A 288,358-nucleotide genomic window follows, 5' to 3' on the forward strand; every position below is an offset into this window, starting at 1 on the left:
CAGAAAAGTCACTTTCTTACAGATCTCAATCATAGCTCTTAGTTCTGAAGAATTTTGCCACTGAATACACAGTTCACGTCTGCTGTAGGATCAGACCTACTTCTTGTAAAAAACAGTCCCCTGGACTTCAACCACAGTGGTTCAAGAAGCATTTAGCTCTGCACTTATTTCCAGCAGTATTTTCTAGCATATTTTCCTATCAATATCCTTTTCAAACAATGTCAAAAGCAGTGGATCCCTGCCCATGAGTCACACACTGCACAAGTAGCAGAGAGGACACCTAGCAGGAAAAATTGATTTTCCCCTTGCTCATTGTGCTAATTTAAACAGTGACTTACTGAACTTCTGGTGCTAGAGTCCCAACATGTCAAGCAAACAAGAAGGAACAAAAAAACGAATCACTCCATGTGTGCATTAGTTCTTAGTGTCATAACAAGTGCACTCATGAGCCAGCACATTGATGCCGGCATCACTTTCTCTCACTACCAGGGAAACACACACATGCAGGTACTGACACGTACCATGCCAGTCAGAGAGCTGAAAACTAGAACAACATATTTACAATAAGTTGGCTGCATACGTTATTCTGAATGTTATCAGAACAGAATAGTCCATAATCAAATGATAAAGCAGCTACTAAGCTATGAAACCGACTCAGTTAAATGGCCAGAAGGAAAACGAAGCCAGACAAAAGAACAAAACCCAAAAGTAGAACAGAATTTTGAAAGTCAGCCTAATTTCCTACTATGGCTCAGTACACAATGACCAATTAAATTAAATTAATGCACCACTACCCATACTGTACACACCATTTCACTGAAATTACACATTGATAGCTACATTATCTACACTAAGTGCAGAGAGGCACTGGACATCATGCTTCAACAAAATGTCAGAACTGGTAACAATAAGGTTTTACAGCTATTTGAACTATTCTACCTGCAGTTCTTATTAATACCTGGTACAAGTGATCTAAAGTACAAGAAAGATTATAATACAAGGGTACATCAACACATCTTCCTACATGTCTATCTACTAGAAATTTAGTCTCCGAAACCTCAGCAGAATAACACGGCCCCACAAAGTTTTGAATAAGTGGAGAGATAGCAAGTATCAGTTACACTGGGACAGTAGTATTTGCTTTTCAATGTTTTGCTTTGAATCAAGGAGCTAGCTGGCCATAAAGAAAACTACACGTGATACAATTGTTATTAATACTTATATATATATGTATATTTTAATTCCACTCCAAACAGTTCTTTGTTCTGTAAATAAAAATAATTGTAGCCACAGCTTTAAACGCCAACAGGAATTTGTCTAACGGGAAAAGAGAGCAGTAAAAGAGGAGAAATTTCCACTTGTCCTAGTCAAAAAATATAGTGTCTGATCTCTTTAAAGACATAAGAAAGCAGGAGGTATTTCTATGGATGCTATCCAATTGCATTGGTCCCATGGTGGTTTTGTTGGTCCCCTTTCAAGAAGGCAAAGATAGGTGGCCAAGTCATGAAGTCTTTCTGCAGGCTGAACTCATGTACATTGCACTGCCGCACGATGGACTGGGTACCTATTTTTTGCCTACCCAGATGTACAATTTTCTTTAATCAGTAGTATGAGTCAGTCAGTTATACATCATCAGGTCCTAAGAAAAATCTGCAGGATTTGGCAAAGGTAACACCAGGAGAAATGACAAAAATGAGGGGCGATTGCCCAAGACAGTCAATCTAAAAGATTGTTCAGGTTATTATAACATTGTTCCATAATGAACTGCAGCATTTGAGGACATCTTGAAATTCCTATTTGCTTCTTGCATTTTGTGCTTTGTTTATAATTCATCACTAAGCATATCACAGAAATATTTCATTGATCCTAAATGTTATGAGAAAACTGGTTTTGTTCTAAGATCAGCTTTAAAGGACTACCTTCCTATCTATCATACAAGGTCATATAGAAAATATAAGAAAATATTAGAGTCTGTAAATCACAGATACTAGGTAATTTAGTTCAGTCTACACTGTAGTTTCCAGAGAACAAGTACAAACCCCTAAAGCCTATATTAATAACTGAATCAGTACTGAGTATAGTGTATTTAACAATATAAATACATATGCAGCTTTGTCTCATGCATTCTAGAAGCTACAGTTCACACTGGATCATAGAAAATGGGCTATATTTAAGAAAGGGGCAGGATATGTTGGGTGGGAATGTATGCAATTGTCTTTAAGAAGGAAGGACAACCTGTAGTACACAAGGACTCACAAGCCCATGCATAACACCAAAATGGACATGCCACAATCTACAACAGCGACTGCAAAATCAATTTGTAAACACAGTTTGCACACAGTCTTTTAAAAACTGTAGAAAAGAAATAGAAAGATAGAAAAATCCCTGCACACTACCCTATTTATGTACATAACGATATACAGGTACCAGACAATCCAGGTTGTGTGATGCTGTCTATGACAGTTTCCCTTCATGTAGTGGTGTATGCCACAAAGTGTCATTAAAAACAATTGCAGGGCTCCTGAATTTTGAACAATCATACTAGAAGGATTGGATGCTGCAGCATCCAGCAGCATTGGCTCCGTAGCAAAACACCAATAGAGATGAAAGCGGATCAAGGTTTGGGCGAAGCAAGAAATCTCACAAGTCTTCCTGCTTCTCCCAATCCGGTGTTAGTTTGTTGGCTGTTTCCATCTTGGGCTAGTAGAGACCTACTCAGTGACTCAGTCTTATGCTCTAGGATTTTTTCATGTTCAGAGTACGGGTTTTCTGTAAGAACTCTAGCTGCAAAAGCACAACCACCTTTCCCATCAGCATTTGTACTGATTCAGTAATGGGAAGCCACCAAGCCTCCCCCAGCCAAGGGGAGATATTGCTGGGATGGTGGGCACAGCCAAGGGAGAGCACAGAGCCCTGTGCCAGGGAGCCCATTCGTAAGAGAAAGGGAATCATCAGCACCTGGGCTGTTCAGCTATGAGCAGTTCAGCTCATTCATAGCAGCAGACTTCAATTTAATATCAGATATAATTAGAAGGAAAAAATGAGGGAGGCACTCCTTGTACAGCATAAAGCAGTGAGTCCTGCCATAGGCATGCAGAACTGGAGCCTGTGCTTTTCTGAGGCTTACTGAAAACTGTCTGTAGGGAGGTAAGATCAATGACTTTCAAAGGAAAATGGACTTAATACAGCGTTATAGGTAAATTTTGAACTAGCACATGTCACTTAAAAATAAGGTGGTAAAGATGAACTGTCCTTTTGACACTTCTGCACTGTAATTCCTTTCCTCCCCAGTACTCTATGCCATCCTCTATTTCCAGTTATTCAGCCAATGGAAATTGGGTAAATATTTTTCCCTCAAAATCATCAATATGATTGGAGAAAAGAAAATCACTCTTCATTCAGAGAGTGTTTTCTAGCAGGAGCAGGACTGCCCACGCAGTCCTATGCAGGGCAGAAAGCACAACAGCCAAGGTGAGCTACACCAGTACCATGATTAATATGAAAAATATCTTAATGGGGTCCTTACAAGTCACAGTAATAAAATTGAGGGTAATCTCTGGCTCATAACAGACTAATATTACAGTACATTTTTATAAAGTGCCCTTATTTAGCCTTCTGTAAATTAATCCAAATGCAGCAATAAGAATAGACTAATGGAGCTACTGAAATGAGAAACAGTTACACCTTATGTCTCCACAAAAGGATTTCTTTGAGCCTGGTACTAAAGCTCAGAGCCTTTTGAAACTTATTTACAGAAGTGAATCTCAGAGGTAAGATTTAATACTGCCTGTGTTTGGGGGGATTTGTGCGATCGCTGCTGTGTTGCTACAACAAGGCTGCAACAACACAAGAGAAGGCGAGGAAACAAAGACAACCCAGACAGTTGCCAGAACAAATTTGTTCAAACACTGCTGCTGCGGTTTCTCCTATGAACAGTCGGTTCTTTTGTGTATCAGCTACCAGAAATGTAATGGCACTGGCAGTGCTGGAAAACAGATCAGAAATCCGTACCAGTTTTACTTCCACGTGCCTTTTAAAGTAGCACGTGGAATTCCATGTGCTTTGAGAAAGAAATGAAAATTAGCAGTATCTTGAGGAAAGAACAGAAAAAAACCCCACCTTAATGACAGTAATCCTTATTTGTGTGCTGAGTTTTAAACTCAATGTTGGACTTGTAGGATAATTAGGAAAAAAACAAGCATCTTAACAAAAACTTTGAGAACCGAGAATCACCTTCATCTTAAGCAGCAGACAAAGACTGTTGCCTCTGATGGGATTGTGAAATCCCTTAGTACTTAGCAGAGACAGGAAGAGACTTGACCTTTCCTGGAAGCCCGTGATTCCCCTGGATTTCAGTGGAACTTTCACGCAGCCAGAACATTGCCGGCACAGGTTTTACTACAGCAAGCATAGTTTTTCAAAGACGTAACGAGTTTCTCACTGATTCAAATGGAAGAAGCACACTTCACATCATGGCTCACATGGCTTGTGCCCTACCTATCTAAAGCACATGTGTAAAAGCCACGTGTGTTTCTCACAGTGCTGTGCGTGCAGCCTTTGTTTTCTAAGGGAAGAAATGAAGAAAAAAAACTGCAGGAAAGAGTTCCATTTTTTTTAGCTTTAACGTGTGGTGTGCTTTAGTTTCAGTGAATGGATATCAAGAGAATGCTGACCTAGCTTCAGCAGCGAATGCACAAAATAAGTGTGTAATTAAGCATGCAATTAACTGACTCTTCACCTGGTTTAGACTTCTCCATGTGCCAGTGCACTGTCAGCAATGCAGAGGGCAAAAGGTATCGGCTGCACAGACAACAAGGAGCTGACAGAGAAGCACGCAGGGTGAGCATTGGAAAGAAATGTTAATTTCTCCAGGAGCTGCATGGAATGCTAATCACTTTCTACTGTGTTCTTCTTTTAACATTGCCACCCCAGCCCTGGAAACAAACACAAAATGTTTGCCACATGCAAATGCATTCATCAACACCTTCTAGTGAAACTAAAAAGAGAATGGTCAGTGGTCAGCCCTGCCTGCTGAAATGTGAACTTGCATTAGCTGAAGTGGCCAGTCCCTGGGTTAGTTTCTGTTTATTTAGTTAAGTAGCAACCCAGCCTCATGTGGAATGAGCAAATCGAGAAATGCAAGCCAAGAGTGAGTTACATTTTCCCAGCAAAATGGAAAGCTTTTGATGGTTAAATACAGTGCTGTGCTGGAGTAACACTATATTAAATATTCAGCCAGGGTAAAAGCAGAGAGGTTTACCAAAAACAACATTTCTCCTTCTCCCACATCCACATTTAAGTGGAGAAATGCAATTGCAATTATTTCTTGAAATATCCCTGAGTTACTGTATCTATAGAATCACTATTTTAAAATCACAGCCTGCTATTCCAGTCCCGTCGAAAGGCCCACATTTATTTTCCCCTGTGTGGGTGGAGTTTCTCTAACGTCTCATTCCTTCCTCCCCTAGTCTCCATCCGAAGAACCATTCTTCAAAAGACAGCACGTCCCAAGCGGATATGCGTAAGCACATTGTAAGTGTTTCTCAATATGCAATTTTGAGGAGCTGCCCAGTCACACGTTGCTGGCATCCCTTTTCATTTCCAACCACTGAACACTTTCAAAATACAGCTAAAAGTCTACGGACTGGTTTTCCAAATTCACTCACAAGACCCGTGGTTGCTGTGGCTGCTCTTCAGGCCGGTGAGCAGGCATCCGAGCCGGGCTGCCAGGTGCTGCCCCTTGTTCACCACTGCCCTAACCAGCCACAAATATGGCGTCTTGCTCTCAGGCAGGCCCGGCGCTCCAGTGTCAGCAAGCTGCTCGCAGCACAAGCCTGCACCCTCAGAGGAGGGAAGGCTTTGGGGCACCTGCAGCCTCCCCAGGCACATCTCCGGCACTTAATCCGCAAGTAACGTTGTTTTCACCTGCAGACTAGGACCCCAATCCCGAGATAATCTTAATACCCAGACATTCTGTTCAACACAAACAGAGCAAAGTCAGTGACCTCCTGCTTCCTACCCTTGCCATCACAAATGCACTTTCTTAAAGTATTCGCATTGGTTCTCTTACGTATTCAGAGAAGCAGCAACTGAAGGTTAGTTCTGGTTATTTTGATATCAGTGACCAAAGAAAAAAGACGACCACCTGCCTACCACTTCTCTGGATATTCTACTGTTCTGTACATCACAAATCATCCTTAAGATGATTCACAAGACCTCTAGAAAAGGCATCCACCTCTAATACATATTAGAGGCCTACAGAATTCACAGTGGTTCTATACTTGCTAGATTATTCAAGCTGACTTGCTTAGGATCATTGTGATGAGTTGTGAGAACAAAATACAAGGACAAAAAAATATTCCACACCAATGAAAGCATGACAAGGGGTGCTCTGGCAGTGAACTTCGACTTGCACATAATTAAGAGTGTGTGCAGCTTTTTCAGAGGTTTTTATATGAATGCAGAGGAGGAAAAGCACATTATATTTATATTCTAATAGCTTCTATAGAGCCAAATACAGTCCACAGTTAAACACACAGCTTCTGCTTAGACCTACAACAGGTCTCGAGCACAGATGCTGAATTGCCCATGTCTCTAAATGTTTTAGCTCTTTTCTCTGCCATTTCTAAGCTCACCATTCCTGAGAACCCCTGAGAGTTCCCCCAGACCCTGCACAGGGCCCACTCTGTGGGTACAGCCTCACAGGGTCCACCTGGCTCAGATTTGCTATAGAACATCGTTAGTAGTAGAGAGGCATTCACCAGAATCTCAAAATTGCAGAGTATTAACAAGCACCTTTAAAAACACAAGGCGATTATTGCGACTGCAATTTCTTCTGATAGGATGAATAAGCTATAGTATGTTAACAAAACACCATCTTTCTAATGCAGATGCCATGTACTCTTAGAAACTTTTCTGACAAGAGATTTATATGAATCATTACTCTGCAAAGGAGAGAAAGACAGAAGGATATATTCAATGCATTGGTCTAAATCCTATAACTCTAGCTTATTCTTCACCAGTCCAAATCCTGGTCAAATTCTAGTAACCTTAACCAGGAATTTGGCTTACTAATAATTTCAGGATTTAGTCATTCTCTGACCTATGGCATGCTTGGAAGACACACTTCATGCCACTGATGGTTACATTCAAAACTTCCCAATTTCTTAGTGTAATATACTCAGAATTTGCTTACAGAGCATTATCAAGTACCCAGTCATGACATCCTTGCTCACATTCAGTAGTATCTTATTTGAGTAGCCCCTTCCCCATGAAGACTCCCTCTGACATCAGTGAAGTAGGGTGAATAATAAGGTGCTACCTACTTTGATTAAGAATGACATAATTGAGCCCATGGTGCTCTATGTTTTGTACAATTGGCATGGATTTAGGAATTATCACCCCTGCAATAATACTGCCTTGTGTTACGTGATGCACTGCGGTCACAATAAAATGTGACCTAATAAAATGGGGGTGGCATCTGCCCTGGACAGCTGATAAAAATACATCGCATGCACATGCAAATCTAAGGTCTTAATGCCAAATATTAACTGTACTAGTCTAACAAAAGGTCCGGGATCATTTATTGACTTCCACATAGTAATCTTGCCCCTGGATCTCAGTTCTGTTTGAAGTACAACTAGGCACAAAAATTCAGTGCTTCCCATGTCAGGAGCTTATTATTATTGTAACAAATAGAAAACTTTATGGACACTTTCAAAAGCTGTTTCAGCCATACAGTGCTAACTAGATCAATTATGCCACAAGAGTCAATGAATCACTAGAAGGCTTGCATGAAGTTATATTTTTCTGTAACTATTTGTGACCCTGAGTCCCTTTAGTGAGCCGTACTGGCATTATGATCTTTCCATTTTGCAGCATTTACATTCTCTGCGTCTTGAATGAACAGGAAGGCAGGTGAGAACACATCACACTGCACGGAGTATTCTTCAGCTGCATTGTCCAAACAGTAACACAAGGGAGACAAATGGTTATGGATCACTGTTTGGCAAAGACACTATATTGACTATATGAGATCTTTGCTAAGTGTCAGTTAAGAAATTAAGCAGAAACTGTAGATGTTAAAAAAAAACGAGAGAGAGAAAGAGAAAAAAAAATCTTCCTTGATCGTGATATCTTTTACCAGAAGAAAGCTTCAGGATTTATTAAAGATGGAGCTGGGAATCTCATCCCTTAGTTTTCACGTTTCCAAGGCTCTTCTTCAACATTGATGTCTGCGGATTTGCCATTGGTTGCCAGTGTTACCTGCAAGTAATTATCATCAACAACTGACTTAAAGGCCAAGGCACTTTGACAAGAAAAGTCATTACTTTTATAAGGAAGATCATGATATTTACAGGAACTAGATACACCACGTCTTATTATATATGAAAAATATATTTATTCAGAATTCACAACACTCACAAATAGTGAGATTCCTGTGAATTTTATATGCTGGCAAGAAAACACTAACAGTAGAAAAAATGTTTCCTATTTTCTTTGTTGTAGTTTTGTTTTTAGTAACTGTTTCAGGTTATAATCCTATTGTCTATAATTTTTTTTTCTGGGTTATTTAAGCAACAGATTTCTTCGTCTGTTTTGATCTAGGAAGTTGTACTTTTTTAGTAGAACTCCTTCACAGAGCAAGATAGCTGACACAAGGATACAAAAAATGTACAAGGCCAGAATAATCACAGATATGTATCTATAGAATCTCATCTACAATTACACCACCTTTAAAGAAAAGGAGCAGAAGTTACGCTGTGATAGCATTGTTCATTATATCTTCTTCTTATACTTCTTATAGAGTAGTGAAACTTTATAACTACAGTCAGACCAAAAATCCATAGTAATGCTATTTTTGTCTCACAAAAATTACAGCACATCACTCTTGGCCATAAAGATCTGTGCTATATTTTGTTTATTTTATAGTATGGTAGAAGACCTACAGTGATCTACCAACTCATGGTGAACAGTGCCCCATAGGTTGCATCCCAGAAAGAGGTACTTCAATATATACTTCAATAAAGGTAGCTCCAGACAAATGACTTTTAAAAAATGAAGAAAAAAAGATAAAATGTTGGTTTAACTTCATAAAAATGATCTAGATCTTTATAACTGCAAGAGAACCTTTCTTTTAATGTCAAATGGATAGCTTAATCTTTCCTAACTTACCTTGTAAAATAACATCCTCAGCTTCAAATGAAAACTTAAAGACAGAGATGAAATTCCCCATGCTGGATAAACTGGATGCATGGAAGCATTGGGGCATGGAAACATGACAAAATGCACTGATTTTGAAATGAAGTCAAGCTTTTTCTTAGATAATGGAAGGGGAAAACATGCAAGTACAGGAATGAACAGCTTATTCAGACATTAAAATCACATCAAGTCATTCATGTGAAATGTGATAATAAAAAAATACAAAAACATCATGCAGTAACATCCACTCTACCCCCATGTAAAGGTACACTACTTATTAACAATGTACATTGACCATGCAAAATTATAAACTAGTAGTACAATACACGGAGTATACTACAGACTGTAAATAGAAAGCACATGCTAGCAGATTAGCTTTTGAAAACTCTGACCAGAGTTGCAGTGAACTTTTCACTCCACCAGGACATTTGACAGGATGAAGAGAAGTCATTTCAGATTTAACGAACGGCTGCTTTGAATCCCCAAATCCTATACTCTTTTGCTTTTGATACTCTAACACTTAGGAGCTGTAGACCACTTCAACATCCAAGTGCTTTGCAAATGTCAGGATATGTTCATAGCTTACAAACTGGACAGTAACACCACATCCTCTTGGCAGCTTGCAGACAGACAAGTGACCCACTCAAAGTCAGTCTTATGCCCTATCCAGTAAACCCTGGCTCTGTTCATGAATTTAAAAGTGCAAAGTGAAAGCCCATAAAACAATTCAAAAAAAAAAAAAAAAAGGGGCAAAATACTTCATAAGTTACTGGTCCCAGATTTCTACTAAAGAGCATACTTAGGATGTTATACTGCACCATGAGTCCATGTCTTTGAGGTAAAACAGTAACTCAACTGATGGGAATCAGAAGAGAAACTGAAGGAGAAAAGAAAGTACAGTAAATACTGTATCAAAGGTGATTAGTTTCTGGCTTGGCATGGATCTCTGAGAGATGGAAAGGAGTATTCAGCTCCATCAACCTGATTCAGAATGATCCATGCTAGCTGTATTTGTCTTAAACTCAGTGAAATTAGAATATTCTCCAAAATAAATAATTTTGAAAGAAATTAATCAAAAAAATCTTGAGATATTTCTTTTCAAGTAAATTCCTTCTTCTTTTGTTGTTTGTTGTATTTTGTTTGTTTGTTTTGTTTTCCCCAATTCAATATCACTTTGTCCAGTAGCAATTTAGGTTTGGCCTGACGTTATCTAGAAGTAAGCATTTGAAAAAAAGGGTATTCTAAAGAATGCTTCCAGACAGGCCACAGACAGGTGAAAGGACTAGAAGAAAACTTTATCTCCAATCTACGTGGTGATCTGCTAAAGGACTTATTGTAAGCATTCACAGTTAGATACTGGCTCAGTTGTGGCATCTAAAAGATGCAAGAGAATCTTCTTGGTTAAACGGCTGATGTAGGCTCACTGTGTCAAAGACAATGTAGAGGATCAGATTAGAGAAATAAATTACAAATAATAATTTTTCAAAAGATTTTGAATTTCAAAAGAAATTAAAGCTTCTAGCTTGTTACAGTTTCTTTCTTCTCCTTTTCATTTAAAAACTCTCTTGATTCTAAACTGCCCTGTCCTAGTGGTGGGTGCTTTATAAACTTCTAGCCATTAACCACCCCAGCTGTCTTCTCCTTCAACCGGTGGGGTTTCTCAAGCTCACGTTGCTCTGATCATGACATTATTATCACTATTAACAATCCATGTTAGTTACAGCAAGGATTAGAAAGAAAATATGATGTTTGTGTCTTAATGATCCAGGAACGATGGAAGCAAAGCGTAAGCATGCTGTATGAGTGCAGGAGCATTCAGATGCTAAAGTGCATTCAATATGTCCATCTCTGAACAGCATATCATGGAAGGCAATCAGCAAACGACAACACCTGTATTTGGATTGCAGACACCCTTCATTTGAAGTTGGCAATTAAGTTCTCTGTTGCCAAAGAAAATTAGGTAAATGTCCACAGAAGGTGATGCCATATTTTCTGTGTCTTGGCATATTCCATAATACGCTGCGTCTTGCCTTTTGATATGTAAACAATGTACATGATTTTTCTCCTCAAACGACAACTTTTACGAAGAGTGCAAAAATCATCTTTTGCTCAAACTCATTCTGGGGTTCATGGAGCTTGTTGTCACAATGTTATTTGCGGAACAATTTCAAGAATACATGCAGGTTAAAAAATAAAATAAAACAAAGCATGCACTGCTATATACATGTCTCAATATCCATAAATGTGAAAGGTACCTTGCACTCATCTACTATGACTGAGTTGTGAGCTGCAAAAACACACTGGTTTGAGTTGTTTTCCCTATGATTTTTCATGTCGTCATAGATAGACTGAGTCTTGGTCATTTCAATGTCTTCGTGCTCTTTATGATGAGAATCAATGCTGTCAAGTTCTGCCTTGGAAAGGTGGTAGACGATGCCAGCACCAAAAGAATCCCCCACTACATTGACTGATGTTCTCATCCGGTCCCTATAAAAGAAGCAAAAGGAAGAGGCTGAATGGCAAGAGAGGAAGAAAAAGGCCTGAAAGCCCTGTTAATGTTGCAGTTGTTGCACTTATTTCAGAAGATTTATGGCACTGTTAGAATAGAAAGATGGTAGCTTTCAAGTGAAATTGAAAAAACTTGCCTTTCCAGAGGACGTGTTCAGGCAGGAAGGATGTGCTAACTCCCATGGCCCAGCTGCTCATTCTCATGGGTTTTGGCAAAGAGTTTGCACAAGGACACAGCCAAACTGCAGAGCTGTGCTTTGCTGAGATCTCCCTGGCGCCTACTTCTGCAGCTGAAGGTTTCAGAGCCAGGGTGCCAGACTCACATCATTGCCCTTTGTTTAATCTGAATTTATCAGGGTACGTAACACAGTCAGAGAAAAGGATTTTGGATCTGATGAAGTGTGTGATTGCTGGAATGGATTAACAAACAGCCCCTCCCCTTATTCTTAGTGAGAAAATTGCTGGGATTAAACGCCTGAAACGTCTTCATGAGATGGCTCAGGCCATCACAGCTCCTCTGCTGGCACCATCTTTACAGATGGTCATCTGTCAGATGGCAGCATGCCTGCCCACACTACCATATGGCAGCACACAGTGGATGAGCCAGCCAAATACAGGTCACAGCCTACAAAATGATGAGCCTGTGGCAGCATGTCAGTAGCAAGTGCCCCTCACTGCACAGTGTGCCAGCGGAGGCCCATGTGCTCCAATACAAAGAAGCATGTTTGTTGGCACTTTCCAGACAGGATGCCTTTCTCCTGTCTCCTATTTACAGCATGACTGTCAGCTGTGAGGTCATGGCTGTGGATCTTCCCTCATTTCAGACTTCTGCCCAAAACCTCCCAAAAAAGGGAGATGTTCTTACAGAAAACTGCAGGACTGAGTGCTCCTGCTGTCTTTCCTGCTGCATATAGGATGCACTGCACGTTTTGAAATCATTTACACCTGCCACCTAGATGTGGAGAGCTAACAGTTTTGGTGTCATATCTGAGCTGAAGCAGCTCATCCCAGTTTTTTTTTTTTAATTCCATCAAATAAGAAGTCTAATAATCTCCTCCCAAAAAGATAAACCAACAACATCCTTCCGGTTTTGCCTCACATGAATGAAATGCTTTACAGATCTCACCCCATGCCTGTGAAAACTGTTTCAAACCTTGTCAGAGTGACAGAATAGGAAAAAGTTACTTTCTAAAGAGTTACTTTTAATTAAGACCATCAAATGTACTGAACCCTCCCATACAGTGCTCCAAGAACCTCTGCTTCATTTTTATTTCTGAGTAGCATTAGATTTTGAAAAATGCCAGACAAGGGAGAGATAATATAAGTGTTGCCAAAAAATGAGAGGAGAATACACAAATATAACTGAGGCATGATTCAATTTCTGACAGGGTCATTTGAGCAGAAGTGTCAGCCCATATTCACATGTTACTAGCCAAGAGATTCTGTAATACAAACTGCACGCTCTTACAGAGCATTATTACACTAAGTGAGCTGATGTAGACCAGAAACTTTCTTACAAGCAAACAAGCAAAGTCATAGCTGTCAGAAATGAACAGCAAAGTGCTTCTGACTTCCTTGGGGTCAGAGAACACCCAAGGAGAAGTAAGACTGAGTTTACTCTTTTGTTAAAAATAACCAACAAAATAATTCCAGCTTCTTGGAACTTTGAAAACAAAATTAATATCAGAAAGTTGCAGTCTAGTCACCTGCCCAACATAACTACTTCTGTGTTCTTCATAACAGACCCTGAGAGGAATAATGGAAAGACAAAGTTCTCTCTCAAAAGCCAACTCAGCATCTGGTAAGAGTGTGTTTTGATATTGCTGCAATGTAATTCTGAAAAACCTGATAAGGATTAATGCCTAATTTCCATGAAGTGGCATAAATACGAACTGGAAGCTTGCTTATATAGATCAGAAAGAAGAAGAACTGAATTAGGCAGGCCCTCTTGTTATTAATGTAATAGCACGTATATAGTATGCTAATGTGCAAAAAAAAAAAAAGGTTCTCCTGCTCTCTGAAAGCTTGAAAACCTTGTATATCAACCTTACTATATTTTAGAAACATTAAAATCTTAGCACACCTGCTAATACAGAGAGTTGGTGATGTGTTTAGCATTTAGGCAATTATTTCTTAGCTGTTGTAGAAAAGCGCTCCTGTGTTTTTCAGTTCAATTCATTTGATTCATAACACCTAAATATAGAGTAAGTCTGAATGTTCTGAATTTGGAACTAAGCCATGGAGCAAAGTCAGAACTCAAAGTCAGTAACAGAGTTACTGAACAAAGGTAGACGTGTAAAATACTGGATTGGCTGCCCAAGCCCGTTTTCTCTAATTCCTCTTTCCTCACTGCAAAATATCACTGTATTTGAGGTTGTGCCATGATATTTGTTAAGCCTGTCAGTCTCACATTTGGAAAGAAGCCAGCTTTTAGCTGGAGGAAAAGAAGCTTGCTTCATTGCAGCTGTTGGCATATAATTGCTGTCCTATTAAATGTCACTGCTGCGTTGTGCTTAGTTTCAAACTGAGAAAACTGTGAGGGTTGTGAAATCTTGGGAAACTTGCCTGGTGAAAGAGCTCACTTTGTATGTGTGTGTGGGAGGGGGAAAGGTTTAGCAACCTAATCTTCAGATATTGGAGAGACTTGAGAAGAAATCGATACGGAAACCTTTTGGCTCCTATTTGAAGGAAAAACTGCCAAGCTTAAAGCCAGTCAAAAGTCAATTTTGTGTTGCACCATGACCAAATCTTGCAAAGTTGTTTTTGGTAAGACTGCAGTTTCAGATGATGGCAGTATTGTAAAATCAATTGATAGCTCCTTTCATCGGGAATACTGAAAAATTCATACAGTAGGCCATTCAACTGCTATAAATTGAACTATTCCAAAATATTTCTACTTGTTCCAGAAAAGTGGCTTTCATAATGCCTCAAAGATTTTCTTAACTTTCTCCTCTACATTCTGTTATAAATACTGCTGTAGTTTTATTTCATGATCTAAAGAAATGGAAGAAGGCAATGTTTGTAAGTAAAGAAAATATGTTTTCATGACGTTTTGTTTCAGATATCTTATATAGGGTTTGTGTGCCCAACAGACTGCTCAAAAGTTGGCTTGCGTGCCTTTCTTTACCATCTCCAACGTAAGCAACATTATTTTTCATATCTCATTAGACTTCAACACAACCACTGGAAGATGTAAAACAAAGCTGTTAGCCCTTGCCAAATGCTAATTAGCACAGTATCTTCACCAGCAAACTTTGCATAACTTCACAGCAGTAGTGTCAGGACACTAGAGCTTTTCATCTCATCTTTTGTCTCCTTTCCCTTTTTCCTCTGTCTTTCACTTCTGAACCACTCTGGAGTCGCACAAGTGATTGTTAGGCCAGAAAGATCCAAAACCAAAGTTTTGTGCTGGAAGTTTCTTCTGATTGGCATTTATTTTGGAAAGATACCATAAAATATTTCTTTCTGAATTACTTACTCTCAGTCTTGCTTCCTATACTTATATTCAACACTTCTACAGCTCCGCAGCAAGGTGCTTTTATTTCTCTAAGCAGTGCTGGATAAGCCAGAAGTAATGACACCTAAGCTGAGCCTGAAAAGCAACACGTACTGCTGGATCATAACTGCTGGTAACTAACGGCTCTGAGGTTTGCTAGTGTGGGCAGAGCTTCTCAGTCCACAGGAATATTTTTAAATGACATTTCCCTAAAAAAACAAACAAACCATAGGCTTCTTTTGCACATCCTCCTACCAGCTGCAGAAACCTACCCATTTGCCCCGCTTTGAGAGCCAGTAAAAACAGATTTAAAATGAGTATGCCCCTCCCTTTGCTTCCTTCTTTCCAGCTGCAGATGTCTACAACACTTTCCTGTTTTCAATCATGACCTCAGAAATATATTAAAACCCACAGAATATCACATTTTTCTCTATGCCAGCTGCACTCTGACTACTGAACCCTGCCCTACTTTGACATTCTGAGTCATGATATCATGATATTCAGTTATACATAAAATATGTAAGTAATTTTTTCCTCTGCTTTTCCAAGTTGTAATTCTTGCATTTTTCCTTGAAACAGAATCCAGAGTTGTACACCATTCTTCACAACTCATAGTGAAAAGACAGGTAATAACAGATACACTACAGAAGAAATGTCGAAGAATTGATGAAGACCTTGGATTTTTCTCAGTAAGATAGAATTACAAGAAAATAATTTTCTGGTTTAGCTTAAAATTCTCAACACTGCTTCTGCTTCTTGCATAGTTTTAGTAGTGTATCTGGGACTGAAAGTTACTGCAAATGAGCAGCTGAGACCGCAAGCATAGGAGGAAATGCACAAGTAGTACAGAACACTTACATCTCCTGGAACAATAGAAAAATACGTCTTTACTACGTACAAGTATATCAGGGGAGAGATGGCTGTTGATCATAATATGCTGTGCTGCTATCTGTGAGGCATTATTAAGAAGACAAAAATGCATGATCCTTGGGCTCATACAAGAACATCCTTTGCTCATAAAAATGGACCTTATTAGCTCTGTAACAATTTCTATCCCCTGAGAAGCTGCTTTCAGTGTTTCCTTCCTTATCAAATGGTTCGTGCCTGTTTTCTCTTTTGCTTCATCTGGCAGGAGATTCTTGGAGTTGTCTGGGATCGATAGCTGAAAAGCACTGCAGACAAGCAAGCATTCCCTTCATTCTTCTTCTGCATTGAGCAGAGAAGTCAGCACAACTTACAATAGCCAGTCAACAGCAACAAGCAAACTGATGTCCTGGGTAGGGAGACCCACTGCAGTCAGGATGAGAAGCATAGTGACGAGTCCAGCACTGGGAATACTGGCAGCTCCAACACTTGCAAGAGTGGCAGTCAAACTGCAAAAACAAAAATCAAATGAAAATAGCAGGAAGAGAAATATGAACTTTTGTTGCTTAATCATGTGATCAGTAGGAACATATTATTCTTAGATGGTTCATTTATATTCATTCATGGTACCTAAAGAGTGAAGCTGACACTGTTCAGGTCTGAACTAATCTATGAGGATGTCAGCCTGATCTAGACCTGCCAGACGGCTGGGTTTGACCCGGACAGTCCAGGTCACAGTGTGTTTATCAGATGTCTGGGTTAGAGTGCAACTTGGCCTTCCAAACCTGCAGACAGATTCCAGCAGGCAGGATGCTTCACACTGCCATCAGGCTCTGCATGTGGTGTCATCTTCTTGGGCACAGCCATCCTGAGTTGGTGAGAGAGCATTTCCAAGCTCTGCCAAGCAGAGGCTCTTTGCTGGCCTTTTCGTAACAGTATGCACAGGGTTGCATGGGAAAGAAGCTGACACTGTTCAAGTCTGAACAGTCTGGCTTAACCACCATATCTGAGATCACCCTCTCCCAAAGATGATATAATCTGCACGATCAATATGAAGCAACTGTGACTAGGCAAAGACTAATAAGGTCATTGTGAATTTACATCCAGGTTATCTGAATATCCCCAGTATCACATCCTGGGTTTGGCAGGAAAAAGCTAGTAACTTCCCATTCATTAGTACTGGCAGCTGGAAGGATAGGGGTCATATAGGATAGGCTCTTGTAACATCGGAGCAGAAATGTTCTGTTATGTGAAGAGAACAGTTTTCCCACATAGTCCAAAACTGCCTACTGCTTAATCAAATGTGAGTCATAGCTGACGACCACAGCCTTAACTTGGTGTGAGCAGACAGAGCTAGAGCCAGTTCCTCAGAGGAGGGAGGAGGCATAACTCAGATTTGGGCTTAGCTGGCTTTAATTGTCCTGATAGTAATTTGGTTTTTAGAAGTGGCATCTCTGAAATTACTGTTCTCATTTATCAGGCTAGACCTGAATATATCACTTGTCTTCATTAGAAGCATCACTGAGTTAGAAACCTCGTTTTTACTGTTTTAGGGGCTTGGGCAGGAGGTAAAGAAATGGAAAAACTGCTGCTAGTACAGCTGGGTAAGGAACACAGAATTATATATCCTTACACAGAAACTTCTTAAGTGTTAAAAGGGCTTAATAAAAGAAAGGTGGGTGGGTGAAAACTACAGGAAGAAGCCATATTTGGCAGCCTTCATTTGTGGTTTACATTTTACTCAAAATGTTACGCCTGGTGGCTTCATCAAGTTTTCCACTGTAAATTAACTAAAGCTGCAGCAGTCATAACTTTGCCTTTGTTTCTTATTAGTCACCGTATCTAATGGGCCTTAAAACTCCATTACAGTAAAACCATCCTGAATCACTTTTACCCATTTTGAATGGGTTCTTTCCTTTGTTCTTCCAGAGATGGTCCTTAATATGAAGAGCTGATATCAAAAGAATAGAGCTAGCATTCTCTGGGTTAGAGAGAAAAAGTCCGAGAGTACCTAGATTGTGCTGCAGGCAATCTCACCCTCAGGATTTTTTACATTGAGTCCATTCTTTTTTTACTGTTCACACAAATGACCCCCTCCACCCCCCCCCAACAAACAAACAAACAAAAAAACAAAAAAACCCAAAGACATAGACATGTTTAGGAGTATTTTTCTCTTCCAATGTATGTAAACACATACGTTCTAGAAAGTTAATGCGTTAATGCCCCATGTATCACTTGGGGCATCCCTTTATACTAAAAGGCACTGCATTGAACAAAAAAAATGCAGTTTTCACCGAGCATCTTCAACAGCAAAACTGTACAAACGCCACTAGAATGCACTGAGGATGCAAAAGATTAAAGATTAACATCACTGGAAAGCCAGGACCTATATATATGCCATTCTTTTGCACAGCATTACTAGAAATCTGTGGTTTTCACAGTGGATTTCACAGCCACTGAGAAGACAGACAAGTGAAAGCTTCGCCTTTTACTGTCTGTAGAAACAAATCTTGCAGTAATTTTAAACTGACCTCACAGTAACTATCTGGCCTCCATCCAGCTCAATTCCGTTCATCTGTGCTATGAAAATGGCAGCCACAGCTTCATAAAGGGCAGTTCCATCCATGTTAATAGTTGCTCCAACAGGAAGAACAAACCTCGTTACACGCTTATCAATGCCTAGGTTTTCCTCAAGACAGCGGAATGTGACAGGTAATGTTCCAGCACTGAAGGAGAGAAAGCAAATAAGTAAAGAAGACGTCAATTTAATGTAATATATATATATATGAGGAAACAAAGTCAGAAATTTTGCTCTTTGTTTACTTTCTGCTTCTACTTTCAGCTGTGATTCCAAGTTTTGGCCGTTGTTTCAATTAAATCTACATTTAGCTGGAGATGGGACTGAGGCCAAGGCATGAACTTGACTTCAGGAAAGGCAAGAGCTTGAGAGATTGTAGATGAAGCTTTCAGACTCATTCATGAATTATTTCTTGCATTTTGCTTAAAGAGGCCAGTTCCTAGTGTTTTCTGATGAACAGAATTACAAGCGTAGGGAAAAATCCTAAATGTATTTGATTACAAATTTACTTTGAAGGGAGAAGTCAGTGCTGCATTATTGAATTAAGAGAAAAAAAAAAAAAAAAAAAAGTAGGCAAATACATACAAAACACATGCAGCTCCCAGACAGTGGAAGACAGGAAAGAATATCAAACATGGTCGGAGTTTAAGAAGAGATGTGAAAGACAGCTGGAAGGGAGCACCTTGCACTGATCCATAGTGTCTTGGCTCTGTGGGAATCAGTAAGGCTATTCTATTCACTTGTTCAAAATAAAACATCTTCATCTAAAAATACTCTTGAAAACAGAACATACTCCTTCTCTGTATATGCAAATATCTTTTACTTCCCTTCCCCAGCACGTCTGCATGCCTCAGGCAAAGGGCTTGCTGCAACAAGTATGAAACCCACACAGGAGCATGTTTTGTTTCCTCACTTTTCCGTATTATCTCTGAGGTCAAGTTCACCACTAAATGAAGTTGGTTGCTGCCTGAAAAGCCATTCTGAAAACAAACCTGACCTTGAGAAATGTGTTTTAATTGATGTCTCATACAGAAGCTGAAGAACATCTGCTGTGGTTTGTTTGCTTTTCTTCATCTGAGTTGGCAGAATTTCTCAAAGGCCTTCACTATCACGTACCACTGATGCTGGTGTCATTGCCCCTACAAAAATACTAGTTTGCTTATAAAGGAATAAAGACCTATCATATTTTCTCAGAAAAATACTTACAGTATATTGTTTCTAGTGCCTTGTAATTTCAGAGGATCTCCAACACTAAAATTCATCCATTACTGCAGAGATGCTATTGATTTTGCTATTGATTTTTCTAACAGATGTTTTTAATAGATGCCAGCAAGCCAGATACGCAGCACCAATCACTTGTGTTCTAGAGTCTTTACAAATATATACATGCATTTATGATTTATTTTAATTGAAGTTGATTGAATGTTTAATATTCTCTCTTTTAAGCCAAATCAGAGAGAATTTATACTTTCTAAAAACAAAGTATTGTTCTTCCATATGTTACTGTAGAGATTATATTTATAGCAGACGGATTAATTTATACGGTGACTCAGTAACTAATATTTGCAATTCACTTTTGAAGTCAGTTTCATCATCACTTTGCCTTTTACAGTAAAAGCACTCCCATATCTTGTTAAAAGAGGAACAGAACAGAGCGTAGTTCACTAACACACATTAAAACCCAGTACAATAACTCTTCTTCTGAAATACAAATGCCACCTTACCTTTACTTCCACAGAACAGATCACCAGCACAAAATATGTATCAGCCATAGGGTAACAGTGTCATAACATACCCTGGCTGGCTCAACAGGTAGAGACTAGATAAATATCTTCCCCCTCCAGTCCTGTCACCGTGAGCAAGGACACGTTAGCAGACCACAGAAGCAAGGTTTCTTTATTAAAATAGCACAGTAAATAGTCTCCTTCCATGGTTCCTCACCCAACCAAACCGAGAGCCTTAATAGGTCTCTGTGTACAGAGTACTTGCAGCTTCCAGAGGTACCAGGTTAGACTTGTATGATGGTGATTGTTGTCACATGGTCATCTGTCTGTGGAGCTACGAACTGGTTCATATCTATCTGGCCAGTAATTCAAAACATAATACTGAGGTAAGTCCATAAGCAGAATTTATTCTCCGCATTAACAATGCATAGGAGTCTAATATATTCAGGGCTTTTTTGTGTTTTTTTTTTTACTGAAGTCCCCTTGCTCAGTCAAATTGGATGAAAGAACAAAATGAGGGCATTATAGTAACTTGGGAACCAGATTCTGTTTAAGCCTAATATGCTGTGAGCTCCCAAGATCTCTCGTGTGTCCTCCACAGAAGAGAAGGGGCTTGAATGCACTGAAATCTTCACTGAGATCAGCAGATATACACAAATCCTATTGCATCTCTGCAGATCTCTATTACCATTATAAGTCAATAGAAGAAGCAGCTAGTAGTCATCAGAGACTTTTATCCATTTCTTTCATTTCTCTCCTGAAGTCTAGGGCTATTTTTTCCCTCAGGGCAATGAGACTAGCCTTAACATGCTTTTAAAAGGTAAGTAAATAGTATAATCACTGTTTCCCAGCTGGTGAAACGAGGACAGAGGTAACTGCATACAAGTCATTTGGTCTGTGTGAGAAAAGAAAACTAAAAGTGTGTCTCCCAACTCTCCTCAGTGGGCTGTACAATCTCTGTAAAAATCCCGTGTGTGTTGTAACCTACTTCTTCCAAGGAGGCTGGATTTTTTAAAAAAGTTTTTATTCAGTGGCATAAAATGAAGGTCAGAACAGCAGATGTATGACCTTAAAGCAGCATCCTATAATCCGCTGAAAATAAATAAAGCTGTTATTTCTCAAGTGTACCTGGAAGCTGTGCCTAGTGCTGTGATCCACGCCTGGAAAATCCCAGCAAGGAATGAAAAGGGGCTTTTCCTCGTTATCACAAAGTAAAGCAGAGGCAGGAAGATTCCTCCATGGATGACAAGGCCCACAATCACAGTTACCATGTACATGCCAAGTTGTCTAGCAACTACTTCAAGGTCCTTGATTGCAATGATTTTTCCACAGATGAGACAAGCAATGCCCAAAGGGGAATACCTGGGGAAAGAGAACAAACATAGACAGAGCTGATCTTTGCAGCATGAAGTTGTAAAATGTGTCCTTAACAGAATACAGGCCAGAGAAAGACTAGGGGCTTCTCAGGCTCAACACTGAGATGCAGGTCATGATGTGACAGAAATTCAGTGGCTTGCTTTCACACCTCTTCTGAAAACACTGGCCATCTCCAGCAAATTCCATATCTAATTCATTTCATTCCATTCTACTGAATGGAATATGCATTTCCCAAAAAGTGTTTGATCCTGGAATGACATCCTTTGAGGATATGATAACATTACACAGGCTTGTACAGGAATGTAGTAGTTGTTTTTAATATTTAAGTTTCACAACTCATTGTTCATCTAGTTTCAGGAAGCTGTATTATTTGTTTCAGCTAAATGGCGTGCTCCTGAGAGCCTTTGCTAACTAGTGGAGTTGCCACATGCCCACAGGTCTGTGCAGGGAGATCACAAGCCAAACAGAATGCAATTCTGAAATACAGTTGTCTTTATAAAGACACACACACACGAAAAAATGCTGCTTCTAGCCATAGCAATTCTTTAACAATTCTAGACAGAAGTGAACAAGTAGAACTCCCAAAACCAATCTCTTTGTCAAGAAAATAGGAATAAAAAGCACATCAGGAAAAAGAAACAAATATTTGCAGTCAATTTCTTGAAACTTGAATGGCTTCCTGCCATTGCAACACTGACTACAATGGAAACTTCATAATTTAAATAAGGTATTATGTCTTGGGTGTACCAACTGGTGCTAAGTGAATAAGAGTAAATTCTAGTCCTTGGAGTGTTATTAGACTATAGTCGCTGCCTCTCTCCATGCACAGTCAAGATCAGCAAGTTGCAGTAACTACTAAAAGTAGGAGGGCTTTGTGAATAAAAACAACTTTTTATGTGGCAAGATCCCCTAAAAGAAAAGAAGAAGCATAACAGGAAGAAAAAGTCATCTCTTCAAGTTGCTTTGTTCAGCTCATTTCTACATCACTGTTCCTGTCTACATGTCTCTTGCTTAAGTTTTCCTTTCAAACACTGATGATGTTGAATACTCATGCTTCAGGCACCCTTCTCCCTTTTTGACAAACTTTGTCCATCTAAAGCCTCAGGGAAGAGGCATACTGCAGTCCTGTGACTCAGGAACTAATTTCCAGAGACACATATGAATCACGGGTAGCAATGAGCTATAGGTATAGGTGATGTAGGTGATATATACCAATGATATAGGTGTCACTCCAAAAGTAATGCCTCCTATTTACTTCCATGGAAACTACAACAGCTACGTAGAGCTCAATAGCACTGTTTGATAGAGCAAATTCTCAGCTACGAAATGCTATTTTTCAGCATAGTCACCAGCATTGTCTCTGCATTTTTGCCAGCAATGAACAAGAGCCTGAACGCGACACTTATAAAAATCTGCACCAGAGGAGGGGACCCACAGTTTCACAGCTGCTGTGATAGCGTGATGGTGTTATTGCTGAGAAAATGTTGCCCACACAGTTCATCCTTCATCAGATTGAATAGATGAAAGTCAGAAGGCACCAAATCTGGACAACTTGGTGTGTAGTAGGACAGCCAAGATCACAAGGCCAATGTGCTCCACGGTCTTCAAACTGGTATGGGGCCTGGTGTTATTGTATTGCAAGAGAAAGGTTGTCTTCATCTGTGGCTTGACTCTGGAAGATCAAGCCTTCAGTCTAGTCAGAATTGTGATGTTGTAGTCAGAGTTGATTGTTTGTCCGGGTTCCAGGAAATCCAGAAGGATCACTCCTTCCCTATCCCAAAAAACGATGCACCTCATTTTACCTGCTGAGGGCTGTGTTTTGAACATTTTCTTTTATAAGGGAATTCACACATCACCACTCCATGGACTGCCATTGTGACTCTGGTTCGTAGTGGTGACACCATGTACATCTCATCACTGGTAAATGATACAATCCAGAAAACTGTCACCTTTAGCATCATACTGTTTCAATAGGTTCTGGCAAACTTGCATACAGTATAATTTCTGTTCTGTTTCTGAGCATTCATGAGATTCATTTGGCACAAACTGTGATATTTCAGTGTTGCCACCATCACTTCCAATGCATTGAAGCTGATATTCAGCTCCACACATATTTCCCTGATTGTAATCCACCAATTTGCTTAATGCGCATTCCCATATCAGTCACCATTTTGTCAGACTGTCCCTCTGCTGTCGTCTGTCACACAGCAACAAAGTTTAATAGAATATTTATGGGAAGGTTCAACCTCTCCTGCCATACCACCAACACCTGCCACTTATGTCACAGTCCATTATAAAATAGCTGGTATTAGTTTCAGATCAGCTCTTGTATACATATTATATTGGGAGAAGGTATTTCTTCTTTTGAAAGACTGTGGAGAAACCAAATGTAGTACTACAAAGCTGTAGTGGAAATGCTAAGTCAGGATCTGAAGCAGTGATTGAGCACCTGGTGGGAAGGCAGGGCCCAGGTGCATGCAATGCAATGCACCTGAGTGACCGGAAGGGGTAGAGTCAGGATCCACCCCTTTCCAGATCTCATTTAAGGGTTGGCAGTGGAGGTAAAAGTATTTTGCTGGAGCTTCCTGCTTTTTTGAGGCCTTCTAAGGTAAGTAGTTCTTTTCCTTCATTTTTGTATCTGTGGCTGCTGTATTTGGGCTCATTCTCATTTGTTGTAGCTGTAGACTTTGACACCCTGCTGTTATTGTGGTACCTTCCATCCCATTATATTGTTACAGATGCCAAAAGTAGCAATGCACTTTTATGTTCTGAAAAACTGGTTTTGTGTGATATGTCCAGGTTTGGTGCTGCATGCCAACAGTTCTGGGGGAATCCCTCAGAATAATCACCAAAAAAAAGAAAGAGCCAGTACCCTTCCAGAAATATAAACAAGAGCTTAGTCTTCACAGAGTAAGTCATTTGCTTGTAGGCAAGCCAAGCCCTGTTATTACAAATGGGTGTACTTCAAAAATAAGACAGGCATCTTCTACTGCTGTGGTGTTCCAAAACTCAAATTCTGCTGAAATTATGGGGGAGGAACTATGCATCACTGAAGACCACTGGAATTTTATTTGATGGTGAAGTATTTTTATTACAGAAGACAGCAAATGAAGTATGTCTTTAGGCTTCTTTGTAATTACACCTTATAGATAATACTCTGGGATTACTCTGATTGCTCTGTAACCTCCCAGGAAGACATGGAGGTTCTTAACATAGGGTATTCTTGTATGCTTAGTGTCCTTCTATATAATGAGTGTCAATAATAAATGTGGCATTTGAAGGTCTTTGCTGGTACCTTCATGTCTTGGATTTTACTAAACAAAGGACAAAGCTTGTCAATTTCAGAAATACTTCAAAATCATTCCTAAGTAATGTTCAGCATACAGGAATAATGCTGTTCTGGTTCTGACATAACTGGTAAGTCTTTAAAAACCAAATTATTTCATTACACTGTTTACTAACAAACTATGTTTACTATATGCTGTAATAGGGTTTTGAGAGAAATTTATTTATTTACCTATTTTGTTCCAGAAGTTAGGACTTTGAACTTACCACATAATCATAGTTACTAACTTCATTACGATCTCATTCAGGATATTGAAGAAATCCACCATCATCTTGGCTTGTTCTCCCATTTTCCCCATAGCAATGCCAAAAGCAATAAAGAATCCTATTAAACCTATTGAGGAAAAAGTTTTAAAAGCAAGTAAAAAACATAGGTTTTAGCAAGATCTTGCACCTAGTCGGTGTCTTCGTGCTACCTGCTAATCCACTTTTCAGAGTGACTATTAGTGTGCTGTACATTTCTCAGGTCTTTTCAACATGAACTCACCCTCAACTTTCATTATTCTATTCTACAGAATATCCTTTAGTACTTTACCACACTCTAACTTCACAGGTCAACTAATATTTTTTTTTTAATTGACTTGATCACCACAATATTTCCAGTGCTATGCAATTGTTAGAAACCTCATGGCCCCCAGCAAATAGGAGAGGCAACACAGCACCACACCATGACTGTTTTTCGTTGCTGAAATAGTCACTAGAGACCAACAGCATATTTAGCAAGGTTTTAAAAAAAAAAAAAGCCCTTGGCAGATTCAACCTGCAGACCAGTCAGTCTAGTAATACTAGTAGCAACCCCAGAACATACCTTTTGCAGATCAGGAGTAGCCTAGTTAAGAAGGTGGGGGTGGGAGGAGAAGGTTTGTATTGTACTTCAAGCTTAACCATTACATTCACATCAAACAGATTGCTGCTGATGGTTTCAGTGAGAGTACATATCTAATCATAGATTCAATACAAGTAAAAATGGGCTCCCTAAATTTAGATGACTAAGGTGAGAAAGCATGGAGCATTAAACTATCAGTGCACCTGTCATGTGTTCCTTTGAAGCTGTCTCTCTAAAGCTAACCCTCACTTTTGAGCAATTTTCAATGTCCTGAGAGAGATTATTAGCTGATACTGATAGGTGGTTTGAAAGTTAAGGCATCACTTGAGGGTAGATTTTCAATCATGACACGAACTCAGTATTTAACAAATGTGTGAACTCATGGGAAATTCCTAAAGAGAAACCAATAAGGATTTTTAAAAAAATTCTAAAGGATGGATTTCAGCTACTGCTATGCTGGGAAAAGACATTCTGTCTCATATCTTCTCACTGGGTTTAGCAATAAACCTTTTGTGGTGTTTAAGTATCCATTCTCTTGCATAGAAGGTCACTGTCTAGCACCAACTTATTTTTGCTGAGTCACTTAGAGCACTGATGTGCATGTATGTGTGCTGCGGAGCATGGAGAAATAATGAAAAGCTTTTTAGTCAAAGACCAAGTAACTTCCTGGAATTCAGACTGCACATCAGAAAATGTTTGTAGGTAGTTTCATTTTGTCAATTCCAGGCTAGCTGCTGCTTTATTCAGAGAAGTCAAGTTGGCTAACATTTGCAGGAATTTGCCTGGTTTGCACAGTTTATGCAACCTGGATGGCAATTCCTCAGTGTTTTCACTTCATATATATGAAAAAATGAACAACAAATGACGGCAACATTTGAGAGTCATCAGTCAAAACACCACAGTAAATATCCCACCTAAACTATAGTTTTAACAGCATTCATTTCCTTCCTGTATGAATTTTACTCAGCCTTCTAGCTATTTTATCTCTGATGGGATCAGCACAGCACAAATTTCACACTAAATGTACTTCATCTCTTGCATCAGAAATACAATTTCATTTTAGCACAAAGTAAGATCTAGGAGGAAAAAAAAAAATGCAGGTGATGGTAACAGCATGACCAATGGGCTGCTGTCTCACATGGTGCAAAATTCCAATCTGCTCCTTTGCAAGAAAGCAGCTCTTCTGTCTACTGATGCAGAGGAATAGGGACCGCAGTGGCAAGCTCACTACAGTAGCTCCAGCTCTTCTTAAGCAGGCTGCTTCCCAAAGAGGAAAAAATTGACCTCAGGTCAGTTTACTGGTATCATGCCCCTGCCTCAGTAAAGCTGCCTCTGCCAGCCAATTCACCTACACATGGTGGTGGTTTGCAGGCATAGCAATCCTTGGCTTAGTAGGAATTGCTCATCAGCTGTAAGGAGTCTGTAAGGGGCCATCTGCCACTAAAAAGTGAAAGCCTAGTGGTGGGATAAAGCAGTGGTTTAAGTACTGCCACATGCTGTCTCACTGTGAGGGCAGTACCTATAAACACAGGTGTGGACCTTCACCCTGTGAACATGCTGCTGCGGAGCACGAGTCTTTAAGCATGGTTATGCTGATGAGCACTACAAATTGAGGGCTAATTTGAGACCAGTTTCACCCACATTCACAAAGAAAGTGAAGAAGGATCACTTCTTTCTGAGCTGATAAAACTGAGTCTAAGCACAGAGGAGAAAGTAAGAGTGGTGTGGCAGCTCTTTGTTCCTTCATGCCTTTGCCTCAGCTTGAACAGGTGCTTCAGGAAAGAGTGGGAGATAGGCAAAACCTTTGTACCACCCCCATATGCTGGCTTGTACAGACAAGATGGCATGATGGCAGTTGTTCATAATGTGCAGCTGGTAAAGGTCAGCAGCCAAGATGAAAGAGAGAGGGAGTTGTGACTCAGAGATGTGTCAAGCCTCTCTGGGATTTTTCTTGGGTGGTGCGGTGCACACCCCACCTCTCACTTCAGGCTGTGCCTCAAGCCAAAATCTAGTTCAGCTTGCCCAAGAAACCTAATAGAAACAACTGAGTTCAAATTCATCAGAGAGTGGGTAAAGCACAGCCTCTTGAAGCCCTCCTCCATACTGTTTTGCCAATATGCATTACTATTAGTCTAGATGGGCTACCTCTGTGATGAAAGGATATTCTGGATGCCTCCTACATAGTTCCCCACTGTACTCCAAATAATTCCCGTAAAGCTGCCATTCCAGAATAATTCACTTGATTCTGTGATATCGTTGTAGTTCTACCAAGACTGTTTGGTTTTCATCTCAGAGACCAAGGGAAGCTGGGAGGTAAGATGATGACTATTTGTTGAGATTGAATTTGCACTGAGGAGCAGATCAGACAACACTGACTACCCAGTCACAGCTAGAAGCTGCATCATGCATATGATGTAGATATTTGACAGGCAAGTTTTCCTACCCAGGACGTTCATGCCATCCTTAAATTCAAGTCCTTTCTTAATGACTAGCTGGGCTTCTGGTGGTGCTTCACGCACTGTCTCATTCATCAGAGCAAAAGCAGAGTCAGTAACATTAGGTGGCTCTTCAATGGGTGGTGGCACCAGCACTTTCTTGGTGACAGTTTGGATCTGAAGGCAATAAAAAGAGAGGATGAGAATGGAGATAGACTGGATTTATTCCATATGAGAGATCAGGAAATAATAATAACTTTTCACTTGAAACTCCGGAGAACTATATTTTTAAAGGATTAGGCACACATTCCACAACCTCTTACCCCTTCTTCCAAAAATAAGTTTGTTTTTCAATAGTTTCAAATGACACACAGTCCTGGGAATCTTCACTGTGACTCTGGTGTGAAAGCATGGCAAATATTCCTTCCTTCTTGCTAGTGTGTAATGTTTTACAGATAGCTAGCCTCTTTGTCCAGATGGTTCACAAATGGTGCTTCACAGATTGTATTTTACCCATAGATGTAAATTATTTAGCACTGAAAGTTGGGTATCTCTAAAATCAGTCACAGCAAGAACTCTACAATAAGGCTTGTTATTTAGGATGGACTGCCCAGCTCAAGTTATTGTAGTGTGATGCTTAACTTTACTCTAAAATTCATGATATTTCCAACTCAGTGATTGAGGTTATTTAAAATGAAATGCACACGGTCCCAGAGCTCTCTAATTAAAACATTCTAATAAACACATAATGAAGGATTTAAACCACCAGATAACTACTAAATCAAATCTGACTACCTTTAAAATAATAAGGCATCAGTAGCTAAATGACTGTGGACCTCTCCTGGCACATGAAAGGAAGGGTCAGGAGAAAGATAGGAAAGAATGGTGAGGAAGGAACGGGCTCAAGTTTATGGCTAGGCAAAGAAAATAGGGTATGAGGGTGGAAAAAAGAAAAATCAGTGAAAGGACTGCCTTTTCCCTAGATCACACCTTGAGCCTTTCATGGCTCTGAGACAGATGTTTCATGACTGTTTTGCCACTTTTCCCACCAGCTCCGTATTTTCTGTGCTCTTAGAAATATGTTTGAGCAAGGCATTAGAGCCACGCATTAGTCTTTCAAGAATATTTGCATCTTCTTTCTGCTGAGATCACACATTGTAGTACTACAGATGATGATCCAGATACATCACATACTGTTTTAACATACCTTACATCTCTCCTTACCAAATTTGCTGTCTACATTAGAGAGGGGGTTGCAGACAGAAAACCTGCACAGCTCCTGTGTGAGAAACTCTTCAGTTGTCCTGAAACCATCGATTTCTGCCTGTTTTCAATTTTTTTCAAGTGTTCAAATTTATCTGAGAAATGTTATCGATGCTATATATTTTTTTTTTTGTAAAGTAGATGAAATGTAAGAGTGAAGTCGCAGAAATTAAACTTAAAACATCAAAGCACTCAGAAATTCCACAACAGTCGATTAAGATAGAGGTCCTCAGCCTTCCACTGCATGTGGTCATAGTACTTACAACCTCATGACTAACACGCAGTTTAGATTCCAACAACAATATCTGAAGCCTAAAAGCTACTTGAATGTTGCAGTCATTTAAACATGATCGCCCATTTATCTGTCATGGCTTAACTTAAACCTCTTCTGGAATAGCAGTTTTTATTATAAATTATGAATTTCTTTTCTTGACCCCCCCCAAAAAAAAAAATCAACAGCTACAGAAATTCCATGATGGTTCAGAGTTCAGCTGCCAGATGAGCTATATCAAAATTGCAATTTAATCTCTTAATTGTTTGTAGAACTCCCATTGGGATCACTGCTGCACAATATCACTGTTGTGTATGCTTCAAAAACAACCTTTGCAAGAATTTTGTGAATATTCTTCCTCCTGAGGCAACCTGGAAACTTTAAATAAAACTCTGCTTGTGGAGAAACTCTGCATAAATGTCTGCATTGAAAGGAATTATTTTTTCCTCCTAACTCCTTTACTGGGTAGTTAAGGACTAAAGGAAGACAAGTTCAGTGTTTAAAGGATTATGACTGACTTTGCAAATGAGAAGTAGCTTTGTGACAGAGGCTTGCATTGGCAATTAATTTGGAATCTGATAAGAGGAAACTTAGGAAGGCTACAAGCTCAAAAGGGAGTGTACTTCATGTGCCACTGAAATTACCAGGACTGTTGTCTATTGATTGCTATAGGCTTTGAAATGGGTCTGCATTGGTAAGCTTAAGAAACAAATGATGGAATTGGTCATCTGGAAGTAATGAAGTGAATTAAACCTTAATATTACGCACACTGAAATAGCAGTATTAAGCTTTTAAGAAAACTATTTTACATGGGTAGCTTAATTTTTTTTTCTCCCATATTTTTTTCCCTTTTGCCAAGGTATTCAGCCACTTTCAGCAGATGAGAAATTTAGTTCTCTCTTCTATAGTTTAAACAAGGAAAGAGAAAAAAACGCAAGTACCCTGTACTCCCCACACTCCATTTTGCAAAAACACATTTCACATTACATGTGGTGTTTGGCCAACCACAGTTTGACCACATGACTGACATTCCCATGATGATCTGGAAATATTGAGAATGTTCTCATTAAACCCCCAAGGACTATGTGTTTTCATGTGGAAGACTGTGGAAGAAGTGAAGAAATTCATGTCCTTTTGGCATCTTAGGTTGCCTTCTGTTCTTTCACCCCTATGGCCTCTTCTGTCTTTCCCCCCCCTTTCTCTTCAGCCATAATCACAGCTCATGCCATTTCACATAGGAGCTTTTAAGGGCATATTTGGCAACAAAGCTTATTTCATTTTAAAAAAAAAAAAGTCTGCATTACTGCCAAACAGCTTAGCTTTAGGAAAAAGCAGCTCACATATAAGAAATTTGTTTGAGAAAGGCAGGCTTGCTGATCTCTTATTTCCTTTATGCTTCCAAGTGAAGCCATTTTTATTAACTATTGGCAAAAAGCTTTTTTGACAAAATTTATGTACAAAGGCAAGCGACACAGGGTCTAACATCCAACTTTCCCAGTGTGCCTCAAACCTGGCCTGATGTACCCACCTGTGAGTGGATCAGCCACCTGAGTGTATTATCCTCACATAGGACTATAACATCTTGATATTATGGGAATTATGGGAAGTTGGGTTTCAGAGTACATTCCCATGGCAACCAGCCTGAATGAAGATCATTCAGCCATTATACACTGGGCACTATAAAGCCATCAACTTTGTAGCTAATGACTAAGACCACAAAATTCAGTGAGTGTGAAAGATTCTGTAAGTCATCAAGTCACTCAGCACCAAGCCATCATTCATGCCCTTATGTATTGTATAGAAAGTGAGGAAAAGTTTTTAAGATTACTTGGTAACAAACTAAAAATAATGTTAAATCTATTAAATAATAATTACTAAACAAAACAACTACAAATAATGTTCTTTCATTTACCTGCTCAAGTCCTAGGACCTGTATTTCTCTTTGCATCACTGTTTCTGTCATTCTTTGTCTGAATAGCATCGCTACCTCTATAGACAAACTTGGTCAATAAAAGAAGTTTTAAAAGATATTCTGAAGGAATAGGATTTACCTGCTGAAAACATGCTTGGACTAGATTTTCAGGGAACAGGTTTCGGATCAGATCCAAGAAAGCATCCAGACTAGATACTTCATCATTCTTCTTCCCTTGACCAAGCTGTTTCTTGAGTTTTGGATTTCCTGGATGGATAGCTAAAACCAGAATCACACCCAGCACGGCAGCAATAATAGTGGTGGACATGTAGTAGACCATGGCTCTCGTTCCCAATCGGCCACTTGCTTTAGCATCTAAACCAGACAGTCCTGCATGTGTTTTATTTTTAAGAAACAAACAAACAGAGATTCAATATCCAGTTCAATAAGCATCATAGGAAATGCTGTATAATTTGTAAATGTTAATGTCTGCCTACTTTTTCTCTTTGTGAAATTCTCGCTGAAACTTCTCCCTCCAAATCTTATGTGAACAATGTCTGCTGCTGCTACTTTAAAGAGAATAGTTTGAGATTCCATTTGACTGTGCAGGAGACGTCAAAAAATAAAGAGTTCATACCAACTCTTGCTTATATTGCTGCGTATTGTTCACGTTCTGGATGACAGCACAGATTTAAGGCAAGGCATTCTGCTGTCATGACACCTTAATTCACATAGTTCAATCTGAGAATTAGGTGAAAAAACACATTAAGAAAATTCTTCAGGAAGGTGGTATGTCAGCATATTTTTGAAGACAAATTCACTGGAGCATCTATCAAAGTCGGTAAATTAAATTAACTCCAAATACACACTACAACTGCAAAATCCCTGACAGGATCACACACACACACAAAGCAAACCAGGTGATTTCTGTAGCAAGCACCTTAAAGTATTTATGGCTAATAGATCTTACCTGTGATTAAACTGGAGATAATTAAAGGGAGGATCAACATTTTTAGCATCCTCATAAGTATATCTCCTGGGAAGGCTATTAACATGATGATGTCAGGGTCAATAGGCGTTGCTAGACGAAGAAGACCCCCACATAATGCACCCAGGATGACACCTGAAAGGAGAGTAAAAGAGAGTAAGTAGGAAAGAAAAGTATACATGAATTGATCCACGTTCATTGATTATCAGAAAAGCCTAGAAGAAAAATAGCTATGGAAGGTGGTGGTTTTTTGCTAGAGAGACTGATTCTGGAAGGCATAATCCTCTGATTGATACCAGCTGTAACATGCTTACCATATATCTCAACTAAAGAGAAATAGTCCTCAGTTTGCACCTAATATGTTATTCTGCTTCTGCATTGTATTTTCCCCACAATATTATTGAGGTTTAATAATACTGTACAGTCTTTGTAACACACTATGGGAGAATTAAATGCAGGCAAACCTAAGTCACTGAGAGGTAGTGATGCACACAGGGTCATTCAATGGGTTGGGACTCTTCTCAGCATGACATCTAGCTCTTAGTATAAGAATGATACTGCATGAAAGCAAAACAGCATAAGTAGCTATTTTACAGCCTAAGAAAAGCCCTACAGGAAAGCTAAAATAGTCATGAGAGGAAAACAGATTCAAGGGTGACCTGGGGCTTTTTGGAGGGGAACATCAGTCATTTACTAGTAACATGGTCATCTCTGATTTTATCAGCACACTACTAAGCAAACTAGGGAATTAAGCTAATAAAAGACCTAGTCAATTCCAGCTTCCCTCCAAATCCTGATTGATCTTTCAGGCAGCCAGACACCACTTTTCTACTCAAAACAGAAATTACTCCTACAGAGCTGTTATTCATCCTTTAAAGTGTCTGTAATGTAACACATGAAGAAAACTTGATTGAAGAAAAATCTGATTCTTAGTACTAATTTACTGCTACCTCCCTTTGATGGACTGCATCCTTCTTTCTCATGGTACTAACACACTCTAATAGTCATTACCACAAAGAATTTCTTCATCACAAGTGTACTGTGAGAACACCTAAAATCCTCTCTCAGAGCTGAGATTTAAAGCCCTGTCTAAATGAAAAAAAGAACACATTTACTTCCATATCAGGGTCTTCATAAATGGATATTCTATGTCTACATCCAGCATGCTTTTGTCTTTTTTTTATCCCAGGCTCAATTGTAACAAAATTTGACATCAGAGCTTAAGTTGTGATTTGCAGCAACTATACTCTTTGTAGTATCAGTTTGATATGATGCAGAATATACATTTACTTAAAACTTTTGTGGAATTGCATCAGCCACCTTCTAAAGATGATTCAGTGCAAACACTCTGTCTAAACACTTCAGCAGTATGTGTTTTGCAGGCTTAAAAATACGACTATGAAATCTGTAGCTCACAACCAGCTGCTGTTAGTCTTTCAAACAATAACAAAATAGAGTATGTCTATGAATTTGCTGCGTTACGCTGTTAGGCTTTCAGTGAAAATGAGCCAGGCAAAGAGCCAGGGGGCCACAATAAAATGTCAGACTGTTCCATATTTGGAAGCTGCTAAAACCAGAGGTAACATTCAGGATGAGATCACTGAGAGCTGGCTTACAGCTACCGAGGGGTGGAAAAACCTTAACAGCAGTGTGAGCTGAGAGATAAAAAGATGATGAAAAAGTAAATTTTGAAAGTTTTTCTCCTTTTTCAAGTAATGGAGAGAAAATCTGCATTGCATTTGGTTTCACTGAATGACATTGATCTGACCCACCTTGGGACTTCAGTTACATTCCGTTCTAAACCAGAGATGACAGGTAGCTCAGCTGTGTGGACTCATTCCTTGTTGTGTTAATAACACCTTGCACACCTGAATTAGAGGGACAATGCTTAAAGGTGTCCTACTTACTGTCTGACTGTTCAGCTAGAACAGCAGATGAGCATAGAAAGGGGCTGTGGTCTTACACTAACAAATACAGATCCTCAAAGCACCCAGACAGGCAGATATAGCTTACCAAATACAGTAAGAGTCAGGAGCAGATTCCTGCGGAGCGACTTGAAGAACTGCACACATATGTTCCCAGATCTGTGCTCCACTGGACTCAAATGACTTTCATGCATCCGCACTTCTACTTGCTTCGGCATATTGTTGGCGCTAGAATAAAAACGAAAATCAAGTAAAAGTTAGAGCACAAGATGCCAAAAGGAAGAGGAAAGCCTGAATTATTTCCATCACACATAACTAGGGAATCTGATGCATATTCCATTGCTTCCCACATTTCATAAACGCCGTATCTTTACTGCTTTAAGGAGAGAGGTGTCTGAAATGTTACCATCTGATATGTCTCTTCTAAAGGTGTAGCCAGTAAGGTACTTTTTGGAGTTCTCTCTGCAAACACTGTGGATTCACAGGACACCCTAACTGTTTCATGCGTTAACTTATTTGTCATGACCTGGGGAATCTGATTTCCCCGGAGATCACAGCTGTCCACTGAAACAGGAAAGATGGCTGAAAAGCAGTTTATGTTACCAGAAAAATGCAGTTAATACCTTGTTTAATTCCAAACCAGAAAAAAAATAAAGAGTTTAAAAATGAGGATTTGATAAAACAATCCATTCCGGGATATTTTGCGTAGGATTCCCAAAACTCTTCAACATTAAAATTTTCTAGTAATATAAACAAAATGCAGAAGTCAAAAGAATCTTTTTCAACCAAGTTTTAATTGAGATTTGATCAACAGCTACTGAAAAAAAAACCAGAACATTGCACATTCCCCATGAAAGCCTTTGGTTTCATTGAATTTGTAATGTGTAAAGGAAAACATACATGTATATATGTACATATATGTGTGTATATATATGCATACATTATATATATATTTGAGTGATACACATGAGTGCAGGCCTTTGAAAAAGATGCTTCAAACTTTTTCAGTGCCTGATAAATCATTAGCAATAGATTCATTTTTTATATACAAAACCTTTAAATATACTTCAAGGGGAAAAAAAAAACAAACCCACTAAAAATACTGCTGCAAATAAAACACTTTCCACAAACCTTATAGCTATCTACTTAAATATGAGAAATATCAGAAGAACAGCTAAAATGTGATTTTTATTATCAAGGAAAAAACAAAAAGATTGTGAGACCTGGTCTTATGCCAGTTTGGGACAAGAGTTCAGGGGGAAAAAAAAAAAAAAGAAAAAAAAAGAAACAAAAATCTGCATCTACAGTATTAGATTCAGGTTTACAACCTAAAAAAATATGATAAACAAATCTTGGATGCTCTATTACTTTTTAAATCAAGATATATTGTCCCACTATGAGTTGTCTGGAGCATATCACTGTGACTGCCACAGAGACAGCAAGCTAAAGCATCTCCAGAGAGACAAAGCAATGCTTTATTATACATAGCACAGTTCACTGTCTTCATAAAGTTTCTTGATAGAGAGTTACAAAAATAGTTCTGTGATGTTCCCACTGAAAGTAAAATGACATTTATTTCCAGTGCACCTATTGGGTAAAATAGCAGCGCCAGTTAAAAATATATCAGGCGATATGTTTTTTTAAGAGACATGGGAGACTTCTAATTGTTGTGATTTAGATTTTGTACCTTTTACATTTTTTAATCGTAAAATGTGCTTGTGATGGTGGAATAGCAAATTAGAATATTTGTGCATGTTCTGACTGCTCAAATGAGTGGCATAACTTCTTGAAAATCTGCGAACACAACTATCAGATATAAATAAAAATTAGAGAGCAACGTACAGTTATTTGAAGTGCTGTAAGAATGAAATAGCATCTGTAGTGTTCATGCACATGGGTCACAGAGACATGAAATCACACGTGGAAGCATGCCACAGAATTAAGGAGACTGGGATCTAAACTTTGCAACTAAGGACTACTTCCAGTCTCACTTGTATGCTGGATATAAGTGCAGCACTTATTTGGGCCTGTATTCACCAAGGGCTGATTTTATACTCATCCGAAATTTTGAAATATGGGCAGTTGAAAGCAATTCAAAAGAAAATATTAGAAGATCTTCAAGCAGCAAATTATTGGCAGAACTAGAGTGGGTCAGTAAGTGCTGCCTACTGCCACTCAGGCCGCGTGTCTTTCCAGACTAGGTTTAGTCTGGTTTCCCATTTCCCACACCTATGGCTTCACAGCGTCAGTAGAAAAGCTACCTCACAAATACTTGCTGCAGGCTACTCTAAACACCATTTTCCTAATTGACAGACAACAGAAGAAACCATTCCCTGCCCCTGTTGCCCATAAAACCCTCCCATGCAGAAGCAATCCTGTACCCAAGGCTTATTTCTGTTCCCACTTGCGTCTCAGTGACATTCGTTGTCACTGTATTTGCTGGCACTTGCACTCCTTGCCCTTGGAGGCTGTCAGCATCCAAACAAAGGCTCACAAGGTGTGGGGATGGTGGGCCTGTTCCTGCAGCTGCCACTCAGGATTACATCCCAGGTGCACTGAATCCAGCCCTGCTTGAGGTTCTCAGATAATCCAGAGCTTCTATGTTACAGCAAACTCTTGTATCCAAGCTTCACTGAGAAGAGAAGAAAGTGATGGCACAAGGCTCTTTAAAGGCATTTCTGTTTTTTTCCAGGGACTTCATACTGCCAACCATGTGTTTTTCTCTGAAGTGCAAAAAATGAGTTTTGCACTCTCCAGCTCTTCAAGATTGCAAGGAAACCTCCAGCAAGGACAGATATTCTGACTGGTATGTAATTGCTGTGTTTTTATTTTGCTTTCAAAGAAAAGGACCTAACACACACACACACACACAAAAGTTAATTGTGCAGACATGTTACAAAAAGTGTTGACAAGTGGATATAATTGCATATAAAGTGGGACCACACGAACAATTATCTAAGCATCTGCACTGTTAGCACTGCTCTTAGCACTGAGATTTCTATCACCAGACCAGAGACAAGGCTCTGGAGGCTGTAGGGTATGGGGGGTTGGGTAAGGAAGACACTAACAAAATAAAATCTGCTGTGAATGGTAAGAGAAGCTTCGAGTAGCAAGGACTAAATCAATGTTTCGCTCCAGAAATTTTCTATCCAGTTACTAGGTGATGAAAATCTGCTTGACTTCTGAATCATGGAAGTAGACTTGGGTCTTAGGAACTGAGCCTGAGGTTGAATTCAGTGAATTAGCTCTGTGTTAATGGAACCTCTGTACATAGGTATCATGAGACAGCACAAGACGCATTTCAGCAGATGTGATCTCTCAAACATGTTGATCATCACCTTTGCTGAATAAGCTGCTGTTCCACTGCATGGAGCTTCCATGGGTATTCAAACTAGCCAAGCATTCTAAATGCTCATTTGAAACACAACAGACCAAAACTTCTTTCATTCTAATGTCACTGAAGCTAGAACACTGTAAAGATATTGTTTTCTGCCAACTCCAGGCACTGGAAAACACTGATGGGACTTGTAAAAACATAAAGCAAATACTGGAAAATGCATAGCCATGTGAAACAGCTCATACCACAAGTTAGGTGCATAGAGTGGCTTTCAAACACCAAGGATGACCTTCTGCCTAACCCAGCCCACCAGTGCTTCTCCCTTCTGAGGCAGCACTTACTCCTAGAAGAGAAACTTTTCTGAGCCCAAAGAAATGATTTTTATTCACCTTATGAGTACAGAGATGTCCCAAAGTGAACACAATCTGTACTTTTACCTGCTCTGCCAAGGCAATACATGCGCCCATTAATAGAAACAAGTAACAGAACTCAACTGCAACTTTATCACCTTTTGAGGAAGGAAGCAATCTCTTTCCTGAGTAAGCGTGAGGTTAGCCATTTGTTCTTTCCAGTGTCCCTCATCCCCACAGTCTGCACAAGAACAAAATCTGTCCAAAAGCATTTGATTTCAGATTACCTGAACGTTTGCAGTTAATTTTGCCTGTTATAGTGCTCATGTATTTCTCTGCAATTTTTAAGCTGCTGTTTGTTTCGCTTTCTGGTTAATACGTGTAATTGTGTAAAAATGTAGGAAAACAACTCATTAAAACTTCAGTGCCTCTGGGGTTTTCAGTCCTACTTCCTTCAAACATTTTTCTTAGGCTTTATTTTACCTCCCTCTGTGAAAGTCTGCTGCTATATTTCATTTTTACTCCTTTCTTTCTCACATTCCCATTGAAGGCTCTATATATAAGGGTATGAAAAGATCATTTGCTTTTTGCACTTTGCTACAAAATATAAACTCATTTCCTCACAAAAGTTAGGGGTTAAGAATTCAAGTGTTTGTTAATGCGTCAAAGTGTCAATTGAAGTGACAATACCCTTTAAATTCCAATCACTCATTGGAACGCAGACCCAGTTTGACATCAACCTAAAGCAGAGACCACAAGGAAAGAATAATTTGTGATTTAAATGAAAAATGTAGACAAAGATCGTAATGAGGCTAGCAAAAACAGATGCTGAGGACAGGGCAAATTAGCAGAGACGGTGCTTAGTCTGCATGTATTCCAGCTGTGCCAATTAATCAAGCAGGTAATTTTCAGTATAAAAGTCTGTTTTGGTTAATTTGAATCTTTTGCTTTTTGGTTTTGGGGGATGGTGAGCTGCTTAGATCAGAGGCTCTTGTTAGTATAATAAATGGCTATTTTAGAGCAAGACAATCAAATGAGGATAATCAATTGTTTGCGACTTGTCAAGATAACTTGTGGGGGTATATTAAGCTTTACACAGCAGAGTAACTCAGGTTTCTAGCAATACTTTTAGTAACAGGAACAGCACTCTTTTCCTGGAATGTCAGGAATAAAGCACTGGTTTACCTTCTGTGGCAATTACTTCAATGTGGGCAGCTACAGTTATTCTTGAGAAAACAGCTCTGGATGTAGCAGCCATGATTTAGGTTCTAGGAACACGTCTTGAGCTGCATGTTTGCTGTCAAACCAAGCGTGGCTCTATTCTAAGTGATGAGTAAGCAGCAGACGTAAATGTTAGCACTTGCTCAATTGTTCCTGGAAGAAATGGCCTTTTCAAAAAAGTAAAAAAGTTTGTTTGACCTCAAAATAAAAAACTCAATTATCTAATGTTAAGACAGGTGTTACAAATGTTGTCACCAAAAAGTCATGACAAAAATGATGTTGTTTGATATATAGTAACTTTGATGAATACTCACCCTCTGAGCTCATTCTGTCACCCAGTGGAATTGCATGGAAATAAGGAAGAGCTTAGTCTACCCTAAATGAAATTTGTTAGCAGTAATGTTTGGTGTGTAGGGTTGTATCTCTTCTTTGGAACACAGGAGAATTAGTATAACTCCATTGATTCTGGGGCATGTGTTTTTGACTGACAGATCTGTTCCACCTCAGTCATGACCTGACCCTGCAGGAAAGAGTCTGCTACGGCTGTTAGATGATCAATCAGTGACTAGAAGAACTTATGGATAATATCACTAAGGCAAAAGATTTCATTCGTTGAATGCCAGAAGTCTAGATTGTCTGCCTTAACACTTGCGAAGCATGGACTGAGTACCAGCCTCCTTCTAGTGTCATGGTAAGCTCTCATGCAAAAGCACCCAACTACTAAAGGAATGTTTAGTCTGTGTTAACAAAGGGTTTATTTTAAGCCTTTCACTAAGCTCTTCTATTCAATTTTAACCGTGTTATGTAGGGTTTTCCTTGTTATTTGCAGGACACTAATGAATTCTGATTTGACCATGAAGTCTGATTTGACCTAGGGACTGATATAAGCAACACCCTGCAGCATGACTTGCTTTTTGCAGTAGGAGAAGGAGTTTTCTCCGTGAATCCTTTTACAACTATGTTATTTCTGCCAAGTTAGCATTTAGCATTTAGTATACATTCTCCAAGTTTAACATGATCGGATCTAAATAGCTGACTAGAGGCATCCTCACAGAACCTGCAGGGAAGAGTGGCCTAAGCGAACACTACTGCCCTCCAAATTAGTTTGCAGTAGCATGCATCACTGTCTTCTGACGTTTTGACGTTTCAAAATATTGTCCTTTGAGGTCATTTAGGAAAAAAAAATCTTCACTGCCTATCTGAATTTGCAAACTTTGAATTTAGGTTCATTTTGTTTGCATTTTTAAAACCCTATTGGAGGTAGCATAACGTTTCTGATGACTAAATGTGCTACCTTCAAAAATTCAACAATTTCTTCAGCTTCTGAATGTGGCTCAGGAAGCTTAATTGTACAATGGGGAGAGTGTAGTTCAGGGGCTGTTGCAAAGCAGAAGGAAAGAAAATTAAGTATAAGGTGATAATTAAAAAAAAAAAAAATCACACAGTCCTTTTTTTACCTGTTTTATGCACGTCTTTCCAGAAATACCATTGAGGAGCTGAGATTTTTTTTTCTTTTGTTTAATGTTTGATTGACTAATATATGCACATAGCACTTTGTGACATATTATGGAAAAGTAAATGAGCCTTTATGGAGAGGCTGTGAATGAAGGTTCATTTCTCGTGGAACCCTGCACCATCAACCACATGAAATCAGCAGATCATATTGAATCATGCTGGTTTTGTTAGAATGAAGATGATTGTGTTTTACACCTAGTAATGTGAGTGAAGACTTAGAAACACAAAGGCAAGTGAAATCCTGATTTTTGTTTTAACTTTGGGAGTTCCAGGTAGCTGGGGGAGAAAGAAATTGAGATGACACCTATGTGTTTTTTGTTGTGACAGGGGCAAGGAGCTAGATCAGCTGAGGCACTACAAGCAGCCATTTCTTCTTGGGGTGTCTCAAACCCATTCATATGAAAACCTGGTTTTAACACCTCATTGAGAGTGGCTGAGTGTGTACACGTTAGCAAATTAATTAATTTTATAATTTAGTGGCATGGCAGAAGCTGACAGAAAGAGGTTAAGTTCCAGTTCCCAAGAAAATGAGAAATGTGCTTTTCCAGACCTCAGGATTCAGAGAGCTTCCACAGTCCTGGGCAAGGAAGATCTGCAGAGCTTTACTAAAGCAAAAGTGAATTGATGGGAAATCCCTTCGTTGCAGAACTACCAGAAAGACCCCCAAGTACCGATTGCATCTGCATGCGATGACCACTCTACAAAGTGGAGCAAATGAGGGAAGGCTTCATGCTCTTTTTGTGAGTATGTCAAGAGTGAAATAATATGCCCTTAACAGAGATTAACTGTAGGATTTAAGAGACAGAGTTTGTAATATATTTCACATTTTAGGAGACGAAGTTTCTATGATTCTTCCTATTTGCTAGGTCCTCTGATTCACATCAAGTGAAGATGTGGCTATGAACTCTCTTTCTGACAAGTCTTTAAATTTGGTGCTGACATGTTTATGTGAAGCTTTGGCACTATCCATTTACTATTTCTGCTTTTCTGAATCTCAGGCCTAATCAACCTAAGAAAATAAAATCCTACTATGACACAGTAAAGATAGAGTAAACTTCAAAGTTTTGCACCTTAAAGGGACTATCAGTTCTCTGTGGAAGGAGAGCTGCTGGGCTTGTTTCTTGTCTGGAGTAAACAAGGTGCATTTCCATCCACAGGGATCATAGTCTATCTATCACCCAGGCTAAAGTGGAAAAAAAAAAAAGGAATTTTAAAACACACAATGCAGTAACCATTGTAGATATGATCGTTTATTACTGTAATGATGCACGTGTGGAGTGTTCTTTTAAATGCCAAATTTCTGATAGGGCTTTACAGCAGCGTAACAACCTGGGAACACTGCCTTGCATGCTTCATTACTTCAGAATTATGTTCTGAGACTGAGATGAAGAGTAATAGAATTAAAGATGAATCATATTATTATTATGGCAAAGGATATAATAATGTGCATTGTGTAAAAATTATCTACTTACATGCTCAGAAACTCAGAGACAAGTAAAATCATGACCTTGCATTTGCTTCTACCTGGGGTGTGCCAGGTCACACAAAGAAAAAGGCTATGAAATGACTGGGGATTAACATAGTGCTCAAGAACACCGAGAAAGATTATTAAATCAGTTAGATTGGGCAAGGATCAGAAAAGTAGCAGCTCCTAGGCATGCTAGCTGGGACAACATGGAGTGAAGTGTTGGGGTTTTTTTATAGGTATAATCCAGTGTTGTTCACAGAACTGAACAAGGAGCTCCAACTGAGACAGTATGAATTAATTTTGTCGTGATGACAGGAAGCTAAATGCAAGCTCCGAGTTCTTCCTGTGAATTTATTTCTTGAGTGATGGCTATGGAAACACTTTTTCCTCAGGTTTCCTCAAGTTCTCACAGGTTTGTCAGTAAAGGAACTGTGCCAGTGATTTTGGACCACATCACTACACAGAGCAAGTACTTAGTGGGCAGATAAACTTCCATGGCTGAATAAGTGCATCACAACTCTACCACTAAATATGCTTATACTACATCTGAACACAATTACTAGCATTCCTTTAGATGCTATTAGGGATCTATTATAAAGATCCCATCTTCATTGCTTGTTTTCTTTTTTTTTATCAAATGTATATATTAACTAGTTACTAACAAAAACCAAGGAAAGTTATTGCTTTTGGTATCTGCTTTGAAAGTTCCCTATACCTTTGACAGCAGCAAGGAAGTACCAACCAGATGCATTAGCAGTCTTATTATCTTTGTGCTTTGCTTTAACCTTCAATTTCCCTCTTTTCCCAAACCCTCACCTTTCTTTTCCAGTATATATATAGAGAGAGAGAGAAAGAGAGAGAGAGAAAGAGAGATAGTCTAGAAGCTATATAAAGTATTCCAAGAACTGAAAAGTGCTAAGTTTTACTATGCACATTTAACGAGGAGGAAAAAAATGGAAAAATCAAGTTGGAAAAATAAAAATAAAAGCTTCTCTCTGACTTCCAGTGGCTGAAGTCTGAGAGAGCTGACCTTCCACATTTTCAGCATTTTCCTCTGAATGCTGCAGAAGACATAAATAGATTCAAGATTGACTAGACTTCAGATAAACTTAATAAAAAGAAGCCAACACAAAAAAATGCATTCTCTTCCATGAGATGTTTGTCAGTGGGCCAGCACATAACATTGAATCCAAGCACTAATTCTGTTCTAAAACATTTCTCTGCACTTCCTGTGTGGGAAATCTCTCTTCCAGAAAGTACTGTGGATAGAGTCAGAAACTGTTTGCACAAAGAGCAACTACTAAGGAGACTGCAGGAAAACAGTTGAATGTCTATGTAGAAAATGTCATGGCTTGGATTAGTATATGGAAATTCAAAAAGTCCCAGTTTGCTCCTAACAGATGTTAATTCTGCTGCTGCTACAGATAATGGTGTTTCTTTGCTGTTCTCCAAGAGTTCTTAAAGGAAATTCTAAATAGCCATAAGCTACTTTACCATTGCAATCTCTGAGTGGTGAAAACTGCTACTTCAGTGTGCAAGTCTTTTAGTATAAGATAATATCTGTTCACTGGCACAATGTATTTATTCATTTCACAAACAGAATGTTTATGTTGTTTTGTTTTTAACAAAAGATGTTTTAAGTTTTTTCTCTCAGCATATGGCACATCCTAGCTTAAAACGCATCCTGTTCAAGAAACTTCGAGTCATTCTTCTTCGTTACTCATTTTGTAATTATTTTTCCAGAGTTCCTAATTTTCTTTAGTGCCAGATATTCAGATTGCTTTAATCACAGCTATTGCTTTGGCAGAATTACTTTGGCCAAAGTCTGCTCGTGTTTTTTTACTGAGAACAGTCTCAAGAAAAAAATGACTTGGGCTGTGCCCTGAAAAAGCAAAGAAACTTAGTTTTGAAGACACACTAACTTCCTGTAGTATGTTTAAGAGATTACAGAAATCAAGTGTAGCATAAGAGAATATCTCGTGACAAATTATTTTAGCTCCTCAAGCTCAGCATGAGCTGTCTTATCCTTTCTGACAGCTGTTGCTTGGAGCAGTATTTATGATCACACAGTACAAGCTTTGATGAGTGCATGCCATCTGCTGGAACCTCAGAGGTCTTTTACAGAGTAAATCCTGAAATACAGCAATAATTTTGACCCAGCGTAAAGCATCATCTTTATTGCCCCGTGCCTTTATAATTAAATTGGGATTTGGAGCCTCCTTTTCAAACTGTACCATTAAAACAAATCAGAGGAAACACATTGCAACTGTAGTTTTGGGAAAGTGGGGAAGTTTCCTCTTCACATAGACTAGGAATTTGATTCAAATATCTGTATGAAATGGAGTGGGCATTCAGCTAAAGAGATTGTTCAGGTGATCTGTTTATACTCTCTCTCCTCATCAGCATGTCTGCTACTGTGAGCTGTGCCCAGAAAAATGCAGTGTTTAAGATGGAAGCTCATGACTACAAAATAGCTTTCAGAAAGAAGCGTGTATTTAGGATTGCAGACCTAAAGATGGATGATCATGGATGGTAGGGTTGTTTTCTCTTTTATGTTATATATGTGATGCCCTTAGGGCATGTGGCTCTCTGACAAAGAATCCAGTTCAGGAGCAGTGCGCAAGACTTAACTGCCTTTGTCTCTCCAAAGTTTGCATATGCTCTTTTTACAGATGTAAAAGAGTTGAGAGAATTTCAGCACTGGCAAGAAAAAGGTTATTTTTGGCATTCCCTGAGTCTGTGTCTTGACAAGACATTTTCTTGAACGTTTTATTTTTGCTGTTTATTTGTATTGTCTTCTGGACTGTAGTACAGCACTGTGGATAGCCTCAGCTGAACTATTCCAGCTGAGCCCAGCAAGCCTTCGTGGGGAGATGCCTCTTTTTGGGATGGTGAGGCACAGCCACTATGGGTGTGTTGAAGACAGGTCTGTACATGTGCTAAAGTTCTGAGGCTCAACAGCAAGGTGCAACAGCCAGCTTTCCACAGAACACAGCTACTGTCACTGCATGAGGGCAGAGCAGCTTTGGTGAAAACGAGGGTGGATTTCCTCATCTTAGCTGACTTCTGTAACCAAAACTTGATTTTTTTTTAAAGCTCTTAGGGGAAATCTAGAAAGGTTTACCAAATTATTCTGTAGTCCTCACCTTAGTGGTTTTTAATATGAAGCAGGTCAAATTTGAGGGTCCAGAGTTTCAGGTCCCTGACAGTGCTGAGCCCTGCGTGCCCAGGCCATGGCAGCAAGATGAGCATGTAGCCCAGCAATTTCCAAAGTATCATCTTGGAAGTCATCAGTCTGTGGGCTGGAGATTTCAAATGCCATCTCCACATAAGCTATCAGACTCCTTCAGTACAAAGTTAGAAAAAGAAAGTCCAAGCACACGTTGTGAGTGTTTTTTCCTTTCTTCCTTATCAGACAGTATTTCTTAAAGAGACCAAGCCTGAGATGGTACTGGTAACCAAAGCAGAGCATGTCATACAGAATGATCTTAACCTCCAGCCACATTTATTATGGTGATATGTTTACCATAGCAAATTCCAAAGCATATAATATCCAACAAAATGACAACGTATTGCAGGGCAGTGTAGTTTAAGGAATAAAATGTCAAAGCAAAACCCTAAGGCTTTTATTCTGTTTTTGCTGAGCGTTTACCAAAAATGGAGTTATGGAAAATCTCATTTACTTTTAGGAGAAGTTAAAGCCAAGGAATAAAAACTGCCCACACCACTAACCATCTAAGCAATGGATGTCCTTAAGTGAGTTTGAAAAGGACCAATAAGACCGTGTGAAGCATTAAAGCCCTCGGTGTAATGCCCAGCCTGTTCCTGGACCAGTGTCAGAGTGAATGCACAAAATTTGAGGCTCACCAACAGTACACGTCACACCCAAACACCATTTTCTGCCCTCTTAATCTAACCATAGTGATCTCCTGGGACACGGCTATGTGTTAACTCAGCAGCTCTTACACAAGTCCTTACAGTGAAGCATATGTTTATGTGGGCTATTGAACTGAGTGCTAACCAACAAACCACGGAAAAATATGACCCTACAATTTACTAGGCTATTTCTTCTAACAAAAGGCTTACAACAGAATTGCAAGCTAAAAGCAACCACTGTCTAAGTAACGACCATGAGAAACACACATTTTTGACTGTACACATTTCATTTTATTTTAAATGACTAAATATTAGACTTCCATATACTCAGAGACTTTGAAACCAGTACTACTTTAAATCATCCCAACATTTTTTTCATTATATGCAAACCGCCTAGGCAGTTCTGACTTTTAGGACTATGGAGGCTTTTATTTATACATTGCTTTTATTTATAGCATTTCTACGCTGTTACTTTAGCAATGTAGTTGTGGAGGGAGCTTCCACTAATAGCTCACTGCTGCAGCAGTGCTGTTAGTGGAGCTCCAGCTTGGCATGCAGCTTTTGAGCCTGGACACCCCAACCTAAGCTCAGGCTGCCAGGACCTCATGCAATGGTATCCTGAGAGTGAGTGAGAGCCAGCAGCACTTTCTTCATTTACATTTACAGCTTACTGCTCATCAACAAAGACTGTATTGTTAAAAGCTGTGAAGTGGGGAAACAGGCATGGTGGACACACTGAAAATACAATGGATTAGGAAATGTTGTGGCTGTGCCCAGATTGTAGGGCAATATAACGCTCAGGGGAGGCAAATTTGCAAATAGATTCAGATCAACTTCACGTGCTGCAGCTCCGATGCTGAGTTGTGTAGTACTTTACAGCATGTGTGCTTTGCTTTCAAAGAAATGAAGAAATCCACATTAAACATTGAGATTGAGCTCTGTGTCACCACAAACAACACAGCACAAGTGAGTTTAACTGCTTATCATCAGCTAAATACAAACTTAAACAAGGAAATCTGACATTTCTGCTTAGCAAAACTAACTGAGGAAGCATTCTGTTCAAATGCTCTTTACAATTCTCCCGCCCTTTCCACGTATCACACAATCACAGAATGGCCAGGGTTGGAAAAAACCTCAAGGATCATGAATCTCCAATCTCCCTGCCACATGCAGGGCCACCAACGTCGCCAGTTAATACTGGGCCAGGCTGCCCAGGGCCCCATCCAATCTGGCCTTGAACACCTCCAGGGACGGGGCATCCACAACCTCTCTGGGCAGCCTGTGCCAGCACCTCACCACTCTCTCTGTAAAGAACTTATGTACTTCTGTAAAGAACTCTGTATCCTGGAGTACCAATGAGTGAATTTAATCTCTGATACTTTTCTGACTGATTAACAGTTATCACCAGTCGAAGGGCAAAATTTGCACCACTGAAATACTTGAAAAACAAAGGAATGAAAAATTTGTGATTATGCGTCTGTGCATCTTTCCTGAGGAATCAAGAAATCACTTTAATTTGCCTTGTATTTTGTATCTTTCTCTTCTCACGCTAACTTCTCTACTTTCTCATTACTTAAAACTATGGGTCTTCATTGCTGTATTTATCATAACACAATTCAATAAGCCTATCTTTTCTAGCGTCATTCTTGAGATACTGAACTCACCTTCTGCTCTTTGTGCTCTTCTATTGCTGTCAGCACAGTCTAAATGTCACCACATTTCCCAGCCAGAGGACACAAGGTCATCACTGGAGCAATTCTCTCCTGTGATCATATGCCTTTCAGTCGTTCTGCTGAGCACATGACACCAGTCACAGCGTGACTCTATCCTTAGGGACATTTACAGGAGTTCTCCAGCCAACATCATACACAAAGAGCAAGTAGAAAGCAGTAGATTCATCAGAATCATAGAGTTTGCTTTGAAGTAATTACCAAAATCACCATCCTTCCTAAGGATGGCAGTGAGCTTTTATTTTGGATCAGACAAATATAAATTTGGGAATGCTGAGAACTTCCTCTATTTTTGTTGGGTTGTGGACTGTAATTGTTAGGTGATTGTTAAATCATTTTATAATACAACTCACTTTATTTCAAGCTTAGATTTATTGTAGTTCTGCCTTCTACTGTATTTAAACTCTCAAGCAACTGGAGCTTAAAATGTCTAATGAAAAAACTGTGCAGGAGGAAACAATTCTTGCTTGTAAAGTGAATTCTTGCTTGCAAAGACTCCGTTTCAGAGGAAAGAAGACAGATATGAAGTGGCCACTCATGTAGTTAGAAAATATGGCTTCTAGTGAAGCCCCTTGGTCGTCTCAACATCCCATTTTGCTGCCAGACTATGGTGTGTGTGCTGACCCAGACCCACAGAGCCAGGCAGGGGCTCAGGCAGCACATCACGCCGTGGTGTCATTCCAGTAGGAGCTGCCTAACAGGCCTGGCCTTTCACAAACCTGGTTCTGTAGGAAGATTGCAGCAGGTGAGGGAGATAATTAATGGCCTCTGCATTTTTGCCTCTGTCTCCTGGTTTTAGTAATTTGACCGCTTTCATGGCAAAGACTGACGCAATAGATTTTCACACTCTCGATATTTTCCGTGCAGTTCAATACTGCTTTGTTAGAACATTTATTAGCAGGGCAAATAATGACTCACAGGTGTTGTGCAACTGATATTTTTATAACAGGAAGCCTAGGTGTTAGACGAGAAAATATAATTACTCTTCACTTGTGCTGAAGAATAAACACAAAATCTGAATAGTAAGGGTGAACACCTATTTCAGTTAAAAAAATTGGGGAAGCATGTGATCAGAGGGCAAAGTTACAAAAAAAAAGTTACAAAACAGGGCCTTACGCCGTTACATTCATGTAGGAGATCCTACCTTTGAATACCAGCATAGGGCGTTTGCATTTTAGATACATATTTTTGTCTAAAAAATGTTTCCCAGCTGCTCCTTTTGATATTCATCTCTAAAACCATTGGGCACAACTATTTGCCATGCAGGAGCCCTGTAGCACTAATGGGGGAGAGTTGTAAGCCACAGGATGGCTGCCAACAACCCACCCCACTCACCACAACTGCCACAGTACCTCAGCCTCCTCTGTAGTGCTGACACAACCCTGTTGATGTCCCCAGCTCTCCCTCATCACTCTTTGGGTGCAGGACATGGGCTCCCTGGGTCTCTCCAGGATATGCTGGGGCTCACGGCAGCCGTGTGCCAAACAAGGATGGACCAAGCTCACTTCTGCTAGGGGGCTGCTCAGAGTTTCTCTAAGGCAATATGGCCACCTTCAAACTTGTTGAAGGCCTGGCAATGCTACACCCGTTCAGACCCAGGCAACATCTTGTGAATATGTTTTAAAGCAGAAAAACCTACTCAGATAAATAGAATAAATATTCCTGACTTAGAAATGTATTAAGGAAATGTATTAAGAAAACACCTTCCTCTCTCCATAACTAACCCTTCTATTTCTATAGATACTTGCACCTTGCTCATCACCTCATCATGCAAAAAGTTCATTAGCTAATACATTTGTTTGGACTCAGTGGTTTGCATTCCAGTGAGATGCTATAACACTGTACAGTCCAAACATGGCCTTGAACTTATCTGGGAAAACAAAGCTCTAGCCCTGTTGCAGGAATGACCATCCCACTCTGCCGTTCTTTGCTTTTGAGTGCTTTCACATTTCCAGGTTCCAGAAGATAGACTTGGGAGCAACAGGAATCTCCTGCCAAGCCTTGAGAAAGCTTCTTTAGAGCACACAGGTTCAGCAAACATTCCTCAGCTTTCTTCTACCTAAACTCTCAAACAACCTGAGCTCCTGCATCCCAAAGTTCGGTAGAATGGAAGCATGAATTTTCCTGCCCTTGACTATTTTGGCATTATTTGAATCAGGCAGAACTTGGGAGTCCAAACTGTGCCTAAGTTAAATTGCCTGCACCAAGACCCTTCATAAGGCAGTAATTTTAATGGTTCATGCCACAGCTTGTTACACAGTTTCCTATATTTTCTGTACAAAGAAAAAAAAAAAAACATGATGCTAACTGCTCTTCCTCCTCTTACACATCACTTAGGTTGAAGACAATCTGGCTCATTACTGCACTTGCAGGAAGTGTGGTACAGATTGTCTGGGATGATGAAATGCACACCTGCAATAGCAGCCAATCCACTTTCACGCACATTACAAGGGAAGTTCTTTTGCTTTGTTAACATGATATTTTTCTAGCGCAGACATATTTTAAGCCCAGACTTGTTTTTACATTCAATTAAGATGGCCTAAAAGACATGGCCTAAGAGGAGAGGATTGGGAAAATTCAACAGAATGTAACCACAGTTTGAAAAGCTAAAACTACATAGTTGATATCCATCACTCACCCAGTAGACACGTGTGAAATATCTGAAAGACTTCACAGACTTTAGGACTGTTGAAGACAACTGTATCTGACCTGTCTGTTGCTAAAAATTTTCTCAAAGTGGACACAGTGTGTTCAGCCCGTCTTTGCCAGCTAATGAGGTGACATCATTGCTTTATGTCCTTCCCTCTGCTTATTACTGGCAGGACACAGACTGATAAAGGACAAGCATATATCTTAAGGACACAGACCGATTACTCTTCTTTAGAAGGAAGGATGAAGCAATGTCCCTAGAGTACTCCAAAAACACCCCACAGAGTATTTATTATTGTTTTCCCAGAACTGTTCCTTCCATAGGCTGACATCCAACATGGACTTACACAGATATGGCAATAAATAGGCTTCCTAAAATTAAAGGAGTTATAGGCTACACATTTTCCCTTCTATTATTTTCTCAGAACTATGAGAAAAGGGAATATTTTGGTGTTCACTGTTTGGTTTTCCAGGATTACTACAGTTTGCGTGAAGGCATTCAGTAGCTCAAGCTTTTTTTTTTCTATGAGTACAACTGAGGTCTACATGAGATATTCTGTCTCGGAGGATTTTTTTGCCCCTGCCTCTGCCCTCTGATCCTGTTGGCAGCTCTGGCTTTCACACGATGAAAGTGTTTAAGCATTTTAAAGAACTTCAGTGCAGGATGTGAATACGTACATGTATAATGCCACTTTCTCTTTGCTTTCAGTAGATGTTGGAGTAAAAGTGAAAGCACTCAGCATTTAGCACAAAAGCAAGTAGCTGCTGCTGTAGCTGGAAAAAGAAAGCTGACAGCAGACAGCCCCCTTTTGGTTAGTACGTTAATGACCATTTTGTTTGACTGGTACACTAATGTGAGAGATTGTACCAGTGAACTGAACTTACCACAACACAAATAAGAAGAAACAATTGTTAAATAGCAGATGCTAATGTTTGTGTAGAAAGACATTAAGTTCAGAGCACATCTGTCTTCAACGGGAACCCAACATCTTTCACCATTTTCCACCCTACATGCCCTGTGGACTTAGCCTTCTCTAAGCTATTTCCAGACACAAGCAGCAAGTCTTGTCACAAGCTGTTCTCATTGAGGTGAGCATCATTTAAGGAGGAAAGGCACTGCAAACCAAGTTCTTCATCTAAGCACAAGGTAAATATGGAATGAAAGCGCAGGTCACCTTAAACACAGAGCTTCAAGTATCTTTTGAATTAAAAGCTTATTCAGGGGAAGGTCAGATTGGATATTGGGAAGAAGTTCTTCATTGAGAGAGTGGTCAGGCACTGGAACAGGCTCCCCGGGGCAGTGGTCATGGCCCCAAACTGCTGGAGTTCAAGAAGCATCTGGGCAATGCTCTCAGGGTCTGATTTTTGGGTGGTCCTGTATGGAGCCTGGAGTTGGACTCAGTGATCCTTATGGATCCCTTCCAACTCAAGATATTCAATGATTCTGTGATTTTATTCTTTAGAACATACATCACCAATAGAAATTAGGCCGCGATCATGCATTCTTCTACGTATCCCCTATCCAACTCACACTTTCTTTTAGCCCTCTCTTTGGGCACAGTGTTTGGATCGCTGCCCTAAAGATGGAAAATTACAACAGCAAATTGATCGTGATGTCTGCCTTGAGGCACAACCTCACCCTCTCTGCAGCCCTTTAAAATATCCCTGATAACATCTAATGGCTTTTTACCTCTTCTTGTTTCCAGATCTAGATTTAACAGAACGGCGGGTTATTATCATTACATCTACAGGAGATGGATACTGTCTAATTAATTGGGTAAGTCCCCTTCTTCATTTACAGCCATGTCAAAGGTCACATTTCAGCTCATTTTGCTCTTATCTTGGAATGGAAAAGGTTGATTCATACTCCTCAAAGAACAGATTTTTCACTTAGAAAAGAATCTAACAGCACATTTATTCACAAGTTTTCTACAAATTCTCTGGACTGACATGTTGCAGTCTAGACCCACTTATTTCTACTAGAAATAATAACTCTTCAGGCTAATATTACATATACCTCAGACTGTTAATTAGCATCACCTAAGAGAAAGCTCACCTTCAGGCTGAATCCCGAACTGTGATTTTCCTCTTTATTAATTAGCTTTTCCAAGTTAAACAAGGTCAGTACATCTCCTTTTTGTCTCTCACTTGCCTGCCCCTATAATCTCCTTATGTTTTGTTTCTTTTCTGAGCTATCATCTCTTCCACGCTGACAAAGACATGTAGTTTACATGGCTTCAGCTCCCCTGTGGAATCATCTTTTCTTTTTTCTTGCTGAGGCAAGAAAAATAAAAGATTATTTATTTCTGTCGGTTGCAAAGACATGTATGAGAAGGAAAGATCTGGCTCTACAACCGACCAACATTAAGAATGTAGAAAGCTTAGCAATAATCTCTTTCCCAAAGTAGAATGGAATTTATTAGATGGAACTTGACCATGTTTCTCAGTTGAGTGCCTGATTCAGACCTTAGTCAAAATTCCAGGTTTGAGAAGAACTGGGGAAGAGGTAGTTGAGAGCACATCCCCAGAACAAAATAATTTAGATACACTGAAATTAAGCTCTCTCATTACCTCAGGTCCATATACTTTTAGCTGGGCAAGGGACATAAGCATGATTCACTTTTCCCATCACAAAACGTAATCTGACCTTTAGCCCAGCCTATTAAGAATAGGAAGCCATCTGCGTACCCCCACAACTCCTGTGGCAATACAACAGTATTCCATGTTGTGACAGTTTGATGGTTCAGCCAAGGCAGTTTTCTCTAAAGTGATTTGATTTCTATAGGAGGAAAAGAAAGCATGCTTCAAGATTTCCATCTTCAAATTCCTTTCTCACACAAACTCTCCGGGCAGTTCAAGCATCTACTATAAAATCAGATTCACAAAATTACCTCAATTTTCTTAACATTCATGGATCATATCTCTGACTACTGAAATTAATCGGAGAATTCTGAAAAACCTATGTTTTAGTGTAGTTGTGATGTACAGTGTCACTAATGCAATGTTATGCTTTTCTCTTTGAATCATAACCACATCAGTTGCCCAGCCTAAATAGAGCAATATACATGTGCCCTTCATGTGTTCTTTGCTATATGCAAAGAAAAATCCCAGGAAATCTACCAAATACAAATATGCAAACCAAAACAAATGTGTCATCACAACTTGCCAGGAGGCATGCTCATCTCCTTCATAACACCACTCCTCAGTTTATAGCCTCAGTGAGAAGTTAAATTAGCAGAAACTTTACCATTTCTACTCTTAAAATCCTTAATGAGGGATCATGTGACTTATGATGAAAGTCAGTATTACAGATCTTCATATTGTAGAATAAAGAAAAAAGAGGGGAAAAGAGGAGAAAAAAGAGGAAAAAAAAGAGGAAGAAAAAAGAGAAAAAGAGGGAAAAAAAAAAGAAAAAAAGAAAAAAAAGAAGATATTACAGCTGTCATTTTTTCCACATCCTTTCTAAAATATACACAGGTTGTATATGAAATCTAGAAAGGCCTTTTGCCTCAAAAGTAAAATTTAAGAGCCATTAAAAATAGTGCAAATCATCAGATTAAATAGAAAACAGACAGCAATCTTTCTATTGACTGTTTGATTTGCCTCTCCTCCAGTCCAGAAGCCCGACTCACAGGATGTGGTTTTGTTTTTGTTTAACATTAAATGTTTCTCTTATTTTCCTTCAATGTACAAGGAGGGAAAGTATCCAAAGAGGAGCAGTTAAAATAAAAGCACTCATATTTCAATGTTTTTTCTTTATGTGGTATGAAGGGTGCTGTGAAAACAGACCATAACACAGAGCTGAAAGGGGAATTCAGCCAGAACATCACCTGCCTCTGTGTCTCTCACCTGCCCATTGCCTGGGGCATCAGCATGCATGGCACCATCATACATTAATTCCAGTTCAGTGGGATAAAGAAAAAGCATATCATGGATTTGTCTTAGGAAGAGAATTGCTAACCAGAAATCTCTTGCCTGTTGCCATTTTCACTTAGTGAATAAGCACCCTTATCACATGACAGTGATGCCCTTGTGTGAGGTGCCACTGGAGCAGTAGAACTTCTTCCTGAGAACCTTTGCTAGAAGAAAATTTAAGGTGATATTCCTCTACACTGACAAGAAGCGATAGATGTTCAAGGCACTGCAATGCCGAAAAAGGCTTTCAAGAATCACTGCACCTGTTGTGCACATGTATGTACTTAATTCTTCTTGCTTCCTCCCTACAGCCAAAATGAACATTTTTCTCCTCCTGCAACTACTCACAAAAATGATGGAAAGGGAATTTGGTTTTTTTTGAACAGCTGTATTGGCTCCATACATACCAAGAAACTTGCAAACAGACAGAACTATGAAATACAAGGAAGTAAGAAAGCAAGCAAAACGAACAACTTGAAATGAACAATGAATGCCACCTTTGTCCTAACTCAAGTTTCACAACATTCTGACATAAGTGGTGTGCATAAGGAAAACAGAAAGATGGAAATTTTAAGGCAGTCTATTAACTTCTAAAGGTAAGGATTGGACCTCACAAAGAAGGACACTTTCTCCTACTTGGCTTTAATCTGTGAGAATCAAAAAAACTCCTGAAGAGAAAACTTTGCCATGGGAACATTCAAACTTCAGGTCCTTGAGGGGCACAAAGCTTGTACTATTGTGCAATCAGAAGTGCTGGAGTGAACAAAATGTTATTTGTGATCAAGAAGCTTTGCTTTAGATCATGTTCTAATACAGTTTCAGGAGGTGTGCCCATGGTTGGCAGTCAGGATGAAGGTTAGCACACAGCAAACAACATCACTCACTGTGGTCACCATCCCTGATTTGTTGCTCTATTTTTTGCAGGTTTCTCTTCTGATTGGTTACCAATGGAGAAATAAGTGCAACCTGGATTCACATTTCGAAACAAGCACAGGGAAAAACAAACTTGGGGGAAAATCTACTGCTGTTTCAAAAGCTTGGGACTGTGAAACCTCTGAGCTGACGCAAATTATTGCAATATCTGCCCTAAGCCAGTCCTGGTGAGCTCTACAATATACTGTGCTCTTACAGACTTCTCTGGGTTTTTTTCAAAAGACACAGAGACAGACAAAGTGGACAGCTTGTACATGGATGCTCCTGTTCTGTGATTTACTTCATACCCTTTTGCTCATTCTCATGATGCAGTTTCACCTCAGCTATCAAAGGAACAAGGCTCTTCCTGGGAAGATCTTCCTTATGTCAAAGCATCACAGCCTGATCTCAGTTGTGAAGAATCAAGTGCCAGTGTGTATGGGCCATGTGATATGTGCAACTTCTTCGTGTGAACTCAAGCAGGATAAGCAAGAAGAGATGGTATCATGATCTCAGGGGCTTGTCTGAGATGGTAATTCCAAAGATTTTAGAGGAAGAGCCTCGTTACTCAGTCTGATCCAAAGTGTCTTAAAGCTACTCGTATAATTGAATAGATCTCTCTTAAGCAGATGCCTCAGGAGCCCTTTCCATAGCCAATAAGAAGGCTATAGCTGAGAGAAGTAATTGGACATCACAGCAATCACAATTCATGATTATCTTGAAACCTCTCAGGAACAGGGACAGTCAGTATCACTTTAAATACTCCTACAATAGATTCAAATTACGCCATCCTAAGCTAGTATCATGGTCCAACCCTCTAAGGCACATCATGCTGCTGTATGACCTAGGCATTGGCTGATTTCTCTTCTGAATCAGCTGAATGCTAATTATATTCTATTATATTTTGAAGAAAAATCCAAGAGTGAAGTTACACAAGGTCAGTTCTTTGCAGGCAGTAACCTCGGCAAAGGAAGCAAAAAGGGACTTGAACAAAGGCTGCTGTTATGCCACACCAACCCACAGGGATGTCCAGGTGCAGGAGGGAGTACATTTTGCACCCTCCTACATGTGTAAACAAAGCAGTGTTGTGCCCCTCTTCAGCACAGTACTCCAGAACTGCAAAATTACCCAGACCTGCAGGGCTCTAGATGAGTGACTTGCTAAAAGTAAAACAAGTCTAGACAGAAACCTGATCTTCTCTCCTCTTCTAAGACATAGCTTTTGAACCTGAACCAAACCATACCAAAGTTAAAGGAGAATTTCTATTTCTTGTAGCAATTTTCAGAGAAAGTCCTCAAGCCCCAGGGCTACCTGACAGGAAGATGTAAGTGCCTTGCTGTATGAAATCTTGAGCTGCATGACAGGTTAAGGGATTTACCTGAGTAAGAAGAAAGAGTGTTCCCACTCCTGATTCTGTAGATATGAATCTCATTCACTCATTGCTGGTTTTATGTACAATTGCTCCTCAGTTGCTCAAGCAGAACAATGCAGCTGGCAATAGATTTCATTTTATATGTTGCTTGGAAAAAATAACATATGCAGGAACATCTGGAGAGCATGCCCTCCTCCCTCTGGACATAAAAGAATGACAGAGATGGTGGTAGAACTGCTCAGAGGCTTGGCAGCACCCCACAAAATATCTCATGTTGTCACACTTTATTTGTCACACTGAGCAACTGGATACTTTCTCAGTAGGCTGCATACACCAGCAACTGTAAAATCCTGGCACTTGTAGTGAAATATACACTTAAAGCTGAGGGCACACAGTACAGAGAAGTCTCCACCTCATTTCTGGCAATCAACTTCGGTACTGAGCTACAACTGCATTCAGCTCTGTGCCTCAGCACTCCCTACACACAAACAGAATCCAATTTCTTCATCCTTTCTGTATATTATTGGCTTGGCTGTATTTCTGTCTCGTAAGAAGTTGTTCCCCACAGTCTCAAAGATGCTTACAAGCCAACTGCTGCTAGACCATTCCTTCCCTCCCCCAACACCTCCTCATCAGGGTTACACTATACTCTCCTGCTTGGTTTTCTCTAGCTCCGTTATGAAGATTTAAAGCAATAAAAAGCAATAAAAAAAAAATAAATTGTGTTGATATACTGTACACTGGAGCTTCAGACCTTTTCTTCAGCAATTACAGCCGTGCAATGCCATCAAAGACTACTCCCATCTCCAAACTTGTGTTACTGGAGCATGGAAATAATTGGCTACAAAGATACCTCTTGGGGATACTGAGCAGAGATGTGCAACGCCTTGGAAAAAAAAAAAAAGGTTCCTTACAATGCTGTCAAACAAATACGTCATTACTTCTTTACCTCTGACTTTTTGGGAGTGTATGGCTTAGCTCCAAATGAAAGAGCAGATTTATTTTTAAAGCATGCAATATTAGTGTGCACTGAAATAAACTCACCAGAACAATCAGCGCTCTTGTTTCAGGGAACACACTTACAAATGGAACAAGAGGTGCTGATATGACTTACTGCCAGGCTCCGCACACTGAAAGGATCCTAGCTGGATTTACACATGCATTGTGCAGCATCCAGCATTCAAAACAGTTGGTCAGCATTTGCCTTTGGAAATGTTTTTCATCACAGCGCTCTGCTGATATGTTCTTTCTGTCTAGATTTCCCAGTTTAGGTCTGACAAACAAGCACAGTGCTTCCATTTGCTTATTTCATTTTCTTTAAAAATAACGTTCATGTGAATCTGAAAAATTTTCTTATTAAATATACATATATATATATATAATTCTCAGCTTGACAGAGAAATAAAAATAATCAGTCCCATTAAAATCTACATTGTGTGTCCTATGCTGACATATTTGAAAGGCAGAATTAAAATGGTTATTGGAAAATGTAGATGAGTTGCATTCATGAACACATCCTTTTTCCTTTAAGTTTTGTGAAAGTTTTAGAAAGATCCACCCTTTTTAAATTCTGCCTAGAAAAAAAAAAAAAAAAAGACAAAAATAACAATGAAAACAACATCTGATGTATCTGATGACATTGAGAAAAAGTGTCAACAAACCCCAAAATTGCTGTGTGACAGACTTGATAGCAAAACTGATAACAAGGAATGCGTGCAGGAACATTAGCTACCTGGCAACTATGTCAAAGACCTGACTGAAGACAATTCATAGCAGAATCTCTAAAGGCTCTGAAGGAGCCAAGACAGCTACTGGAAGATGGATACACACTCCAGCTCCTTTTCAAGCTGTTTTTCTTCTGCTTTGAATTTGAATCAGGACATGAATTGGAGTAGCAACTATTAGGATAGTTTGGCATTTCTAAGGGAAAATTTTCAATGAAATGAGCCACCTCAGTTCTCCACAGTAGTGGAGATACGCTAGTTAGTGATGAATTTGCTGACTGTATCTTCAAAGTTGTAACTCCTTCAGATTTGCCTTTGACTCTGTTGTTTCCCTGTTATGCTAGAGATTTGCCAGACCACTCTATACCTCAGTTTACCCTCCAGTAAATCAAATGCAATGCCACTCAAACAGTGCTCTTAGGGTACAGAAACAGCTTTGCAGGGCACTGTAGAAACACAATGTTTTTATTGCCATTTTATTGTAGCTTCAATGAAACATTCTCATTTGAGGAGGGGGGCACTGGGGAAAAAAGGGAGAGCAGGTGGGCAGGGTGGCAGAAACACCAGAGACTCCAAAACACAGAAACCTGGCCCTGCACTGCTACAAAAGTGGCTGAGCCTGGAGGTTTCTGTCATTTCACACAGTTGGGATCCTGAGCCAGGACACCATATGCACATCTGCCTTAGAATAGAAGAAAGAAGAACACTGTTCATTCTTGAACTCGGTTGGTGGCAATAGACCATGTACCTGTTCTGGTAGTGCTCACATAGACCAGAGCTCTCTTGTAAAATCTTGTATGGAAAATCCCAAGGCATGGTTACATACTATTGAGAATTACTGGTGCTTCATAAGAACAATTTTTTCCCCATTTTATGACCTTCTGTCTCAACCTACACTACTGGATTTGACGTCAGCATCACTTCTGTGTAGAATTTGTTTTACAAAGCAAATATTAGGACTCATATTTCTTGCTAAAGTTCATCACCATGGGAAGAAGGTCAGCTAGTTAAACTGGTGTGAGTGTGCTTATGCCATTACTTTGCGTAGTTGCCTTTGCAGATGTAACTTACTTTGAACAATGGTTCTTACTGCAAGGTATATACGAGATGTACTGAACCTTCCTTGCTCTATTAGGATAGAAAGAAAAGAATTTAATGTATAGCAAGCAGGTACTGATAGGTGTTAGGAAAGTTTGCCTAGTGATGAAGACAGTGACATTCTGGAGTAGGAGGCAGGAACTGGAAGATGTCCCTCATTGCCCCTGTTGTTTTAGCAAAGACTGGTCAGAGGTGAGAGCTGAGCAACTCATCCTTTCTCAGATGAGGGATGGAAAACCTCCCAGATCCTTTGCAGCATTACTTCCTCTGAGACTACAGTGGCTGTAATCTTACAGCAGTGTTTTGGTGTTCACTGATGTGAAATAAGCATTAATACAAACACATAGCAAAGAGCTTTGATTGCTTGGTTGCCTTTAATCTCTTCCTAATTATCAGTCTCCCTCAGCCAGTCAATGTGTTTTACAGTCTGTGCTGGGCTGGGGAGCCACACTTCTTTCCTCCAGCCAGGTTTGGTGTGCTGAATCCCCTGCAGAGACATCAGGGCTGTAAAGCCCCATTCTTTTCCAAATACCGAGGAGTTCTGAGGCACCAAGCATGTCAGTATTGTTCATTAGAATATTGTTCATTAGAAGAGTCCCACGGACATGTCTCTATGCACACTTAATAACACGATAATCTTCAACCACTAAAAACAACCTAGAATGTCTGTTTCTTTCAGCAACCTGGGGCTCCACCACAACCCATCTATCACAGAAGTGTGAAAATTCATACTTTACACATCCCAGAACAGAACTGGTGTTCATTCCCTCTTTAACCATGAGTCCTTGTTGTCTTAATCCCTGGTGTCTATTTGTAGTCCTTGTACCTATTTGTGGATAAAAGCATGACTGTTTATTTATAGTGAACTTTTTCCAAAGAGTTTTATTTTAAAGCCTGACTAATCTTTGCTGCGCCATGGACTAGGCTGATCTCTAGGTAAATCTTAGCTTAGATGGGTGGTGAGCTGCACAAAGACACTGACTACGTTTTCAATTAATCCTCTTTTATACCCACCCTTAGAAGAAGGTAAGGAAGGTACATAAAGAGCCAAAAGTCATGTAATGCTTCTGTGGAACTACAGTGCAGCCTGGAAAGTTGGGGGAAGCCACAAGCATTTCATTGTCTCCTGTTTCTTCCCATGTATTTTTAGCAGCTCTGCAATACATGGATTTATCTGCTCTGCCTGCAGTTATCCACTGCATCTCAGAGACAAGAAAAACATACGTCTGCTTGCTCAGATTTTCTTACGTCTATCTTTGCCTCTCCAGCCAGGCTGTTGGGAAAAAAGAGAAGGGCTGCAGGAGGAACACATATCAGTCTATGGAATGGTGGAGTTTTAGATGACTCTTCTCTCCTTGACCTTGCAGCTGCTAAAACAGTGTCCTCTTGCCCTGTTGTTGGCTATTACAGGTGCTGGGGAGGAGCTAGCAGAAAGGTGAGGGTCACCTGGCCATTGTGCAGTGAAGAGGTGGGAACTCTCCAGTGTCAGAGAAGCAGAAATGCCTTCTCAAAACACCACCACAGCAGCCATGTGAGTATGGGGAAGGCCGTGGTGAGGGCAAATAGCACACTCCCTGTGTCCTGAAGTGAAAACCTAAGCCTTGGATTAACCCTGGCTGAGCAGAGGTTGAGCACGAAATATGTTTTCCTAATCCACGCTGAAGAAATGGGCCCTTGGAAAATGGGGGAGCTCTGGCAGGAAATTCCCATTTCACTTTCCTAATTTCAGTCTCAAGCCCAGACCTCAGTCTGACTTTCTTCAGCAAGAACAAAGTCCGGGCATTAGCTCCCTGTTGTGCTCTGCTCTGCACACAGTGTGAGCACAGTCTTCATTTTTCCAAGTAGGGCTGCTAATGAGCAGACACTGCAAAATCAAGCTTGACTTCTTCTGCCCCAAGCTTAAATTAACCTTCCTCTCCTTTCTGTTCTGAAGAGGGAAGAAAAGGAATACAAGTATAAAAAACCACTGGAGACCACATTTTAGTGAAATGATAGTTAGATGTACTATTCAGCTCGAGATGTTTATTGAATGCCTGAATAGTGGAACACTTCATAAATACAAGTAAATGTCTCTAGAAATATTTGAATTAATTTTATAAACAAGGCTTTAGCTGTAGCATTTTGCCCCTTTTGTGGTGTGAATTTGAGATTTTACATCCCCTGACCAACGGCCCCACACCCTTGCAGGAGAAATCCAGCAAGCAGGGCAGGACTCAGCACTGCCAACCCGCAGTCCTGTGCCACCCACTGTCCTGAGGGGTCACTAGGCTTCTGCAGGCTGAAAGACAAAAAGTAGGTGTCAGGAAAGGGCGAAAAATAGCAAAAAGCAGCATTGCTTTTGCTACCATCAGAACTCTTGGGATGTGTGGTAATTCTCTATTTTTGTCTCAGCCATGAAGCAATCAGCGACTGTGTCCAAATCAGCATGCTGAGCACATCAGAGTCCGGGCCCTTTCCCACTCCCCAGCACACAGTTGTATTAGCCAGGCTTCAGGAGCTCTGTTACATCCTGCCCTGAGGGATGAACGATAACAAGCACAGAGCAGGCAAAAATTATGTAGTATTCCTAAGCCATGAGGATTTTCACGAAAGCTTACTTCTTTTATTTTGCTTTTTCTTTTCTGTTTTTGTTTTGTTTTGTTTTGTTTCCATCCGATTTGTAATGCTTCTTTTTTTTCAGTCACAAGGAAGAGGGAGTTGGCCTTGAATATTCCTGAATCATGATTCCATCTGAGTTTACTGAATAGCTATATCTGCCAAGCAGAGCCCGCCTGCTCGTGCTATAGCCCCACACATACTCCACAGACCAGGCCTGTCCATCCCTTCTGCCTGTTTTCAGTGAATTACATTTCGGAATCACTCCTTGGCTGTAGTAAATACCCACCCCTTCCCACTTCCCACCACTCACTGCATTCTGCACAAGGAAGAAATATTTTCTTTCCTCCTAAAGAGCAGCTTTTGGACAGCGGTGCAGATCACTGAATCACAGAATCCTAAAATCACCCAATTTGGAAGGAAGAATCCATAAGTATCATCAAGTCCAACTCTTGATGAAGAAATGTCCTCCTCGCTGCTAGGCACACTGAGCACACTGTGCTTCCTGGTGGAAGCTCTCAAGATCAGAGGACAACAGGATGCCACTGCAGAAAAAGGAAGACCAGGTGTTTCTCTTCTCCATTAGTGCCTTTGGACCTCTCTTCTCTTCAAGAAAGCTCTAATCCAGGTGCCTACTAAGTTACCAGCCCAATTCCCAGGGAAAGCAGGCTGTGTGCCTTGAGATATACTGGAATGATTTGTCCAGTCAGTCCATTAAAGGTTTAAGGAACTTATCTTTCATTAAAAACCCCTTCCAATGCAACAGTCTAATGAATCTTGCAATTAATACATAAATATGTGTATGCATTTGGATATTTTTTTTTTTCCAGTAAATTCAAGCTCATTTTTCCCCTTTTTTAATCTGAATATTCCCAACTGTATCTCACAGAGACTAGGCAAATTGATTTCCTTCCTTTCCTGATGCTACTTACACTGGTCCCAACCTGCAGCAGTGCATTTCAGCTCTTCCTTACAACTTCCACCAAAATCACAGATTTTCCTTCCCATGGAAATAAAGGCAAAAGCTGGCCCTGCTTTTTCTTCCTGTTTCAGTGGCTTTGCACAAACAACTTACTTCTAACAAAAAGCAAGTCTCTGTGCTCTGAGCATTATGTTTCTCCAAGCAGCCTGCTGTGCTGCTGCTTATTTGGGGGCAGTTGCTTGGCCCAACCTACTCCCAGCTTTTCTGGCTGATCATAGTCCACAATCCCCTCTGAAATGGGATCACACATTTACTTCTACAAAGCTACAGAGAAGCACGATCTGGCTGGAACAACCGCCAAAAAAAACTGCCCATTCTTCAGTTTACTGCTTTTCCCAGAAACGATCAAGGTACCTGCCAGGTGTGCCAGCAAAGCAAGGCATCTCACAGCTCTGATTTCCTGGCTTTATCTTTTTCCAAAGGACTCATTAAGAGGCTGTGATGGACAGCCAGACAGATACTGCTCATGCCTGCTTGGCTGATGGGGTTATAGTATCTGCCCTAGACCATCAGCTTTGCTTTTCAAACCCTGCACATGAAACCTGCCTTTGGTCTTATTTCTGCACATCAAAGCCTAGCTGGAGCGTGAAGAGAAGAAGAGAAAAGCTGTGGAAAATCAGCATCAACAAGGGTAACAATAAAAAATTATCAGCATACAGCGACATCTGAAGAGACCAGGCGTCCCAATAGGGAAAGTTGGGGCTGAAAGGAGAAGACCCCCATTGACTCATTGATTGTGGACAGTGAAAGTTAATACCTGTGCATTCCTTAAATCAAATTTCAAAGACTTTCTGCCATTCTTTTAACAAAAAATTGCCACAGTCAGAATGTAATTCTTATTTGGGAGCACCAATGCAATTCCTTAGTGTGAAAATATTAAGATTAAGCCAATCTGAATAACTACAGAACACTGATTGTACAAACACGAGAAAATCTGATAAGCAGGATCGTATTTTTAAGTAGCATAAAATCTTGCAACAGCAGTTATTCAGAATACTGAATGTATTAAAAACCTCTAAATCTTCTGCAATATTTTTATAACTATAGAGAAAAGCTGTATGAAAAAATAGCAGGCATCAGACGCATTTTCTCCTCAATTTTGATTTTTATAGCTACCACCTAAATTCTAAATAGTAAGTGTCAGGAGGCATGTTCTATGTAATATTTATAACAAGTGAGTTTGCAATTGGAATTTTGAAACTCAGGGGAAGAGACTCCCTCTTAAACATAACCTATTCTGCCTGTCAGTTAATAGTTAAATAAGCTGCCAGAACTGCTTAAGGCTTGAGAATAGAATGACAAAACTCCAGGAAAAATATATAAAGAAAACAAAAAAAGCTTCTGGCTTACATACTGTACTGTGAACTCCCAGTGCTATGGATATCCCGCAGTATTTTCATAATAAAACACACGACACCACAGTGCACAGCCATAAGTAATAGGATTTTCAATTTTCTGCTGCTGAAAAGCATAAATAATTTACTCCTGAATGACAGTATTAGGTTACCATAGTAATGCCTAAGATCTCTATTCACAAAAACATATTTGGGCTGCTTTGAACACGAACAGTGCATGTCTTGACAAAAGGTAGATGTGTATACATGAAAGGTGATGCTGCCCCATAAAACATGCACTCTGCAACTGATTGATGCATTGTCCCTATAAATTTCAGGCAAGCAGAAGGTCAAGCCTCTGCTGATACAAATTGACAGAACTGCACAGAAGTCAGCAGAGCGATGACCACTGAACACGAGCAGAAAATAAATCTCACTGTCTGCAATGTCACCTGTCTGAGGGAAAGTTGTAAAAAATACTCTTCATTTCCATTTTCTTTCTGCTGGGTTTCATGTCCACATTGTAACAGGATCTATTTGTCCCAGTGGGTGTGCATACACCAGTACGTACAACTGCCCTCCATGCTACATCAGCTCCAGAAGCCCACTTTTGCACAACTTCTTCAGTTCCCTGGAATATCAAAGTAAGTCAGGAGGAGTGGTGTGGGATCCCCAGGTGCTTTGTGCTGCTGCCCAGGAATTCAGAAGGTGGCTCCTGTAGCTTCGGCCATTCTTACCAGCATGAAGCCACGCTCATTCATATTCCTGTGTGTATTGCTGGAATACAACTGTTTGCATGAACAGCACCATAAGAACTGTATTAAGAATTGTGTCTGCTTCTCTGCAAGGAATGTTAGTTTCTTAGAGAAGGGTGAAGTCGGAGGGCAGCTCTTTCAGTTCAGACGCCAGCCCTAAAATAACCACACTCTTACAGCTTAACTCAGGGCCAGTCTGCCGCCTGGCTGATGCACTGCAGTACTGATTTCTCCTGTCCAAACAGTACAAGGGAACAGAAACAAATTCCTTCTGCTCAGTCTGACCAGCAGGGTTTGTGTGAACCAAAACACACGCTGGTAAACCTGACAGATAAGGTGCACTAGCCCACTGCTAAGGCAGTCACAACTCCCCTTGCCTGGAGCTGCCATGAAACTCTCCAGCCCAGAGCAGCTGAGCAACTTCACATCTGCCCACCATCAAATAACCCCCAGACTGCCTCATGCTCACTGGCAGTGCAGCAAGGGTGTGAAACATCTACATCTAACTACACAAAAAGGCAGTATTGACATTACTGTTCTTTGAAGTCCATTTCTAACAAAGCCCAGCTCTTTTCGTACATCAAGCAACCACTTGCATGTCCCCATTTCAATTTTGCCACTATGTTACTCGAAATCCAGAGCATCCAAATGCTCAGGGAGAAACAGATCTTTTACTACATCTTTAAAAAAAAAAGAAATGTGATACACTGGCATTGATTATATGAACCACCACTCCCTTTTCTTTCCACTTTGGGGAGCTCCAGAAGATCACAGCCGTAACGTTACAAATATGTCACGATGTGTATTACGAAGCAGTAATGTGAATTCTGTGAATTTTTCACACACAGAAAAATTTACAGTAATGTGAATGTGAATTTTTTAATGTGGCGAGTCTTCGCTGTCCATCTGCTGGCAGAATTGAATTCCAGGTTCATATCTTTCTAGGGCAGGAAAAAATGTGACTCCGTGACTGCTACTCGGAAGTAGTACTGTCAGTGTATTCCCAAACACAGTTTCATTAGCTTACTTACATTATTTCATTTAAAAAGTCCACGTGCCATCTGTGAGCACTTTCCTGACAGCCTCATTAGGAAAGTGTCTAGTTGGCTTGCTTTGGTTTTCCCAAGCTATCTTTATTTTGTGCTAATTACAGCCTCACATGCAGCCCTGGCGTGTCCTTACGGTGACATATTAATTACCATGTGGCAGCACTCACTGTCAGCAAAAGGCCCTGCAATAGAGGAACTGGGAATCTTCTGCACTTCACACCAGTGCCCTTGGGCTCTGCCTTTTATTTCCTCTGTGCCATTGCTGCTGCTTGCTTTCATGAGTGTTCCACAACTGGGCAGACACAGCTCCACGTCCCCCATCCTGCTCTGCTCACTCCTGTGGCACAAGGTTACAACACAAGGGAACAGGGCAAAGACTGCAACAAGCAAAGGCCTGTGGCTCTGACACAGCTGAATTACATTTCTAAGATAAGTAACTATGAGTCAAGTTCATTTTGTGAATAAATCCAGTGGTTTTATTAGCTGCCAGGCTCAAACTTGCAGAGTGTCTTGTATGCTACCAAGCGGTAGTCAGAAGGGACTGAAGGCAGAGTCGGTTCTCCATCCCCATCTCCTGGCCTCAGCAAGTGGGCTCAGTGCAGCCAGAGAAAACGAAGCTGGCAAACAAGTGGTGAATGGAAAGAAGATGTGATTTTTAGGATTGAAAAACTTCTCCAAGTCTAGGAACCTATTGTGATGCAGGCAAAGGTATGCATATATACCATGCTGCCTACTTTACACTTTGAAGGTATAGCAGGTACTTTGCATTTGCTTTGAGGCAAGTGTACCTGCAGGAAAATTAGCAGAGTAGCCAACACACAGACTATTAGCCAAACAGCTTACTCCACAGAAGGCAAGCCCATACCTTTCCAGAATGAGTATGAGCTTGTTTGTGAGTAGCTGTGAAAGACTCCTAACGAAAGACTTTCAAATCAACAAATAATCTAGCAAAGCTTCAGAATTTATGTGCGATGCCGCATATCAGTATCATAAGGAAGTTCAGACTTGAGCCAAGACCAGCATACTCCACTAACAATGATGTTGGCCATACAGATAATAGCCTCATGAAAAAGAAAAAAAAAAAAAAAAAAAAAAAAAAAGGAAAAAAAGACTAAGCTTGAAATAAAAAATGCCTCTGTTTTAACTGAGGAGAAACAATTGTCGGAACATGGGCAATCAGTCAGGGCAGTGCGTGCTGACAAACCCCAAAAAACTATGCATAGTTGGCCAGGAGAGCTGCAATTAAACGTGTACCACCTTCCTCACATTCTTTTGTAATTAAATTTTACTCATTCTTGCAATGAGTAAGCATTAAAAGAGTAATAAATGGGCAGAATACTTACCTTTCACCTGTTAGAACAAGTATATGGACAGCATTGTGGAAACCCCACCATGCCCTTCTTTACCCCTGCTTCCCTCTCAGCGAAATATTTAGATCATGAACGAGTTCCAAAAACTAACAAGTCTGATTCTAGTTTACCTGACCAACCATTGCCACTAGGCTGAAGAAGAAACATGATGAGAAAATAGATTGTTTCTACTTTTTATCAACAGAGCCTTATAGCATAGTCAGAAGAGTTTGTAATTAGAATTGTTAAACTCTCCTTTAGTATTTGATCTGTTCAAAAAATTGAGAGTGACAAATTATCAGGTCTAAGGTACACTAGAACATACGTAAGATTTCTGTATGGACAAATCTGTGAGACACTGCATATGAACACTGATGTCCACAAGAATGCACATATTTTCCCTCATGGTTGCTAAGAACACTCACACAAGAGACTGTTTCCTAGGCCTGCCAGGGACCATTGAGGAGCAGAGCGTTGAGGGCCTGCAGTACAAGCCTTAGCCATGCTGATGCCAAACGTGCTGTAGAAAATTCCCACTTTGGATGTACATCAGTGAATAGTAAAACAAACAAAAACAACCCTACAATATAACAGAATTGTTCTGTAGGTGGAATTCACTAGGGGCAAATGCTAGTTAGACCATGAAACATAACTTCATTTTCTCACTTGGAAACACCTAATGCATGATTCCACTGACCTGGAAGGATGTATTTAAAACAAAATTGGCATATAGCCCTGAAATCATGTAGCGTGTATGCATTGATTTGAAACCCACTGAAACACATTTGAGTGGTGTTACTGATAGGGAATCCATAGATAAAGATGGAAACTGCTGTGACCATATTGAGCAAAGAAAGAAAAGGGGCATCTCTTCTGGGAGAGTCACCAGTCCTCTGCCAAGTTGTGCGTTGATTTTTTTTAGGTGGATTTTTAATCAAAATTATCCAACAAAAAGGCCTAGCTAATTCACAGTATTTGCTTTTACCGAAGATATTTACTGTAATTTTTCTCACTGTATACCGTAAGCCCACATGGGACCAGATGAGCCTCATTGTCTGCACTATTACTGCTGGGTTTCTTTTACTAAGTTTCTGCTAATTCAGCTGTGCAATACATTTTGACGCTTGACAAAACACATGAATCGCTATGTCAATTTAACACTGACCACCTGAAAATGCCAATAATTTGTGGAACAACTTGTCAGGGGTGACTGTTAGCTACATTAAAGGATTTTAGAAGAGCAGGCCAAAAAGGCCAAAATCCTAAGCCTATTCTGTTCCATGCACATTTGAGTACTGATACCCCATCCCTGAAGGCATTCAAGGCCAGGCTGCATGTGGCTCTGGGCAACCTGGTCTAGTGACAGGCGACTGTGCACATAGCAGGGGGGTTGAAACTAGATGATCATTGTGTTCCTTTTCAACCCAGGCCATTCTATGATTCTATGATTTCAAAAGGAATAAGGAGTATAATTCTTGGACTGACGGAGGGTCATCTGAGAGGACACTGAAAGACATAGAGATGGCTTAGCCAGCGCCTACACTACCTTCTCCACAGACTCTGGATGAAAGAATTGCTGAGAAGGAAATGAAAGGTTGAGAACATCTAGCAGATTCACTAACCATTAGAAATTGTCCCTGTGGGTGCAAATTAAAGCTCTCTCCAGAATATTCTAACTTATACTGGAATAACTTATAGTGGAAATGCTGTCAGGGCCTGAAGCAGTGATTGAGCACCTGGTGGGAAGGCAGGGCCAACCCAGGGGAGCTCAGCTGCATGCAGTGCCCCTGAGTGACTGGATAGAGCCAGGATCCACCCCTTTCAAGACCTCATTTAAGGGTTGGCAGTGGAGGTGCAGGCATCTCTAGCTGAAGATACCTGCCTACCTGAGATCTCCTCAAGGTAAGGGTTGGTTGGTTGGTTGGTTGGTTGGTTGGTTGGTTGGTTGGTTGGTTGGTTGGTTGGTTGGTTGGTTGGTTGGTTGGTTTCCATTTGTTTCTACATCCATGGCTGCACTTGAACTTATTCTCATTTGCTGCAGCCTGGGACTCTGCTTCCAACACATTATAGTGTTATAAATGGGCCTTTTATAGAGCCCAAATGCTCCTTTTTCCAAGAACTCAGGACATGAGGGAGAGATTTTGGCTGTATGTGTATTTTGAAGCCAGCAATATCCAAGCAACTATCATACGTTTCAAACTAGCTCTGCTTTAGTTAAGCTCTGTCGTGTATCAAATGGGCCAATTTAAAATTAATCCATGTTTGTCAGCTATGTCTGAGAAACATCTTTGTGGCACGTCACCACTTGGACCTGTAAGAGAATTCATGTTAGCATGTGTTCCATATAGTGTGTGTCTATATGGAAGAAATGTATTCTGTGGCTCCCTAGATGTGTGAACAACTTTAAACAAGGAACAGCCTTGACTCAACTCTTTATGGTCAGTTTCAAGGAAACATGCTATTCCATTGTCATGAAGGGGAAAAAAAAACCAAACAAACTACTAGGGTGCTACTTTGTTTACGTAATTGCTTCTTCAACTGATTGATTAACTTTTTTTTTTCTGTGCCTTGCTATTCTGTCCTGCTAGGCAGAATCTTAATCAAAAGCATAATGTGTGAGAGAGAACCTACCTGCTGAAACATGAAATAGTACACTTGAAAGTGTTAAAGAAACTATGGGCTTCCAATACATTTTGACTTTCCATTTCCTAGGTGCTTTTTAACAGTAGCTCATAAAACAGTGAGTGGCAGATCAGCAAGTGGTGATAAACTGGTCATCTGCCAAGAAGGATCCTTCCATTCTGACCCTCAGTGTAGACCTGGCACTATGTATTTCCCGTCACTAGGCAATGTCCTATCTTTCCTTTAGGTATGTATGTTTTGCTGCCTAACAGCCTAGTTTCATGAATCAGCCACCGTCAGCAGATTCATCAGTTGCACAACAGTGCTTAAAAAATTCTGAGAAACTCAGTCTGACTCTAAAAATAAACAGTTGTTGTCAAGTTTTCAGACAGCAAAGGGAGAACCTAAGTACTCCCCAGAAATTCAATGAACTTGAAGACTGTCTGATACTTTCTTTTCACAGTATTGAAGAAGCCACTGCAGGTCCACTCAAAGAGGTAAGTTCAGCCCCTCCTCTGGCCTCCCTCTGCTCTGGGCAGGCAGCAAGGCAGCAACCAATATCACCTAGGGTGAAAATGTACAGGAACCAGATAGGATTTTGTATCACCTGATTGGGCACAGACACAGGCACAGTTAGCTCAGCTCAATCCACAGCTGCAGATTCCCATGTGAAAGCAAACAAACGTATGCATTAGTTCTCCATCTATAAACATGAGAACTTCTGAGCTTTCTCTTATTCCTCTGTTCAGACAAGATAAATTAGGAGACGTTTATCTTCCAGTACCTCTAATTTTAGCCCTGAAAGGCACCTCTTCAGCATTCTGGTATGACAGAATTACTAACAACCAGTTTAGGAAAACAACGCCTCCATGTGGCCGCTCTCAACATGCCATGGTTGAAAAGGGAGGTCACCAAAACTATCATATTTTTCTGATGACTCCTTATGAGCAGAAGTATAAATAGCAGAGAAACTGTGTGGAAGTTAAAATCCTCCTTTCCTTTCTCTTTCCCCCTCAAAATAATTGAAGAAGCAGTATACGGTAGCTAGAGTGATTGCCTTATGGTGCCCAAAAATTATAGGAATACTTCACTTAGAGGACAATATATTGCCACCGTGTAGCATAGGGTAAACCCAAAGCAGACTCAAGATAGTAATTTATCTGCCCCCTCCTTTTCAACTTTCAGCGTTGAGGCTGAGTGTGACCTCCAGATGCCGCTGTCCTTTGCTCCCACGTGCTGTGCCTGCCCAATTTGTGTCCCATTCTGACAGGTCTCCATCAGTGCCTCCTGAGCAGCTTTCAAATGGCAACTTTCTATGTTCAATCATATACAGTCATTATACCAATTTGTCACGCAGACTATGAATGAACTGGTTTCATGCAGAGTCTGAATAGCATGATGTACAGCTATCTGCTTTGGAAAATCAGATACAGATCAATCTTGTGAAATCTAGATCAAATGATCCAGATACAGGGGAAAATCTCACTAACATAATATTGTTCCTCGTGGTTTTATTATTATGGGCTCCATATGCTAGCTCCACAGGATGTTTGGGGGGGGGGAGGGAGGGGCAGCCTGCAGCTCAAAATGGACAGGAATAAAGATCTTGGCATTCAAGCCTTTTTATGACTACATCTTAACCCATCCCTTAAGACAGTACAGTGCATTCTTTCCTCCTGATTTAGACAGTATGTCCAGATTAATACCACTGCTATTTTGAATTAGAAGCATTTCTCTGTACTTCAGTGAATAAGTAACACCTACAAATTAAGTTGCTTTCAGACACCACCTTACTCACGTTGTCCCAGGGATGTCAAAGGGTAATAATGACTGAGTGTGTGTTGTTGTTGTTTTTAAGCTAGAAAAGTGTTCAGAGCACAAAAAGGTTCTGGCAGTATATAGTGTCATGGTCAAGCTGCAGCACTTTGCTGGAAGTCTGTAAGAGACAGCAAGCTGCCCCAGGTACAGCACTGTCTGTCCTGAGCTTCTCCTGGGATGGAGCTGTAGTGGGCTGAGGGGGCTCTTCTGCACTCTCTGTGCCCAGGGGAGTCACGCCTCTTGGCATTTTCCAACACAGGACGTTGCCATCTGCCTGCTTCAAATGCCCTAAAATGTCAGCTGAGGGATTCTGAGTTGTTCCTCGCTTCCTGTCCTAGATTGCTGAGATATAAATAGCAGCCAGGTGTTAATTAATTCCCATACGCATGCCTGAGTGTGAGTGCCATGGGCTTTACCCGCGTTTGCTTCTGAAGGCGAACATTTGTCAGTTACTCCTGGAAGAGCTGTTCTCACAAAGATAAGGAGCCAGCTGCTTAATTAACAAGACTGCTTTCTGCCTCAGACAAAGCCTGCTACGCTCGTGATAAACTCAGAAGGCTTTGCTTTGCTGCTCACAAGCAGCTTACACACGCACATGTGTCTCAGGAGCCCAGTAGCAGCTTGTCCAGCAGAGAGCACTTACCTGAGGGTCTTGATGACCAGATAAACCAGCACTAGAACTGTGGGCACATTGCACAGGGGCAACATACACAGTATGCTGTGTATTTGTAGTAAAGGTGAATTCAGCATAGTGGAGGCTCAAAGAGAGCCCTGGAGACCCTCCAGTGTGTTCTTGTACCCCCAGTTAAGAGTTACATATCTTGGGTTTTTTTTTTTTGTATTAAGGAAGACACAATCTTTAATGGCTGGTAGTTAGAAATCACAAATGTTGGCCCTAATTTCCACGCTTTGGAAGAAACAGCATTGACCTTCTTTCCTCAGACTACGAAGCCTGTTGAGAAACAGGCTTTCAAGCTCTGTATGGACCTGACCTGGGGCATGAAACATAACCATGCCTTCCTCTGTGCTAGCCCAGGTCATCTGTACTCGCACTCTCCTGCACTCAAGCTAATTAACCTGGCTAAGAGGCAGTCATTAGCCTGGATACAGCGCTGGGTTAATACAGTTACACCACCTTCAGGATCTAAATTGGGCCCTGATAACGTTTCTCCTCCAGGTTGGAAAGGTGCACGTGAGGCTCAGGAAGCACCTCTCAGAGGGTGCTCACCATGCCCACTTGCCCCAAGATCCCCCTGCAGGTGCAAGCAACAGCAGATTGATGTGCAGCAGACATGCTGCGTGGACAGCAGGAAGTGTATCAGAGGATGAACTGTGTGAGTGACTCAGTTACCTGTCATCTCTGCCACAGTCTTCATGAGAAAGCAAATCTCCAAGAGCCAAGGTAAATAACAGGAGGAAAGTGTAATAAACAGCTGGAAAGGGAAAGGCTGGGGCTCCTGCCTTGGGGCAGACACAGTCAGCTGACCTGCGAGCCACAAAGTGTGTGTCTGGAGGAGGCCACCGATAGGTAGAAGGTGCATTTACTCATAAGTTTGAAGCACAGATTTGATAGTAGGGCTAAGAGAGTTTAATCTGGAGTTGAGATACAGGGACAAAGAAACACATCTAAATTTCTGGCAAGTTCCAGTTTGAATGAAGGTTTCAATGTTACCCTCTCTAAGCCTTCTAGTACTGGACTGGCCATCATCTCATCTGCAGATTCTATGCTTGGATACATGACCGATTATTCTTGCAATGCCAAAAGGATGACTGATTAAATTATTAAATTGATTAAATTAAATTTGCCTCAAATTAGCCACTCTAAAGCACTGCCTGCTGATTTTCTTATTGGGGATGTAAGAGGAGAAAGTAAAGATGGAGCCTGACTTTGGAATGGCAGCTGCATCCTGCCCACCCCCCTACATCCCACAGCAGACAGGCAACCAATGCTAGTTACCAGTATGATGGTTACCACCATCAACAATCAACACAACAAACCTGCAGCTATGAAAATCAACACTGCAAAATGCACTAACAGTTGTTGAGACTGATACAGAAGAAGTTCAAAACTTCCTGGTAACTTTGGAAACAAAACCAGTGAAGAAACAGAACTTCAAATCAGATAGGTTTCTTTTCTTTCTTTGGATGCATACAAATACATTTCACTACAAACTAAACAGTACTAAAGCACAGAGACCTGGTAAAAAAAAGTTAAAAGTTGCTGCAGAAATGCAGGACAATGTTACAGACTTAAAAGACAAAAATAGGACAGAAACAGCAGCGAAATCTACCAAATGAATCTGCTGCAAAAGGAGATGTATACATGCTTCATTACTTTTAGACCGCAAGCACACAGAACTATGTGTGTATAGATAAGTTTAAATGCCTACAGTAATAGACTAGTGTTTAACTTGTGTTGAGAAAATAGCAATAAAGGTCACGGAGCAGAAAGCAGCCTGAAAAAACTATTGATTTTTGACTTGGTGGTTATATTATGAAAACAATAACAATGAAGGAAAAGATCAGCTGCAGTTACACTTAAATGTTTCGATTTTGTAGCTTTTTTTTTTTTTTTTTAAAGCAAACACAGGGCAAATATTGCTTTGGTCAACCTCAAATGTTTCCTTAATACACAGTAATGTGTTTTCCTTCGTAGCAGTCTCCAACTAGTTCATTTTAGTCTTCTTTTTTTATTGCCCTTTTCTTCAGTTGAAAAAACAGGTGTGAAATAGAAATGGCAAGAGCAAATATTTCAAAAGCTGTAAACAAGCATTTGCATTTGAGACTTAATTTTAAATGCTTTTAATTTTTTTATTCCCTTTGTACCTTCCCTTCCTTTAAGCATTACAATGAATTTGATTTCTCAGGCATTTCAGTGAACCTGAGATACCACGTTCTTGTGAATTTCATGCCATTCTCCCAAGGAACCTGCAATTAGCAGGAGTGTTCCTTAATTATTCTGTGTTTTGGCTCCTTTTTGACCTTCCTTGTAATGGTCCTCGAGTCCTATATGAATGTTAGAAAATATGGTCTTTGAACCTTGTCTGTTATCTTTCCCCAGCACTGAGACATGTATTGCAGCTAATTGTCTTAAAGCTTTAAGTACACTGAGAGGTTTTGAAATTAATATGAAAGTAGGATTAAAAACAGAAAAGTGCATTCATTTTTATTGCTTTCTTGCCTCTGGAAATAGCATTTTAGCTTAACGAGCTGGAGGCCAAAAGTGGCAGATATTGTACTGACTTGGCAAAAGAGGAGCTTTCATTAGCAGATGGACAATAGCGGAGATGATGGATTTGACAGATCCATCCAGTGTTTTCAAGAACTCATTGAATTAAGCGTTCTAAGTAGTGGGTATTGCAACATGTTGGGCTGGGAAAGGGAATTAAATCACATAGAATGAAAAGTTGTTAAATGAGAAGGCAGTGAAGACGAAGGCCCACTTGTTAGGGCTGTACCGAGAAGGAGCACTGCAGCAAATCATGGGCCCAGCCCCACTCCTGCACACAGCAAGGAGGGGTTGCAGGCAAACCCTGGAGTTCACAGTCCTGGAGCCTTCTCCAACTTATTTAACTGAAGCTGAAAATTGGCTAAAACCAAGCATACTGTGTGACTTGTCCTTTGCAAATACACATGACTGTAATTCCTGGCCAATGTGGTAAATCCTGGCAGGTTCACACCTGGACACACATGGTATGAGCACAGGGTGTCATGGTCTAAAAGCATATCCCCACTTTTGTGGGAACAGCACTTGCACCTACATATTTATTTTGTCCGTGCCTCATCTCTTACAAGAGCACTCCTGCTGATTATATTCTCATTTCATTCAGCCTGGTACAACTAAGGAAGTTGCTGAAACTCAAATGCCAGTGCCTGACAAAAGAAAAAAGTAGTACTAGCTATTTAAAGTCTTCTAAGAATGTTCTTCATTGCCCATGTCACAAGGTGTAAGATATAAGATGCATTATTTCACAACTTAAGCAAAGCAATGGATGACTCATATCAAAATTAGCCCTGTGAATGTCAAGTTGGGAAAGCAGGAAACGACAAATCTGAGGTCTTCAATGTGACCTTAAGATCTCTGATTTCCAGGAATACTGAGAGTGTTTCTTATAATAGCACATCACGAAATATCAGGCTTCAGGTGAGATTTCACTGCCTACTAAATGTTGGCATGCAGTGACTACTGGCCAGAGGTCACTGCTGGAAGCAATGGATATCTATGCAGGTGGAACAGAAGAGAGTTTTTATAACAGTATTTTTAATGGAAAAACTGTCACCCTTGAAATACTGTTATGTATTTACAGCTATTAGCAGTCCTACTGGGATGGTCAGGGGGAAATGGAAAAATAAAAAAGAAAATTAAATATAGTAACTTGCTAGTATAGAAATACAGTACTTCTTCCTAAGTGGAACTCTCAGTGTACTTACACATATACGTCTGCACACGTGTTCACAAGGAGGGTGTATGTATGCATTTATGCATCTCGGGGAAGGCTACAATGAGCTAAGACTCGATTTGAAAATTTCAGCCATTTTTAAGGAACAGCCATTGTATACCTGGTCCAATTCCCTAATCTGCTTTTCCCAAAAAGTTTAGAATGATTAAGCCCTATAGACTTTCTAAGAAACATTGTAATATTTGTTCCTTTATATGAGGGTCTAAAAAAATTGAGTTAATGTCTCCATGATGACTTCTCTTTGAAAGTATAACTGAAGGCCAAACCGAAGGTCATGAGATTACCATGTCATGAGATTAGTTTTAAGGGACACATGTTATCTTCTATAGAGCTTCATTCTGTATCATTGATGAGAGATTTGCAATCAACAACAGTGAAATGAAGTCAGAGCCACAGCTGATATGTCTAATTAATAGGCTACATCCATTTCATCTGCCCCACAAAATGTCTGAGAAAGAGTATAAGGTAAAACATCTCCATCCAGAGTTGGTACTGCTCAAATTCTGCATAAAAATAACAGTGAGAGCACTTGGAGGATTTAATCCTCTGAATATCCAAATACTCGTGCCAGCACATTTCATCACGTTTCCATTTTGAGGACTTTTGTGGGTAAATTACAGAGTAAAAATTCAAAATGACAAGAAAACTGTGGGTGTGCTTGTGTACACATAGTAGCAGATCTTGCACACCCACTCTCCTACGTAGGTGCCTGAACCCTACCAAGAAATGCAAAGCTAGTTTTTCTGACTCAGTGAGGTGTGTCCCATTGTCTCCAGGCTACGTGTATAATATGGGCTGGCAATCTCCCTTTTGGGCTCTGTCTTAACAATCCTGCAGATGACTTTAGGGCTTCTACTCCAAAACCACCACAGCCACATGACTGAAACACTAACCCAGTATAATAAATTCATTCTCAAGGTTCAAATTTGTACAAAAACTGTTGACAGGTAACACGCATACACAGGGTTAGATGCTGGGTAAGGTATTTATTATCTGGGCCTCCCATGTTAACTATATGTTGAACTGATCAACAATTACCTTTTCATAGCTAGAAAACTTGTACAAAAACCATACAATATGCTGTGGCTAATTTTGAAGAAAATAAATTGAATCATGATAAATTTAATCGTGGAATCATCTGATCTGGATCTGTAGTGGAAATGGTAAGTTAGGGCTTGAAGCAGTGATTGAACACCTGGTGGGAAGGCAGGGCCAACCCAGGGGAGCTCAGGTGTGTGCAATGCAATACACCTGAGTGACTGGAAGGGGTGGAGCCAGAATCCATCCCTTCCCAGACCTCATTTAAGGGTTGGCAGTGAGGGCATGTTTTGCTGGAGATTCCTGCCTACCTGAAGTCTTCTAAAGGTAAGCAGCTCTTTTCCTTCATTTCTGTGGCTGCTGTATTTGGGCTTGTTCTCATTTGCTGTAGCCAACTTTGCAACCCAGCTGTTATCATCCCATTATAGTATTATAGGACTGAATTCACACTGTGAGGTGGCATAGACGGACTGTATACCTGCCTGTGTAACTGTAGCTTCAGAGACAGTGAAACCTGGGTTAAAGAGAGTATCAGCAGAAGAAAGTAAGAACAGTTAAGCTGTGAGAGGAGGAACAGAGCACTGCTTGATTGTTTTGTTTTTTTCTCCTGCTAAATGAGTTAGCAATAATGGCAAACCTAAAGAGAGTGATCTCTGTAGACTGCACACACCACATTTGTGACTCCAAACAAAATGGGAACTCTGCCTCCAAGCCATTGCATATTATGTAAACACCATTTATATTAAGTGTACATAAAATTGTGAAGCACTTACATCTGTTTCACTAATCAAATCACGATGCTAAGCAATTACTCAGAGACTCCTGTATTTGCAAACGTCGTGATGTTGGCAGCGTCCTGCCCCCCTTCACTGCATTTATTCTGTAGCAGAATCTGTGCCTACGTGCACATACACACCTGCCATATAGGGTACTACCTACCCATAAAGGTAACATCTCTGCTATTTACACCAACCTGCCCTGAACTGTTGTCTGGCGCTCCGACTAAAGGGAATGAGGACCCCATGTCTGTGTTAGCAGCCTCTTGAAACAAGGGGCTCGCAACCAAATGCCCATAGCAGGACAAGCTGCTGCCCAGGCAGTTCCCAGCCATGCCCAGGAGGGCAACCCACCCATGGGGCTGAACTCAGCACCCAGACACCTGCAGCTTCCCTGATTTACAGCCATAAATGCAGTGACAGTGTCTCCTAGTGGTTGCATTCTTAAAGGAACACACTCAAACTTCACGCCCCAAAACTCGCGCTCTTAAAAAGCACACAAAACTGTTGCTAGATTTTTAGAGTACTAAAAAATCATCGCTTCTAGAATCACAGAATTTCTCAAGTTGGAAGGTTTCCACAAGGGTCACTGATTCTAATTCCTGGCTCCATGTAGGATAACCCAAAAATCAGACCCCATATCCACACTCTCCTTGAACTCCAGCAGCTCTGGGAAGCCTGTTCTATGCCCACCACCCCCTGCTGAAGAACCTTTTCCTGATATTCAATCCGCCCCTTTTTGCCCACTTCAGTGGGTAACAAGGAAATGGCTTTAATGCTCAAGGCTTTATATCTGATGATTAAATCACAAGCTAATTTAACATCTAAAACCTCTAAGTCATGCAAATGTGTTTTTTTAAAACACTGTAGCAATGCATTGCACTATTTATTTTTGAAACAGTAATGCTTCATTACTGTTTCTTATTACATAAGAGAGAGGTGAGAGCTATAACCCACGGGGAAGCAAGGTGTGCAGGCACCATCCATCTCACTTAATCTTTATGTCCTCTTAGACCCTGTAAAAGCAAAGGAAAGGCTAAAAAGCTCTGCCACCTACAAGTGGAACCAGTCAGCCTCCAGAGGTTCTACCTGAGCACTACACAATGTGCAAAACAGAGAATGTGAACAGATGTTGCTGGATTTTTGGACCATTTTTCAGTCTCAGAGAAGGTGACTGTGGCAGGTGGGGAGGTGGGGAGGGTTGCTTAGAGTGTGAACACGAAAACAAGCAACTCCAAACAGCACCAACAGTTGCTTCCAGCCCTTCTTCATTGAACCTTCTAGCACCAGCTAAACATCAAAAATCCATCCTGGTAAATGAGATGAGTACCAGGGCATTTTGTGACAGGAGGACCTCGCGGGTAAGGTAAGCACATTCCTCAGTGAGAACAAGTGCCAGCAGCTAGAACTGCAGTGAAGCAGATCTGCAGCCCCACAGGCCTGACCCTGCCGTATCAGGGGATGTTCCCTTTCTCATCTTCAGGTGATTGAAGTTTCCTGTTGTCCACATTTTCTTTCTTGGAACAGGAAGTCTTGGGCGGCAAATTTCCAAACATGGGTAACTTTCCTCAAATTAAGTATTAAAAGAAAAGAAAGAAAGAAAGAAAAACAGTACAGACAAAATATTTCCTAGTAAATCCTGGTTCTGAGGATTGCTTTTTATGAATGTAATACAGATTTGCCTTCCTCTGTGTATACATGGGGGCCTTACTATTTGCTAGGTGCCCTATCACATCCCTGACATCTCTGATTTGGAGATCTCATGTAAACTGCACTGTTAGAGGAAAAAATAATGCACTGCAAAACTCTGTGATTGGAGTTGTTCTATCCCAACAAAACAGTGACCGTATGTACTACCAACCTCACCTAGCACCGCCTGAGCACCACAGAGCCACCAGATGCTGTGCCAGCACACACACAGCCCGTCCCACCTCTCGCAGGGGTCTCTCCGTGTACCTGTGTGTGCCTGAGACACACCGCAATGGGCACTCTCTGCCACCTGTCTCTTTTCCACTGCACCGGCGTCGATGGAAAGCCTTCCTCGAACAGCCTGGATGGTCCCAAATTTGTTTCCCTGACGGTCCTTACGATGCCTGAGCTCGCCGGCCTTAATGCCAGTACGTAAAGCTTATTTCTCTCCTCAGCTTCTCACCTGAGGGGGGGGAAAGATGACAATTCAGGTTCTCAGCAGCACAAAGGGATTAACAAGAGACACGCATCCCGCTCCACTGGTTTCCCTCAGCTACAATTGGCCACCAGTTGAAACACACCAGAGAAGAGCGTTGACCTGTCTTTGTCTCAGTGAATTTCCTAAAAAAAATTTGAAAACAAGGCCTAAACTTTGTGTTCCCTTTGTCTTGCTGACCATTTAGCTCTGTCTGATATGGACAACAGTATCACGTATCTATGGAAGCCTCTCCAATTCTGGTGCTCCTATCTCCTTTAGCCACCTGCTCAGTCAGCTTCTCTAAAGTGCATTACTCCTTCTCTACACATTATCCCCTATGGGGCAGATCCCCTGCTGCAGCCCCCTCTCATTAGGTCTCTTCCCATTAAACCCTGGCACAGCAAACCCCTGGCTCTGCAGCTTCCCTCTTTTGGATGGAATAGCGGGCAGCTGGAGTCTGCTGAGCAGAGTGGGGTCAGGTAAGACACAGAGCCACAGCCATGGGACGCAGACTACTTCTGAACTTACTCCTCAAAACTCCAGCCATGGGGCCTGCCCTGTTCCTGAAGAACCAGCACTGGCACTCCCATGCTACCCTGCTCCAGGCCAGCTGCTCTGCAAGGAGCATGTCCCTTTGGCCGCGTAGGTGATGGGACACCTGTGTGCACACGCCCCAGCCATGTGCTGGTAAATCCCCTCTGTCTCTGCGTCCAAGAGCCACAGCAGCCATACAAACAGAGCTTGCTCTCGCGCCCTGTCCTCAGAGAGTCCCATCCAGAGCAGATCACGCTGATACAACCTGACAACATCTAGGGATAAAGGGGAGGCTCACACCAGACGCAGCCTAATGCTAGCCTGTATTAGAAGAGGGCAACCAGAGATCAGGGGAACCTTTTCTTTCCTCTCCCACTACCTGCGAAGTAAGGACTCCTCAGCGGATCCTCGTGATCCCCTGTTGTGGGATAGGGGCAGGAATACAGGCAGAGACAGGGACAGGTCTCGGTCCCAGGGCCGCTGTCCCACCGGGCTCTGTGCCTCTCCTCAAAGCCTCTTGTATAACCCTTCGCCCTTCCCAGCATCTTCCCCCGCTCACGCTGCAACGCGTTTGGCACAAATTTCCCGAATTGCAAAACTCCCGCAGAAGTTGGATCCGTGCTCTGCCTTCCCCAGGGCCGGGCAGGGAGGGAGGGACAGCTCCCGGCTGTCCGCCGTTATGGCGAGGAGCTGCCCCGCACCCCGCGTTCCTCGCGCCCGGCTCCCCAGGCAGCGCTCCGGCAGGTGCTCTGCGCTCGTTTACCCTCCGGGGCTGAAAGAAAGAAGCGACGGGAGAAAAACCAAAACCTCTCCAGCGGCTCACACGCCAATTCCCTTTCCTCCTCTCCCTCTAAAACGCGGCTGTCCGCTCCTCGCTGCCCGGCGGCGGGGCCGAGGGTTAACAATGACACGGCCGACACGCGGCCGCCGCAGACGCACAATGCGGACCACCCGTTCCTCCCTCAGCACCGGCGCTCCCCTCACCCTTCCGTCGACGCCATGGTCCCGCGAGCCCCCCTGTCTCCTCGGCGGCCCGGGCAGCGGGGCCGAACGGCAGTGGTTCCGTGGGTGCCCCTCTCTCGCCTCGGGGAAGCGGCGCGCGGTTCCTGCTAATCCTCGGGGCCGCGCCAGGCGGGGACCGGCGGCTCCGCTCGGCGCCTCCCGCCCCGCCACCGCCACCTCCCGCCCGCCGAGCGCTCCGGCCGGGCCTGGCGGGGCGAGGAGCCGCTGGCACCGCTGCGGTCCCGCCGGCCGCGTCTCGCCGCGGGGTGTGCGCTTGTGCGTGTGTGTGTGTGTGCGTGCGTGTGTGTGTGTGTGTGCCCGCCGAGAGGTGGGGGTGACTTCACATCGGCGCGGCGCTGGCTGAGGCAGGATTGGAAGGTTTAGCCTTCTAGCTGTGGATTTGCCGTCTATCCCTCTCTATTTTAGGCAAGGGCTGACATCACCGGCCGCCGGTACTCCTATAAATCCCCCCAACCTCTCGCTCAAAGGACAGAAAGGAAAGGGGAGGGGGCAGCGAGCCCCTCGCAGGGGGAGGGCCGCCCGCCTGCTGCCGCTCGCTACCTGCCCCGCTCCGCTCCGCTCGCCGCCGCGCCGCCCTGCGCTGCCCGGGCAGCCGCCGCCAGGGCCCGCCGGGACCCCCGGGCAGGAGCGGGCCGGGCCGCTTCCCGCCTCCTCCCGCTGCCTCCCGCTCCACGCCCGCCCGTCACCGCAGCCCGGCAGCCGCGCCCCGAGCCCGGCGCTTCTCCGCCGCGCCCCGGCCCCGGGCCCCGGGCCCCGCTCCCCGCCGCCGAGTAACCCGCCCGGGCCGAGCGGGACTCAGGCCGCCCGCCGGGGGACGCGCGGAGAGCGCCCGGGGCTCGGCCCGGCGGCGGCGCGGTGCTGCCCCCTGACGGGCAGGCGGCGGTGGCGCAGCCCCACCTGCACGGGCGGCCCCGCGCTGCACCGGGCTGAGGGGCACGGGGTCGGGCTGAGGGCGGCCGTGGCCTGAGCGGGAAAGGGGGGGGGAGGGAGGTTTGCGAGGCTGCCGTCCCTGCGGGGCCGCTTGCAACCCTTCCCAGCCAATGTAGAGGTCCTCACCTGTCTGAAAGGAGGTGCTTGAGGTAGTTTGGCATCTTAAAAATAAGTCCTTGACCTTTGAAAGAGGTGCAGGTACAGCTGTAGCAACCTCCTTCTGCCGTAAGCCTTCAATAAGCCTTCACACACAGTGATTTTCATCCCACAGCGTTTCAGAATGAACTTCGGGGTGGTACACAGCCGGTGAACAGCGATGGTGTTGCTGCCCGACCCTGCACCTCTCACCTATTTGTTGCCAGCTCTGTAGCGACTGAAACTAAACAGGGACGGCACTCAGTCAGAGCTGGAGGATCAATAAATGCTCACCATGGCTGATTGGCCGTAAAAGGAAGGGAGTGAGAGCTCTCACTGGAATTAATGCAGACTTCTGCAGTTCAGCGTGCCTAGCTCTCTCTCTCTCTCTCGGGCAAATCACAGAGGAAGAAACATTCAGGGCCCATTCTTCTCAGTTGCAGCAGCAAAGAGCAGCACAAGGCAGAGCGGGGCAGGTGCTCTCTGGTGCAAAGAGCAGCTGAGAGAAGCAGCAGCTCACAGACCCTCACAATTTCTGTATTACCATTACGGTGTCAAAACTCTTATTTAAAGGAATCATGGAAGAGCTCTCAGTAGGCAAGCCATTGCTCCATAAACAATTATATTCCTTTCTCCTTCCTTCATTTTGTTCACTGTTGTAGTATTAGCAAAAAAACAACGTCTTGAACTTTTGCAAGTTTATCCTCCTCCAGAACTGTCACCTAATTTCCTCAACCCCCTTTTGTAAGGGGGAGTACCATACATTCACTGGCATGTCTTCCTCCCAGTGGAGGAGTGAAACACATCTGATTTTTCATATTTAATTCAGATTTTTTGTTGCCATACAGTTTGTAAGCTGAGCACCTCTTTGGCAGTGGGAGATAGACAAACAACATAAAGTAATTCACTCTGGTTGTAGCCCTTAAATTAAAGGGCTTAAACTAAGCCCTTAACTAAAACCTGGTCATATTGCCAGTGAAAATAAGGAAAGTGCAAAAGCATTCAGTTCTTCCGCCCAGGAAGGCAAAAAGGAATTATGTGAAACCAAATGCTCACTCAGCAATAATTTGCAGATTCAAAAGTGGATGGGAAGTACAGAGCACAGAGAAACCGAACAAGATTTCACAGCATTGGAGAAATGGGAGTTGGAAATAGACTTGTCAGCTTCCAGGAGCCATGGTCATGCCATAGGTTTGGCAGAAAGTGACTTCAGGATCCACATCTTTGGTGAGGGTGCTCAATTCTTTCGTCAGATCTTCACATCCAACTGTTGCTGTGACCTGGTTTGGGCAAGGTTCTACAAATTCCAGAGTGTTATCTGTGATGGGAGGCACTCCTCTGTCTGCATTCCTCAACTTTTTCATCTTCCATTCTCATTCATAACTGAAGAGGGGAAACTGATTTAGTGAGAGAGAAGTGGTTAAGAACCATGAGGGGATCAAAGTCTCTCCACTGGACAACATGCCCAACAGGAGATTGTCATCTCATGCTTTGATGTCAGAAAGTCCAGAAAGGAAAAGCCTCTGCTCAGCGTGACACCTGGACATAATTCTTTACCTTGCTGCACTTCAGGTGAGTTATTTTGCCACAGAAGTATGTGAGCAGATGGAAACCAGAACCTGTGCTGAGGTTTTTAGAGATCCTTGAAATAATCCATGTGGAAAAATGTTTTGAAAAGTGTGTTTCAGGTTTTTTCCATTCAGAATATAAGGTGGGAGAGAACTCTCTGAGTACATTTCATTGCAGTGGTTCATGTACAACAGTAGCATCACTGGGTGTATGCAGAAAAGAAGGTCCTTGTTATTTATGCAGTAATTGAATTGTGTGCTGATGCTGCCTTTCAGCATGCATGAAGAGCCTCAGTGAGAGTCACATGCAAACAGACAAGGGCAATAGAGAGCCCCTGGGGTGTGACACAGATAAAAGAAGAAGGAATTTAAACGTGTGTATGTATGTTAAAAAAACAAACAAACCATGGTTTATTTAAACACGTAAAGTACTTTGGAGGGAAAAAGATTACATTGTACTATGGCAATAGAGATAGCACATACCTTAACAAGCTCATCCAACATAATGAATTCAGGCTACTCTTTGCAGCCTCCTACTCCTGACAGTCAGACTGACCTTTGGGAGAGGCTTGCCAGTGACTTCTCTAGGGGACTCCAAACTACAGATTAATTTCAATCACAATTTGCTGTCCTGTATCTGTACATCAGACTCGGGAGCAGGATATCACCCTCCCACCAGGGGAGACAGGTGAAAAATGGCAAAACTTCCCACGCACTACGACATTTAGTTATGAATTGAGAGTAGCCTGATGGAGCGTCTGATCCAGGGTAATTACCAGGGTGTCTGCCTTAACCTTATCCCAGGCGTGGTTCATCACTGGGATAAAAAGCCTAAAGCAGAACAGACTGTGAGAAGTATCATGTTAATTATAAAATGCCATTTCCAGACACAGCTTTTTATTTCAGGTTCTTTTCAATCCAGTCTTTGAAAGGAATCACTTTGGTGTAACCACTGTAGAGTTCTAGGCTGCAAGTTTTATCATAACCCCAACTCACTAATCCCATCAGGTGCCACCTTAGCTCAGGAGATGCTTTTCCTGGTAAAGTTATGGCTGCAATCCCACCAGTCTCAGCAGGGCAGATATTCGAGAAGGCTGTGTGGTCCTGTTTGGCACAGAACATGCTGTCAGTGATGCTGACCTGTATCCCATTATCCTCATACTGTTGCTCACACAACAGTGAGTCCACCATCTGAACAGCTCCCATGCGGATTGTGTCATTCTTGTATCCAGGATCTTTAATATCAGCCAGTACCTTCCAGCCAGTAACTGTTATTTTTAAGTCTTCTGTGGATGAAGTCAAGTCATGAGAAGATGCCAAGCAAATGGGTTGAACACGACTGCTGATTCTGGCTTTGTCCAAAAGTTTTATGACAGCTATGTCAGAATCAAGTAATATGGGGTCATAATTGGGGTGCACTATGATGGCAGAAATCTGGGGAGGAAACAGAACAGGAAGAATTATAGCATTAATAGCAGTGGCAAATTAGCAGCACTATTTCCATACTTTTACGTTGTAGTTTGCATTCCTCACCTCTCCTCTCCACTCCCAAAGAGTTATTTTACCTTAGATCTTGCTCAAATGAGAGTCATAGAATCCTTGGAGTTGGAAGAAACCTCTGAAGGCCATCTAGTCCAAACATGGAACATGCAAATAGGTCAAGCACATTCTGTTAAGAGCATGTTTGGTGGCTTGATTTTCAAGCCAGTTTTTGCTGCTGGAAAATCCTCCTAATGGAATACAGTCAAAGACATTTCCAGCACAATGGGGAGTTAATGGCCAGTTCCTGTGCAGCCTACAGTAGGGAACCTGTTTTAGCAGGGGGGTTGGACTTAATGATCTCCAGAGGTCTCTTCCAACACCTGTAGTTCTGTGATTCTGTGATTCAGTAATAAAGTGCTGGGGCCAAATATTTAATGGCAGCTACTTTTATGAAACACCAGAAGGAGGAAGATGATTCCTGATAAGAAATATTGTCTTAAAAATAATGTAATTAGGAAGGTCTGAAAAAGCTGGGATTAAATGAAAAGGACAATAAAAGGGAAGGATGGGAAACAAATTAACAATGATTTCATGGATAAAATCAATTAATTGCCCCACACTCCAGAAAAAGAAAAAGTCTTGCTTTATTTCTTCTCATTGTGATTTGTACCTCTCTAGCTTTACTTGAAATAACAAACCACTCTGGCAAGCTTGAGGTGCTATTTTTGGAATTGAATTCAGATACAAAATTCTTTTGAGTTTAAAGATAGACAGATAACCTTGGGACAGAGGTATGAGATATTTTATTGGTGTCAAAACCACGATCTAGAGCACAAGTGTTTCTTTCATAAATTATGCTGATCGCTTCTGACAGTAACTGACATCTCTTCTTTCTTTTTTTTTCTGGCAATATCACTCAAGATGTCACGGCCCAAGGAATCTGAGTTATTTTCTTAGTGATCTGTGTTAGGAGGGAAGTATGCTAGTTGGACAGTGTCAGGGGAATTTTATGCACTGCAGCATGTCCCCTCCTTGTGCCATGACAGTTCTGTCAATTGATTCTCTAGATGCACATCTCAGAGAACAGCATGTAAAACAGCGCATTGCCCAAAGGTTAATGTTTTTCTCCCTGTACAAGATGAATGTGATCAGCATCTGTCAGTGCTCAGCGTTTTCTGCTCCCAGCAGACTTACTCACCCTCAGGTTCTGGATGGTCTTTTCATCCCTGTCATCATCTCTGTAGAATTTCCCCAGAACCACCTTGAGCTCTGCTGTCTTGAGCACGATGGTCTTGCCCAGGTCAGTGACGCAGTGAGCTGCCACCACTACGGTGCGCTCGTTCACCAGAGCCCCGCTGCAGATGAGGATCCAAGCTCCTTTTTTGAGACTGTTCTCCTTCACCCCATTGGCCGTCCGATAGATTGCTGCTTGCCATGGCCACCTGGTAGAGGTTACAGCCTTCTGAAGAGTGATATTTTCTGCTTTTCCACAGACTGAGGAAACATGAAACAAGAATGAGGTGACACTCTTCCCCATCAAAGAATCCAAATGTCACTCTCAGTTTTTGCTTAGGATGTACTAGAATGAACCAACCAGCAACCATCAGCATTAGAGACAGCTTTCTAAGTCTCCATCTCCAACCTGCAAGATTTTATATAGCATAAAAAAAAAAAAAAACTCATTTTTTTTTCTTGTTATTCTCTGAATTCCTGGCTGAAGTAGAAATGCAGAATTAGCACTTGAGTAAGTGAATTTTAAAGGTAACTTTATCAAACTGCACTCTAATGAGAAAACTACATAAAGAAATAGAGAGAACACCCTTGATTCTTGCTTATAATAAAAGCCAGCAGTGAACTAAAACTATTCCAGGCAGTCACAGAGTAGTTGTGCTGCTCTAGAACCAGTCTTATTGTAGCTGAGTTCAAGCTTATGAGAATAGACTTGTCTTGCAGCAAAATTTTGAACATCAATCAATACCTATCCAAAGCAAAAGATGTGCTCTGTCCTAGGAATATGTCACTATGGGTCAGACCTGGGGTAAATTTTCCTGCATTTGGAAATGTTTGCTTACACTTTGCAATATCAACCCTTCCTTAGCAGACTAAGTTAAGGGAAGAGCCTCTTTAAATGCAGGCCCTGCATTCCATTCCTTAAAGCTCGATATAAGCAGTGTACCAAAGCAGAGATGAAAGAAAAATCATATTTGCAATAATAATACAGGAAAAGTGATAGTAGGAGCACATTTTCAAATCACGAGAGAACCACATTCCACCTTTGCTTGATGAAAGGATAGAAAAATTGATGGCAAATTACATTGCCAAAAGCTTCATCCCTTTGCCATCACCTACGGAAGTTCTACTGGTGCGCAAAAAGAGCTGTCTATCCTCTAAGCTTTATTGCTGCTGTCTCCCAACTGCAAGCATGCACAGTCTACACCGTTGGGATTCCCTAATTATCTAAGATGAATACACAGCTTGTTGTCCCATCCGCCAAGAGACGTGTGCATTGTTTTCCCCTGGCGACTCACTTGGAATACACACAGGGGCCCTTCCACTCCATTTTCCTGTCTTCAGACAAGTCCTCCTGCTGCTACCCAAGCGGCGGTAGAAAGGAGAAATGCATTCATACTGAAGCTGAGTGTGCAGATGCTGGTACCCTGGGGGCAGGTCTCCAAACGGCAGTGCTGGCTTCTTGGTTGGGTAGATTTCAAGCTTTTGCTTGCTGAATGCAGATGAGTAAAGCTGATGCAAAGGTGTTTCCCTGTTTCAGTGAATAAAGAACAAGGTCATAATAAAAACATGATAAAAGCGATCGTTTCCACAGCTTCATCACTAGCTGTGTTAAGTATCATTTAAAAGCCTGAGCTTTTGTGAAAGAGTGAGGCAAAATATCTTTCCAACATAGTTTAGCAATATTCCCATTTACAATCCAGCTATTTTATTTCTATATGTGCATTTGTTTATGACTTGTAATATGTTTATAACTTGTATAACTGCTTTATAACTACTTGTATCTCTTTTTTTTTCTTTTCTTTTCTTTTTTCATTTTACAGTTTCTGGATTATATCCAGTTGCCTCTGAATGTGGAATAGTTTTTTTTACAAAAGGTCTGAAATACTCTGGTTTTAAACAGAGAAGTTGGTGTTACCATAATTAATTCTCACTAGAGAGGAGTTAGGCACATCTTTTCTCTAGTGAACATTTTAATAGGCAGTATTAGGAATCGATTCAGATTAAATCATGTTGATAAAGTTGCTTGACTTAGCAATTAACCGAGATAATTACCTCACCACAGAGATTTCATAATTGCAATAATCAGTAAGCTTCCATTTTGAAATTGTACTGATTAGCTGAGACACGACATATAATTAAAGAAATAAATAGATGCATCAGCCTGGATATGGACCATAAGCTTGACGACAGTGATACTTTAATCTTCATCACTTAGGACATATGCCTTGCTCTAACGGTTAAAAGCATATTTGTACACAAAAACTTATTTGCATCTGAAAAATTAAGCAATAAATTAATTTCCCTTGCTATTTCCAAAATTGCCTGAGTTGAGAAAAAGCCATAAGAATGCTTTTTCACATGGAAATTCCATTTTTGGTCCAAGAGAGACTGCCTCCATCGTATAGAATTTGTGAGTAGGCAGCACTGAGGAGAAGAAAAGCCATTAGGAACTAGAGCAACCACAAGCTTCTTGTACTTTGGAAGAAGGATGAGAGCTGCTGTGGTAACCCTAAGTCTGCCTGGTTCCATTTCCATCTGTTGTGACCCTGCAACGTTGCATTATCCACACTTGGCCTTATGTATGAAGTGTAGAACATACATCAAGGCATAAAACCAGTTCACATACATGAGATGCCATCATGATGCCATGCAGATGGGAGAATGGATGCACTCTGATACAGCTTGCATTAATATCGGAAACGTCTACAATAAAAAGACCTGTGTTCGAAAGTGAGTCAAGAAATTCAAAGAAGAAAAATCTTTTGATGGCTCTGAGAGCCTCCTGATGCTGCCTCTCTTCAACTCATACCATATAGACAGCTGGAAATTGGGGACTATTTGGGGGAAGTGCATGCTTGCCTTGTTGCTAAAGTTTTATTCAGGCATCTGCTACTGGGTCCAATCTTTCTTTTCATTCCTCTCTTCCTACCTTGCTTCCTCCTCTTCCCTGTGCTCATCCCAGAGCTAGCTGTATCAGTATCAACTGTGCTACCTTGCTGTGGGTGATGGAATGTAAGGCAGTCAGATTACATTGCCCTTTCTCTCCTTGAGCTCTCCCCATTCATTTCTTCTCTAAGGTGACACATTTTCATAGTTTAAAACACATTACTAGCTGGAGGGAACTGTTCCTCAGACTGTTCTTGTAGTCTGTTACAAGCTTGCAAGCCTAGTTCTGGCATGGTCCAGTACTTCACACACTTATAACGGTGCTTTTCTTTCTGGCTGCCTCCTGCAGCTTGCCATTCTGTGCTCAATCAGACCTCCCTTCCCAGCAGCTCTCATTGCTTGGTTGTCAGTGGAGTTCACAGAGCACTTCACAGGACTGGTTGCTCAATCAGGCTAAGACTCATAGGGTGAAAAGGAGGGAAAAGCAATCACATTTTTCTTAAAACTATAGTTGAGGTGCTGTGTTCTCACCTTGACTGAACCTGCATCGGCAGCACTTTCTGTCTCACCAGGTCAGAGATTTTTGGCTCTCTGCAGGCTAGAAAAAATATAATGTTTCACAGTATTTTTCCATATTCACAGCTCAAACGTTACGGCTCGTACTCATTTCCACCCCTTCCTCTCACTAACAAGAGGGGACTGGATTAAGAAAAGAGGCAGCAAGTTACATGCATTAAAATAAGGCTAAGCCCTAAAACATAAAGCTTTAGTAAAATGCTGTCCCACAGGTCTCTATGGATCTATCCCACTTACAAACACAGGAGCAAATCAACATCTTCTGCACTAGGCATTGTCAGCTATGGAAGATTTGTTTGCCAGTATGTCTGAATGCCAGAGTTACACCACCACAGCTGGCAGTTATGAACCTGAACAAACTTTTGCAATAATGGAATTATAGAAAAAATGTTTCACTTGCATCTGTAGAGCCACACAGAGCTAATGCCAGTGAGTCAGTGCATGAGAAAGGCTGCAAGATATTGCAGACATTGAAAACCCTGTTTGCATGTGCTCCATTAGGGAGGAGCTGGGGATTCAGAATCTGAGGATGACCAGAGAGTTACCTGAATATGCCTGCATATGCAAAAAAATAATAGAAGCACAACTGAGGATTTCTAATTTTGGATATTCCGTTCATTTGCTTTAAGACTCGAGTAAAATATTCAGCTCTATCACTTCAGATAACTCTGCTGGGATTTCCTTCTTGCTGCACAGAGCAGAGTCTTGCAGGATGTATCTCATCTGTATGTTTAAGCATTCATTTCTGTGGGATTTAACAAAATCTTGCTCTTTGTGGTTAATGTATATGTTAACCTTTATGTCATTATCAAAGTTAACATCAATAAAGAAGCTTTCCACAAACTGAGATGATTATGTGCTTCAGGGAGAGAGTATTTCCATCTAAAATAACGGAATAAGGCAAATTCCCCAGGGGACAGATATATTTCCTTATATTATCATTACTTCAGTTAACAAAAAAATAAAAAAATCCATTAGAATATGTTTCCAAAAATGCTTTGGGAAAATGAATTTGGCAGCTCCCCAGCCCAAATCCCTTCATCCATTCAGGGTTCCAGACATGCTTATAGTAGCCCCAGGTCAACAGCATAATTCCCTTTCTAGCAAAGTATTTAAAGATGTGTTTCAATGTTTTTGATGAACACAGATGGTTTAAGCACATTCCCAGGCGATTTTCTAAACCAGACGTTCAAGGTTGCAATCTACAGTCTTGGTCTTATGAACTTTTACACTAAGGACTTGTCCCATTGACTTAAAGGGGTCGTTAGAGGAGAGCTGTTTCTTATCACATGAACTCTGATGAGGCAGTTATTTCTTTCTGCTTCCATTCCCTGCTGATCTTTGATAACGATCTTACACAAATTTCATCCTATAAAGAGGGTATTAAGGGTCTAGGGGAATATTCCTCTCCATCTTTAAAGATGGAAGCATCTGCTGGAATAACTGGCATCTTCCCTGGCTGAGTTTAGCAGCCAGTAAGAGCTGGCAAAATACCAATCTCAGTATCAGGTGTCAGTTAGAAAGTTTATTCTTAGGAAAAAGTGATTCTCTGGCCAGTGTAAAATACACAAAAGAAAATCTAGTAAAAAAAAAAATAGCAGCTTTTATGAGTTGTTGTAAAAAAAAAGATTATAAACTACCTTTAATACAGATTGGCTGTTTCCCTGACCATTCTCCATTATCTTGGCAGGTCCTCTGTTCGTTCCCACTAAGAACATAGGAGTTGTTACAAAAGAAAGCAATGACTGTGCCAATTTTTGCATAGCGTCCATTCAAGAGCCCAGTGTCTTCCACTACTCTTCTGTAGCCATTGAGTGGGCCACCAGGATCTGAGCAGCTTTTCTCATCTAGAACTAATAGCAGGGGGAAAAACAGTAACCATTTTATGAAGTTGACAGCATTATTTTCACCCATCAGATCGCTTGACGTTTCATTCAGATGTTGCAATACAACACATGCTTCATTAAAGACGCCTCTCTATGACCCATCTGTCCCATATGACCCCATCAGTCTTTGAAGAAAATCAAACATTAAAGAAGCGATGATAATACAGATGTGTGTTAATGATACACATTTTGTCTTTGTTGAAAGCGTGAGATTCTCAAATCCTTTAAAAGTCTTTAAAACTTGGCTGACAATTCTGAAGGAGAAACTTGACTTTACATGATGTCAACACTGTCATTAACAGAACTAATTCAGGGACTTATAAGTACGCACTTAAGCAATTTGCACAAAACAAGCCCTTGACATCCTTTTCCCATTTCTATACTTTCAGTACTCCACTGGTCTTGGATAATAAAGCTAGACTACTGAATTTTGCTTTTAAGTTTGGTTGCAATTTGGTCTCTTAGAGAGATCCCAATAATCCAGGAAAATAAAGGAATTTAAAGAGAACACATGTATATTTGTACTGATACTAAAAGTTTAATGTGCAAATTCATAGGCATACTGCATATAAAACCTCTTTTACTTCCTCCTTCCCGATATTTCCCCCTTCTTTTTATTTGCTTTTTTTGTTTATTTTTCTCACAATAAATTTAAATTTTAGGCCTAAATCTAGATGACAGCATTCCCTTTGTGATGCCTCACTTCAGAAAAGCACCAGTGCATAACGAAACACTCAAGTATTTATTTAAATCTGTGTAATCAGCACAGCAGTAGTGTACAGGTATGGCCCTGACCTGTTCCTGCATCCTCATGTTTTCAGAGCCCAGCTCAACAAAGCATGTAAGCATGTAGTGAACTGTGGCAGTATAAGGTTCTATGAGGGGCACCTTCTCTTACTATGGAGCAGATAATTCAAATAAATGATATTTTTCAGCACTTTAACACTGGAATTTAGTATATGCTGAAGGTTATATATGTTCTTAAATACTTTTCTACAAGTCGTACTGAAAAAAACAGGGATAGCTGGACTAAGCTCCCTTTCTAAGCTGGGAGAAAGGGAAAAGCCAAGCCTCATGTCAGGGGGAAGTTCAGATGTCAGGGGGCAGTTTTTTACTGAGAGAGTGGTGAGGTGCTGGAACAGGCTGCCCAGAGAGGTTGTGGATGCCCTGTCCCCGGAGGTGTTTAAGGCCAGGTTGGATGGGGCCCTGGGCAAGCTGATCTAGTACTTGATCTAGTGACTGGCCTGTGGTGGGGGGTTGGAACTTGATGATCCTTGAGGTCTCTTCCAACCCAAGCCTTTCTACAAGTCTATGATTGTGTGATTCTATGATGCTACAATTCTCATCTCCTTTTCATCTGGATCTGTCTTTCTCCTGTGTACCTCACAAGCTATGTGAACTATAGCTGACTCGTAACTCGACAGAGACTAAAGACTGCAGAGATACATCCACAGTACAGTGCTTTATTTGCAAGTCAGTTTCTGTACTGATACCTAGCCTAGAGGCATCTTGTGATGAGCAGAGCATAGGTTTCCAGATGTACTAAGCCAATGAAAGCCTTCTCTTATTTCACTAACTTGAATCATAATTCTCTTCTGCCATCAGCTCAAGGTTATGATTTTTCTGATGGACTAAAAATAATGAGAAAACATCTGGGAAGGAGAGACCCAAATCATAGCAGCAACACTTCAGTAACAGCCAAGTCTAAAGACAGATGTTTCACTAGATCTTTAGCTAGAGACATCATGCAGCAGGAACCTACTGCATTTATTGCAATTGGACGTGTTCTTTTTAGGTAGAAGAATACCTTTGCTTGTTTGTCAAATGAACTTATATACAGCTGTTTCACAACACTCACACAACGCTCTCCACAAAATTTGCATTGCTTGCCACTGCACACTTGTGAAAGTGCTATTCAAATTGATATGAAGTGTTCTGGAATATGGAAATAAAATTGTGCAATATGAAACAGCTGAACTAAAATTAATCTCTTTGGAAGTGAAGAAGGGAGTTGGGATTTCACAGATGGATCAATATGAATGGTAGATCTGCCATAGGCATGTGAACTTGCACAGCAAGAATGAACAGAAGTTTCTCTTTTAATAGTTTTTGCTTAGGATAGGAATGCTGTTGACATAAGAGTCTATTCTTCATGCAATAAGCCCCAATTACTCCACAGAGAGCACCACACTTCTGCAGAGAAGATAGAAAAGGTACCCTCATTTGATTTTGGTTCTAGAAATTTTTGTTTGTGTGTAAGGAGGATACATGCTTTTGAGGAGATTATTTTTCAGTTGGTTGATTGAGCTTTTTATTAGCAAGTCTTAAGGGCTTGGGCTTCAGCAGAGTGAAATAAGAATTCCTACTGTTTCTTAAAGGTGGGATGACATAGAACATCATGCTAAACCATAGATCTACCAAGTTTCAAGTGAGATTTGCATATTCTAGCTTAATGTGAATACCATGTCTGAAACATTTGATAGGAATCAAAACTTAAAGTGACCTTACCACATTCGGGATGATGTGTTGACCAAATCCCATCAAGCTGACAGTAGGCAACACGGCTGCCTTTTAAACTGTAACCTGCGTTGCACTTGAAGTAAACCTGGGCCCCGTATTTAAAGTCATCTCCTTCCACAATACCATGAGCGGGAGCACCTGGAGTCCTACACATCACCACTGACAGTTCAGATATTTCAAAAAAATCCACTTTATTACAAAAACAGGACTGTGTTAGGATGATTCTTTAGAACATAGAAAAACCAATTAAAATGGGCAGGAGTAAAAATTGCAAGACAAAATTACAAAAGTTTCAGAGAGTTGTTTAAACCTCAGTTCTACACACACTTACGTATACGTAACTCTTCAAAACATCCCTAGACCCATTCAGTTCAAATGATCATATGCATAAGTGTGTGTTGTACTGTTACAGCTTTCATTAGCTTAAAATACTGTCCTTCCTCCTAAGGAGAGACTTTGAATTAAGTACCATGCGTGGTCAACAGAAAACTTAAGTTCTTAAAAGCCTTGTATTGAAATTCTTTCAAATTTTCAAATTCTTCTTTTCAAGTTTATATATTTCTTGAAATAACCTCACTGAAATAGAAAAGCATTGTTATTTGTACAGATCAAACATTATCATAATGACATTAAAAAGGTACCTTGATATTTACCAAACTGTGATATTTATCCTTTCCTCAGGGTTGCTCTATTGGGAAGGTACCAAAAGACAATGGGGTATTTATCTTCTGCAAGCAAATACTAAACATCCTAAATAAGATTTCTCTGAGAACATCTGGTTAGCCATACTAAATCAGTCTGAAGCTCCATCCAGCACAGAATTCTGCCTTCAATGGCAGCAAATAGCAGATTTGTAAAAATAATATAAAAACAGAGCAAGCATAGGGAATGCTTTCCTGACATAATCTAGGAGCATTTAGCAATTCAAGGCTCAAAATCCAGTGATATCTTTGGCATAACATATGCTGGGGACTTTCTGAATGTTAATCTGTGTTTTCCAAAGTCAGCTACATACTTGGTGTCATATGCTGTGGCAATGAGTCCTGCAGAGTAAGCGTAGAGTGAAAAATGCACTGCCTTCATAAGTTTGGTTTTCAGCTTGCCACCTGATAACTTCATTTGATGCTCTATTTTCTCCATTATCAGAGACAAAGAACGCCCTTCTCCAAGTCACTTTTCAGTACCAATTTTCTGCATTAATGGAGAAATAAAAAATTAAATGTAGGAAATACAGGTTCCAATGTATACACAGTTGCCCATCTCTTTGAGTGTCTCTGACTTTGCCTAGCCATTCATTGTGGAAAACTGCAGAAGAAGGGATTCTGTGCAAGATGTAGCTGTGCATATGGGTTTTTTACCCAGGAGCTGCATCTCTCTATTGAAGATACATAGATGAATGCTACCAAGATCATCTCTGCTTTATGTTTTTAGAATTTGACTTCTTGTTGTGTTTTGCCTTGTAGCTACTGGATCTGGACACACAAAGAATGTCGCTTACAGCCAAATTGTGACCTTTACATTTGCAGAGGAAAAACTTTTCTAAGGCCTCAGGCCTGTAATCGTTACTCAGAACACACATGACTGCATCTATTTATAATGGAGCATGGACTATTCAATTATTCACACACAGAAGAGATTCTTGAGTGAGTAACTGTTCTAAAGCAGTAGTACTCCCAAGAACAAGGCGTCATAGAAACTCCTCTCATTTTACGGATTACTACAGACATCAAACAATGATTTAGCAGAATCATTTGTGCACTACTAAGCACAAGCCTTGGAAAGAAAAACTGTCTAACTGTGTAAGCATTAGAGAGGGGCTCTACTCCAAATCAAAACACATCCAGTTAAAGGAGCTCCACATTTTTTCTTAATGAGTGATCTGCATCAGTATCATCTTCTGCATAATGACAAAAAATCAACAAAATTCATTCCTAGCACGTGATATTTTTCATATGAAATATATCCACTCATATATATGTGTATACACAGGCACATACATAAATGAAAGGGAAACAATAGGAGTATAGATTTTAAACCCTCAGAAAGCTTGTCATTCCAGTCACGATCTTTGTATTCCCAGTCACTTCTTCATATCTGTCTCTGGACATCAATTCACTGCACCACATTTCTATTTCTCTTTTTCAGCATAAAGTCACACTCAGCTTGTCAAATGAAAAAAAGATTATTAGAAACATCTGTATGCCCCTTGGAGTACTCCTTTTTATCAGGATAAAAAGAAATACAGGTTTTGCATCTATTCTAGTACAGCTCTGCCAAACAATTATTTGGTGCTTTTGTGTTCTACGTCCATCCTGGAAAAAACTTACCCAAGCTACACTTACTTTTAACCCAGAAATGGAGAATATTTGTTCTTGTTCTGTCTCCTAAGTGATTAAGATATTCGGTTTCTAGCCCTTGTGATTTGCTCTGCTTGCCAGACTTTCTTTAGAGTTTCTCTGTGCCAACGTTACCCAGCTGGAACAACTCTGGTTTTACTTATGAGATAAATTCAGCATTTTGTGCACAGATACATTTAGGAACTATGGCCTAGAGTAGAGGAGATGGAGGCAGAAGGTCATGAGATCTAATATAGCTTAAAAACTGCGGTCATGGGTAAGTTGCTTCATTTGCTGCATGTATCAAAAGAGAGCACCCCTTTCCTCACAAGGACTTTATAAGCATTAGTTGATATCCACTCGTGTCACATAGCCACTGTGAGGTTTCTCTGATTGCAAAACAGCCAAGTATTATTAACAGACATGGTGCTGCTGTTGCCCATGCCTCTATCTGCTGGTTGTCTGTTTTCATAACACAGGATTGCCTGTGGTCTGTCCCAATCTGTGAACTGCCACTGAAGGCACAGGTAATCGCTTTGTGTTCTATTTAGGTAGTTATTCAAGCTCGTTCTTTCTCTCTACAAGTTTAACATGGTTTTGAATCCTGAGATGTTCCCTGCATCTCTATACCACAGCTGAGCTGCGTTTTCAGTGGTATTATCTGGCCTGAAACTCACACACAGTTGCTCTAGCATCTGCCTGTCCTGTTTTGAATTTGAGCTCTATAGCTTTCTTCCCCCTTCAGTTTGGCTGAAAAATTACTCTACCAGATGGTAATGGACAATCAACTATGAAGGAGGTTTCATGAAAAGTCTGCCAAAAAATGTCTGAGTAACTCAGAAAGTGTGTCTAAGCTGATCCCATTCTTTATGCCATGGTGCCATTACACCTATACAGACTGTGGGGTCTTTATTTCTAGAACTGTGGGGAAAAAAAAAAATTGAGAAAATTCAGGGGAAGGTAAAATTAAAGTCAAAAATTAACTTGAGAAGAGATTAGGAGCTAAAAATGATCACTGCGGTCATGCAAAACTAAAAATTGCAATAGCCTAAGAGCTGAGACCAGGAAGGATGCAGCAAAACATCTAAAGGGTCTAAAGGAAAACAAAGAGGTATGTTTAGGCAGGATAAAATTAAGAACAGAATTATTAAGAAAAACTCTATAAAAGCCTGCTTGATAAGTGCTTGAATGGCATAGTAAAATGTAAATAGAAATGATGTATCTCAGCATTTGAAAGCAGAAAATCCAGCTAGAAAAAAAAATGGAATAGATTTTGGAGAGAAAAAGCTGGCAGTGCCAAACCCACTGTGAGCTCAGACGCTTTCTTAATTTTAATTATTCTATGCATTGTTACACAGTTTTGTTCCTCAAAAGTTCCATAATTAATGAAATTAATTATGGGCATACAGACAACCCTTGTCACTTTGATGTTGTTCTATGGTAACTGCTGAGTCACAGCCTGAACCACTGACTGAGCACCTGGGGTAAGGACCCGGTCAGCCCTGGGAGCACAGGTGAAGGCAATTCAGCTGTGTGACAGGAAGGGGTGGAGCCTGGCTGCACCTCTCTTAGACCTCACTTAAGGGCTGGCTGCCACTGGGGAAGGATCTCTGGTTGGAGATCCCTCTTCTGTGGAGCTCCTGTTGTGAGCCTAGCTCTTTGGAGATTGGTGAGTACTTCTTTGTAACACCTTTTTACTGTGCTTGTCCCTTTGTTTCTACATCTCCCGTATCATTGTTACATCATGTTGATTTTTCTGATCGTTACAGTGTATGAGACAACTAGTGGTCTGATAGAGCTCTGTACCATTCATAAGAAAGTAAAGTAGAAAGGTGTAAAACTTAGTGGATAGAGACAGCTTTGGCAGAAATGCTGAACCATGATAACTGCTGTTAGGAGAATAAAAAGCAGAACTGCCTCAAGTGTCTATGTGGCAGCTCACAGATTTTCAGTGGCATTCATTATCCTCCTTGTCTCTTACTTTATGTCATAGAAAACAAAAAAAACCTTTCTGTCCCAAATGAGATATAAAAATGGTTCTGTGTTTTATAGATAACTTTCTGCATTCTGAGAAGAACTAGGCTAGAGGAATGGAAAAGTTCTTGAATTTTTAAGCAAATGTTCCATTATTAATAAAAACAGCGCAAATTCCTCTTCCCTTTCAATTATGAGTAGGAGACATTCCTCAGATCTGAATTATCTGCCATTTAGAAATAGTTTTCATACTCATTTCATCACCAGTGAGATAAATTAGATGATCTCTAAGGCTACATTGTTCTCTCTTCAGTGTCCTTCAAGTATTGCCTGATAGAACTATCATTTGCTCTTGTCCCAGGATCCTTTCACTAAATGAAAACCATTTTTCCTGCAGCCTTTCTCTCACCCACTTCCTCATTAAATAATATATACCCCCTCACATAAATCATACATCATCTCTAAATTTTGCACATCCTATTCAATAAAAGATTGCATACCTGAAATAAATCTTATTTCTCCTTGCTGTTACTAATGCAAGGTTTACATCTTCATTTTCTTTCTCCCTGGAAGACTGGGTGAAAGAGCTAGTAATTTTATGGGTTAGAGGATTTTTTTAATGCTGCTGCTAAATACATTGATTTTTGTTGCATATTCCCAAGTCAGAGTTCAGATTTCAGGCTGATATATGCTAATGTATATAGCACATTTTATTTTCTAGTGGTTTGGGGGAAAAAGAATTCTATTCACTTGTAGTGTTGCTTTCATATAAGGTGTGCTGGCAGGCTCAATGGAGGCTGAACTCTGAAAATGGCCACATCTCTGCACTTGATGATGAACTGGAGAGTATAGCATCTTGGTTCCCTGCCATATGTCTTCTGCTGCAAGGCAGCTACAGACCTGCTCTGGGACACACAATGCCATCACTGTAGACAAAACCAGACCAGTAACTGGCAGAGAAAGCCTGAACAGTGTTTGGTATTTTGTCAGGAGAAAGCCTAACTGCCATTCTTTTCTCCTGGGAATGGTATCACGACCCAGCATGCTGATAAAGGCCACAGCTGCCCTGTAGCCAGAGGAGAGATACACAGGGAGCCTTAGCATTAGGATTTTGGATACTGAGATCTAGGGATTCCTGGCTCCACAGCAGTATGGCTGGTGAGGAGCACTGGAGTTGCAGATCATGGCATCCCTAGAAATCACAGCCCCAGGATGTTGTTCCTGGAGGGACTATAACACACAGAGGCTGAAATTAGAAGTTTTTTTTTCCCCTCTGATTAAATATTTTTTTTTTTTTAATTTCCAGCAGAAAACATAGATTACTTCGAGAAGTAAATTTACAAATACAAAACCATTCTAATATTCATTCAGGTCATGAAATTTTACGGTTTCTGCCTGTGGGCAGCCCTGCTGATGTCAATAGTGATGACTCCTGTCAGGTTCGGGTTTTTTTTTGTTGTTGTTGTTGTTGTTTTTTTGGCCTAAAAGTCTCTGATTTGAGCAAAATCTTTTCCTTGGTTTAACTTTTGTCATGAGAGCAAGTCTGCCTACCTATGAGTATCGTTGTATAGCTGTTCATGACGTTTATAGTCTTTGTATTTCTGAATTTTAAACGTCTGCGTTTCACTGAGGAAGATGTAGCGCAGAAATACGTGATTTAGCAGAAGGCAAACAGTGAGTGAGTGGCAGAGCTAGGAGAAGAGCTGTGATCTCCTGATATTGCTACTAAATTTGCCAGTAAACTGACCCAGCTTTGTGCAGAAATCATCGTTAAATAACTATAGCATTGCATAATGCTACACACTGCTCTCAGCAGTGCTGTTTTGCACTGAGGTGATGGAGCCAATGTGGGAGCACTTAGCTCTGTACTGAACACAAAGCACTTAAGTTATGGGGAATCACCTGCAAGCAGCCTAGCAGTTTCTGTGGGGTAGCAGGATGCCCTTTGCACATCAGAGCATTGCCCTCAGTCTTTTAGGGAATTTCTTTCTGTTTGGCCACCTACCGAATCAACAGGGCCGTTCCCCTTTAGTATTTCTGTATTTAGTCTGTTTTAAATCTTTCACTTTGCAGTGCTCTGTGCATAAGGAGCTTTCCAGAATTCAGACTTAGAAAACCTGTCATTTTCACTCATGGCTTATTTTTTAGTCTAGGCTCTTGAGCTCTGAGTTCACCACAAATCTCTGACACCATTTATCCCTACGCTTATCCCTTCCGACCCCAGTGCACACCCACATGTGAGAATGCCCCAGGTTCTCACAGGGTTTGCTGCCAGAGAAGATCTGATGTGGGCGAGGATTCAGATGGCTCTTCTCAGACATCATCCCTCTGCAGCTTGGCATAGGAGTCTAGAGATGGCTAATGCCTAACACATAAGCCCACAGGTACTAACTTTAGCCAAAAGCATAAGGATGCTGGCTGTCAAAATGTTAGTGGAACAGCTGTGTCCTCATAGGGAGGGAATGAGATGAGGGAATTCTGGAGGCTGCGGCTCAGACTGCTCAGGAGAATTCCTATTTTATTTCTCCTCATAAGCAGTCAGCAGGACTTTTAGTCAAGTAGATGACTTTGGCAGTGGGTTTGATGAAATGGCCACCTCTGTGTGCCATGTCACACTGCAAGGAGAGAACCTGCCTCCACATTCATGCTTTAGGAGTACTAAACTCCTGTTCTAGCTCCTTTCTGACTTCAAAGCTGGGCTGCAGGCTGGGATCATGGGCACTGTAGGCCTGTTTATGGCTGTATTGGGTACCTGAGGTCCTGGAGCAGGATGCTGGGTGCTGCCACCATAATTCTTGGGGCAGAAAGGTGCTGTTGCTGGTGGGTAATTCCATGCAGGCTTTATGCCAAGTGACTGACATGAGAAACCTGCTCTGACTAGCACCACACAGAGCAAGCAATGTCAGTTGTGGTGGGAATGCCCTTCTCTCTGTGATGCTGCTGACACCCTTCTGGAGCTGTAATCATTTCAGCTTTGTTCCTACACAGAGCTCCATACACAGAGAGAGTGAGAGCCTGGCACCTTCTTATGCTCTCAAGGTCAACTCTTAGCTCCAGCTCTCCTGAATAAATGGTAACAGACACTCAAGGGAGCTCCCATAAGGACATTTCCTTTTTTTCCCCACCTCTCCCACACCGGAGATCATTGCTGAGTAGGAAGCCCCACATTGACAAGCAGCTCAACTGTTCTCCTCTAGATTCTGGCAAGAGCTGGGTGTGAATGACAGCAGACAAGGCTCGAGGCAATCAGCTTTGCTTTGTGACAGTCATTCTTCCCCACAGCAGGAGTAGTCTGCTGGGAGCTGAACTGCTTTGGAGGACAGGTGGTCTTGGTCAGGACTCTGAAGGAAAAGCTTCATGGGGGTAGTGTGTGTATGCAGGTCATGCCTGAACAGGCTGGTGATATCTGGTTTGCCTGCCTGTCTTTGTCTTGCCTCAGCACTTGCTTTTTAGCGCTGGCAGGCTCTGGGTTTCAGGTGAAAGAAATCTACAAGCAGGAATTAGGAGGTGATCAAGGAAAGTGAAGATTCATAAAGCTTGAGTTGAATTTTTTTTTTTTTTAAAGCAAGATTCTCAAAGCAGAGAAAAAAAATACTTGCAAACACTGTAGCAGATGCTCTACAGGAAGGGGCAAGGGCACTGTGATAGGAGAGAGTTCACAGTGGTAGCAGTGTGTTTTGGAAAAGGTAAAGTCTTGGACTTCGGAGAAAAGCCCTGAACACCTAAAACTGCATGTCTAGGCAGCACTGCTCTACCCCTGCCGTGCTTATCACTAGACTTAGCACTGGCTGGGTGAGACTTTATGCAGAAGCCCGTTACCACCAGCGTCTACCCCATCACAGGCACTTTAGCAAGCCAGGCTAGGGTAATAACAGCCAGCTCCACAAAGGTGCCCATGTCAGAACGATTTCAGTAACTATGAGAGCAAACAAGGGTTTAAATGTCTTTGAGGAACCAGCATTCAGTAATAAATAAAAGCACTGGATGAGTAATGTGGATTCTTCCCCAAAAATGCCCCCGTGTTGCATTAGTTGTCATTCAGCTTGCTAGCCAGCAAAAATTTTGGATTAACTGTCTCTGCCCTTCCTCTTGTGTTTCAAAACAGAGAAAACTATCTGCCTACCACTATGGCTCTTGTAATAGCACATTCTCTCAGTTCCATGCCCAGCTTCAGCCACATCTCGTGCAGAAATACTGAGATGACAATTTACCACAATGAGTATTGATCCTGAAAGCTCAAAATCTCCTCTCGCTTTTGTTTTTTTTCCGGTCTTGACATTAATCCTGGAAGTGTCAAAGTAAATCATAACAAGAGCAGCTCATTAGCCAACTCCAAGTACTAGAGATTGTAGATTTCCAGTCCTACTTTCTGGGCCTCCTCACTTTTGCAGCAGTTCCACCAGCTAGGAATAATTGCACACAACTATGACATAATCCCTACTGAAATTCAAATCTTTTCATTCCCTTCCAGCCAATTGGAACTCACCCCTGATGTTTTCCAGCTCCCTGCTTCCGTGAATGAGACAGTATCCATGTGAAAATATGCTTGGATCACCCACTGTGATTTATTCATCCAGAGGCAATTTGGAGGTTGTTCCTTACAATTAGCCACTTGATCTTTATCAGCATTGTTCACAGCCCTTAGAAATTTGTGTTTCTGGATACAACCTTTCCGGTACTCGGATGGCCTATTTAATTATACAACTGGACTTGTTTGTGCATGGGATACTGGAGCAAGGACTGAGCAAGTCCTAATGATCTTCAGAATACACTTTCTATATATGAATTCTTGCTGATAATAGAGAATAAGTTCCCCTGTGTGTCTTTTGGAAAACGTAGTGATATCATACTGCAGGGGAGAACACCATCTGCTCATAGGGAAGATTGTAGGGCCCCAAAGAAGCTGATACACTCATTATACTGAATTACAAAGGAGAGTAAATCATCTTAAGGTGTTTCATTTTGGAGATGTCAGCTCTCCAGCTAAGCAGGGACAAGCCTAGGCAATGCTGGATGAGAAAGACATTCTAAAGAAATTCATGTTGCTTTGAAACTGTCTTTGTGAACATGCATTAGCTATAACAGGAAAACAACATTTCATGGTGTAGATTCACTCTGTTGTAGCTGACAGCATAGTGCGTTCAGCATTTTGCAGGGATCTAAGCTGGATTTCAGTCAGAAAAGACCTGGTGTTGCCTGTTTAAGAGAAAGAGATCAAAATTCTGAAGTGTTCAGATGAGGGTGTAGGGAAAAGGAAAATGAAAGGAATTAAAAAGCGGGAGAGTACTAAAGCAGTACAAGGGGAATTTGATTGGCTATGAAAAGCAGTTGCTGAGCTCTTGAAGTGTACCAAGAGGAGTATGGGAGCCATAAGAAAGAGCAAGGGAGATACCATTTGTGTCATCATTCCTACCACCTGGGGCCATCCTGTTTCAATAGTGTTTTGTATCAGCTGCAAACAGCGTGCAAGGCAGTGGAATCACGCCCTTGAGTGCAACAAAGGGAAGCATATGAGGTACCTGTCTCAGATGTTTGAGTGTAAAATCCTCCCGGAGGAACAAAGCCTTTCAATGAACTTTGGGGGTGGGGAAAAAGAGTGTAACTGTCAGTATTTCTGCATGCTGATTATTCCAGCAAGCTTTCAAAGTGGTTTTAAGGTTACTCCAATGCAGTGCAAGACCATGCAATCTGTACATTTGCAGCTAAGAAGCTATGAGCTGTGGATCAGTTGTCTTCAGAGAGAACAAGGAGCAGTTAGAGGCAGAGAGCTCAAATCCGTCATATACTCTAGGTGTAATTTCTTCAGGCTCCAAGGAATTCGAAAGACACACTTCCCCCTCAGCTAGAGGCAGAAAATATCTCCATCGGCAGTTTAAAGCTGTACACCAGCCTCTATCGTCTGCAACTTTTGCAAAGGGTAGGGGAGACCCCAAAGTGTGATCAGTGGCACAGTGCTTTATTTTTGGCTTGCTACACAATTATTTTGTGTTGAAAAGCTCATTTGTGGCACATATTAGAGCAGACCTGGGAAGATGACTTTGTTTCCTAAGTGATTCACTGATGAAGCGATGAGGAAAAGCATTTGTCCTGTTCAGTGTGGTAGGAAGCTTGGATCAAACTGTCCTCCTATAACATTGATAGATCTTTTCACAAAGCAAGTCATACCAGAGAGAGTCCTATGAATAGTTTTATTCTGAGGCATGTTAGTAGTAGACAGAGGAAGATGCTCATGACTGTTTTGGGGTGGGGGAAATGGAGATTTCTATGAATTATCCTTAAGTGGATTTAATCTCAGAAAGACAACTTCAGATTGAGAAGATAGCAATGCCTGGAGCTATGCCCTGGGCAGGATTTCATGTTCTTTGCCAGAAAGTTCTTTACCAATTTTCCCTTTTGAAAAGCTTAAAAAAATGACTATTTAATAGACATTAAGAAAGCAGCAAAGGGACAGGAAGAATTATCAATAAAGTCATTATCTTGTCTCTTTAAGCCTTGTTATCAGCTGTAGCTACTCACTGGTGTTTCATAAGATATTATGAAACAAAGTGCTGCTAAATGGTATTCGCAACTTTCTCACAGACTGCATGACTTGCTCAATCCAATAGTTGCATTGATAGAGCTGAAGGAAAGAGCAGTCTTAGGGACAAGCATTTTGCAGTCCGATTCACAGGCAGCACTTGATTGTTTTGGACATTTGAAGTAATTTCCAACCTCAGTGAAGGACTGCATTCTTTTTTAGGAGCTTCTGCCCTCCTGACAGGCATCTTGGCTGTTTGTTCAATGGGACAAGCTGAGGAGCTTTAGCTGGCAGCTCAGTGAAGTAAGGTAACCCACAATGGACTTTTGGTACCTGGTAAACAGCAGGCATAATGTTTGTTGGTTTGGCAATTGCTATGTAAACAGTTCTGACATCCTTCTAACCAAGGGAGAAAGCTGAAGGAAATATACTGAACTGAAGGGTGGGCCAGCTTCCTTTATGACTGCACTAGCCGCGTCTTCGCTGCAAGAGTATCTTATCCTGCCTGAACAAGCTGCCCCTTCTGAACAGTGTCACTCATAAAAAGCAGTTCTACTGAGTAACAGTGCTCAAGGCAGCTGTACCATCAAGTAGTGACTCTATCTTGCTTCCCAGGTGAAATCCCAGGAACGTTCTGGAAGACAAGGGAACAATCAGAGGATCTTGCCTGTGTCCACACTACAGTTTTGCAATATGACAGGCTAAAGGGTTGTGCTGATTTAAGCTTTAGCCTGTTAAGTCTGCAAAACCTGGGAACTGATGCTTTCCAGTGAAAGGTTTTTTCTGGTGTATGGGTCTAAAAGAAGCTGAACCCCTGTATAATGATTGTGAAAAAGGCCAGTAGCCTTTCCTCCTTAGCAGCTCCATGTACATATGTGTTTTGGCAGCAGGAGATGGCTTCTTATTTCCCATTCTAAACAGGCATGCCTGCAGGGAGCATAGGCAGGAATAATGTGATGGAGAAACAGTAGCATTCCTCTCACTTTCTTGGCATAGCCACCAAAAAAAGCCAACTCAGCAACAGTGGGGAAGAATTCTGTCCCTTTAAAAAAGCTGTAAATAGCTATTTTCTACTGGGCGAAAAAAACACATCCTTAGAAAGCTCTACATTGCATGTTCGTGGTTAGGTGAGAATGCTAGAAACTTTCCCCAAGTACCTCATCCCAGAATCTACTGGGATTAAAATTCTGTCTAGGCTATGCCAACTAGTGACAGCTGGGCTTGTTTCTCCCACAGCAGAAGGAGGCAGGAAATGGTGCAGTTTTAATACCTTCTCCCTGTTTAAAACATGAGTCGGTCAGCTAAGGGCAAGGGCATCCCTAAGAACCATCTCAAGTCGTAGTTTTATAGGGCAGAGAAGGATGGAACGGGATTGTTTCAGCTGTAGGGAAGGGTCTGAAAGCTATATTCAGAGGCTGATTGGAGCATGGTAAGGCCAGCTCTAGAAACATCAAAGGCTACAGCATGGAGTTAGTTCATACAGCTTAGCCAGCTGGATTAGACTCGTCATTAGGATGCAGAACAAAGCCTTTCTTCTTGGCAATAAGGAGCAAGAAACAGAATGAAAATGGAAATCGGTTCTGAGTCCTGAATTCCCTATTCAACATGAGATCCCCTATTTGCGTAGAAACTCTAGTTTGCCTGGCTTTGTTTGAAATAAAGGTAACAGGAAATTTCAGAGCAGGATGAGGTCAAGGTCTCTTGCTTCGGGGACAGCAGGCCCTGGGAGGACTCTTGAGGCAGAATGCCCTGTCCTAGGAGGAGAACAAGCAGAGGAGGAAAGCATTTGCCGTGGGATACCAGGCTACCGCCTCCTCACAGCTGCATCCTCAGCAGGCAAACTCAACACTGAGATCTTAGAAAAGGCCTTTCTAAGTTTGAGATGACCAAGCAGTTGTCACACTACACAGTGTCACTGATAGTCTGATACCTCAGCAGATGATTTAGTAGAGCACCACGATCAGACCACTTGCTTGTTAGTTTTTCCCTAATATGTCTTTTGAGGAAGCTGCTGCTCTGTTTCAGAGTTTTGCAGGCTGAGAGAATTATTGGCACTTGCCACATCTGTGACTGCAGAATTATTTGCATTAAAATCCACAGAGGTCAGACAGAAAAGCCTGGCTTTGATCTCAGTTGTGTCAGCATGGCTCAGGGGTCACTAGGAGGAGTGTACAGGTATACTGCAAATTCAGCTTAAGATTAGGAAGAAGTCCAAGAATTTCAAATAGGAGTCAAGTTTCTTTACTTACTTATCATCCTAACAAGGCTTTCCTATGTGTAAGAAGGTACTTGTTGCTTGTCACTAGGCTTTTTCTTAGTACTATGTTTTAGGAGAGAAGAAGAAAGGAAAGATCTCACTCTATTAGTTAGCATCTGCTTTACAATTTCTTATAGATGCTTTTTTTTAAAAAACAATCTTTGAAAGGAATAAGACATATTTAAATTAAGCATTTCTTGACCTTAAGCATGACTGATTGAAATATTAATGGCTGTTAGAAAGAAATGTGCCTGCGCTCCAACTCACACTGTTGAAGCCTTTAGATCACTGTATTCCCTCAGACTGGAAACAAAGTCTTCTACTGTCTGCCACGGTAAAAGAGAGAAGAGAGCACTAGTAATCAGCAATCTGTGTCTTTAATCATTTTAATAATATTGCAAATTGCAACTGACAGAACAATCAGGGCTGCATGTTACCCCAGGAAAGCAGCTTGACCAATGTCAATGATCCTGTTAAAGAAATGGAATTTACTTTAATGGATGAAAAAATAGGTTTCTTGAGCTTTGTCATTAGAGTGATTTCCATAAGTCCCACAGTGATTCCTACACCATTAAAACTACAAATGGAAATGGATAAAAAGATGGACTTGCACTGGGATAACAAGGGACTTAAAAGTTCTTGATTTCTGTCATAAATGTATATTGCTTAATTTGTTTTACCTGGCCTCAGCTCTTTCCTCAATGAGATAATCCCTCACTTTCCCCTCCTCCAAAGTGAACCCCTTGGATTTCTCTGACTAAAACTCTCATATCTCTCTGGCTACCTTCTGTTGCTCCACCTAAAATCTTCTACATCCACTTAACGTCAGGGGTCTCCAATTTTCTTCTCTCTTTTATCCATTTTTATAATGGGATTGTACCTGACTTACTCCAAGAACACCAGCCTGAAAGAATCAGGCTCTCAGTATCCAAAGTCATATTCAGCACTCTGAAAGTGACCATTTTATGACTGTTTTCTGCAGAAATAACATTATTGCCTTGGTTTGACTTCACAAGTCACGGGAAAGCACTGTTGCTACAAACCTAACAGACAGAAGATCCTGAGCATGAAGTGATCTCCCTTGAACACTTAAACTGCAGTGCTGTTCAGGATCTATCTTTAAAATAATTTTAGCCATAGATGTATTTTCCAGTTCTTTTTTTTTTTTTTTTTTTTCTCTCTTAGAAAACAGACCAAACTTCAGTTTTGTTTCTTTTTCCCCTATACACTGGAAAATACTTACGATATGTTTTGGCGAAACTGAAGGAAATATTTTAAAAACTACTTCTTTGAAGCCAGAAAGAACAAAGATTTGCCATGATGCTTTCCCAGTGTGAGTTTTTTTTTAATTCTTATATAAGAAAAGTCAACTTTTAGTTATGTTATGGATGACAGAAATGTAGGTGTTGAATTAAGTATTTCCTAGCTTAAGCAGAAGTCCAGCATATGTGCACAGACATTACAAAATGACAATATTTTATTCAGCTGCTCTATTCTTTCAAAAAATCAAACTTAAGGATTGCTCTCAAGATCTTACTGTATACATTTTCAAGTCTCTCCTCCCTCTAGTCCATTACTACATATGGCCTCCACTGTTTACACTAAGATGGAAGCCTCATCCTATTCATTTTTATCTTCTACTTCCTTTGTTGTTTGCTGCTTGTGTTACATGGCTGAAATTTCTACAGCGGAATTACAGAAGCAGAAGAATGTGAACTTTCTTACATTCCTTGACTGTAGTGTAACATCTGCCAAAACTAGGGTTGAGGTTTGCTGGAAATTTAATTAATTTGAAATTTAGGTTGGTTCTGAATCAAATGGGAATCTTTCTTTCTTTTTCATTTCTCTCCTGCAAACAGGAATATAATCTCAGTGAGTAACTGCAGAGAGCTTCAAGTTTCCAGTCCCTAAATGACCCACTACTGGCAGGAAAAGGGTTGTTAGCAGAAAGCCTGCCACATTAGCCCTTAAGTCACAAACTCTCAATTTTCAGCAACCCACTTTTTACCAAAAACACATCAGAAATGTGTGACCTGGTAGAATGTGGCACAATGTTCTGAACCAAAATTTTTTGGGGTTTATATAGTATGTAAAACTACTCCTGTTCTGGTCTGCTGGGAGGAAAAAGTCAAGTCTTACGAACTAGTTCTGAAACCATGCAAATCTAAAGATCTTGTATCTCAAAATAGTCCATTTAATAATGTATGGAAGGACCGTGTCACTATGATTTAACTTCCCTGATGAAGTAAAAGCAATTTTAGGATAGAAATCTATTTCTGAGGCAGGCACGAGTGAGGAAAAGATTTTGAAGCAGTGAAGTTTGGTGCATGTTGGCTATTCTGAGTTAGAATTTTAAACTCTTAAATTAGGCAAGGCACTTTGTGCCTTACAGCCAGAACACTGCCACAACAGTGACACAATAAGTCATACTTTCTGTCTTGGGACAATTATAGTCCCAGTTATATTTCACTGTTATCACTGGAATCTTCCAGAGTCAGCTGGAACTCTAACTCAGTGGCTTTAAATTTTGGACACTGCTCCTTTCAGTCAGTAGATATGATAAAGCCCTTATCATAGCATATATCGCACAGTTCTTACTCCTTGCTCTTTAAAGCCCTGTTAGATGAAGTCATTTGCTCGAGAATGAAGAAATAAAAACACTAAACAGACAGTGGGTTTGATCAGATTTCAACAGCATTCAGTTGGTAGAACAAAATCACGTGAATGACTGTATGTACACTTGCCAACACAGACAGAATCAACTACTTTTTTGTTCGTTCTGACCCAAGGCCGTACATTTGAGGTGCCAGTGCTCTACTTTTCGAATGGCAATTAAGGAAGACAGACATCCTAGGACTGACTCTGGCTATCACCCCAAATGCAGGGCTCAGCTGAGGTATGTGCTGTTAGAAAAGAACACAGTGTTCCACACAATGGGAAGTAGCAGACAGGTTACTATCTCTGGAAAAGGCTGGCCCATCACAAGATTTCTTGTATGCTGTTCACCAGCTTCAATTCTGTTTTACCCTTTTGCACATGCATACAAAGCTCTAACAATATTCTTCACAAACTGTGCACAGCATATCTTCAGAAATGCTACAAGTGCATTCTCTGGAATGATGTTTGACTCAGCCTACATACCAGTGACGCTTCCTAACATTCAAAGGCCTGCGTTATTGACAACCCTGGAGAATGATCATGCACACAGTGTCTGTACTCACAGTTTTCACAGCGACTCCCAGTATAGCCAGCGAGACAGGCACATTTATAAGTACCACTTTTGTCAAGAATGCATGTTCCATCGTGAAGACATGGAGATGAAGAACAAGCTATAAGGGAGAAACAAGAACATTCATGATGTCTCAATAGGATGGGGTTCTATCTTTCCTCATTATGGTTATGGCTGGGAGTTAATTGCATGTTCTGGTAAAAGTTGAGGAAGATACAGTAAATGGCCTAATGCTTGTTAAAAAGCCTTTTTACACTCACTGAAGAAGAGATCTGCTGTGGATGGGAAGTTTTTTCCCTAGCATTCATCGTTTATTCTCAGCATTTTTCTCTGAGTACTGTCCAAATGTGAGAAAAATAACTCACATCAAACTCCAACAGTGCTTAGGCTTAGCCTAATTTAAACAAGTATAACATCAACCTACGTTTCTCCTGGCATTCATCTCAGAGTTAAAGGATGAGTTCCAGGATCCGTAGTAGTTCTGTACTATTACATTTGAAGCATTCACTTTGCTGCAGTCCAGAATGGCAGATATCAGAATTGGAAGTTTCCTTGAAAATACTTCAGTTGCAGCATGATGTTTGAGTTATACCCAGATGGCAAGTGGCAAGAGATATATAGATACCACGTTTGGATTTCTCCAGAGGTTTCATATACTAATGTAACTGCAGCTTGTGTCTATGTGGCCAGTGAATATATCCTAGATCTCACTGAGGACTAAGGTCTAATTAAGGACAGTAATTTGTTCCTGAAGAGGAATATATATACATATATATACATATATATATATACACACATAAATATATATATAGTACTGTGTCCAACTAACAAAAAGAATCTCTGAGAAGGGGAAAGAGAATGAGGAGAGCTTGTTTAAACTGATAGCTGTAGTCACTGGTTTGAAGCCAGAGGACTTTCAGCTTTGTCCTCACCCCAGCTTTTTTTCATAACTGTGAGTGAAGATAAGTATCAGATACCACCCTCAAAAATGCCTGATACTCAAGAGAAATAGATATTTTTCTTTTTAAAGGAGTCTTGATTGCCTAGCTTCAAACACCATGGGACAATACTACAGAACATTAAGGCCCCTATGTTGTGTCAAAGATCACTACGTTATGGGTACAGAAAGTAGAGTGCTATTGAAATTCAACAACAGGCTTTCATCTAAACAGATCCAACATATGTCTAATCCCTAGGAGATCCTGATGCCTGCCCATCTGGCCTTCCACCCTTCTCATATGAAGTCTGCTGAGTGCCTTCGTGTCACTCATGCCAATTACTGGCTTCCATTTGACAGTTGGCATGGGATGAGTGACAGAGCTCAGGGACCTAACACCTGCTTCCAGATCAGGCAGCACAACAGACTGTACAATCTCTTCCTTTAATAACTACACATTGAGTAACCTTTCTAAAGGGCAATATAAGCTTTGAGCTTATTTTGTATTAATCAAAATCTTTCAGGCTGTTGAACCAGTGACCTCTGTGCAGCCAGTGTCACTGCTTCAGCGGGCTTGACTTGTAAGTCAGCACAAAGCTCAGCAGAAGGGAAACAGAAAGAGAATCACAAGCCACCTTTCCACTCCTCTCCATTACACCACTAAGGTGCTGGCTACACCTGGTCATCTCCACATCCTGAAAGTGTTGCTTCAGCTCTCATCTGCACCACAGGCTATTGCTCTAGCAAATCCTGTGCAGTCTCTTCCTGAGACCTCAGCTTTCCACAAGGCTGTGCACAAAGGGGAAATCTCAGGGGAAATGCTTTACTTTGTAATGACTTGCCAGAGCTTTCGATCTTGTGCTGCCCTTGCTCTCAATTCCTCACTGCCCCAAGCACGCCGTATTCTTCTCCAAAAACTGTCCCGCTGGCCAGGTTAATTCTTCACACAAAGAGACGCTGAGAGTATTTTAAAAGCCTTTCACTGCAGTTACACATTAGGCCAGAACAGCCTCATAATACAGCGTACAATGAGACCTCCTCACAAACTCTAAGAAGCCCTTTGCATCATGCTCTGTGTGGATTACCACACTTGCAACCACCCAGCCTCAGAATAATTACCGCTAAAAATGGGGCGGAAATAAAGTGCTCAACAGTATTCGAATACCAAGTGTTCCCTGCTGGGTAGAGAAAACAGAATCAATTCAGCTTGTGCCATATGGAAAATGTTAGTTTCCTGAGTGTAGGCAGCCCTTATGCAACATAGCCCACACCGCAGTCGTTTGTTCTATATCACCTCTCCTGCTGTAAGCCCAGGCAAAGTATGAATAGCTAACTGCTGCAGCTACATTACTAATGGGTATGCTGAAGGTAACAGCTGAAGAAAAGGGCAGGCTCAGGAATGCCACAGGCACTGCATGCAGCAGTATGCACATTTCAGATTGCTAGTTACAACCCTGATCATTGGCAACTGCTGATCCACAGTAGGTTTGTGTATTTCTAAAAGGATTCTACAAACTAAATAAACTTCCTGAGCCAGATATACTCTGGACAGCATCATGAAATGTGGGTCATCGGGGTGTGCAGAAGGCAAGTTATGCTGAGTCATAGATGCTGCAGGGTTTTTCTATGGCAAAGCAGCGCTCCCTGATTAGTCTTCTGTGCCAGAAGTACTGGGGATTTTTTTGACCAAAATTCCCTTCATAGCTAAACAAAGGAAATCCAGAGTGAGCATACATGTGGGTTTAAATGCAGTGGCAAAATGAGGAGAAAGCTACACTTTCTAAGTTATTTAGCAGTCTGGAGAAAAAAAAAAAAGTAGAGAGCAATGCGGGGCACTCAAGCACTGAGTACCAACAAAAGCACTGGAATTCTAGAGCCCTGCTTCTGTCATTCATAACACTAAGTTCATCACAGAATGGGAAAGGCCTCTATTTTCTCTTTCTTGAAGAAAAGAATATGTCCTTTGTACACGCTTTATTTGCAAAGCTCTAATGGTATGATACATGAGCCAACACCAGAGGCATGTCAGGGCATTTTGACTGAAGTAATTATAAGGCTTTGCATCAGGTTTCTCCTAACTGAGGCAGTCACTCTGCTCCGGCACACAGCACTGAGCAATTCCACAATTGCAAAAATATTCATGCCCCTTTCTCTGTCTTCTGTGCTCTCCATTCCTGGATTGTCAGAGAAAATTCCCTTAAAACAGCAGCCTTTCTGTGCTCACCAACAAGCTTGCTCTTCACACAGGTAGAGGGAATTTACTCTTCGTTAGGAGAGCCTCACATTCACATGCTTTGCGATGGCCTTTGAACCTTCCATGCACTGACTTTGTGTAAGCTGCTGTAGGCAACACAGCATGAAAGTTTTTAATGAAGCAAAATAGGGAGAGAGATTAGTGAAACTGAATTAATGAGAGTGAGTGGCATGTTCCACTTTTTGGATTATTTTACCTGTAATTTCTTCAAAGACAGCGTGAAATCCATCAAAGTTCTTGGATCCATCAGACTGGAAAAGGACATGGAGTGAAGACCCAGTGCTTCGAATGGGAGCTGGCCTTTCATTCCCACAGAATTTCTTAATTACTCGGCTGTCCAAATTGTCCCCGTCACGTACCTCCACATAATCATACTGGCACATGTAATCAAACTCCAGGCTCAGCATGGAAAACCTTGGGGAATAAGGACACACACAAATCAGTCAGGCCTCTTACTCTCTCCCCTGTGCACCGTGACTGGTGTATTTGGAAGTTTGGATATGCTACTGTCCCCACCTTTGTGAACCAGCAGGTGCTGATAACACGACAGCCCTCTCACTTCATCGCAGTTTTTGCATCATGATCCTTGGAAGCAACATCACAGAGGTGCTCCATGAAGGTATTTAAGTGGCTGAACAGTGAAGTCTAAATTGAAGTCATACAGTCTGTTCACACACATCAGGACCCTAACCAGATCACGATGTTAGAAATTCCATCTACAGTCAGATGCAGTAGGGGGTATATTTTTTTTCTGGCTGTTTGCTGAAAATTGTTCTCTTTCCCCTAAGTAGAGTACTAAGTACTGAAAGTAATGTTATCAAAGACTGAGAATCAAAACCTGTTTACACGGAAAGCCAGCAATTCTGAGTACAATGAAAACTCAAAGATGTGACAGAAAGGGACAGAGAAAGGGAATCTGAAACAGTACAGAACACTACAAAGCAAAATGGCAGTAAACCCCTGACGTCTTGCACTTGCCCTTCTTTTAAAGATAGAAATAAGGGACAGCAGAAGAGAAATATTTAAAGCTTTTTCCCACAGCGTCTGTCTTTCCTAGCTTTGATCCAGCCACTGCACAAGGCTCCCCTTCATTAACAACAATGTTATATGCTGCTGTTTGAGTTCAGCAGGGCACAGAGCCAAAGCATGCCACCAGAATATGAATGAGAAGCAGAGTGAGAAACACCAAGGGATTCTGAACAAGCAAAGGCTAAGGGTGTCTGGCCTAGGCCTGGTACAGAGGAAAAGAATGAGAAGGTCTGGCCCTGGGAAAAGGCCGTGTTACTAACTGAAGATCATTTTATAAATGAAACTCCTAATATTCTCAATCTTCTTGAGAACTCCTAATTCCATAGACCATGGTATTTAGGGTTAGATTGAAGCTCCCATGCTGCCTTTTCTAGTGTGGGCCTAGTGTTTTGGAAAGACTGCATTTTCACACCAAAGAGATGAGCAAAATTTTGGATCTACTGCCAGAGATCTCAGAGTCTGAAGATGCAAAAGAGTACTGGAGCTTATTTCCTGCTCTTCTCTTTTGTAGACTCAGGCTATAACGAAGCTTCTGTGTTATGTGAAATTGCCTTTCTTTGTGAACTCATGAACTGACCTAAGAGGCCTTTTCACTCCGTCACCTTTGTTCAGACCATGCAGTTGGTTTTAAAGCATCAGGAGTGCACTACACAAAGAGAAATGGGTGAGCGGTTGTAGGAAACTGCATCAATGGAGGAAAGCCCCAGTCTGGTGAAGGTAAAATAAGAAAAAAAAATGCTTTTAGTATGTGTAAGAGATAAATTGCATGCTGAAGGCTGTCAGGTTTGCCAGGATTGCCAGAGACATCCTCACAGGCCTCAGGTTGTACGCTACATCTTCAAAACAGTAAAAGCTGGCAGGTCAAATTCCAGGGACCTCCTCTTATGGAAGTTGCAAAGCAATACAAACTAACCCATTTGCAGTAGAAGTGCTAAGTCACAGCCTGAAGCATTGATTGAGCACCTGCTGGGAAGGCAGGGCCAACCCAGGGGAGCTCAGCTGCATGCAGTGCACCTGAGTGACTGGAAGGAATAATGCCAGGATCTACCCCTTCCCAGACCTTACATAAGGGTTGGCAGTGGAGGTAAGGGTATTTTTTTGGAGATCCCTGCCTACCCGAGACTTTGCAAAGGTAAGCAGTTTTTTCCCTTTGTTTTTTGTGTCTGCAGCTGCTGCATTTGGGCTTGTTCTCATTTGCTGCAGCCAAAGGCACCCTTCTATTTGCCGCTGTGTTTCCTATCATGCTATAGCATTGCACCATTCATCCTTGTTACACTTATCAGGCTACAGTTTATTCTTACTCAGACCTGAAGACATTTACTGGTTCTCTGAGCTGTTACATTTCTCATTAAAATTAAGTATGTTTGTAAGTGTAACAGGAACGTTTCTGGTGTGCCTGCCATGCAATGAGAAAAAGAACTGGGATGACAACATTAACTTTCTGTATAGTACTATATACAGCTGCAGAGGCAAACTGTCTAGCAGTGCATTCCTAAGGAAAGAATATCAAGCAACAACAAATGAAGTCACAGTAGGAAAAAGTTTGTATATACAATACTGTTTTTAATTGTTTCCTGTGCTTTAAAAAATGATGAAAGCAGAATGAGAAATATGAAAGGCACTATATTTTACTTAGCCTTAAAAAAAATACACTGGATTGATCACATGAGATCCCAAAATTAAGACTCAGAACTAGTAGGTTAAAAACTGCCAAAGCCTAGTAGACTAGTTGACAGGACTCTTTACAGACCACCTTGTATATTGATGTTTAAGTCAGTTACAGTCTATGTAAGAATTTTACATCCCTTACCTGTGAAACTGTGACTATATCCTAATTCTGTTGGCTGTTATGAAGTCAAGCACTTTAATTTAGTGCTACAGGTCATCAGAGACAAAACAGAATGAAAAGTACTATATTATTTCATTACTGTCTGCAGTGGGAACACAATCACCAATCCCTCTGACAAAGTCTTCTAGTCAAAGGAAAAGGTTTAAAACTACATCTCTATTGAGACATTATCAAAAGTGATTGAAAGTTGTAGGTTACTGCTACTCTGAAACGAAATCCCTGTCACGGGTTGGGCTGAGGAAGCCTATACATTACAACCCAAGGGAAAGAAAGGCTGGGGGGAAGGAAAATAAATAAATAAATAAAAATAAAAACCACACACACAAAAACCAAACTATCACTGCAATCTGAGCACCAATTATCAAAACAGCTCTGCTTAGTCACCCTCCAAAGAACAGCATGGCACAGCTTGAGGCAAGAGAAGATTTATCTGATCCTGAGAGTTTCACTTTTCCTGCCCTCTGTAAGCAGAGACAAAACACTTTTATCCCTTTCTGTCCTGATCCCTTGGCCTTGCAAGCCGTTAGAGCAACAGCAAACCGAACTTGTGAGGAACACACAGAGAGAAGGAAGAAAGGCGTTATTTTGTTAGCAGCAATGCTGATTCAGCACAACACTGGCTGTGTGCTTGAGCTCCAAGCAATCAGCCCTTACAAAGGGAGTCAGTGCATTTTTACAGAAATGCAGCAAACACAAAGGTTCAGCATGGATGGCAGGCCCAGGAAGAAGATTCTAGACTTAAAGGCTGCCAGCTGCTGACTCTCATTGGCTCTGTGGTGAGTGCTTCATTACCCACCTGCAGCCAGTGCTGGCTGAAAGCCATTATGACCTACCTTAATTCAATGTTAAATCCAGCTTGAACATGGATAGTCCACTCGCATCGTGCGTTCAGTATGTAGGTATGACTTAAAGAAGTTTCCAGATAAATGTACCAACCTTCCCCAGTACCTATCTGCTGAAGTACCAGTGAGTGGTTTGAGGCCCACCTTGAAAACCTTAGCTGATTCATAACACTCCAAGGTTTTCTTACATGAGGCAGATATAGGGCCTTATGTCTGTTTGGTATAGAGATTTTTCTCCTATGCATTTTGTCACACAGGGTGGCAGGATTAAGCGTGGACTTTCAGGACAGTTCCCAGTCTTTCCCTAGAAATGCTGTCCCATCTGCTGGAATCCCTAGGCACCCAGGCATCAAGCTTAGCTCAGGCTAGGCACAGGGGTTTATGCTTCTCAAAGGCTATCTAGCTCAGATAAAAGTAGCTGCTGACAGCAGAAGGTGGGTAGCTTGGGCTTCCCTCTTAGAGCCTTCTCCAGCTAGACTGTAACGTTATGCCACAACAAGATGATGCAGAGTATTGAGTCTAACTATAGGCAGTATAGACGTGGGGAGAAAGAGACAGGCACTTACTGGAGGGTGCCTCTCATACTGAATACATTTCTTCATTTTCTGGCAACTGTAAGGGTAGGAGCAAAATCATGTGCAACAATTACATCTTCCTGACACTTGTGAGTGGTTCTCAGGGTCCAATAAGAAGGTCCTATCTTTCCAAAGGCTTAGTGCATCTGTTATCTTACTTTAGAGCATTCCACTGCAGCATGTCATGGCAAGTACTCCAGCTTGTTCTAGTGCTCTCTGTTAAAGTAGTCTTTTCTCCATTTCTAGTACACTGCATCTGTCATCTTTTGGCTGTCATCTCTTTACCCAAAGATGGGTGCATCCACCAGTAATATCCATGAATGGGATTCATTTCTGCTCTCATACCTATCCCCATAGAAGCGGAGGCAGGCTGACTGCTGTAGTTGCTGAAGAAATTTTTAGCTGAAGAACTTTACAGTTGATAAAATCTCATTTTTAAAATGTAAAAATACTGGATTAACATCTCCCTTAATCTGTGCTGTATATACCACACACCTAGCTAATAGTGTATTTTAAAAACAAAGCAGGTACAGCTTGTACTCACTGAGACCAAAGCAAAGTTGTGTTATGATGCCAAACTCTTCCTCATAGTATTGCTTTCCTGTGTCTCTCTGTGTCTGGAGAATTATATGCTACATAATTATTCAGCCAAGAGGCTCCAGCACTAACCAGGCAATAATTACAGCTGCTCATAACTACACAATAGGCTTGCATTTGCAAGTCTGAAGAAAAGGGTATTATCATTAGATTGCCACAAGATCTTCATTTCTGTTCAATTTATTTATCTTCCTCTAATTAAATATTAAGTCTCTTTAAGTATATAGGAAGAAATATGTATCTAGCATAGTTCCTTTGCCTGGGCTCCGAAGCTGGTGGAATACTGATGTGAAGGCTTTAGCTACTGTTTTTATTATATTAGCTAGTGGGTTTTGAATGTGATCTCCTGCCAAGTTTCCTGCTGTGTGTGTAAGCTCCCTGCCATGCACATATGAAAACAGTATTAATTACCCTAAAAGGGGCTTTCCTGCAATAGGAAAGATACCTGATCAAGAACTGTAAGCTCAAGTCATTTGGGAAGAGTTAACAGGACAAAGCCCACAAAGGCTAGAGCAGAATACCTTGCAGAAGAATCAGTCACGTTTCCAGACATATGAATGGTAAGAGGAGTAGCAGAGGTTGGTAGAAGACAGAGCTAGTAGAATGAAAGAAAATTAAGAGAGGGAAAATGCAGGCTAAATGTGAGGCAGATACCAAAAGCAACTCTCTCAAAGATGAGACAAAATGTTCCTACAGCTTTTCTACTGAGAATGTTTTAGGTCAGTCTGGAGCACTCTTGAGAAAGTGTTGGATGTTTTTGTGTCAAGCTGTTGAAGAGATCTAGAGAGATACACTGTGCCCAATATCTGAGAAACTCTCCTCAGCATCCAGCTGCCCTAGGTGGGAACTGAAGGCAAAGCACTGATGATACGTGCGGCGGCTGCCCATCACAAGCTAGGCCAGGTGTAAGCTGAAGTTGCCAGATGTGCAGTGGTGGAGCTCCAGGGCTCCCAGCTGCTGACTCTCATTGGCTCTGTGGTGAGTGCTTCATTACCCACCTGCAGCCAGTGCTGGCTGAAAGCCATTATGACCTACCTTAATTCAATGTTAAATCCAGCTTGAACATGGATAGTCCACTCGCATCGTGCGTTCAGTGGGTAACTCTCCAGCAAAATCTGACCTCTAGGAGCCCGAAAAACCTGTCCACACCCTGGGGAGCAAAAGAAGAAAAAAAGCTCTGTGAGGAACCTTCATATTACAGTTGAAGAAAATACAAGTGGGAACTACATCGGAATGAAAAGATAGGGTGGCTTAGGAAGATATCACTTTCTCGCATTGCAGTAACTAAAATAATAGAACAGCCACACAGAGGTTATAAGGAATCATGATTCTACTAGAAGTATTGTCTACAGTAAGACTGACCCAAGAAAATTTTACTTTGTTGCTTCTGCCTGCTTCGCAAAGCTGCCCCATGATACTATTCCATATAGCATTTGCCCCATTTGCGTTTAGACCATCTCCAGCTCACAAAACTTTGGATAGATCTTATGTTAACCTGCGTAATCACTGAAGCTGAGTAAACTGGTGGGACATTGCCAAAGGTGTAATGAACACCTGAATTAGTCCTTCACAAGGAGACATTTGGAAGAAAAAGTTCATCTGTTCCTACAGGGTGTATTCATTTGCCCTCAGGATTCACAGCATCATCCTCACAATTTGGATGATGGCATGCCAATGGGTACATGAAATCACCAGGACTTCACCTTGCTGTAGCATATGTTTAACGTGCAGCCCTCATCCCTTCTCTGAGGTTCATTCCTATCCTTCCTCTCCTCCTGTCCTCCTCTGTCAGTGTCACTCAGCTTTATACCACGAAATCTACCTCAGTGCCCACCAGCAGTTGACAGGACAAAGGACTCCAGCCACTTCTGCCCAGTCTAAGAAAACCACCAGGGAAAAAGGACCTGAACAAACAAGCAGACAAGGTCACATATGGAGGAAGCAATCTTCATGGCAATCCAGGCAGCTGTCCAGGGATAGTTGTTCTAATTCCTCATCTTGGAAGCTGAGTGTTTATATCCCAAAGAGTTCTTTCACCTTATGTAACCTCTCCTTTTCCCCAGCTATAAAATATGGCTGATAGAATTTTCTTCTGTGGAACAAGGAAAGTTATGTAGCAATTTCTGCAGAGCTTTCCGTGATCTGTAAATGAAAGTGCTAGCAAAATGCACAGTTAAGTGATTATGCACCACACAGAGCTCATTTCTCAGTTTCTGCTTTCCTGACTACATTTTTTGAATGGAGACTTGCACACCACTACATTCTCCAGTAAACCTTCTGTTGCTTTGCTGGGGATGAGTCTGTAAACGTGAGCCAGAAACTGTAACTGAGTCTAATAGCTCAGCTGAACCAAGGGATCCCAATGGTCTCCACACCACAGATAACTAGGATAACAAAAAGACAAATGATGCAACAGGTCTCTCTGTGGCAAATCTCTCACTTTGTTTTAGCTCCTTAGTTCAGCATAGAACCCTGCCTTCTCCATTTATTTCCAAAAAGGAACATTATATTTTTAAACAACAATGCAGGACTAATATTCCCTACAGGAATGGTGGATTTAATGCTTGCCCTAGGGCCTGTCTTCCCTTTAGGAAAAGAGGGAGACAGTGACCTGATTTGCTGAAGTAGCAAGCATCCACAGTTCCCACTGATCTTAGTGCCTGCAAATCAGTCCTGCTGCATCTCATCTATGGGGAGACGTGAAAACTGAGGGTCAATTGCTCCTCTTTCTTAAGAATTAGTTGCTCAAATGAAATACCTTTTGTTCGTTTACCCTCAGTTACCCCTAATTAAGCAGGACCCAAGGAAAGAGAAATGCTGCTCGGAGCTGTTCTTCCTAAGTGTTTCATCCTCCTCTGTGGCTTGCTTCATTCCTTGTGTAAAAAGCAAGGATTAATGACTGTGCCTAGCAGCCACATTACGATTCAGCAAAGCTGGCAGGATCTGTTGTGGTGCACATGATAATGCTCCTTCCCACAGCAAGGAACGGGGCCTTGTGCTGCCGCTGGCTCCTGCCTCAAAAGCAACCTGGGACAAAGCTGCTAGAAATCTTCAGATGCTTTGACAGAGGGGTTGGATCACCTCAAAGAAAGTTTCCCTTTCGCCCCAAGGGCCTTTTGAGTTTGCTGTGCCTTTAGCAAAGGGAAGCCAAAGAATTGGTGCAAAGAGATACTTGTGTGCAAAGCATACTAAATGTGCTTTTCTGTTTGCAGTGGTACAGCCTGACCTCTCTGAAGGAAACAGGCTTGGCCAGCAAAGCAGGTGGTCCTGAGGCCAGAGAAGGGACCATTCAATGACTTTCTCCAAAAGAACATTCTCAGGTTTTCTACCACTCTCCTCTGCACAAAGTACCTGTGACCAGATCTGTGCTCCTCTATCTCCAGCCCTTCTCCCAGAGGTTAAGATGATTCCCCAGACCAACAGTTCAATCATCTGTTGATCAGGAGTCCTTTCTCTTTCCATTCTGAATTTGCAGGAGTCCTGGAAAGCTCTCAAGAATAATTTACATCCTAAACACAAACGCTGGCAAACGCTGCCTCATTTACAAAAAAATAATCCACTTTGGCAGGCTGTCAACATCCTTGTTCCGTTCCTGTTCCTGAAAAAAAGGCAGCTTTCAGGGCTGCAGTGAGATTTCCTCTGAGGTTTGTTACTAACAGAAAACAAAACAACCCAAGAGGCCTCTGAGTTCCTGCCCATAAAGACCCGTGGGTCTGTGGAGCGAGAGGTCCTGAGGAGACCTCCCGTAAGAGCCCACTACCTCCTGTTCCAGTGCCACAGCAGCAGTGTTGGGCTCCTTCAAAGGTCAAACAGGCTGAGTGCAGAATGGCAGCAGAAATGCTTCTGGTGTTCACAAACAGGCTGATAAGAGAAAGCAGCTGCCACTGTCACACCTGGTTGCTACCTGATGCTTATGGCTGGCTGGTGTTACAGGAGACACGTTATGCTGTAAAAGTAGCTACTGCCACAGGGACCACATTCAGACAGCAAGCAGAGAAAAGGTGTTGGGTAACACTGCTTCCTTCTCTGCTTTAGTGGAGCATGTCTTGAACTATGTGAAAATCTGAGCTTGAGTGTATGGTGCAGAGGAAAGGGTCCAGCAGGAGATTATTTTTTTCTCTGTTTTTAGATTCTAATATGTCTTCTAAGGGATAACAACCCAACCTAATACCCAGACCCACTAGCAAATGTCCTAGTACCTAACTGTCTCCATTTAGTGCACTGTTATTTCCTAGTGACTCCTCTATAGTTGTCCTAGTTCTCTTCGACTCTTCTACACCATTTATTATTATTATTATTATTATTTTTCACTAAACAGCCTGGATTCCTTTTGCCGTTCCTCAGCCGTGCCTGCACGCTATGCCAGCACATGTACAAAAGGCACAGCCCCACTGCTCGGCCCGTGGTCGCCCAGCCACCTCAGCACACCTGCCAGCTGCCAGGAGCCGCTTCAACCACCGTGCCGTCGGGACCGTGACCGCGCTCCCACCTGCGCGCCCGACCCGCCGCCGCCCGTCCCCCCGAAGCACCGGGCGAGGAGGGGCGCCTGGCGCCACCAAGCGGCCACCTCCCGGTACTGCAGCACAGCGCCCTGGGGCCGCCTGAGGGGAAACGGTAGGCTGGCGGCGCGACGCGGCGGGGTTCCCGCAATGCCAACTCCGCCACTCCGCCTCTCCTCCGGGCACGGGGTAGCGAGGTGTCAGAGCGAGAGGAACGCCCGTGTACGGAGGAGCCCACCCGCTACGGCCAAGTGCGGAGCGCTCAGACCCGGGAGCGGAACACGAGGCGGGGGCCGATGCTACGCGGCACCGCGAGGGGGAGGCAAAGGGCCGCGCTGCCGGGGAGGGCCGGCCGGGCACTGCCGGCTGCCCCGGGGAGGAAGATCCGTGCCGGCCCGGCCCTGCCGCGTGTAACAGGGAAAGAGAAAGAGAAATTGTGAGAGGCGAAGGCTGGGGGCGTCTTGTCCTCAGCGGAGGGACAAGGGAAGCGTGGGACCGGCTGGTAGGAGGAGGTGAAAACTTGCAAAGCGGAGGAAGACTCGCGAAAGCAGCGCCTGCCAGAGGGGCACCCATCTCTATTTCACACCGCGCCCACCGAGCCGGGTATGCGACGTGCAGACCAGGGCCTAGGGGCAGCTCAGCCCGATAGCGGAGGCCACTGCTGTTGGGCTGTAGGGAGAGGTGCGCGGCACAAATCCCGCAGCTTCTGTGGTTGCGTTCCCTTGCCTTCCCTGATTTACTGACACCCGGCTGCCGGCAGGATGCCCGGAGCAGCCCACTAACTTTCAGATGTGATCCAGCTACAGGTACCAAGGAGGTGACTCCTCCTCCTGTCTCCAAAACACAGCATCTCAGCACATCTGCTCCAGCAGCTTGTGTGCTGTCATTCCCAGGCTGCTGCTGGCATCCCTCCGGGCCAAATCCACATAGCTATGAGCTGTGAGCCAGCACCCAGAGTGGGCATGGGCTGCTTTCTAGCCATGCTGCCACTGCATGCCTGAGCCGACATAGGAGCCCCAGAGTTATCTGCAGACATGGAAGATGGAGGAGGGCAGCACAGGAGTTTGCTTTGACCACAACTGTCCTGTCTGCTCCTCTCTGAGTGGAAGCAGCAGCAGCAATATCTTCCCACCACACCCTGACAATGAAGTACCCAGAATCATCCAGAAAAGCCTATCTTCTCGGTGCCACACTACAGCCCTCAAAGGAGAAACCTGTAAGAAAAACAGACTGTCCAAGCTGTATGAAAATTCAGTGTTGTTAGAAACTCCTAACAGACTGCAGTGCAAGGCTGTATTTGCTTTAATATACAAGCTGGCCAAGCAGGCAGAAATATATGATAGGCCACCAATCTATTCAGGATTAGATGAACTAACGATTCTTTCTTGGCTGCTTTCAAGTGCTTGGGAGCTTTAGAATGGATGATTCTAAAGGCCTCCTCTAAGAGCAAAATGGCCTTTAAAGCTGCAGCAGAAATGCTAAGTCACAGCCTGAAGCAGTGATTGAGCACCTGGTAGGAAGGCAGGGCCAACCCAGGGGAGCTTAGCTGCATGACTCACATGAGTGACTGGAAGGAATAGTGCCAGGATCCACCCCTTCCCAGACCTTATTTAAGGATTGGCAGTGAAGGTGAGGGTATTTTTTTGGAGATCCCTGCCTACCTGAGACTTTGCAAAGGTAAGCAGTTTTGCTTTTGTTTTTGTGTCTATGGCTGTTGTATTTGGGCTTGTTTTCATTTGCTGTTGCTTAGGATTAATTATGCCACCTCACTACTACTATTGTACTTTCGTTACAAAAGTGCAATCAGAAATCATGCTGTAAATTGCAAGGGACTCAATTTATCAACTTCTGAAGGCCAAGGCTGAGTAAACCCTCCTGCTGAAGCGTGGATCTTGCTGTTTAAAATAATTATTTTGGTTTTTTTTACCTCCTGAACTGTCAGGGGCTGTATTGGATAGGAAGGTAGATTAAATTGTTGCTTTAATGTCTGTGACTTGAGGTAAGATAAGCCTCAGGTGTGTGGAATAATGGACAAAAAAGAATAGGAAAAGTAGACCCTACTTCTATCCCTTTCAGTAAACAGAAGTGAAAGAGACAGTTGATAAAAATTGAGAGAGGGCTGGTGAAAGACTGTACTTTCACCCATGGGAAATTAATAAAAGAAACGCTTGTCTCCAGTTGTTTATGAAACTCACTATTAAAAGATAGTATTAGGACCAACAGCTTAGCAAAATAGAATCAGGAGGGGCTTTTGTTTGCCATTTGAAACAAAGCCTTCAGCCATCACTAGCAGGACATGGAAAACCCTGTGTTTTCTAATGCTGCCTTGGAGTGTGATGGAGCAGCAAGAAGAGGGTAGTGCCTAGACTTCTTGGGGCTGGTTCTGCAGCCCAGGGGTAGAGAGAGGACAGAGAAGTGTTCTGATGTAACTGCTGCCCCTGTAAATGTTTATGCATTGTTGAGGTCCTCTGGAGAATTAGTCATGCTCACATATGTCTGAGAAATGCAGAGACCATGAGATCTTCACAGTCACAGTAGCTGAAGTTTTAAAACAAGACAAGTTTAGTAGAGTTGCGAACTCCCATGGCTTGGGGCCCAGGCCAATCCCCAGCAGGCAGTCCTGGGGAGGGAACTTTTCCCTGCTATAGGGAAAAGTGCTCATCTGCTCAGTGCCCACTGCTGCTGCGCTTTACGAAGGTTGTGGTAGCAAACAGCTGGAAGGGCACAGCATGGCTCTGGCTCCGTCCCACTGTGCCCTATCCCTGGCTTGCCTCTGCCCACATAGGACACTTACTCATGCAGTCCCCTCCATACCAGCCAGCTCTGCACTCTGCGCAGTAGATCCCTTTGATGTAGAAGTCATCGAGTGTTCCTCCCCAGGAGCCGTTACGGCATGACTTGCAGTTCTCAAAAATGGTGCAGCCTGAAAGGAGAGCCACTGTGTCAGAGGAAAGCCTAGGTGAATTGCCTTAAGACAAGAGGAGCGGCTGCGCTCTGTTCTGCACAATAAATGCCAGCAACATTAGTGACTGCTGTGGTGCTGACAGCTTCCCAGCTGTGAACCATACCCAACCTCCACCCCCAAACCCTAGGCAGCTTGGACTTCAAGATCTGGAGCCGAGCTCTTTGACTGGCCTGAGCCTCTAAATCTCATTGCTTCAGCTATAAATGCCTCTCAGGAGTCTAAGTGTGCGTGCTGGTGCACGTTGGGCTCAGCCCCAGAGGTTCCAATGTCTTCCAATATGGCCCTGTTTTCTGCTTTCCTCTCTTGCTCTGCCCTTTCCTCACTAATCAGGCTTCTGATTATTCCTCCCTTCTCACCTTGAGGATGCACTTCAGCCCAGAGCACCTATGAGACGTTCCTGGTGCAGAGCTAGCTGCACCATCACTCTTTGGCAGCTGCCAAGACTGCTTGAGAAGTTCTAAGCAAGGACAGCACTTCTGGTAGAAGAGTTCCTGGTAGGAGATGCTACCTGCTGCTAGAGTGCCTGGCCAAGTGCCCATTACCCTCAATGCTCAGCAGCTGTCTTCACACGACTACAGTGTGACAGTAAGCATACCTGGGTGTATTAAGCAGGAATCGCACTCGTTCTCCTCGTTCCTGCAGCAGGGAATGGTGTAGCCCACTTTTTCTTTCCGTCCTGGACAGACGCACTCGATTTGGTCGTACTCACAGCATTCCCGGCACATGATGTTCCACTCTGCCCCAGGGCAGTTCTCATTGATCACTGTGTACTCTACAAGTGGGAAAAGAGAGGAAGGATAGAGGGGGCAGAAGAAAAATCCATTATTTGGCAAGGACTGACAGAATCTGTTACTCAGCAGTTTGTCAGATCATGCATGGCAAGATGTTTTCCTTGGACAACGTTCCCTGCACAGGAAACTACATGGTAACCTGTGGCCGGAATACCAGCTTGGTTTGGGTATCTAAAGGACCCACAGGCAGTTTTGCAAGGTCAGACAGAGGAAGTATATATAGAAAGTTAAGGAATATATTTGCTTCATTCTTTTCTCTTTAAGGCCTTCCCTTCATATCTGGAAATTAGATCACATGAGAAACTCTTCTTCAAATCTGAGGTCTGATTTATGCCTTTGTATACATGTAGATTATTTAAACTACAATGCCATGTTCTGCTCAGTTTGTGAGTTTGCTGCTCTCAAACAGGAAGGAATGTCCAACAGGAAGGGGCAGCTCCACAGATGGGCTGTAGCCAGTTTCAATCCCTATTTTCACTCAGAAGTATGCAGAGTCATACACAGTTTCATTGCCAAAGAAAACTAGACTTCTCATTATTTTAAAGGTTAATTCTGTCAGGCACTTCTGATACTGTAACATTATAAATGTTGTGGATTTTGTTGTTTTTGTTTTTTTTTAAGCTAGCATAACCTTATTTGCTGATATTTAAGCTATCCTAGACACATCCTCTTAGGAAAGGGCACTGTGATACTGTCCAGAGTTGCACCTGGAGGTAAGTGCAGCTCCCACCTTCACTGTCAGCATGCTGTCTCGGTTCTACAAATGGAAATCTAATGAACGCGTGGGGCTGTCAGCATGTCTCTTACCCAGCTGACAGGCCTGACGGCTGCTTTCATGGAGTGCCATGGTAAGAAGTGTGAGAGCAGACTAGAAAGATGAGACATGAAGGAAACCTGATGAGACACTTTATTTCTTCTTCTCACTCCCTTCCCTCACCCCCTCACCCTCTTTTTCTATTTCTATTGTGTTTTGGTAACGTCCTTTTTTCTTTTGTTTTCCACTCTCAGTAACAGATCTGCGTTGCCATTGCAGCAAACCATATTTCTGTAAGTCACAGCACTCTCCTATCTTTCGTTGAGCCCCATACCCTAATTACCACATCTACCGCAGCTCCCTGACAATAAACTTTGCTGCTCTGCCTTCCTTGATTCTTCACAGTCTCCCAAAACCTGGTTCCTGGGATCTTATCTTTCCACTGGTGACATTTGCTCCATCAAAAAGTGACCACCAGATGTTCCTTCACTTCTTTTCCTTTGGCTGGGAAATGAGATTACACTCTTTGTGCTTCTTAGAACTGAGCCTTTCCCAGCCCATTGCAGTTCTGAATTTGGAAATTAGGCTACTGTTTGTGCAGAAACCTTTATATTCCCCCCTGATCTCACAACCACTCCAAGAAAAAAAAAAAATTAATCTGTCATTCAACAAAATTCTTTTTTTTTTTTTAATTCCAGTGATTAATTCTTGCATCAAAATAACCATAGTGTTTAGCAGTAATGTAGCCTTTTGCCTATAGATGTCAAGATGCTTTGCATAGCTATTTTTCCAGATAGGAAACTGAAACACAAGAGAGATGAAGTGACTTTGTTCAAGGTCTCGGAGAAAAACAATAGCAGAGCCAGGAATAAAACTCGTGCCTTCTAATTCCCAGAACAGCAGTCAATCAACTTGGTCAAGTTGGGACTTCATCTATGGCTATTACTCTCTTCTAATGAAGCAATTTATCTATGAACTGTATTTGAATCAGATTCACTAGCAAATTGATTACACGTGCCTTATTAACTTATTAGAACTGACATTCAACTTGAGCCATCTCATCAAACATGACTGGAAATAGCTGTTTCTGTGGTGTATGGGAATGGGTATCTCACTCCTTGTTGAAGGAGGATTTCCCAGTGTCTGAGCATTAAATAACATTAAATTAAATAACCAACACTCGGGAGCTTTTGCAAAGCTTGCTTCAAATTTTTTTCAAAATTCTGAGTCACCCAACTGAAACTAGATGTCTAGTTTCCCTCAAGATTGCTAAGGCTTATTAATAAAATGGCTGTATCCATTTGGACTGTAGCTGCAAGTTTCCCCAGAGACACTGCTCTCTGTAAAATGATTCAGATGCTCACAGGCAGAGTTGCATTGGGCTGACTAAGGCACATCTCCATCCTTGCAGAGCTCAAGAACTGTTAAGACAATGATCAACACAACATAACTTCCAGGTTAGTATTTCTCTGAGAGAAAGGCTGAACCACAACACCTCGAGAGCTCCTTTCCAGCATAAATTATTCTATGATTCTATGACGTGTCTTTGTATGTGTAGAGTGTGTGCATTTATTCTTGTGTTCAGATCTTGTGTACACCAAAGCCAAAAGGAAGGTGTTGGGCTCAACACTTTTTGAACTGAATGGGTAGCATAAGTTGAGCTTAAGGTAACATGCGGTGCTTAAAAAAAAGGAGCAGCAGAATTTGGCCCTTAAGGAATTGTAAAAGTAAATTTGCTGTCACCTAGAAATGCAGTTTGCTCACTTCTTGCCTTTGTCTCAATGGAGACAATGAAAGCAGACCGTCTTTTGATTTACTGTCAATTGATTTCCCTCCCAGGCTCTCAGGTACTGTGGTTTGGGTAATGAATGTAACTTTGACAGGGAAATTTATGGGTCTGAGGTTGTTGGTTTTTGTTTTTGTTTTTTTTAAGTGATCCTCCCTAGGATTCTATTCACAGACACCTTTAAATCTATTTATTCTGAAGTTTTGTATAAACTATTTTTACAAGGAAATTTCTGCAAAGTCTTGATGTATCCCTTTAATAATTTTAGGATCCCTTTTGTGATGCACATATATCTCTTGGCTGCTGGACAAAAGGTAAAATAACTCTTTTTCCTTCAGGAAGAGGAATGCAGGAGGGAGATGCACAGAAGAACACATGAGGTTGTGTTGCTGAGCTCACTCTGGGCTGCAGTGAGGAAGAGGCACGAGCCTGTTCCCCACTGCATGCCTGGGGATGCAGACACAGTTGGCCATTAGCACCCCGAAAGAGAAAATCTAGACAGAAAGGTGCAGTAGGAGATTTGATGAGTGAGCAAAGTGCCAGTGGAAGATGGGATAATTGTGGTGCACTTTGTGGGCCCGACCTCCAGAGAAGGCAGGCTGGCATGTGGGAGCAGCTGTGCCTCCCAGTGTCACACAGAGTCCAGAAAGTGGTTTGACCTGATTTTTGGAAGGAGCAGGAAGAAGCTGCTTGACAACCCCTACAAAATATTTAGCTGAACACAACAAACAAGTCTGAGGACAGGCAAACAAACAGTGAATTAATTTATGGGATTTTAATGATGGAAGAAAGGCCCATTAAATCCAGGAAATAGCACATATGGAAGCAGCTCAAGACCGTGGAAACCAAGCAAGAAATAGCTGTGTGGGGAAGGCACGCAAACAGCTGGGGAGGGTGCTGTCAGAATGCCTGCTGTGCTCGGCAGCCTGGCAGAGCTTGATGCTGTGTTTTGACTCTTGCTCCAAGTTCAGCCTGGAGGAAGTGTGCAATGGAGAAATAGAGGCAGTGTGCAACTAGCTGGTACTTCTCATGCACTTCCAGGTTTGACATCAGAACCCAGGCAGACCACCTGGTTCCTGCAGCACAGGAGCATATTTCTATACATTCAATGCTCAGACACTGGGGATCCTACAGGCTTTCAGTGATTGATTCTGTAAGACAGAAGTAGGAGGAGATGTTCCCAGGCAGAGTCCATGTTTCCATGATCTCTATGTGGCCTTTTTTGTTGGCAACATCAGCCCAAGGCATGTTAGAGCAAAGGCAATTCATCAGATATGCTGCCACCTCCCCTGCTCTCCTGTATTTACCTGAAGCTTCGGGAAGCCCTCCCTGCTAGCAGGCAGGCCCTGAGCTTCCTCCATCAAAGCCTGAATGTGCGTGATGAGTTGCAGTGAGGAGAGATGATGCAGGAGAGCCTGGAGAGGCCAGCTCTGTTTATCTCAGCTGAGCCCATGTGAGGAACCTGCTGAATGCAGGTGAGGAGCACGCACAGAGGAACCAGTACAGAATAAATGCACATCTGATGTGCTCAATAGTGTAATGCTTCCTGACCTCCCTGTGCAGGCGAGGCCTCAGCTTCTCCACAGATCCTCAAGATTGCAGAGACAAAATGTTCAGCTTTTGCTCTTGATTTTGATTCAGCTCTGTGTTTGTCTTTGTGAAAGTGGTGCTCGTCTGCCTGCCTCTGTACCATATACCTGCAGGAGCCAGTGAAGGGCTAGAAGCAGGTTACTCCTACTGCTGTCACAGCTTTAAGGGGAAATACAACTTTAATCAGCTGGACTATCAAACTCCTGCAGTCATTCACTCAATTTATGAAGTTGCAGCAAATCCAGCTTTGATTTGACTTGTCTGGCTTACCCCTATTCCTTACTTGCTCTACCTTACAGATCCCTTTTTTTGCTTTTTATTTCTGTTTCACTTTTTCAAAAGGTGCTGACTTCCTTGTTCAAAATGTGCCTAGGCTCGGCAGCCAGGTGTGCAGCAGAGGACCTTGAACAGTGGGTGATGCAGTCGTTATCTCCCTGCTGCAACCATTTCTGTTTTTCCTATCTCCCTCACAGCACACACATGAGCCAGCCATCTCTGTCCAGGCCAAACCTCAAATAATATCCTTTTCCAAACTGCAGGACCTTGGAAAGTGAGGTGATAAAAAGCCCACAAGAAATTCTTTATTAGTACTTGGGAAGGACAGCAATGGAATTTTGACAGAAATACTGTTTGAATAGAAATGTAACCTTCCAAAAGGGTATTTTTTACTGTGTCATTCTGAAAAACTGGAAGTCTCCTTGGAAGATAAGTGAAGGCTCCATTAGCACTCACCCTGAAGAGTGGAGATATGTTTCTTATTCTTATGACAGTGAGTTCTAAGAGGATGCCCAAATAATAAAAAATAGCTGCAAGGATAAGACCATCTTAAAGCACTAGTTCTCAGCAGTCCAAGGTCTGCCGGAAAGGATAGTGATGAGTCCTATGGGATATGCAATGAGCCCAGTCAAATCTCTCGTTTGAAGGAAAAGCAGAGACCTACGAGGGATGGAAAAAGTCTGATCATCAAAGAAAGCAATGTCTTAGAGCTCAGGGATGAAGTGAGGACTGCCAAAAGCCAAACTGAACTTGACCTTGCAAAGGAAATTAGAATAATAGTAAAAAGTTCTTCAGCCATTTTAAAAAAAAAAAAAAAAAAAAAAAAGGGAAAGAAGAAAAGTGACTCTTGTGGTATAGAGGTGCAGATGAAATATAAGATGGTGTTTGGACAGTGCAGTGAGTTATTAGCTTTCATCTTCAGGGAATCCTCTTATGGGGAATCTGTGAGCAAAACAGACACACACATTAATGGGTGTGAGGGCATAGAAACAAATCAAGTGTGATCCACTCATTAGTGAACTTCTAATCAACTGCAGTTTGCAAGCTGGGACATTCCAAGTAAATTAGCTTCAGTTTTAGTTTATGCTACACCATCAGTCCTAAACATCTGGTGATTCACAAGAATGCTGCTGCCTGAAGGGTGGATCAGACAGCTCTTCGCTGTGGGACTTCATTTCAGCCCACTTGTCTCTTGTCATGGTAAATTTGTCAGACACCTTACTAGATAGGAAGGAGATTTCTGATCAAAATGGCTTGGAGCTAAGAAAATTATATAGCTCAGAACTAAGGTGAGTCAAAGCAAACCTAGTCACACCTATTAACTCGTCTTCCACTTCTTTGGAAGAATGGCTTTTTTAAGTTGCACTCATTTTAAGCTGATGCACGTCCATGCTGGTGATGAAATGGGACACCTCCATCCCTTCTGTCTCTGACTTCCTATTCTCACTTTGTGCTGGCATTAGCTGGTACAAGAAGGGATCAGAGGACCGATCTGGCAGAAAACAAGTTTGCATCTTCATCCCTCCCTGCAAAAAAGGAAAAAAAAGTGCCCCACAGTCCAAAAAAAGAGAGCACTTGAGGACCTTATTGGATGTATGGATTTATCAAAACATGGAAGAAACTGTTTTGTAAGAACATTCGTGCCTTGATCTGAACAGATAGAACTTCCCATCTGTTCTGTTACCTTGCAAAGATGAGTTTTCCTCTTGTGCTGCCATGTATCTATCAGCACATGGATATAACACTACTTCAGCTCAAAGAAATATAATTTCCAACTGCTTTAAGAAGTGATTTTTATTATTATTTATTATTAAAACTGTATTGTAAATAAGAGCAGATACATCTTTAAATTAGAGTCCATAACGGATGCCTGTTTCAATGTGCTTGTTCAACCAGCTCACGTTTCACAGATGAGAGTATACCCTTTCTTATTGGATTGCCATTTATTTTTTAAACATGATGCTCAATAACAATTAATGGCTTCTGCAGAATAAGTGAGTGTTTGAGTTTGAAGGAATGATTTCTTAAGGCTCTTATTAGGGAACGTTCAGCTGTGTAATATTTCTGAAGTGGAAGATTCTCATTTAAAGAAAAAATAGCTCCAACATAGGTGAAATCCAGTAAGAGTGAATGTATTTTCTTTCTATTTAGGTCTGTCTCATTTTTATGGCTGCTTCAGTCTGTTTCTTATTCAAGTCTGCGTCACTGCACCAATGTGCAAGCTGGTCTTCATCCCATAAGTGCCATGCGTGTGGACATTAGCAAATGAAGAACAAGAAGTGCACAGAAGAACTAGAATTTTTTAACTGGCAGTGAGAAACATGTTGGGTGAAACTGTGGCTCCACTGTGATAATGGCAAAGATCTCCTTTTGAATTCAGTAAGACCAAGAGAAACAGATCTCAGAAGAGAAGAGAGAGATTACTTTAAGAGGCTTTTATTGGGGCACATGGAAAACAGTGTACCCCAAACCATTAAGAATGATGGGAAGTGCAGGTCTTTAGTCCTAACCTCTTTATGCCTAAGAAAACATATTGTGTGCAGTTCTGCTCTTTTTCTAATAGGTGGCTTAAGAAGATGAAAGAGACAGTGTTGCTCTAAAAATACTTGGTTCTCCTTAAAATTATGTACCTACCATTCTTTCTTAGCAGCTGAGCTAATTAAATGAGGAGCTAAAATACATCCTTGTTTTAGCTTTGCTCAGTGTGCTTCATTTAAGGATTACAGGCCATTGCTGAATAATCGGACTGTTTCTCCCAGTGAGCCAGTTCCCATCCTTTCCTGGCTATTAGTGTGCTTTCACACAGCAGTAAGAGGGAGGTGAAAAAATGAAAGGATTTCTACAAAGCAAAACAAACCAGCCAAAGCCAGTGGGTGAACACAGAGGGAAGTCTGCTATACTGAGCAGACTGTCCACTTAATAAATGTGCACTCATTCCACCATCTTTTTTAAGTTCCAAATGTGAGGTTGTGTTGAAAGCAGACTAACTGCAGAAAGTATATTCTCTTTAAGAAGTGCACTGAAAAACAGTCTAGTGTCTGTACAACTGTGTTCTGCTGGGTGAGGCCATGGTTGGCCTAAACTCCATCTTGTTAACAATACAGAGAATGGGTCATATAGCTAAAAGGCTAATGCACATTCTTCTTTGGCTCAGGAACTGTGGTCTGCCTAATCTTTCAATAAATGAGGCTTTCTATTCTAGGCTTCCTGTTGTCATGCAGTGTATCGTAGCTATAAAATTCAGAAATAAGTAGTCCTGTTGCTCCTAACAGTCCTTAGGTTTGCTTCAGCGTGCTCCTACAGTAGTGCCTTTTTACGCTTGCAAGCTTCCCTTCTTAACTGGGCTGTGGTAAACAAATTGTAAACTCTCAGCATTTCTGCTCTGGCAGAAGAGGAGAAAAGAATTCTTACTTCAGTAAGAAGTAATTTCGAGGTCTCCATCTGGTCCTTGGATTTCCCATATCTATCTCAGTCCACTCTGCCTACACACTTTTGTTCAGCCAATAATATAAATCAAGTGCCCCAGTGCAAGCGAAAGGAAAGCCAAGTAAAAATCATGCTTCCTATTTGTGGCATGTAGGTGTTGCTCTTCTAAGAGCTGTAACAGTGGCTTAATGCATATAGAGCGTTTCCAGTCTTAACAGAAAACAGGAGTGTTCATTCAGTCAGTCTATACCATAAAACCTTGGGATACCACTGCCACTCAGCCAGCAGTGATGCTCCCTGACTATGTCAGGCCTAGTTCTTTTCTTCTCACATTTCAGCAGCCCTTTTTTTTTGGCAGCAAGCTGTACCATGAAAACTAGAGCCATATGGTATACGCTCCAAGTAGAAATCTGTTCCCCTCCACATTTTCTTGTACAAAGCCCTTATAGGCCTTCCACTCTCTCTAGGGAGAGGCTGGCTAGTCCATAGGACCAGAGAGATGCTTCAAGAACACAAGCATCCGCATTTCAGATCCTGCTCCAGCTTAAACCATGTTCCCCATGGCACACATCTTTCCTTGCCATCAAAATGCCACAGCTTGCTCCTTCTGTATCCTTTTGCCATAGTCAGATTTAAATTAGAGGCCATCATCTATCAATAGTCAGAGTGTTTTAGCATCTGAAGCAACCTGACGAAAATTGCCCTAAACCTCCTCTTCCTTCGTTTTCTCCTCTGTAGTTATGAGATGGTATTTTGATCTTATTATTGGCTCTGTGGCATTGTGTTTGTTTGAGAAGGGCTGTGACGTGGTCAAACAGCCAGGACACAGATGAAACACAGAGGTTGCTACGTTACTCATCAGGCCTTGATTTCTTCTGGGGATAGAGAAGCTTATTCTGGTCAGGGAAATTACACCAGTGTGACTGGAAAGAGATTTTGTTTTTCTTCCGCTGCAGAACAAGGAACAGGTATGAATGCAGTGCTTTTAAGGTTAGAGAGCCCAGCCTTCATTGAGAGTCCTGGGGAAGAGAGTTCCATGATGGAGGGAATATCTGGGAACCTGTGGAAAATGAACAGCTGCTATATTTAAATCCATGACCACACAACACGTGAAGAAGCGGTGTTAGACCTTCAAGCACTTCCTTGCTGAATCTGTGTCAGACCTGGACCAGGTTGGCAGAACACTTGCAGTTAATGTTGCTTGCATAGAAATAGCTCACAGAGACAGCAGCCGGATCTCTGAGCTCTCACCCCAAATTTTACATAACTGCAGCCCCAGGGGAACTGTGTACAGCCCTGGCCAAGGACTGCAGGATGTCCCTCTGGCTGCCAGCCCTGTGCCCTTGCTGATGGCTTGCATCCCAACCCCACAACTCTCTCCCCACCACAACTCTGGTTCCATGGGCAGGAGAGAGATGCCTGTGTCCCCGAGAGAACCATGCTGGAGGAGGCACACGCGTAGCCCAGTGGTGGGGCAGGCTCCCTCCAGGCTACACAAAGCCCAACCTCGGGGTACTGAGGGCTCTTGGGGACTCCTGGGAGGTAGCCTTAGGGTTGAGCATGTGTAACCCCAGCTTTCCTCTAAAACAAAAAGCGAGGCTCTCAGCCTTTGTCCATGCTAGGAAGCTAAACATGTGAACTGAAGTAACCCATTTGCTAAGATTGAATGCATCTGGATGTCTCTGAGCGCATCTGGGCTCCACTTCTCTAGACAGAGGATGAAGGGGGAGGGGAAGAGAGACTGGGGAGGGTTAAGATAGGCAGGAGCACATACAAACACACATGTATTTTTAAGGAAATATGAGTCACTTGCACTTCAAGGTTATTCCAAAAATCAACTCCCAGACCTCCCCCGACTCCTGCCCCCAACTCTTGAGGCAGGCCCTGTGCAACTGGGTGTGATAAATAGGGATAAAAATTGGATACATCTGTGGGGAGGAGGCAAAGTGCTATTTTCCAACCTGCCCTGACATGCTAAGGCCACTGCGCTGTTGAGTCCTTGCCCTGGCTTGGAGCTCCATTCCTGCCGCTGTATGTGGGGTGAGAGGCTCAGAGCAGGCAGGGAGTGGCTGTCGATTTGGGATCCCCTGCCTTGCAGTCACTGACCCTGGCGCATGAGGAGCTGCTGCCAGGTGGGCAACAAATCTCTCTGCAGCAGCCAGCTGCAGGTCTGGCACTGCCTGTGCTTAGGAGTACTGGGGCATCTGACAGAGTGACAGGTCACCGCCAGGACAAGGAACAGTGCAAGTGGGACAGCGGGACAGCATTTTGTGCTGGTGCCTCTGGGAGAAGCTTTGGCAGCAGTCAGGCTCTGTCGCACGGGCCCTAAGAACTGGCGAGCAGGGCGCTGCAGAGCAGACCCTCTGCTTCAGCCCCCAGTAAGGTGGGCTCTGCGGCCCCATCGTTGACACAGTTTGTAGCCATCACACGCTGCCTGCATGCCTGACATGTCCCCTGGTCTGCTGCTCCCCCCGATGTGCTCACCTTGCCATCAGCACTGCGACCTGCGGGCATCTGGGGGCACCTGACCTCCCAGTCAGCAGCCGGCAAGATGCTGACAGCCATCTGTGCCAGCGGCTCCAGCCGCTTCCAGGTGTAAACAGCCCGCATTCGTGGCCACATGACAGCAAATCTGCACTCACCAGTAAATGCCTTTCGCTTAGTCTTATCAAGAAGAAACTGAACATGCTGGCTCAGCAGAAACTGGAGCAAGGCTTGACTACAAAAAAGATTATTCTGCTTTAACAAGGCTTCCTCTTTGAAAGAATAATATTGGCAGCACTAAAGCCCAGATCAGAAACAATGTGTGGCTTTTGTTTTCTTTTTTTCCTACACTTTTTTCCTCCTTTGCCTTCATTCTTGGTGTTGGGGCTGGAGAGGAAAGTCTCTGTCTTGCCAAACTAAACAAATTACGCTTTACAATTCGGAGACTTAAATGCCTTTTTTTTATCATCATTTCCTTAGCTTTGAGTGTTGAGAAAATAAAGCAGTAGTAGGTGAAGTGATTGCATACCCTTTTCTTGATGGCCATTGGCAAACAAATCCAGCCAGTTGTTTCTCTTTAAGGCTATTAAGTTTGCCTGGAAACCATCCCTGGGCAGACCTCCCCCCACACACTCTCCATACCAGCAAGAAATGAATCAATAAAGCAGAGCCCCTTCCTGCTATTCTTACCACCCCTGCAGATCTCTCCACTTCCCATGACAGCGCGTGAGCTCAAACCCCTCTGACCACACTGAAGGAAAGGCACTGATTCGGCCATGCCGGGAATGCAGACGCTCACTTACGGTACCTCTCGGCAAGCAGGAGATGAGCAGGAGCTGGAGGAGGGTAAGTCCTATGTGTGTCCAGGGGGCTCGCTCCATACTGCTCAGGCCGGTGCAGCGGTGTGACTGCTCAGGAAGGGAGAGCAGGCAAACAGCTTTTACTGGGACCTCACCAGCTCCAGGCTGCAAGAGATCTCGGATTTCAGACCTCGGCTGGCTCCCATCCTCACCAGAGGGGAACTACCTTCAAGAGACTTCTCAGGCGTCCAGAAGCACGACGTCACCCCAAACCTCTCCAACTGCTGCCTTAACCCTTTCTGAACTCTGGCAGCCGATTGCCTTTGTGATGCGTTTATTGGCTTTTAGTGTTCAGCTGTAAGACAGCAATTTTCATTGTAGAAAGAAAGATATTGTTATGAGGGAAGAAACAGAAATATGAATTTCTATTCATGAGTCATTGCTGTGGATAAGCTGAAGTTACAGATGTCTCCAGAAGGAGGCAAGCTTGGTGCAAGCTCCCTCTGGGCATGCAGGGCTGGTGTATCCCCAGGGTGCTGCCATCGCATGGGTGGGTGTCCAAAGGGATTCCTGGCCCACACTCCCATGACTGGACAGCCCTACTAAGTAACACATGTGCCATTACAACAAGCTTAAAATAGCTCTGCTTCCTTATGGTGGACCAGATGAATGAATGAGGCTTGCTAAGTGTTTGCTCCACAGTGGATGAAAACCGCAGAACACCAAAGGAATCACTTGGAATACAGATGCTTGAGTTAGTCAGAAGCTTTTTACAAAGTCCGTTTCTGCGAGAAAATGCAACTTTGGCAAAATTGAAATGTTTTGTCAGAACATGCTGATATTGAGGAAATGTTCAATCCAAACAAAGGAGACCATTGCATTTGGATTTTATCTTTGCGTCATGTTTCGTTTTGCCTTTTCTATTAATAAGCGCTACTGATTTTATCTGGTCACATATTTGTTAGCAGTTAACTTTTTTTTCTTATGTTTTTTCTTACAGTTTTTTCAGTACTGTCCAAGGGAAACATTGCATGGTTCTAAGACAGACTTTCTCAATTTCATTTCTGTAGCAAATTTGCAGAACTTACATATATTGTGAAGAATAAAAAACAAAATATTGGCATTTTTTATGGAGTAGAAACTGAAGTATCTCAAAGGCTTTAACAAATACCTACAGATGTTTGTAAAGCTCATAGGCATGTTGAGCAACCTCAAAAATTTGTGAGCAGTAGCCAATGGAAACCTTGAGTAGTTTACTGCAGTGGAAAATCCATTATGCCTTCAGGTGGTCTTTCATGGGATGAATTCCTTTATCCAGACATCTCTCCAGGTTATCTTTGTCTGCCTCGCAACCTATTGATTTTTAACTGTGAACAGTCTTTGTAGTGTTTGAACATCTTCCATATAAACCAATGCCAAAGTATTTGTGCCTTTTCTAAATCTCCTAACAAAGATTCAAACAGTAGCCAAGGAGGCTGCTGATGTTAGAGACCATGAGACAGATACCATGATTTTGACCATTAAGGCACATAGAACATGATACTTAAAGGGTATTTTGCACTTAGCTGCTGTTTGACTTTCTGCATGGCTCCAACAGTGGAACTGATGCTAAACAAAACCTTCTTTCAGGGAATGCCCACCTGCTCTATCTGCAGTGTGGGTGTCTGTTCCACACTGCCATGGATCACCTTCTCATGCTCCTCTTTCTCTGACCTTGGTGCTCATAGATGTCTTTATCGCATTTCTTTTGCTCCTTCTCTGCCTGTCTTTTCTAAGTCCATAGAAAGCTGCAAGTGGTGTCCTGACAAGCTGACTAAAGCTTTCCCCCATATTTTCCTCTGAAATTTCTCTTCTTTCCTTCCCACCCAGGCAACTGCTACTAGCTGCTCTCCTCTGTGTTAAGAAAAAAGCTAAGTCTGCAAAAACAGATGAAAACAGAGGCCTCTTACCTCTTTATAAAGAAATGCAATTTTTAATGTCTATGGAATCATAATTAGTTTATTTCATAGCCTGTATTTCTAGTAAAAAATGAAATTAATTAATGTAGTAAGTCCTTTTAAATCTAGGAGTTAGATATTTCATGTGGACCGAGGCCCAAATCTGCCTTTAATGTGTGAAGGAGGGGGAAATCCCACAGCACTGACGGAGGCTGGACGTAGGGAACCAGAGAGTTAAGGCTGAGCATAGAGGACCTAATACATAGGTTGCTTATAAGGGCCAGAACTACTGGGGAAAAAATAGCCACAAAGGCCACAAGTATTTTCTTATTTGAGCCAGTTGCTCTGTCAAGTCATTCAGCACGGCAGAAGAAGAGTCACTGAAGTTGTTCTTCTGTCCTGCTTGAGTACCAGCTCTGCAGGGGCACCATTGGTTTTAGGATGGAAAATGGGTCTTTCTGATTCATAGAGGAGTGGGACAAAGAGAGGAAAACCTGACTGATCTTTGGCATAGCTTATTTTTCTTGTCTCTAAGGGAAGTCATTATGCTCATTAGGAAATACAGTTGCACTAACTGTTACCCTGAAGTGCTTCATTTATCCCTTTTGAAAACTGAGTTGCACTGTTGGACTCACTGCCCCCTTCGAGGATGGCAAAGCAGCCAAAAAAGTGAATTCAAACATGATGCCACAGATTTTTCCTGCCCAGCACATGGCCTATTTACACTTACTGTTTGGTGAGATGTAGCTTTAGTCCCATGAGGGACTGTGGACAGCTTTCACGGTGCTCCTGAATGCACTTCTTGTATTTCTATTAAGATGCAAAGACCAAACCAGGCAGATCACACCAGCCAAATATTTCAGTCTGTATGTAATTCTCCATGAAGGAAAGCTAAAAGCTCTTAGCCATGTGTCTGTGCTGAGGAATCTCACTGTAGCATTTGGCTGCGGTGTTTGTATCTGCCCTATTGCTGAACGTACTTAAGTACAGGTTTGAAAATTACATTCCATTGACACTGAATTGTAAAACAGATCTGCAAAAATTGATTGAGTTAACATATTTTACTAGTCATAATAAATTACCTAACGATCTATTTCAGCCTAGCACAAAACAAGCCCTTTGATAATTAATTATTACCCTCTGGATGAACATTTATGGTGTAATTAATATCATTAACTTGTAATAATCCACCATCAGAAATCTGAGAGATGAAAAAACTGCATGGCCAAGTCTGCCAGAAGAGAAAGAATGCCACCATTTTATATGGGGAAAAAGCTGAGAAGTAGAGAAAAGAGCTGAGGTTCATATCCTGAAGCTGTGGCAGAACAAGTTCACCCATTAAGGACTTCAAGCTCTAAACCATACGTATCCAACCCACCAGTTTAATGGCTCTCTGCCCTCTTTTTTTATGTTTTAATTTTTAAAAAGAAGTTTTGTTACTCGTATACATTAACATAATATTAAATATTTTGTGTATGGCCTGAGATGGTTCCTCTTCACTTCATGCGGCCAAAGTAAAACAAAAAGTTGGACACTGACTCTATAGACCATGAGTGTCCAGCCTGTTGGTGTGCTTGGGCCACATGGAGTGAAGAGGAACTGTTTTGTGCTGCATTTATGAAGGTTGCTCTGAAAGTAATGCTTCCTAATTATTTCCATGGAAACTACAACTGATACAAAGAGCACAGTAACTCTATTTGATGGAGCAAATTCTCTCTATGTGTTTCAACATAGCCACCACCACAAACTGTGCATTTTAACCAGTGATGAACAAGAGCCTGCATGCTGTGCTCGTAAAAAATCTGCATCGGTGAAGGTGACCCACTGTCACTGTCACCACTGCTGAAATGCACCACACACTGCCTCACTGTGCTCACTGTTTGGTCTCCATAAACACTGAGCAATAACTGATGAATGTCAGTGGGTGCAATTTTTTCCATGTGAAGAAATTCAGTGCCACACCTTTGCTTCGTATGAACGTCCATGTCAACGCCATTTTGTCCGACTGCCCCTCTGCTGCCATCTGTCACATGGCAACAGCATGTAATATTGGTGGGAAGGTTCAGCCCCCACTGCCATGCATACAATATCTTCTGCTGACGTCATGGGACAGTATCATAAAATAGGAGGCATTAATTTCAGAGCAGCAGTTATAAAATACATTATATAATTAGTGTATGTAAGTGACAAAGTTCACAAGTAATGTACCTATGTCAACTGAAAATGGAGTCACAAATGAAACAAAAAAATTGGTGATATTTTGGCGGTCTTGAAATCTGTTCTCAAATTCCTTTTCTAAAACAGAAAGCACAGCTGCGCAGTTTTTGCTGCTCACAGGACTGTGTTTAGCCACTGTGTCAGAATCCATAAACTTATTTGCCATAACTTGAGTTAGCACTGCAGTGTACCCTTCCACCTCCTGGTTTCAGCCTAGAGTAGATCAGTATCGCATCAATGTTCCATTGGCAGTCAGTGATGGGTGCATGCCCTGGGCTGGGCCAGGCCACTTGGTGAGGCAAAGCCGCCACGATGATGAGAGTGGGTCAGAAGATGGCCTCAGGACAGGATGAGCAGACAGCAGGCCATGTGTTGGACGTGCCTGGTTTAGGCTGTACTATTTGAGAAGACACAGTGAAGAGTAACTAGTTATGAATATACAATTCTGAATAAAATCAGTTTGGATCTGTGATAAAATCACTCTGTCGGAAGAGCTCTTCTTTTTTTTCAGTCTGAAAGTTCAGTGAAGTTTTTATTTTCCTCTGTATGGGAACTGCTGAATCACAGCCCGAACCTCTGATTGCTCACCTGAGGCGAGCACTGAGTCAGCCACGGGAGCACAGGTGAAGGCAACTCACCTGTGCTGCCAGAAGGGGTGGAGCCTGGCTGCACCTCTCCTAGGCCTATTTAAGAGCTGACTACAAGTGGGGAAGGATCTCTTCTGGAGATCTCTCCTTTGAAGTTTTGTAGTGAGCCTAGGACATGGGCAAGCATTCTATTTATTCTCCCTTTGTTAATATAGCCTGCTTAGCTAAATTCTTTTGTTTATTTCATAATTAAAACATCTTAATATTCATTGATTATACACCCTCTGTTTTCACAAACTTCTGAAACTCTTGTTTCTGTTCTTGGAACATTACCAGAAATCTCTTCTTTTTGGTGTCTGCTCAGGTCATTCCTGGAAGGAAGTCTGTTATTCACGTGTGCTGTTACCAAATTGGATGCCTTCACTGGGCATCCTTCTTACGAGGACATTTAGAGCCACTTCTCTCTCTTCTCACAGGCAGGATTACTGCTGGAACAGCAGAGTCTTCTGCAAAAGAAGAAGTTTGAATCATGGAAGCTCAAATGCGCTCCCAGCGGAGTTGGTATGGTAACGTTTTGAACAAACCCTAGTGACTGCCTGGTTATGCCCATCACACTTGAACAAATTCTGAAGAAACCATTTAAAAGACATTGTAAAAGAAAATGAATCCACTGAAAGGCTGGAAAGGGCTTGTATCTCAATGGAGAAATAAAGCTCAAATGAAACTCAGACCTGGAGCTTTAAGAATAGCAGCAACAGCAGTTAATGAGAGATTAGCACTGATGTTTTACTCCTTCCCTCAAATTATTACTGTTGAATGAGGGAGCCCTTCCAGAGGAGAGATTACCAAGTGTTTGCCTTTAAAACACAGCTTTTAAAAGAAATTGCAGACCTTACTATAACATCTGAGGAACATTTTATAACTTTCTGGGAGTACTTAGTATATGCTTTGCCCTTTGAGCTTCAAGTTCTGCCAAATCTTTGCAATGCAATATCCAGCACTTGTGAACCAAGGAGAATTGTGGCAGCCTTCCTACACAGGCACCTGCAGGCAAGGACGCTTTGTGGGGCTTTTTCTGGCCCAAGCTGCACAAACTATTCCCAGCTCTGTGCAGGATGTTAATCCTCAGTGACTGATACATCACAGTTGAGGAAAGCAAGAGGGGTGAGAATGAGAGAAGCCAAAAGAGCAAGGAGCTGTAGTGCCAGTGCACATTATAGCTCCTGACCTAATGGGACTTATAATGACAATAGTTATGCTTGTATTTGTTAGAAAGATTTTGTCAGGAAAACTGGGGTAGTTTAAAGTTTACGATTCCAATTACATTTCTGGGCAGGTGATCAGGAAAATAGGGCCAGAAAAATAGGAGTCCTTAATGGCACCTAACAAGTAATATGCTTTTTTTTTTTTTAAGTTGTTACTTTTTTTTTTCCTGCTGTCTGGATGTGGTTTTTTTTTTTTTCTGTGCTTCACTTTTGTATACAGTCAGTGATGATCTTCACCATAGCAACATGCATTAAAAGAGACAGGTGGAAGATTTGGTTTGAATTTAAAGCTAGCCAGTTGATCTGCATTTCCAAACTAGAAATGTAGAATTGTAGCCCTTCTTGAAATATGATTCACAATGAGCTGTAATTGCATTGTAATTAGGTAATGAGTGATGTAAAACTTGAGCAGTGCTGTCTAACAAATTAAGAGCTTAGTTTGAAGTGTAGAAATTTTTGTGATCTCCTTTTCTCTTTTCATTGACCCCCATTAAAACTGAAAGGAAGGCTCAGTTTTGCTGTCCTTGTAGGTTGAATTTGCCAAAATGTCCTTATGAATATTCTGTGGAGAAATTTAGCTGCGAACAACTGTAAAATTCTAATTACAAGGAAGAATAATAGAATCATTAAGATTGGAAAAGACTTCTAAGATCATCTATTCCAACTGTCCACCTACCACCAATATTGCCCTCTAAACCATGTCACTAAGTACTACCTCTACCCTTTTCTTAAACACCTGCAGGGACACCGACTCCACCACTTCCCTGGGCAGCCCATTCCAGTGCATCACCGCTCTTTCTAAGAAGAAGTTCTTCCTAATATCCAACCTGAACCTCCCCTGGTGCAACTGAAGACCATTTGCTCTCATCCTATCACTGTTACCCAGGAGAAGAGAGGCTGGTCCCCACCTCACTACAACGTCCTTTCAGAGAGTTGTACAGAGCGATAAGGTCTCCCCCAGCCTCCTCTTCTCCAGACCTCCTCCTTCTCCAGCCTCCTTCAGCCTCTCCTTGTAAGACTTATGCTCTAGGCCCTTCACTAGCTTTGGTGCCCTTCTCTGGACAATGCTTCAGAGCCTCAATGTCTTTCTTGTAGTGAGGGGCCCAAAACTTAACACAGTACTTGAGGTGCAGCCTCACCAGAACTGAGAACAGGGGGATGATCACCTCCCTTCTGATGCAAGCAAGAGTGTCACTGGTCTTCTTGACCACGTGGACACACTGCTGGCTCACATTCAGCTGAGCCTTAACCAAATAATGAAATCATTTACTCCTTATAGAGGTTGTTTTATATTTGGTACAAGCAAATAATCAATATATGTACAGTAACATGTCATAATCTGTGTCCTTGTGATGCATCTTTTGGGATTCCTGCCATCAGTCATTTGATACCTCCTTCTGCTAATCATTATCCAGTTTTTCTGTTCTTCTCCCTTGGTTGACTTGTCTGACCTTGACAAAAATGGGAGACCAGAAGGAGATGACAACAACAACAATAGAAATTTAATATTCGGAAAGAGAGAGTAAGATTGCTCATACTGACAGATGAACCAGCTAAGATCTTTCAGAGCGGTAATATGTTCTGAGAACAATTGGTCAAGCAGGGCACTGCCAACTTTGGTCTCATGATATAACCAGATACACTGATCAAAATCTCAGGCCATGCTGCAGCCATCTCTCAATTTTTATTTTAAAAGTCAGTAGCTTCTTCAACTAATGCAAAAACAGGTGCTGAAAAGTAATTCATTAAGAAGTATTGTCCACCCCTTCTGTCCCTATCAGATACTGAAGTTGAAAGTCCCAAAAATCCTATTTACAAGTATTCAACCTACCTATCTATCATCCTTGTCATCTTCAAGCTCTGGTATGCCAGACCACTATTGATGTTTTACAGAAAAATATGAAAAAGAAATAATGGAAAATGCTTCCTACTAACTATTTTTTTTTTATTAGTGTTTTTTAGGCCCGGATATTGGGATATGAATCAGCAAGATCAGATGTTGTAACATACTGTACTTGGGTAAATCTAAGCAGTGTAATTCTTCAGCTCACATCCCACCCAACACCCTTAAATTAGTTCTTATGGGAAAATTTGTTTTGCTATCTGTCAAATCACTGTCACCCTTTTAGGGAATGCATACTAAGTGGGTAGTAGGATATGTTTGTATCAGGAAATCCCCTCTGCAGATCTAATGCCACCAAAAAAACTGCATCTTAGTATAATTCTGTTATTTATAGCTCTGTAAGTGGAAGCTGAGGAGATTTAGAAGATTTATAAGCTGTTAATCAAGGAAAAAGGCTTTTTTGCACGAAAACCATGAGCTAAAAGTTCATTCAAGTTAATGAAGACTTCATATAGTTCATAAGGGCTCTCTAAAATATACTTGAAACTACTTAGACAGTATTGATAACTGGTATTTTAAGCTCTGACCTAGCAAAGACTTAAGCATATGCTTAGCTTTGGTTAAATCATTAAATCTACTGAATTCAATGGGGCTAAGTGACATAATTTTAAGCCTTTGAAGCCTAAGTTCTAGTGGGTAACTGAAATTCAGAGAACTGACAATGTCAGGGGTCACACTGAAAGCTTTCTGCCCAAGTCCTGGGCTGAGTGTGCTTCCTACATCTCGGGAGTCACGATAGCATTGCTACTGTTACAGCAGTTGCCACCCTTAGCAGCAAACAGGTTCACATTTGCAGTGTGCTGCCTGCTTAATACAACAAATAAAAAGAAATAGATTTCATCAGACCAGATTTCCCACGGGAATTACCAAGAGATGTGCTGGACCATTCGCTGCTTTGTACACACAGAAAGAGTGACAGGACTTTCTAAATAAGGCAGTCTTCAGCATTTGTTGTTAATAGGCATGTTGGGATTTTCAGCGAGCAGTTATGTAGTGGCCTCCAGGATTAGAAATTGACACTGCTTCTTCCCCTTAAAGACTGATGAACTCAAGAACTGTGCCATTATCTCCCTCTTGGACTGTTAGCATTTAGTGGTGTGTATGCTGACAGAGATGGTATTGACTTTATTACTGCAAACATTCATTGGTAGAAAAGAAGCAACAGAAATGAAAAGAAATAATAGTAATTTATGGTTTCTTTCCATCAGGACTTTGGTCTTACAGATATAAGCAGTAAAAGAAAGGAATTCTCTTGCATTCTGGACCATCCTGCTACAGAATCTATATTTCTCCATCCTAGTTATTACCTCTCTGTCTTGAAACAACAATGAGGGCATGTCCCTACTGACAGCATAGCTTTATCTTCTGATATCTGTTTATGGGTCCTCTCCAAATTCCCATTACTGTTTAACACACATTATCATGCCAGGAAAGAAAAGTCTACACAGAAGTCTGCTCCTAGAACGCCTCAGGAAGGAGCGCAGAAATACCAGTTTTGGATCCAGCAGGGAATTTTTAGCTTGTCCTAAAAGAGTATTTAAAATAGTATTGTTTTTTTTTCTATATATTACTGTCTGTCCATAAATCTGTTGTTTATATTCAGTAAATGTCTTCTGTGTGAGGAATCTCTTGGCCACTGATATTTGTTTTATATTCCTCTTCATTTATTTTTAATGCAGAACAGCTTGATCTGAGGCCTCTGAAGTGAATGCAAAGTCTGTCCATGAGTTTGGTGGCCTTCAGAGCAGGCTCATAAGGATTCTTGATGATCAGCTGATCAAAATTTGGCTGAAATGAGTGACTGCATCTATGCTGTGTTGAAAGAACAGCCTCTGGAGTGTCTGTGAGTCTGGTTTTCTCCCTTTCCTGACTGCCTGGGTTGACTCATCCCTTGACCAACCAGGGTTATACAGTCCTGTATATGGTGCTCTGGTTTTACCCCAGGCCATGTCTGGATAAGCACTTCATGCCTATAGCAGTCATGGGGCCAACCTTTGCAGTGATGGTATAGTTAATGAGTGCACCACTCCAAGTAACTTAATCACTTAGAACCATGGGAGTACAGGCTAAACTGTGAATTAAATATGTAATTTCTTCCTGTGTTAAACATGCTAGCGATCTCTTGTTGATATTCCACAGTTGTGTTTTACGCACATCTTTTAAAAATGTTTGTTAAAATTTATGAACAGTGCATTCTTCATGAGCCACCTGGTGAGCATTGGCTTTTAAACAACCATCTTGTGAAGGTAGTATCTCAAGTCCTATCCCAACATAAGAACTTCAAAGCAGTGAGTAGTTTTCACGTGTAGATTTCATCTCTCTGCTCTAAACACTCGGTAGGCAAATGCACCATTGTAGGTAAGAGATGTTACCTACAGTAAGTTCAGTGATCCACTTCAGTGCGATTGCTCCATGCAGTGGATTGTTGTAGTGCATAATTAAGGTAGACAGCAGTCATTTTCCTTTCATAATACTTGGCTCTCCTTTTTCAATGGGAGTCAGTCAATGAGAATTATTCCTCCTGCTTCATCTCCTATTCCTGACATAAGGTATACTTCAGCTAGCACTTTTCTCACCTGGTCACTAACATTTTGTGCTATTTCACAGGCCTTTCACTTGAGCTATGAGGATAGTATCCATTTCAGCAAAAGTTAAATGACTGTAGGTAACTGAGTCAGCACTTTTGATGTTCTTCATTATAAATGGAGAGAACCACTATGTGGCTTATCAGCCTCATTTTCAAAGTCAGCATTAGGGTGAATTCTTCTCCAGGCACTAGAAAGGGTTTTTTCATTACTGCCTTTGCTGTGAACACTGACGTTTAGGATGTCTGATGTTAGATAAGATGAATCCCATCCCATTCTGGTGAATTTATGTGAAGATTGAATGCCAAATAAAAAAATAAAATGCAGTGTCTGCAAACCCATATTTCACGGGACAAATTACACTGGTTCTGTTTACTATTCATCATGGAGCAAAGTATTGGCTGCTTGTGTAGAGTACAGATGTCAGAAGGGTGGCAGATAAGTACCACATGAGGATCTGATTTTTGGTGCCTGGGGTTTGCAAGTGCTTTTCTGCCATGTTAGCAAAGTAAAGCCCTCCTGGCCAGCACAGACGAGCTGCTGTAAATGATTTATGACTTTTCTCAACTAAAACCAGCCACATGGGTCACTGTGTAAACAAGTAGGAATGATAAGATATAAATAACAGAGTTCTGCATATTCCTGGATATGGAGTGAATGTATTTAGCATTATATCATCCCTCTCCTCCATGCGGTCAGAATGTAGGTGGAACCAGTGCATTCTTTTACAGCCTCTCTTTTTTTTTTTTTTTTTTTTTTAAGTATGACATATGAACTGCAAAAACAGGAGGAAAATGTAAATTAGGACATCTTAATCAATAGTACTCCAAAATAAGTTGATGGGACTTTTTTCTCTGTAGAGAGGCACAGAGTAAACAGGTTAATCAGTTTAAGATTCTTTTATAAGGTCGCAGTGCTCAGTATGATTTACTGGAGATGAAATTTGGCAGGCAATATGTTCATAATATGATCTAATCATGTTTGGTAGTGTGCAGAGGGAAATAAAGAAATTGGCTGAGAGAGGATTGCTTAAAAATTGGCAACTTTGCAAAAACTGTGACTTCTCTATGGAAATCTCATCAGAATGATGAGCCAGCCAGCTTTTCAGAGACTGTCCAGAATTTTTCCTTTCAAAATATTTGTGGATGAGTGATAATGGATAACTTCTATTACTGGATGGCTGTTGCAGTGCACTTCAGGACTGACCTGAAGTATCCCCTGCTATTTCAGCACTGGACTCCAGCAGCTCTGCCAAAAAGCCTCACTCCTCAGTCCCTGCTTTTCTTTTAGGCTGAGGGGTTCATAAGTCTGCTGGAATATTGTCAGGCCTCATAAGACTGAATAACCTCTTTGTGTAGCATCCTGCCAGAAATGACCCAGACCACATATTTCAACAGATACGACTATCAAATCATTTGGATAACCTGCTCTAGCACACAGCCGCATCCTGTTCTCTACTGATAAAGTCTAGTTCAACTCCTAAAGTGTTTATGACTTAGCATTTGTTATCCTGAACGCTTGCTATCTACAAATTTCCCTAATAACCATCTTATACTTGTTACAATTTTGCTCCCTGAGGTATGCTGTGGAAAGGATTCATTGCTTAACTACATGCTGCACCAAGAACTGTTTCTCTAGTCAGTTTTGGATAGGCTACTTTCCATTCCATGAAATTACCCCGTGGTTCCAAAAAATCAAGGCAGACACATATCTCTGTGATATTTTCTTGATGTCCTGTCCATCCTGCAGTCTCACATCATGCATCTGAAATGCAGTGCCTGGGATGAGGTGATTATCCCATTGGTGTTGTGAGCACACAGCTCATGCATGGCTACTATTTGGATATTCCTGATGAACTCCTGTATTCACCTGTGCAATCCCCCATTATTTTCAGTGTGGATCTCACTGTCATGCAGTATACGTGCAGCCCCTTTGATATGAGTTAGCATGTGCCATTGCTTAATTTTATTGTAGGGCTCTTGATTTCTCTTTTCGTGTACTTTTTTCCCATATGCTCAAGTACACAGAGACAGCGTCCCATTGCGTGATCACTATAAGATATCTGAAATTTTTTCACCAAAAATTTCTCATGTTAGAAACGAGAAATAGTAACATCACAGTCACTAACGAGTGATTCATCATCATTCTGTAGAGCTTTGGCAACATGTCAAAGGGCAAATGTTCAGGAAAATAGAATATTTTCCCAGTGTTCGTAAAATGTTCAGCAAAATAAATATGAACTCCCTGGAGATCACTGGCAATAAACATCTAGTCGCAGCCTCCACAGCAATGCATCATTCTTTCTGTTATTTTCTGTAGTTCCCCTGGATAAGGAATGTATCTGCAAAAGATTAATCTCTAGATAGTGGATTTCCCATGAAAGGAGTTTACCTTTTCTGTAACTTCTTTTGACTCTTCAAAAACTAACACGAGGGCGTTCCAAGCATTCATTGCCAACCTGTGATTTGGTCTGAGGTGCAGCCCTGGGCAGGTGCTATTGAAGAGATTCCCAGCAATGCAAATTGCTGTGATTTAGCCATCTTACCTGCAGTGTAACGTAACTTGTTTATGAAGAGAACTAAATAGGTGCTGGGCCAGAGAGATGGTGAGCTCCATAGCATATTCTGCAAGTGCCTTTACTTGAGGCAGAAACCCTTCTTTGGAACAGTTTTCCATCCCAAGTATGATTCCTGGTTTCCAGAACTGCTCCACCATGGAAGATGGGCAGCAAGCACCTGCCTGAAAGGGAAGATGTTAGTCATTAAACATCACTGATAGCCTGCCAAAGGGAAACTCTTTGGGAGGCTGAGCTGGCTGCAAGTGTTTGTTAGCTTCTCCAACTCCTTTATGAGAAAGAAGGGGGAAGTGGAAGATCTCTAACATCAAAGCAAAAAGACCAGATGTTGGTCGTGGTCAGTAAAACTGAGACATTCACAAAGAACAGGAAATCTTAGCAGGTGAGAGGATCAAAGAAACGTGTTTTCACAGGAGAAAGGCTTTTCTTAACGTGTGGGAATAGTCAAAGTCAAAGCAAACTGTTCTGTAACAAGGAAGAAAAGAGTGAAATACTACGACTGAAGAACAAAATCATTTTCATCACTTGTTCAAGTCAAATGTCTCTCAGAGAAAGGTGAGAGACAAGCATTCACTGCTTTGTCTTCTATGTTCTTGTATTTCTGCTTTTATTTAAAGTAAGTCACTTTTTTCTGGGGGACTTTGCAACCAGTGTTTGCTTTCCCTGCCATAGATATAACAGTGCTGTCTCCTGCAACCCAAGGCAGAAATGCCAGGAAGAGATGCTCCTATGCTTGTACCCCATGGGACAGCAGCTGCAATGATGCTGGCGTGACTTGGGCACAGCAGTGGCTTGTCAAGGAGGGTAAGCCAGCAACTCTGAGGGTAGTGCCCTCAGACATGTGAGGCAAGGGCATCTGGTGGGGAGGCCCACAGTCAAAGGAGCTCTCAAATAGATGCTTATCCTCACGTGGATAATGTTTAAATGGGTCCTTAAAGCCTTCTTAAATGGGATGGACTGAAACATGCTTGTCAGCCACAGTTATGATATCCCAAGTGGGTAGAACTGTCACATTGAGATCATGATCTGGTTTAAATTGATCTATCAGACGTGAGGCTTGCAAAGTTTTCAGATGTCTCCAGAAGTGTAATTATCTTATATTCCTGGCACAAGGGATTAGCAGCTGTTTTTCTTTATCCTTTGCTTTTTCTGTCTCAGTCTCTTTAAACATGTTATTCTTGTGTAATGTAGAGAAAAATATGATTAAGTTCACATGGTTAATAACATAGCACAGTTTGTAGGAGGAGGAAAAATATTGATTAGGCCAAGTGATATAGCTGGAAAAAACAGACAAGCTTTTAAGCACACAAAGGATGAGTGAGCCCAGCAGGCTGTCAGTTTTCTCAACCGTATCATTTGGTTTAACAAGAGCAATTTCCTCTCTGTGTGCCGGCTCATGCGGATCCTCTTGGGGCACAGTCTGGAGAACACGCTGGGAGTGAGGGAGCTTACTGAAGTCTCCCTAGCACCCCACTTAATGAATTGGCATAGACCTGGGTGAGAAGAACCTTATTATTATCCAGTTGCCTTGAAATTACTCTTAATTCAAGTCAGGATAGGGTCAGTTAAAAATGCAAGTATTTATTCGTGGAATCCAAACTAGCCAGTGTTGTCACAGAGTTTGTAACATGTAAAGTAGAAGCAATGGAAGGACAAAGCACTTTTGAGACGTGATAGGGAAGGTCTCTCTCTTGCCATCCCTTGCTTTCTCTCTGCTGTCTCCCAGCAGCTTGCTGCATCCTTCCCCATGCTCGCGTGGGCAGTGGCCTAACCACTCTTCTTTGTTAAAATTTGAGTTGCCTGATTTTCTTGAAGTCTTAAGTTTCTCCGTGATGAACCAGGCGTTATTTTCAGTTCCTGTCTGTCCACAGGCCCAGGCGTGTGATATTTTCTGTGTCCTCCCCCTGCCCTCATGCCTACCTTGATGTTGTGACCTTACACCGAACCGCATACTTCACAGCAATCTGTACCTTAAGCAGTGTGCTTGATTCTGGTCCTCTGTGGGATAATCACGTACTTCTCCTCAGCGAGTTTTGACTAAAAGCAGACATGTAGAATTAACCTCTTTACAGCAGTAGTGGATTTAGGGTTGTTGACTTCTAATATCTTTCTTCTGAACTAATTCAGAGAAGTATCTTACCTTCGTGCCTTTTAAGAATTAATGAATGCTTTCTCACAGCTCTGAGCAGAAACATGAAGACTGTATATCGTTTCTTACACGAGGGGCTGAGACAGATGGGCTGGCAGCAGGATTAAGCTGAGGTGTGTGTTTGTTTTCATGGCCTAGAATGAGATGCCCAGACTGTTGGGTTTCTGTTTAATAAATTCGGTTCGTTCTTCTAACATGATGAGAGCAAATTCCCATCAGCTTCCATTACTGCTGTCAGTGTCATGTCAACTCAACATTGGGGTGATGATGGGCACCTGGATAAGTCAAATGCAAATAGCTGAGAAGCTTGCTGAAGGAGTCCGGATGAGGTGTTTGGGTGTTCAAGGCCTTTCTGTTAACAGAATGGTGGATAAATTCTGCAGAGACCTGACTGCTTCCCACTGGTGGTAAAATAACATAAGGCAACTTGTGGCAAAAGCTTTCTCTTCATGTTACTTCATACAAGAAGCACAAAGCAGTTTGTAGAAGTGCTTGTTTCAGGACTCTCAGTGCTCCCAGAAAGCTGCTGAACAGATGCTCTGTTTGGTGCTGATTTTGTTCCTTTAACACTCTGGGATGTTTTGAGCCCACAGACAGGGGCAAAGGAGGCTCAGCTGGACCACATGCCGCTCGGTGGCTCTTCAGCAGAAGCTTCTGCCCTGGCTGTGGCTCCTCAGTAATATTTCCTGAGCTGCAAGGAGAAGCAGAAAGCAAAATAGCAAAAGGAAATGAGATAAGCTGGTGCTTCTGTTGTTCCTTCTAGAAATGAATGAAAAAGGCCTGAAAAGTGGGTCTTCTGCTTCTCAGAAAGGCTTCATTTTCTTCTTATGTCTTATCCTTTGAAGCATTGGAAAAGCCAAGACTTCGCTGCTTTTTCATGTGAAACTGAATGGATATCTCTGATATCAGCTGTGTAGAGAAGACTGACCTGAATCTTTAGAGAACTGATATTTTTATTACAGTTTTCCACAGAGGGATTGCATTAAACATGTACTAACAAAGCTCACTAACATCACTTTAAACAGCCTAGATACAGTTTACATCTTCTCAGATAATTACACTGTACCTCTGTCATAGATATCCTAATCCTCTTCATTCTCAAGCTATGTATGCAATTTACCAGGAAAAAAAGTAGAGACAAGATCTGAATTTTTCCTGTACAAAATATCCGCTGAAAAACTAACACCAAATGCCTATGAGATGAAGACTCTTGCAAGACTGCATTATAGCTAGGGAAGGTGAAAAAAGACCATGAACCCATTTGTTCCTCTCCGAAGATCATTCCCAGCAGCTGAGAATAGAGCTAATTTTGCGTAGGGAACCTTGTTTCAGCTCTTAGTGTGGTACTCTGGCTGGGGCTGTCCTGAACTGACAGCCACCAGCTTTGGGCTCCAGCACTGCTGCAGCACAAGTGTCCTCAGATCTCCCTGCTCCAGTTCTGCAGGCTGCTTGACAGATCCAACAGGCTGACAAACTGTGAAAAACAAAAGCTTTTCCATCTTCAGAAGATGCTTGTTGGAAGGATGGAGGGTCAGATCCCACTAGCTGTTAGTTCAAAAATGTTGTGTCCTACCTCCGCGCGTAGTGTTGTATTGGGGTTGCATTCAGGAAATAGCATGGGATTTCCACTCTGCTGCTGCCTAGCAGGCTGCCAAGTGGCCCGTGAGCATGAGGCAGGCAGCAGGGAGGCTGAGGCACCAGCACAGGGCTGTCCTCTGCCAGCTGGCACCAGGTGGGAATCCTTGCCATGAGCAGGGCACTGGGAAGGGCTCCCAGCTGGAGCACAACGCCTCATGGAATGAATGTTTCTCACTGGAAAGCAGACGCTTTGGTCAGAAATGATCCCTTGGGCTGGAATGTACCTGGCTCCAGTTTTGAGGAAACTTGGATGAAATTGTGAAAACCATAAACTGTTTTGTTTTGGTTTTTTTTTCATTTACTTAGAAATTGCTGAAACTCAGGAAACACAGATCCACCGAGACAGAAGAAAAAGCAAAAGGTTGTCATTATTCTCATGTATCCTTTTACCTGCTCTTCACTATGCCTTGCCAGGACACACATTGAGAAGCTTAACAAGTCCTCAAATGAAGGAACACAACTCTCTTTCTTTCTATACAATGAAAGCAGATAGGCTTGTGTGACATCAGACAGAGTTATTCAGCAATGATGGCCTTTGTACAAGCGAGAGATATTTTTCAAGAATAAGACGGCTGTGACACTAATAAAGCTAATCAGCTATAGCTTCTGTATGATGATTTTCTTCCTTGGATATCAAAGGACTTCACTAGGAATGGCATTCTTATCCTGTCAGTGCAGAATAAGGGAACAGATACAACAGAATTGAAAGAACTAGTCCAAGATCAAATAGTGAATCAAGGGGAGAGGAATTAGGCCCTGTTCCCCACAGTTAGCTTGTCCCATGGCAGGTACTGAAGGTGAGAGCTTTGTCCTCAGCCTGGTCTTTGGACGGAGGAATTCACACCAGTGGCATTTCATCTCCTCTCTCTACTGCTGCTTCTGATCTTCATCCCTTCCTGCCTGCTTGGCACAAGCTGGAGCACCATACCTCCTCCTCCTCCTTCCCATTGGGCTAAACACACTGCGAGGGCCTCAAGGCAAAGGGTAAGGCAGCATCCCCTGACTGGAGGAGGAAAAAGGCTCAGACAGTGGGAGCAGCTGAATGAGGAAAAGAAATGGGGTCACTTGCTTGAAATTTAGGTGTCATTCCCATTGGACACGGAGGAGTGGGACCTTGTGGTGTCATTTTCTTAAAGAAAAAAACGTTGAACACAGAGTGGAACATTGCTCTGTTTTTTACAAGGAAATGTGTCTGTTTCACGATGACTTGCAGATCTTTGTTCATAGATCATTAGGAAGCAGTAGTTCAAAGGGCCTGGAAATCCAGGTGCTGCGCTTTGCAAGGGAAAGGCCTGGCAGTGCCTTACTCAGCAGGTGACTCTGTGGCTGTATGCAAGCAGCAGTGTCAGGGCTTGGTCACACTAAAGCCTCTCCGCAGTGGATAATGCACATGCACCTGAGAGAGTCCTAGCCCAAATATTTTATAGTCTCTCTGGCACAGACACTTTGGAGCTTGGAAATTTAGAGAAAGGGAATGGTTTCTCAGAGATCTCCAAGGAAACTTGTGGCAGAAGTACAAACACGGTAAATTCACATCTGCTGGGCTGAAGCTGTGTCCTGACTTCAGAAGTCAACTGAGTACTTTCAGTACTTCAGTGCATTTTACCTGCCTGCCTTCTGCAGGCATTTACTGGAAACTGCTGTGCCGTGACAGTTAGAGACTGAGATCCACAGAGAAAATAAATGAAACAAGAAAAGCCTCTTTTGGTCTGCTCTGGATAGAATCAGAAGGTTTATATATGGAAATTATCCTTTTGCCAAGGGTGAAGGGAGACCTGGGAAGTGTCTGCTCCATGGCCAGCACCAATGAATGTATACATCATCTTCTACAGGAGCTGTCAGATAGCACAGAGCAGCTGGGTGTCACCAGAGGAGATCTCTGCTTTCTGGGGAGGGGAAGAGGACGGATCTCTCCATGACTCAGAGACAGGGGCTCGGCAGGGGCAGTTCAGCCAGCTACTATGGCTGGATTAACAAATTAGGTAGATATGTTCCTCTCTCTGTAGTTACAGCACAGGGCTGGAAGGAAGAAGGCGCAGTCAGAAGGGATAATGCGGGAAGAGCTCAGTTTCCACATGTAGTGTCAGCTGAATGGCTAGAAGGGATTCTGATGAAAGCCAGCAGCCTGGAGCAGGATCCTGCCTGTCTGCCTCTAGTGCATGTATCTCCATGTTCAAGGGCATGTGATCCTGTCTCCTCAGCCCACATAAAACACAGCATTATAAATTACTGATATTTCCCTTTCTCTAATTCCCAGTGCTTAAATTAATGCTAACCCTATGTCTTTAAGCTCTGTTTGTTGCTTCTCTTGTTGCCATAGCATTTAGTGTTTCCATGTTGGAGATTTCCTCTTTTTTTTTTTTTTTTCCAGACATTACCCCATCAGCACAGCTCCAGACCTGGAATTCCAGCCACTTTTGGCTAATAGGAAACTCGTTTTTGTTGCTATAAAAGTATCAAGCCATGTAAATGCTAGTGGCTTAGACCTGGATCTTCATGTCTAGGAATAGCAACAAAGCTCAGTGAGTGAGAGAGGGAGGAGCACAGACCTCTGTGCGTCCTAGCTCATTCCTCAGAGCCAGCATGTCCTTCCAGGGACAGGGAGAGGAATGGGCCTTTCCAATCCTCCAACATATTTGCAAGACCTATGGGTTTCTTCGGTGTGCTGCCCAACAGAAGGGGACTGGTCTGAGTCGTACTGAAAGAATGGGTCATCCACTCAAGAGCGCAGTGTCTTGGAGACAAAAGAAATTTCTCCATTAGGGCCTGATCCAAGGATGAGCAGCCCTTTAGGAGGTATTGGTCTACAGTTAGAGCTAGGCTGTCCATAAGGACCTGTAGTACATGGTGGACATGGAAGAAAGTGTGGCACCAGAGCCCCTCACCTTACTCCATCCCACTTTTGCAGTTCTGTCTGAGTGCAGTTTGCTCTGTGTGCTCAGGGTGAGCGAGACCAAGAGTCCCCTGAGAGACTGCAGCAGATGAGGGGGAAAAGGAGAGAGAATCTGAGACTTTTGAAGTGAACCTGCTGCTAAAACCAGGGAATTCGGAGGGAAATTCAGGCTGGGTACATTGTGAGTGCTGCATTGCTTCTCGTTCTGGGCTCCTCCATGATCCTCCAGCCCTTCAAAGCAAGGCCAAAGCTTTAGTAGCACTCGCGGAAGGCAGCACCCAGGCATTAACCCTGCTCAGAGACACTGCATTGGCCCCAGCCTCTGGTTGCCTGTCTGGACAACAGAAGTAATGAATGGGGTTTTAATTGCCTTAGTAAAGTGTCTGCTGAAATAGGGATGGAAAATATGAGCTAAGCACAAAGTATCACTAATACTAAGCTATTTCTTGCAGCATTGTTAACGCTGCTTTCTGCGAATTATTGCTATTGACTCACCCTAGCACTCACATTATTTATGCTGCATGAAGTGTCAATCTGTTACATTGCAGCACAGATTGAAGGAATGAGATAAAATGCTGCAGGGAATTGGCATGAAGCTTTAACTAGCTCTGAGTAACAGCTACCGCTAATCATTAACATTATGTGTTCAATTAAATTGCATTAAAATAATAAAGCATTCCAGCTACTGTATTATGTCATATTGTAACACATCAGGTGCAGCAGCGCATTCTGGTAATGTATAAGAAAATTACAGAAGATACAATTTTAGAAGTGGGGGGGAAAAAAGTAGCATTGAAGTAGCATTGCTTTTTCAGAAAATCCTGAACGCTTCTTTCATTCAAATTCTGTTTGTGGGCCCCATGGATTTTGAGGTGAAACGAATCCAGGATCATTCCTGGAACTTTTCATAAGACTCAGACAGGAAGCATGGTGCCAAATTCAAACAGTGTTCCTGGTGTCTGCCACTTGTTCTTTCTTGTGGTTTTGGATGAGTACTTCCTGGCTTATACTCATGGGTTATGTTGCTGTCCAGGGAAAACCCTTGAAAGAAAGGAATTTCAGCACAGAGCTCATTGGCCCTACTGCCCTGATTTATTTTTATTACTACTAGTCCTCGTATCATTTTGTTGTTGTTGTTGTTTTGTTTGCACGTGAAAGGAAAAAATGTTTCTGGCAAAGGGAAACTGATAAAATCCTCAGGGGAATGTCTCCCGTTTGAACTTTCTTGAATTCCCAGGAGCAAGGAGGGCTGATGGCAGCAAGGCTGAGGGAGCCAAATAAAACGTGGCCAGGGAAGCAGAAAGGGCTGAGAAGCCAAGCTGCTTCCTGTCAGCAGGCTTCCCTGAGCACTGCTGTTGGGGTGCTGTGAGACAAAGTCATGAGCTGAAGGTGCCATGGGAAATCTTTGGCTCAGTTTCTTGTTAGCGCAGGGCTCAGGCATTCCCTCAGGTATTGTGGGGCAGAGGCAGCATGGTCTGGGTGCTCCTTCTCATCCCTGTGTTACTTCTTCCTTGTGCTCCAGGGCACAAATGTTTTCTGCTCCTGCCCTTCACCAATGTCTCTATTTCCCAGCTAATTGTCCTCTCACCTGCCATGCTGATAGCCAAGCTACATTCAATGTTCTGTTTTTTCCCAGTAGAAATATCTTGGAAATTTAATAGCACAACTCTTCTCTGACCAAGGCTGCCTGAAAGGAACTGCTACAGGCAGCCAGCTCTCCTGGAGCAGAGACTGATTTCATCCGCTGTTGTTTAATTTTAAAGTTGCAGACCCCAGTGATGTCATCTTTCTGCCAATTCCACCCCTGTCAGCACATCCAGGAACACAGGGTGTAAAAGCTCCTTGCTCCAGGAAGTGTCTCAGCTGGCTCTTGGCTCCCCGTGGCTTCTGGAGGCAGAGAACATGTGCACAGAAGGCAGCCGCTATCTCACATCAACATCCCAAACTGTACAACAACATCCCAAACTGTAGAGCTCCCAGCATGTAGATTAGCATGGACTGTGTGGCTTGGGTCTCCTCACACACTGTGTGCAGGAGGTAAATGCCAAATTCTGCCCTACTTTGGTGCAAGAAAACCTCCTCCTTCACATCTGTGGTCCTTTCAGCTGAACACTGTATTGATAAATGCTTTGTTTTCATCATTGGCCCCATTTCATCCAGAGTGGGGAAGAAGGCTCATAGAGACTTGAGAGAGTTCACTTCCCTGTTGGCATGCTGATCATTGGGCTCTTCTAAAAGCAATAAATCATGGAATAACTTGCATTTAACTAGCGATTCTTTGTTGCACGTTGATGGCATTTTAACTGCTTCTGGCCATTACAGAACATTTGACCATGAGTAAAGACTGTTAGATTCAACCTTGACATTTTAACGTAATAAAGCAATTAAGATGGGTGTTGCACATTAAATATTTTGCTTCCAGAGCAGAATTCATGATATAAGCCTATCTAGCCCTGTCTCAGAGGAGCCTGAATATCTCCCTTCCGTTGCATATTTAGTGAATATTGTGCCTTCCTTGACTTGGCAGCAGAAGATGGGAAGCTCTCGGAGGCTTTGGGTGTGCTCCTGAGCAATGCAGCTGCTGGTGAGAGATGCTATCAGGTTATAGCTGCATGGTGCTGTTGATACCACAGCCCAGGGAGAGTCAGTTCTACCACAGGCAATGCACCTTCCCACCAGTACCTTCTCTTCTCTGCCTTCCACATGAAGAAAGAAGGCCCAGGGTCTTCACAAGGGCTTTGTCCTCACTGTCCTCTCTCCACAAAAGAGGGGGCACTGAGAGGTGTTTCATGTTGCTGCTTCAGGCTGCAAAACCCTCAGTGCTGCAGCTCAATGAGCTGCTGGTGGCACAGGCTCTGCAGTGTGTTGATACTTTATCTGAAGAGCTGTGTGAAAGGACAATTAGAGAAATGCAGTGCATGTGAATGGTACAGAGCTGGGAAGGTACCTGGCACAGCTGTGTCTGCCTCCATTGCTCCACAGTCCTGAAGTAGACTGAAGTCTGCTCACATCCATCACAAAGCTTCAGAAAATACATGGGTGTTATTTTCTCCATCATACCCTTCCCTGTTGTGCTGTATCCTGTTATCTCCTTGGTCTGTTTTGTTTTCTGTTAGTGACTCGGTGGAAAATCATCTCTTGTGATGCCCAGTAAAGAGCAGGAGGAAGAGAGCACTGACTTCAGTCTTGTGACTGTGTTTGTTTTTCTCCTCGTTGGGAGATTTATTTCATGACTCTTGTTGAAGTGTTTACAGAAAGTTTGACAGCTAGGCAGAAAGTCATTTGCAAGGAAACTGGGATAAATCAAAACAAAAATGTTGGTCAGCTTCCCAGAGGAAGAAGAGCTCTTTTTTTTGTAATGTCCATGCTGCCCTTCCTCTCCACCCACATGCTGTGGGAGCTTGAAGGCAATACATAGGAGCAGGACAGGGATGAAGGCTGAACCAAGCGTGAGATGGAAGATGAAAAGAGGCTCATTTATTCCTAAAACCCTTTTGCTTTTTTTCCTTTCTTTAACTTGATGTCAGTGAGAAGGACACAGTCATACACAAATCAGAAGTTAAATTCAGTGACAGTGAACAGTGAACAGTGACAACAAAAATAATACAGTTCTGCTGTGTTGGCATCCTCTAGTCCCTACCAGCTGTTTCCAGCTGTCAAGGAGAACTTGAGGACTGCTTTGGACATTATCAAATAACTTATCCTTACAACATCCTGTTCTGCAAGCTGAGAAACTGAGGCACAGGCAAGCTAAGGGTCACACTTGATGCTGCAGGGAGATGCAGCAGGGCCAGCTGTAGAAACAAACACCAACGCTCTGTCAGGCCAGATTTTTGGCTGTGAGAAAGGATAAGTAAGAGACTCATTCCTGCACTTTTCTATTTCATCTCTTCTGACAAAAGCCATGCTTTGTGCAGCACGTGTCAGGTGCAGCCTGGACCCAGCAGTCCCAGACTGGTTGAAGGCTCACAGAAGATGAGCAGCATCTCCATCCCTGGAGAGGCAATGGAGGCGTACAGCACCAGCACACAGCACAATGCATAGCCCAGCTGCAGCAGTCATGCAGGTCACACCTTTACTTTGTGGCTTTACAGCCTGAAGCTCCAACCAGGCACCTCCTTATTGCTGAGCTGCTCGGTGGCACCATAGCCTTTGCAGGCTGAGGAGCTGGGCGGTGCTTTGGGCCAGTTCAGTTGTGCAGGACCTGAAATACTTTCCTGTTTGCAGATAACATGTTTGGGTTTCACTGAGAGCTAGAATACATTTTGACATTAAAAAAAAAAAAAAAAAAAAGTTATAGTATTTTTAATAAAGCCTAGTGAATAAAAAGTATGCTTATGGCTTTTAGATATTGGGCAGAGCCAGTTTGGGCCTGCAGCCCTTGCCCTCTGAAGGATATTTTCCCACTGCCATTAGGAGCATAGAGGGAACACCATAAGTAAAAGATTCAAGGTAAAGACAATCACAGGCAGTAACTCTCTCTTGCTTCTGACTCTTTATTCATTCCTTCAGAGGATGCTAGCTGAATAGCAGATAAGTAAATATGTAATCAATGAGACATTTATTGAATGTTAATGCTTTGTTTATTAGGGCTTAGAAATTTAAATAGGTCCCATTAAGATGTAGAGTGCACAGCAGGGAAACTTCTCAATGTCACAGACCCCAGTCACAGAATAATGGTGAGCTGGGACTTTCCAAATGGGAACTGCTTCGTGGCTGAGGTGTGGGGTTTCTTCTGTTTGCTGTCTCTCACCCCGCAGCAGCAGGCTGCACACGAGGACATCTCCACTGCAGGACGAGCCATGCAGAGCTTGCCGCAGCTGCCCTGACCCGAGCTGACTGGTCCTCTTGAGTCTGAGCTCAGGGAAGCCATGCAAGCACAGTGGAATTCCTGCGCTCGTAACCTGAAACAGAGTTTCTGAGCTCGAGTTGGCTGTTGCAGCTGGATTATATCCGGGCTCAGCTGGCTTACCTCCAGTTTGGCTGTCCTTCCCTGTGTCAAGGTAGACCCTATTTAGTTTCTTCAGTAAAGACTGAGAACATCAGTCACTAATGTAACAGCTGGAACGTGCAGAAGCATTATCACAATAGGAATTGCAGCCACTGTCAGCATTGCTGGTGGAGATGTCTGCAAGGAGGGGTGGAAATCCCATCATTCAAGCCACATGAAACCACACAAGCAAAGTATGGAAGAGGAGGAGTCCCCACAGGAGAGAGCCTCAGCACGGCCCGGTGCCAACGAGCAAGCCGTCACCTGAGAAGGGCCCACAGCTCTCCTCAGGAGCCGACTCTATCCCCACACAGGGCTGGAGGCCGCGTCCTTTGCTGCACACTGTGAGCTCAGTGGGCCCTTATGCAGGCCTGAGTGATGAGGGCCAGGCTAGGAAGGCCCTGATGGGCAAGTGCAGGCCCCGGTGTATGAGGTGCAGGCTGCCTGAGGTGCTCAGCATGGACATCATACAGCTGGCTCTGCCGGCTGTGTGGCACAGGGCTGTGAGGGCCAGGAGCTGGGCCTACAGCTCGGCGTGCTGCTGGCTGCTCACCGGCACGGCTGGGGTTGTTACCTCACGGCTAATTACAGTGCTTTCACCAGCCCTGCAAACGCTGCACACTTTTGGCACTTGCTGAAAAGTTTAAGATGTGTCCTGGGTGTGTGTTTGCAGTAGACGCTACGTTTTACGAGCATTTTTTTCCTTCCTGTAACAGTAGTAACTCTACCTTTAGCCTGGCCTCGTTTTTCTAGTCAAGTCTGGTCCATCCCAGTCTAACTGGGCCCTTCACAGGGCCTACGTGCCTGCAGAAAGCATTAGAGGCAGAAGGATATTTTTAACGGTAAGGGTAATTAACCCCTTGCCCAGCTTACCAGAAGATGATGAAGTCTTTTTTTAAAGACGGTATCTTCCTAAATGATGCACGTTTCTTTATAGGTCTGCAGTATGGGGGTGAGGAATAGAGAATGGCTATGGGCTGTGATCCAGGTGCTTTGTCCTCCTCTTTTCCAGAAAGACACCGCTTTGGGGTCTGCCCTCTCTCTTGTGTTACGCTGCATCAAGGCAACTGCCTGGAATAACTGTGCGAGCAGCACTGAGCAATGTTCTTCTCGTGTGTGTTTTGGCAGCCAGGAGGAGAATAGATTTGCTATCAATATATATGACACGAAAATTGCAGGCAATGGGATCTAACCCTTCAGGAAGCCCTGTCTGAAAGCAGGGGCACATACCCACTGCATTATTTATCCTCTCATGTGGTGATTACACAAATTGCCTCAGCAATTTCACTGGAAAAGGTTCCTTGAACCTCTTTACTTCCCACCCTGAAAAAAATGTGTTTTATGCAATGGACACAGATGGCTCTAGAAGGGATGTATTCAGGGAGGGTAGGGAGCTTTGGATGCTGCAATACCAACTTCTCTCTGCATTTGCAGCTCACCTTTAGCAGGGATAAGAGCAAATTCCCTGGCGGATCGAACACCATCAAGCACCTGACAAGTCTTATGAACACTTTCAAGAGCCAGGCTTGAGAGCTCGAGCACTTACTCATTTATTGCTTTGATATTAAAAACAGAGTCACAGATATTAAAACAGAAAGGCTCTGAGTACAGGGGAGATATGATCTGTTCTGTATACGGAAATTGCTGAGCTTCATGTTCTACATGGCGCTTCAGATTACAAAAAAGACCTACAGAGTCCCATTTGTCAGGGAGCTTTTCTGAGGGACCGAAAGCAGAACATGAGCAATAGAAAAGCTTCCACATTTCCAGCTTGCAACTCTGCAAAAATCATCCCCATGCCTATAGTGTGAGGTCCCTAATACTCCTCTCTGCTATGAGATTCAGAGCCACCTGCTTTTCTTCAGCCGTGCAGTCAAAACAACCATCTGCAAATCCCACCCTGCAATTGCTGGAGTTCCTCACCAGAGGGATACTTCTAAACTAAAAAGTGCAAATCCATTGTGATGCTTGGGCACACACACGGACTACAGTGATGATACCTTTGTACAAAACACTCCTTTAATGGAAACAGTATACAGTGATGCTAAGCACATAACTTTGTACAGTAAGCTTTTGCCAGTATGACTTAATCCGAAAATCCAACTGTTCCCCAAGAGGAACAAGCTGCATTGCCAGTGGCATTGTTTTGCTGGTAACTGTGCATCTGCACTAGAGCATTTTGCAGGCAGTTCCCCCCCCCCTTCCCCCCCCATCCAGGCAGCCAGAATGGCTCCCTGGCCATGGGAAAGAATGAGGAGACAGCATTGGGCAGCTGTGCTCAGCCCAGCCTGCAGCAGCAAAGCAGTACTATCTGTCTGCTGGTACAGATCAGGGCAACATAAAAAGATCCTGAAACCACATTTTCACCAAATCCAATGGATGAAAACACAAAGGAAGCGTGGAAGGACAAGGAACATACAGGACTGAAGAAGTGAGAGCATTGCTTTCCACAGCCCATCCACAGCTGTTTTCATCTTCTCAAGCAAGCTCAATTCCACACCTGCACCTGTCCCAAGAGGAATTGGAGACTGTTCCTTTAAAAAACAAAAACAAAAAAGCCAACAACAAAACAAAACAAAAACCAAACCAACCAACCAAAAACAAAAACCAAAAAACAGTGAAGGTCACTAATTTGGGAACTCATTGGCACCAGCTGACTTCAAGGAGCCACAGCTACTAAATAGGTGTGAGCAGTGGTGGGGAAGATGTTAGAGAGAAGTAGTGTTGTTTGGTAATCTGAGGCATGAATTAAAAAGAACATGGACTGAGCTGGAGAAGTCCACAAGTGGGAAGAAGCTGCACAAAGAATTTTAGGAGAGTCAGCCTAGGAAGATAATGCTGGACTGGAGAGAGGCATCCCTATTTCCACCAGAAGCCTGGACCAGAACTCAGAGTAAAGAAAGGACTTGGAGTGCTGTGCTGTGCTGTGCTACTGAGAGACCACACGGAAGAAACAGCTTGGGTTCACCTTGCTGCTGCATACCGGGAAGCAGCTGGCAGCCCTGCTGAGTTAATGTGGTGGTCCTGGGCTCAAGGACTTGGCACAGAGGTGAGTGAATTCTGGCAACGGGAATCCCCCCATCTCCCCAAAGGCAAAAGTGAATGTAAAGTGTCTGTCATTGCTTGCAGAAGGGAGAGAAGCTTCTGGGCAGGATTACTTCAAAAGGGCTGATCATGGTAGTCCAAAGATGTCTGTGCTAGGAACACCTTCCATAACAGCAGGGAGGGGGCAGTGGGACCGTGCAAAAGCCTCAGGCTGTAGGTGTCAGGTGGAGATATGTGATGCTGATGCAGATCGGAGCTTGCCCGAGCCCTGATCCCTTGCCCTTGCCCTGTGTTGTGCTGATCCCACCATTCCCCAGCCAGTCTCTGGGCCTGGCTTTGTAAAGTGGCTGAAACTGAATTAACTTGAGAACAACAGAGGGAAGGCAGAGAGGTTTTTTCTTTTTGCTTGTGAGGGTGCTGGATCTGGCCAGTGGCCAGTCTGTCTTCCCTGAGATGAGCCTGGGAAGCCCAAAGGCTGCCCTCGTTTATCTGCAAGCTGCTCACAGGGGCGTTTGTGAAGCAGTAATGAGACACCTGATTGACCCAAATAGATCGGTGATCGCGGTTTCAGGAATGCTTAACGTGCTGTAAATCGAGCAGCAGGTCAGCCAGGCTGACGTTTAACACTAGACTAATTGTCAGGTTCTAAAAACACTCTGGCGTGCCGTAGCGACAGGTCGAGCAGCGGCACGGCTTCCAGCAGCCCTTCGGTCTTCCCGCAAAGCTGTTACAGGGGGCAGCGTTACCGGTCGCAGCTCTCGCCGGGCAGCGCGGAGCCTCCCCGCAGGGTCGCTGTGGGCACGTAGCGGGGCCGCCCCGCCGGGAGCGCTGCGGCTGCAGCGAGGCGCCGCGGCCGGCGGGAGGAGCTGGCGTGCCGCGGCGGGAGCTCGGGCTCGCCGTGAGCGGGCCGGGGGCGGGTCGGTAACCCGCGGAGAGGTCCCGCGCCGGCCCACGAGGCCCGGCCTCAGCCCGAGCGGAGGGGAGCCGGGGGCGGGCGGGGCCGCTCGGAGCCGGAGTTGAGGCGGGCGGGCCCTCCTGCGCTCGCGGAGTCGCCGCTTTAAGCGTCGCGCCACGCCGCGGGGCGGGGCGGGCCGCGCGGCTCCCCACGTGGTGCGGGCCGGTGCCTGCCGGCCGCGGCGGCGCGGGGCGCACTCGGCGCGGGGCTGCCGCCGGGGCTTCTGCGCTCCGCGCCGCTGCCATGCGCCGCGCCGGGGCCGCCCCGCCGCCGCGTCCCGCAGCGGCGGCGTGAGGCGCGGCACCATGGAGCGGGGCAGCCGCGCCGCGCTGGCGCTGGGGCTGCTGCTGCTGCTGTTGCTGCTGGGCGCGCTGCTAGCGTTGCGGGAGCCGGCGCCGGGGCCGGCCCGGGGCGAGGCGCGCGGCGGCGGCGTGCAGAAAACTTTCCGGGCGCTGCTGGCCGCGGGACGGGAGCGGCAGCAGCAGGACGAGGGGGAGGAGGACCCGCCGGCGGCCCCGGTGCGGCGCGGCATCTTCTGGAGCCGCGAGCTGGAGGCGCGGGTGCCGCCGGGCTTCGCGGCCGAGGAAGCGGCGGCGTGGCGGGCGGCGGCCCGCGGAGCCCGCGTGGCCTCGCTGGAGCGCGGCGGCTGCGGGCGCAGCTCCAACAGGCTGGCCCGGCTGTCGGACGGGAGCCGCGCCTGCGTCCGCTACGGCGTGAGCCCGGAGCAGATCCAGGGCGAGGCGCTCTCCTACCACCTGGCCGGGCTGCTGGGCATGCAGCAGCGGCTGCCGCCCATGGCGCTGGCGCTGGTGGAGGCTCGCGGGCGGCAGTGGGAGCCGGTGCGGGAGGAGCTGCGCGGCTCGCACTGGGCCGAGGGCGCGGTGGTTAGCCTGACGCGCTGGGTGGACAACCTGACGGCCGTGGTGGCTCCCGCGCCGTGGGGCGGCGGGCGGCCGCGGGCGCTGGCGGCGGGCGAGCTGGGCGGGCTGCCCGCGGCGCAGCTGGTGGAGCTGGTGCAGTGGAGCGACCTGATCCTCTTCGACTACCTGACGGCCAACTTCGACCGCCTGGCCAGCAACCTGTTCAGCCTGCAGTGGGACCCGCGCGTCATGCGGCGCGCCACCAGCAACCTGCTGCGTGCCCCCGACGGCGGCCTGGTCTTCATGGACAACGAGGCGGGGCTGGTGCACGGCTACCGCCTGCTCGCCACGTGGGACCCCTACAACGAGCCCTTGCTGCGCTCCGTCTGCGTCTTCCGCGAGGGTACAGCGCGGCGCTTGGCCGAGCTGCACCGCCGGCGCAACGCTGCCGCCGAGCTGCGTCGTCGCTACCGGGCCCGGGAGCCCCTCTGGGCGCGCCTCGGCTTCCTGTCGGAGCGGCAGGCCGAGCTGCTGCAGGCCCGCGTTGACTTCGTGCACCGCCACATCGCCCAGTGCCGCGCTCAGGCCGCCGCGCTCTGACAGCACCCGCCCTCCCCGCGCCTCCGCTCCCTGTTTCCCCGCTCTCTGCCTACTAGGGCCGCGGAGGTCCCGTCGGCCTCGACTCCTCCGTGGGATGCGGAAGGAGTGCTTTCAACGTGTTCTTCCTCCTGTGGCAAACGAACCTTGGCACTGGGACCGAGGACTGGTCGCATGAAGGGGCACCCCCTGACTGGCGAACTGCCCTCTCTCTGAAGCTTGGCTCCTACCGATTTCCCTTAAGGAGAGCAGACCTGTCGCTGGTACTGTGTCCAGCCGTGAGCGGGTGCTCTGGTAGCTGTTAGTCTGTGTTGTGGGTTCATCTGGTTCTGCTGTTCTGATCCCCCAAGTGTGTGTCTGTAGTCGTCGCCATCCTTTGATTTGACGGTAAAATAACGGACTGACGGTGACAGAAGAGGACCCCCAAAGCATCGCTTTGTGCTGAGACTTGGGCGCAATAGTTAAAAGTGGAGGAAAAAACTGTTCCATGCACTTTACTTTGACTTTTTAATTTTTTTATAAACAAAAAGACCTTTTTATTTTACAAAGTCTGCCTTTTATGTACATTCTCTATGTTCATAAGCTTTTCTGTAACATACTAAAGAAACTGATATTTCAGTAAAGCGTGTTGGTGATTTGCCTCCTTTGTGCTGACTGCCTGAGCTGCGCTGCATTCCGCTGCGTCCCGCTGCATCTCATCCACCTGTGTCCTCCTGCCTTGTGCTGTGTGGCTCAATCTGAGCCAACCCGCCCCTGCTGGCACCCTGATAAGCCGTCGGTTTTGGAATGCTGCCCGTGGGTGATGTGGGCAGAGCTGTGCCAGGTGCTTGGGCTGCATCCCAGCCCTGTAACAGGGTCACTTCTTGTGTTGCTGTGCCCTGCGAACCCCTGTGGTGCTGCCTGCTTTAGCCCTCCTCCCATTCCTGCTATCTGTGCTGCCAGAGCAGAGCCTGAATTGAATAGACTCATAGAACTATAGAATGGCTTGTGTTGAAAAGGACCCCAACGATCATCTAGTTTCAAGCCCTCTGCTATGTTCAGGGTCGCCAACCTCTAATAGGAAAGCTCTTCCTCTGCTTTGCTAAAATGGTTTTTTAATAGAAGTTTTGTAAGTTCAGCAAAGTGATAGCATATTAGATAGAACTTTATGAAGTCTCTTTGGCCACAAAAGTGTTTTCTGTTTTATTTTGTGTGTGTGTGTATGTGTGTATATATGTATATATATATATATATATATATATATATATACACACACACATATGATGTAAGACCCCAGTTTAATGAACAGCTCTGTTAGCTGCAGCTGCGGCAGCCTCCCAGACAGTTCCCAACCCAGTGCCCCAGTGGTAGGACTCTATTGAACTCGCTTTCATAGTTCTGCATTTGTCTCTGGGAACAATGCGCAGCTCCCATGTGACGTTCTCCATTTACATGACAATGCTCAGTTCAGCAGTGTAATTCTTAATTCTTCAGTGCTGTTTGTCAGCCTCCCTCCCTAACTCGGAAGCAGCAGCTCTGTCACATTCACCTCATGAAAACGCATTCAAATAAACAACTGCTGGTGTTGGTTGTGAGCAAACAGTGTGCCTGAGCTTCCAGGGTTTCGGTTCTGTTTGAGTATTTCTATGAGCATTGGTATGGTTTGGATGACCAATGGGAAAAATGCTCTCTTGCAGTGTCTTTGGAGCCAGACCCTTCATAATGGCACATCTCAAGCAGAAACAGTTTTCCATCTGACTTTATACACCTCAGCTGTGCGCAGGGTGTGCGATGGGTTGGTGATGCTGAGTTGTGTGCTGGGGAAGCCACATCCTGCAGGGAACTGTGCTCATTCAGGGGCTGGGGAAGGAAAGTGGGCAGTGCGGTGCTGCTCTGGTGCAGACTTACTGCTGCGCTGGAGAAAGCCCCCCGTCACCATTGTATTAGGGCTTTCTGTGGGGTTTTTTTCACGGCAAGCTGTGCTTTGTACATTCTTGCTCCGGTGCATTCTTTGCGTGCCTCTCCCTCGCGACGCGCCATCAGAGCCTGGGCTGCCTCGCAGCAGAACAAAGGGCTGCAGTTTGGTCCGCCTTCCCCTGCGGGAGACCTCACTGCTTCCAGGCTCTGCAGTGCTCCAGTGCTTTCCTTTGGGCAGTGAGGTGGGACGTGGGACAGGCTGGCCACTGCAATCTGAGGCTGACAGCCCAAGACAGGGAGCTGAGCGGCACGACGTCAGCTTGAGGCAGGATGCTCAGCACCTACTCTATGCAGGGCAGGATGGCTGCTGTTCCCAGGGTGAGGCTGGTGCCCATGGGGAAAGGCCTCTTGGTTTCTGTGTGCACGCATCTGAAGTAGGTGGAAGCTGGACATGTGTCTGTGAGGTGTGCCAGCCCATTGCTGGGCTCAGGGAATAGCTGGAAGGAAGGAAGTGAAAAAAATAGGGCTGGTTGCACTCTGGCTGACTGGCGCTCAGCATGCTCTTGCATTGCTGTGCAGGCTTTGTGGTTTGATTGCCCTTTGAAGTGTGGAACACTTTTTAATGGTAATAATGCTGAGAATTTTCTCATCAGCATGCTAGGTGGTCTGGGATGAGTTTGGATATGAGCTCACATAAAGACTGAACCCATTTGCTCATTACTCCCAGTTTGCAGCCACAGCACAAACCCTGCCTAGACTCAGCTGCAGATTGTGCCCACATCCAGAATCCGTGCCACACGTCACCCTGCCCTCTGCCAGACCGCCTTCCTGATCCCCAAAGTTTTCAATGGCCCTTACTACGTTCAAGCTGAGGAGAAGTCATCGTTTCCTTTGTTTCATTAGGAGTAACAGGGTTTTCTCATCTTTTGAGTTTCTACCAATGCGGTGCAAAATCAGTGCCATGCATTATGGATGAGCTTGGATGTAAGGACCTGGAGGATGCTATGATTCTGTGTTAACGGTATTTCTTCCTTTCATACCAGCTACACAGTGAGGCAACTGCTCTGTGCAGATAGCCTCAGTTTTGTAGCCACCAGGGATGAAAACCAGGCCTGTGGTGTGTGGAATGAGGGCAGGCTGAGCTCCTCCTGACCCTGCTGAAGTGAACATAGTGTTTGCTTCCTTCTTATTTTTCAGTCTGCTGTCCGTATAGTGATTCTGCCTGCTTCTCGCCATTCCAGCCATGATCAGCGTGTGCACACCAACAGAAATTCCCTTCAGAAAGCAAAGTGTACACACTGACGGTTCTAACAATTATGCTGCCTGATAGGGATTACTCACAAAGCTCGTTAACATTTCAGATCTTGGTTTGTGTGATAGCTAGAAAACACAGGTGTGCCAGATGGAGCTTTTGATGCATTAGAAATGAGAGGATTCTGACTTGTAACATTTCAGATGCACTTACATCTTCTAGAAATTTTTGGGAAAGGGCAAATACCAGGGAAGCATTCTCAGCATCTCTGTACCACTGCCTGGGAGCTAGGATGTAGCACAGGTGGGTAGCACCTTGCTACCCCGCTTGTGCAGAGGCTGTGCTGGTGGCTCTTGTGTCACAGGGAAGCAGGGATAGGGAAGCATGGCCAAGCTGTGGTGGTTCCTGTTTTGGGTCATGGTTGTCATGCAAACTGGACAAGAAAGGGAGGGGTTTATGCTTTTGTGTCATTATTTGCTAGTGCAAATAACACCTTAGGAACACAGCAGAAAACAATCAGGCCACTTGCTGCTGTTAACTACTCAATTTAATTAATGTTCAACCCAGTTTCAGAACAATGGGGTTGAAAGAAAAAAAGAGACCACACGCACCTTTGTCGCAAACTCAAAGCAGTCACAGATGTCACCCAATGTTGGAAACCCTTCCAGTGCCCAGGAGGATGTGATGCTGATTGGAACTTAATTTTCTGGCTTTCTGCCAGTGGAAGATTGGAGATGGCTGTGGAAGTCTGTACTAAGCTGCTGGCAGTGCCAGCTGAAATGAGCCCGGCATGGCTGGGCTCCTCGCAAAGCCTCCTGTTTTGCTCTGACAGCGCTTTCCTGAAGCGCACTGCATGAAGGATGCCATGTGCCAGGTTTCCACCTGGAGGCAAAGTCTGTTCCCTGCCTCCCCCTCCTTGTTCGGAACCTGAACTCTTCTCACAACGAGTATTTAATTTCCCTTTGTTCAGGATAAAACGGTATGCAAAGCGTGCGTTGCCATGGATGCGAGATGAGCGCCCGACAATCCTCCCTTACCCAGGTAGATCCCAGCCAGGGGATTTGGTGTCCACAGGCACCACTGCTGGGGTGGAGGGAACAGCGAGCTCACAAACAGGAGAGAGAGTGAGTTTTTGCATGATCTGATAGTGACTGGACAAAGGGAAATGATTTCAAACTAGAAGGGGAGATTCTTCACTCGGAGGGCAGCGAGGCACTGGCACATGCTGCCATTAAAGGCCAGTTTGCATGGGGCCATAGGCAGCCTGATCAGGTGAGAGGCAGCCCTGCCCACGGCAGGGGGTTGGAACTGGGTGGGCTTTGAGGTTCCTTCCAACCCAAGCAGTTGTGTGATCTTGTGTCTCTGTGATTCATTCTGATTCCAGGAAGCTGAGGCCCGGTGGCTGGGAAGTACATGTCAAAATAGGTTCATGGCATCCCCCTAGCTTAATCTCAACGCTTTTTTTCCATGCCCATTGTACTTGACACGACGGCATGCCCCTTCTTTTGGCAACAGTATGCTGTTATATCAGAGCATCAATTCGTCCTTGTAATTACATTGTGGCCTCCACAGACCTGAGCAAAAATCATTTCATTGAACGTCGTCCAAAGGGCGCAGCCTCGCCTCCGTAGGCTTGCACTGATGCCAGGAGGAGAGCACAGACCTCCGTCCCGCTCAGGCCACCGGCTCCGTGCCCTTCTGGTTCGGTTTTCCTTTGGGGCATCCCGCTCCGTCTCCCGCACCCGCCGTGTCCCTGGCCGTGATGCAGGAGCCCCGCTGTGCTCCGGCCCCGCCGTCCTTTGTTGCCCTGAGAGCCGCCGCAGCAGAGCCGCTTCCTTTCTTAGCAGCTGGAATGGGCTTTAAATAATGCTATTGTATTTGATCAGCCGCTTAGGAAACAATAATTTAGCATAATAGGGAAAGATCGTTAATGTTCAATGAACCTAACCTCTGCTCCAGTTTTTTGCTGCCCTAGAGGGATGGAGTAAACTCTTATTCCTTAATTGAAGACTAAATAGAATACGTTTCATTTTTCATTTCCAGCACTTTTTTCAATAGGCTTGCGATGTTCGCTAATGCGTGCTGAAAGGGGTGGGCTGCCCGACCGCAGGGGAAAAATTGGTGCGGAGGGCTCAGAGCGTATGAAGACGCGCTACCCTCTGTCAGATTGCTCCCTCGGGCCCGCGGCTCCTTCCCTGGCAGTCCTCGCACCGTAGGCCTCACGGATGGAGCGGAGGGGATGCGATGCTCCTTCCTGCACCCCGCTGGTCACGTACCCGCCTCCCCCAGGCTGGCCCGGGGACGGCAGCGCAGGACATGGGCGGTGGCGGGGGGGTGGGGAGGGGAGTGCTGTGCTGTGCCGCGTGCGGCATCGCCGCTTTAAGGCTGAGGGAGGCGGGCGAGGCTCCGTGCCGCCCCTGCGCCGCCCAGGCGGGCATCGAGCGGCCGCCCTGCAGCGGCTCCGGCCGGGGATGCCGTCCTCACGCGTGCTGTCCCGGCCGGAGAGGGGCTGGGGTCACTGCGAGTCCCTTCTGTCGCCGCCTGACCCTGTGCTCGCTTCTGTCTGTGCAGAACCTGCCCGCGCTCCTTTCGTATTTGATCCCGTGTCGTGAAGCGCTAACTGAACGCAACTGGTTTATATTTACCCACGCTGAATCCTGATGCTCGCATCTTTGTTGCTGACAAGAGAAATGCTCTCTGACAGCTTTAATTTCGTAGAATCACAGAATCGTTTGAGTTTTTTAAAGGCCATCTGGTGCAACTGCACTGCAATGATCTTGATCGGGTGCTCAGAACCCGGTCCGTCCTGACCTTTGGAGTCAAACAGGAATGGATGATCCGCCCCCTCTCTGGGCAACCTGTGCCAGTGCCTGACTGCCCTTACTGTAAAAAATCCTTCTTCTATCCAGTCTAAATCTCCCCTCTTATAGTCTGAAACAATTTCCCCTTGTGCTCAGTTGCTGGTTGTGTGAGGGAGCCCCAGCCCCACGAGGAGAGCCTTGCATGAGTGTTCTTACTCCATTAGAATTGCTGGGAGTTTGATGGTGCTCTGCAAGTCATCCGCATCACACACTGCTGGCTTCCCCCTGTTTGGACGGAGCTGTGGGCAGGGGGAGGTGGGATAGGATGGATTGGTTGTTGCACATACTTCACATTGTTGGCTTTGCTCAGACTGGAAAGGCTTTAGTAGCTGGAATTTCTTAGTACTAGGACAGATCATGTTGCCTGCCATGTGTGTGTACAAGTCTAAACCCCTTGTCCTCTACTCCCACAAAGAGAAGCCCTCCGTGCGTTGCTGTACCCACTTGTTGGTGAATTAATACTTTGTGGGGAGACACCAACGCCAGGCAGTATGGATTGTTCTGAATAGCAGCAGAGCCATAGAGCAGGGATCACCCAAAGTGATCAGCAACTAGGACAGCATAGTGGCCGCAGCGGAGCCTGGCCATGGCTGGAGACAGGTCAGATGGAACCTGGACATAAATCGCTCTAATTTTACGATCAGTGTCTGCAGCCTCTCCTGAGAGGAAAAAATGTTCTTGTTTTCTGCCTCCATCCATCACTTCAGGGGTACGTTAATGGACCGCTGAGATGCTTCTTGGCTCGTTTAAGTCACTCTGCCTTCTGTCTTGAATATAACTAGTCCCTCAGGACACTTGCCACTGACACTGCTTACAGGAAAAATCTATTTGGAAACAATCCTTCCAGCATACCATATGTTGAAAGTTTAGGGTTTCCTTGTTTGATGACTTGGGGCACTTGTGTGAAAACATTGTTGCTTTTGCATTTTATCCCTCTCTGCTGTTTATGCTTGTTATGTCACAAGCTGATTGCTGAAGAGATAATTGTGCTGTCCAAAGTGGAGCATGCAGTACCTGGGAAGTCTGGTGATTGGCACTCCATCAGCACCATGAGCGTGGGAAAGGAGGGTAATGCTTTTCCTCTTCCTATGTAGGTTGTAGCTCTCTGAGACAGGAAGAAAGATAACATCGAGACAAGAAACCAAATGCAGAGAGAGGACCAAGGGGCCGCCGCACAGCAGCCCCCCTGGGCTGGCGTTTGTTGCTGCTGAGGAGCTGGCTGTGTGGTATTAGGGGAGCCCTGCTCCGCTCTGCTTTAACACAGACAGGGGAATGAGGTGGATGGGATGAGAAGCAATGTGTCTCTTCTGGACTGCTTTCTCTTTCAGACTTAGGTGGTCTTTACACACTCTGAGCCAAAAGGGGGGAAAAAAAGAAGCTATCTAAGGTATTTTGCTGGCAGATGCTTAAATGCCTTTAGGATTAGGTGGGGGGTTGAGGATTTACATTTTGGATGCAGGCATTTGAATCAGGGTTTAGTTATCTAAGCCTCCCTCTAGCAAGGTGTCAGCACATTTTTCAGATTCTGTTCTGCTAAATGATGTAGATAAAATCAGAAAATGCTTCTGGAAAGAGCCTCCCTTGGACTCTGCCTCAACTCTTTTATTTGTCAGTGAGTTGCTGCCTCTCAAATAAGAGCAACTATTTTTTTTGTAGGGAGTAGCTGAAGCAAAGGAAGCAAATATTTCAGGTATTCTTGAAGTACCTCACACTTCGCTTTTTCTCTCCTGAAGCATGCATCCTTGATTGCTTCCTTAATTAGTACTTTTAAAGTCTCTCTTGCCTTCCATTTATAAATAAATCAAAATATAAATGCAGAGTACTAATTTATCAGGCACTCGATTCATATTCTAGAGAGCAAATTTAACACCTGAACATGAAAGAACTGAATGCCCCCAAAAGCTCCTAAGCTGATGACTTTGGTGGTGGCTGTGGAGCATCGTCAAGCTTCTCTCATAGGCCTGCTTCATTAGCAATTATCCAAGGAAGCTGTGAGAAAAATGAATTGCCTGTGTAATTGCATTTATTTTTCATTCTAGCAAATCTCCCAGTTCACTTGGCAGCTTCTTTCTTCATTCTCTCCTTCCCTCCTTTCCTTCTTCCTTCCTTTCCTTAATTCACACTTGCTTGCTTTTTTTGTTCTTAGCCATTTTGTCTGAACAAAAGCAGTCCCACAAGGGCAGGCTAATGTATTAGTAACTTTGCTGCAACTTAGCTGATAGAATAAGCTGAAAAATTGCTACTTCCCATTGTTTCCTGAGAATCTTTGTTGTGCTTTGTGGGGTTGAAAGAAGTGCTGCCCAGTGATATCCGCTCTCCTTCCTTGCTCAACAGAACCTGTTGCATTGAACCCGGTCATGCTGGAGATGGTGGAAAGGCTTAAGATCGAGTTCACAGACCTCAAAGTAAGTTACCAAAGTGATTGCTTGTTTGAACATTTGCTTGCTTGCTCTTGCCATTCTTTCTCCTTGATCTATCTGTAGTACATTGTTAATGCCAATTTGAATATTGCATTAAGCTCTAATTAAGCCTGCCCATCAAAAAGACCCAGAAAGCAGGCTTCTACAGTGCCTGGTGTAAGTCACATTTTCCCCCTCAATTTTCTGACTATGAACATGCAGCTGGTAATTGTGGGTTTGGATTTTGGCTCTGAATGGCAGACAGGTACTTAATGAACTTTTACCATAGCATTTACCTTAAAAGCCAGCTTCAGTTATGCAGTGGATTAGAACAAACATGAGAAAGGACCAGTTGCTGGACTGCAGCTAAGGTCATACTGGATCATCATATAGAAGTCAAAGAAATTCTGCTCAGTTTTTCATGCAATGCCAGAAAATGTGCTAGAAATCATTCTGAGGAGTAACATGGTCTGGAAGAGTTAATATGACAGAGATGGCTAGGGGTCATTCCAGAAATAGAAGAAAAGTTACAATATCCTGAGTACTCCATCCTCTTCCTGACATTGGAGTAAGAGTCACCAATGGTTACAGCTAGATGAAATTCTAGCTTGTTAGCGGTAGTAGAGATGCTAAGTCACGGCCTGAAGCAGTGATTGAGCACTTGGTGAGAAGGCAGGGCCAACCCAGGGGAGCTCAGATGCAAGCAATGTACCTGAATGACCAGAAGGGGTGGAACCAGGATCTACCCCTTCCCAGACCTCATTTAAGAGCTGGCAGTGGAGGTGAGGGTGTCTTGTTGGAGATCTCTGCCTACTTGAGGTCTTCCTGGGGTAAGCGGTTTGTTTTTTTTTTCTTTTGTGTGTCTACAGCTGCTGCGTTTGGGCTTGTTCTTATTTGCTGTCAGCCATCCTGCTACTATTCCTGTACTTTCCATGATGTTATAGTGTTATTGTAACCAAAAAGCTATAATGGCAGTGTCAAATTGTGTGGTTGTGGAGCTTCCATTGAGGTCTTGGGAGTGTGTGGTATTGCTCTTTATAAACAACCATAATAAAGGATAGGTGGCTTTGATTCCACAGCATACTTGTGAAATAAAGCATACTGGTAGAGCTGAGGTTATGGTGTGTTTACAGCTTTTCATGAGGGTAAGGGAAAGGAAACTGGGATCAAGCATTACAAAGATTCCCAGATATCAGAGTCAGTAATAGCCTTGGTTGTAGGGAGATGTCAGAACTTTAGTGCCTTGTTCTGGTGCAAATAACAGGGTAAAAGAACAGTACGTATTAGGGACCAGAACAACCAGCCACTGTGACCCAGCAGTTAATTTCCACTTATGACTGTGTTTTTTATTAACCACAATGATGACTTGTGCACTTCTTAGCTGTTCAGCACCTTATTATAGCACGTGTGAAGTCTGCGTTGTATGGAGGTTGTGTAGCAATGCCAAAACCACGCTAGACTCCTGACGGGTGGAGAGGAATGTTGGCACTGGAGGTGTGTGGCTCCTTGATGCACTGTCCTGGTTTGTGCGCTTCAGTAAGAGATCTCAGGCTAATCAAGCTTTAATGCTGTGAGGAGGGGAGACTGACAGCTCTGCTCTAGCCTGACTTGTGTCTCAATGTGCTTTTGTGTCTGCATGCTTTTTTTTTCCCCTTCCTTCCCCTGCTGTAATCCTTATGGAACATCCGCCTGAGCCAGAAACAAATGGCAGCTTGTTCCTGGGATGCGACGTCCTTGCTTGTACGCTCGGGTCCTGAAATCCTTCAGTGCTTTGTTCCAGTAGTGCTTTTTCCCCTCTAGCACCACAAGACTTGATTAATACAAATGCTGAATTCCCGCAGGCGCTACAGTTATTTTTAGCATTAACATTAGAGCTCTGCGAAGGGTGGATGGAGATTTATGATTTCGTCTAACGTAAATCTCTCAGCCTTCTCTTCCTGTGCTAGAAATTTGGATGGATTCCAATATTACCACTACCCCCCAATGCCTAAAATTGCCTTTTCTTTCTTTAATTAAAAAGTTATTGGGGCTGGCAATTCTGCCTGGTGGCTGTGGGACAGAGTAGGTACCATATCCATTCTACAGAGGTTCATATTTAGAATTTTTGCTCTCACTTGTGGTTGTTAAAACTTTGCAAATCTTCATTCTGGAAAGAACTTTTGAGTGCTTTCTGTTCTGATAAAGGAGTGGAGAGAGAAGGTGAGGGGATGGAGAAAGGTGCTTTAACATCTGAGCATGCAAGCAGAATGTTCATGGTGGAAGCTTGCTTTATTTTCTGCTATGTTCTTTTATCTGCTTTTCCTTTTGCTCCTGTAGCTAATATCCTTAGGTTCCTCTTCAGCTGCTACTGAGCTTAGGCATGGGGAAAGGTGTTCTCAGTAAGAAACTTCAAGAATTAATTTGGCCAGCTCGTGCTCTTCCCTAGTCTGTGAGGTGGGTGAACAGTGAAAGAGAGAAGCTCAGTGGTAGAGAAACCACGATGTGCAGTGTGCTGGTTGCTATGTGAAGTTTGACCAAATCCTACTACCTGCCCAAATAATAGGCTGGAGGTGCTGCACAGCCCTCTGGCACGAGCAGTGCTGTGGTGACCTGAGCTGTGCACATTGCAGCACAACTGGTACTTACTGTCTGCCCATGGTTGTTATTTGGTTGTTATTCCCACACTTTTTTTTTTTTTTTTCCAAGTCAGGCATGTCTTCTTATACCACAGCTGTTTCCTGGAGCATCTAAGTCTGATTTCCAGTTAACACCCCAAAACTCCGCTTAAAATGAACTTAATGTGTTGGGGAGGCAGCTGTAATTGCCATATGTTTTCCAGCATGTGCTTCAGCATGCAAATGTGCTCAGGTGTGCCAGCTGGGAGCTGCTGTTTTCACCACATGCCCTCCTCCTGCTTGCAGACGCCACTACAAAAACTTGTACTGTATCCCTCCGTGCCCTGGGAGAGCACGTAGGAACAGAGCACGCTCCCTGTTGACAAAATCAGGTGCTTAGGAGAAGTTGTTATTGCCTAAATTATTCCGCTTTCTGGAAAGTAATTTCTCTCTTCTGTGCATTTTCTGCAACCTGCATGATTACCAGCGATTATCTGCCTCTGCAGCAGTGTTTTGGGAAGCTGTTTGGCGGCTCTGGATGCAGCAGCAGCAATGGGAGAGCATCACACCTTCCCCTAGGCAGGAGCAAGGAGCGAGGTGGCTGTGCCAGCTGCACCAGGCTCACTGGCCAGGCTGTTTCCCCATGCAAACATGAAATCAATACGCTGCAGCAATTAACTAGACTTCATAAACTTCAGCTGGCAAGCTCTCTGGAGTTGATTCAAAAGGGCAGCAACAGTTCCTGGCTTGCCTGAGAGAGAAATAAGCTCAGGTTATTTCTTTTGTTTAACTGGTGAGGAAAACAGAAGCCAGCTGAAAGGGGAGAAGACTTAACAGCCTTGTATCAACCTCAATTTAAGGAGGGGAAAAGAAAAAACAACAAAAACAGAAACAAGACCTTCTCTATATCTTCTTCTGTGCCTCTGCTACAAGTGGAGAAATCAATCTTCTAAACATCCAAATAGAATTTAAAAGAGATGCCCTTACTCCCTTCTATCACCAGCACCTTTTGTGTAGGCTTTTGTGAGTAGATTCCAGTAGCTTCTTCTTTGGCAAACGGTGATTCATTTGCCCAAAGAGCTGAAGGAGGCAAATGCTGTTTTGACAAAGCAGAGGAAGCCGTCAGGCTCCTTTTCCCTGCAGGCGAGTGTGCTTCGTATTCCTGGTGCCAGATGATATTTGACATTTAATTTAAGACCCTCAGTGCCTGTGTATAAAACTTTACTATGATAACAGCGCTAAAGCAGCAGAGTGTTATATTGTTATATTTGATAGTCTTTTCTCCTCTCCTAGCTCGTCCCCATGCCTGGTTTGGGCTGAAGGATCTGACTTGAATTAGGAGAGGAGACTTAACCCTGAATTTTTATGAATTGAGGAGACCTGACTTGCAGATAATGATCTAATAATGAATCTTCTTCTGGCTCTGAGATCTTTTCCTGGCTTGCTCCTGAGATGCCAGGAAGAATTTATGCAGAGAAAGAGGAACGGGTTGGGGATAATATCAGCTGAAGAGAAGGACCTTCTGTTTGTAATTCATCCAATTACTCATCTTCTCACAAAGTGGCACATACTCTATTGATCAGTAATGCATTTCCCAGAGGAAAAAAAGTAGCACTGACAATATTGACAAGGCTGTGTTTGTATGAGGAGAGGTAACTGGATTTTTATTTATTTTTAAATCGTGTTGGTCTTCATCAGTGCCAGTAGCATGCTTGCAGCAGCGTGGGCTGAAGTAGGTCCTTGTAGCACATCTACCCTAAAGGAGAGCTTTGTGCTGCCAGCTTGCGGAAGGGCAGCTGAGGCTGAGAGAAGCAGAGCTTGGGCAGCTGGCTGAATGCCAGGTGTGGATGTGGGCCCTGTCCTTCCCTCAGACTTCAGGGAGCCCTGGAGGAGGTGAGAAGACTGGCCTGTTGTCTTCTGGTCCTGGACAAGGTGGCCAGATGCCGTGTGTTGCTGAGGTGCTGAGAGCTCCTAAACATTATCCTTAACAACTCCTCTGGTTGTGTGAAGAAAAGCTGGGAGATAAGTAGCCGAGCTCTTATTTTCCATGTCCTGACCTCTGCTTCATTTTACGAACTTCCCCCTTTTGCACTTTGTCTGAGCACTGAGTGGTGTAGCCCTGTCACGCTCCAGTGTTAAAAGAACGGGTGGTCCACCATGTTCTGTACAAGCCTACATTTTTGTAAAGAAGACGTGGCTCTTATCTCATTATGGGGTTAAAAGGGACTTCCATAAATGTAAATGCATCTGAGACAAATGAGTTCTGGGCAGCCCGATCTTGTTGGTTTTTGTTTAGCGATTTGCCACATGGGGTTTCAGGCTGATTTTTAGCGCAGAGATGGTTCCTCTATCAGGAAGTATAGAACCATGGTGGAAACTAATATATATATATATATATATTTTTTTCTTCTTTTGCCTTTCCCTGTTTAAAAAATACCCTGCTACTGCAGTCAACGTGAGTGCTCTGTCACTTGTGTTAGCTGAATGAGGAGTAAACACTGTGGTGAGCCATGCTTTTAATGTGCTGATAAAAATACCAGCAGCAAGCCTGCGCTGAAGATAGTGCTCGTGCTGCTGCTGGTAGAAAGCATCTAGGAGGGAAATTCTTAAGGGAAGAAAACATTTTTATTTATTTTTTTTTCCCCAGAGGCTCTGGGATCTAACGTGCTTCCAGTGAGGAAGTTACATATTCAGTCCTACAGCAGAAAGCAGATAGAGGAAATGGATGATGTTTGAAGTCTTCTGGTTTAAAGTGAGTGGGCATGGCAAAGTATGGGGGGAAGGATTTCCTCTGTGCAGAACAAACATTGCACATCAGTGTTTAAAAATAGTGCCTGCCTGCACAAAGGCCCTCAGCTCCTTGTGTCACTTCCAGCCACCCACTTCTCCGTAATTGGCTGGAGTGCAGTTGTTTCTCTCCAGCTCTTAGCAGTTGATAAGAAAACTGGGGGGAGAATAAAATCTGTTGTTGTTTTTGGGCAGCCCTGAGGCTCAGATGTTGGTGTGTGAAGTTGGCTCTGGTAGAGGTAGCAGGCAATGGGGCTGCCTGCAGGCAGCTGTGGCCAGCCAGGTGGGGTGTCTGGAGCAGAACATAGAAACATACTGAAAATGCAGATGGAAAGGTGCTTTTTGGAGTATGCAAGTCTTTCCATCGGGACAGGATCATTTGTATCTGCCATTTCCAGCTGATGTTTGTGTAACTTGTTATAGAAAACCATCAGTGATGGAAATTCCACAGCTTCTTTGGGAAGCCAGTGCAAGTCTGTTGCTGTCCTGTACAAGAGAAAGGTTTTCCTGATGTCTGCCTTAAATATTCCTGGCTGTAATTTAAGCCTGCTATCAGCTCTTGGGTACTGTTACTGCTGCAACTTCCATTTTTCATGACTAACTATAGCAAGGACTTATTTCTTATCAATAAATCACTTGCTCAGTGTTCCCACTTACAAAGATGCTTCACACCAGATGTTCTGATGTGAAGTTCAGGTTAATTCATTAAATAAAATGGTGGAAAAGTTGGTGGGCTGTGGCCACAGTGACATAGAATAACCAGCTGTGTTAGCAGTATTAATTAGGATATATTTCAGGCCATGGAATTACTGGACAGTACTATGGCTTATGAAACAGCAAAGCAGAAAGAAGACATATGTCAGTTTTTGGTGCAATTGACAGACTGCTGTAAGATTTTTTTTTTCATTGCCTGAATGAGACATAGTGGATAGTGAGCCAAAAATGAGTGAAACTTGAGATGAGGCAAAGAGGTATGGAAAGGGCTTGTACCATTTGATACAGCCGTGGGGAGCCGTGACTCACACAGTCAGAGATGGTGTTTTAGCATTTGCTTTGGGTCTGTGTAACTCTGGTGTGACTGAACTGCTAACAGCAGCATCTGCAGAGAGGTGCATATAGTACTCCATTGCCTCTTCAGTGACTTACATTCTCAATGGGGATAATAAATCACATAATTATTAAATGTTATTTATTTGTATTTTCCCTTTTGGAACTATTATGAATTCTATTTAGTGCAAAAAGCAAGGAGTGAACAAGTGATGGGACGTGGTGTAGCTTTTGTCCTTTCTTGGGGCTGTACTTCATTAATGGGGTATAATGTACTGTGCAGCAATCACTAAATGGTTGTAATATACAAACATCCTGTCTGCTACTGTTTCACCTGCACTAATAGGCATGTAGAGGACATACCTTTTTGGGCCTGTTCCCAGGCATGATGGCTAATCACAGAATTTCAGGGATTGGAAGGGACCTCAAGAGGTCATAGAGTCCATCACCTCTACTAAAGCAGGTAGGCTGCAATAGTTTGCACAGGTAGACATCCAGGTAAGTCTTCTCTATCTCCATAGAGGGAGACTCCACAGCCTGTCTGGGCAACCTGTTTCAGTGTTCCATCACCCTTACCATAAAGTGGTTGCCATTAATAAAGGGATATGCTCCAGCAAGATACAAAATGTAGGCTGAATGTCTATAGAAAATTAAGTCTCTCTCAGCTTCAGTGAGGAAGGATTCTTCATTCACCCTCATTTCCATTGGCCAGTCTAGCTAGTATTCCAAGCAAGTGGCCATCAAAAGGTGAAGTACACATTGTGCTAATGAGATGCAAAGCTGTTGGTAGCAACCTCACTTATGAAGGAACTTAACTGCATTTTAAACAGATGAACTTGGATATTTGTGAAAGACTGCTCCTGAAAACACTGAGAGTGGAGAATGTGTTTATTTGGCTTGCTTTTTGCTCTCATGAGTGCTTGGAACAGGAACTGAGAAGTTTGTTTGTCCTGTAGCATCAGTGCCTAAAAGAGCTCGTGGGATTATTCTGCCCTCTGTCAATGACTGAGCGAGGTGCAAAGCAACAGAACAATGCTGGAGCCTGGAGATGTGAACTCAGCGTTTCATCAGCCATAAACTTGGCCTGACCCAAGCGAGTCACTCAGGCTTGCCTCTGTCCCCACAGGCTGCAGAGTGTTTGTCATTTCACAGCACCACAGCTGGGATGAGGGGCTCTGTGTTGGTTCTCTCCAGCCATGCAGTTACTTGTGCAGTTGCTGCGTGTACTGCTCCTGGTATTAGAGGATCTGTTGCTGTTAAGTGGAAGCTTTCCTTTCTAGGAAGTAGAGTGGTCAAACTCTTGAAGGGATACAGCTTCAATAAGGGCATATACCTTCCTTTGTCCAGTCAGAATTAATTTATAGCATCAAAAAAGAAAAAGGAAGCTCGACTGTTATGTCAATCCTCTCTTTGCTGGAGAGAAGCTTTGCAAGGAGCCAGCCAGACTGTGGGGTTGTCTGGCACTGCACAATATTACATCCAGTCAGAGTCGTGATGGTTTTCCCAACTTTAAAACAGAAACGTGTATTGATCTTAGTTGCCATAATAGCCCCATTGTGGTTATCAGCAGTAGAACTGTACCGTGACTCTCCTTTGTTGTCACTCCGACTGCTGCCACCTGAGTGCTGGATGAAAGCACCTCCTGCCACCAGCCAGGAGATGGAGAAGAGAGCTCTGCTGCACGGAAGCACTGCCACCTGCCTGGCAATCATTTTCCCATCCGCAGACACCCAGTGTGAGTGGCACAGATCTGGTGGAGTGGGGCTTGGCAACATCTCCCCACCCACTGCTGGCATCTTTCTGCCTTCCCAGCAGCGGAACACAGAACAGCTTTGGCAGGATAGACCCAGATCTTTCTCATATTTCTTTTTTTTTTTTTTTTTTTTTTTTTTTTTTTTTTTTTTTTTTTACAGTCAGTTATAATTTGACAGACTGCTCTTCTTTTTTGAGGAACACAAGTGAAAGGAAGTTGTGTTTTTATTTATTTATTTTTTTTCCTGCTGTTTATAAAGTAATGAAACTTGGATGGAACCTCAGTGAGTAGGGAAAAGGCACATGGCTAGATTGAGGGCTTTTCTCCATAGCATCATAGGAATGGATCCTTTCCAGGGAAGCATTGGTGCTGAAGTTTTTCTAACAAAGAACACGTTGCATTCTCACTCTGGGAAGTCCCCATGTAAGTCCCCATACTGGGGAAGAGTGGTCGCCAATTCTGTGAGTTTTGTTGTAGGTATGAGTATCCTCTAATTTCCCAAAGCACTGCTAAATTAACTATACAACTGTTGGTGAGTAATGTGGCAGTCAAGGTTGCTGAAAGTTGCAGGGTACCAACTGTAGCACCATGTGTCAGTAGCTTTAATGTGCAAGGTGTGCTGCTGGCATGTTGCTGCCATTTCCCTGACTTCTCAGGAAATGCCTTTACAGCAATCTTACTGCACACAGTGCTTCCTGCCAAAAAAACTACATTCAAGTCCAAACCAGAAATGCACAGTTATTCTCTCAATCTCCCAGTGTGGAACAAATTTCTAGATGTGAGCATCTGATGCTTCAAAAACAATTAGGTGATGAGCAGCTACCTGGTAAGTATCACTGAGAAACACCACTGTCTTTTGGTCTCTTTTTTCCCCTCTCCCTCCCCATCCCAATGAATGAAAAAGTAAGCTGAAAATAATGTAAGGATTGTAAATTCTCTCCAAGCACAGCCCTTACTTACAGTAATCAGGTTTTATTTTGGGAAGGGCTCCGTGCAGAGGGTATTTTTGGCATTCAGTTCCAGTCACCTAATCAAACTTCTCAAAACAACAACAACAAAATGCATCACCCTCAGAGCAGACCAGAGCTTTGGAAAGCAGCCAGATCAATCTGCTAAGAACAGATGCAGAAATTCCTGTTCCAGGCTTACAGTCTTTAGAACCTGGATGTGCTAGGGTGACTGCTGCTGCTGTGTAGGCCTGGGACAGGGCAGACCCTGGCTGGGAGTTGATCTCTTGCTCTTCTCTTTTAGTTACGCCCATCCTCCTCCTCCTTAGAACAGTCACCACTCAGATGTGCAACCGAGATGATGCTCCTGCCTTTATTTTATTATTAGATCTCTGTTTCAAATTGTACCTCCGTTTCAGTCCTTACTCCATAAGGTGAGGTGCTGAGTGGCTTCCTTTGTACCTGGCAGGATGGCTGGCTAATGGGATGAGCGCTTGTATGGTGAGCATGCCAGTTCTGCTGGCTGCTTGTGCTGCTTCCTGCCCTTGACCCTTGTAAGTTTTTGCTGGAGAATGCCCTGTGTGCAGTTTTCAAGGGAGCTTTTCATGCGGGCTTTCTCTGCTATCTAAGCCTGTTAATTAAAAGGAAAACTATGGTGTAGAAAGCTACCTGCTGATAGCAGCCTTGCACGTCAGTTGAGGTTAACCTATGCCAGTTCAAAGACTGCTGTCTGGATAGTATCTAGCAAGAGCTACAAAGGGATTTTTTTCTTTCTCTGTTCTGATTGCAGTAAGAAATTTTGGTACAGCACCTATTAGGATCACCTCAACTCTGTTCTAAGCAACTGATGATAGCATTACCAATTTGTGTGGTGGCTGAAATTTTCTGCTTGGACTATCTATCTCATCATGATATGATTTTAAGCATGAAACAAACATGAACGTGACCTGACAGCCACCTTCTCTGCAAGCTGCAGTGCCTTGGCTGTTTAGAGCATGTTTTTGGGATTTGGTGGAGGGGTGGTCTTTGGGCTCATCTGTGAGCACTTCCCCTGCTGTGAGAAGTCACCAAGTGCCATGCTGTGTACACACAGAAGTGACTTCAGGGTTTTGCTGCTGAACCCCAAGGCTTTCTGTTTGCTGAGAGGCTGAACCAGTTCCATTATTTAGTCCTGACCAGCCTGCTGGTGAGCAGTGCAAGTGACAAGGAATTTGCTACACACACTAATTAGAGACAGGTCAGGAGCAGTCAAGCACATAGGAGGAAAGGAGGGTCTGTGCTGAAGAAAGCATGCTTTATCTTTCCCTCTGCAGAGAAGCCCACAGTTGCTGTCAGCCAGGATTTACTCTACTGCCAGAGGTGGCAGCCTGACTCTCCTTCTCTCCTTTGGCATATCCTTGCTTGGAAGACCAAGAAAAATAACCCAAGTTTTATACTGGATCAGCTCCCTCATCTGTCTTCCCTATGAGGTGATGTGCTCATGGCAATTTGAGGGATGCCAGAAAACTGAGCAAGCAGGGCCATGCTTTTGTGCATGCTGACATCCTGCAGAACTCACTGCCAGCAAGTGTATCTAACCATTGCTAGCAGGCTGCTTCATTCCTTCTCCAGCTGGCCAATGCAGAGGCCGACAACTTTTGCATGTACTGGTTTCTGTGTTTCTCCAAGTGGAGGAGGTCTGCAAGGCAGGTTGGTAAACTGAGCATTGCTGATGATACCCAAGGATGACAATGTGAAATCACATTGCGGTACTTGTGTTGGTTTTGTTTTTGTATGTTATTTTCTTTTTTTTCCTAGAGTTTCTCCTTGCCTTTCATTTTTATTTGAGCTTGCATATGAAACAGAAATTTAAAATGGTCAGTACAGTAATTGCTCTCTTCTACAATTGATGCTCGAAGAATATTTCCTTCTGATTAATCTTAATTGAAGCAATTCTGTTACTTAAACATTGCAGTCCTCTTTTTACATTTCCAAACTCTTTGGCCTTAGTAGCTTCTTAGAAGCTCACACAAAGGTACTCCTTTTATTTGTGCTTCAATTCTTTAAGTGGAAAAAAGAGGACCCTGCTGGGAGGTGAGGTCCTTTTTGTCCAGAACACTGAGTCCTCGTGTTACTCCTTTGTCCTTCTAAGAAGACCCTGAACTGAAGAGATTTTACCTTATATATCCTACTTGCTTCTAGTACATGTAGGTAAAGGTGGAAATTTAGACTAAATCTTCTATTCTCCTAATGTCTGATTGTGTTCATTGTATGTCTGTACAGGACATAAATAAAAATAGTCTCTGCCTTGAGAAGCACTGAAAACCCTTCTGATGCAAGGTCACAATCTTTTTGTACGAGTTCAAGTAACTTTCCAAAATACTCTCAGCTCTATAAGGTTGATGCAGTATGCTCTTTCTGGGGTGACACGTGAAGTTATCTCAAACTTCATCAGGGAGAATGGTGATGTGTGCTTTCTAAGTGGTGTTTTGTGTGGAGCGCGTTGTACCGTGCCTGTTGGAGACAGTTGAGTGAGCGTCTTTTGGATAAGAAGCTGCTGGTGGTTTGACAAAAGAAGTCTTCTGGGACTGGATTCCTAGGTTGTCAGATGAATTGGACTAAGAAAAAAAATATATCTCTGTTTTGGTACTCTTGCATGCTGTAATCATGCTAGTTTTCCCTGAAAATTGCTTACTTTTGACCAGTGGATGAGAGCGAATGCTGTCAAACCTGGCTTCCTTGGGTCTACGTGGTAGCAGTGAACCCCAATGGGATCTCTCTATTTCTGGAGCTATGCTGGATGAGCCCTCTGTTGTCCCTGGACTTCAGGTTCTGGTTCTCCATTACAAACCATTAGTTATTTGCTTTATCTCCTCTAGAACTTATGGTTTGCTATCAAATACTGTTAATTCTGTTGTCTCAAGCAGGTGTTTTGTGGCATGAATAATACATGTTAAGGGAAGGATTCAAAATACCTTACTGATGTGCCAGTTATATGTATAGAGTGGCCACAGTACGTAGACCTGAATTTGAGAACACGGTGTTTCTTTGCTATACATGTAGAGTCATGCACAGGTAGCTCTTGATTAAGAGGAACATAAAGGATGTCCCGAAGTGGAAAAATAGATGGAGATGTTGTATTTTGATGACTTCTGAAAGATGTCCTCTTTGAGAGGTGTGAATTTATGCACTGTGTTTCAGACTCCCACTCAGAAGAAAGTGAATATTCATCAGGATTAGCAGATTCCTCTCTATGAGGTGTTAAAATGTGCTGTCAGCGTAATTAATGTATTCCTGTGGTTCTCTGTTCTGAGGCTCATTCTGTTGCCTTCAAAAGTTGTTTACACCAAAGCAATTGTCTGCCAAGGCCTGTAGGCACAGGAGAGGCCAACAGGATGGACCCTATCCCTGTGCAGTACTGAGAGTGGAGTTGTGCCTCAGACAGGCTGGTAGGGCATGCTTCCTTCTGTTAGCCTAGGGCAAAAGAAGTGTCTTTGGAGCTGTTGCTGTACTGCTGTTTCCATAGATGCCGGGATCCAGTGCTATGTGCATCTTTGTTTAGAGATAAAGGTGATGAATTAAAAATACTTACGCTAGTCTTTCATGCTCTCCTGGTATAGAGAAGGAGAAGCTAATGAACTGATAAGAAAAGCTGTTTGTTCATATTGGTCACCATGGTGAAATCAGGAAAACAGTCGTGACATGATTTGATGTTTCTGGGAATTTGTGACTGGCTGGAGAGTATACACTATCAAGGAAGAAAATTAGTTTAATGAGCTTTACATTTAGGAGCATGCTATAGCTATTATCTGGTGTTTTTTTAACAGGATTTGCTTGGTTCATGGTTCGTTTTTGCTTGGTATGTTGTCAAAGTTGACATGATCTAAGGGGCAGAGATAATGCATTGTATTAAACTGGTAAATATAGCTGGAAAAATTAGAGATGCTTTCAAACATAAGCAACACCTAGTGTGGATTTGTGTGCCTGAGAGTCTCTCTGCTTCTTCTGGCTCTATTGCTTGGTTTAATCTGAGGTGTTCTGTCTGACCATAACCCCTACCCTGCTGGTCACAGAATCACAGAATTGTAGGGGTTGGAAGGGACCTCCAGAGATCCAGTCCAACCCCCCTGCCAAAGCAGGTTCCCTACAGCAGGTCGCACAGGTAGGCGTCCAGGCAGGTCTTGAACATCTCCAGAGAAGGAGACTCCACCACCTCCCTGGGCAGCCTGTTCCAGTGCTCCGTCACCTCACTGTAAAGAAGTTCTCACATGCATTTGTGCAGAACTTCCTATGCTGCAGTTTCCGGCCATTTCCCCTTGTCCTGTCTCCACTCACCACTGAAAAGAGTCCGGCCTCGCCATTCTGCCCCCCACACCTTAGATATTTATAGACCTGGATCAGGTCCCCTCTCAGTCTTCTTTTCTCAAGGCTGAACAGACCCAGTTCACTCAGCCTTTCCTCATAGGAGAGATGCTCCAGGCCCTTCACCATCTTTGTGACCCTCTGCTGGACTCTTTCCAAGAGATCCTTGTCTTTTTTGTACTGGGGAGCCCAGAACTGGACGCAGTACTCCAGATGAGGCCTCACCAGGGCAGAGTAGAGGGGGAGGATCACCTCCCTCGACCTGCTGGACACGCTCTTTTTAATGCACCCCAGGATGCCATTGGCCTTTTTGGCCTCAAGGGCACACTGCTGGCTCATGGCCAACCTGTCGTCCACCATGATGCCCAGGTTCCTCTCTGCAGAGCTCCCTTCCAGCATCTCATCTCCCAACCTGTACTGGTGCATGCAATTATTCCTCCCCAGATGCAAGACTCTACATGTGCTTTTCTTAAACCTCATCCTTTTTTTTTTTTTTTTTTTTTTTTTTTTTTTTTTTTTTTTTTTTTTCCCAGGCCTCCAGCCTGTCCAGGTCTTGCTGAATGGCAGCACAGCCTTCAGGCATGTCAGCCAATCCTCCCAACTTTGTATCATCAGCATGAGGTCTTTCTCATATTGCTACAGACCATAGGAACTTTTCTAGATTTTCCTGGTTGAAACAAACAACCTACCTCTACTCTCTTAGCTGTTTCCTTCAAGACCAGATAGCAAAATGTGTTTTTCACCAAATAAATGCTTGTAGGTCAGGTAGGGAGCAAGGAAAAAAAAAAAAAAAGGATATTTTTGTAGGGAAAATAGAGCCCTACACCCTGCTACTGTTGCTTTTAATAGCTTTTTTTTTTTTTTTTTCCCTAAGAGTCTACTTTATATATTGTTTGAAAGCTTGCTGGTTAAAATCAAATTACTTTGAAATTTCTTTTTACTGGTTTTAGTCTAGTTGCTTGTAATTGAAATAAATTTGGAAGTGGACATTTAACTAACGAGGTCAATTACCAGTATTGTTAATAAACTCATAGATTTCTCTCACTTGTAATCTCAGGCTGTACATAAATTCTTGGAGGGGAGTCTGGAATCAGATTCTCAGAAGTAAACTAGAATGAAAGAATTTTATGTCTAAATAATATACGTTGGCATTTCTCTGGATTGGGCAGCAAATGAGCCATGTATGCTGTATTTCTAGGGTATGATCAAGATTCATCCAAGGGAAAGAGCAGTGTGAGTTTTGGGGTGAAGCATGCTCCTTCAAGACACAGTCTGCTGTCGACTCTGTAAAGGAGCTGCATCTGCAAGTATAGCAGAAGTTCAGCTATCAGTTGCAGGTGTGTGCTTCATCTGCATCCAGGCAGTCCTTTGAGGACGAACAGTGTAGACTTAATAAAATAGATTGTTCTTTCCTAGGATCTGTGGGGTGACATGGAGAGGCAAATATATGCATTCAGCAAGAGTTAAATAGCTCATGACAGCCGGTCTGTCAGGAGGAGCTCTCCACCCTGAGGACTTGAGGGAAGCAGTGCAGTGGCTGCTGCTTGTGTGACTGAAGTACTGGCTGAAATCCATGTCCACCTGGCAAATCTGATCACTGAGATTGCATACATCTAAAGATAACCTAACACACACCTTCAGTGATCTGCCTTGCTCAAACCTTGGGTAAAAACTAAGAACGGATAGTGTGGGTTACTGCAGGAATCAGCAAAGCATTTATTTTTATGCCAAAGACGTGGAGTCTTCTGTTGCTCATATCAATATGTTCATAAGTGCCTGTAGGTATTCAGGGTGATGAGCCATGATGTGATTAATTAGGCAGGACAAGTTGTGTAGTTATGTTTAGATGGCCACGTATTTCTAGTGGCTATGAGGAACAAAAAGCCAACTGTCTTCAGACACTTAGCAGAGGATTTCTGGCCTGTCACACATGAAAATTCTTGAGGCATGCTATTGCTTCATACAAACTGAAAGAGCACTTTTATGACTCAATTTGGAAATAGAGACTTCCAGCCATTCAAACTTCTCCCTCTTCACTGTAATAATGCTTTCTGAAAGTGAGAACTATTGTAAATGTGAAATCACATGTGTATCCCTTGAGGAAAAAGAAAACAAACAAACAAAAAAAACCAATGAGGTTGTTATTATTACAGCCTCCGTTCTTGAGTCACGTAGAGCCCCCAGATTTGTGTATCTGTGAGATTTCTTCTCATTGCCTGGATCTGGATAGTTGGTAGGATTTTCCTTCTTACCTGGTTCAGCATCCTACTACAAGCCAGAATTTGCATATTGCTTTAATGAAATGTAGTTTGATGACCTTATATTCAAAACTCCGCTTAGGCTGGTTGCAGAAATGAATGAGAAGAATAAAGTATAGGGCTGAGCAGTCCACACTCTTATTTGGACAAGGCAGCCTTGATATTTAATTCCCTTAAAATTGCAGCTCTTCACAGGGAGGCTGTTAGTCATTGTGAGTAATGGCATGTCGAGAAACCCGGTTTCTGGCACAGATGCTCATACAGAGAAATTCCAACAAACCCAAACAAAAAGAAAATGAGACACTTAAAAAACAGAGCAGATGAGAGGGAGATAGTAATCTAATAATTCTGATTATATGGTGAAATTGGCTGCTCCTGATTTTTGACAGCTCTGGGACTGTATTTTAATTTATACCTGTTATGAACTTGCTGCACTAAATGATGCTGAGGTGTGTTAGAGGGTAGTAGGTAAAAAAAATAGTTGAATTTTCTCTTCAAGTAAGTTCCACACGGGAGGGCTGGTGGAGATGTATTAAATTTTCACTCGAAATAATTTTTCAGGGGGCTGAACCCACTGGATTTCTAGTAATTCTGCAAATATGCATATCTACTAATCAGCTTCCATTAGTAAACTTGCTCCTGCAACTGACACACCATACAAATAAAAACCTCCTAAGTAATTGTTAGTTATGCCAGGCTTTCTGCTTGTGTCCTGGATTGTATTTGTTCTTCTTAATGTTTCCTGGAAGGGAAACGTTATGCTTCCATTTTCTTTTTTTAGTGTCTGCCTATTTTGATGCTAAGTATTGGGTACCCAAGGTTTGGGTAAGGTAAACAGCCATCCGAAACTCAATTACAGCCAAACTTCATAGTTCATGCACCTTAAGTCTGAATCGCACTGTGACTGTGGGGAGGAGAAGATAAGCCTGTCCAAGCATTTAGAAAATGTGCAGATCGTATTTTTCTTGTTAACTTGTAAAAACCTCATGGCTTCTGTTATCCCCCTACAGCTTTGACTTTTCCTCATTAATAGTTTGAGCTCATCAATTTGCTTTCCTTTGTCCTTCATTCAGCAAAGACTTCACAAATGCTTGCTTCAGTTTTGATATTTGTTGAAAGATGAGGAAAATTGCCCTACTTAGATCATAAAAGAGTACAATGGATGAATACACATGTATCAGCCAGAGCTTTGTCATTCCAAGCCAGAGCCCTCAGGTCTGTTCTTCACACGGGACTCCTAAATGTTTAAATTAGTGCAAAACCTGGAAAGTGGCTGTTCTTGTGCATAAATGTGTGTGTGTATGGAATTTAATTTTTCACGCAGTCAATTGGAGCTCCTTAACTGAAATGAATACCTCATGTGCTTGGCACTATACAGATGCTTGGTAGGAGTCCAAGAGAATTTATGGTTCAGTACCCGTATTTCCTGAAGGCTTGTATGTTTCAACTAGGTGCCTATCATCTCAATATATACATTGTTAATTCACATAATTCTTTAAAGCAATCCTGCAAAACTCAGGTCTGCTGAAATTGAGTTCATTGTACATTCAGTTCATTGGTGTTATAGCAGGGATGAACTCAGAAACTCTGATTTGAAAGAGCCCACCAGCGAGTCTGCACTGAAACTTTAACATTTTTTTAATGCTCAAGGGAGAGATTAATTTGCTCAGTCACTTTTGATTCGCCTGAAACATAAAGGGAATTGCAGATGCTTTAATAGCTGAACTGAAAGGCTCTTGAGTCACTGTTATATCTCTGTAGTCTTTGTTCACTTCCTATTTTGCAGCTGCTTTTGCTGTTATTCACTGAGTTGCCACAGAAATCTCTGATAGTGCTACTATGAGATTTTTATTTCCCTGGCAGTAGGAGAATTGCAGTGCTAATCCAAATCATTACTGCTAGCACCAGGGGGCTTTGCATTTAAAGTGAAGGTTATACGGTAGGATCTGCTGTAGCAAGTGATTGTCTCCAGGAGGTAAGGAAGGGTATCCTGGGTTTTGTGCATGAAAATCTACACTTTTGAATTAGCCTTTAGGGGACTTGCATGAAATGTGCCTTGTCTGTGACTTGGGACCTTGGGTGCTTCGATCACGTAGGTAATTAGTAGCTTGGTAAGTAGGTGGTGTATCTCTGCATTTCAGCTTTGTGAACAGAACTGGGTTCTGCCTTACGTGCAGGCAGTAAACTGTGAGTGGCACTATGAGTTGAGCTGCCTTTCCTTGCTTTTGTATCACACGGGCTGTTTGGGCAGATGACTTCACGGACCCTGAAGTGCCTTCTGCCCTCCAGTGCAATGCACAGCCCAACGTGCTGCAGGGAAACAGAGCTGGTGCTTACACCTTTGCCTTGCTGCACAGGGCTAGAAACCAGAGATGTTACTTCTGGGCCCTCAACGGTTTTGCCATACAAGCCATGAGCTTTCCAGTATATAGTCACAGGACAATATTATCCAGTACGAAGGCCTCAGTAACTTGTTATGCCATGAAGAAACAGCTAAAAGAAAATTCAGAGGAGCGCTTCCTGGGCAGACTGAAACAAGAAGAAAAAGTTGATCTTTCCTTCTCTTCTTTCCAGTGGTTAGGAGAGGAGCAAGTGAGAGGAGCTGTGTGGCACACAAGGTCACCCATTTACCCTCATGGCTGCGGAGAACCATGGCAGCTGCATTACACAGTGGGTTCAAAAACAAAATAAAACAAAAAAAACCAACAAAACAGTTCAAGCAGTTCATTACTCATCACATAAGCAAAAGTGGATAAAAAAGCACCCTTCTGATCTAGGAGTTTGATAATTACTGTATTTCATCATCACGTTTCATAATCAGCATGTGCAGCTGTGAGAGCATAACGCATGTTGCATCAGGTCAGGCTGTGCAGCCCTCTGACCAAGGGGCTGGTAGGCTCATGCAGCAGCTAGCCTGCTCTTTCCAAAACCAAAGAAGCAAATCAGTGCGTGCCTCAGCACATCAGCGCTTCTGAGTAGCTATACTGTGTCCCACTATCTGCTCCTTGCTGTATTGGGAGCTGGTGTTTGGATTCTCTCATGCTGCATGTAGCCTTTGGTGAAGTACTAAATGCATTTGTATCTGATATCTCCTTGCCCAAACCTGTAATTGAGGATTACATTTTTGTTGTTGTTGCTTAAGGGGAAATATATATATATGAAAAAAAAAAAAGGTGTCAGATAGAAGCAGCAAATCCTTTGTATTTTCTCCTCTCTATTCAAATAACTGTGTGTGATGCTTGCAGCCTAGACTTGAGAGTCTTTGTGCTAGTAGAGGCGAAACAAAGAAATGCATTGCATGCCTAGATCTCGCTTGTGCTCCCCTCTGAGGTCAGAATTAAAATGAACTGTAAACAAAAGTTACAGTGTTTCCCTCACCCATTTCTCCTTGGAGAAAGGAAAATAAGTAAGAGACTGCATAATAATGAACAGAAAAACAGATTTTACAATTTTTTTTTTTTTTTTTTTTTTTTTAATAGCCAGCAGTCTGGTGAATAGTCTCAAAGAAGGGATTTGCTTTTTAAGTGCCTAACAAGTTCTTAGCTTGACCACAGCCTTTGTTTTACTGTGTATCTCAGGTCTTTTGCAAGCCTACTCCTAGCTGCTGACATCTTACGGACAATGGAGAAAGATGATGGCATGGTGTGTGAATATATCCAACCAGGTAGCTGTCCTTTCCCTATAAGAAAATCATCTCTAAGCCGAGGTGTCTTCAAAGCACTGCCCACAGGGCTTTAGCTGACTTCTAAGGCAAATGGTTGAAGTGGTCTGAGGCATGCTGAGGTATGCGGTACATGTTTAGTTAGATTTGTGGAACGTGTTAGCCTGCATCGCTGCTTATTTTGTATAATTCCCTTCCAGATTGTCCAAGCAATTAGGAATCAAAGCTTGCTTAATGCAGCTCTGTTGCTCTGCTTTTCTGGGGGTGAAAGTAGCAGGGAGATGGAAAAAAGGTGGGTTTTTCTGTGTGTGCCCATTACAAAAAATATCCAGTCTGCAGAGATCGTGTGTGATTAATGCAGTCATGATGTCCTTTATTGTAAAAACACCTGATGTTACAGCAGAGATCGAGATTACTCACATGCATGATTTAATGATGATTCTCTTTTGATACTCAATTGACACCTCTGTATTTCTGTTGACTGTATTTTGCAGGATTTGCAGTTCTTTAAACTCTAAGGTGAGAAAGAAATAGGATCTCTAAGACGCTAGGTATTGTTAGGCTCCTGTGCATTTATACACTATCTGCTTCAGTACACAGTGGAAAACTGATCAGCTCTTTTCTATAGCAGGTGGTACCATAGTGCTGCTGGGAGTGGGTTATATTGGTCCCAGTTCTCAACTACTGTAAAGGGGGAAAAAGAAAAAAAAAAAAAAAAAAACAACAACAAAAAACAGGGCTTGAAGAGGGTGCACATGTATTTTAATCCTTTGTAAACGAATGCAATCATATTTTGCTGTGCTATCTAAATGCGGTCATAAAAGCATTTTGCCCATTAACTCCTTGATCCAGTCATATATGGGGATGATGCCCTCGCCTATAAGAATATAAGGCTTTATTCCCCTTAATGACAGTGGGTGATACACTCCCTGTTGCTCAAGTGTTTGGTTCAGAAGGGGTGGTTTTCTGAAGTGCAAAACTTAAGTCTCATTCTTTTTTTTTTTTTTCCTGACATAACCAAGCTGATGAATTCAGTCAAGAAAACTTGTTCCACTTTTCTCGTCCTACCCTCTTTGACACTAAAAGTTCAGTTTTAAGAGCAGATTCTTTTAGAAAGTTGAGAGAGCTAATAGGGACTGATCACAGCAATAATGCTGAGAAACCTCATTCTATTCCATTTTGTGCCAAGAGGTGATTCAAGTTAAAAATGCTCAAATATGTGTATCTTAAATGTTTATCTGCATCCTAAATGCTTAAATGTGTGGTTTTTTTTTCTTAGTCCGTGCTATGCTTCCAGAGTTCTCATTAGGTTTAGCTGTAACTGTGCTCTGACTTCTGTTTATTTAGGATTCAGTTTTAATACTGCATTCTCTAATGCTTGTTGAGCACATTCAGGCTGGCTTGGAAAAGGAAATTTATATAAACCTCAGAAGAGGGAGGTTCTTGGCTGAAAGATGTCAGGTAATGAGATACCTAAGAGTTGTAGTACTGTGTTTACTGAGGGACTTAAACCAAGAAGGAGCTGGGGCTGTTGGCAGAAGGAAATATGAACAGTCTTGCACCTAGCAGCTGTGTAGTGTTTGAGGTAGCCAGAATTTACCACATAAGTCTCTTGAAATCTTATGTGTTTGTGGGTATGGGTTCTCCCGCTTACAGTATTACTTTTAACTTTATGGCTGTAAGACAGAAGCAGACTGTAGATGCTGACTCATTGGTTACTAAAATTATCTATAATTTTTATTTAATCTGAAATTCTTTCTTCTAAAATGAGAAGATTAATGGGCACAGGAATATGAGATATGATGGATTTGATGTTCTGTACTGCTTTCTGTTTTACTCTATTGTTTCTAGCAGCTCTAGCTTCCTATTTGTTTGCTGGCAGAATTACTTCTGCACAAGTCTATCTGTTAGGTTGCATCTAGGTAACAGTGGAGATTCATCTGGAAGACATCTGATATAACATTTGGGAAGTTTGTTTTCTGTACTAATCATAGAATTGTAAGGGCTGGAAGGTATCTCCAGAGATCATCAAGGCCAATCCTCCTGCAAAGCAGGCTCCCTAACCAGGTTAATGTCAGTCAGTAATATTTAAGCTGTAAACTCTGAGGCTGAGAGTTTACACACCGAATGGCTCATTCAAGTTCTTTCCCCCAGTTCAGTTCTGCTGAATTTTCACATCTGTTTTCTGTTCTGCACTGAAGTAGTCAATTCAAACTCTGCGTTGTTGCCCAATTGTCCTAGATTCCTATAGGACTCTGGTTGCAATCACAGGCTGGCAGTGGGATGGTTACCTTTCTGTGGACCCACAGTCTCCTACCTAGGTGAGATCTTGAAGGACTTTGGCATTGTGGATGGGATGGTGGTGGAAATGAGTTGATGAAGCCAACCAAGTGATGGAGGAAATGCAGATCTTCCTGTTACGTGTCTGTGGGACTCTGATGGCATCTGTTTTCATGCCATCTTGAGACTTGGGTAATAGGCAAGGGTGCAATCTTCTTAGAGGCCCGTGATGGAGTGCTGCCTCTGCACTCCTGCCCTGCTGCACTCACTGGTGCTAATTAGTTTGTGTCTGCAGAGCTTCCTTCTGACTTGGTCTGTTCTAATTAACACTTCCCTGTAGATCACTGCTGAACTTGGGAAATCTCATTCATTTGTGACACACATTTCACCATCCTGAGGAGACAAATCTATTTTGTTGATGAAGGTGCTGATAATACAAATATCGGACTGTGGTGTAATGCTTGTGTCCCCAGGACTGCAAGAAGTGTCAGGACAGCCTGTGTGTGTGAGTGGAGTTAAAAATAACATGGCAAACTGCAGTTGCAATCTGTCTACCAGCTTGAATTATTTGAGCCCCAGCCTGTATCTACTACAGACAATTATATGCAGTGCATATTTCTTCTGTCCCTCCTTATCCAGTGTAGAAATGTTAAAAGATACAGTTGTTAGAATGAGAAACTTGGGAACTATATAATTAACTACAAAATACATACAAGAATATATTTTTTTATCTGCATATAATCTTTATTGTGGCTCTCTTTATATAGTCTGTGTACGGACAATATTTTTCATTGAAAACAGAAGCAAAACCAAATCATCAGGACTCACTGTATTGGATAAACATAATCCTTGCAAATAGACTATGCCTCAGTTTTCAAGACTTGCATCAGAAGCTGCAGCATCTAAGGAACTTGCAGGAGATTTGAGGTATAGTTTGGAACTGAGCATGAGGTCTTTTATATGCTGGCTGTGGCAGCTGTCAGTGAGGCTGTCTGCTGCAGCAGAGAAAGGAGTCATTGCAGAAGGCAGACTTGTTCCACAGGTGCCAATGAAACAGAATCGGGTGATGAGGTCAGGTAGACTGAAGCCTGTCTGAGGGTACTATCAGAAGTAGGGAAGTACTATCCTAGGACATTTGGTTTCATTTTACCTCCCACTTTTCTCCTGATGTCCCAGTGGGGAAATCAATTATGGTTTACCTGACCTATTTATAGAAGTGCACATCTTACAATTAAAGCCTTTTGAAGTCAGTTAGTGAGACAGGCTTTTCCCTGGTGTCCTTGGTCTTCCCCCCTCTGCACCTTGTCTAGTTGCCTTCTGCATGGGCTCTGTGTTTTACCACTCTTCTGTAGCATGATGAAACTCCTCTGGAAATGCAAAAGGCATTTCCAGAGCCATTTCTGTCCCTTAATGGCTAACTCAGAATGACTGTACTTCTGCTATTTATCTTCAATCCCTTCTGTTACAACGTTACAAATGGCTTATCTCAGTGCTGTTTTCTTCAACCATTTCTGTGTTGGTGATGCTAAAACACCGCACTCTGCCTGGGAGCTATACTTTCTTTCCACCTTGCTTATTTTCCAGGTTCCAATAGCAGTTATTCTAAGGCACTGCCTCTATAAAAGCTGAAGAGGCTGGCTTAAACTAGACCAGAACAAAATGAACTTTCAACACCATGATGGAGCATGTACTGTATGGAACCTGCGTGGAGCCATCTGAGTTTTATGGGACTCTAATGCTGCTTTTTTTTTTTTTTTTTTTATGGCTATGGAATACTTTTGCAGCCTCGTGCAAAGATCCTTCAATCTTATGTATCAAGGACAATCTCTGTTAAAATATCTTCTGAAAGTGACTTTGGACACCCATTCAGCCCCGAACTGCCTTTGGGAAATGAGCTAAAGCTGTCTCCATCACAGTAAAGAGATGTTAACAGGATTCCAGCAGAAGAATAAATTACCAACCAGAACAATCTGTTCACCTTACACAGACCAATGCTGAGCTAATAGCTTAGCTCAGTCACTGGGGAGTAGTTGTCCATTGTCTTTCCATCTGCCCTTCTTCTGTCTCAGTTTGATTAGAAATGGCTTGAGTGAGAACATATTGATGTGGCTGAAAATGGAAATTTAGCTAGTGCTTAATCATTTTTAAGGGGCTTTTGCAAATAATGAGCTTTAAGAATGGATGTTTAAACAGGAAGCTTCCTGTTCCAAAGAAACCTTTTTCTATTTTTTTTCTATTTTCTGTTTGTTTCTCCCAAGTTTTCTTCTTGTTCAGCATGGCTGTTTCTTCTGAAGAGCAAAACATTAAACTGTGGGAAATGTCATGGAAAAGCTTATCAGTTCCAATACCCAGAGTTCTTGGGGTGATGAAAAAGCGAGTGGTTTGCTTGATTTGGCACGCAAGTGAAGTATTCACCTTATCTCCTTTTTTATCAAGAAGCAATGTTACAGCTTACAGGCTTTGTGTAATGCTCATGTCACTTTTTCTGTCCCCACTATAAGCCATACTTTACTTTAGTAGTATATTGTATTTAAAAAAAAGAAGGCATGACATAATTGGAAACTCAAGTGATAAGATCTCAGTTGCTAGAATAGAGAACTTCAGCATCTTCTATGCCAAAAGACCTCACAGGGGGATAGTTTAGCTTTAATAGTCCCTCTGCTGTTCTTTTGGGGCTGGTCATCTTTCTCATACTGGAAAGAAAGGCCTGACTCCTCTCAGGCTGAGGTGAGAAATAGTGTAATTTTAAAATAATTGCAGATTTCCCTAGAAGTACTTAACAGGAGGTTCTGGCTTCTCTTCTCATATTAACGTTAGCATTTTCATTAGAGATGGTTGACACTGGGTGAAGTGTGCATACTGTTGACCCAAACATTTTCTGTTTTTCAGCACCTGTTTCATGAATTGTTTCATGAATTCTTGTATGCTGATGTGTGGTGGACACACAGAATTCTTTCTTGGCCACTTTATGACACAAAGAGCATCAGCATTGCTTCAACTGTTTCTTTTTCTTTTTTTCCAGTTACAGGTTCACAGCCATGTGGTTATCATAGTTCCACTATGCTTATGAAGAAACATAGGCATGTGGTATGAGACTAGAGAGGCATGGGATATGGGCAGATAGAGCCATTCATTGTGCAAAGAGATGTTTGGGTGTTCATATAAGACTTGCTCATGAAGTCCTCTCATGGTGTAGATAAGAGAAGAAAAGATCTTGGCTTGTGTAAGATCACAGAATCATAGAATGGCCTGGGTTGGAAAGGACCACAATGATCATCTAATTTCAACCCCCCCTGCTACGTGCAGGGTCACCAAACACCAGACCAGGCTGCCCAGAGCCACATCCAGCCTGGCCTTGAATGCCTCCTGAAGTGGGGCCTCCACAACCCACTTGAGCAACCTGTTCCAGTCCGTCACCACCTTCAAGTGGGGAAAAACTCCTAATATCTAACCTAAACCTTCCCTGTCTCTGTTTAAAACCATCCCCCCTTGTCCTATTACTATCCACCCTTGTAAGCAGTCATATCCCCTCCTGTTTATATGCTCCTTTCAAATATTTGAAGGTCAAGGTGAAAGAGTTTGGAAAGATGAAAGATTTTCGTATAGATTTGACAGTTCTTTTCATTTTTTTAAAACAAAGTAGTAATTGATTTTTCAGAATAAACAGCTCAGTAATCACAGCTCTCACTATGTAAATTCCAGCATGCTTCTGCAGACTCTTGTCCAAAACAGAACATGTGAGGTAGTCTGTTAATAATGCTTACTGTGCTCATTTGATGAGGCAGTGTTAATTCATGATAGCTTGGATTTAACAGCTGTCTTCTCCATACATCTTCATACTTCCATTTTCTACAAACATATTTACTAAACTAACCTATATGCCACATACTTTTTGTAGCATACCTTCTTCACGTTAGTCAGGTAAAAGAAGGAAGATCTGTTCAGAGCAGGCAGGCAGTAAGGGAACCCAAGCAAGCACGCTTTGCTCTATGTGGACATGGGTGGCTGGAATCACTTCCCAAAAGACAAATCTCACCTGCTTGAGAGAGAGAAATAGAGGCTAGGAAGTTTTGCTAACTTTCTAGAGGTAGTACTGATAAAATCAAAGTAAAATTTGGGAGTTTGTTGGCTAATTTAATAATAGTCTTTTTCTTACTCTTGTGTGTTCTTAGTTCTGTTGCTCAGTATTACTTGTGAGGGGGGCAGGTTTTGCTGAAGCCACAGCTCATCATTTGTGCTTCTCCAAAACTGAGGGCCCCCATTGTGGTCACGGTGGCATTCTGATCATGAGAGATTGTGCAGAGCAGGGGCAGTCAGCAGGTGGTACTGGAGAACCAAAGCAGGAAGGGTGCTGTATGGCAGCTATTAAGAAGGCTCTCTATGGCTGCGCTGGATGGGTTTGTGTGCTCAAGGCAGGCTTTCTGATGTGCCTTGTGGACATTACTCAAAGAGCCCCTGGCACACCTGGAAGTCCTCAAGGCTGGGTGGCATGGGGCCCTGGCTGGCCTGATCTGGTGGGAGGCAGCCAGGCCCGCAGCAGAGGGGTGGAACTAGATGATCTTTGAGGTCCCTTCCATCTCAAGCTATCCTATGATGTGGCATCTGATGATGATGATGAATGATTCTAATGAGGAGCTATCAGATATGGTTTAGTAGCTTGTGGTAGCAATGGTGGTGGGAGGGATGGTTGGACTAGATGATCTTACAAGGTTCTTTCCAACCTTGTGATTCTGTGCTTCTATCAGTGGCAATCCAAGAGTGACTGGACAAGGAGGAGATTGGGTGCAAGAATAAAAATTACATAGTAAATCCCTGTTTCTAGGTATTAACAGTATTTTTTTTCTGGGGTCTTGACTCGTCCTAGGGAGCATCTGATAATTACTGATGAAATCTGGGAATGGCTTATTAATAAGAATAGCTCAGTGCCTTCAAATCATATCCCTCTGGAGTCACTGAACTCAGTACTGGAATCAACCTCCTGATGATCCCTTTAAGAGCTGCAGTGAGTGCCAGGTAGTGCTGCAGGTGTTAATATCCTTTCACTTGTGACAGGAAAACAGCAGGAATTGGTGAGCTACTTTCTTGGCCTGATATAAAGGTAGCATTTGACTGGGCAGCTGGGATATGGTGTGCCTTTCTCCCTGAGCAGCCAGTTAGCTGACTGAAGTGCACTGCTCTGACCTATCTTTCTGCTTGATATGTTTTCATTTTAACAGCTGAGCAGAGTTTTAGCCATCAATGATCAGGCATTTCATCCAAAAATAGTCAATACATCACCTGGGAAGTTAGAGCCTACAAGTTAATGCAGATAAAATGAAAGTTCTTGGGGAGTGTCATGGTTTTGTTGTTAACTTCATTTTTGCCATAGATGCTACTGATTCTTCAAAAGTCCAAACAATTTATGACCACATCATTTTTAGTCCTAAAATGTTGCTTGACCCACTTTGCACATAATTAACAGGGTTTTACAAGTGCTCTTTCACTGAGCGACCTGTCAGTGTGGATGGGACAAAAATCTTTAATGAGGGTCTGGCCCATTTAAATCATCAGTGGACACTTGTGATTCATGTGGGTTTGGTCATGAGGCTGCTCCTGTTAATAGGGCATCACTGAAGCCATTGTCAGCATTGGCAGACTGAGGAATATCTTGGCTTCTACGAAGACCTGTGATGATAAATAATAGAGAAGTGGGGAGTGTTTCACTTTAGGGCCCAATATTAGGCATTCATGCTGTTTTCAACTTTCTCTACTCTTGCTGGTATCATATGGTTTATAATAAAATTTCATGTTTGTTTTATGATGCAGCCCAGATGGCGGACTTCACGCTGAGCAAAAAAAGTGGGAAAAAAACAGATAAAATCACTTAATTTATCTGGCCGTTTACACTGTGGCATCTTTTTCAAAATACTGCTCTGTACTGCAAGAAGTGAAGGCTTAAATGAGGTCTTAAATGCATTCATTTTTTCTTTGCTACTTAAAATTACCAGAATTATTCTGAAATACTGAGGGTTTTTTTCCCCTCTGGTATAGTACATTATTTAAAAGCTCGAGGGAACGGGCCAAAAAACCCTAAATAAAGCACCATACAGATTTATCTTTCAGTAACTGGTTAATGATTCAGATGCACAGATTAAGGCCTGTTCAAATGCTTTCATAAAAAGCAGGGCTGATTCAAAGCTTCTGCAGGCCGTCCTCTAGGATTTCCCTTGTATTTGGGGAATTTGGTTTCTCAACCAAAGGTTCAGTAGTTGGGGTAGAGAGAGCTGGAAGGCTCTTAATAGGAAGTTGTGGTTTCAGATGCCCAGTTCAAAAAAACCATTCCCGTAACCTGTATACAGCTTTGCTCCTGTTCTCCTGTCCTGCTGCAGACCCCTCATGGGTCTCTGGTCATGCAGAATTTCTTCTACTGTATCTTTTAAGAAAAATGTAGGTTCAGCTACTTAAATAATCTTCACGTTTCAAGTAGTGGTGAATGTTGCTGATCCTTTTTGAGAACTGGGCTCTTTCTTTGCTCTTGAGACTCTCTGGGCTTGAGCAAGCATCTTAAAATTCTGGCTGTGGTCTGTAGAGCACTTCTTGGAGCCAAGGTGCTGGTCATAAAGGTAAGAAGCTGAGAGATGCTGACAGGCGAAGGGAAGAAAAGCTGTCCTCTCCCAGACCTGCACAGGTTGACCTGTTGTCTGCAGGAGGAGGTGATTTCAGTCACCTTGCATTGAAGCAGTCCAAGCCAGCAAAACACCACAGCCTGCAGTGTCCTGTGGTTGCATGAAGTCGCCTGCGGCTTTTTCCAGGTGTGCTGGGGTGAGAGGAGGCTCACTGTAAGGCAGTGGGCATGCATACAGTGCCATGTTTACTTCTGAAATTGCCCAAGGGAATTTGTTTGCATTGGTTGTACCTGAGCCTTTGGCTGAAGGTAATGCTATTTGTTGGCCTTAGGGAAACCCTAGGTGGAGGGAAAGAGAGCCCCTGAGGTTTGCAGTGATATGTAGCAATATGCAGCAGTAACCTTCTGGTTTTCCTGCACAAAGCATGTGACAAAGGATTACTGACCCCAGGCTGTGAGTGTTGTATTGAGAACCAAGCTCCTCCTCATGTAAAACACACTGGGATAAACTCCCTTTCTGATGTGGGCTGAGGAAGAACAATATTACTTTACAGAGTTTCTGTAATCAGGCAAAGCTTTGCGTGTTAACTGCAGATTAAAGTAATAGCCATATTTTTCCCAGGCAGAGTGTTGGTGTTTGCTCCACAGATCGTGTTGCCTGTGTTTCTTTCTTCAAAGAGATCTTCAGATAGGGAGATTGGATTTTTATTTTTAAGACAAGCATGCAACACTTGAAATTTAAGGAGGAAGCTGAGTGTGGTGAGTGCAGGTGAGGTGGTGGCAGCACCGTGGGATGCAGGATCTGTCCATCCACTGTCCTTCAGCCACTGGAGCTCACAACATCTGACTGACTTCGTAAGTCCTGCGGGAGCAAGGGGAAGAGGGCCCTCCCTGCCCACAGCATTCCCCTTCTGCCAGCTGTGCTGGGCATGAGCTCCTCTGTGGTGCCCCATGGACACCTGCAGCTTCTACAAGACGAGACAACTGCCTCCCTGATCTGCTGTAGCTTTTATTAAATAAGATAAACTTCCTGGGTTCTTTTCTCCCTCCTTCTCCTCCTGGAGTTCTGCTGCTTGACAAGAAGCTGTTGGAATCTGGAGAAAAGCAATTAATGATGGAGTTGGGGTTTTTGACTGACATAGTAATTATGCTGGAAAATGTAATTTTCCCTGCATATTAGAGATGGGATTATTTCAAGGAGATCTCATTAATGTGCTGTTCACCAACAAAGAGCCCAGTAACCTCTCTCTTAATAAGATTAGTGTGGGGTCATAATACAGCAAGCTGCGATGGCGATATATTCTACCTTTTGTTCTAAAGAAATAAATTACCTTCTGTCTGATAAGGGGTAGATTTCATTTTAAAAGATGGAGACCTGACATCAAGTCATTCTGTGATAGCAAGCTGATAACCCCATGCCCAGAGGCCAGAGTGCACCAGCTGTGAAACCCCGGGGCTGGGAGGGAAGCTGTGCTGGCACAGTGAAGGCCAGCAGGTTCCTCAGCCAACATCCTGTGAGCATGGCCCTCTGCCAGTCTCTCTTGGCCTGCCTTTAAGGTGGATATTGAGTATTCAGAGCCCCCCAAGATGAAAGGTTGTTGGCACAGCTTCAGCTTCCTTGGTGACTGCACTGCACCCCTCGCCAGGGAGCACACATGCTGCTATTGCACATGACCTGTCATGCTCTGAAGAGTAATGCAGAGCAGTGGGAAGAGATGCCATCATCTTGGTTTTGGTTTGATCAACATGTGAAAATTCAGACCTCTCTGAAACACTATGTAAAGAATGCAGATGCTTACAGGTGCAAGGCTTCCCTGCTCTCTGCTGATACGTGTGGGATGGTTTGAGGTGAGCCAGAAAGCAACATTGCTGAAAACATTGCCAGGCAGCTTTTCCCTTCCTGATCCCACTCACATCTGTCTGCCATCTGTTTTGCTTTTGTCTCTGCTGTGCTGCTCGGAAGCATCCTCTCACAGCATCCTGAGACTGAACGTTAGGAACTTCCCCTTCACCACGTGAGAGGTGTGTTGACCTGTGCTGACCAGCTGGCAGTTACTGCTGGCACTGCTGGCCTGCCAGCAGGCAGCTATGGGTCAGGAATCTGTGTCACTTTGCTAAATGTGCAGATTATGGGTCTTGTCCCACAGGTGTCCAATGATAATCCTTCCACAGCAAGCTCTGACACGGTGTTGAAATAATTTAAAGCTAAAAGTGTGAACATGCTATACCCCAGCAAGGGAGATGGAACAGAGGGGAAAGTCCTGAGTGCCACTGTTGGTTTTACCTGAAAGGTACTGATTTATTGTAATGGAGTGAGGTGCTGGAAAACCCCTTGATGAATCACTAAGGGGATTCTTAGAATCTCTCTGCATACAAGCTGTCTGTGTGTTTAACTGCTTTAATACAAAAAGAAAGAAATAACACTTTGCTTATTCTCTTGGTTTCATGATATCTCATTTACCTTTCAGATAATGCGCCAAAATAGAAGTAAAGAAACAGGACATAAAATTTATGTAGGTTGAAAATTTTTTTCAACTGCAGTAATAAGCTGCAGTTAAGTATATTCAGGTGCAATTTGCTTGTGAGCTGGGTATTACTGACTTGTAATCTTGTTTTATTCATGTGCATCTGGAAATTGGAGGTGGAGCAACAAATAGCAGAGTTGTGTCACTGCTGCTGGAGGATATTGTGTGTTAAATGTTATTAATTTATGCTTTGAGCCAGGGGAGGGACAGAATGCCTGAGAACATTTGTGGACTTCATGAAAACATGGAGCACAAGATTGTCTCTATGCCCTAAAAATGCTTCTTGAAGGGTGTTTTAATGCCTGAAATTCCTTGTATAGCTTGCTCATCTGTATAGATGGTAAGATATTTCAGTTAGCAACAGTGCAAAGGAGCCCTGAGGTGAGCAGAGGAGGGCTTGCAGGCATCCTGTTAATGCCACTGTTATGTTTCTTGGGCAGTGGAAAACAATTTTTTCCTCTTTTCCCAAAGCATCTTTTTCAGAGGCTGTGATAAGTTATCAGCTCAGAGAGAAATAATCGTGTAGTTGAGAAATGTCCGTTTTTGAGCTTTTTAATATACTTGTGTGTCTCAGTTGAGCGGCAAATAGGATTTTCGTGCTTGTGGAAAGGGATATTGTGGGAAGAGCTCACTATATTTCATTGCTTTCTTTTAGCCAGTTGCAAGCACAGTAGAATTCCAGTTATACTGTCCTATCTGCTCATTGTCTCAGTGATAACCTGAAATACTGAGGATTGATGATGAGGGACTCCTTGGTGAATCTGGAAGGAATGCACAGCCAGGGTAACTTTTCACCACTCAAAAACCCCAATGCCAGATTGCAGAAGCTCTGTTTCTTCCCCCTCATGTACCATAGTTATGTTTAATTTAAAAAAAAAAAAAAAAAAAAAAAAAGCTCTCTTGCCAAACAGTAAGTAATATAATTGCATTTCCAGTGTAGATAAACCAGGTCAGAACTTGTGTCAGCAGAGATAGCACTTCACTTCAGTGAGCAAACAAAAACATTGAGTGTGTTTCTTTAGTTTGAAAGCTGTTAAACACTGCTTCATTGTCTGCTAAAAAGTGGGACTGTTAGTTGTGGCTTAACCTGTGATTTCAGTGCCTTCTAAGGCCCATTAACTCTGCTGCTCTTTTTTGGACAACGCTTGTTTGGAGTAAAGTACGCGTCAGCGCTCCACTGGACAACCATAATGAAAAGTGAGTAGGGGAAGGGTGTCTGGTGTATTGCTGGGTGTTCTGTCATCCCTAAACCGAAGTAAAAGCAGTGTTTTACTGTCTGCTTGTACAAAACAAACCAGAGGAAAGCAATTACAGGAAGAGGTATTCTTGTATTCTTAGTGCTTAGATTTTTTTTTCACTGGCTGGGTTTAATGTCAAAGTGAGATAGATACAAGGGGAAAATGTGCAAAATGTGCACTCGTCCTCTGTGTAGTAAGGTTGTGATAACACTGCAAAAGATCTGCGTATTTGGCAGATGGCACTTTTTGGCTGACTGCAATTCCTCATCCAGCCTGAGCATAAGGCAGGATTTCCAAATGGACCATATTTCTTTTTTGAAAGTTTCTGTTTTGTTTTAATTTCACTCTGCAGTATCCAGTTTTACTGCAACACGCTGCTTAGAACCCTCTCCTTTTAAAGCCTGGCACTGCACGTTTTTGTTGCACTCAGGAAAGAGCATTTTGACTGTTCATTTGCCAGAGCAGTGGAGCTGACCTCTGCCAAAGGGAGTACTGTCCTGACAGTGCAGAACAAGAGCAATAAGGTTTTTCCTCTGTGTGAATTTCTCACTCTAGGGAGCAAAAAGCTGGGCTCAAGCTGCTTTGGCTCCCTGAGGCGCTCAAAGTGGAGCTGGGAGACCTGCGTGGTACCCTGTTTTCTGTCATACTGGATAGGGAGGCCAGCACAAAATCATTAAGCATGCCGCCTGCTTCTGATGCGTTTGCTGTAGAAGCAGTTTTGGATATTATCAAGCAATAGTAGCCATGCTCCAGCTTGTAAGTGAATTCCTCTTACTGACTGCTTTCTGGCTGCCTTTTCAGCAATCCACAAGAGCATCTCCTTGGGCTCGCTGCAAAGCTGGAGTGCAGAGTGACGTTTTTCTACAAAAACATTGATGTTGAAACAAAGTGAATTTACAAGCATGAAAGCAGAGCTGCTGAATGAGTCGCTTGTGTATTAGGACCCTCTAGCAAATAGGAGAGGGAGGTATTTTCAAGTCAGTTTACCAAGTTCTTGTGAAATTACTTGCAGATGGAGTCACATTCTGAAAAGCATGTCGCCTTCTGAATCACCTGTTTCCAAAAGCAGTGTGTAGCATAAAGACAGCTAACTTTTATAGAAATTTAAAGGCCCTTGCACACAGAGATTGTTGTTGTGTAGGAGAGCTCAAACCTATTTGTTCCCGGCATCTGAGCTATTAATTTTTTTAAATAAAGTTGTCAAGGTCAGAAATGCTGCAGCTTGTCAGAATGCTTTCAGGAACATCAGCTTAAGACAGCATCAGCAAATGGCTGTTCGCATCTGAAGGGCAAAGAAGTGAAGAGTTTCTTGCTTCTTTTCAATTGATAGAGAAAGCTTAAAATGTAGCTCCGTTGCTGTTTTGTCAGCGTTAAAATTGAAGCAGTAGGAAAAAGCCTGGGGAGGCTCATGGGAGAGCCAACCTCTTGCTCACCCTGGTGAGGGCCACAGGGTTAGTGTCCATAAAACAGTAAGATGCCTTTCCCAAAGAGGTGACCTCTAAGGCAGGTTTTGCTAGGATTTAAGGGCTTTGGGATGCAAAGCTGGGCTTGCCCCAGATCTGACATTTCCAGGGGAGGTTTGGAATGCCTGCTGTAGGAGCGCTTCTGGCTGACTAGATTGTACCTGCAGGCTCACAAATTCCCCTCGTTGTTTTGTACTCAGCTGAGCTTGTTAGTAAGCAGGGATTTGCCTTTGAGAAGTGGTTTTGCTCTCTGCTGGCAAGCTGATGTAACAGTGGGAATGAAGCTTGTGTGCCTCACACACCTCCCAGATCGAATCCTGTCTGTAGGTGAACAAATAAAGAGAAGAATGTGGGTTAAATTACACGCCCTTGTTCCTATCCTTAACCTCTCTGAGAGCATAATGTTTTCTAGGGAAATGATAGAAAGCATTTCTTTTCAGATGTCTGAAAACCAGATTGGATCAGGCAGCAGCGCATATCCCCAGGGAACGCTGCAGTGCTGAAAGCAGTCTCGCTGACCTACCTGGCTCAGATTCACAGGTGGGAAAAGATCTGTTGCAGAAGAGCAGCAATAATTTTACAGCTGAGGTGCTAAAACCCATGTGCGCTTGTATTTCTCTTTAGAGCCTCTGAAGCAGCATCTTGCCAGTGCGTGAGTTTCTCTTAAATGTAAATGGTGCACCCATTGCCTCATTATTATTTTTATAGACAAATGATCCAGCTACGTGCTGCTTTTTAACGTCCTACCATTATGAATACATTTGCTCTTCCTTGTAATAGCACCAATCAGAATGAATTCATTTTGCTTTCATGTTGTTGTCACGAGCACTTTGGATTGTTGGTTTTTCTGTCATTTTCATCAGTAAATGGCCATTAAAAGCACTATCTGCACGCCCGCCTCTCTGCAGAGGGATCGAGGGAGAAGTGTGTGTGTGTCTAGATTCGGGCTTGCATAATCCCCCATGTAGCTGGGAAGCTTCCTCCTGGCTAGAAGTTAGCAACCAGCCACTCTGGACTGACTGCTCCTTGTGACAGCACAGACCTTAATCAATTTGCTGCGTACACAACGGGCACGTCTGTCTTCGTGCCGGAGGCGTTCTGCTGTCGCTTAGTGGCTGACTCAATTTAATGGACCGCTTACTGTATCCGTTATCTGTTCCGAGCGGCTCTGAGCTGGGGAGGGGAAGGAGGCTTTACTTCATCAGAGGAGCCATCCCCCTCCCTTTCACAGAGTGCTCTGGGTGCTCCCCACGCAGGGTGGGCACGCGGCGCTAAGCCTTTTGGTGCTGGATGAGGGCCGCAGCCCAGCAGTGCGGAAGAGCTGCTTGGTGAACTGGAAGAGGGAAATAATTTGGTGGCAGATGTTTGGTGCTGTGCGAGCTCCAAACATCCGAATGCTGCTATGAGTTGTAGGAAGGGTGCAGAAGGAACACAGGGGGAGCAGAGGGCTTGTGTAGGTCCAAGTATGGAACGCTGACTCGCAAAGGGACGCATCGAAATGTGAGTGCAGAACTCCTGCTTGAACTGGGCTGCCCTGGATACACCACGCCACAAAGACATGCAGGAGTGCACATACCCTGGTGCTCGTGTCATTTCTTGATGCTATTGAAGAGCAAAGACCTGAAGGTGAGTTTCGAGGCAGGATCCCTTAGTGCCATTTGACCGTACTAGATCCAACTGGCCCCAAAAGATCTGTGGCTTCATACCATGATGTATGGCTCTGGCTTATGTCCTATGTCACCAAACAGAACGTTCAAGTCTCAGACTGGGGTTCTGTCTTCCAAGCCTGGAAGTGGAAAAAGTGAGAAGGCTGGGAAGCCCAAAGTGCAGGAGCCTGGTTTGAACCTATGCAGAAAAGTAGGGAATGCTGACTTGAGACCTGTGGACTCTTGATAAAACAGTCACGATCTTATCATGAATAAAACAATGCGTTTCACCTGACCAATTCATCTAATAAGGATTCGTCTCCACTGGATTCCATCATTTTCAAAGTAATGAAATCTCTGCATCACCTTGAAAGAGATAATTTGACCCCTGCATTTATATGCATGTACAGAGAGCAGTTTCCGGGGGCACTCAGCAGGTACATCACTGCTTATGTTTTTGATGCAGGAGAAAGGCTCCTCCTAAGGCTTATTGGCTTGGACAGCCGGCTGGGAATCACAGTTTTAAAATGACTGCTCTGCCCCCTCTGCATTAGATGCTTTTTTCCATGCTGTGAATGCTGTTGTGTGACTTGGGTATAATTGCTTCAGAAGCAAAACTGCAATGAGAAGTCCTTAGTGTGAGAGGGGAGTGAGAGCAAAACAGCTGCTGTGCCTCAGATACAGGTTCTTAGTTTATTTTGAAATAGTTTTGAAATCTTCCCTTATGGACAAGCCCTGAGAGGCAGCATCTGGATTGCTTTTGGAAATTTATGGTAGTTTAGTATCTGCTGCTGTGTGTTGGTGCTGCTGGAAGAGGCTGGGGGGCAATAAGCAGCCCACCTCCAATGTCCAGCTATTTGTGTAGGCTTAGCATGTCCAACCAAATTAATTTGCGGTGCAAAAACTCCTGTGCACTTCATCTCCTGCCTGCATCTGATTGTTGTGATTTCTGGGCACTTTTAGCCTTGTTTTTGTGGGAGTGAAGGAGATGGTTTAGTACAGCACTCTTGGCATAAGCCTCCACGCTTTTTCCCCTTATAATAACATCATGTGAAGTAGTAGAGCTATAGAGATTGACCATAAAAATTGCTATACCTTTCAGTCCTGGCTCCTTTTTGAACTACTTCTGCAGAACACTGAGTGCTTCCTGCATGAATTGAGTGCTGAGGGTCTGCTCTCCTTCCTGTCTTGCGTTCCACTGATAACTTTGGGTTAGTGTCAGGCAACTTCCACCTTCAGATAGATCGTATAAACTTGGTGATTTCTTTCACATACAGATTTTATGATTTGTTTTGTAAGTACCCAAGAACCAACTCCAAGCTAAATCAGGGGGCAGAGGCAGGCAGAACAAACATATATGAGGTCAGAGTGAGAAGCAGGCTGTCACAACACCGAACTTTTGACTTCTGCTTTCCACACGGCCGTGCTGTGGTGACACGCTGAGCCTTGGGAGGTGGCTGCCAGCAGCAGGCTGAGCACACTACTCTGGCTATGCTGTCTGCCTTGTACTCAGAGGAATGCTGCCCAGCTGGCATGGAGCTCCCTGTGCATGCAGAGCTGTTCTGCGAGGGACACGGTGACCAGGACGGAGTGCACTCTGTGTCCTTTATTGGAGAAATCCTTTGGTGTCAGCACTGACAGATGTGGACCTTGAGAGCCACTCAGCGGGGAGAGCACTAGTGGGAGGTAAGGGTGAGAACAACGATGTGCAGAGAAAAGAAATTTCTGTGCTGTAGTGACAGCAGTGTGAGCATTGGTGCTAATTGTGCTAGGAACTGTGAGCTGCCTTCAAGTCAAAACTGCTAAGAGCAATCAGGTCCTGCAAAGTACCTGGGAGAGCTGGCAGCACTGGAGGTCTGCTGGGAAGAACATGTTCTGTATAATTCATTCTGTCTGTCCCCAGGGCATGGAGGTGGAGTGCAGAGTGCTGCTGTCAAGTCATCATCGGAAGCAGATTGTGTAGGGAATGAGAAACAAGAACTGAAGCCCCATGACACAATGTAGTGCTGATTGTGTCTTTTGGGGTATGGTTTGGTTTTGAATTCCCACTTTGGCTTGGCTGGGATCAGCTGACTTAGGACAAACCACGAAGCACTGTCTCTCATGTGATGATATATGTGTGTATAGGAATATTTTCCAGTGAAAGCTGCTTTTCCCCCTTGCTTCCTTTGGTGAACAACCTGTATACTGCCTGGCACTGTAGCCTGCTAGGAATTTTTCCCAACTTGTCCCTGCCACTGTTACAAAGCAAATAGCTGTCAGATCTGCTCTTGCCTCTTGGGGGGGGCAGGTTTGGGTGTTCAGTGCTTGGAGGAGGTGCTCTCTTTCATGGAAGAGAATTGGGATGCTTGGTACCCTTGAAAAATGAGGAAATGTGCATCTCTATCTCTTAAGTACCTGCCAAAAATCAGTCTTGGTGGTAATATTAATACTAATTCATTAATTATAGAAGTGTTTCCAGAAATGGACCAGAGATCTAAGTGGAGAACAGCCAATGCCTGCAAGATCTTTGTTAGCAGTGTTTGAGCAAGAATCCACTTGACCGCAGCAGGAATTCCATTTCGTTCTACTTCATTATTTGAGAAAATGAGACCATTTGACCGGAGTAGCAGAAGGCTCTTGCCAGAGCAGCTGACTAGGAAATCAGCTGGGCCGAGTTTCACTGTCAGCTTCTTTTTTCCAGCTCTGTGTGAGCACACACATCTGAGCAGCACAGCTGGTTCCTGTGAACAGCGGTGCTCACCAGCCATCCCTGCCAGCGTAGGCTGAGGTCTGCGTGTGCAGAAGCGGGATCAGGCCTGAGCCAACTCGTTGCAGCTCAGCATTGTGCTTGTGAGCTGTCAGGACTTCAGGTTGGATGTGCCATTGTAAATCTTTCTTGCTTTCTGGCTGACTTGTAGGCAGGTGCTAGCGATTTTCTCCTAGCTACTGTCATGCATAACTGCAGTTCAATTTTGATCAATAATTACTAAAAATGAAGAAGTGAACAGTTGGCTATTTTAGTCAGATACCTTATTTCCATTCTGGCATCTAATGGCTGGGTTGGGGGGTAATTTTGTTGTCTGGTCTAGAAATGGAAAATTCTTGCAGGCTGCTTTTTTATTTATGGTCCCAGATGGAAAGCACTCACATCCTGAAATCCCTCCAGATGTCTCTGTGGCATATTTTCCCTACTCTCCCGAGGCATATGAAAGAGGGAAATCTACATCCTGCATTTATATCTACATGCTACCCCCTCCCTGCTTTCCTCCTTTCTTTAAATACATTTCTTGGGTACTTAATGCTGAAATAAGTGCTGCGTTCCTTGTTCAGTTTTTCTGCCTTGCTTGCTGTACGATGTGAGTTGTCAAAAGAGACACTTGATGATGCAAAATTATCTTCCTCTGAATTTAGAGCTCTGGAGGAGGCTGCAGAAGAGCAGGCTGAGTTTTAGGACATCACAGGTGCCAGAGTTTATCTCTGGCCTTGGAGCCATTGCCCAGTGCAAGTGGTGAAGAACTAGAAACTAGAGCCCTGGTGCACGTGGGGACACCTGGGAGACAGAGGTCATGGGGTCTGGTGCAACTTGTCCAATGGTGCAGCACCACACCAGTGCAAGGTGAGGATGGCAGGGAGTTCACCTGGAAGTTAAAACATCTCTGTTCATTTTGTCCAGAATCTCTGGAAGGAAAATTGCCAGTAAGTCAGGGCAATGGATGAAAGCTCCCAGCTATCTAAAAACAGCCAATGAAACAGCAGTGACTGTAGCCTGTCTTCATCTGTCCTTCTCACCCGCATTTAACAGTAAAAACAAAACAAAACAAAAAAAACACCTTTTGTTATTGCTGTCCGTTATGTGGGGTCCCTAGGAGACATTCCTACCTCACAGGGCTCATGTTTGGTTACAGAGAGATGAGGAAAGAGCTGCCTATGGATGCAACCAGCTGTTCAACATCCAAGATTTAAGCAACGTCAAATCATGATACTGAATAAGAAGTGAAGCAGCATGCATGTGTTTTGTGCTGGGGTTTGCTATTCTTCTCAATGGTTTGGGCAGTTATGCTGGGAAAGTCCTATGCACAGCAGTTGTTTAAACTGTGGTGAACATGATCACTGGAGAACCTCAGCATTAGTGTTTCTTTTATTCTATAGGCCAGTTCCCACTTCTGACATTAAAAAGTTCTATTTAAAAAAAAACGGATAGAAGGAGCTACAAAAACTGTGTAGCATGGAGGTGGCAGCAAGTGATACTGTGAAGGGAAGAAAGGTTGGAGGTAGACTTTATCAGGTCTGTAAAGGATCAGCCTTAGTACTGATCACAATATTTGTTAGTGATTTTGGCTCAGAAACTGAAGTGAGTTAAATGAGACAATTTTCTGGTATTGACATGGAGTGCTGAGGCCCTGCAGAAAGAAGAATATCAAGATATGGTGAGGGGAGAATTGGATGATCTTGAAGATTAAGCAGTAAAAATGTTGTAAAATGGAATGGGAAGATGTACAAGGTTATTCACCCAACGAATCAGCAAAATTCATTTTGCTGTAAACTGGGTTTATAAATTAGAGAGAAGTGAGGCAAAAAAGGATACGAGCATCTTGGTCCAGATTAGAGTTGTTGCCTTTCCTTTGTCTAAAAAATGTAGTTACCTTGCTACTGGAAAGGACTGGATTTAATCCTGGGCAACTTTTTTTTTTTTTTTTTTTTTTTTTTTTTTAAATCCTCAGCATGAGATGCTGATGTGATGCAGATGAGGAAAAGGCCAAAGCAATCTAGCTGTAGAAAGAGGTGTCAGCAGAGAGGGCCACTGAAGCTCTATTCTTGAAATCAAGAGGACAGGTCTGGTTTCTCACATTCCAGAAAAATTCTGTGAAAGTTTATGAGAATGAAGATGTGATACAAACAGCGAAGATTATTTGTATTGCTTAGTAAAATGATAGTGAATGAGCAATATGATTGCTGTCTGTAAAACAACAGGGATTTGCCCTGTGCTTAGGAAAGGAATAATTTAAACCAATAGAAAGCCTTGGCATGGGAGCAAATGGGTATAAACTGGTGACAAATATATTTAGACTAGAAATTAAAAGAAAATTCTTGACTGTGGGAGAAGTGAGGTTCAGGAGCAGACTTCTGCTTTGAGAGTTGGGAAGGGCATCGCTTTGTTCTTGTCAAAAATCAGAGGCAAAAATTGGAGTAGTTTGAGACAGCTTAATCTGGACTGAGTGTGTGTACCTGTGGATTGATTGAATGGCTCAGGAGGAGCCTCTGAGCTGGGTGTTCACAGACTTTATTGGGTATTTTATTCAGGACAAGTGAAGAGTGAGTGAAGCTGCTCAGTGTCCATGGACATCCCAGCTTAGATTCATAGAATGGCTTGAGTTGGAAGTTAACCCAAAAATCATCTAGTTTCAATCCCCCAGCCATGGACAGGGTTGCCAACCACCAGATCAAACACTAGATCAGAGTGCCCAAGTCCCTATCCAGCCTGGCCTTGAATGCTCCCAAGGATGAAGCATCCACAATATATACAAAGCATGGATTGCTCTATGTTTGTGCCTAAGAGCATGATTTAATCAGCCTTGGCATTTCGCCTGAGAGGGGAAGAGGGCATTTGTTGCAAGAGCAGGGGCTGGCAGCAGTGAAACAATGGGATTTGCAGTAGACTTTGTGATGAAAGTGTCCTTTGGGAGCTTGTGGAAGCACGTTAATTAATGTGAGAGAAATTACTACTTGGTTCTCTCTAGAAAAGAAGACTTGTGCTGGGCACACACATCAAGGTGCTACTGGGGATGGAGGTCTGGGTGTGCTGGAGGGGTTCACCTCACCATCTTTTAATGAGTGGGGCTTTGTCTTAATCTTCCTTGTCCCCCTTTCTGTTGTTCCCTATTTATATAGCTTTCAGATTGCATCTGAAATTTTGCAGCTCCTCATTTGTTGATCTGCATAATTATTAGTTCTGTAATACAGTTGATAAATGTTCTTCTTTCCAAAAGAAGAAGAATCTGAGTGTGAGCCAAAGGTAGCCTGATTACTCTTCTGACCCGAGGAAGTCAGGTGGTTGTTCCTGGGAAGAACAACAAACATTTGTGATTTAGTGAACAGTTTATTTTCCAGACATAGTATAAAGAATAATTCTAAAATTCCCATTTGTCTCTGAACAGTTATAAGATAAAAATGAGGAACCTGTAGAAATAATGATCCATAATCACTCTTCTGTTGCAGCTTCTGAACAAAACCTTGCTTTAATCTGCCTTTGTCTGACGCGAACAGATTTTGAACACTGCAGGCGCAGCTCATACACTGCCATTTCCACCATTCTGAGAAATCAAATAAGCTGACATTTGATGCAGAAACACAGCTTGGTCATGTCTGTGTGCTGGAAATCTGGCAGAGACCTGAATACTGTAGATAAAGCAGCATTGGGCAATCAGCTGCATCTTTCCCTTAATGTCCCTGCGTCTTTCCCGTAATGCTGTAGAAATAGAGAAAGACGCTGTCTTTTATGTAATGTTTTTTTTTCTTCCAACCCTTGTGTCCATAGAGGCAGTTCTCCAAAATGCTGAACTCAATTTTGAAGAGTACATTCTTGTTCTAGCAACAAACCAGACGTGAATGGCACAGAACAGGGCTGTCTTTCATGGAGAGTAGAAATGACGGCTTGTCAGGCGCTTCCCACTGGTCACATATGTCAGGCAGCAGGAAGGAATTCCTAAATGTGGCAGCTGCCCTCATCCTACCACAGCTCCAATGCCAACAGAGGTCTTGCCCATGTTGCAGTGTGGGAATAATGGCTTTTACTGCTTACTTATGGAGCAGGCTTTGAAATCCTGCTTTTGGTGACAAGGTGGGAACGGAAAGAATGCAGGTATAGATGTTATTTAATATGGTTTACATTATCATGTATGTAGTGGTTCACAGAATACAAATAGGAAAGAGCCAGGGGGCCTGTCTGTCTCTTTAATAAGTGCTTTGAAGAGATGATTGCTAAACTCTGTTGGTATACAATAGGCTCTAGGACTTACATTGTCTAAAAACTTTACGTAGAACAATGATTTAATTTGCAGAAGCAATAATAAAAAGACAAACCCAATATTTAAAACAAGCAGGGCTGTGGGCTTTAAATTACTTTTGCCCCCTGCTCCTCTTGAATAATGAGCATTATCAGCAGAAGTCTAGCATACTAGACTCTTTCCCAGTGTACTTCTATGTTTCTCCGTAACACGTCTTCCAAAATCTTCTACCCACTTCTAGCAAGTCTACTTGATGCTTCTTGCTACTTATGGAGCAGTTTAACATCACAGCCTACTCTACGTAGGGTCTTATGCAGACGTGCTCTGTAATGCTGTCAGGAAACCAGGATTCCCACTTCAGTAGTGGTTCTTTGTATGATTAAACAGATGTGTGAATAGCAACACGTGCTGCCCATGTCATACCAGTTTGAGTTGGTTTCTACCTCTTGGATGACACTCAAGTAATGGTGAGGACCTGGGTCTGGCTTCTTAGGTCCTGGTTTTCAAGAATCATTTCCCATAACTCTGGATGATCCAGCAGTGCTACAACTGTAGTGAAGCTATGGAAGTCAAAATTAACAGGTGAATAAAAGCAAGCAACCACATACCTTCCTTCCAGAGCCCGAGCCTACTGTTGTTGTTATGAAGCAGTGCTCGAGTGTGTTCTTAGCACAGACTCTGCCGGAGGCTCATTTAAAAAATTGCAAAGGCTTCATGAGGCTTAAATGTCTCCTGTAAATCCATTAGTGTCCATATATAATTTACTCTTCACATTGTTCTTTTGGAGCTGTCAAGTATCTTTGACAGTATCCAGCTTTCTTTAAAAACTGAAACATGACCCTTCGTAACTACTTATTCTTAGAACAGTGAAAACGTTTGCTCTTTCATGAACTTATAAAATGTTTTTAATTATAAATCAGAGTAATTTCTTTGCCTTGGCAATCTAGAAGGAGAACCAGTTAACCAACCCCACCTGCCTGGCGAAGCAGCATCCAAAGGAGCAGCAGCATCCTCAAGTCAGACAACACCTCTGAGCACACCTGCCCCTTTCCTGCCTTCTGAACCACTGGCCCTTCAACCAAGGGCCTAATTTTGTTTCAGAATTTACAGATGCAATGCCCTTTTCTACTAAGTCTTATCTGCCTAAAAGTTTCCTGAAAGAAAAATCTTCATATGGTAACCACAGTGCCAGTTTTGATAGAGACAAAATGAATGGCATGTGGGCCAGCCTGTCAAACTGAGGTTTTGAGAATACTGGTCTTCCCTTTGTACTTTGCCACTGGGCAGCGCCTGCTCTTCAGCACACACACACACACACACACAAAAACACAGAGCAAACCCAGAAAGCCAAACACAAACAAGCAATCGGTGTAATGCAAACAATGGAAGGCGTAACCAAACTGTAAAGGAATGGGGCTTTTTAGATCTTCGTAAACCTTAGGGCAAGGAACACCAGTTGGTTGCCTGAGATGCTGGCAATCAAAAATGAGAAGTAAAGTTCACCTCTCTATCTCCCATCTGCTGGTGGGAGCCCACCTGCTGCCAGTGACCTCTTCCTGAGATTCATCAGAAAGGAGTTTGGCATCCTTATGGCTGTTGGTGAGATGTGAACCTACCCTGTAAGAACAGACTTCTTCTAGCAGACACGTGAGGGAAAGGACAGAGATTTGTGTCACAGAGAGAAATCTTCCTGGCCAGATCAGAAGTGTGTTATCTGGGGAGTGCAAGCATGGCTGCTGGATCTGTGAAATGAATCATTTGGGATTTTGCCTTTTTTCCTCCCCTCTGTTCTCATTGTTCAGTCCTAATTAATTAATTCAGGGTGTCTGCATGCACATCGCAGCCTCATCCCAAGAACTTGTTGTCATGCTGTGAGGAGCCTCTAACATTGTCCCATTTCTGTGAGGAGATGGTAAGATTGTGTGCACAATCAAATGAGTGCTGCCACATGCCAAGTTTGTGCTATGGCAGCTTATTATAAGGTAGACCTTAGTCATCCACCTGTCTTTCATAGAGGATCTTGCATATCTATTCTATTTTCTAAAAGAAACAGCAGGCAATTAAAATCATCCTGAGGTCTGCCTGGCTTCCTGCTTCTAATCTACATTCTCAAGAGTGAATCAAAACTTTACAGAGAACAGGAGCGGAAGAGCAGAGGGAAAGAAAGAAAAGAGATTTATAAAGTGAAAACTCAGAATATATTCATCTGACAATTCAAGGTCTTCCTTGGGCAGACACTGATGTAAAGAATAAGCCTGTGCCTGGTGTCCCCTATTTCTCTTTTCAGCCCCCTAAGAAAATATTACAGTGCTGTAACTGCTATTCCAAATGACTTTAATATGTTATTTCTACTTTATTTTATTCTTTTGCTGACAGGTTATTTGGTCTTTTTTTTTTTTTTTTTTTTTTTTTTTTTTTTTTTTTTTTTTTGTATGTGGTTGTTTTTATATTGAGGTTTTTTTTTTTTTTTTTTTTTTTTTTTTTTTGAGGAAAAAGAAAATGAAATGCGTTGCTAATTTAGGCTAATGAAGATGGCTTTGGTTGGTATCTCGCAGCTCTTACCTATAGAGGCGAATGAATGTTCGTAAAACCTGGTCTAGTACTTCCCACCAATTGGGATCATCCCTAGGTAGGAAAGAAGGAAAGAAGCTCTAGAAGCCAGGATGTGATCTTTGTGCTGTTGAAAGGAAGAAGGAACAGCAAGGAGGAATGTTTGGTGATCAGGCTCTGGAGGTGAGTCAGCTCTCCAGACGCACAAACCACTGCTGTCTGCATTAGTTTCTGAGGCCAAAACAAAATGCTGCCCAACCCTTGTCTTGCCAGAGCTTCACGTTAAAGCAGCTGCTGAGTGGGACACCTGAGCCCAGAGCCCACTGCTTCAACAGAAGGGAAAAAGAAATGCAGGAGCAAAAAACGTTTGCTGTTTGCTGGCAGTGAAGTCCTTATAGGGAGATGCTGTGCACAGGACTGTAGAACAGCAGAGCCCTCACCTCCCCAGGGCTCCATGGGCACAACCGGTGAAGCAGCAGCCCTACTTTAAAATGCTCACAGCAGCCTCATGGGTGGAAAAATAACATTTGTGTACTTTCATGTAAAGTGACCATTTGCTTCCAGGGAGCACTCACGTGTGCATTATTCATAGTCACAGAGGTGTAAGTGATGCATGAAAGCAGGACTGCATTTCATCTGCTGAGTGAGGAGAAACAGAGCTATTTGTGTGTTTGTTTCTGATGCTGATTGGGCACTAAATTAAGAAGGAATGTAGAGGAAATTGAGCTGGCTTCCCTAGTATATCACGCCTGATATTGGGTTCAGAAAGGGTGACCTGAGTTTTTGCACACAAGCACAATGCCTGTGGCAAATGATAAGGCAGGTAGTATGCCAATTCTGGAGCTGCAGTGACTGTCTCTCTCTTGACCCTTCAGATAGCCATCCAGTACCAGCCCGAAGGCCAGCCCTTGTGCTGGCATCTCAGCCACTTCCTCACCTCTATGCCAGAGCCCTGGCCCTTGTCGCACACAGCTCAGCTGTGCCTCTGCCTGGAGTTGCTGCTGCCTCCATCCGGATCTGCTGCACGTGTCCCCAAGTGTCACACAAAAGGAAGCTGGGAGCTAATGAACCTCAGCCTTCTTTCTCTCCTATGGGCTGTCAGTGCTGCTTGGTTTCTCCACAAGATAAATAATATATTCCCTTCTATGAATATTTCACTTCTTCTTTTTGCTGTTTTCTCGTGTGGTGTCGTACTGTGCCAACCATCACTGTGTTCAAGCCAAAGCTGGGAAATTAAGTGCCTTTAGCAGTACTGTGCAGGTGTAATGCTGAACCAGCACCTGGGACTGGCCTCTGTTAACCCCAGTGTCTCCAGGCAGAGGTTTTTTCTGAGCAGAGATCGTGGAGATGATCATAGGGTGATCTCAGTGACTTCCAGATGGAAAGCAGGGGTCTGAACTGGTGGAAGAATTTACCAACATTCCTCCTTTGATATGCACACACCCATCTGAGGAAGGGCCTTGCAGCTGACAGAAGTGAAAAGGTTGCTCCCAAATGAGATTTAGCAAAAAGGCAGTTGGTGGATTTATGAGGTATACTCCAATGTGAAACCGTTGCACGAGTGGTGGAAGTGCAGGGCTAGCCATGGGACTTGTGATACCGTGTCTTATGCTTCTGCTTCAGGGTTGCTTATCTATGAGGAGTAAGTGCAAACTGATTGAAATAAGGCTTGCAGCTGAACAAGTGGGAGGAATTTCCCCCCTGAGCCATCTTGAAGGCAGTGCCCCCAGGATGCTCTTCCCAAACCCGAGCTCCTGAGACAAAGGCTTCAGTCCTGAGTGGCCAAGTTGGCCCTACTTCCCTTGCCTTCTCAGGCTGCCTCTCCTCCCAGCTGTGCTGCCCTATTCCTATCTTCCTGCCCACTGCCCTCGTGTCACTGTGAGGTACATGAAATGTGGGCTCAGTGTCTGTGTTGGTTTTCCTGCTCCCCACCTCCACTTTCTCACAGATGATGGATGGGCTGCAAAACAGGCACCGCAGAACATAAATATGCTGGGGAAATTTCAGCATGTGTCACAACGTGGAGACGGTGTCCCAAGGTCCCCCTGCAGCAGCTGCGTGCGTGCCTGGCTGGGCACTGCCACAGCCATAGAAAGATACAGCCAACAGTAATGGTCTACACATGAAGGGAGTGGAAAAGGCGACTCAAATGGTGGCATTGTTATAAAACAAAAGGATTCCACATGTATACAGATAGTAATTAAAATGCAGCAGATTTCTGGAAGCAGCTCTGTTTTCTAAGCAGAAATTTGCTTTGTATTGTGTGCACTTTCTATGGCAGTAGAGGCTATGACTGGTGAATGGGAAAGCAATTAACACCCTTTCTGTGCATGCATTTAATAGATACATAGTGGTACTGAATACAAGAGGCACTTTTGGCAGCAGCATCATGCTGCACAGAGGCACGGTTCATACGTACGTGCTCTGTGCAGGCGGCATCTCCTGCACGCTGTGTGATGGTTGCTTACCCACAGTGCGCTGTTGTTCAGCCCTGTGGTTCAGCAGTGCAGACGTGTGTGTAACTTCTGGCTGAGCCCCACATTTTTTCCCTGCAGAAGCCATGCAGTACTCAGGCCGCCCATGCCACCAAAGATGGAAAGGGAACCTGGGAGGCTCCTGCTGTATACAGTGTGTCCCCATCCACCTGCATTTCTCCTCGTTTCCTTCTGCTGATGTTTTTCCAGCAGTGTTCTTTCCTATCGGCCCCCCTCCTCCCCTGTTGCATGGTTAGTTCTTCTTCTAATGGAAACAGATTTCCCTGCCTAACCTCCTCATTACCAGAAAGGCCCTTTGTCCTTTATTTCAGTTTACCATATGTTACAGCACTTATCCAGTAGTCATTGTTCAGTGCCCCATTCTTAACGAAGTGTCTGAGAAAGAGAAAATCGAGCTCTAATTTCACCTGTCTCTTGGAGGAATCGCGGGGCAGCCATGGCTGTGTCTTTGAAAGCAGGGTCTCGGGTTATGAAATTCTCAAACATTAGCTCGGCGTGGCTGAACCAGGGCACAGAGAGCTGTGTGAACCCATTAATCATCGCGGGGCAGCTGCCAGCTCGCTGACTTTAATTGGGGATTTCTTATATTTACGCTGTTTGGAGTTTTTTTGGCAGTGCTGATAAAGGATTTCATTCCTCTCTCACGAGGCTGTGGGGAGACAGCAGAGGTGTGAGTTAATTCAAGGATGCTGAATGACTTGCTGGTTCTGGGGGAAATTATGTTACTCAGCATTGTTTTCCTTCTGAAATTGCTATCTTGGCTGCATCTTCAGTAGTTTTGCATGTATGTCCCTTCCAGTTTCCTGTTCCTTAGACCCCTCCATCCTTGTGGCTTCTAGTCCTGGCATTTTTATTGCAATCCTATGGAGGTCAGCAGTCTCAGTGGGTGCATCCTATTCTTGTGAGGAGGAAGGGATGGAAGCACATCTTAATGAAGTGAGGTTTTGGGCAGTGTAGTATTGCCAATGTAATGGAATGAAAAATTATTCCTCTGAACTCTGACTGTGACTCCAACGATATCTTTGAAAGATTATTAGGCTTCAAAAAGCTCCTTTAGCTTACTGTCTGCATTTACAGTATTGCAAACTCATACTAGCAAGCACGTGCAAAGAAGTGGGGCTGAATGAGTGTCTATTTCAGCATACCTGTGCTTATTTCCATGGTATTAATCATATCCTTAAAGCAGAGTTAATGTGAGGGTAATCTCCCTCCCTTAACACAGCTTGATGTTGCATTTCTTTTGCATGTGGATGCTTTATCAGTTCAATTTGCAGCCCTTCGTCTGCACTGGATATCCTTTGTAGGTCAGCTGCCATGTGGGGAGCCTACATGTGTGCAGTGCTTAATTGGTCTCTCAGCTCCTTCCCATTCTATACTTCGTTTTGCTTACAGAGCTCATAATTTCCCTCCCATTTCTCCTTCCCAGGAGAGAAGGCAAGATAATGATGATGTATTCTCACCTGATGGACCCTGCTGAGACAGTGATTTTGGCCACGAGGGAGACATTGCAGGTAATCTTGTGCTTCGCTCTCCAATCTTCTGTGATAAAAAGAAGGGCTACATCCTTCTAGTGATTTATCTTTTTCCCTGGGACCTTTACTGAAGCGATGGCTGGGAAGCCCAGCTCTTCCTGCCCGGGGCCAGGTCTGTAAATCAGTCTGGATTTGATTATTCCCCAAGTCCTTCACTGCACATCCTCTCCCACAATGCTTAAAGCAGTGCCATTAGTCTTTGTTGATTTCTTGGAGTTTCAGTGGAAAGAAAGTAAACATGAAGGTGCTTAGTGGGGGATTTTGTAAGGTGCTTTGTTAGCTAGGTTTCCAAATCCTCCAGAGTTGGAAGGGATTTTCCAAAGGGGCTTAATTCCTTCTAAAAATCTTACCCTTACCTAATATATGCTAGTTAGCAAACAATACTATAGACTTGATATGACTTCATACGATGAATGAGAAGGGGCTTGTTATTGGAGATAACTGGGGATAATCTCTTCATCGTTTTCATACACCTTACAGGCTCATACGTTTGGGGGTACTCTTCTTGAATAACACAGCTAATTGATTTTTTAAATGGTAATGAAGTCGATTCACATCCTGGGAAAAGTGCAGATCAGACCTAGTTGATTAGTCAGATATTTTAAAATCTTTTTGGATTTCAAGTAGCAAAAGGAAAGGCAAACAATGAGATCTCACTTTGGATTTAATACCAGTGGAGGCCATGGATGCAGTTCAAACTCTGCAAGGCTTCTGGAGGGAGAGTTTCACAAAAGACACTTTGTTTCCTTTGGAACAAATGCCACCAAACAGTGGAATTTATTTCTTAATTATTTTTCCAGGGCCCCTCTGTTTCCAGCATGCTCACAAACACTTCACATAGAGATTTGCTTCTTTGGAATGGCATGAAGGGGGACCAGCAGTGGGGATTTGCTTTCTATGCATGGCATGGTTTGCCTCGTCTGCATGAGCTCTTTCTTGTTCCTAGGATACACTTGCTTGACTTAATTTATGAGCTTGCTTTATTATTTTTTCCCTTTGGCTGAGATCTGTTTTGACTTTCCCACTAAGCTCCTTTCTGAGCAGGGGCAAAACCAACAACACTGAATTTATTTAAGTGGAATTAAAGGGCAGTCCTTGTGCTGAGGCTGAGGCTGAGCTGCTAAAGCATGCTCAGCCTCCTGAGGTGCTAAAGAACCTCATGTTTCATTCAAAAGCCAACTGCACTGAATAGCAGAGAGCCACTTCTAAGAACTGCAGTGGGACTCTAATACCAGAATGAAAGATGGGGCTTTAGAAAGTGATGTGATATAAAATAAAAAGAGAAAAGGATTGATCAACCAGATTAGATTAAGGGCCCGGTTAGTTTAGTTGCCCCAGAAGTATTGCTCAGAGGATGATGTAGTCCCTCTACTCCTGCAAGAGTCACTATTAAAAATGGGGGAATTGTTCATGCATGCATAAACACTGAGAGCCATTTTTATTAATTTCAGTTTACAATAACTTAATAAAGATGAAATTTGCCTTCTTTATTAGTATTAGGAGTTGCAAAAAGCTTTTTTTTTCTATATTGAATTATCACCTTGAAAACTGAGCTGCAGTTTTTGTCTTTGCTTATATTTTTCTTGTACATATTATGCTGTGTTTGTGTTTTCCTTAATCTCTTTTAAAAATGAGTGAGAAGCAAACTGAAACTTACATCAGAACTATACAGCAAAGCAGAGATTGGACAGAGCATAGCATAAAAACACATGGCTATAGTGGGTACAACAAGGAGAACAGTTATGCAGGAGGCACGTCTGCCCCAGCAGCAGAGGGTGTCCCTGAGGTAGCTGAAAGCATGGAGGGCAGCGTCCTGGCATGGTGCCGTTGTGTTGTTGGGCATAGGGAACCCTCCACGTGGGTGGGACAGGAGCTCTCTCTTTGCTTCTTGGTGCTTTTGTTTGATTTTCTTTTTTTCCCATAAGAGAAGATCCCAAGGTAGACCTTAAATCTTTGCATTTTCCCCCTCGTCTGTAAGCTAGAATTACTCTGGGAAACACTTTAGGGAAACACGATTATGTCTGTTTATCAAAATTAATTTTCTCTGCCTGGTGTGGCAGGTAAGGTGAGTTAATGAAACTTCCAGCCCTATCCTAGAAGGGCACAGATATCTGCGGAGATCCAGCAACTCCAGACAGGCAGAGGCTTAGAATCCCTGATTGTGCCTGCAGGCGGTGGCTCCGAGATCAGAAACTGAAGCTTGTTGATGGGGAGTGGCACAAGAAGTTGTATTTCCCACCGTGTACTGCACCGTTGACTGCAGTAGAATCTCATCCTCTGTAGTAGTTACTCCTGCGTTTCCAGCTGGCACTAGATTAACGTGAAAAACTAGCAGAGCCTTTATAAATCATTTCTGTAGTATTCTTCTGATGGTAAAGATCCCAGAAAACTACTTTTCATAGCATCTTTTGCACAACTGCATATGTTGTAGGTTAAAAGTTTTTTGACCCCATCAGATGTTGACTGTGTACAGCTGGGCTTCTGTTTGTCTCTTCTTATTAAGAAGGTTGGAAGGGGAATGAGAGGTAAATTGTAATACATTAATTATCTTGTAATGAGAAAATCCAGTGTGGTCTCTGGAGTCTTCCTTGCATTTTCTTCTTTATCTCTGTTTTGCTGAAGTCAGTGCTGGTCGCAGTATTCTTACAAGTTCTTGAAACTGAAAGCACACAAATAAGAAAGGAACTGGACAGAAAAAAACCAACTGACTTCAGTTCTACTAGATAGAGTGAATTTAGAGAGGTGATGACTGGATACATTGGTGTTTCCAGAGGAAGAAAGCTCATTCACTGCGTTTGACTCGGAGATAGAAAAACTCTAGTAGTTGTCATCATACACGTGGTCCAGCTTGACTGCTGGAGTCCTTTGTTGTTGATCGTGGGCTGGAAGGGATTATTTTAGAGAACCTAAAGCCAGCTCTGCTTTGAGGCAATGCCCACATCATAAACCTAGGTGTAGATATTTTGGCCTGGCTAACAAAAATGAAAGCATGGCATTATAGCCTTTGCAAGAGCTAACAACTAGAGTAAAGATCACAGTACTGCACTTTGCACACAGCAGAGTGTGCCAGTGAGTCTTTGTTTAAGAGTCGTTTTATCAGAGAAAAACTAAGATGGGTGGCAAGCCCATGTCACAACCAGACCTTTGCTTTTCTGAGGACATCCTCCTAGCTGCTGATGGGTCAGCATGATACTCAGGGATGGCTTGGGCCATACAGATGAAACTCCTTTATAATTCCTGAGTTAGTTCCTATAGGATGAGGCATATGAGTACACAGGATTTTGCATGGTGGGCCTCTGCCAGCTCAATCATCAGTTGGCCTTGAGGATGGGACATTCAGGGATATTCAAAATGTCTGGTCTTTAAGTCAAAATAGGGTATGGCAGTCAGAAGGTTGTGGTTGTTCATTGGTAGGTGCCATCGGCCTCATCACTAAGATGAGGCTTACTTTGGGCTGGGGTTGTTGTTTAGGCATCCTTTGTGGTTTTGGTTAGAAGCTATCCTCATGTCTTCTTTTTGAGAGTCTTACCTGAGGAGCCCTCATTACCCTTTCAGGCCCAAAATTTACCCTGTAAATCTTTTCTTGTTTCCCTGCTCAACTCTTATGTTCAAAAAAAGAAAAAAAAAAAAAAAAAGAAAAAAGAAAAAATTGTTTCACAGAAAGATCTCTATTCAGTCTCAGTCTGGTGAAGTGTCATGAGCCACACACTCCTGCAGAGGAAGAAGCAGCTGATGCTTTCTCTTGTTCCTTCACTTTGGCATGCCTTTGGTTCACCTAGATAATGGGATTTTTTTCCACATTCTTCTCCTTCAGGAATTCACTTCCTATCACATCTGATGACTTATTCACTTGTCAAACTTTTTTTAGGTTGACCAATATCCTGCAAAGATAACACACTGGCCTTTGGAAATGCGGTGCCAGTAATTAAAATGAAGAATGCATTACAGTAGAAAGTAGAAATACGGGTCTAAAAGCCACGCTGGTATTTTTAGTGATGGGAGTAATTGAGGATTTTAGTTTAATAATTCAGTGCGGCTGAGATTAATAAATAATACAAGTTAGAAATGGTCTTTCAAGAAGAAGGATTTGAGGGGTGTAGTTAACAGTTTAATTTAGTATATCCTGGAAGATGCTGCCTGGGTCACTGCGTAATAACTCAGCATGGTCCTAAGGCTTCTGAGCTTGTTTTGTAAAAGAAGGTATGTACATCCTGATTGAGAACTGAGCAAAGTGAAGAAGCAATCAGAGAAGAAGCCAAAAAGTTTGAAAATCAGCCTCGACACTGATTCCTGATGTAGTCTGTAGGAAGCTGCTTTGGATTGATATCAACTCCTGTCCAGACAGTGGCAACAGGGAAGACTACAGGCTGCGGTGGGGAGCAGAGATGTGCATTTCCTGATACCTGCCTGACCGTGAGCTCTCACAATGAAGTGCCTTCTCCTTCTCCATGATGCAAATTGTCCAGGATGGACCAGGTGATCCTCTCGTTGTTTGCCTCAGCACAGAGTGTGGGGGAGAAGATCACCAACACTCTTTCTTCTCTGAAAGAGTGATGAGGCACTGGAACAGGTTGCACAGGGAGGTAGTGGAGTCACCATCCCTGGAGGTGGCTAAGAAATGTGTAGATGTGGTACTGAGTAACATGGTTTTGTGGGAATATTGGTGGTTGGTGGACTGTAGGACTAAATGATCTTGGAGGTCTTTTCTGACGTTTGTGATTCTATGATTCTATATTGGTGCAACATGGCAGGTCAGAGAGTCCCAAATATTGCCTCTCACAGCAGAGAGGCTGCAGGAGGGAGCTCTCCCCAGAAGCAGTGCACAGCTCTGGGTAGCTACAGGGGTTGAGATCACGTTTGTCCTTGCTCCTTCTCCCAAAACCCTTAGGGGATGCGAGGCAAGCTTCCCTGCTTATTCGACAGATTTCAGAGCATCAGAATAATTTTGAAATTAAAGAGTAGTATATATCACTACAGTCCAGTTGCACATGTCTTACAAACAATATATACACACTCCTTTCTACATGTAGTCCCACAGAGTTCATGACCTCGTTGTCCTTGCAAACATTCACAGACTAGGTCCCAAGTCCTGCTCACATAGTTCTCCCAGTGTTGAGACTGTGAGCTTCATATGTTTACATTCCTCAGCTCAATAACATTATTTGAAACTAAATAAACTTTAGACTTTCTGGCAGTGACTCTGATGCTTCAGTCTGGAACTTCCTACAAGCTCAGGATTAGTTCTGTGTAGCCTGTTGCTGGGATGGTCTGTTGTGTTTAATCCTTTAAACATCACTGGATATGTTTTAGGAGATTTTTTTTTCCCCCCACAAAAACTAAAGCTGATAATGATCACATTCTCCATTTGAGATTTAAGGCCAAGGAGCCCTGAGGTGCAGATATGAGGAAGTCTTAGAAATGTCCATTTTGCTACAGAATAATTGTGTTTGGGTGTGGTCCACTGAAAATGGGGAAGATGCTGCTGCCTTGCTCCCTTATAAGGGTGCACTCATTCTTGGTTGTAAAGCAAACTGGAAATACAAAGTGCGTACTGATGACAAGGGCTTAGGCAATTTATACCAACTTCTTTCTTATGGTTTCCAGGAATGCTGTAAGTAGTGCTACTAAGCATAAGGTCTGTAGCAGTCCCTCAATATCCCTTCTTACAGAGCTCTTCCTCATGAATGTGAAATTGGGCTGTAGTTTCTGGGTCCAGGCGTCTGTTAAGGTGCCCACAGCATCCATCTTTGTGGCCAAAACATCGCTGTGATTTTTCTCAGGTATGGACTTGGCAATTGTGATGCGAGTGTTCCCAGTCTTTGGGCTCCTTTTTTTTTGCTGCTTCTGACTAGAATAGCCTCGAAAGAGCTGCGTGTGTATGCAGCAGAACTTAGCAGACCAGACAGCTCCTCTGTGCCCTGAGCTGGCTCCAGGCAGGGGAGTCCATTCACAGCTGTGTGTGGGCTGATCCCAAAATATTCCTTCCTTCCATGTTCGTGCCTTCCCACAAGAGCTGCCATCCCTGGTAACAGTGAGGCTGTCATCCTGTTTGAGTATAACAGCCATGACATGATCAGAAACCAGCCCCCAAAAGTGATTTTACTGCCCTGCCAGAAGGTAAGAACTCTCATCAGCAAGATTCAGTTCAGGTCCTGATTCAGCGAGATGCTTTAAGCATGTGAAAGTTCCTCTGGGCTTCTTTCTGCTATGGTGTTGGTGTGGGCAGGGTTAAGCCCAAACGCTTTATCTTGGTGCATTCAAACAGACACTGGAAAAACCTTATTTCCTGTCTGTATTCTAGATGGGTGAGTTACACTGCAGGTGTACATTATAGCTGGAATGCATGTGTTGTATGAAATGTACTGCCCAGAATCCGGAGCGATGATTATTCATATGGAAATTATTCATGCTTCCTCCCATTTGCTTTGCAAGGTTCACTGTATACTTCATTTATATCCCCAAGTTTCCATTTTCCCCTTGGTGGAGGAGAGGAGCCAAGCCCACCAGCCCCTTTGACATCTTAAAGCAGTGAATTAGTTACATAAAGTGTAGAGTTTACCAACTTTTTCTGTATGACTGTTCCTCATTTTAGTTTCTAGTATGACTTGAAATTATATAGGAAGGCTGAAGAAGACAGAGTATTTTGTCATAGCCGCTCAGGCAGCAAGATCGATGAAACCAGTGATAGAAAGGAGGGAGAAAAACTGAGTCCTAAGTCTTTTAAAAGGAATCTTCCCTTCTCTCCTTACAATGTCATATTCAGTCATAGTCTGTTGGATGTACTGTAGCATTTGTTGGAGTTTGATTGCTTTTTAATATCTGCCTGTGATTGTCTTTTTTTTCTTTTTTTCTCTAAAGGTAACATGTTAGCTTGAAATATTAAGATAAATTTCAAAGAAAATGATGTTTTAAGGTCAGAATCAATCATGTCAGCTTCTTCTAAATTAAAATTTGCCTAACAGAAAAGACTACAATCTATAAACTGTAAAAATCAGTAATCTGGACAAAGAGGCACCGTAGTAATCTTAGGGAGAGCTTCCAATCTTTTTTACAGTTCCTCACTGTCTAGAACACCTGATGAAGTTGGAAGCCACAAGTACATTGAAAACAGCACAATGGCTTATCCAGAACAGCCCAGGGATTCTGGTTTATTAATTTAATCAACTTAAATCATATGATGTTTCCTGTGATTGCTACAGCAGGCACCCATAAACTCCACAGTGCCATGTTAGTCCTTCAGCACGTAAGTCATGCTGTTTCCGTTTTGTTCCCAGAGCACGCTGTTTAAGTGTTGCTCAGATTTTGGCTAAATTATGTTTTTATTTTATATGGTTGGCATTGCATTGCTTGCTGAAATAGCAAGTAGGGCTTTATCAGGGAAGCAGGTAATAACCAATGTAATGAACCAGGAGCAGAGTAAAGCTGATGGATCACTAACCAAACAGCAGAAGAGACTTTCTTCAGACTCATTTAGATGGTGGTTGCAGGTGAGCAACAGGAGCAGGAGGGGCCTGCTGTTTCTAAGACCTGGATGAAGATGGTAGGGGTGCATGGACCCTTTTGCTTTTGATTGTGTCTCAACAGCTGCCCCCAATTGCAATTGCATGCCTCTAAGAAGGCAAGCCACTGAGCTATATTTGCACCTCTGTTGGCTCTGTGGCACAAGTGATAGTGTGAGGAGAAACTGGGGCACAAAAGCCTGTGTGTGATGGTCTCAGGACCTCAGCTGACAGAAGGGAATAAAAAGTTGGGCCTATGACTTGTTGGGCTGGCCCCTTCTTCTCCTCAAGAAGATGACTAGTGGTCTGCTCCCCATTCTCAGGATAAACACATGGCCTTAGCATTATTGCTAGTGCTAAATGGAAACCAACTCATTTACCCAATGTTGATGTGCCAAGATGCATCAGAAAGTTGACTGCTGCCCTGCAGAGCCATCAGTTGGAGCTTTGCCAGTGTCAACAGCAGCCATGTAGCTCTTGTCCAGCCTCACTGTTGCTTCAGGCTCATAACAGTCACAGTGCTAGAGAGGAGAGTTTGGAAGGAAAATAACAATGCTGCTTTTTAAATGGGACTGAGTATACTCTCTGATTCAAACCTGGCAATATTCAGCTACGCCACTATTCATGTGTAGTACTTCTGGCCTACAGTTCTTGCTGTACAGCCTTGTGTAGCATACAGATCTTAAATATTCCATTGTATTATTGCAGACTTCAGCACAGAAAAGAGTGTTTCTCTTTAATATTGCCGTTAAAAAAAATCACCTTCAACTTAGAAATGTGCATGAAGCAGAAGTTCTGCAATGGAGATTTTCACCACCTTTGTACAGATATTATGAATCTCTGCTCATTAAGTTTCTGAGACTGTTGATTTGAACTCCAATTAATTTCTGTAAAGATCACAAATCAAGTCCTGTCATAACTAGAGAGTATGGTGCGATATCATTATTGCTTGCCTCCGAGTGAACCTGCAAAGCAAGGTGATCAATCCAGGCATAATTGCAGTGTCACCAATTAATTGTTCATGAACAACTAAGGGCTTTTTACACTGGCAGCCTGTCAGTCTCAGAAATTGCAAGGTGATGTGGCAGCCCTCAGGTGGGATGAAAACACCCTTTTAAGCAAATGTAAATTACTAGCAGCATACTTTGCTCTTAAGGTTTTGCTGTACAGCTGTAATTTTGCCATCATTGGAGGTTTGTTGCACAGTCTATGCCTTCTCCAGTAGAGTCAGGATCAGTCAGGCTCCACCAAACACTGCTTCAGCCACGTGTTGAAGCAGGTACTTGGAGCTAAGCATGTGCTTAACTCACATTGAATTCCAAATTAGTCATACTTAAGCGTTCAATTTAGAAATTACCCCAATAACATTCATCCTTGCTCAGACCCTAATCACACAAGTTGCAAGGGCAAGCAAATGCAGAAACAGCACCTGAGCTGCTAAAAGATCATCAGCGTGTACTTTCCACTGCAAAACACAGTATGTTATTTGCAGAAGGCTTTAAAATATTTTAATCTCCTTTTAGAATGAGGGCTGGTCTGAGCATGTTTGTAACCATGAAGTTAATTCCACTGATCAGGAGTTAATTCCAGTGCTGATCTCTGTGGGCCTCAGTGTCTCCACCTCTAGAATGGAGCTAGGAACATGAGGGGCGATGGAAGGGGTTTCAGTGTAACCCATGTTACTTTGTAAATTCTGGTTTGATTTTGCATTGAACCTTTTTCCTTCCTCCCATATCCTGAACACCAATCATTTGAGCCTTGAACTTAAGGAGCGAAGGCCACTTTTTCATAACAAGACTGTTAAAAAAGACTCAAATCATGTGATGTGGCTTCACTTTAAATGCAGTTCTCAGCAAATTAGTCTGGTAAAATATCTATATTTGCAAACAAAGAAAAGCTATGATATTATCCCAGTGGAGATCAGCGAAAGAATTTGGGGAATGCAAATGTTGATGATGGTAGTTCCTGTGCTATAGATAGCCTGAGCAAACAGACATCTGCCCCAAAGCAGACAGACTTCTCTGGGTGCCAAGAGCTGCTCACAGGACAAATGATCAAATCCCCTTGTTGAGGAAGAAGTCAGATTCTGATGTCCCAGTCCTTTCTCAGACAAAATTATTGCAGGGCATTTCCCCCAAAAGACCGAGAAGATTCCCAGGAATCCTAAGTAGATGAAGACTGGGATTTGTAATGTATTTTCTGGGAGGAGGTTGCAACGCTTTCTTTTATTTCTCCTCTTTTTTTAACCTGTGCATGAGTTGGTAACTAATCAAATTTAGTAACATAATTTGGCTTGACCATGCAAATACATTCTCAGTGACATTCCTTACAACATATAGGTCCTTTGGGTATCTTGAAGAATAATGCAGGAAGAACTCTTGCCATTCCCCTGGCTTGAAAAGTGAAGAGAAATTTGTTTCTTAATAAAAACAAATCCAAACCCACCACTACCACTCCAAGCCCTGGCACCTACTTATTGGCTTTCTTTGCATTGTGCAGAACACAGATTTTAAAAAGAACAGGAAAAGCTGCATGTCCCAAATGAGAAACTGTACTGCGTCACTTTGGTTAGACTGTTTTCAAGAAACAGGAAAAGGGCCCCATCAAACTGAAGTATTACCAACATCAGCATTGTTTTTACTGGATTTGGAGACCCTTGAGGGTAAAGTAAACTTTGTCTCAGAAATGACTTTTAATAAAGCCAATTCTGAGGTGTGTTTGGTGCTTTTTGCTTTTTCTAGATCCCTGTTTGGAGCCAGCATCCTGCAGCTGCTGGTTGCTGGATGCCACAGTTCAGAGGCCTCACCTTCCTCTCCAAACATACCCACCAGTTAGAAAGCCAGAGGTGCAGGGAGGCTAAGGAATGAAGCTAGTGAGCAGCCAGTCTTAATGACAGAGGTAGGAATGGGAAGAAGCACTGCTTGAAATAGACCCAGGAGCAAGCCTTCAGTATGGCTTCAATACTGCTGCTATCACGACTAGTCCTTGCTTGGCTTCCCTCTTGTGGCCTGAGTGTAGACGTGAGCCTCTGCAAGAGGTTAACAGCCTGATACTCCTTAATCATCTACTGTATGGGAATGAAAAAAAAATCCACTTGGTGTCCTTACAAGAAGCTCTCGGTCCAGAATTTGAAGGCCTGCAGGCACTCACTGCAGCCTCTCACCTGGCGCTGGTGCTGCCAGGCACCTCCCTCCCTCCTCTCCCAGCTCCATAGATAACTCCAGTAGGGGCTGGCACTCTCTCGGTGGCCACATCACTTCTCTTTAGGGCACTGAAAGCTGAACACTGCCTGGCAGTATTCGCCCTGCTCCTTCACGGATCTTTCAGTAAGGAAATCTCCAGGCAAAACAAAGAGGTTTGAGGAGGTTCAGAATTTGTCATGTTCTTTTCCTTACAGGTATTGTGTCTGACACCTTTAAGGGAGTTGATTCAATTATACACATCTAAGGTGCTACTAATCACTTGAAACTTCTTTGGCCTTTATACATAAAATTGGACTCAGAGCAGGGAAATTACTGGTGTGCCTGAGCACACATTCAGAATTCCATTTCCTCCACTAGGTGGAAAGCACTACAAGATGGTCCTCCTGAAGTGTGAGCTGAAGTGAAAGTATCTTAGAAGCAGGCTGCCACTGCCTCCTTCTTCTAGGTGGGTGTGATTTGTGATGGCTTTCCACCAAAATACTTTGTGCAGAGAGGTGAACGTGGTCTGAAGAAGAAACAGAGCACTGCAAAAAGATGTCCAAAGTGTTAACTCATTACCCCAGAGAGTACCACAGCTAAGCCCTGTTTGTACCTTGGTGTTCAGGAGCTTGTGAGGGAAGGTGAGAGGTGATGAACCTTTTTATTTAATTTTTAATATTAACTGTTATCTTGTGGAGCTGCAGATACTGTTCTAAAATCCAATTTCAGAATTCTGAAATCCAAATTCCAGATCTTTGTTTAAAACTTGCCTGCGTGCTTTACCTCCTTAGCAGCTGATGACTCTCAGTAGGTTACAGAAATCATCTGCTATGGTGATGCTCAGCCTGTGCCTCTAATGCCTCCAGTGTGTCTCACACAGCCTGGCAGTAGTGTCCTCACATCTGCTGCTAGCGAGGCAAGCAGAGCTGATCGCACAGGCTGCAGGGAAGAGCAGTGCCAAGCTGAGGAGTCACGCTCGCCTCCCTCTGCTCCAGCCAAGAAGGAAGAATAACACGCTCATTCCCTTCAGGCAGCTGGAAACAAAAAGAAACCACAGAGGACCACAAAATCATCACAGAGCAACATCTGCCAAGGCTATATGCTGCCTCTAGCAGGTCAGGACACAAGCAGATGAAGATAATGCTGTGTGGCAACTTCCTGTCAGTTGTTCTGTGGTTTGCTTTCACATGCGAGGAATTAGATGGAAGCCAACGCATGATCAGTGCTGACAGAAGAATATTTTAAAAGGCAAAAAAACCCACAGAGCATCACACGGACATGCCTCTTCTCACACTGTTCCCACCCCTCATACTGCTCTTCCTCCATCAGAGAGGCATGGGAGCCTGGAAGCGACCTTTATGCAGATGAGACAGCTATTTCCATCAAGCAAAGCTTCGTAATAGAGAGAGCTTGAGAAATGTTTTCCAAGGTTATGATCTTTGAGGGCTTTAATTTCTATTTAGAGTTTTACTTTTGAATATCTAAATATATTCCAGAATTTTTGTTTTTCTTTGGAGATTTCTCAGTTTAAAATATATCTTTAGCCTGGTCCTAGCAATAAACAGGCCAACCTAGCTGCCAGCAAAGAAAAAGCACATTTTGCAAGTCCATACCCATTGCAGGTATGAGGTTGTTTCTCTTGGAGTGGTCTATAAACCAAGTTCTGGACAAGACTTTCTAAGAGCTGGTAGATCGTGTAATTCTGTAGCTTACAAAACTGGCAAAGATAAATGTGAGGATTATTCATTTCAACAAAGGATAAATGTGGAAGTATTATGAACATGTTTAACTTCTTGCAGGCAGTTTTTGCCTCCTGTAGCCATGACTGCCTACTGAGGAAAGAAGTAGAAGGCAATAGGGGAAGCTGACCACTTATCTCATAGCAGCCTTGGCACAAGCCAACAGCAAGAAAATTGGCATGCACACCTGTCTTCAGTCTCTGGCCCACAGTTATGTCTGAACTAGCCCTGCAGGCTTGTGTTCATCTGTCTGAACTAGCAGCCAAGAGATGTGCCTCTTCACATGTCCTTTCTTTCCTATCATCACATGGGCAGCTTCTCTGCATGGCTACAGGAGGTCTGCTCTCAAATTCTTAATTAACTATAATCTCACCTGCTGTTTAATTATAGTATGGTCTAGTGATGCTGTAACCAGTGGCTGGGAGAAAAGGAAGGCTCTGATTGTGCTCCCACTTTTGCTCAGTATTTGCTTTGCAGGGCACTCCTGGAAGCACTCCAAAAGCAGGCACAGATGCAATTCAGCAAAGGCCAGAGTGCACAGCGTGTGTCTCCTTGGTGAATAGATTCACTGCCGTTCAGCTTTCCCCACGACTAAATGCACGTTTAATAATTGCTTCTGCCAAGCTAAAGAAAAAGGAAGGTTGAGAGAGGGGAAGATGAATGTGACGTTAAGTAGCAGGTCGTGCTGTTGGAAAGTTGAAATGAGGTCTGAACCCACAATAAAAAGGAAACTGCCCACCTGTGGGAGGAATGCGGCAAGCTGTGGGGAATGTCAGCGCAGCTGCTGGAATTTCTTTGCTTTGTACTCGCCAGTTTGGGTCAGGCTGCGTGTTTCTGGAGGCAGCAAGATGTTATGTTTTCTGGAGGCAGAGCTACCTTTTCAGACCAAAATGTGGTTTTGGGGTTGGTTTTGTTTATTTTCCCTCCTACAAAGCTGTCTACCCACAAATAGCTCTCTCCTGAGAGAGAAATGGACACATGGAATAAGACCTGTGGCTTCCAGAGGCTGCTCTGGCTTGTCCTGGTGTTCTCAGCAGGCGCAGGGTTACACCATGCCTTGCTGTTCAGAGCTGCTGAGCATTCAATCCTCTGTGGGCTTGAGCTTGATGGTATTGCATGTGGCCCCTGTATAGGAAATGCTTGTGATGGAACAAGAGGGAGGAAAAACCAGTTTCAAAGAGACACAAGAATGTGGCTCGTTGGACTGGATGAGACCTGTCAGGCTGTATCCCACCCTGCAGTTGCATTGTTACTTGTGATGCTAAGAGGTGAGGAACCAGCCCTGGCCACTCTTCCTTTCAGAGGCAGGGGCTGCTGACAGCTGGCTGCTTTGACTTGGAGAAAAGCCCAAATTCTCATGTTGTTCTCTAAGCCCATGAAAGTGCCATAGGAGTCTATGTTTAAGCTTTAAAAAACAACAAAAAAAACCAGCAGCTAAAAAGTAGTTTTAAAAGAGCAATGGTAATGAACAGGCCTTGCTCGCAGCAGGTGGCCTTGTCTTTTCTGTGCAGCCAAATGTCAGAACTGCAGGAAAAAATATGTACCTCTACACAATACATGAGGAGGCTGCAGGGAGCAACATAGGGAGAGTATCCCCATTCCAATCTCCAGCAGCCAATCCCCTCCAGATAACGTGGAATTGCAGTGCTAAGTAGTAGCAGCTGAAATCTTTCCATTGGGAAGTAAATAAACAAGAGAAGAAGAGCTTTTTTTTTTTTTTTTTTTTTTTCCTTCTTCCTTGCTCTCCCCCTCAACACATGGTGCAGAAAAAGCAACCTCAATACATTGGGGGGAAGAGAAGAAGAGGAGAAATAAGGTCCTTGCTGTAAAGGTCCAAATCAATTTTAAGATAACCAATTTCTCTCTGTTGAGGTGCATGACAAGCAACCATTTTCTCCAAGTACTGGAAAAGGTAGGTGGTTTGGTTGAGCAGCATTGCCTGGGTTTGGACCGTTATGCCTCAGCCTGGATGTGGCCTTGCAGTATCCCTGGCTCAGTGCCACCTCCATGCTCCTGTTTAAGGAGAGGCAAGAGGGTGTGCTGGGATGGATGTCAGCTCCTCTGGGGAGATCCTTTCATCCCTCAGTGGCTGTCATTAGTCACCGGACCTGAGGGCATTGGATTCCTCTCCTGGCTGCCGATTCATGTCATAATCGCTATTCCTGGGGCTATGCAAGAAGAAGACTGGAAATGAGTAGAAAGCTGGGGTCAAAGAAGGAAGAAATTCGATTCCCCAAAGAGAAATGTTTCTCTGCTAATGAAGTGTGAATCCAAATGCGAGGGAGGGATTGAAGACCAGCAAGCTACCAGCCTGTGTTTGTTAAATCTCTGAGTGCTCTGAGATCTAACAAGGGCCATGGCCCACAAAGGGGTCAGCCACAAAGGAGATAATTGGCAGCATCAGGGTCACCCATCCTCCTGTGGTTTCTCTCCTCTTTCTCTCCCATTGATGGAGGAGACGGGTTGGATAAACTGTGGTGTGGCTCACAAGGTGAGGAGTGATGGATGGGGGCTGTGTGGATACCAAGTTGCTACTGATGTACAGTGAAAGTGTGTCCCTGCTGGTGGGGAGAGGCGGGATGCAAGGAAAACCCTGATGAGCAAAGCTGCGCCTGTGGGCAGAAGGACGCAGTTTGTCACTGGCATATGGGGCAGGAGAGGATGCCACTGGCAACCCTGAGGGATGCAGAGTAAACCTTTCCCATCCCTCCTTGATCTGATCTTGTAAGAATATCAGCAGAGAGACAATACCAAAGGGATAGGAAAGGAGTGAGAGCTCCTGCTAAAAGACAAGAAATAGATTTCCAAATGTAACATATTATTTCCATGGCTTCCTCCCCATCTGCAGAGCAGACAAGACAAATATGTCCTTGCCCTCACAGGTGCTGGGCACCCATAAATCCCTCCCGCTTTAACAGTTGCTGCAGATGCTCAGTTCCTCTGCAAATCAGAAGTCAGGTAATAAATCTCTCTCTCTACCTGCATCTTTTTCAAACTTTGTAATTAAAACTCTGCCATCTATTGCCGCTGGAATCTGGAAATTAATTGTCATTAATACGGTTTGAGGCACTGTTGCTCAGCTCCTTTTGTCCTTCAGGTGTGTGGTGTGATCAGAAATGTGGAGCATCGCTAAGCTCCTCCATCTTTCCTTTGCTTGTCAATATCTCTTAGATATAGAACCAAGCTGACTCCTTTCTCCCAGCTGCCAAGTAGCCATGGTCATGGCTTGTTCTGCCCAGCACTCAGTCATATGTGGTCTGCTGCAAAGCCTTCACCACCCCTAGTGTCTGCTCAAAAGCAGCTGGTTAGCAGAGCATATCAGCACACCCTGGGCTACTGTGGCTGCATCTGTAGTTTCTTGCCTGCTTTGTGTATGTTGTAGGAACATCTGATTGTGTGTTCTGTATTTACAGGCATGCTACACATACACAGACACATTCAAATGAAAGACAGTTGTGATTAATACATACATTTTCAGCACCTCCATCCAAAATCCAGAAAATAAATAAATCTCAGGAGTAAGTGCTCCCTGTTCTTTACCATGTGTACTTCACTATGTGGAGCTGAAGCCACATAGCTCTGCCCATCTCTGTCTGATACTGAGGCTGTTGAAGAAAACACCTAGATCTAAGCAACAGCAAACAGTTTTCATGTGTTCATGTAAATTGTATAAAATGCTTACAGGAAAATAAGCAGCAGTTGTTGTTTACCCATTGGTTTGTATGTAGCAGTGTATAACCCTCTAGAGGCAATGCTGTCACTTTGGGAAGCTCTATGTTAGCAAGGTGATATGGGAAGTGTATAAAAGAGGAAAATAAAATACACTTATCTGTAATTGCAGGAAACTGGTATTGGTGGCCCAGCGAGTCCCTTCTCTATATTCCCAATAACCTTCAAAATATTTGCCTTGCAGTAGGAAATGTCCCAGCAGAGAGGAGCAGGACAGCGTGGCTGTCCAGTGGGCAGCTCTGTACGGACGCATGAATCACTTAAATGCCTCAAAAGCAGGCTACTTTTTTTCTTTCTTTTTTTTTCTTCTTAGTGACTAAAATGACTGAAAATGAGCAAAATGCAATCCTGGAGCTGGGGTTGCAACTCAAGTCAAATCAGCCAAGTCATGAATTGGCAGCAGTATGAAATGAAGTCAACAGCTGATCAAATCATCAAACAAGCACATACAAGATTTGTGTAATGAAGCCAGACAACATATGGCAAATTTTATGAAACAATGAGCACTGCTCTTCCTTACTCCAGCTACACTTCTCAGTTGCCCACGCTTACTTCTGTCTCTTCGTCCTTAAAATCTTTGTCTTCCCCCCCTCCCCCCCAGGAAGTAACTGGAGAAGCAAACGTAGCTTTGTTCTGATCTGGTAACGACCACCTCTTGGTGATGGATCAGTTTGGTGTAAAACTGGCCAAGGAAATACTGATGCTTGCAAAAGGAGACAGTTGGAGTTTATTCTTCTTGTTATATACAGTGTAATAGATTATTGGATAAGGTGGAGGGCCAGAGTTATTTGGAGAAGTAGATTGGGAAATGAGGGGAACTGTCTCATTTTCTGGAGAGTTTTGAGAAGGTCCTGATGCACTGCACCACAACTGGCTGCTGCAATTTCTGCCTTAGGCTCACTGCAGCCTGTGAGCTGATGTGAGGCAGCCAGGGCTACGTGGGCTGTGCTGGGTGGTGAAAGAGTAGCAGCACAAGTCAAGCTGAAACATGAAAAGTGTGGAAAGGAGGGGTCAAAGACCTGGAAACCTAACTGCCATGCATGCTGTAGCTTGGCTGGAGGTGTTTGGTTTGTGCCATATAATGAGACATCTCATAGTGATTAAGCTAAGGAAAGTAGGTTTGTGTCTAGGGGTAGAGAAGAGATGGGTGTGCACGATATTTATGTAATATATCCTCAGCCATTCTCAAATTCTTACTGGCCTAAACAGCAGCTAGCTGTCATAAAATTGACTTCTTTTACTGAAAATTATGTTAGCTGTCTATGCATAATGTTTCCTCTCTCATCCAGATGAACAGAAGTGCCACATGTGAGTGTGTGATCTCAAGGATTTAAGATTCCTGGGGAAATTCAGAGACAGAGAATTTAGATGCTATATATCTGCCTTTGTACTACTGATGTAGTTTAAAGGCTCATGCTGTCATGGTGAAACACAGCCTAGCAAAGGCCCCTCAGCAGTCCTAACACTACTGAGCATCCTTACTCCTTCCAGTTTGTGTGTCCTATTTGTTCAATGTGACATATTTATTACTAGTTTCAGTCTTACATGGTCTTACCTTATGGACTGTAGTGTAGAGCAGGAGGGGAAACTTAATGGAGGAGAGACAGACTGCACAGGATGTTCCCCCAGGGTTTTTCTGGGGGAAGGGAGAGATGATAGATGCAATTTTGCAGGTTGGCTAATGACACACTCTCAGCATTGCTTGCTGGAGAGCTGGGCTAAATGTGCTTTACCAAAAGAGGCTGCCATTATTTCCTGTAAGGCTAGGTTGCGTCTTGGCTCCTTAATATTCAGGCTGTTCAGATCTGTTCTGGAACAGCTTCTCAAAATTGCTCATATTTGCAAGCGAGGGCTGACCTTGTTCCCCTCCATATTGCTTTTGTCAGAATGAAAACATCAGTGGAGAAAACAAAACAGCCCATTGGGCTGGCAAGTGAATTATGCAGTGTGCATGTACCCATCCTGAGCTCCCAGGTATTTCTGTGACAGCTGCACTCCTGGCCAGTGGGCTGTGACACTTGCTTGTCAAGATATGTCCTGATGACACTTCCATACCAGGCCACGTTTTGCTGCCTCACATCAGCTGGATCTCAGGATCACATGAAGTGATGGGGATAATTCCAGATATTGTTCCCAGATTCACAGGTAAGGAAAGATCAAGGCATCTCGATAGGTGGTTCCTGATGGCCACAGGCCCCGTGAACTCACTGGTGACCATTTATGGGTGTCTGTGATGGGAAACTGTTCAGCCCAGGTACTGATGGTGATCTAAATGAGTTCCCTGCCCATAGCTCTCTCCTGGTTTGGCACTTCAGGAAGTCTGGGCATGGGATCAAGCTGCACTCAAGCTGGTCAGACGTTTTGGTGGCAAGTCTGTTGGTGTCCAGAGCAGCCAAGTTCCTGATTATCTGCTGAGAGCTCCCCAAACCTCTGTTCAGCTGTGGGATTTTAATTTGTGTCATGAAAGATGGAAAACTGAAGGCTGGCTCCAAAACACGCCAGATGCTCAGTGAGCTGATCCATCGTTTATTTCTAGCATTTGTCATCCTGGAGTGACTCTGCTGTGAAAACATGAAAAAGCCGGGGCCCTGCTGACTGCAGGGCAGCAAACTCAAAGCTCAATGACATGGTAATGAAATGAAATAAAATAAACAGAATGAAGGCAGTAGTGCACTGAAGGCAACGTAGCAAGAAATGTTCAGGAAATTGTTGTTTTGAAGGAGTTCAGAAATCTGCTGGAGACTTCATTTCTTACGTCCCTGTCTCAAAGACAAACTGAAAACCAGTAGCAATCCAATGTCATTGTTCCTGCTAAGCAGCTTCCTATAGTGCATAAATTGGCTATAGCCCAGGTTCCCATCATTTGGGTTTCCCTTGCCACCATTTGTATTGGGGGAGGACAGTGATGTTGGAGTGCTCCCACGTCCCTGGCCACCACCACTGGGGCAGTACTGAGGTCAGACAGGGAGGCTTTCTCCTCTCTGTTCCCCTCTCTGCAGCTCTCTGTGGGTGATCACTGTCTTGCAGTGTCCCCCAGTGTTTCCACTTCTCACTGGCATCACAGCCAGGTTCTAGGCTTTTCTTCTGTTTTGACACCTTTGCTACTTCCAAACAGTAAGACCGTAAATTTCTCCCCATTCTTTTTTGCAGAGAGTGTGTAACCAGAGCTTCATAGCCTTTGGAGATGGATAGTCCTGTTAATAAGAAGGGTGAGGTGATGATGTGCTAGAAAGATCCCCCGGGGATGCATTTGCCACTTTCGGCACTTGAAAGATGATAAGCTGTTAGATAAATCTCCTGAAAATATCACTTAAGCCAAAGTGGGTTGGTCAGAGGTGGTCAAAAGAGTTTGAAAAATGCCCCATTCAGACTTACGCAGTGACAGGTCAAAATATGAGACAGAAAACAGCGGGAGCAAGATTTTAAAAGCTATGCTGCCCTGAAAAGGGCAGCTACATTGGTATGGCCACCCACTGCATCCCTGCCCAACTGCCTGAGTTAATGCCATCTTCCCCAGTGTCTTTTTTCACCTGAAACAGAGACTTTGCTCACAGGAAGCAAGTGCCTGAATGCAATTTGGGTAATTAACATAGTGGAGGGTTAGAGCTCAGATCAGATGAGAAAGGAACAAAGGGAAAGAAAACTTAGCATGGCTGCCAATGGATTATATCCTTGTAGTTTTATCTCAAATGGTGAAGTTTGACATTTCCTGATTCCGCAGAAACTTGTATCAAAGTGTTATCTTACTGTTTATGGAGGTAGTGGGACAGCATCTGAATCACCTGAGTGCAAAGGCATGTGCCAAGTGTTGTTTTCGCTCTTGGAGCTCACAGGAAGCAAGTGCCTGAATGCAATTTGGGTAATTAACATAGTGGAGGGTTAGAGCTCAGATCAGATGAGAAAAGAACAAAGGGAAAGAAAACTTAGAGCACTGCTCTTTGCGATCCGTCACCCGGGCTCACACTGCATCTCTCTCTCCTCATGTGTGACCATTGCTTTACATTTCTCGCCTGAAAACACCATTTCAGAACATGTTGATAAGTTGATGATTCCAGCCTCTCCTCAAGGTAGCTGTGGACATTTCCTCTGCTGTGTGACCACCAGCTCCTCCAGCAGTGTGCCTGTTGCACCGGACTGGGGCTTTGCCAGGATCTGGCCTCTGTTGGCAGGAAAGAGAAGAGCATCTCCCATCTGTGCAGGCTGGTTCAAATTGTTCTCTCTTCCTCCCACTTTGCTCTTTGCTGCACAGGTGTCCTGTGCTCAAAAAAACAGTTTTTTTTTTCCTTCTTGCTTTAATTTGCACTTCGTGAGTGCACCTGCTTGCACAAAACTTGAGACAGGCCCATTTGCTCTCACTGTTCAAGTGGGAGATTCAAGCAATGTCACACGCGGGCATCTGTTGCTCAAAGGAAATGATGGTGTCAACTTGTCATGCTTTGCTCCTGCATCCTGTGTAGCAGAGCAGCAGCCCACGCACAGCTGGAATTCCTTCCTGCCAACAAAAAGCTGCAGTCAGTAGGTGAAATCCACACAGGGCATCATTTGGATCTTTGAAATCAGACTCTTGGGCAACTTGAGTGCTGTGTGACCTTTTTTCATTAGGCTGCCAGACAGAGGTACATTTTTCTTTTGTGAAAACAAACAAAGAGTCATCTGCCTTCAAAGGATTCATTGTCAAAATGCTTTCCATCTGTGCAGTATTCTGCTTGTTATTTGCCTTTGTCTTCTCTTCCCGAGGGGTTAATTAAGACATGTATTCTTCCTGGGCTATTTCTTGACTGCAGAGGGGCTGAAAACACAGATTTGTTTTTATCTATGACAATGTAGTCAGATGTCCTGAATCACTGCTGTTGGAGCTGGAAGCAGCTTGGCAGACCAGCCAATATATCTCCCCCTGAATGCAAGGTTCTTCCTTGAAGGGCACTCCTTGTGTTTTAATCAATATGATATATAGGAGGTTCGATTACTTCCCTTGCTACCTCCCGTTTCTCTGCTGTTCACAAATCCTAGAGATAGCTGGAAACCTTGAGAATTGTGTGCTGTGTTTATAGTTTTGATATTCTGAGGTCTAATTCTACTTGCAGTTTTTGCATATCAAGGCGCGTGCATACAGATTTATTGGTTTTGAGGCTTGCTTTTAGACTCTGCCCAGGCTGGGTTGCTTTGCCACAGCATGGCTGCCAATGAGCAAAGGATTATATCCTTGTAGTTTTATCTCAAACGGTGAAGTTTGACATTTCCTGATTCCGCAGAAACTTGTATCAAAGTGTTATCTTACTGTTTATGGAGGTAGTGGGACAGCATCTGAATCACCTGAGTGCAAAGGCATGTGCCAAGTGTTGTTTTTGCTCTTGGAGCCTATCTCTTTAAGGCAACAAAAGGAATAACAACTGAAGAGGTACGTTCCTGAAAAGGAGAGCTAAGTTGGGCTGTCATATAGGAAACGCCAGTCCGTACTGAGATGTCAGTCAGCATAAAGACAATGTCTGTGCAAAAATTTCTGCAGCTCTGCCTCCCACTCGTGAAGACCACAGGCCCCACCCCTGGCTCAATGAGCAATGTGGCAGATAAGGGTGTTTTATCTCCATTGAAAAGATTAATGTCAAGCGTGAGGATTAGTTCTCTGCAGCGCAAGAGATTAAGTTTGGATTTTGCAAGCTTTCCCATTATCGGCTTTCTCCCAGGACAATCCCCACAGGCCTGTACCACCCTCCCTGACTCCCAGATTCAGGGAACGTCCTTCATTCATCTGTGCTTCCTTTTGCTCCAGCCCTGCATGGAAGTGACCGCTGTGCTGAGCCGGAGCCTCACAGTAAAGATGTACTGGTTCTGGAAGCCGGCGTGTGCCAGCACCCCATCCTGCTCCAGGGGAACTACAGCAGCTCCCATCACATCCCAGCAGCTGGGCTGAGTTTTAAAATAATGATGCCCATACTAATGACTCCTCACCATGCTAAAAAAGACAGAGTGTATGAAAACACAGAAACCTCCCGGTCTGTCATGCCAATTTTTATTTTGTACCCCACCGAGGCCTGGTCTCTGGCAATACCCCACTCCCCTGGCTGCCATGGCCTGCCCTCCCTCCTGCCAGCCTGGCACAGGTGGAGAAAGCAGTGTTCAGGGTGGATGTAACCGGGGCTAAACTCGCTGGGCGACCGCCCTCTTAATCTGATTACTGACCGGTGACGCAGTGCAGCCCATTAACCTTGTTGTGCCTGGCTCCCTGACACTTGTGGCACAAATGAGGTGTGACGTGATTAAATGAGACTGATCAGTTTTGCTCACCAGTACAATGCCCACAGATGCCGTGCTGGGGATTTACAATGCAGGGAAGTGTTGAAGTCCATCATTTAGATGTTATGGCTGCCTTCCTCTGGCCAGAGTTATGACTGTCCTCTCCAAACACGCGTAGCTTGGTGGGAGGGACAGTGAGTCTTCTGGAATGGTTCCTGGCAGGTCTCAGCAGAACCCTGGCTTGGAGGTATGTCTGTGGAGCCGAGCTTGTCTTGGTGGGCACCACACGCAAAAGAGGACACACTCACCCCTGGAGAGGAAAGCAGAACTGTGAGCAATACAACTCCATACATGTATTCAGTATTCTGATCATATTTCATTTTTGTGTGTGGGGTGAGGAGGGGTGATTTGGGCCAAAATATACAGGAGATTTTTAAAAAGTGCTAACCCATTGTTTACTGGAAAAGGCTATTAGAAAAGGAGGAAGGAGGCAGAAAGAATAAGCCTAAAGATTAAAAGAAAATAATTACATTGGATGGGATACGAAATCAAGGACAATGTTTTTCCTCCCTGCTATCGGCACTGGGATAAGGAGACTTTGTTCTTCCAACATAGTCAAAACAAATGTAAAATTCTCAGCCTGACACTGAAAATGATGGATGCCTTTGCAGAAGGCTGGACGCAGGCAATACAGATTTGTATTGCTGTGTTTGCTCATGTATCACTTTCTTCATTTCAGTCCACATGAAAGAATCCAGAATTCCTGCTCAGGGGTGCTGCCTGTCAAATAAATACAATATCTGTGAATCAGAGCAGAATGAATTCTGAATGAAATGTCTTAAATCAGCAGTATAATGTTTTATTAATTGGCTTTGTTAATCAGTAGAGCTTCAGGAGCTACAGAACTGTGTATGTGTGCTCGTGTGGGATAGCATGAGAGATCACACAGATGCTAGCTCAGAGACAGCATGCAAAGGAAAAGACTCTCTTAGAGAACAGTAACCCAGCCTTCAGCTTCCACTAATTCCAGAAAAGATTTCATGGCCAAATGCTCGCTCAGGATTACCTAGCAGAAAATTACACAACTGCCGGCAAAGCAAATAGTCTTGAATAAAGATGAACAAAGCCCCTAAGTCAAGTCAGAAAGCTGTTGTGAACTAATCATTTTTCTGACCTTAACTGCTCTCTAATAGCCATTGGGTAGTGAGTGCCTGAGATAAATGCTTATAATAACTAAACCTTGCGAGATGAAGTGCAGGCAGGGTGAGACAGCTGTCCTCTGGCTTTTCCTCCTGCAAGCTGTCAGGGTGATGCTGGTTGGGGTCTTGCTGCCATGGGATGGACCAGCTGGAACCTGACAGGACTCCACATGCTGCTTTGTCCCCCAGTTTCTCTCCAGTCATCTTCTCAGAGCTGGTGCTCCTCGGCCCTCCTCCAAACGTGTTTGTTGTAGCAGCATCACACAGAGGTCTCAGTCATGAGAGAGGCCTTCCTTGGGCTGAGCACGGCGCTAACACTGAGGAGCTGGCATCCTAATTGACAAAGAGTAAAGGGAAAGCGATCACAAGGAAGCGCATGGGTTAGCTTTTGGCTCATGAGAAGGAAAATGAATGGAATAGGATATCCTTTTGCTAAGTAATATAACTTGTGCTGGAAAGGGATGCCAACACTCCAGTATTGCCAGGGCCAAGACTTTTTGGGCTAGTCTTGCAGAGCAAAATTGTTTTCCCATTCCTGGCTGAAGAATCCAAGAATCCATTATTTTCCTCTGGATGCAGGTTAAATTTAAAGGTGTCTTCTTTATTTTTAATAGCTGTCTTTTTTTTTTCTTTTTTTTTTTTTTTTTCCAGTTGCCTGCTTTTGCATTTCTCTGATGTTTCCTGTGGAGATATTCCTCGGTGACTCCCTGCAATGACACTCATAAAGACAGACTATTAAATATGAATCACAGATGCTCTGAAGAATTCCCTGATATTGCTACCAAAAGGGAGGTGGAGGAATTAAGAGGTAAGGGCAAAAAATAATGTCATAGTAGAACAGTTTCTTTCATTCCTACATGCTGCAAGAAATAATTTTGTTAATGAAGTGTTACAATATTTTGAGAGTGTCCCTCTCTCAGAAGGATTTCTTGGAATCTCATAAGCACCTTTGGTAGGCCTTTGCACATAGGCCACGCACCTCTTGTGCGGATGATATAGAAACTCTAGCTCCTGCTTCAGATCAGAAGGACACACCCTGAGCATTGGTTTAACTCTTTCATCTTTTATTTGGGACAAGACAGCAAAGTCTATGATAGCATGCCAGACAGAAGTTGGCCTGAGCTAGTGATTCAAAATTGCCTGATGCTAATAGCTGCTTGTTTGTGTTCTTGTCTCTCTTCCTGCCACGTGCTTTAAAGGATTTTAACAGACCTGAAGTGGTATCAATTTATTAACTCCTTCGGCCTTCATAAACATAGAAAAAAATTATGCCTTCTTGCATTCAAGTGAAATGAAGATAGGAGATTTATCATGCTGAACTGATAATATTGCCAGGATCCCTTTCACTCTTGAAAAAATACTTCTTTCTTCCTTTCTTTTGAGTCTTCAACTCTGCTTGCCATAGGATTTTCCCAAGTTTATTCTTCTTTTCCTGTGCTTTATAATCCTGACTGATTGTAAAGGATAGGAATTTATACTTTAAATGCATTCCTTAGCTGGAGCTTCCATTTCATGCACAAATCAGAGTAGGAAAAGCTGTATTTTAAATGATACCTCTTAGCTGGTTTGGGTCCAAACTACTCCTGCCTTGCCACATCTTAGTACAATTTAGCAGCTCTCAGCTGTAGTTTAGCCATTAACAATGTCAAATTTGGAAAGAACTGACTGGCTCAAACATGAGGTGCGTATTAATAAAGAAAACTCCTGGTTTTGTGCCATCCCAGCAGGTCCAGCTGCCAGCATCTCTAACAGCTGTGCTATGGCCTTGCATCCTCTAATGTCTGCAAGCTCAGGGGAGCACTCCCTGTTTATATCACTAAATTTTTACAGTCCAGTCCAAAGGAATTCCTATACAGTGCTCTACTCACCTTTAAGAAGCTTCTAACAGTACTCTGAACAAATAAACACTCAGCAGTTAACAAATAACCCAAATCAATCAATCCAGTGGCCATGTAAATGCAGGAAAAGCACATGCTGGTGTTTGTGCAACATTTAGTGCAAGCCTGTAAGTGTAATACAAACAGAAATGAAACTATTTCATTGACATTAGGACCAGCTACTAAAAAATGAACCTTTTGGATTTTGTGACATTTTGTTTTCAGATCCAAATTTGCACTGGTTTTATACGAAGTTCCAAGGCAGTGGAAGCTTCCTTTTTTTCTCAGCTCAGACATGAATCAAGCCTAAGATACACTTGTGCCATCAGGACTGATTCAGATCTGTCTGAACTCAAGCAGAATGATTCTCAGGGATCTAAGTATGTGCTTCCAAGTGTGGGGACATACAAGGCCTTCACTGTCTGCACCACCCCTGTTGTTATGCAGCAGTACTCTAAGAGTCTTCTGTATCTGCTCCTACACCTACTGTAATACTGGAGCTCCTCTGGCAGTGACACTGTGGCCTTTCCCTACATCCATGAAAACTGTACCTTCTCTCCTAAAGTCAGCTGGACAGTTTTTTACATCCCTTTGTGCACTTTATCGTGGTCTCTAAAACCTCATGAGCTGCTTTGCACAGTTCTGGAAAATGGACAAATGTGGCTTCTCTCTTAGTAAGACAGGACAGCACATTTCGTAAACATAATCTGCCCTGTTCTGCAGCACACACCTACTCCTTTTGTTTGCAGAGGGAGAGAGGCAAGCTGACACTAGGCCAGGAAGATCTGCTGGCCAGAGAGCTTCAGGCATGACGGCAGCCACTGGAGATGCTGCTTTGTGGAATTGTCTGCCCTGCTGATATAGCCAGCAGCCTCTGGATCTGAAAAGCCCTTTATGCTTCTGGCATGTGAAACCAATACTAATGCATGTGTAGGAGAGGTCACTTTGGATTTCCATACAGACAGGTTTTCCTTTTTTTTTTCTTTAATGAGATTTCAGGAGAGGGCAAGGGAAGGTGGCTGGTGGAACATTATTATGGAGCCTGTAATTGCTCATATAGCTTTCTAAACTGCTTGCACTAAGAGGAGCATGATGAAAGGGAGGCAAAGGGCTGCTGCTCTCTAGAGCATGTTGGGGAAGGGCAGGGATACACGAGGGCAAGGGCTGCAGGAATAGAGAAGGGCTCTTCTGACATTGTGTAATCTAATCTAGGCCATAATCATTTCCTACTGGCTCAGCATCAGTCACATTGTTAGCCTAATACTGAAATAAGATCATACCTGCCAGTAACATTTGCTTTCCTATCTGGCCCATCTACGTACTGCAGTACTTCCTGGTTCAATTCATATGGGACCAACAATCTCAGTTATGTCAATCCAGACATAGCAGAATGCTTTTGCTGAGCACTCCCTGCAGACCCAGAAAACCATCACAGTGAGTGCTTCAATATCCCATTGCTCTCTTGTGTAAAAATAAGAACGAGTCTGTGCTGTGATATGGGGTCTTTTTGCCTTCCTTCACCCCACATTGATCACAAACAAACAACAAAGACTAAAAAGGTATGCAAAGAATATCCCATATCTAAATCCACGCTATATCTGCACCCATACTGTGTGCAGTGTGGGTGGGACAACAGGTATGGCAGGACAGATTTGTTCGGCTGTTACTCCACTTCCTCTGTTGACACTAGGACTGCAGGACGAAGTGCTGCTGGCCCCTGCATTGCACCTCTGGCCATACAAGTTTGTGTTGCAATCTTACATGTTCAACGTGCTTCAGTCAGCAAGCCTCAGTCTTCAGGAGTTGTGGCAAGAAATGAGAGGTGTGCTTTCCTCAGATCAGTGCTGTTAGTACCATCACACTACAAGCATCAGTGTTTCCCCCCTTTTCCCATGCTCTCAAAACAACACGTCATTAAAAAATCTTTGTAATAACCAGGCACTCTGTCACACTTCAGAAAATCGAAGAAACCTGGACAAATTCCTGTTGCAGGTCATAAATTTCTACTGAGCTTCTTGCACTTCCCAGGATGACAACTACTTGTACCCCACTACTACCAACACTGCTGCAGCACTTCCAGCCAGCCAGCCAGCCTCAGCAGCAGAAGTCATCTGAGCAAAGAGGAAAAAACAGCCCTCTTGTTACAGCGAACACAAAATGACTGCATTCGCAATTTTTAGAATACTAGCTGGGTTTCCAGATAGAAACTACAAACACTCTATAGATGCCCTTCTCCCGTCATCTCATTGCCTTGCATTTCAGGAGGGCTTAGAAGCCATAAGTTGGGCTCCTTTTTCATCTCTTATCTAATCATGAAGTCCTTTTGTAAAAGAGACCATCTTTCAAGCTTGAAGGAAGCTTGTCTGATTAAGGACCTCAGGGTTCAATTCCAAAAGAATGAATTTAAGATCTGACATTCTGAAAACGCAGTTTTAGCTTAGGTCTTCTTTTCCCATGAAGGTTTTAGCATCCTGGCTATTCCATTCCCTCCTAGCCTTGAATTTTTAATGACTTCTCTGCTTCTTGCTGCATTTCCTCTGTGCTGTCTACAAAGGCATATGTGTGAGATAGCACAAATATTTTGAGAACATGTTAAAAAAAAATAAATCCCACAACACATACGCACATAAAGAGAAGCTTTCATGATGTGTTTCTTTCATGACCTAGAGCAAAAGAGACACTGCTTTTAAAACAGGTGTTGAACTAGAGGCATGAGTTAAACTGTCAGGCCCTCAGGTGGCATAGATAGCTGGTGTAACATTCTATGTTAGTTGGGGATCTACGCACATGATGTATGGCATTTGCCTGCAGATTATACCAAATCTTTATCATCTAGACATATTGATTTGCCTTTTGTTATTTATTTGTTAAAGCCTCTTTAAGTGCAATTGGAGCTTAACTGCTGTGGTCCTGCTAGAGGATGCGTATTGATCTGGGCATTCATTTATTGATTATCTACTTTACTGCCAAATAATCCTTTCTGTTTGCCTGTCTCTGCCTACTTTGGATTCTGGAAGCAGCCTGGAAATTTCACACACTGTTCATTATATGAACGAAAGGTATTGATATGCTAACTGTGTGGGAGGTGAGCGGAAGGAGTGGGAACCACATAATCATCATCTTGCTGTCCTATGTTCAGTCTGTGATGACTTATTTTGAAATCATTAGCTGAAAATATTGGCATTAGGCAATGAATAACATTCACATCAAAGAAAGAAAATTACATTTTTAATTAAAAAAAAAAAAAAGCTTGCAAACACAATGAATTTCTAATCAGTCCCTCCAGAAAGTACAAGTACTTGGAAGGTCAAGGATGGTAAAACTGAGCTGAGGGGTGGGAATGAGGAGTTTGCAAACAAGAAGACTTCTGTCTGGCCTTATAGCTAGAACCTGTAACTATGGAGTTGCCCACTTTATGTGTATATGTATAAATATGTCAAATGGCAGCGATGCACTTTCTTGAAAGTGCTTTTACTTTGTACTTGAATCTGGCAGTGTGGCCTTGCTGGTCTACAGAAAATGATTAAAAAGTAAACTAGGCATCATTACCTTTCACTGTCATGTCTGATTTCAAACTTTGTCCTTTGTATCAGAGTAGCTGAAACTGGGTGTTTGCTTGGCTTGAGGAAGTGTTGTGGAGATGCAGAATTGTCTGGACACACCAGGACAGCCACATGCATTGTGGGTGTGAGGGTGGGAGAACTGCTCTGAAAATGTACCAGATGAAGTGTAACGTTGATTGGAGTAAAGTGAGGAGAAAGGAAAACAGCTGTGACCTCCCTAAGTGATACAGCTCAGGGGGAATCCTGCATTTTCAGCATTATCAGGGAATAAATAGGTGTTATCTGCTAATACTTGACAGTTGCATCAGAGTGGGCAGAGCACTGATCTAAGCCCCTCATCCTGCTCTGGAGCAGTGCCCCAGGATGTGCCACTGCTGCCATGGTGCTCCCTGCCATGGCTTTGACAACAGGGGAGAGCCCCAAAGCAAGTGCAGCCTGTGGGGTTAACTATGGAGCCATTGTGCACTAGCACAGATGCAATTAATGAAATTTGTGCTATGGAAGGACAGAAGGACAAGGCTGAAACTGTGAAGCAAAGCACCAAAATGCTTGTGGCAGAAGAAAGAGGAGGAGAGGAGCCTTTGCTCACCCCAAGTCCCACAGGCACGAATGAGGTGTGGACAGGAGGCAAAGGACAAAACCTGTCAGAGCCTGGGGTGCTCTGCTGGAACACAGGGAGAGTCTCTCCACACGGGCCTGAAGGAGGGCACTAGGCAGGAGACACAGAAAACAATCCTGCACTGTCAAGGGTAGGCACAAATTGACCTAGCGTGTCTTTTCCATCTCTGATTTCTGAGTCAGAAACAGAGAATGCCATTACAACCACAGCTCAGGCCAAATGAGAGCTGCACAGCAGGGGGCTCTTTGCAGATGGGTGATACACGAAGAACAAAATGAAAATGAATGAGCCAGAGCTCCAGGGCCTTCTTTCTCCACTGGAACAGAAAGCCCAGCAGCTATTGTAGAGCAAGCAGTGCTACAGTTTCTGTGCTTTTTCTACCATGAAGAGCCCACGTCCTGGCAGCAGAGGAAGAAGAGGATTTAACACTTAAGCTAGCTTAATTTGTACCAGCAGAACATCCCAGATTGGGTCTGTCATAACACACTTTCTCTGGATGCTCATTAAAACCCTTTCTGCACGCAGAATACAGAATAGGCCGGCTCTGCAGAGACCAGTCCTCGTGCCAGCCGTGCTTGTGCCTTGGGCGCTGTGAGCAGTGAGCTGCTGGCAGCAGGAAACCAGGGCTGGTGGAGCTCCTGGGGCCTCGGGGGCTCAAGGACAGTGCACTAGTGTGCCTGGCTGCCTCCCGCTGCTGGGGGCTCAGCAACCCATGGTGTTCAGGGGACAGGGAAGCTTGTCTCACTCTCTTTGGCCTTTGTCATAGTCCCATCTGCTTTTCTGAGAAGGCTGATGGTGGAATTGTATGTCTGGAAGCTGCTCCTGACCTTCATGATGAGTGCCGTAGCAGTGCACACCATTTTTACATGTTAAGATGTGAGAGAAGCATAGGAGTGATATGAAGGAATCTGAATGCCTATTATGACTCCTCTGTTGAAAACTGATCTCTAACTCTCTTTTCTAAAGAGAGCAAGGTCACAACAGTCAGGAGAGCTTCAAGCTTGGTGCAGAGCTAAGGATCAAAACATTGCAAAGCCATATTGGAGATGAATCCTAATGGATAGATGGATATAGGCTGATATTCTAGTATGCCTGTTTAACTTGATAGATGTTAATGATGATGACAATTTTAGAAAAGTATTTGGATCTACGTTTATCATTTTGCTGCAGTGTATTAAAAATGGAATTAGTATTATTTTGAATCCATCAAAAAGCTGTTACTAAGCATAGTGCCAAACTCTCCTTTTTTAAGTGGTAGTCAGTCATATACCAAATATTGCTAAGTATTATTACATTTTTTTATCTTTAATTAACACATTCCTAAATTTTCATCATTATCAATCCTGTCACTGGGTCTGACACATGTAAATGACTGGAAATAATTCCCTCAGAGCACTGTTTCGAGATTGAAGCCAGCAAGTTTAGACTGCATCTTTGCAGCACAGTAACAGAGAACAAACTTGATGCCAAAGGCAGATATCCTTACACCTACCTTTAACAGAGACCTAGATGTTAACATAGGGTTTGCTGAGAGAAAACCTGATTTATTCAGAGACTGGGTAGTTTATAAATTAGAGGACCCAACATTTCATTGCAGGGGAGGGCAGAAGGTAAAGCCACCTTGGACTTGCAAATCCAGCAGCAAAAATCCCACATCTTTTAGAGCAGTGAACGAAGTACCAGAAGCTTTGGTTAGCAGCAATTGTGCTGATACAAATGAGCCTCCTCTGACAAGCTTGGCTCTGCTGAAAATTTCCCTTTCTAGCCTTCAGTTGTCAGGCACAAAGCTACAATGAGTGACTTTCTCATAACAGATCTTGCCAAGACCACAGGCCAAGCACAGTTCTTCATTACTCTGGTGTAATTTACTATGAAGCTAATGAAAGCAAGAAAGGAATCTTTTTTTCAGAGTATATTCCCTTGTTTGCTGGTACCCCACATTACTTTTAGGCATTCAGAGTCCAACCACATACTGAGCAACCTAGATTTTTTCATTTATCCTTCCAGTATCTTTGTGGTGTGGGTGGCCTTGCTGTGAGCCAAAACATGGGCTGACACGAATGACACCTCAGGCTCACACACACCCCTCAGAACTGCCAGCGCACACAGAAACATGCTTGACTGAGAATACAGAGTAGTTGGCGATCCAACACGGGGCTCAGCTACACCTGACCAGCCCCTTTCATCTGCTTTCCCTTCATTTTTGCATGCTTTTACCTCTTTGATCTACCTAAGTCCCCCCCCATCACACTCTTAGGTCTTTATCCAAAACACCGCCTAAGATGTTCCAAAAGTGCCATTCCTGCTGCATCCCATGAGTCCCATAGGTAGGCAGTAACCACTGTTAGTTAGCAAGGCACTTGGGAGACAGCTTCAGGGTTGACTCAGCAGGCTTCACACCAGGGAACAAAAGGGTCTAATCAGTCTTCTCTGATATGCTTTGAAGCAGCCACTTTGGTGTGCTCCATTTTCACTGGTAAGATGATTGGGGATTCTCGCTGGTCTTTGTGTTTACAGGGGTTAGATTTTAATCACATCACCTGTGGGTTAACTATGAGGGGCTGAAGTACCAATAACTAACTAACTAACTAACACAGGCTAAACTGTCCTTTGGAATGATGCAAGATTCTTACCAATCTCCACAAGCTGCTCCAGCTTTATTAAATACCAATTGTAAGAATTCTGTCTAAACGGTATTTCTGTGCAGATGAGCTGAGCAGTTTTAGAAGCCATTTAGCAGCTTTTTACTGCTACAAACCCGCTTTAATTCTCAGCTAAAATAACATACGCGCTAAGCCCTTCTCTTCAGCTATTAAACACAGGCTGCAAGCTTTTGAAAGAGCTGAACTTTATTCTGCAGGCATGCAGATCCACTTCTGCACTGCCGCACGCGGGGGAATACTTTACAACCAAGAGGTACCGCTTAATGAAGAGATAGCAATTTGCCCATAAAAGCGGACGGCTCACGAGCTAACGCGGCTTTCTGCGCTCTCGGTCATTATATACTGAAAATTAACGTTGCTTAGAAGAAGGCCCTCTCCTCCCTGCTGCTGAAGCCCAGCGGGTTCAAGGCCGAGCCGCAATTTCAGCTTCCCGAATGGCGGGTGTCGGAGCTTCGCGAGGGTGCCGAGCGCCAGAGCGCAGCACGAGCCGCGGGCCGAGCTCCGGCCCCCCGCCACGCTCCACCGCGCGCGGCCCCCGGCCGCCACCCGCCGCCAGGGCGGGGCGAGGCGCGAGGCCCGCGATCCCTCCGCGGCGCCAGTTCCGCTCCCCGCCCTAGGGGGCGGCGAGGCCGGGCGCGACCCGCGGGCGGCGGCCTCGGCCGGGCAGGGGCGTCCGGCGGGGGCGGGGCGGCGGCGGGCGCCGCCCCGGGCCCTCCCCCGCCTCCCCGCCCGCCGCCCCGGCCGCAGGCTCCTCCGTCGGGGCCGGGCCGGCGGAGCAGCCCCGAAGTTTGCGGAGCGGCCGGCGCCGAGGCCATGTGGCTGCTGTGGCTGCTGCTGGGCTCGGCGGGTGAGTGCGGGCGCGGGCCGTCCCGGGGCGCTGCCCGGCGGCGAGGGGGCGTGCTCGGCGCGGCGGGGGAGGGCGCGGGGCCTCGCGTCCGCCCCCGCCTCCCGGCGGCGCCCGGTGAGCCGGGGGCCTCCGGCCTCCCCTCCCCTCCTCTCCTCTGCTCTCCCCTCCCCTACGCTTCCCCACCTCCGGGCGGGCCGAGGCGGTGGGGGCCGCCCGCGGCGGGGCCGCGCGCCCGTCCCGGCCTCCCCTCGGGGCGGGCTCGGGCTGGGGGCGGCCAGCGGGTGGGCGAGGCGGTGCCTTGCTCGGCGCCGGGCGTGGAGCCGTTCGGGAGCGGCCCGGGCCCCGCCGAGCTGCCCCGCCTCGTCTGGGCTGCTGGGTGGGCTGCGCCACTAACTCTTCCTTCGGTAAACTTTTACACCCCCGCGGTCAGCGGCTGTCAAAGTCAGCGAGCTGCCGGCGTGCCGTGCGGCCGTGCTGCGGGCGTGATTGGTGCTGCTGCTCGGTCCTAGCGGACTCTTGCCCGGAAAGGAGGGTAGCCGACTTCGTACTGCTGCCCGCACGGGAATCGCTCCGTGCAGATGGAACGATGGCACGCAGTAGCAGAGTTTGGATTGTAAAGCGGAATGTTCTTTTTTCTTCTTATTGAAGAGTATTTGTTGTCATTAAGGTTTTTTAAGTTTCACAGATTCCATGATATAACTTTGGTTCTATGGGCAGGAAGAAGGAGAGGTGCAGTGGGACCTGCAGTGTTTCAGAGTCACGTACTTGCCAGCTGCGTGTGCAGCGTGTGTGGCTGCTCTGTAGGTTTGTGTAGGCTTTTTGAAATTATTTCAGCTGTTCCTTATTTGGAAACCTTCAGGCAAAGCCTGGGTTTGTTTATCTTTGTTGTGATGCTTTCTTCCTCGTTAAGTTCCATAACACAGTAACGTGGCCTGCACTTCACCAGTGTTCCTAGCAAGGCACACGTTTCCATGTGCCGCGTGTACGTGAGTGAACACACTGGGCTTAGCGTGGGGCCTTGGAGCTGCCACCCCCCCACCTGAGCACGGCAGTCCCACAGCCCACCCCCCCACCTGAGCACGGCAGTCCCACAGCCCACCCCTCACAGGCCTGTTTCCCATCTGGGAGCCTTGCACGCTGAGCTCTGCCCTTCTTGCACAAGAGTTCCGCTGCAGTTATTTAACCAGTGACTCTGGCTTGCTTTGGAGCCGATGCAAAGAGCTTTCTGAAACCTTTTTTATTGTTATTTTTAATGCATTTTCTATTTTGAACATTCATGTATTGGATCTTTGGGATTTTTGTTTAAAATGTTCCTTCCCCTGTATATTTTGGCAGCCCCATAACCTTCCCACAGGGAGAACTGGCTTGTCTTTGCCTGGCCTTTTAGTTTTGATAACTCCTGAAAGAATTTCTTTCCTTTTGAGTCTTTTTTGGGTATGGATCGGAAACTTTGAAGCCCTGGGGGTCAGTGTCAACTAACAGAAAATAAACAGTGATTCAAGTCTGTGTCTAACAGTTGTTCCTGTTGCAGAAATAGCTGGGATTGCATCAGTGGAGATTTGCAAGGCAAAGTTTGATATTTTATTTACATCTTTTCTTAATAGATCAAATGTCACTTTTGATCCTGAAAGACCTTATCTGAACGGGAAAGGTTTTACCTATGCTATGTACAGGGTGAATGTATATGAGGCTGACAGCTGATCAGAAGGAGACTGTCTTATCTCCAGCCATAACCTCTGCTCCCAGTAAAAGAGCTCCCCAATTTTATTCCTTTCTTTTTTTCAAGCTATGCCTCATTTCAGGTCCCACTGAGCTCTCACACCTTCACGTGCCCAGGTAGCACTCCACTCTGCCATGCTCTGACCCTGTTCCCAGCACTTCTCATGGCTCCAAGGCAGCTCAAGGGTTCCTGAATGCGGGTTAGGTCCTTCAGGGATTGCAGTTACCATCTCGGGCTGTAAGAACATCATCAGGTTAAGGAAGATTGCTTTTTTTCTGACAACTACAAAACTTGTTCCTGTTTTAGATCTGAAGTAGGTCTTAAAAATGTCAGTCTTCAACCTGCTGGAGAGTCAGAGTGCAGTGCATAGCTGGAATTCCTACACGTGGTCTCTAGGATATCACAGTCCAGTGTAAAGATTGTTCTGATGTATAAGCAGTATATGATGTATAGATGTTATACTTCCTAAAATACGCTCAGCTAGCTCAGTTTTAGGGGGAAGGTTTGTGTCGGCTCCCTCCTGTCTTTCGCACTTGTGCTGTTGGGATCAAGACCTTGTTTCACAGAAAGCATAAACATGCAGGACCACATGTGTGCTGTCATCACAATTCGCTACTACATTTCAAAAGTCTGAAAAAACCATAACATCCCCAAAACTGAGCAGGGATGGAAGCTGCTCAAAGGGTTATGTTACTGCATTAATAATCTGCGTGGTGTAATCCTCGCTAGCTTAAAGCTTTGGTACACTGCAAAGGGAATACCTAAGATTTCCCTGTGCTGGTCTTCATTTGTACTGATGTTGAGGTATTGCTTCCATTGGATTTCTTTGCTGAAAACCCTCATATTCTGCATGGGAGCTGAGGAGTGCTGTTGAGTACCATTCTGCTCCACTGCTGTATAAATAAAGGGAGCAAGGAAAGCACTCTACTTGGAGGCATGTCTGTCCTGTGTATACAGCATGCTTGTTTTGTATTCTTGATGCAACCTCTTAAAAACTTCTAAACCAGGTCTGTTGCTTCAACAACCACAATTTTTCCTGTTCCATTACGTGTGCAAACTGCAGACTGTTGCAGCGCTTTGATGTGTGGGTGATGAACAAGGATTCCTGTAGCAGCTTTGGCAAGTGAGGAAGCTCCCATCTCGGCAAACCAATAGGAGAGAGAAGCGATACATGAGAGGTGCTGGATATTTGCTGTAGTGAGAGCAGCTGAGGGGTGCTGCGTCAAGGAAAAGCTCCACATCTGGCTACAGGGCATTTGATGTTTGTTTGCTCAAGACTTCCTTTTTAGGTGGTTGGTACCGTACTCTGTTGTTTGCTATCAGAAACATTGGGTGCTGCCAACACCCAGTTGGGGGTAACGGCCTGATTGCAGTCTTGCAGTCACGTATCATGGTAGGAAGTGGAGATTGTTAGCTATAAAGTAGACTGTCAAAATGCACCCCTTGTACAAATGTGAAATAAAATGTCTGAAGCCTACCGTCAGCCTGCAGTATCTGATACACCAAGAGACTAGCATGCTCTTTGGATGAAAGGATTTTGTGGTGATAGTATAACATGTTTATTGTGACAACAGCAATCCAGCATCCTGCTTCCATTTGTTTGTTGATTATCTCCCAGGTGAGGAGTAAAACAGCTTCACTTGTCATAAATCTGGGAGGCTGCTTACAGAGCTGATGGCTTCTCAGACAGCAGGATGGGATGAGTAGAGGTTCAAACATCCCTGTTTGGCCAGGAAGGGCTGAGGCAAGGTTTTATCACCTACACACAGGCTTTGTTTTTTAAAGCCAGTAAATCTCACAGAGCAGCTTCTGTGATGTTCTGTCCTGTGGTTGCCCTCTGTCTGCGCAGGCAGAAGGCAGTCATGTAACGGGCCTGAAAAATCCATAGCATGAGGTCCTCAGTGATGATGGCAGCGCTCTCATTTTCAGCATCCTCAATGTTGTGGAAGCTGACGATGATTTTAATGAAGTGGTGGGAAGCCTTGCAGGCTGTCGTTGTTAGGTCGCCCTGTCTGTCGCAGGCAGGCTGTGATGTCCTACCTTTGGTAGGAGGCACTGCCAGGGCTACTGAAGCTGGTGTTTTCTGAGCCTTGATGTAGAAACTATGCCATTGTCAGTGGGTAGGTTTGGAAGATGAGAAATGAGAAAGATCTGATGTCTTCGCAATTGTTTTTGTTTTAGTGGGTTTTGTTTTCTTTCTTTTTTTTTTTTTTTTTTTTTTTTTTTTAAGTATTAAAGCAAAACTCTTGCTCAGGCAAGATCTCCTAATAGGATATGCTAAGATACAGAATGAAGTATTTCAAGTGAAACCAGTTTTAATGATGAGATGCATTTTAAGGTGTCTCTAAAATGAAACGCTGAATGACGGACTGCCTTTTGCCTGCAATGTAAGTAGATCATGGCTGAGGGTAATTTTATAGTCAGCCATTAGTGTAATCAGTTTATCCTGAATTTACTGGATGCTGAAGAATTTTCAAGAGAGAGCTTGTATGTGTTTAAAGAAAAAAAAAGGCAAAGAGTTCTGCTGGAACACATTTAACTAAATTAGCCTCTCTTGCAATGAAACTTTTAGCTTAAATATATGGTCAATGAGAGATACGGGCTGTGAATTTTGCACTGCATTTGGCGTGGGCTGCAAGTGTGTATCCAGATGCTTGTAGGACATGTAAAAACTTGCTACACTGCGGTAGCTTGGTCTTCTTGCTTGAGTCTGCTGTGTTGGTTTTTTCCTCTTGGAAGCCTCTCACACAGATGTACAACTGTCAGAGGAGAGACGAGTTCAAGCCAACCTTACGCTGCGTGCAGAGTTGGCCACTGAGACTGAAAAGCTCTTTAAAGGGAGAAGGTGCTGAAATGCTGGTTGTTTCTGGTGTGTGTTTGTATTTTGATTTGCACATGTGAAACGTCAGGAGGTATCTGAACAGAGCCACTGGTCTCTGTTCTTTCTTGTTCTCAGCTGCCACCACAGATAGCCATCTCTTGACTGCAAAGAAACTCGTGAAGTTAGGTGTCTAATTTAGCTGCAGCCCACAAAAACATGTCCTCAAAAGTTTGAGAAGTGGAAGGTACTTCCTATTAGCGTGAGAGGTCTGCTGCAGGATGGGAGCGATGTGGGCAGGTAACCAAAATGGCCTGGATGAGTGAAATAGTAATGAAAGGATCCTGCAGGAGGGCTGCTGGTCAGAGCCGCCTCTTTTGTGGTTCTTAAGCCTTCCTCCTGCAGTCACCTGAGCAGCTGTGGATCTGGGCATGATCAGAACACATTCAGTAAAGCTGCTTTTTGGGTGTGAGTAGAAAGTTGCACAAGTTGCTGTGTGATATATTCTGTAGTGGTCAGGGACCTGACCTGATGAGTGGAAGGGGATGTGGCAGCAAAACTCTTAAAGTGAGTGAAGCTTGAACCTGTGGGCAGGATCTTTTCGGATTAGGGGTTGGTTTGGGGAGGTCCTCACCCTGTGTGGTGTTCCCACCTAAAATGAGTGTTGCAGCCTGTGAGGCTTAGTTTATTAAAGATTAGGAAGTGCTTGCACTGAAGATGGTTGAAGTGTGCTGTTCTGGATTTTTTTTCCCTTTTACCGATATAAACAGTTGGATTTGGAGTTCTTCTGGACACCAACTCTCCCTAGCAGCTTTCATTTATGCTGTTAGTACTGTGGATCCCTGTTTTAGTCAGGAGCGATATCTTACAGGTAACTACAGGCATGTTTCCGAGGTTCAGAATTCCTCATGTCTTTGAAATGTTCTGTTTTGCTGGGAAGAGCTGGGTGCAAGGTAAGATTCTCTTGACACTATGAATTCTTCTCGGCTATTCATCCCTGTTTTTCCTTTCTGTTCTTTTTGTTCAATACTTCTTTTTGTTACAGTGAAGATTTTTCGTTTGTCATTAAGATTCTTCAAACAGAGGAGTTTCAGGTTTAGCAAAACATGAAATGTAATAAAGACACAAATAGACATAATAATAAAAATCAATGTAATTGGCAAGTTGCACTTTTTTTTTCTCCTCTTACAAGGCAAAGGAAAGAGCTGGCAACCTATAGTCCTGTTGCTTACACCTCTTTTTTTACTGAACCTTGTGGTCCACTTCATCTTTTTTTTCCTTAGGCTTGGATCACTTCTTGTGTATTTGGTGGAAAGTGACACATCACTTGATAAAGGACATTTAGACATGTAGGACGCCCTTGTGCTGCTAAACTTGCCCTTTTTTATCTATTTTTCCCTTACCTACTGCTCAGCTGTGCCATGGTAAGGCCCAGCCGTGGGCTGTGTGGCTTACTGCTGTGACTGAGCTTGGAAGGTGCTGTTTGGCTACAGCAGGTTGCTGAGGTCTTGGTCTCAATGGGTTCTTGATGCAATTTTATATGTGCATTGTGCCTCTTGAGCAAACTTTTGAATTTCTTAGTGGTCATATATGAAGTTCAGTTAATATTTACTTGCCCCCAATGCGGGGTGTGTGTGCACAGATGGCTAAATGTGTTGTCAGTGTTGGCAGCTCACCGCTGGGGAGATCAATACAAAATGTGCCAGAACAGTTCCTCACATTGTTAAATTTGTGTAGTAGCCCTACTTTGCTGGAGGTGCCAAAGCACATCAGTTCTTCATGGACAGGTACGTTAATAGACTCACCACTTAAAAGCTCCAAAAGAAATACGTTGCAGCAATGGCAATGAGCTTCAAAGGAAAGCAGCTCTTGTGGCTGGCTGTTCCAGCTCCTGTCCGTGGCACAAGTTGCTGCTTTTGTGGCTGTGGCTGAAAACATGCAGATCAAGAGCTGGGTAGGAGTGGGGGCCACTAAGGTGAATAGATGGTCTGACTGGAGCCTGAAGTGCACACACTTCTTGCCTTGAGGAGAGCAGCTATCTACCTGAGAGGTCCAGGGTTCTTTGTAGCTTGTCAGGATGCTGGTCTTGAGGGCGGGAGACTGAAACCTTCCACGACAGGAGCCCTGATAAGAAACATGTCTTACCAAGGACTTGGCGTCATATGAAACAGTCTGCAGCTTTGCTTGTTTGGGTAACTGGAAAAAACACAATACAGATGCAGAGATCAAGATTTGCTCAGGCTGGCAGAATGGGAAGGGCGCTTGGCAGATCCCAGAGTCTGGAAGAACTGTACTTACTGCTTAATCAGTTTTAAAAGACTATGTCATTAAACTAATTAGACGTAATTCAGAATTGGCTAACAGGAGCAACGGCAGTGTGTTTGTGTTGATTGCAGCCTATTCAGACTCAAAATAGTTCTGTTTCTTTCTTTGAAGACGACCTTTTGAAAGGTGGAAAGAAAGTGGAGAGGGACAGAAAAAAATCCATGGGCTGATGCTGGTTACATGCCTTAATGAAGTGCTGGCTGAATTTAAAACCCAGGATTATGGGTGAAATCAAAGCCTGTGTGGAATAGCAGGTAGAATTGTGTGAAAAACAAAACCAAAAGCATGCTGAACTTTTAAATGAATAGACCATTCACTGTACCATGTAACTGAGGTCTGGCGTGTTAAACCTGCCTTGTATTTAATGAAGTCCTGGTGTAATCCTAATTTACATTCTCTAAGAAATTTCTCTTTCCTAAGCCTTTCTGAAGGCAGATCTACCTCCACTTGTTTCGCGTGTTCTCTCTTGGGATTCCAGTGGCTTTGGATATCAGTAAGCATGAAGGTGTGAGAGAAGCATGCCCTGAAATTTTTCAGCCTATTAACTGTAAAGCAAACCACAAATATTGGTCCTTCTGCAGTCAGTTTGACCAGCAGCCCCTCCACAGATCTGCAGGCAGTAAGTGAGCTTCAGGAATTGATTTCTTTTCACTTCTTTGAGGAAGGACCAGAAAGCACAATGAACCAGTCAGGAGTGCACTTATGACCAAAGATCAATGAGATGTGACTGGAGCATTGATTGAGTACCAGTGAGATAAAAATGACAATGCTAGGAGACTTTCTAGCATTACTCATAAACTTCACAATCTTGCAAATCAGTAAGCAGTATCAATTTTACCCTAAAAAATCTTTGATGAAGGATGTTAATTTCTGTATTACAAGCTTGAGGTAGAGTGATGCCAGCTCCTTTTTTCATACCAGGATTGCTGACAGTGTCACACATTGCTTTTTTAAGCATTTTTGATTGCAACCTTTGCCTTCCAAAAAGAATAGTTGCAGGGATTTTTTTAACACTTGAATTATCTGTCCATTAAGGAGAAGAGCACGACAGCAGTTTGTCTTCCTCCTTGCAATTTTCCTTAAATGGAGAAACAAAATGTTATAAAACATAGATATTATAAATCATATAATTTCCTCTTTGCACTGCAACTTTAAGGGACCTTTCTGTGAAAAGCTTGTTGTTTTCAACAACTGAGGTAGAGGTAGATGCTTCGTGGAGAGCCAGTGATTCAGGGCTCCTGAGTGTTTGCTCTTCCGAGATGACTTATCCCGGTGTTTGTCTCTTAGTTACACTAGCAGAGACCACCCAGGTTTCGTGGCACTTGATGATGTTGTTTTGCACAGCTATACCTTGTCATCAGTCTCGACTTGTAGATGGTATAGAAAGTTTCTGCCTTTCTTCTACAAAATTCTGCATATTAGAGACAGTGGACATTTCTGTTCTAGTTTTTTGAAGCAGCTTTGGAATACTTTCAGGCTTTCAATGTTAAGGACTCTCTATTTACAAATGAGTTCAGTAGTAGACTTCAGTGACTAATCAGATAGGGTATCCTTAAAATTTCTAATGGGATCCTTGAAAATCTGCCAAGGGATGACATAGGTTTCCTAATGAATTGTTTTAATGGAGCTCTGGCTTGCTATTTGGTTAACAGTCTTCAGGGTAGCTTCAGGCTGCTTACTTTCCAATTTTCTTGTGTTATCTGGAGATAAATGTCCACCTTATCGGAGCTTAATAGCCAATTAGCTGAAAGAAATAATATCTGAAAATATAAAAAGCAGTTTTGTTCACTGGCAGGATATTCTTGTCCTAACTGAGGCTGAATCTTGCCTGTTGACTGCCATAAACAGTCCTATGGGGAAACTGTTCAGCCTGCAGAGCACAATTTGGCTGATTTTTTTTTCTTTCTTTTTTTCTCCCTGCTTCATTTGTTTGCTCATCAACAGGTGCAAAGTTGGGCAGCCCACCTTGGTGAACAGACTTTCTTGTTTTAAGAACCAATCAGTGTAACTTCCTCTAGATCTATGTGGAGCCTGAAGAGACCTCCATGAGAGCTGTCAGCTCCTGTAAAAATTAAACCTATGTGATTTCTGAGGTATCTGGTGGTTATCTCTGTTTTGAACAGGAAACATGCCTGATAGGAGATACCTCAAAGGGAAAGTGGCTTTGGAGACACAGAGCACTCCTTCCAAACACCCAGCTCACTGCACTATTGAGGGCAAGATTTGCAGGCTCAAGAACTCCAAGCTGCTTCTTGCTGTAGGAAAACTAACTAGGCATAGACTCCGTAGGTATTCCAGCGTTGTTTAGCTCATTCTGGAAGGAGTGAATTGTCCTTTTGTTTTGGAAAAAGTGTATTATTGAAATGCTGTAGTGCCTGTTTTGGTTAGAGAATGCTTTGAGTGAGAGCAAGCTCAGCTGTCAAAATTCAACCCTTGGTATAATAAGCAGCTGTACCAAGAGCTTGTCATTGCATGTTTCCAAGGCAAAATCATTTTGGAGAAGATGAAACATACAGATTCCTAGTCTGTTTTTAAGCAAGTTTCTTAAGTTGTTCCTTTCTTCTCCTCCCGTGAAGCACCCTCAGCATTAAACAAAGGTCAGTGTATGCATACAAGAGAAAAACAAAAATGAGCACCATACCAGGAGTTCCTGTTGAGCCCTGAGCCCCTTTGTGGGCAAGTAAAAGAGGATAGTTAATTTCCATACCAACAGTGCTTTGAAATGGCTAGATTCCGGGGTTTACCTCTAGAGTTGCTGTGAGCTGAGTTTGGTTGGATGTTGAGCAGCAGGGCTTTGGGGATGTGTCATTCATGGAATCATATAAGGAGGGGAAAAAGCCACAAAGATTTCCCAGTCCAGCTGTGAGCCTATCGTACCACCATGCTCACCAAAGCACGTCCCTGCATACTGTATCTACCCTTTCTATGAAAACCTTAAGGGATGATGATTCCACCATCTCCCTGAGCAGCCTGTTCCAAAGTATCATCGTTTGAGAGGAAATTTTTCTTCATATCCAACCTGAACCTCTGGTGGTGCAACTTAAAGCCATTCCTTCTCATGCTATCAGTATTACAGAGGAGAAGAGGCCGACCCTCACCTCACCACAACCTCCTTTCAGGTCTGTGTAGAGAGCAGTAATGTCACCCCTGAGCCTCCTTTTCTCCAGACTGAACAATCCCAATTCCCTCAGCTGCTACCCATAAGACTTGTGCTCCAGACACCTCACCAGCTTTGTTGCTCTTCTTTGACATACTTCAGATTCTCAATGTTTAATGGAGAGTGGCCAAAAACTGAGCACAGTACTTAAGATGCAGCCTTAGCAGTGCTGAGTACAGAGGGATGATCACCTCCCTGATCTGTTCTGTTACAGCTGGGCCTGCCTGCGTTCTAATCAGAGTCCCTGAACGGGGTATTAGCTGCATACTTGCTCAAAGATTTCTGCATATGTCTTTGCTTGTTTACTACTGATGAATGAATTATTCAAGATACGGCTGTGGGCCTTTGATACTGATACTTTGCTTTTTTTTTTTTTTTTTTTTTTTTAATGATGTTCTCTAAAAAGCAGTTTATATATTTGGAAAGCTACTGATCAGTATATGTCTTCAGGTACCCATCTCCTTAGAATCTGAGCAGCACGGAAACATAAATTATGGATGCCTGCAGCATTCCCGTGGGATTGGAGAGCATTAGTAATCATTAACAGATAAAGAAAACTGAAGCCAAGGAAAGCAGAGTAATGTGATCATATGAGACATCTGTGGTGGGGCTGAATCCTCTCTCTGGTCTTCTCAGATTCCATCCTAAAAGCTGCCCTTTCCTGTAAAGGATCCTGTTGGTGAGGCTGGGCTGTGTCAGAAGCACTGACATTCATCTTCCTCCTCCTGAAGCTCACAATCACTGGCATTCCTGCCAGGGAAAGGATTAGGAGCTGACGTGCTGACATTACACCGTGTGTTGTTTAACCTGGGTCAGATGAGATACGGCTGCCAGTTTGACAGCTGAGTCTGTGTCTGCCCTGACTGTAGAACTGCTGGTGGTGGTGAAGGCTCCAGAAGTGTGAGACTGCAGTAACTGTGTGTAGGCAGCATGTAGGGCTGTTGGCTTAGTGTGCCTGATGTAGGATTGGTAAGGGGCAGGTTGGAGAGCACGATGTGAGATGAATGTGCATGACACCCTGTCTGTTTTCTAATAGCAAGTAAACAATGGCATCAGTGGAAAATACAGGTGGGAAGTGTGGTAGGAGTAGAGAGTTCTGTTTCCTAGATTACTCCTATGCATCAGTGATGGAAATGTTCCTTGGTGGTACTACTGACAACCTGAAGTGACTGTAAGAGTGTTTTGAATCATGACTGGATTCCTTGGCTTTCTGCTGAGCTTGTAGTTGAATTTATTTGCATTGGCAAAAAGATTAGCTAACTTGGAGGCAAGCTATGTGTAGACTTCAAGTGTCTTAAAGTAGTAAGGCTTTGAGACCACCTTTGCTTCCTCAGGGCAAATCCTGCTACTGAGCACATGTTGTAGATCACATTTTTGATGTGTTTTTTTTTCTTTTTTTTTTTTTTTTTTCCCCTAGCTTCCTTCCTACTGCCCTTTCCTTTGAACACAGTCATCTTTTTCCTTTTTTTTTCTCCTCTGAAAAAGTAGTAAGAGGTGGTGGTTACTGAAATGACTCAATTCTGTACGTGGAGCACGTTTTTTTTTTTTTTACAAATGGGTAGAGTGGAATATAAATCAAGGTGGTCTGTGCTCATGTACAGACAGGGCTGAGACAACGTCCTGGAGATAATGGTGATCCTTGACAGTGCTTGACATTAAGTAGATTGTTTGCTGTTGGCCTTTCTGCCCAGCTCAAAATGGTGATACCACCTCAGTTTCTTTAGTTTCATAAATGCTGGTAAGTGCTCAGTTCCCTGAAGTGAGTGGTATCAATAATTCATTACTACTTAATTGCTGGAGTTGGTTTCTGATTGATTTGGTAAGTAGGACACTAGGAAATGGTACGCTTCCCCTGTCAGCTGCACTTAGCTGCTTTGGCTGATGCCTCACGGAGAGTTGTGCCTGTGCTGCCTTCTTCCAGGGATTCTTTGCCCCGGGCCACAATAAAGCCAAGGGAGCTTGCAGAAAGAATGAGGCAAACAGCATGAAATGGAGTTGTGGATTTTTTTGTGATGTTTACGACGTGTTCTTGAAGGGCTGGAGTGGGAGGCTCAGGCCTGTGTGAGTAGCACACACCTTTGCTGTCAGCCACTTCTGCTCCCTGACTTGTTCGGGTAGAGACACTTCTTGTGCACTGATACGTTGGTTCCTGCTGGTGCTCTGAGTGACTAAAGGTGTCCTCTTTTGATCTGATGCTGTTGTGTTGATAAGCTTGTCTGTGAAGGCTGCTTCACTGGTAGCTTGAACATCACTCCTTTGAATCATGTAGTTTTTGATGGTTTTCCATCAAAGTGGAAATTCTTCATTTGGGAGTGGATGTCGGTGGTAGTTTCATTTTGCTCATATCATCATAGCATCCATCATGAGCATTTGGAATGATGCAGGTTGTCCTTCCTTGCGGTCAGCATTTCCTATGAGCCAGACAGCAAGTGCTTCCAATCACCCAGTGTGGAGAATGGCAGGTTCTTTTTCTGGCACCAATTCAGACACTGGAGGGGGGAACTTTAAACTAGACATCTGGGAAAATAGGTGGTTCTTGCTTTTATTAACACAGGATAGTCTCTGTGCTGTGTAGGATACGGAATAAAATAAACATGAGGAAATATACTGTGTAGGATAGGAGATAAAATAAAGGTAGGGAAACAGTGCAACATGACAATTTTACAGGCCTAGGAATGAGACATGGAAAAGGGGAAAGACTGTTTATCCCCACGTGCTACTGTAAGCTTTTCTCCCTTTTATGAGTGTATTGTACATTTCAAAGATAGGTGAGTACAACAGGACTTCGATCATGGCGTCTTCTGATCAGTTTTAGTTCAGGACATTGTCTTTACCTGAGAATGTGCACAGTTCAGCCATATGAATCCTTCTTAAAGGTGCTGCTAAGTCCTAATAAATAGCACACGTCTCCAGGAGCACGTGTTCTGAGTCTGGATTACCCAGCAGATTAGAAAGGAATATGTTACTTTTTAATTTTAGTTGGTTGGTTTTTTTTTCCCATGAGTGTCCATAGATTCCAAATAGATTTAGCTCTAAATTAAGCGTATTGAGAATTATTGTGTTACTTTTTTTCTACTTTTTTGGGGGCTTGGATTCTCCTTTTCTTTGAATGAATATGTGGATATATTTCATTAGATTTGCTCTGTTTTAAGCTGCTGTGTGTGAGTATGAGGGGGTATTCACAGCCTGATTCTCAGAGGTGAATCTTTTTTTCTTCAGGTGTTCTTGTGTCTTTAAATTTCATTGAAATGACAAGGTTGGAAAGAACATCAGTGTCACTAAGCTGCTTTGCAGGATTTCCTCAAGATCACTTCATTTCTTCCATTTCCAGTCAGCAAGTTTCCTTTAAAAATGTAGGTTTCTAAACCCAAATTTCAAAAGATGAAATTTCATTGAAATGGAAAGAAGTTAATCATTTTAGCCAGCTGTAATTTGTTCTGTTCATACAGTGTCAGTCTCACCTCTCTTCCGAGGAAGGAGAGAATAATTGGACATAAAAGGTGCTTTTACTTCGAGTGAACTTGTTAAAACTGGGAGTTTTGACTTGAATTTCTTGCAGCTATGATATCGAGAGCAGCCATGTACCTGTGCAGTATGTTCTTAAAGCTGTGTTTTTTTTGTTTTTTTTTTTTTTAAAGAATCACAGAAAGATTTATTGTGAGTTCCTGTAGGTAGGAAATTGAGAAGGCCTGAGCAACTATGGCGTAAACCTTCATTTTTCATGTGCACAATGTTTGATTCTGTGCTGGTTTTTACCACTGTGATTCTAGTGACTTTGCAACAGGAGAAGATATTGAGAGAAGATGCTGGATGAGTAGGACTGATGTATGTGGAGATGGAATAGTTTAATTTCTGTTCCCAGCGGCAAGTTTTGTGCTCTGGTTGAGGGTGATTTGGTGGAAGGAAGCTTAATTTTCATCTTGCCATGCGGATTTGTTGGCACTAAGTAAGTGTTTGATCACAGAACATCGCTGGTAGCATGTGCTTCCTGCTGACAGAGTGCTTCTAAAACAAGCCACAGTTGTTGACATACCAGAGAAGCTGTGGAGTCGCTCACCTCCAGCAGTCACTGTGGATGATGTGACAATTTGCTCTGCCTGGGCCTCATGAGAAATACCATTCTGAGTACCTGAGCCCATGCTGTCACTGTGTTCTGGCCCTTCCTGAAGATTACATGGTTATCTGGAATGTACTGATAAACTTCTGATGGATGTCAAATAGTGACAGTAATGAAGCTGCAAAGCTGCCTTGTTGATAGCGGTCTTGGTGACATAATGGTCTTCCTGCCTTTGGAATGAGCCTTTGTGGCTGCTAAAGGGATGTTTATCACTGGGATCGGATTTTTAGAGGAACTGAGAAACTTTTTCACCAGGCAACACTGTAGGCACTGGATTTCTGTTTGTATTAACTTTACACCCTCCAACCAACTATGGAAACTCATGTTGGCTCACTTGAAATCTGACTGATGGGGTGAATCTTTCCTGTTATCAGCTTTGGGATTAGCATATTGCATCCCACAGGGAAGATGCTGATCAAATGAATAGCCTCAGTGGAAAGGAAGAACATCTATCATCAGTTAAGGACATCTGTGTTTGGGTTAATGTTGTATTGCAGACATGTTGAGGCATCCTTCCTGCCTCACTGGATTTGCATATGGAATTAACCTCCATTGTTTTGGTGCTGATAACACTCCAGTTAAAGTTTGTTGGTTTTTTTTTTTTTCCCCACACAATTATCAGCTCTGTTGTAGTCAATACTTAAGATATTTCCTTTTACTTCCTGGGGAAATCTGGAGGATGTACAGCCAAAATCTAAAGAGCTACTGGATGGTTTATGTTCCTGGCTGTGCTGCATCTTGTGCTTCATATGTAAAGGATGTGAATGTGGTGTAGGGCACTTAAGGCCCACGATGTGTTTGGTGCTAGAGTCCTGGGTGAGATTTATCATTGCATTATATTTTCTGTGTCTTAGTTTTCCCTTTATATTCTTTCAGCTAATCCACAGAACATGGATCAATGTCAGAAGTAATTTTTTTGTGTTAACTTCCTGAGTCAGAAATATCCATATATATAATTGGCAGCAAAGCAATAGGTGCACAAATCTTTCCTTTCTGTGTTACAGACTACATTGTGTTTGAGTATGTGGAAGTTAATTGCATATGAGGTTAGGAGGATGGGAAAGAGCTACAGTAATCACATTCTACCTTTCTTCTGGTATACATTTAACTTAAATGAATTCAGTTTATTAATTGACCTTCATGTGTTAGTCCCACGAACAAATGGGAAGCCCTGTGGCTTAAGCAGGAAGCAAAGACAGTGGAAGAGCAGTGCTTTTGGTTTAATGGGTAACTGTACAACTAATTGCTTCTTCACGTACTTCATTTATGTAGCCATTAACAGTGAAATTATTAATGAGGCTTGATTGCTGAAGGAAGCTACATCTGAGGTTGGCTCTCCCCTTTCCTTGTGCTCCAGTCGCTGGGTCAGAGGAGCCCAGATCTGTGTGGAATCAATGTGAGCTGCTGAAGGCTTCCTTCCAAGCATGAAGTGGGGAATGCAGCTGGGTTGCTGATGTCTTTCTCAAACCTCGTTGTTTCTAGTTCTTGAAGTGCAAAGAGTTTAGTCCGCATTATGATGAACGCTGAGCACCCTTGTCGATGCAGGTGGGCAAAGGCCTGTTGGGAAGGAGCCAGCTGGGGCCGCTGGGAGCGGAGCAGCGTGCCAAGCTTGATGCAGGGCCATCCCTGTGCTAGGCAGTGTGCCTTGTTGTGCTCTGCTGCTGCAGTGCCTGGAGAAGCTGTCCTGCTAAGTCCCTCTGACAGATGTCGGGGAGTGTTAGTGTTTACGGAGAAGAACGCCTCTTTTATCGGATGCATGCTGAAGGACAGTGAAATCTTTTGTTCATATTAAAAATAAGAAGATCCGTAGCTCACAGTCCTTATCATGGGTGTCCAACCTTTTGGCTTGTCTGGGCCACATTGGGTGAATGGGAATTGGGTTGTTCTGAAAGTAATGCCTCTTATTTATTTCCATGGTAACAACTGATCCAAAGAGCATGATAATGCTGTTTAATAGAACAAATTCTCAACTGCAAATCACAGTTTTTCAACACAGTCACCATCAGTGGCTACGCACTCTCACCAGGGATGAGCAAGAGCCTGCGTGTTGTGCTCGTGAAAATCTGCACCCGAGGAGATGACCCACTGTCACCACTGCTGAAATGCACCACGCACTGCCTCACTGTACTGTGGTCTCCATAAACATTCAGCAAGCATCAATGAATGTCAATGGCTGCGTTTTTTTCCCTGTGGAGAAATTCAGTTCCACACCTTTGCTTTGTGTGCGCTTCCGTGTCAGACACCAATTTGTCTGACTGCCCCTTTGCTGCCATCTGTCACACAACAACAGAATGCAATGGAATATTGGTGGGAAGGTTCAACCTCTACTGCCATACCACCAGCATCCACCTCTGACACTGTGGACCAGTGTAATGAAATAGAAAGCAATACTTTTGGAGCAGTCATTGTGAAATATATAACACAGTTATTGTATGTAATAACAAAACTCATTTTAATCTTTATTTATTTTTATTAAAACAAAAAAAGAACAAAACCACCAAGCACACCGCTGTTTGTTACTGTGATGGCGCAGGGCAGGGGGTGGCTGTGCTGTGAGCTGGGCCGGGCTACATATGGCCCACAGGCTGTGTTGGACATGCCTGGTCTGTGTCATCTAAGTGTGGGATTCCTCATCCCAGCCAACTATTTTTGCCTTTACAAGTGACTTCTGTGCCAAAGCACCAGTAGCCAAGTACCTCTATAATGTGCTGGTGTCAGGAAGTATAAGTGATATGGAAAACACAGGACCGTTCTATTCGATGGTGGGGAATGAAAGCCCCTTCCTGCTTTCTTAGTGGGAGGAAAATAGTAAGTGATTAAGTCCACTTCTTTTTAATTTATTCCCATTTGCCTTACGTCTCATCTGGAATGTGCAGTTTCTTTCTAAATCTTTTAACTAATTTTGAGCAATCACAGAAATCCATTGCCTAAAATAGGTCTGTGTCCTACCTGTGGTACAGGCTGGTTCCTGTGATCCTGATGAAGCACGTGCAGAAAGGAGAGAGAACCTCAGCGTTTGGGTGCTTTCAGTTTATTGGGCTTTCCCACGTGGGAAGTGCAAGCTGTGACTTCTGCTCTTTGACAGATGAGCAAACCAGAATGTGTCAGCCTGCTTATGATGAGAACAAGTCCTTGCAGTAGCTACAACTCAAAGGGACTGGTACATGAGGATCTCTGGTGCTTCATCAAGAGGTTTGTTGCTTTCAAGTGTTTTTGGTTACTGTAGGGGAAAGGAGAAACTCTGAACTAGTAACCAAGAAGGTTGCTTTTCTCTCAATTGTGCTGAGGTGGTTTTAGAAAATCCAAGACCAGGTGAATCTGAAAGTGGGTTATTTCTGTCAAGTAAGAATTAGTTATTGTAACAGCGCTATGTTTGGATTTGGTAGCTTGTAAAATGCAAAGACTCAAGGCTGCTTAACACAGGTGTCTCTTCTCCATGTCTGGAGTGGGGTGGGGGAGGCTCTGCATGCTGTGCTAGTGGTCTGTCTTTTTGGCAGTGGCTGTTAATCCAGCACTGTTACCTGCCCTCATCCTTAATGCGTCCATCATCTGCAATTTTCATTGTCTTCTGAATTTCTTCTAGTGTGTGGGAGGGAAACTGCAAATGTCCCACAGAGCTAGCAGGTGGTGATTTCTTGAGGGTGCAAAAGAAATCTGAGCATGGTTGTTACAGAGAAAATATGCTGCCTTTTATTACAGAGGCATCTCTTTCTTCTTGCCTCGTCTTACTCGGATCTGATAGGCACTTTGCAGAAGTCTTGGCACTGCTTGGTGAAAGCAGTTCACTGCTCAGTGACCTAAAAGAAATTGCTGTTGAAACTCAGCAACGCGCAAGCTGTGCTGCCTTTGTCCTTATGCAGTAAATATAGTGATTATTCTTATTATTTCTATCTACAGGCAGGGGAAAAAATAAACAACCTTTCATGAAGTGTGATATCTTTCTTTTAATTCTGATTAATCAAATACATTTCTCTCCCAGCAAAATAAACACAACGTGTGAGACCCACACAGCTAAATTTACACCCTGCAATTTTTAGACATCCATTGCCACTAAATTGGCAGAGTGGCTAGAGCCAAGCATACCTGCTTTGCAATTATATCCGCTGGGTTGGTATTTATGGGAATGCCTAGCTAGGCCAATGAGATGCAAAATTAACCCTTAATGGCAGCATGCTGAAACTGCTTCTTCATTAATGAATTTACCAAGGCACTCAAAGAAGCCTGGTTATAGTCCATCTCATGAGCCTCTGTGAGTGGTAATGTTTGATTCCCTGGAACCTTGGGAAAAGATTGGGAAATCCGTTAATTTAGCAGATCCTACGTCTCAGTTTGGGTTTTATGTGAAAACAAGTGTATGCTATTTTGGAACCAAGTAGATAGATTGATGTTTTGAGAACACTACTGAACATTTAGAAGCCTTGCCTTTTCCCAAGGTATCTTGAGTTCCCATGAATGTTATTGACTTCATTTACATTGAAAGTTTTCAGAAAAACTGTGAGAGTTGTTCCCTCCAGGCCCTATCTGTGTGAATTCAGAGCAATCTGTGGGATCATTTCTTTGCTTCTCAGCCCCCTCAGCTTTGCAGGTTCGATCTGTCAGGATGTGTCTGTGCCCCAGCTTCTTCCAAAAGCACACCTGGTAGCCTGCATAAATGTGATAGATGCCAGCAGGAATGTGGAGCTTTCAGGGGTTATTTAACCAGCAAAATGATGCCTGAAGTTACAGAAATGCTTTAGAGATCCCTTGGGTTTTGCTTTGGCTCATTTTGGGAATAACTGATGAAAAATTGTTAATTGAAGCCTTAAAAGATGACAGTGGCTTTGTAGTTAACCAGAAGCTTGTTAATTTGTGTTCTGTCCCATTTTCGGTCCAGTAAAACACAGCAAGGCTCAGAAGTTGCAAGTGGCTAAGTGAGATATCCAGAATGTTTGGTTATTCTTTCTTGGCTGGAATGCACCACATGACTTCTTCAAGACCATTTGTCTAATGAGCATGTTGAGGTGGGTGGCGTAGTTTTTGGTTTTTTATTTATATCCAGGATAGGTGTTTAAAAAAGCAGTTACTGCTTTCTTGGAAATTGGTTAGAGGATTGTAAGAAGCAAAGGAAATGTAATTGGCAGGAATCAAAGAAGTAAGAAGTGGAAAAGAAAGAACACTGGTACATCGTGTAGACTAAATCCTGCTCTGTTTCTTCTGTGGCCCTTTCTAGGCCAGAGCTCTGTCCCAGCTGCCTCAGTCTCTCTGGGGAAAGTGTTTAGTTTTCTCATGCACGTGTTAAAACTTCTCCTGCTTTTTGCTAAATATTCTTCTGTCCCGCTTCATCCGAGTACTCTTTGCCGCAGTGTTAAAACACTGCAACTTTTGAAAGAGCCAAAATCCATGATTGCATATACTGCAAACAAACCCAACTTCACTGCAATCTTGAAAGCTCTTCATGATACGTGGTATGTTGCTGTGGCAACATTTGCTGGAAAGCATTAGTCCCAGATGCCTTGTGTACCCACTCTGTCCACCCCGCGTTAACTTCCCATCTATGTGGAGGCTCTGTATGGGCTCCAGTCTGGTGGAGAAACATCATTTCTCTCAGTTAGGGCTTCTGGTGCAGTGAATAAGTGAAATAGATAAGGCAAAACTGAACTGTGAAAAGGATGAGCTCTCACTTCAATATAATCCCTGCTGTGCATCTTCTTAACAGCATGTTTCCCATTGACAAAATGCAAATGCCATTTATTTTTCTGTTATTGATTTGCTTACAGAAAGCAGCAGATATCTAATCCATACGGCAAATGTTGATTCTCTTTATTTTCTTTATATATTTTTATTATTACTGCATAAAGCATATCAAAGAACTCGGTCTGAATGGGGGAAAATCACATTTTAGATAGGTGCTTACAAAAACAGTTATTTTTCACTTGAAGTGATTATTCTCTGCATCTCTAGTAGTGTCTGTGGGAAATTCCCAACTTTAAATAACCAGTTGTTGTTTGCATCTGTCACGGCCATGTCCTGTCTTCTGCCCTCATTTAACTTTGTCTGAGGTTTCTTGGTGCAGGATGCATGACCAGAGCTACCAGAAATAGCAAATGCATTCCATCTTTGATAAAAGAAACCTTTCAAGTCTAAAATAATGGCAAAATCTCAGGTAGACCCAGGGCATGACATTTGAGGAAGCTATGCCCTGTGGTGTTTTATCTGATGAATCAGATCAGTATGAGCAGTGATCTCCAAAATACCAATGTGAGAATGATAGGAAAGTCCGAGGCGGGACTTGAGGCGGGCTGAAGAGCTGTTGCTGGCTGTGCCATGGCTAGTTCCATTTTCAATGGAGTGTGGCTAAAAACCAGCTGATTAGAACCCAACCTGATCCTCTGAAGTCAAGGCTTTATTTTTCCTTGTGGCTTTGAAATTGTCTTTTTTTTTTTTTTTTTTCTTTGCATGTGTCCATTTCTGTGCTATCACTGCACCTGGAGAAGAATGTTCTGCTTTTCTACTTGCAGCTTCAAGGATGCTCACAGTTCAGATTGCACCGTGTTTTGGCACCTAAGTCAGTCTAGATTCATGCATTGGATTCTTTTGGGTCTAACTCTTTTCACTGTTGGATTTACATTCCTGTTTGAAGAGGTTTAGTGTCTGTTTCTGGCTAGTGCTTTTGGCTAGGGGCAGCACTGTCCTGTCCCCGTAGATAGCATGCTGTCACTGGCACTTAGTACAGTCATTCTCCTTCTTGAGCTGTTGTCTTTCCTTGACTCCAGTTGTCTTCTGCTAATTGATCTCCTAACTTCAGCTGTTGCTTTAATGTATTGTTTGAAAAAACATTCTTGTTCCTCTTCCAGATTTCATTTTAAGAGCCTCAGGAGAGAACTTTCTGGACTCCTTGTTTTGTATTCTTAGGGCAGGACTTCAAAGCAAGAGCTGAAATGCTTTCCCAAGGTAGGGAAGTCTGCAGTTCTCTCTCTGTCAAGATTAAAATCTTGGTTATCTGTCATCAATCTCCTTGCACTTGGAAATTAGCTCAGTGCTGTTGAGTGAGAGGTTATGGGCTTTCGTTTCTTGTTAAGGGCAGTGTTGCTGTTTTGTTTTGCAACTCTGGCCTGCTTCCTGGCGTGGGCCCTCTGCAGAGCCTCCCATCACTGTCTCCAAACTGCAGCCTCCTCATGTAGCCAAAGCCCTCTGCTTGTTACAAAGACCACTGCTTCCTTTCCCCTGCAGATGCGCTGCATTGGAGTGCCGTCACATCCTAAGTGCATAAATTATTCTCTCAGTGATATTAGGGGAATGCTGTTATTATAATTCATTATCATAAATTCATCTTTTCTTTTGCTCTACCACCTCTTGATTCACTTACTACATATATATATGAAGTCTTAGCATCACTTTGTCCAAGAGTTGCTGTCCCGCGCTGACATCTGCTCCTACCGGTTTACACAAGCTTATGATTTATACGGGGTGATGCTGTCGGAAGTGTCCTGTTGCCAGGGAAAATGTTAAACAAGGAGAACTGTGTTTGCTGGGAGAACGAGCAGCTGAAACCTAGACATAACAGCAGAAAGCAGCTCTATACAGACCTGTGTGTAGCAGTTTAGTTTCATCACACATGAATATTTAAAGGATGGTTTTATGGGTGACTGATTGGGCCCTACATTGTGAGAGTATTTTAAAATTTTATGTTCTGTTGTGTTCTGCAAGCAGAATGTAGTTGTCTCAGCAGTTTGTGAAATAAAGGCAAATTTGTGTTTAAACTCTTAGCAAAGATTCTTGCATAAACTAGAACTCAGTCATAGCATCTCTCCCACCCTCAAGATGCTCTTCTGTCAGTAGTGAACTTTCTTCTTTTCTTCCCATTAGTGGGCCATTAAAGAGGAGTCCCCTGACCTCTTTCTCTGGAAGAAAGGAGAAAAGATCCAGCCTGAAAGTCTTATTGCTAAGTGGATGTGGGCCACCAGCACATTTCTCTTGCCATATTTTATCAGCAGAGCAGGCATTGAGGTGAGAGAGTCTTCAGAGCTGGTGGAGCAGGGTGCAGCCATTCTGCTTCTTTGGAAGCCCTTCCAGCATCTCTGTTCTAAGGAAGCTGACGTGTTGACTATGAAAATCCTGTGTGCTCTGCCTTCCAAATTGGTAGTGGCCAGCCATTTGAGCATGTCTACTTAATGGGGATTTTCTGCAGTCATACAGGGAGGAGTTTGATATAGAGTTGATGTGGACAGTAGTTGGAGACAGAAACAAGAGTGTGCTTACTCTGTAGACTCCCTTCTCATTCGTGCCCTGTGGAGAGTAATTCCAGCTGTGGTTTCAGGATGACTAATGCTGGATGACCAGATAGTGCAGAACTGATAAAGGCAGCATATCTGGTTAGATAACGTGCAGCAGCGTGGGCTCTGGCAGGACAGATGATGCCATACTGATCATAAATCTTCCAAGGCACACTAACACTGCCCCTTTCTGTTTTAAAATCCAAGCCTTTAAGGCATAACTGGCAGAATTATCTGAGAGGTTCTTCACTGTGTCAGGCACTTGTGGTATTTTATTAAGGTGACACTGGTTACGGTAAAACTTGATTTACTGTCTCTTCACACCAAGGTCTGAATCCATCAGAGAGGAAGGTAATGCGCCTAGCTGTGTCACGGAGGTGTTGCAAAAAATTACAGTGACTTCAGGCAGTGGGGCTGTATAATTATGACAAAGTACATGCAAGTCTCTTTCTTCAAAGTACAGAGGCAGAGCAAAAGAAGATAAAATGCTCTCTTCTGAGATGCTAAAAACAATTAACTTCTCTGTCCTACGTAGGCGTTTGTAGTTTGTAATATGGTATCTGAGTGGCCTCGTGTTGTGCTTTGTTGCAAGGCAACTGATATATAGTGATGAATGTATTGCATGTGCAGTTCAAGGAGAAGCTAGATTCTTTTCAACATATGCAAGCTCTGTCTTTCATTAAGAGCAATATATGAAGTGTGTTAAGAAGGGATACAGTCATTAGGATTAGCTTTGCGTTTAACTTGCTTGAATATAGAGACTGCATCTTTACTTTTTGTCCTTTCTTGCTCTTTTTGCTGCCATCCCCATCAAGCTCTACAGTGTCTGTGTGATAAAGAAATGGAAGATGGAGCTGATGCGGTGACACTTGCTAGCCAGCTTCCTGCTGTCAGACAGTAGGTTCTCTCTGGACTCCTCTTTGGGGGATGCTCTGTCCTTTGTGTGGAGCTACCTGCTTTTGTTCAGCTGCACCCCTAGAATCTCGTGTCTGTCAGTGAGCGTCACCAACTCTTCTGGAAGATCAGATAGAGAATAATAACCTGTGGTGATTAGGAAATTATTATAAGACAGTGATTATTCATTTACCCTGAAGATGATGGTTGGTGGAATATATTCCTTGTATTTCAGATTATTCTTTTGGACTGTGTTAACTTTCTCTGTAAGTGCCCAGAGATAATGGCTATGCTCTTCTGAAAATATGAAGAACACATCGTTAGGGAAGACATTTCCAGCAATTAACATCCTCCAAAGTGGATGGTACTGTGTCGGCACGTGCTCTCATTTGCTGGTAATGGTTCTCATAGTTTGCTTAAAATCATGGGAGGTGAAACTAGAAGGGCATCTGGGAAAGGCTGAAATCATAGATTTTGAGTTTTGATCTTGCTCTGAAATTTGGATGCACGTCTGGGAATCTTGCTGTGGGGAATGCTCCTTCTTCAAGTTGCGGTGCAGTAATTTTAAATAGTTATTTCTGCTTCTGCTCCTCCTCTTCCGTTCAATCTAGTGCTGTTTTGAGGCTGTGGATGTGGTCCGTGCTCACTCTGTGCTGTTAGTAGCTGCTGGCCTGTTTTTCTTCCACCATATAGCTGTGCTGAGAGCCCGTGGATTTGAGAGGCACTTTTATTTTTGGTGTGCTGAAGCAGCTGTGCTAGGGACAGACGAACGTGGGGGCTCCAGGGGAATGCCAAGTCCCTCCACAAAGGCTCTAGGATTAAAATAAACCTGTTCACCTCACCTCACTTTCTGCACGTGGTGTTTCAAGGAAAAAGCAAGTGGCTGTTTATTAGTGAATGATTTAGAAGATTATATTTAATTCAAGGGTGTGCATGGCTAAGTGCTGAAAGGCAGCCACCTGCTACAAGGAGTGTGCCAATTGCTTAAACTAATACCATAGGCTGCTTAGAAAGAGATACGCTATTCTGTGTGTGTTATATTATTTACAGAGGAGATGGTGATGTGTTAATTGCTCTCCAGTTCAATAAAAGGTGTCTTTGCTCTGAGGAATTAATGGCTCAAGGATGACTATCCAATAGTAGGCTGACTTCTCAGCATTGTGTTTTTTCTGTTTGAATTGAAAAAAGAAGCTGTCCGCTTCAGAAAAAAGGGTGTTTCTATTGACTTGGTTTGCCTTGGTAACATTTAGTGTTTTAATCAGAAGTAACTGTGGGATTTTCTTCTGTTTTGGCTAGGCTTGATTCATTTTTAAGTCTTGAGAATGCTAGCTACAGAATATATCGGACCTGGAAAATGGGAGGAGGGTAAGTTGAAGCTCAGCAGTGAGCAATTCCTTGAATTAATCACAAATGTAGCTGCGCTTCAGAGAAGAAGCATTTCTGAGAACTTGTGTTGCAGTGGGGCTGTCAATCTGCCTTTACAAATAACCCTCATAACTTCTGATGTTGTATAAGCAATGTAATCATCAGGCAGTTTAAATGAGGATAGGGGAGGATAGGGATTAAAATTGTTCAAGGGGATTTAAGTTGTCAGATAATGGCTGGCAGGTGTCCTTTACTTGTGACAGATGCTTAGGTGATGTCACTGGTTTTGCAGCAGAGCAAGAAGGAGCTTGTCTTGTTCTTGGCTTCCCAAACCAGTCTGAACATACGCTGAGATGCTTTGTTTGAGTGATATCAGAGGTATTAATGAAAGAGATGCAGAGTGAACTTAGTCCTCTGCAGCGTACTAATCTTTTATCTGCTGGAGCTGTTAACGGACAATCTTTTTATGCTGTGCATACTTGGATTCTGACTGGGACATTCCTCTTCAAAGCTGACTCCCCGTTTTCATTTGAACAAGGGGTAAATTGTAGCAAAGATGTTGAATAACTCTGTTGTCACAGAGCCTTTGGGCGGCTGCTGGAGTCCTGAATGCAGCATTATCTCATAAGCGTAAATAGCCAGCTCCGTTGGTTTCACTGCACTGAGTGTTAGGCCAAGTCTGTCTTATTTCCACCGATGTTGCCTTGCTTACAATGTACCTTTATTGCCAGTGAAGATGCGGTGTTAAACTGAAATTTTTAGGCAAGGCATGATGCTTGGAGTTTCTTCATGCTTAGCTTTTGAATTTCTCTTCTGGCCGTATCAGCATCAGTAAACATCTGTAAAATAGATGTGGATTTGGTGAGTTGGATGCTTCATATCTGCATGAGGAAGTCTGAAAAGATGCATCTGTCCTCCCACCTCAATCCACAGAAGCAACTGGACCTGAATGTAAACATTTTTAAATATTTGCAGTCTCTGAAGAAACAAAATCTTGTGATGTCCTACCAGGCACTTTGCACTGCTTCTTTGCTGTCTGTAAGTTGACTTAGGAGAATATAAAAGCATTTGTTGAGAGTCTGCAGTAACAGATTTATACAGTATCCCAAGCCGGAAGGGACCCACTTTAAGTGGGATCATTAATTCTGACTCTGGCTTCACATAGACCCACCAAAATTCAAACCCTGTGTCTGTTGTTCCAAGGTCAGTGCAGTGGAAATACGGTCTCGCAGCATTCTACCTGGTACACAGAAAAGTTTTTAAATCCTCCTGAAAACTTTTAAAATCCTCTGGTTTCTTCCACTATAAAAACAAAAGCACCTATGTTAACTAAAAATTTCCTTATCATATCTTTTGAAAAGATTCATACCATTAAGTCATGAATTGAGGTTTTAATCATGAAAGGGAGAGTTAAATCACTGTCTTCATAGCTGTGAAGTTCTTTGTGGGTGAAAAGGTATGAGAGGTATGTCTTTCTGGTGCCATCTTGCTGCGAATTCCAGCTGCCGATCTGCTCTAGTTTCTCGTTCTCCTTTTGTGTTCACAGCATGTTGCAGATTTCAGTAGAGCAAGGACACCTTCCTGGTGCACTGGAATCAAAGCTGGTGTGGCTGTATGCCGGGTGGGAGGTAAGAAGGACAACAGGAGGCGTTCATTCATGTACGTCCTGAGTAGCCCTCGTGAGTAGCACTACAGCTACGCACCAGCCTGGATCTAAATCAATCTCCTCACGTTTGGGAAATGTTGTACAGAGATCATTGACAGTATCCAGTGACAATTCCCACAAAAGGCATGAGAGGTTTGGCAGCGAAGAGTTTGTGCTTCATCCTTGGTGACAGATCCTCTTTGCAAAGAGGCTGAAGTTACGGACACTATTGGTGACCAAGTTTGAACTCACAAGTGTCCTGTATTTCTTCCTTAAAAACTCCATTGCCAGAATGACTGGCTGTTCCCTCTGATCGTGTGTCTTGATACAGACACAGCAGTACTATCAGTAGCAATCTGTTCTGTAATGTGCAGTTCTCTGGAGAGCTTTCAGGTAGTTTTTTCTGTGAAAGGCATCCTAGCCTTGCGTTGTTACTACAGTGTGACGTGCTCAGTATGACATGTCCTTTTATTTATTTTTTCCTCTGATTCCTTTTTAGCGAGTATTAAATATTTAGATGCCAGCATTTTTGGAAGGGGCTGCTAAAACAGATTGGTTTCCTTTCTCGGTCCCCTTCAAAGTGAAACATGACTCCCTTTTTTATTCAGCCCAGATGGTGTGCTTTTTAAAGTGAGCAGTGTGTGGCGGTGAAAATGGACTGCTTCTTCTCCCTTCTCCCTTCACTTAACTGAACACATCCGTGCAGTTCGCATTTGGGTTGAATTCAAAATTAGTCAGAGAGGCTGCAGGGTAAATATGTCAGCGATTGGAAAGGCGGCTCTGCCAGATTGAAGGAATTTCTGCCCTGCCAATAAGCAGTATAGCAAGTTGGCTGCACAAAATCTGACATCTGTACAGACTTCGTCAGGATACTGCTTGAGTCCTTCAGAAAAATGGGTGATGGAACAGGTCCTTCTTGTGCCTGTTACACCGCCCTTCTCACATTCCCTTGCAGGGCAAGTGGCCACAGCAAGGTTTCCTTGCAGCCTTGATGGCCCTCATATCAGATAGAAGAGGCTTACAAAGCAAAGGAAATGAAGTGGACTGTACCATTTAAATGGTTCCACATGTGGCATAGTTTTGACAGTTCCATACCCACTGGTGGATTATTATTTTTTTTTTTTGCAGAGGTGGAGTAATACACATGACACGTTTCTAGGTGTGCTGACTGTGACTCTGAAATTGTGGTGTCTGTAACCTGCAGCTCTGTTCCAGCAGCTGATGGGGGTCATATTTTAAGGGAAAGAGCTCTTCTTCCTTTGAAATAAGTATGAGTCACAGTTCACTGTTCCCATTCTGCAGCAGAACTCGCACAGGTCTGTTGGCAACTTAATCTGCCCGTATCTTTTGTTTCCTGTTTGGTAAAAAGGTTAGTGCTACATCCTTACTTAGAAGAGCGTTGAGGATAAATTTATTGTATGGCAAAGGAAATCCTATAAACAAACCGCTTGCTGGGTAACAAAATCTGATATCTGTTCTTGACATTTTCCTTCAATTCAGTAGAGTAGAAATACAGCCTTTATTCAAAATGGTTGTTAGAAGCATCAGGGACTTGATGGCTTTTTGGGGGCACTGTTTTTGAGTTTGTGCTTTTTGAGGCCTAAAACATTCATAAATGATTTGGCTCGATCCGAGCTTTTCATTATGGGTGCACAGAGATCCTGGTGGATGTTTTCAGGCAGATACAGCCTGCCAGGAGCCAAGCTGGGGCCTCTCTGCGGAGGAGGTGCCGCAGTCCTTGGAAGTGCATCAGTTACTGCGTTGTCTGGGGAGCACCGCGATGCTCAGAGCAGGGAAGGCAGCTCCCTACTTGGGGCAAGTCTAGACCCCGCGTCTGTTCTTTGCTGGCACCTCGCCCGGGCCTGGAGGAGGCCTCGCTGAAGTGTTGACAGCAAGGTTTCATTCTGAGTAGGTGCAGCTTCTGTGTGAAAGTGGAACAGGCTGGGGGAGAGGTGCAGGCAGGAGGGCTGGACGAGAAGGTGGCAAAGAGCAGCAGCACAAATGAGAGTGGCACCTTTTTCTGGTGGTATTGCCTCAACGTACTGCCTGAGTGCTTAGACTTTGAGAGAACTGAAACCTTGGTAATTCCTAGTTGTCGTATGATGCTTGCAGTATCATCATTTTGAAGCAGAGAGTTAATTTTAACCACGAGATTTAGATTGTTGTGGGTTTTTTTTTCTTTCTTTTTTTCTGAGGACTGTAGAGAAGGGGCTATGGTCTGCTCTCGAAGCTCTTGGA

General features: G+C 43.2%; 4 protein-coding genes across 8 annotated transcripts in view; 2 read left to right on the top strand and 2 right to left on the bottom strand.

The window, feature by feature from the left end:
- Positions 1 to 8,193: 8,193 nt before the first annotated feature.
- On the bottom strand, positions 8,194 to 83,473 carry SLC1A2 (solute carrier family 1 member 2; the record flags this gene model as incomplete). 2 transcript variants are annotated; one of them, XM_079537171.1, is made up of 12 exons in its annotated part: positions 8,194 to 8,265; positions 11,457 to 11,688; positions 16,444 to 16,578; positions 18,601 to 18,795; positions 21,500 to 21,733; positions 25,301 to 25,427; positions 28,363 to 28,531; positions 31,940 to 32,190; positions 32,771 to 32,923; positions 34,802 to 34,941; positions 80,632 to 80,810; positions 81,739 to 81,904. In XM_079537171.1, 10 exons carry the CDS (start codon positions 34,929 to 34,931, stop codon positions 8,194 to 8,196), a joined length of 1,698 nt encoding a protein of 565 aa, XP_079393297.1. The 2 variants fall into 2 exon arrangements, with proteins under 2 accessions (XP_079393297.1, XP_079393298.1); XM_079537172.1 differs by lacking the exons at positions 80,632 to 80,810; positions 81,739 to 81,904 and adding an exon at positions 83,439 to 83,473.
- Positions 83,474 to 85,912: 2,439 nt separating this feature from the next.
- PAMR1 (peptidase domain containing associated with muscle regeneration 1) lies at positions 85,913 to 139,446 on the bottom strand (the record flags this gene model as incomplete). Of its 4 annotated transcripts, none has more annotated exons than XM_079537296.1 (12): positions 85,913 to 86,449; positions 87,696 to 87,991; positions 89,026 to 89,258; positions 91,148 to 91,214; positions 92,833 to 93,045; positions 95,587 to 95,757; positions 111,904 to 112,011; positions 115,299 to 115,516; positions 121,030 to 121,144; positions 127,288 to 127,416; positions 128,054 to 128,230; positions 139,374 to 139,446. In XM_079537296.1, the coding sequence occupies 12 exons, from the start codon at positions 139,444 to 139,446 to the stop codon at positions 85,913 to 85,915; spliced, it is 2,337 nt and encodes a 778-aa protein (XP_079393422.1). The 4 variants fall into 4 exon arrangements, with proteins under 4 accessions (XP_079393422.1, XP_079393421.1, XP_079393423.1 ...); XM_079537295.1 differs by having other exon boundaries at positions 95,587 to 95,787; XM_079537297.1 differs by lacking the exon at positions 95,587 to 95,757.
- Positions 139,447 to 168,409: 28,963 nt separating this feature from the next.
- FJX1 (four-jointed box kinase 1) lies at positions 168,410 to 169,564 on the top strand (the record flags this gene model as incomplete). The annotated part of the gene is made up of 1 exon (XM_079536862.1): positions 168,410 to 169,564. One exon carries the CDS (start codon positions 168,410 to 168,412, stop codon positions 169,562 to 169,564), a length of 1,155 nt encoding a protein of 384 aa, XP_079392988.1.
- Positions 169,565 to 259,793: 90,229 nt separating this feature from the next.
- LDLRAD3 (low density lipoprotein receptor class A domain containing 3) overlaps positions 259,794 to 288,358 on the top strand; it is a gene marked incomplete at both ends in the record, with an annotated part of 99,056 nt that continues 70,491 nt past the window's right edge. Inside the window, one exon of the mRNA XM_079537427.1 lies at positions 259,794 to 259,827. Within this exon, the coding sequence (XP_079393553.1) occupies positions 259,794 to 259,827 (34 nt within the window). The remainder of the gene's footprint in view (positions 259,828 to 288,358) is intronic.

The sequence above is a fragment of the Tetrao urogallus genome, assembly GCF_951394365.1.
Source record: "Tetrao urogallus genome assembly, chromosome: 6".
In the NCBI taxonomy this organism is placed as follows: domain Eukaryota; kingdom Metazoa; phylum Chordata; class Aves; order Galliformes; family Phasianidae; genus Tetrao; species Tetrao urogallus.